The following is a 288,358-nucleotide window of genomic DNA, read 5'->3' on the forward strand; positions in this document are numbered from 1 at the left end:
GCTTCAAACGTCCATCAGGCCCAGAGGGTGTGATGCCCTTTTTGTCAGAGTACCAGTCCAGTATAAACTTTCCTGCTGCCCCACTCCTCCCTCCCCTTATGATCTTTAGCAAGCTGGCCGGGGAGGATGAGATGGAGGACAAAGCCCTTTGCCTGACTTCTGCCCACAGAAAGCCCTCCTGGGGAAGGGGCAAGATTTTAATTACTGAAATGAGAGCATGTCTTATCTCTAAGTAATAGCAGGATTTTCAGTTACCTGAGAGAGAACAAAATAGTTATGGGACTGCTTGAGTTGTCATTAAGTGGAAGGGGAAGAACTATCCTTATTGAACTGATTTTTAACGGGGCAGTAGGCAACAAAAATTGAGTTGCTTTTATGGGTACACTCCACGAATCCTGTTTATTCAATGTTCTGGTTACGTAGAGAGCTTAAATTCAGCTTCTGGAGTACTGAAATCATTTTATTAAAAAATTCTATTCATATTGCCCCAGGATTACAAATTAACAAAAATGTCCTTGCTCCCCTTATATTAGTTTATGTGATGAAACCATATTTCTTTGCAGACCAAGACGACAGTCTCAAGGGATGAGAAGGATGAATGCATAAATTAATGAACAATGCCGAACCACAAGAGTCTGCTGAAGCAGTGTTATTCATGATAAAGGACATGTATCTAGACTATGTAAAGACCAATTCCTTCTTAATAACAAAAAGACAATAATCCAGTCTTTCAAAAATGGACAAAATTTCTGAACAGACATTTCTCCACAAATGTATGCTATCTTATTACAAAGAAGAGAAACAAATGGCTAATAAGAACATGAAAAGATACTCCAAATCATTAGCTTTCAGGGAAACGTAAATCAAACCCACAATGAGATACCACTTCACAACCATTAGGATGGCTAGAATTAAAAAGATAATATCAAGTATTGGTGAGGATGTGGAGAAATTGGAACCCTTATACATTGCTGGTGGGAATGGTGCAGCTACTTTGGAAAATGGTCTGGCAGTTCCTCAAAAAGTTAAACACAATTACCATGTGACACATCAGTTCTACTCCTGGGTGTATACTCAACAGAAATGAAAACCTATATCCACACAAAAACTTGTACATGAATGTGCATAGCAGCAGTACTTATAATAGCCCCAAAGTGGAAACTCAGCTGTCCATCAACGGATAAATGGATAAACGAATGTGGTATATCCATGCAATGTAATATTATTCAGCCATAAAAGGAACTGAAGCACTTATATAGGGTGTAACATGGATGAACCTGGAGAACAGGATGCTAAGCAAAAGAAGATAGACACAAAGGGGCACGTATTGTGTAATTTCCTTTATATGAAATGTCCAGAAGATGCAGACACATAGAAACAAAAAGATGAGTGAGTATTGAAGAGAACTGTTTTTTTGGTGGAGGGGGGGATAGAGGAGGAGGTGATTAAAATGTTCTAAAATTGTGATGTTTGCATAACACTGAATATACTAAAATCCACTGAATTGTATACTTTAAATAGGTGAATTATTTGTGAATTCAGAATGTTATTTCTGGTTCCCTGCACCGGGAGCCCCCTGATGGCTGGGATGGAGCCAGCTTTGCTGACTGTATCTTATTTCTAGCCAGTGCTTCACACACAGGCGCTCAACAAATACTTCTTGAGGGAATCACACACATTTATACTGTACCTGATGTTTATACGGTGCTTCATAAATTTCAAAGCGTTTTTTTCAGGGACAGCAGCAGTTCCTTTGTGCCTCATAATAACCCGAAGGTTGTCAGAGTGGGTGATCTATGAGACTGTTATTTGCCCATATTGTGAAAAATGATCAGCTGTACAAGGGAAAGACCAAAACCCATTTCTATCTATTAACTTTCATCTGAAGGTGCTCCCTTAGGCCTGTTTGTCTTGCATTTCTCCTGTCTCCCAGAGAAAGGGAATCCACTTTGTAGTACAATCAGCACAGCTCTGGGAGACTGATTCCCAAACTGCAACCCAACAGCACAGCAATTCGGGTCACTTGGGGGGCAGAAACCGAAGAACCGAGATTCCTTTGCTGAGCAAACATAGCGAGGAGGCCAGTGAGATTTTAGCTTCAGGGTATTGGACTCAGTCTCCTCAAATACTTCTAACCAGAAGGTTTGAGTTAGTGGGGTGTCCCATGACCATGATCTCAATAGCATTTAGCTTAAACGTCTTCCAGGCACCGAATTCAGGGTTCTAGGTTCTGGGCCGCCCTCTCCCCCGTTCCCCCCACCCCCCCCACCCCCGCTCCCCACTTTCTCAACACACACACACTCACTCTCTCTCTCATGCTTGGGGCAAGAAACCCAGATTCAGCACATTTCTCCAGGACCCTTCCAGATGGAGGGGAGGGAGCCACAGGAGGGGCCATTTTGCTAAGAAAAACTCACTTGAAGCATCTCCAAAAAGAAGTCCTTAGAGTCCTCCCCGCCCCCCAGTTGGGACGCGCGCACTCCTAGTCGGCTACAGAACCCCTGGCCACTGGGTGATTTAACGAGGTCCTCTTTTAGATCCACCGAAGCGGCCCGGAAGCCGTGGCCGCCTTCCAGAGGGGGACTGGGAGAGCCTAGGGGGACCCACAGAGGCCCCGGGGGGTCGCCGGCGAGCAGGGCGCGCTGACACGGGCCCCGCGGGCAGAAGCGCAGGTGAGCAGCCGGAGCTGGGCTCGCCGCAGTCACCGCCCCCGTGCCTCCGCCCCGCGGCGCCCCACCCCTCCCCGCGCGGGGGCCGGGGGTCGGGCGAGGGCTCTGCCCAACCGCCGGGGGGGCTTTGACGGGAAGTGGGGCGGCGACGTGGGAACCCCCGGACCGGGCGGCCGTGCTCGGCCCGCCAGGGTGCGTCCAGGCGCGGGGCCACCACCTCCCCGCGAGCGCTGGGCGCGGCGGCCGCGGGAGCCGCAGGTGGTTCCCCGGGCCGGCCCTTTTCTCCTCCCCCTTTCCTTTCTTTCGCCTCCCCTCCCTCTCGCCCGGTGTCGGCGGCACTTCCCCCGCTTCCTCCTCCCTCTCCAATCGGGAGGGAGGGAAGGAGCCGCCGGCTCTTTCCTGCCTCCCTGCAAACTTCAGCGGGACTCGCGTCTCCACTCGCTGCCTCGCCCGCCGCGCCCCCAGCCCAGGAGCTGCTCCTCGAACTTCCTTTGGCCGCGCGGCCCGGGAACCCTGGCGGCTGGAAGGGCGCCGCCGGGCGCCAGGCGGCCGCCGCTCGGACCCTCCGGAGCCCTTCCCCGCGGCTCCCCGGGCGGCCGCCGCTCCTCCTCCTCGCCGCCCGCCCGCCCGTCGGTCCGTCCCGCCCGCCCGCCTCGCCGCTCCCCGGCGGGTAGGAGCCTCCCGGCTGCCCCCTCGGCGCCCCGCCGCCGCCCGGACTTTTCTTTGTGTTGGATGCGGACTGGCGCCCCGCGCCGACGGGGGCCGGACTGAGTGCCGCGCTCGCCCGCGCCGCCCGGCCCGGCCATGCCCTTCCACCAGAGGACCGTGGAGCCCACGCGGCTGCGCCAGCCGGAGGCGGCCGGGGCGGCGGGCGCGCCGCTCTTCCGCTCGCTGGAGCAGGTCAGCTCGCACGCCCTGGTCTGCCTGCTGGAGCAGCTCGCCGACCTGTCGCGCTGCGCCGGGGACATCTTCGGCGAGCTCGAGGGACAGGCGGCCGCCCTGGGCCGCCGCACCGCAGCGCTGCACCGCCGCCTCGACGCCCTGCACGCCGCCACCGCGCGCCTCGACCACCGCCGAGTGAAAATCCGTGAGTGGCAAGCGGCTCGGGGGAGGGGAACGAGGCGGGGAGGCGCCCAGCCTGCTGCTCCCTCCCGCCCCCTGGCGGCCCCGAGCCGGCTCTCGGGCATCCTCGCGGAACCCCGGAGCCCCGGCCCAGCGCGAGGGTCGGGCTCTCGAGTGGGGACGGCGGGACCCGAGACCCGGCGGCCGTGCAGGTGGCGGGCGCGTGTGGCGCTCTCGGGTTCCGAAGGTTCCTGGCCGCCTCGAAGGAGTGGGCGCCCTGATGGAGTGTGAGAATTGGGCTGGCCCCGTCCCACTGTCCGGTCCTTCCCTCTTGTTTGTCTGTGTGGGAGGCTGAGAGGAGCCCCGGGGGCGCTGTAGGCAGAGGAGGAGCCGAGGTCGTGGGAGAAGGGTCAGGGAAAGGTAGTCTGTTGGAGAAGCAGGGTACCACATAGGTATGGACTTACGGTGATTCCAGTCCTTGAGACTTCAGGAGGATCCGTTTGTGAAAATCTCTGAGGATCTCAGCGAGCGTTGGGGCTGCATTCACCTCTCTGACCGGTGCTCTTACCTAAGTACAAACAAAAGTCCGCTTTTAGTTCAGCGTTTTCTTTTTTGGTGCTAATTTTTGCCTCTTCCCGACCCCCGGCCCCTTCACTGACCCACCAGCTCTTTATAATTCAGGGAGCCTTGACCTTGTAGTGCGACTCAGCATCCCATTCGTCTTTGTCTAACCTCCCCCAACTCTGAAAATCAAGTCTCTGTCCTGAGGTAGTGATCTCTCCAAGCATCTATTTCATTTCAGCAGCTTAACCAGCTCCAGTGAATGAAGTAACTGGAATTTCCTGTTGGCCCAAAGTAGAGAAACTTTCAGTGTGATGTTTATGTGGTTTCTCCCCTTTTGGTACATGGACTTGGTCATATTCCTCAGTGTAAAGAGTAAAGTGGAGATGGTTGATGAATTGCAGGGTGAGAGGGGAGGTGTTGGTGTAAAACACGCCTAGATTTCAGCAGCTGTGGGTGAAACACTGTCTCTCTTAGAATCACTTCATATGCAATCTTGAATAGCTGGTTTACATTTTTTTTTTTTCATCCTTGCTAGAAAAGCTTAGCTATATTTTACCACTTTACAACTGGAACAGTTCAAGTTTTTAGTACTTTAATACTGGTGAGATTGTTTGCTGTAATACATCTTTCTCCAAGTTGTGAAGTTATGTGACGGTTTTACATTTTACAGTTCATCTCTCTGATATTGCTGTCAACACATCCTTATAAGTTGTGGGCTGTTCTCAACCAGGGAGAGTTCCCCCCATTCCTCCCCCACCAAAAAAAAGTTAGAAAGGGGGAAAAAAGTCAAAATGGTCTCATAAAGTTGTTGGACATAACAAGAATATATCTACTTAATGTGAATACTGACCTCATGCATCAGGATATACTGCCTTAGTGGAGTGTCATTGTCATCTCAGTAATCACTAGATGCTTCTATGCCTTTCCCGTGTAGAGTGTCTGTGTGTAGGTGAAGGAGAATTTCACCCTTGAGGAATGCTGTGATGAGGCAGATCTGACTGCTAGGTGAACTGATCTATTGTGGGAACTGAAAGACAAGAGAAAACTCCCTGGAGGTCAAGAACTCCTTCTTTTGCCAGTTTTGTTTTACATTTGAACATATCACTTTTCTCTCTTTCCATACATATGCACCAATAGCTAAGGTTCATAGTCAAAATCCCCCAAGTTCCCTGAATTAACTAAGGTTGTCCTAATTAGTGACTGAAGTAACTCCCTTCAAAACTTTTCACAAGTTTCTTTGAATCTTTGGCTTTGATTTCATACTGGAAAACCTGGCTCATCCTTCTTTTTAATGATGGAGAAGGAAGGCTTTTATTAAATATAATTATGTCTGAGAGTGGAAGTACACATATAGAGAAGAAAGCTGAACTATAAAGACATGGTGTTTTTGTGGTTTTTCACCTTCACACACTTAACTTTTTTATATGCTAAGATGCATTGCAACACTATGCATTCATCTTATTTAGACTCTGTTAGGATTCTTTTTTTTTTTAATGTCTTGTTCCTGTGTAAAAGCTACATTTTGAAGTCATTTTGGTCCCCTTTTAGGCAGGTCTAGAGAATAACATGCTACATTAGAATGGACGCATAGACTTTTAGACTTGAAACTGCCTGTAAAGGACATCTCTTTCATTAACTCTTAACAGGGGAGGAAATCGAGTCCAAGAGAGTTGAAGTGATTCGCCCCAGGTTAGGTGGTGGGCTAATGGCACAGCTGGGCCTGGAGCCCAGACCTGATTGACTCGCCTCCTGTCCCACTGCATATATCCTGCCCCTTTTAGGGTCACGTGGGAATGGGGAACAATTTAGATACATTCCATAAACAGTCCCAAGGATGACAATGACCGTTTAATTTCATCCTTCTTGTCAGATAAACCTTGTAATGAGTCTCCCAAGGAGCAAGTAACAGAGCTGAACAGTTTATCAGAAGCCAGAGTGCAGCAGCAGTGTATATTTCACTGCCTGATGGGTCTCTACTATAATCAAGGGTGTGAGTGGAGCTGTTTAAAAAACGTATACACTTTTATCTTTCCAATACAGAAACAGCATTTTAGTCCTGTGGGCGAGCCTTGCCTCAATAATTCTGAGAAGTATTTAGTCAAGTTTGCCATTCCTCAAAATCTCATAGGTAGTCATCCAAAGTAATTTTTTTGTTATAATTGGGGATAACATACGTCATTTTTTCCCTCCTGCTTATCCTTAAAGACTCCCCTAATGCTTCCCCCAACACCACCAGGTTGGAGGGAGGGTTCCCATGGCATCCAGTATAGGCATCTGTTCGGTCCCTCCATCCCCACATTTACCAGTGTGGGCTGAAATCCTCTATTCATTTCTGCTCCCCTCTGCTAGATAGCAAGCTCCTGAGGTCAAGGATGGCTGCATCTTTGTTTTTCCAAAGTTTAAAACAGTGCCTGGAATGCGACAGCTCAATCGATATTTGAACTGAACTAATATTTAGTTTCCTAGTGCTCAGTGTCAGGAAGAATAACTACAAAAACCTTTGGGAGGGACTGTTATACTGACTGCTGCAAGTCTGCACGAACAAGACAATTGCTTTATTTTATTTTATTTTATTTATTTATTTATTTTTTTAAAAGGAACATTTTGTTTACTTATTTTTGGCTGCGTTGGGTCTTTGTTACTGTGCATGGGCTTTCTCTAGTTGCGGCGAGCAGGGGCTACTCTTTGTTGCAGTGTGCGGGCTTCTCATTGCAGTGGCTTCTCTAGGTGTGCAGGCTTCAGTAGTTGTGGCATGCGGGCTCAGTAGTTGTGCTCCGCGGAATGTGGGGTCCTCCCGGACCAGGGATAGAACCCATGTCCCCTGCATTGGCAGGCAGATTCTTAACCACTGTGCTACCAGGGAGGTCCCGACAATTACTTTAAAAACAAATGAAAGAGTAAACTTTCTGCCTCTTTAAGGTTATGAGTATACTTCCATAAAAGTCAAATGTCGTTAATTCTGCTGACAAAATAAGTTCCCATTGAGAATAGTGACAGTGGCCAGAAATCTGGGTAGTTACATCTTGCCTCTGGGAGTAATCGAAACAGACTTTTCTATACAGAAATCAGTAGACACTCAATCTAACAGCCCTGTATTATATTTAAACCCTGAGTGATTTGTTTCTTTTTATAATTAATAATAACATTATACTATGTAGCACTTTTATAACTGAAAGAATGTTTTTCAATTCTTGCGAGGTAGGAAGGCCAGGTTGTAGTATATCTGTTTTATGGACAAAGAAATGGAAGTTCTGGAATTAGTAAGAGGTATACATATACAGACATAGAGTCTTCTGATTTCTAGTCCCAAACTTCACCTTAATAGTGCTTCCTGGGTGAATACAAAATGTAATTGTCAAAACAGAATCGGAAAAAAGATGATTTGCTGGCTTTTTTCCCTTATAGTTCCAGAAAAGCAGATTTTTCTCCTCCTTAGATTCTAGAAGTGTTCTAAGTTCAGGGAGGTTTGTTGTGTTGCACGACTGTAGGGGCACCATTCACACCTTAGTGTATGTTAACTGTGCTTCCGTGGGGTTGGTGTGGTACTCAGCATGGGCACCCGTACGTGATGGCCTTGGTAGAATGTATACAATTTTTATAGGTGAGATAAATGGCATTCAAGATAGCTTGCTGGCAGAAAGATCGTATGGGCACTATTTTTGCATAAACAAGGTATGGGTTTGTATTGTCTGTATTAGGCAGACACTATAGCCTAATACTTTCTGGGTGGTGCTTTAAGTGTCAAGCTGCATTGTCCTACCTCACAATGACTGTTCTCCTGACCCAACCAGAGGGTTGGCTGGTCCTGATGTCAGAGTATCTTTGCTTTTTTCTCAGAATGAGTCTTTCATGCAAGGTGCTTGTCAGAGTTGGGAAGACAGTACAGACTTCACTGCACTCTTAAGAACAGGTTGTGTGATTGTTTTTGTGCCTGCCTGCCTGCTGATAAATGTTTGTTATTTCTGGTGACATTGGCATAAGACTTGCTTTCATTGAAACATACCACATGCTGGAGAGGATGTTGGTGTGGAAATGAGGTCTCCACCCACCTCTAATCCCTGGATGGTCCCTAAATGTACTAATAGAAACTGACAGCTGAGCGGCCAGATTGCACCTCAGGTTTAGGCGGCCGCAGGAGATGAAGCAGTGTTTCCCATACTTGCCTGGCCTTAAGACCTGCCTGGAACTCTCGTTTAAGTTACGGATTCCCAGACCCTTCCAAAGCTTGTTGAGCCGGAGTCTCCAGTATACTTAACAAGTGCCCTTGTGTTCTTAGAGGACCGGGAAGAGTGCTGAAATAGACAGGAAAGCTCATTGGGTTGAGAATTGGGAGACTTGAGTCTGGCTTCACCTCTGCCATTTTCTAATGCAGATTTGGAGCAATTTATTCAAAACCTCCTTTCCTTATCTGTAAAATAGAGACTTTGTCTAAAATAACCTCTATGGGCCTTTCCAATTTTGGCATTTTGAGATGCTAATGAGGGGTTACTATTTGATAATAGTAGTATCTCAGATGACCTTGTAAATACAACTTTGATCAATAATCTCTCTCTGATTCTTATCGTTAGGCATCTAAAAAAGTGTGTCTAAGATCAATCCTTTATGACCGTACGGACTCTTTTAACTCATATTTTACCCACATGGAGTGCATGGAGCTTCACATCTTGAGGGGTTAGTCATTTTCCAAACAGATCCGGTAGGTACTTGTTTCAAATTTGCGTATATCCTGCCCACAGTCCATTCATAGCTTCCTCTTCATCTTTGAAAAGCGATAACATCATTTTGGAAAGAGAACTGTTTAAATGCATTTGCCATATGTTAGATTTCTTAAAAAGAGAGTTATTTTTGAAAAAAATTATGAGCATATATTGTTTAAGCCGAAACATCAATCTACTCTTCGACTCCTGGGTACTGAAACTATAATTACTTGGTTTAAAAAGCTACCTACATTTAGGTTGAAATGATTTATTAAGCAACTATCTGGTTTTCCGCTATATGAGAGGAAGAGCCAGTATTAAAATTTCATCTGTACGTATCGTGTTAGGATTGGGACTAGCAAATGAAAAAACTTACATAATAGGAGAGAAATCTTTGAGAGTCTTAACATTTTGGAAGAAAATTTAGAAACAGAGAAGAATAACACAGTGTTTGCCTCTGGCTATCATTTTAATATGTTTTAAAAATCACATTTTAAGTATAAAATAAAATGGTTTGCACCTAACTAAGCACCTAGTAACTTATTTATTTAACTCTGTTTCTTCTCAAATTGGTTTATATCCTGGAATGAATTAATTTTGCAAGATTTGAAGTTCAAAATCAGCAGGATGGTGCTGGATGATGTTACAGTTGTGGTAGCGGATGTTACATTTGTGCTGCGCGCCTTAGCAGCACTTTAGACAAATGTAGCAAAAGAGATGGAGCATCTGGTTTTTTTTTTGTTTTTTGTTTTTTTTTAGTAGTGCTGCAGTGAACATTGTGGTACATGTCTCTCTTTTTTTAAAATTAATTAATTAATTTATTTATTTATTTATTTTTGGCTGCGTTGGGTCTTCGTTGCTGCGTGCGGGGTTTCTCTAGTTGTGGTGAGCAGGGGCTACTCTTTGTTGCGGTGCGTGGTGAGAAGCCATCGTGGTGGCTTCTCCTGTTGTGGAGCACGGGCTCTAGGTGCATGGGCTTCAGTAGTTGTGGTGTGCAGGCTCAGTAGTTGTGGCACACGGGCCTAGTTGCCCTGTGGCATGTGGTATCTTCCCCGACCAGGGCTCGAACCCGTGTCTCCTGCATTGGCAGGTGGATTCTTAACCACTGCGCCACCAGGAAAGTCCGGAGCATCTGTTTTTGAATGAGGATTCTTCTGAGAAAAGGCCCTGGAGGTCCCAGCCTCAGTCCCTTTCCTTGTGGATTAAATGACATGTCTGTGAGAGCATTTAGCATCACTCCAACAAAAAAAATGACATCAGTGGTATCAATATCTAGGCAGCAGCACAATTCCAGTTTCTGGTATTGGGCTGTCTTTTCGGCAACTTTGTATTGTCTGATAGCGAGGACAGCTAATGTCAGAGCACTTGCTATAGGCCAGACACTTTACTATGTACAACAGCTCCAGGAAATGGATACCATTATTATTTCTGTTTGACAGATGATGCAGCTAAGCCACAAATAATTTGTTTGTCTGCATTCACAGCTAGTAAGCAACAGAGCTGGGATTTGAACCCAGGCAGACCTGTGTCCAGAGCCTGTCCTAACCATTCTGCAGTACTGTCTCTCCTCAAGTCATGATATTTTGTACTCAGATGAGGAAAGCTGATGCTAAGAGGATGTGGCAGAAACCTGGCAAATGTCTGGTGGGGGCGGACCGGGGGAAACTCTTAAGTCTTTTGATCTTCTCCCTTTTCCTTCTTTTTTGGTTTTGAAACCTCTCAAACTATTAGCATATAGCCAAGAAATTTGAGACATGCCTCTGAAGTACTTAGCACAGTGCTTGGCACACAGCTAATGTGTATTTAGCCTTTGCTGTTGTTTTGATGACAGTGAAGGCTGAGTTAGCATCTGAGGGTCCATGGATGTTCGTGTACTACTGCAGGTGGCCCAGTCCGCTCACTGAAGCCTAGAAGATGAAGCTTTGGTCAGAGATAAACGTATAGATACTTCTCATTTGAAAACCAGAGAGTTCTGCCCAGGATCTTAAAGTACATGTGGTTCCTGACAGGAAGGTGGGAAGGGTGGTGGTTTCTTTCTGCCTCCCAGGGGTCTGGCTTGTGGAGCTGGGGTTGGAGGAGCGAGCCTTTCTCCCGGGACCTTTCTGAGGATGTCTGAGAGCCTCTTCACCTCCATTTCCTCCTTTCTCCTTGTAGCAACTGCAGACCCAGCTCAGCTCCCACTGGGTTCTTAGCTCTAAGAGCGTCCCCTTTACCCCAGATGCCCAGGGAGCTGTCAGCACCTAAACCCTGCTCCTACCTGATTTCACATCCCCACTCAGAACTTGAGGGGAGCTGCTCAGACCTCAGCTTTCCCTGGGCATCTTGGGACACAGAGCAGTTGTTAGCACTATTTCATTCACCTCGTGTTTCCCACACTTTCGGAGTTATCAGATGCACCTGGACCCTGTTTAAAAACAGATTCCCAGAGATTCTGGAGACTCTGAGTCAGCAAGTCTGGGGTGAGGCCAGGAACACGCCTGGCTGACAAGTACCCCCAGGTGATTCTGATTAACCGAGTTTTGGAAACACCAGTCTGTGCTACGTGTTAGGAATCTGGTCCATTGAAGATGGCGGGCTAGTCCTCCATTCATGAAGTGTATTTGGGGTTATTCTGCTAGTGGTGAGTTGTGAGGGGTACAAGAGGAACAGGGTCCTTCTTCAGGTACTTTACCGTATGGTGTCAATGATTCAATATGTAAGTAAATATTAAGGAATTAACCATTATTGACAACATCATTTCCTCCCTTCTGGAATAAGATTTTTTTTTCCCCTGTGGGATGGTGGGAATTTTCTTCCATTAGTATTCTTTTATTTTCACTTATTCTTCTGATTTGTTTCACAAGAAATTACCCACCCCCACCCCCAGAGGAAAGCAGTGTCTTGCTTGGGGAGAACAAACAACTGTTTCTGGTTATTCTGCAGGGAAATCCTCTCTTGTTCTTTCCTCTACTTTTTACCCCTTCAGATTAAAAGCTGGTAAAGTACTGTGTGGGGGATTGTGCAGTAACTGGCTGATTAAAACGGCAATAACACATGGTAAAATAAAATGGGGGCTTGCTACATGGCTATATTAGACATCCGACGAAATGTTCTGAGGACTCAGAGAGCACAATGTATATATAGCAAAGGAAATCGAGTTAAGTGGAGGCTATGCTATGCACAGCCAACTTATGCCTGACTATGTTGGCATCTGAGAACGACCGTTGAGGCACTCTGCCATCTCCCCGCTGATGGTCTGGCTGCGGTGACCACTATCTAGGCAAGGGCGCCGCCTTCCATCTCTCAGGATGTTCCAGCTGTACTTAGCTAGCTGGTGGCATCTCAGGGAGCTCCAGGTAGCCTGACTCTACAGCTGGGATTCTTTACTTCTGCATTATATGAGGGCTAAGGTTGGTGGAAAATCATGATGCATTCCAAATAATCTTAGCATAACTTATCATTTAATTTATTGAATAGGCAATACATTTACATTGTTGAAAAAAATATATACAAAGTTATGCATTGAAAAGTCTCACTCCTGCTTCTGTCCCCTTTCTGCCTTGTCCTCCCCCACTGCACTAGAATAACCACTTTATTAACTTCTCTGTATTCTTCCAGAATTTCTTCATGCAAACATAAAAATGTTAATTTATGTTATTTTCCTTTCGTTTGCTATCAATATATAATTTCTGGATTGTCCTATTGCCTTTCTTTATTTGTATATGTGATCCAAAGTGATTATTTTCATTATTTTTCTGTATGTCTTTTAAGCCAGTTTCTTTTTTTTTTTTTTAATTATTTATTTATTTATTTATTTATGGCTGTGTTGGGTCTTCGTTTCCGTGCGACGGTTTTCTCTAGTTACGGCAAGCGGGGGCCACTCTTCATCGCGGTGCGCGGGCCTCTCACCATCGCGGCCTCTCTTGCTGCGGAGCACAGGCTCCAGACGCACAGGCTCAGTAATTGTGGCTCACGGGCCTAGTCGCTCCGCGGCATGTGGGATCCTCCCAGACCAGGGCTCGAACCCGTGTGCCCTGCATTGGCAGGCGGATTCTCAACCACTGCGCCACCAGGGAAGCCCCAGTTTCTTTTTTATTTGTAAAATCGAAGTTAACTTTTTTTTTGTGAGAGAATGCAGTTGATTTGGGAAAAACAAGATTAATTAACCTTGAAATGGATTGTTAATCTAAGCACCTTCTTAAATGTTTTTGATTGCCAGTGCTTTGATTTAGATACATTTAAAAATATGAGCTTCCCAAGAGATGATTGATCTTTTCCTGTATTAACAAAGGAAAAGGGAGGAGGGGCTTCTGTTAAATGTTTGTAAGAACACAGTGTAAGTTGAGTTTATTTAAAAGTGGGCATTTTCTGCCTTTTATCTGGATATCCAGCATGCTGCATGTGAATTACTTGCTGACGTGGGAGGAGACTATTACTGATATAGGGCTGCATTTGAATTTTAGTGTGGAATGTTTTACTCTGAGATAGTGACTTCATTAGCTAAATAAATGCATATGATCCGGAGGTCTGCTTGGTATTTTAACTTCACTGGCTTGGTTATATCTACCTTGACTGCAGAGTACAGTGCAGAGTGACACTCATAGACATTTGAATGAAGCAACTATGGACATTTGAGTTGGTTTTTTTTCTGGTTGTCAGCCTGCTTAAGACCAAAGGTTGGTACTGAATTAGTATAGAAATGACTAACTTAAACATTATTCATGAGTGTAGACTCAGAAACTTAATCATTGAATTACACAGACTACCGTGTAGTTTTGTGTAAATAAAAGTACATTAAAAAGCCTTCAGCCTTGCAAAGTATGTCATCAAATAGTTCTGATTATAAAATTATAATGTATATTCATCATATATTTCAAACCTGTAAAGTACAGAGAATATAAAGAAGAAAAAGTATTACAACCTAGGGAGTGTCCATTTCCTCTTTTTTTTCTGATTAATAAATATGTATGGATCTATCTATAAGTATAGCAATAGACAGCATTTTTAACAGAACGGGGAACATCACTGTCGCTATATAATTTTTGGTCCTGATCTTTTAAAACCTAGCTTATATTGTGAGAATTTCCCCCAGGTCATTGACATCCAGAGGCTGTTTTAAATAGGAGAAGCATTGGGGTGCATCTCTCTGACAATCTCTTACTTTGCTTTGGCTCCCAAGTGAAGTCCTTATGATGTTCCCAGGGGTCTGTGTGTTCACACAAGAGTTATCAAGCAGACAGAATTTTTTTTTTTTTTCTCCTGGTGCTTCGTAGGGTTTGTTCTGTGTTTAGTTATTTGAGAACTGGTCAGTGGTACTCATGAGTAGTGTCTAGGAGAGGATGTGTTGGAGTTTTATCCGTTAGTCCAGTGGATTGCTAAGTCTTTGTCATTATCCCCATCTGCTTGAAAAATTCATCATATTTTATGTCTAAGATTGTTTGCCCAATACCACGGTTCTCTGTATCCTTGCAGCGAACAGATCATTGAGTCAAAAGATAGTTGTCTCCTTCCTTCTTTACTGGTTCTTTAGTTGAGCTACCTTCCTGTTGTACTAATAAATATTATGTTGCTGTTTTTCCTCTGAAGTTGCATTTCTTTTTCCCTTGAAACACAAGTAACATTTCCCTTTTCCCTTCACCAAAATGGCAATTAGAAATCTGTCTCAAGGTTTCTCACCTTGGCGGGCACCTTGTCTTGGCAACGTATGGGGTCTGTTTAGATTCAGCTCAACAAGATTTAAAAACAAAGATCTGCCAACTATCTCTTGCTGCAACTTCGGTTCTTGTTTTGTGGAAAGATGAGGATTAACCTTGTTCCTTTTATTGTAAATGTTGGATGGTTTAGTTGAAAAATGAATAGTCTGTGGAAAAATAGGGGGACGGGGCAAATTCACTCATGATAACGGTGGCAGGGGATGAAGGTGTGTAATGGGTGGGAGAAATGTCTTTGAGTGCCATTAGTACATTTCACATAATCTAAATATATTGCTTGTAAATTGCCCAGTCCGCTTAATAATAAGTATTTACGTTAACATTGATGGGATGACATTTGTAGCTAACATTTGTAGGCTACTTACTGTGGGCCAGTTTCATTAATCCACATAAAAACTGTGTAAGAGAGACATTACCACCCCCACTTTACTTTTCCTGAGGGGCACAGAGAGGTAAGGTAATTTGCCCAAGGTCACAGAACTGGTAAGTGGTAGAGACAAAATATGGTATAGGTGAGTTGTGTTTAAACATTTTATTTGAATGATTTTAGTTAATTTTTTTTTTTTTAATTAATTAATTAATTTATTTATTTTTCGCTGTGTTGGGTCTTCGTTTCTGTGCGAGGGCTTTCTCTAGTTGCGGCAAGCGGGGGCCACTCTTCATCGCGGTGCGCGGGCCTCTCACTATCGTGGCCTCTCTTGTTGCGGAGCACAGGCTCCAGACGCGCAGGCTCAGTAGTTGTGGCTCACGGGCCTAGTTGCTCCACGGCATGTGGGATCTTCCCAGACCAGGGCTCGAACCCGTGTCCTCTGCATTAGCAGGCAGATTCTCAACCACTGCGCCACCAGGGAAGCCCGATTTTAGTTAATTTTTGTGAACTTTTAAGTTCATTTTAATATTGAAAAATTTCTGAATATGCCTAGGGGTTGATAGGTATTTTCCATTTTATTCTGGTTATTTTTAATCATTTTGCCACTAGCCCAGTGGCATGACCCATGGAGGTGAATTAGCAGCCCACGTGACAGTGCTCTTGTGAATCTGTAGAGAATTAATGAAGTTTGCCTGGTTGTTTGAGCTGCGCTGATGAAAGGTGCTCTCGTCTCTAAATACAAAGTCTTTTTGTTAATGCGTCCCATCTTCTGGTCTCTTTTCCTTTGCCAGACATTCATGATCAGTGTCAGAAGAGAGGTGATATAGGAACAAATTCAATTTCAGGCTTATTTTTATTTAGTGGTATGTTAAGGGGGCAAATTCTCTTCTTGCCTTTCCCTTCTCTCCCCAAGCCTGCTGTATTTAAATACTGTGACACTGTAACATGCTATCTCAAGCTTATACCTCAAGGAAATGGCTTAGTTTACTTGTTAGTGATGGAGGAGGAGAGTAGCTGGTTGATACTCCACTCTCTAGCACATTTACCTGTGTTAACAGAAAATACCTTTAACCGCGTGGTGCTTGCTGGTGGCAGCGGCCATGGGAATTGGGATCCATAACCATTAGCTTAAATCAGCAGTTCTCAGAGTGTGATTCCTGGGCCAGGAGCATCGGCGTGTCCTGGGAACTTGCTGGAAATGCAAAATCTTGGCCCCCACCCCAGGCCTACTAAGTCAGAATACATGTGGGTGGGCCCAGCAACGTGCAGCTAACAGCCCTCCTCCAGGTGATTCTGATGCTGGAGTTTGAGAACTGCTGTCTGCAGTATCAGCTGGCCCGGGGCCACAGGAGTGACTCTTCTTAGAGACCTGTAGCCTGCGCTGTGCTTGGGGCAGTGACTGGGGCTGCAAAAGCTGAATCCCCAGAGGGCTCTTTACCAAGCTTGCGCCTCCGCAGAGGCAGTTCGGGTTTATGAACGCGCGCTTCATTACCATACAACGGGAGTCTTGCCTTAAGAGTCTCGGAACCCTGCCAGTCTGTGCTTCAGAGGCACACGGGCTAGCTGGCCTTCGCTCTTTGGAGATTAATAACCTGCCCCCTGGGCTTGCTCATCGTCCTCAGGGCTAAGGGCAGCCTCTCTGATTTCCCTTTTCCCAGGAACTTTAAACAGCCTCTAGAGAGCAGGGAGGTGACTCACCACAATCATAGGGTAGGGACACAGTTTCTAAACAAAATCTGAAGGGAGAGGATTATTCTTTCTAAATACTGATTACATAAAACCCCCATTTCGATATTTTAGTGAGTGCCTCCTAACGAAAAGACGTAACTGGGAAAACTTGAGGCAGACATGGGAAATTTTACTTGTGGATGGGACTTACACGTTTGAATAAACGTGAGAAAAATATACAAGCATAAACGTATTGAGTACTTGGTGTTCTGTTGCTGGTGGTGGAATCCTATTTTGCTTTACCCAATATAATTCAGCTTTTCCATTGATTATTTTCTTATTTACGTAAGCTGTCCATAAATTAGCTGTTAGTACAGTATAATCCACTGTAATTTGGAGAGGTCATAGATAATTGAAACAGTTTGATAATGGCTGCAGAGCCTAGTAAAGAGACAGGCTGTGTGACCTTGAATAAATTACTTAACCTCTCTGTGCTGTGTTTTCTCCTTGGTAAAATGGGTATTGTGTTAATGGTAGTTGTGTGGATAAAATGAGATATATAGAACAGTGCCTGGCCCATACAAACAAGAGATATTAGCTGATAAGTACTTTGGATTGGCCCTTACTATTTTTTTTTTTTGATAAATTTATTTATTTATTTTTGGTTGTGTTGGGTCTTCGTTTCTGTGCGAGGGCTTTCTCTAGTTGCAGCGAGCGGGGGCCACTCTTCATCGCGGTGCGTGGGCCTCTCACTATTGTGACCTCTCTTATTGCGGAGCACAGGCTCCAGACGCGCAGGCTCAGTAGTTGTGGCTCACGGGCCCAGTTGCTCCGTGGCATGTGGGATCTTCCCAGACCAGGGCTCGAACCCGTGTCCCCTGCATTGGCAGGCGGATTCTCAACCACTGCACCACCAGGGAAGCCTGGCCCTTACTATTTTAAAAAAACTTTTAACTTCTTTTTTCTGAGTGTATTTCAAAATTGAAGTGCAAATAAAGTTAAGACTTTGGACTTAATTATTTGTTTGGACCCTAATAGTGTAGTTTCCTGATGAGTGTTCTGGTTAATTGTGTTCTGGTTGATTGAGTTTTCTAGATAGCTGATAATTAGGTTTGATAATTGGGTTGATTGTGGGACTTTAGGATCATTGTTTTGGATATCATGATAATTCAGTTCTGAAGGTCTACAATATTGGATTAAATTTATTCAGCGTGTTCTCTAAAAATAGTGTTTTGGTTACATTTTGATATGAGTTTTGATGTCATTTTCCTCTTTTCAAACTGGGATCAATCAGATAAAATGAAGTTAGTTAGGGGTTTTGGTTTGTTGAGTTCCAATGAGTTGGTTTTACTACACATATAATCTCTAATTTAGAAACCTATCAAGTTACAAAAGTTAATTTGTAAGTTGTTTTGAACTTGTAATACATTTCCTCTTACAAACCATGTTTCCAAAGCATGACCAGGCTCAGGACACAGGGCAACCCCCGAAAAGCCTGTTCAACCTGAAATATAGATACCCAGACCTACAGTGCCACAGGGTCTAATCATCACGTGAGAATTTGCTGTGGGAAAATGGATTATAAATGGCAACCAAGGATACAAGATCACATTCTTCTGTCCTCCGAACCCTTTCCCTAAGCTGTGTGACACTGGCTTCATCTATAGCATGAATGATTTGGATCAGGCCTCCAAATTCCGTTTTGGAGGGGAGGGAAGGTAGACTTTATGGTTTTGTGATAGCAGGATGTGTGAGTTATAAAGCTTTGGAAGCAGAGGGTAGGGTGGTTTCCAGGGTGCATAGGTGTATGCGACTGAGCACGTTTTAGGTCTTGTGCTTATTTAGCAGGATCTTGGCTGTGGGCACTCATTACAGTTGAGAGGTCCAGGCCGGGTCGGGGAAGGCGAAGCCACCGGCAGCCTTGCAGGTTCACGTGGGGCAGCTGGCAACTGTATGCAGAGCATTTCAAGCTGAGTGTTTGTAATAGGCAGCGGCTCATAGTGCCTCTTTTTCTAGGAGGGTTTAAATGGATGAGGGTCAGCAGTTTTATCAGTTTTAAAAACCCACTTATTATAATCATTATTTTTTTGCTTTTACTTACCTGTTTTATATGAGCATGCATTTACATTTGATTTCTGTGCGAAGACTGTGTGTGTGTGTTTTTTAAATAAACAATATGTAAAGCATTAAACATCCTTTCCACTTCCACTCAGCATTCTCTGGAAAAGGATCTGAATTGTTTATAGAATCCAGCAAGCTTTTGGTAAAGTACATGTTTTTAAATCATCTTGAACATGCAAAGAAAAGACAGACTTGAGCTTGTTAAAAAAAATTACTCCTGTCAAGTCCCATGTAGCTTCGCCTGTCAAACAAGACTTGAAAATGTTTCCCCCAAGTGGCCATGTCTTAACAATTTATGTCCTTGAGGGAGTTCCTTGGAAGGAACTAAATTCTGGGAGGTCACATTTTTCTTTCAAGTTTGATTTCCAAAGTGAAAATGAACTTCTGTTTTTTAACTTGAACTTTGAAAAAAACTCGACGAAGAGCTTTTAGAACTGTGCAACGATTGTGTTATACGGAACTGGGCTTCCCCATCTCTGTAGCCAGAAATGAATCTTGACAGTTTCCTTTGTAGCTATAAAAATGAAGGGAGAAAGAGAAGAGGTAAAAAATGCTGAGTCTTAGAAATTGTTCTAGCCACTTAAATCTTAGCTACATAAATGTCTGTTTATATTGATGGGACAAGACCAAATAACAATAATTTTTTTTTCTAGTGAAATATTTTCTCCCTTGGGAAACCACTTTGCCTATTTCTCAGGCTTTCTCATTGAAAATGTATGAATAGCCAGAATCTAGTATTTAGGATAATTAGGAAATGTACAGTTTTGACAGTCCTTGAAAAGGAATATATTTCATGTTTTGAGAGTCATATGTAGTACTTTAAATTGAGCCATGGTGAGTATCTGTTTCAGGAAGAATTGGAAAGGATTCTGAATTACCTGTAATGTCGCCTTTGTTCAGATGTTTTTGCTGTAACCATTTTATGTTAGAAATAAACCATCATCTTTCAGATGGTATTGCAGATCTAGACAAAGCTGAAGTATCCTGTTAGTATACTGTGGGTTTTCATTTTCCTGGGTCACAGATAATAATTAAATGCTTTACTTTTTAAATCTTATTGTCGAGTGGTAGGTGGTCAGAGGAATAACTATGAAGGGGAAAGAAAATCATAAGGCGGAGGCAGTGATAAAATTCTTCATTGGCTGATACATAGTTATTGCAGCACCTTTAAGGGTAATGTATTGTCCTTAGCATTCAAGGATGTAACTGCTAAGGGTCTGTTAAACTACTCGCTTTGACTTTTCCCTGTGGCTGTAGAGGATTTATGGTGATTCATTTCATGCTTCCTTTGATGATGAGCTGGCTTCATGGCCATGGAAATGAGCAGCGGGGATTGGCTCGTGTGAAAAAACCTATGGACGTGGGTCATATTCTATCCTAGAACCATCTGTCCTTTCCTCTCTATGTATCTAAAATGGTACCTATATTTCTGGGCTGAGTTAAAAATCCCTTTCTTTCCAAATGTCTCTCTTTTCTACTTAATAATAAAAGTTAGAAAATGGTTTGCCTTTCATGTTATCTATCTCTAAAAGTCCAACAAAAATACTAATTCCTCAAGAATGGGAGCTGCCTTATGCTGCTTAAGATTCTTTTACGCGCACTCATGGATGTTCAGACAGAGATCCAGAAACAGTATCTGTGGGTGACATTGGAAGAGTGTTGGAATTTTGAGGATTTTACCTTCTAATGCTTGACACTATGACACTTGGGCAAGTTATATCACCTCTCTAGGCTACAGTTTTATCATTTGAAATGTAGGTGAATGAGATTACATGATCTCTAGAATCCAGAGTAAAGAAAGAGGATTTTTTGTTTGTTTTTCTTAAAATTCCTAAGGAACTTCTCACATTGGGGTGCTATGAACTGACATCAGGTAGAATGGACAAATAGGGTAAGAATTTCTGGTGATTTCAGAAATTATATAGTATGACTTTGGTCACTGAATGCAGCTGGCATTTCTCTGCTTTGGGTTTTAAAGAGGAGTTATATTTTCCTTGGAGTCTTGTTTAAAGTTGAGACTGTCCATGCTGGTTAACACTTGGCATATGTGTCCATTGTAAGAGTTCTTTCTCAGTGATTCTAAGGTTTTCACACGGCGTGTAACATGTATTAGAATGTCTTTCTGATTTCATAGGAAGAGTGAAATATTAGCTGTTACAATTACAGAATTCCATAAGTAATGAACTTTTTTCATAGTCCTGTTCCCTAAGATGCAACTACTCTTGGCAGGTGGTGTATAACAGAAGGATTTGAACATCATGGATATTTTCCGGTTGTTCATTTGATATTTGCCTTTCTAAATTCATGTTCATGAGAGTATGGAAAGGATATGAAAGTAGAGAAGATAATGAACAAAATAAAGATACATTCCTTTGAACAGGCAATTAAAGGGTCTGAAATTCTTTCTGTTAGATGCTTTGCGTTTTGACTTACTTGGGATTTGGTGAGAGAATGAAATTCTAGAAGAGAATTGAAAACATTGTTGTTGACCAAACACTGACATTTTATCCTCCTTTTCTTTCCCTGTTCTTTAGAATAATGTCTCAAGTATATGCATTTCCATTTGGTTCTTTCCAAGAGAAATTATGTTGTGTTGAGTGATGGTCATGCTATCCTCCTTAATTTTTTATATACAGCAAAACACAGGCTTCACTTAGATGATTTTTGCATTATCTCACATGATGACAAAACATGAAAATCCAAATTTTGATGTAGACTAGAAAGCAATTCTTAGTGTTGAAGTTTTCCGGTATTTCAGTCTTTTTTTTTTTTTTTTAACAATGCCAGAAGTTGCTTCATTGTTTTTTTGATTCTCTCCTTCCTTTTACCTCCTATTGACCAGTTGTAGACAGAAATATTCTTTAATTTCAGGAAGAACGACATTGTTATATGGTAGAATATACCTTTTACTGTCCTACAAAAAGCTTTCAATTAAAGAGTTGCTGTTGTAAACTGTTATTGGACTTTGAACTCTGAAACAGCCCAGGAATAGGCATTTTAAAATTCCGCTTTGGTTTTTCTTGTTATGCTTGTGCTATTAATTAAGTTCAGAAACGGGACTCCGCTTGCCTGTTCCTGCATTTAGCGTTCTGTCTGGAGTTGCAGTTCTAGTTCTTTGCCTTGGCTAAGGAATTGCCATCTTTAAAGGGATGTTGACACCAGTTTTCCCATGGAACACAGCTCTGGAACGCTAATGGCTGCAAATAGATGCAATTTGGCGTCTAAAAAAAACCTGATAAAAATATTATTCTATACATTTCAGTGAAAGTATTCTTTCCATAGTAGTCATTTTGAGAGAGTATGTGTTTCATCCAGTGTTGTTGCTGTTGCTAAAAACGTCGAATTTTTAAAAAATTGAATCCGGAATCTGTTAGCACATTTATATTTTTGGTTTGTGCTTGTGTATTAGTTGTATGACTAGATTCTCATTGAAAAGGTGCCAGTGCTACAGGATTTTATTCCCCACACTCACTGGTGCCACTCCCCTCTGCAGAGTTAATCACAGTCAGCGTTTTGGTGTCTGTCCTCACAGCTCCCATCACATTGTTTCGTCATCCTCCTGTGGATAGACTTTTGGGTTCTTTTTCAATTTTTATCATTTCAAGCCACGATGCAGTGAAAATCCTTGTACCCACCTCATTGTGTAGCAGTATTGATAATATCTGTGAAGCTGTCCTTTGAAGAGCATGGATTTCGTTTTTGGCAAATTCATGGCAAGAAATCTGGTGATAAGGTGTGTGTTCAAGCTCTTCAGGTATTGAACATTTTGACATAGAGTGAGAGTTTCCAGAGTTATTCCTGGAATAAATGTCTCAAGATCATTAATTCAAAAGATATTTGTCTGGATATAGCAGTTCCTAGGGGGGTGTGTGTGTGTTTAATTCATCTCCTTACTTTATAATCAGACATGATACTTGATGTGCCATTTGAATTGTGTTTAGTTATAATAGATGATTTTCCTGAATCTTTAGTTAAATAAACGTACTCTGATTCATTGTTGACTTTCACCCCCCGAATGATAACTGCTGCTGTTTTTGACTGCATGGCCTTTCCTACAGTTTGCCAATCTGACTAAATCTACTGACTCTTGCAAGGAGGTGGCATTTGAGCTATGTTGTGTGCTGTTCCCCATCCCTCTGTGCCTCTCCACTCTCCTGCGTTCTCATGGCACCCTGTACCTACCCATCTTAGAGCAGCTGCACCTGATGTCGTGTTCCTTCTTTACTGTGTGTGTCCTTGCAGATAAAGTGCATTGAGAGCTGGCACTGTTTTACACATCGATTCATCCCCAGCTAGACACCGTGTATTTATTAAACTCATGACTGAATGCAGTAGTGGAATAACTGCAGAGAGAACCTGGAGCTCACATTGGGAGAGACTTGGTCACTAGGTAGAAAAACAAGGTGCTGATTTCAATGGGCAATAGGGAAATTAATGGTATTTGAATAGAGGGGTGATAGGATTATGCCTTTAATTAAGGAGATTAAGTGTTGTAATGTACGAGATGAAATAGAAACCTGAGACAGGAGTTTAAAAACAAGTGAGGATGAGGTTAAAGTGGTCTGGCTTGTGTTTGTGCAATGATAACAGAAAAAGAAAGGAGACAATATTTTAGAATAGAATTTACCAGAATGACAACTGACTGGGTGCAACACCCGTGTATTCATTCAACTACCCTGTGGTATGACGCGCTGGGCACTGTGTTAGGCATCGGTGGGAAGGGGCAAAGGACAAGCCTGCCGAACAGGTGTGGAGAGCGGGTGACCTGTAGCATGTTGATGCAGCTACAGTCGAGGTAAAGTCAGGAAGGAGGAGCTGGTTTTGTTGGGCAGTCTTGTTAGCTTTTTGACTTGTAGGGTTTAAGCTGCAGAGGGATGTTCAGCAGAGTAATAGTTGGCAACGTGAGTTCTTTTGAAATGGATTTTGGGTTTAATCTGTGTGGAGGTGATAGTTGAAGCCACAGAAGTAAAGCAATGCAAGAATTCGATTCTGCGTTGTTAGGAAGCTAAGTCGCTGTCTGTTGTGGCGTGGTGCAGAAGCCAAGGGTTTCTGAAAGCCCTCCTCCCCTCACATCCAGGGCAGCAGACACAAGGACTGAGAAACGAACACTGAATTTAGGGGAGAGAAAAGGGAAGATCGAAAGTCGAGAACATGAAGATGAAGGGCCAAAGAACTGCTTATTTCGTCGTATCTGTTTCTTTTTTTTTTTTTTAATTAATTTATTTATTTTTGGCTGTGTTGGGTCTTCGTTTCTGTGTCAGGGCTTTCTCTAGTTGCGGCAAGCAGGGGCCACTCTTCATCGCGGTGCGCGGGCCTCTCACTGTCGCGGCCTCTCCCGTTGCGGAGCACAGGCTCCAGACGCGCAGGCTCAGTAGTTGTGGCTCACGGGCCCAGTTGCTCCGCGGCATGTGGGATCTTCCCAGACCAGGGATCGAACCCGTGTCCCCTGCATTGGCAGGCAGATTCTGAACCACTGCACCACCAGGGAAGCCCCGTATCTGTTTCTTATTCCACTCTTCTGACTTGGCGTTCACGATGGTTAATTTTCTGTGTCAACTTGGCTAGGCTGTGGTGCCCAGATGTTTGGTCAAACACCAGTCGAGGTGCCGCTGTGGAGGTATTTTTCAAGTGTGATGAACACTGAAATCAGTAGACTTTGAGTACAGCTGGTTTCTCTCCATAATGTGTCTGGAGGATCTCATCCTATCAGTTGAAGGTCTTAAGATACAAAGACTGAGGTCCTCCGGGGAAGAGGCAATTCTGCCTCCAGACTGTAACGTCGTGTCTTCCCCAGCTCTCTGGCCTCCCTGCAGATTTCAGACTTGCCTGCCCTCGCAACCGCATGAACCAATTCCTTAAAATAAATGTCTCTCTCTAGATAGATGGGTGGACACACACACACATGCACACACACACAACATACATACCTGCACATACACACATACACTCTAACATGGCTAGAGTCAAGTTGTAAATATTTTCTATTTATTGAGCTTATTCTTCAGCATTTAGTGTCATCCCGGATTTTTGAGTCTTTTGACAGACAGTTTAAATTCTCCACTTCTCAGGCAGCTTCCGATTCTGTTCTTGCTCAGTGAGTACCTTCTGTGCGCCCCTCTTGGGCATTATGTTATTGTAATTGGTCGCGTGTGTGCCTGTTTCCCCAGATGAATCTGCAAGCTTCTTGAAACTTATGACTTGCTCCTACTAGCTTGTGTAGCTTGGGTAGCCAGCCTAGTGGGCACATAAGAATTTGTCACTATGTGTCTATTGAGTGAACGAGTTTATCACTGACTGATACTAGAAGGAACTTGAAAGGAGACATACTAAAACGGAAGATAAGTGTGACCAAACAACCAGAGAGGCTGGCAAGCACATTGGCAGCATCTTCTGGATCACAGTCTTATACTGGATGGCAGGTGTGAAATGTATTATGGTCATTTGGATACCACAGTGAACCATTATCTAATCAGTATTTGTTTTTCAATTTGTCAAATATTTACTCAGATATGACTTCACCAGTCATGGCCAGATAAAGGCAGACTTTAAAATATTTCTTAGAGACATTTTCAAGGAAACATAGAAGCATCGGGAAAGAAAAAGAAATGCTTGTAATCTCATCACCCACAAAAAAAATGAACGTTTTTTGTATAGATCGACCTAGAATTTTTAATATACTCAGACATATGCAATGATAGCATATCGTATATGCTGTTTTGTTAATTGCTTTTTTCAAGTAAACATGTCATGACACCCTTAGCTGTTATTAACTATACATAATTTTTAATACCTGTGTAGTATTCCATTACAGGGAAATATATATTACTTAATCAATCCCCTTATTATTGGACATTTACTCTCTCTCCTCCCCCTCTTCCTCCCTCCCCTTCTTCTCCTTCTCCTTCTCCTCCTCCTCCTCCTCCTCCTCCTCCTCCTTGTTCTTCTTCCTTTCTATTTTAAACAGGGGTTCAGTGCATATATTTGCACATATATCTTTCTACACTTAACTATTATTTCCTAAGAATGAATTTTTAGAAGTAAAATCTCTGGGTCACTGGTAGCCAGCTTTATTTTTAATGGAGGTTTTTGCTACATATTACCTAAGTGCCCTCCAGAAATGTTTTACCAATATATATTAATTCCAGTGGTGTAGGAGAGGTCCATGAAAGGCGTTCTTGCAACATGCACAGGTATGTGACTGACCGATTGCAGTTTTTTTTTTACCCCTTCTAGGACGGGTTCCTTTTTCTTAAGTTTTGAATATTCTGCATAAGATCTTGTTCAACTTGTTAAGCCTATTAGTAACTCTACCGGGATAAATTAATAGTCATCATATATCCATGCTTGTTTGAACAAAATGCTCAAGCATCCAAAATATGAGTAGCCAGTCTTGCAGCATTCGTGAGTGACTCACTTGTTTGTTTAAAATGCAAAAAAGATGGGAGGAGGCAAGTCAAATGACTATGAATCTTCTTTAAAGGAACCATAATACAGTATATAAGACCAAAGGACTATCGCCAACCCCAATCCTGAGGGGGATGGAGTATAGCACATCAAATCATGTTATATTGTCATAAAAATCCAAACAATTACCAATGATACAACTACCAGTTAAAAATAATGGTTTCCCAAGGACCAGGATCACAGCATCTCAGTTAGTATCTTAATGCATCTCTGGTAAGAAATGTTAAAAGAGTAACTATTGTAGCCTCAAATTGAATTTTTCTCATGGATTACAATTAAACTACACTTGTTACCTCATGATAATCCAGAAATCTTTTAGAATGGAAAAAAAATCTGTGAAAGCTATGGTAGTTATTTCTGTTTTTGTTGTTGTTCATAAAGCTACGTTCATTTAACATAAAGGACTATCATTTATTCTAAGATCAATTTTTTGAAAAACAGTTTTATTCTAGGAATAAATTTGTTTTCTCATTGAAATTATTCAAGACTCTTTTTCCTACTTAGATTTAGTTCTTTCTCCATGAAGCCCAGGACATTCTAGAAACTTAACTGAGACATGGTTTCATAAGATCAGTCCTGGTATTTCTTGTCTCTGTTTACTGCAGTTAACAAATGTAATAAAAGGTAAATCTGAAATATGAGAAATGAAATTTAAATTTTCTCCTGTTTAACCATTTTTATTTTTTGATTAAAGATCATTGAACAATTTTTGGAATTTTGAAAATATATGGATAAATTTAAAGTAGTTCCCATGGTATCTATAAATTAAGGGGGTATGTGGAACTGAATAAATCTGCCTTTCTGTGTCTGTGGTCAGAGTCCTGTATTTTTCTTTCCCAGAGTTCAAGGAAGGAGTACTTTTATAAAAAACATTTCTGTGTAATCAGGTTTATGCATTCGATTCGTTCAGTATTCAAATGGAAGTACTAAGACACACATCAGTGAAATCTTCTGTGCTCAGCCTCAAGTTATAGCTAATTGAAGTCTTAGATGTTCCAGCACAGCCTAATTAAGAGGTAGAGGAAATGGATTAATAGACAAATGATATAAAAACATAGTGCTGCTCCTGAGCGTGCCGCCGCAGAAGGGGAATTACGTAGGTGTGGTTACCACTGCTAGTTGGAGTTAAATCTGCCAGGTAAAAACCCCTGGGCTCCAGGGTCTTCAGTCATGTGGATGTTTAACAAAAGATACAGTATTTTGCATCAGGAAAGGAATAAGGAAAATGTGAGGTATTATGTGAAAGAAGGATATCATACAAGTTATGTATTTTATAAATTTATTTATTTATTTTTGGCTGCATTGGGTCTTCGTTGCTGCACACGGGCTTTTCTCTAGTTGTGGCGAGCGGGGGCTACTCTTCGTTGCGGTGCGCGGGCTTCTCATTGCGGTGGCTTCTCTTGTTGCGGAGCACGGGCTCTAGGGCTTCAGTAGTTGTGGCTGGAGGGCTTAGTTGCCCCGCGGCACGTGGGATCTTCCCGGACCAGGGCTCGAACCCGTATCCCCTGCATTGGCAGGCGGATTCTTAACCACTGCGCCACCAGGGAAGCCCCAAGTTATGTGTTTTAAAAGGCTGTGGCAGGGAAAAGTAACTCTCCCTCTCTTAATTAACTTGCTATGTACTTGCCTGACTCAAGGTTATATTCAGTTAACGTAATAAGTAAAAATGTCACGAAGGATTTTTAATACTGTGTGTTTTTGTAATTCTCAGGCTCTTAAATCCTCAATGAGTCAATCGTTAGATGTTAGAGCATCATTCTCTTAACTCCAGATCCATAGTTTGGTAGGAGATGCCCAGGATTATCTTGGCTTTTCTTCGGTTGTAGAGAAATACTCTCCTTCACAGCTGCCATTCAGAAGTGTCTTAAATTTATTTATACTTTCACTAGCAGGAGAAGTATGAGAGTGATTTTGTAAGATAAAAGTTAAGAATTAGTGCAAGTATCTCAAGCTACTTCCCTATTCTCTTGCCCTTTGTCAGTATGTGTAATTGTTGACTACCTACTCCAGCCCTGTCTTGCTTCGAGTACAGCTGTAGACTTAGTATGTGTGGGAGAAAAAGGGTACAACTGTAAATATAAAAGAAATGAAACATTTTCAAAGTTCTGCTCCTTCCTGCTAGCCCCATGAAATCCTCTTGTCATGAGAGTAAATTTTGTCAAGTTAACTTGAATTTCTTTTAATTACAATTTAAAGTTTAAAAGACTTGTACAGACCACAGCTGAACTCAGTGATAGCTAGAGGCTTCTGTTTTAGGAGATAACTTTAGATAGCAAAAGATTGTTGCCAAGGTAGCCTTATACTTTCTTTATCAGATACTCTTTCTTAAATGATATGTTCAGAAATTTTTTTTTAACATTTCCATATATATTTTAAAATTCCTTTTTTGCAATTGTTTTCTCATTGGAATTATTTATAGACTTTTTCATTACCTAGATTTAGTTCATTTTCCAGATAGTTCAGGGACATTTTAGAAACTTCCAACTTGTACGCAGAAATGAAAGACATTTGTTCGAGCGACAGGGTAGATCAGCCTTGGTGTTTCTCTACTGCTGTTACCAAATGTAATAAAAGATAAACCTTTTTACAATATGAATATGAGGAATGAAATCTAAATTTTCTCATACTTGATAATTTATATTACTTTAAAAAATTAAATGTTGGTGTTAGTCCTGACATTATGCCAGGACCTAAGATGCATGGGTATTGGCCCTCGTTGGGTGGAATGATTTTTTTAACCTCTTTATGAGGAAGAGTCTTTGGCTCTGAGTTTCTAATGTCATTGAAGGCCTCTGATAATTGGCTTATAAAACTTTTCTGAAAATGTATATGAATTTCTTGTAAAAATTACAGAATAGATAATTAAAATGTAAGTAAAAAAACCCAGTAACCTCAATTCTATGAACTCTGGTCTTCTGACAGAACAAAACCTGTGTTGATTTTTTTCAGGCACCTTGATACATGCAGATTTCTCAGAGTGACTCTTTAGTGAGAGTGATTGCCCAGTTATGCATGAGTATGGTCAGCGAGGAATCCAGTTCAAATAGTAGAATAGCATCTGTGAGTAAGAGTGGGGGGGGGGGAGAGAGAGAGAGAGAGTATGTGTGTGTGTGTGTCTGTGTGTGTGTGTTTACTGGATGGAGGACAATACATACAGATGGAGGCAACAGTAAGTCAGGCTGAAATCCTCTATAAATGAGAATTGATTATTGCAGCTGATAAATGTGGAAATGGGTAATTAAAACATGGTATGTAAGGACACAAAGTTTTCCTCAGGGTTGTCTTCGTTTTTTTGTTTTTTTTAAAAATTTATTTTATTTTATTTATTTTTGGCTGCGTTGGGTCTTCGTTGCTGTGTGCAGGCTTTCTCTAGTTGTGGCGAGCGGGGTCTACTCTTCGTTGCGGTGCACAGGCTTCTCATTGCGGTAGTCTCTCTTGTTGCAGAGCACGAGCTCTAGGCACGCAGGCTTCAGTAGTTGTAGCACACGGGCTCAGTAGTTGTGGCCTGCAGCCTCAGTAGTTGTGGCCCGCGGGCTCTAGAGCGCAGGCTCAGTAGTTGTGGCGCACGGGCTTAGTTGGGATGTGGGACCTTCGCCGACCAGGGCTCCAACCCGTGTCCCCTGCATTGGCAGGCGGATTCTTAACCACTGCGCCACCAGGGAAGCCCAGGGTTGTCCTCTTAAGACAATTTGTGGTGTTGAGAACCTGTGTCAGGTTTCTCAATAATGTTTTCTTAGCTGGATAATTAGGATGTGCTACTGATGTGATCCAAAAAGTTTTCAGCTCTGAAAGAAGTTGCCAGAAGAGGGGAAGCCTCAGTTTGTACCAGTCTGGAAATAGAATGTCGATTCTACTTAGGGGTGAGTGGTAAAAACAGATCACTAGTGTGCCTGTGCGTATCATCACAACGTGCATTAGCGGCTTTGCTCTCTCCTCGTTTGTATATGGTTTTATCCCCTAGATCAGAGCTTCCATTCCCCCACGTTATCCTAGATCCTCTTATTGTCTCAGCAACGGGATTCAGCACTGAGTGTGTTGCTAATTTCCACCACCATAGATAATATATCACTAGGAATGTTTCTGGCTGCAACCGAAAACCCCTGCACTGGGGTAAACAGACATTTATTTTTCTCAGGTAACAGAAGGTCGGGCAGGTAGGCAGTCCAGGGTCACACAGCTGCTCACCAGCATTGTTAAGGACCAGGCTTTTCCTATTTTGGGGGACCCATCTTGGTCATGGGGGTTCCTCCTTAGAGTTTTTGGGGGAGGTAATCTCTGGTGACTTCCACCTACATCACATTGGCAAGAACCGTGTATGTCCACCACCAGCTGCAAGGGGGTCCTGTGTTTTCATCTGGGCACATGGCTGCCCTGGAAAGTAGTTGGTGTTGGATTAGTAAGAAAGAGGGGAGAACGGGTCCTGGATTGACACTGCAGTGTGTGCCACAGAATGCTATTATTATTCCACTGAGTTTATTTGGATGTAATCCTTTTGATAATCGCTCACATAAGATGATAATACATCATGTGGCTTTGCTTAATTCTTTTAGTTTCAAAGGTACTAAATTGCAGAAAAGTTAGTATTCTTTATAGGAGGAATTGCTTAATTCTTTTAGTTTCAAAGTTACTAAATTGCAAAAAAGTTAGTATTCTCTATAGGAGGAAGGAAAGACGGGTTGTAATTTTGTGTTCAGCTGTTGCTGTTGAATATGATCTGTTTTCCTCTGACTTATCTCGAAACTATAAACTGGGTAAAACTCATGCCAAGTTAGGTATTTGTTTCACAGATTAAAAAAAAAATCATCATTCAACTGCCTCTTACTGAGCAGCAGCTTTTCAAGGGAGAGTGGAGAGTGACCAATGGATGGGACGTGGCCTCTGGCCTCACAGAGCTTCCGGTCTGGTGGGGCAGCCGGGGGACCAGCTGCTGACCACAGTAAAAGGGAACATGAAATACAAGCTGGATGTGGAGGTTAGAGGTCATATTTTAACACGTATTGTGGGAAGAGAGCAACAATGTGGACTTAAAAGTCAAGTAATGTTGTTGTTCAGTTTCCACGTTTTACTTGTCTTTTTATGTATGTTTAATTAACATAGTAAAGAAGGATCTTGTCACTTTAATAGGAAAGGAAAAGGACTTTTATGACTCAAGCATGTCATTAGAAGCATGTTCATTCCTCTTATTCTCTTTCCTTCTCAGTTTTATGGATCTTTCCTAGGCTCTACTCAATCCTAGTTCTGAAAGGAGCCACTGAAGGTGTCTAAATATATTATGAAGTTTAGTTTCCCCAAATAAAATATTGTTAACCTAATGAAACTAAACCACAAATACAGAAAGAAATTCCTTTTCTTTTTAAAATCGAACAATATCGGGGCTCATAGGGCAGGATTTGTAAATCCCTTCACAGGTACCCACATTGACTGCATTCACATGCACACACACCAGTGTGGCTGATTTATTTTCACATAGTTACAGTCGTACTCTATGTGTGGTTCTGCAACTTGCTTTGTTTTTTTTCTCGTAGCATCTTTTTTTGATTCTTTTCTCCACAGTACACATGGAATAGTGTTTTTCTCAATCAAATATGGTGCCACCCTCCCCTAGGGAGTATTTTTAAATATGTGGGGCCTTTTTACGACAAAGTATCCTGGCCAGACTGCCAGTAGCATCCCGTGGAGAAACAGTGACATGGAAATACCTTGTCTTTTTCACATTTCTTTATGTAATTAAAAAATGTGATTATACCATAAATATTCCCTCCCCGATGGTCAGTGTCTTTAAACATACACACACACACACACACACACACACACACGTGTCTGTGCATCTGTAAGAGCCTAGCACAAATTACTAGAAGAATTGCTGGGTCCAGAGGGTATGCGTGTTTAAAGTTTACTTGTATGCTCCCAATCGCTCTCCCAAACCGCTGTACAGAATTACAGTCCTAATAACAGCACGCATATTCTCCCACATCCTTTTCAACATGAGATATCATCAGTTAAAACGTTTTGCCTACATAATGAGAAAAAATAAAGTTGTGTTTAAGTTTCCATTTTCCTGTCCAAACTCCTGTTACAGAGTCCTTTCAATATGGTGATAAGCAACTGATTTGCTTTTAGAGAAGTGCAGTCAGTGCTCATCTGCTCTGAATATCCCGTTGCCTGTTTCATTCATGTTTCAGAAACAGCCCTGTTCACCAATCAGTCACCTCTTTGGAGTGTCTTTTTTGTCTCATCTGCTGGGAGTGTCATACCAATACTGACTGGAGTGATTTTTATGAAGAGCTGTGAATTGGTATTTGTATAGAGGGAGCTGTGTTTTCCAAAATCTGGTTGCTACCCAGTTAGTGGGTTGTTAAAACCAAATTAGGGCTCATGAGCAGTATAAAAAAAGAAATAGAATAGAAAATGTTGGAGGGTCTCATATATAGTAAAGGTAAGGCATGTTTCCTGAAACTTATTGAATGTGTATTTTAGTATGTGTTTTGAATATGTCTGTGCCGAAATACATGTATATATGCCACTTTAATATGTCTGAGTGCTATACTGTGATGTAAAATATCGCTGGGTTGAGGATTTCTGGTAAGGAGAATCTTAGCTTTAAAAATTTATTCAGAACACAATTTATTTCTGTCCTAACCGAAGAAGAAGTTTTCATACTTGTTTGTGGCATTAAAAAATAAATTTCCAATAGTATCAATACTTATAAAAGGTTAAAGACTAAGGCTTTCAGAGGGGCTTAAATGCTGAAAGATAGGCATGTCACCTAATTGGACTTGCAGATATAATGGGTGTGGAAAGCCAAATTGGCTTGGGTGCAGGAAGAAGAAATGATGAGTTACACCATGCTAAACTTAATTTCACTGAGCAATGTAATTTATCTGCGCTCCAGTGCAGTCCCTGCCCTTTACTCTGCAGTAGCTGCGCTGCTACGCAGGCAAGAATATGCAGGGGAAATCTTGACACTCAACAGTTTTGCCCTGTGAGCAGCACATGTGCAACTGATCATCCAAGAGTGGTGGCTTGAACTAATTTTGACTGTTTTGCTTCCCTCAGTTCCAGTGCTGATCTTAAATGCGTTGCTTAGAAAATTACGTGTTGGTGATTATAATAAAAGGGGGTAATTAAAATTAAAAAAAAAAAAAAGCAATGGGACACCGCATGTGGGTGTATTTAATTACCTGGCAGCTGTTCCTATTTCTAAAGTGTGAGACATATGGGTAAATGATAGCCTTTCTGTTAGAAATTCTACCCACACTTTTGTGTTTCTTCCCTTTTATAGTTGGGTGTTTTCCATCATTTGCAGAGCAATAATGATGACGACTATTTTGTGCTGTACTGTATGTTTCCCAAGTGCTTATATCTTTCATTAACTTTGCCTCTACCAGTTTTAATGTTCTTACTTGAAGTATTCTTATTCAATAATTGCATCTTCATAAAAAATGATATGAGTGGAAACTTATAATCTTATTTTCTGGATTTGTAAATAGTGACGTTAGAAAACTGGTGTGTTTAAAGTTCTGTGGTACAGTCATAAATTAATTTCTTTCAAATTTTATGAGGTATTGCTGATACAGTTTTGGAAAATATAAACACTAGATAAGAAATCTTATTTCACAAACCAAAGAAGATGGAAGTGTAAGTTCTGTAAGGACTGTCAGCCACCACATGATATTATTGGGTACTAATGTTCTCTCTTGTTCATATGAAGCATGGAGAGGCAGTGTTGACATTGAGTATACTTAATTGTGTTACTTTAAATTTAGGTAAAATCTTTTAACCCCTCAAAAGGTTTCAAATTATTTTATTTTATTTTATTTATTTATTGGTAAGCACGCTTCTTTTTTGAAGTATAGTTGATTTACAATGTTACTTTCAGAAAATAATTTTATACATATACTTATTCAATCTAATCCTGTCTATGTGATGGCATCCCAGGAGCAGAGCATGCATTTCTCTGTCCATCTCAGTTTTTGCTCAGTGGTACCAAGGCATCTGATACCTAGTGTGATTTTGGAGCAGCATCTCCTACTGACTTAACAGAAAGTTTGCTTGAGTAAGTACTTTGTCAGTGGTGATTATAATGACTGAGATTCCTGTTAAGCGTCTTATGGGACTTTGTTAGTTAGAAGATTCTTGAGATGAATTTATAGCTATCTTACAGAACCATGTTATTGTTCTTCCTCCTCCTTGAAAATCACTCCTTTCCATTTACCTTTCATCTAAAGAAGCTGCAGCATCAAGAAAGAGAAGACAAGGTTTAGGTGATGTGAGTGAGTGTTAATGTTTCATTGTTTCTACTTTAGCCCTTCTATTTCGTAACCTGCTGTCATATTTTAAAATGATGTAAATGCTAATTTGACCGGTTGGCTTGATGAAAGAATCTTGTATATTGCAGAAAGAGAGTCATTTTAGTAGATGTTTAGAAAGAAAAACGAAAGCTAACGTCATAACACATTATGCTCTGTATGTTCAATTTAGGAAAACATATTTTGTGCGTTTCTTCGAATAGTATTATTTGTGCTACTCAACAATTTTTTACTTTTTCTCTTCTTTTTCTAAGATGCCCTCCCCAAATTTAAATAGTAAAAGGACTAGTGAGCATTTAGAAAAAACTAAAGAAATGCCAATAAAAGTCAGTTGTAATTTATACAGTTTTTTTCTTTGAAAATATTAAGTATTACATTAAGTTGGTTGGCACGTGTAGGCTTAACAGACAAGTTTTGTTGCATGTGCTCAAAATATGAGGCAATTTAAAACAATTGTGTTACAAACAGATCTAACTTGCTCTAATTAAACAAGACCCACACAAAACCTTTCAGAAATAGAATTCCATGTTTTCTCTCAGTGGCCTTATAGAAGGAAATAAAGATCTATATCATATTTAGGTTTAATTATTGGAAGATCCGTAGAGTTTCAAGTTTCAGAATGGCTTGTTTGACTTGAGGAAGTAAAGCTATTGCATAGAAATGGTCTATTGAATGAGGCTATCTCTAGTGCCTTCCCAATGAGGGGCCAGAAGAAGCTTACAGAACCCACATCCCCTGCAGGCTGTCGTGGTCTGTGAGGAGTTCTGGATATAAAGGTTGAGCCACTTCTTGCTGTTGCCTCCCCACTCACTCTGCTTGGTAGCCTGACTGTCATCCTAGTTGCCGATGAGGGTGTAGTGACTACACTTTCCTGTAATAACCTGGTGTGTCATTCTCTTTGTTCAGCTCCTTGAGGATTATGTGATACGTAATAAATAATGGCTAAAGAAGCTTCTATATGCAACTCCTTCTTAATTTACCAGTAAACCAGTTTAATGATTTAAAAAAACCCAGAATATATCAAGGTACAGTTTTTACACCAAATTTGTTCAGTTTTACTATTTTGTGGATGATTATATTCATCTTACCTTCCACCCCCTCTACCACGCTCATGTAGTACCTCTCTTTCAATTATTTTGCCTGAAAGCTTTTTTTAAAAAAATTCTTTCCTCTTCCATGGCACTAACCCAAAGAAATACTGTGTAAGTTTGGAAGGTGGACTGTAAATTGCCCTGATGGTCTGTTACATTGGGGAGTGCAATAAACAACTCCTACCAGTATTTACACCATGGTGTGGCCCTTCCCTCTGAATGTGGTTTTGGTCTGAGACATTAGCTGACAGAATCAGCAGAAGTCACGCTGTGTAAATTCCAGACCTAAGCTTTAAGAAGTCCCACTACTTACATCTAAGAAGTCCAGTGACACTAAGGAAGAGGGCATATGGATGGAGAGAGGCCCTCCGACTACTGGAAAGAGAGGGGCCTGGCCCTTCCAGTTTCCTAGCTGGTCCCTGCTGGCTCACTGCAGCCTCCTGTGATGACTGACAAAATGAGCTGAAGAGAAGACTTGCCCAGCTGAGCCCAGCCTACATTGCAGCATCGCCAGCAAATAAAACAATTCTTTCTTTAAGCTGCTAGGTTTTAGGGTGGTTTGCTGTGCAGCAGTAGATAAATGAAAACACCCTGAGATTGAAAAATGCATTTTAATAGCTACTTAGCAATAATTTGTATTTACATGCTAGAAAAGTAAAATATAAGTTATTGCTTATCAGCTATTAAAATAGATTTATCAATGTACTATGTGCTATTTACTAATATAGTTACATCAAGAGGGAAAGAATAAAATAGCCATTGGAGAGATTCGACTGTCACTCAGTGGTGGTATTAAATACAAGCTCTATAAAGTAGTGATGACTTTGAAAATTTTGGCAGCAATTTAGACCGCAAAGTTGGAAGAGATATGTAAGTAAGAACATTAAAAATATTATTTTTTTGATGGGATGCGTTAAGTTCCTTTTCCTCTCAGAATCCTTTTCTTTTCAATTGATGTTTCAAACTAAATACCTCTGTAGGTTGACTGATTACAAATGTTTTCACTCAAGCACACTAGCTTCTAAATCTGTCTGTAAGCTGCTTTCTTAAAAAAGTGAATAAGCTTAGGAAATAATTATTCCACAGAGTACACAAAACTCCCGAGCAAGCTTTTGTTCCGTGGACAGATTTGATTCATCAAGAAACATCAAGATAATTGTCACGATTTAAATTTTTAAAAGAAACCAAGAAGCCTTTGGCTCAAGTGTAAAACTTTCTGTTGTTTTCTTGGCATGACGCCTTGAGTTGAATATTTTGTGCTGTACATTGCTCCATTTTGTTTTGTTTTGTTTTGTGTCATATTTTTGCCCCTGGGACAGGAAACTACAGAACAAAATATATTCATTTTGGTAACCAGTGCTGGTCCTTTGGTGACTCACTCTTCTTGAGTGATTAGTACAAAAAAGAGAGGCTGACACTTAAATGCTGCTCCCTAGTGGATACAGATGACGAGCCAAGGTCTTATTCTTTCATCACAGATATTTTCTAAAGCCGGGAATCACTATTTTGACACAAGAAGGACAACATTCACATCAAAGCCCTCTCCTGTTTCATAATTTTTTTCTTCCCGATGTAGTATGCTCCATTTTAATTAAAATTCTTAATGGGCTCCAGCAGTGAACATTTGAATACACCAGTGTTCCCTCCCTCCTGGCATTAATCTGTGTGATCGTGTAAAAGTAATTTTATGGAGAAACATTTTCTCTCAAAATTGTAAGCTTCACAAAGGTGACATCATGTCGTATTTGCTCAAGACTGTAAAATCCAGAACCTAGGACAGATCTTAACATTTCTAACTCTACACTCAAATTATTTTTTGAATTAATGAATTTAGCTTTTTAGTCAACTTTTTTTTTTCCTCCCAGGAGTTACTGGTCTAGGCAGTAGGCTTAGAATACCAGATTGGCAGATTATGTTGAGGGATTATGTCACATTTTCCTACTTCTTCCTCAGTGGATAGGCACTGATTTTTTTCTACCCCAGTTCTGTTAAAGCATTGATAATTATTTTTAATTCAATTATCTATAATATGCTGAGTCTTTTCAATATACAGTTTCTAATGCTTACAAAATATCATTTGGAGTTAGGGGTTAAAAATATTGGCGTGGTTGATTTTCTTATAATTCCCTGCTGAAACCCTGTGTAACAAGGGATTTATGTGGAATGTTAAGAATGTTTCGATGTTTCTGGAATTACTGAGTTGGAAGGTGCTTGAGGAAGAAAGATGCATTGGAAAGGCTTTTGTATCCCTATAATTACATGACAAGAGGAAAACTTTAGTTTCTTGGGAACTTTACTAGGATTCTCTGTTAACTGCTTGTATTTAACATTTCCCCCTACCTGAAAGAATATAAAGACGTTTTGGTTTTAGGTTTACCTTTTTGCTCAGAATATATCATACTCTGTTTCATTCATTTTTTAAAAAATTAAGTTATATATATTGAGCACTTATTTTATGCCAGATACCTCTTAAATTCTTGAGGTGTCATGGTGAACAAAAAGACCAAGATCCCCGCTCTGGGGAAGTCTGCCCTGTAGTACGGAAGCAGACAAACAATGACAATAACGGCAAAAAGGAGATATTATAGCAGGTTGTAAGGTGATGAGTGCTATGGAAACAGTAAAGCAGGGTAGTGGAAATCAAGGAGAGAGAATGGGTTATAATTTTAAATAAGCCGAGCAAGCCTCTTTAAGGTGACTTTTAAGCAAAGCTGGAGGAGGTGAGGGAGTGAGTCAGGAAGATGCGGGGCAGGAGAGGCTTCCTGGCAGAAGGAAGGGTAAGGGAGGAAGGAGAGGGGTGGGAAAGGGCCCGAGCAGGGTACAGGCTGCCTGCTGCTTCTGAGGAATGCTTTGATGGTTAAACTTGGTCCAGATTGCTGCTAGATCATGCTAGCATTTGTGAACCTTATTGGAAATGAGCATTATATTATCCTATCAGCAGATAAAATAAGACTAAAAAGAGAAATTAGTAGAATAGAACCACATTATAAGATACGATCTTCAAACATTTCTCCTTTATGGTTTTGAGGCCCTATGTAAATCATACAGTACCTTAGTGACAGGTAACTGTTGTTCTAGAATTCCTGATCAGACCCCAGAGGCCTTTTAGATGTTTAGGGTCATTGACCTTGTATCCAAGGTTAGAGACCATATAAATCAGATAATTAGAATGAAAGGAGTTGAAGTATGTAAAATTCCTTAAATCTGTGTCTATACATAGTAAGTACTCTGCAGTTATTAATTGAATCTAGAAGATGAATTTTAATATTTATATACTTATATAGAAAACACGTCAGTTTTTTAGTTTTTTATTTAAAAAGTAATAATTTATCTTTTGTTTCATCTTCGTTTTCTCTGCCATCTTACTGCCTTATCTCAGTCTCTATTCCTCAAAATCAAAATCAGATTTTGAATTAATAACAGTAATAATAACACAGCAATGCCTGTGTCTCCCTTTTAAAAACATTGTTTTGTGTGTTACACATTTTCAGCTTTTCAGTCCGGATGGATTTTTAAACTGATTACCTGACACTTTGGAAGATATTGCTTCTTATTGAATATTACAATATGAAAATAAGTTTTTGAGAAATTTTTTGCTGCCTTCTTGTTCTGATCTCCTTTTTTAAACGACGAATACATATAAACTTGAAAAATAGGTTTTATCTCTTATTAAAAGTATAAGTGATTCTGTTAAAGTGGTACCTAATTATACCATAATTTTGATTTTATCTTTTTTAATTTTGATATTGTTTAGGGCCTACTTTGTGCCAGGGGCTGACTAGGTGCTAATATAGGCACATCTCCACCTTACATACATGTGTTTTTAAACATATGTAAATGAGTATGGGTTTGAATATTGGCCCTACCACTTTTAAAGATGTGCCCTCATTCAGGTTAATTGATTCTGTGAGACTCAATTGTCCCATTTATAAAATATAGAACTGATGTTACCTTCAGAATTGAGAAGAACGAAGATGATGTCTGCAGAATACCTATTCTAGTGCTTGACATACAGTAGACTCAATAAATGGTAGCTGCTGTTAATTTTAAAAAACCCAGCATCTCACTTATTAGCTATTTCGGCTTGATTTGCTTTCATCTCTGACTTGTCTTCTACCTAATGTGCTAAGCTTACCTATCCTTACCCTGCTCGTCAGCCTTTTGAAAATAACCACTTAAGTGTTTGATGAGTACGTTTATGAAGCAGATCCAGTATTTAAAAGAATCTTAGAGTAGAATACTTGAGAATGACTACCCTTTAATTATAGTGTCCTTCTTTGAACCCTTGAGTTTCCTCTTCATTATTTTTCCCTCGCAGGCCCACAGCCTTTATATCCTTGTGGTTGGCCCCCTTTTGGATCTCCCCACTAATTACTCCCTCTTCTCCTCTCCCCACACTTCTCTTTTACACTCTACACTGCTGCTAGAATAAATTTCCTAAAGCATCGCCATACCCCTTCTTTTATTTTCTTAAAACATTTACATTGCCTCTTTGTTACCACGTCCGAAGTTCTTTGCCTAAACTTCATGGTTCGCTATAATCTGGAACCCTCTTACTTCCTTATTCAGTTTAACTTTCCATGATTCCTAAACCAGTCAGTGGAGACTACGCACAACCTTATCTGTTTCGTCTCCGTTCCTTACTTGCGGCTTTTCGCGTGTCCCATTCTTTCTGCTCACGTTGTTCTTCCTCATCTTCTCTACCTCAAGTCAAGCCCATGTTGTAAGGGTGTATTCAAGTTCTACACTCCTTTAAAATGTCTCTTTCTGACTCTGATTTCAGTGATTTTTTAGAAAAAAAGTTCATGCATAAACTAGTAAAACATTAGAGAATGTACTTTGTAAAGTACTAACTGCTCATTTTAGTCTTATATCCTGAGGAGAAATATACATTCTTTGTAGAATTGGCCTCTTTCACTAAAGGTAATATCTTTGAGATTCACCCATGCTGTTGCACATGGCAGTGCTCATTCCTTTTTATTGCTGACTAGTATCCCAGTGTTTGAACATACCTAAGTTTGCTTATCCATTCTCCTGTTGATGGACATTTGGATTATTTCCAGTTCTGGACTATTATGAATAAAGTTGCTGTGAATATTTGTATATAAGTCTTTGGGTGGACACAGTTTCGTTTCTCTTGAGTAAATACCTATGAGTGGGATTCGTTGGTCAAAGGATTGGTAATGCTAAACTTTATAAGAAACTACCACAAATTTTTCCAAAGTGGTTGGAATGTATGAGAATTCTAGCTGCTACCATCCCTGCTGTTGTCATTCTTTTTAATTTAACCTTTTTATTATGTATGAAGATATATCTCATTGTAGTTTGAATGTTCACTTCCTTGAGATTGACTACCTTTTCATCTACTTTATCGGCCGTTTGTATGTGTCTTTTAGGAGAGAGCCTGTCCAAGCCTTCTTCCTATTTTTGTTGGGTTGTTTGTCTTTTGATTATTGAGTGGTAGAAGTTCTTTATATATTCTTGTTATAAGTCCTTTTTCAGCTCTGTGATTAGGGATATTATATTGCCTTTTTGTTCTTAGCAATTCAGAGGCAATAATTCTAGAAAACTGCTGCTTTAGACATTCTATCTTTACAGAACTGTGTAAAGGCAGGATACTGTGGGGAGGGCTAGAGACCAGGCAGCTAGAGAGAACATCTATCTTATGTTTTCTTCCTTCTTCTAAGAAATGTTTTTTTCTTTCCTAGAAAAGCCTTGCCCGTGGCCCCTCAGAATACTTCTCTGTATGTCTTGTTGACAAGAACTGGGTTACTTGGCTAGCCCTAGATAGCTTGCAAGAGGGGCTAGAAAAGCGTCTCTTTTTAAAGAAAAATAAAGTGTCTATGGTGGTAGCTGGATGAATGAGAAGGGGGTTAAGAATGTAGTCTACCCATAGCTAGTCAAGGGCAGGGTGTCTCAGAGGAAGAAACATACCAAGCTCTCAGAGATGTGAGCACATAGCCTGTTCAGGGAACGGGTGCTATTTTGAGAGAAAAATGAATAAATTTATTGCTTGAAGAACCTTTGCAGGGTATCTATTTGAATGTGTTGGTAGCCAGTAAGCCAGAACATTTGAGCTGGGAATTTGATTTGGAAGCACTCAGACAGTAGGTGGTACTTGAAGCTATGTGGTATAGAGATCGCTCAGTGAGAGTTTATACAATATGAGAAAAAGGCAGACTGCAGGCCCTAGGGAAAACTTAATTTCAGGGATAGCCAGTGGAAATTGGGATCCCAAAGTAGACTGAGACCAACTAACAGAAGAGTAGACAGTGCTAATACAGCCATGGGAGGAGTTTCAGGAAGGAGAGAAGAGTGGTCAGTGGAGTAGGAAGTCCCAGAGAAATCACTGCTGAGGTGTCAGGGATATCTATTTGGATTTGGCAGTTAGGAAGATATGGATCTTCTCAAAAGCAGTTATTTGGAGTGGAGGGAGTAGAGGTCAAATTGTAGTCAGCTGAGGGAAAATGGGAGGTAAGATGGTGGTGGCATTGAGTTAGACTACTTAATCAAGAAGCTTAGCTGTAATTCCATTAAAAAAAAACTTTTCATATGGAAGAAGCATTTAAATATTAATAGATGTTAACGATATAGTAAAGAGTGAGGCAGTGATGGCCCACCTTCCCTGAGGAGGTGGGAGCAGAGAGTGAGGGGTTATCTTTCTGGATAGGAGTAGGAAGGGGCCCCATATCTTCATAGGCTAGAGGAATGTGGCCACGAATAAGGGACACTTAATTTTTTAATTTAATTTAATTTTTTTTATCAAAGTATAGTTGATGTACAATGTTGTGTTAATTTCTGCTGTACAGCAAAGTGTTTCAGTTCTACATATATATACATTCTTTTTTATATTCTTTTCCATTATGGTTTATTTTATTTATTTAATTTTTTTTTTTTTTGAAGGGTCACGCTGCACAGCTTGTGGGATCTTAGTTCCCCGACCAGGGATTGAACCTATGCCCACAGGAGTGAAAGTGCCGAGTCCTAACCACTGGACCACCAGGGAATTCCCTCCATTATGGTTATCACAAGATATTGAATATAGTTCCTTGGGCTATACGGTGGGGCTTTGTTGTTTATGCATTCTATATATAGTAGTTTGCATCTGCTAACCCCAAACTCCCACTCCATCCCTCTGCCACCTCTCCTCCCCCTTGACAGCCACAAGTCTGTTATCTATGTCTGTGAGCCTGTTTCCGTTTCATAAGTAAGTTCATTTGTGTCATTTTTTTTTTTTTAGTGTATTTATTTATTTATTTATTTATTACTCTTATTAGTCATCCATTTTATACACATCAGTGTATACATGTCAATCCCAATCTCCCAAATCATCACACCACCACCCACACCCCCCGCCACTTTCCCCCCTTGGTGTCCATACGTTTGTTCTCTACATCTGTGTCTCAATTTCTGCCCTGCAAACCAGTTCATCTGTACCATTTTTCTAGGTTCCACATGTATGCGTTAATATACGATATTTGTTTTTCTCTTTCTGACTTACTTCACTCTGTGTGACAATCTCTAGATCCATCCACGTGTCAACAAATGACCCAATTTCGTTCCTTTTTATGGCTGGGTAATATTCCATTGTATATATGTCCCACATCTTCCTTATCCCTTCATCTGTCGATGGGCATTTAGGTTGCTTCCATAACCTGGTTATTGTAAATAATGCTGCAATGAACATTGGGGTGTGTGTGTCTTTTTGAATTATGGTTTTCTCTGGGTATATGCCCAGTAGTGGGATTGCTGGGTCATATGGTAATTTTATTTTTAGTTCTTTAAGGAACCTCCATACTGTTCTCCATAGTGGCTGTATCAATTTACATTCCCACCAACAGTGCAAGAGGGTTCTCTTTTCTCCACACCCTCTCCAACATATGTTGTTTGTAGATTTTCTGATGATGCCCATTCTAACTGGTGTGAGGTGATACCTCATTATAGTTTTGATTTGCATTTCTCTAATAATTAGTGATGTTGAGCAACTTTTCATCTGCTCCTTAGCCATCTGTATGCCTTCCTTAGAGAAATGTCTATTTAGGTCTTCTGCCCATTTTTGGATTGGGTTGTTTGTTTTTTTAATATTGAGCTGCTTGAGCTGTTTATATATTTTGGAGATTAATCCTTTGTCCGTTGATTCATTTGCAAATATTTTCTCCCATTCTGAGGGATGTTTTTTCGTCTTGTTTGTAGTTTCCTTTGCTGTGCAAAAGCTTTTACGTTTCATTAGGTCCCATTTGTTTATTTTTGTTTTTATTTCCATTACTCTAGGAAGTGGATCAAAAAAGATCTCGCTGTGATTTATGTCAAAGAGTGTTCTTCCTATGTTTTCCTCTAAGAGTTTTATAGTGTCCGGTCTTACATTTAGGTCTCTAATCCATTTTGAGTTTATTTTTGTGTATGGTGTTAGGGAGTGTTCTAATTTCATTCTTTTACATGTAGCTGTCCAGTTTTCCCAGCACCACTTATTGAAGAGACTATCTTTTCTCCATTGTATATCCTGCCTCCTTTGTCATAGATTAGTTGACCATAGGTGCGTGGGTTTATCTCTGGGCTTTCTATCCTGTTCCATTGATCTGTATTTCTGTGTTTGTGCCAGTACCATATTGTCTTGATTACTGTAGCTTTGTAGTATAGTCTGAAGTCAGGGAGTCTGATTCCTCCAGCTCCGCTTTTTTCCCTCAAGGCTGATTTGGCTATTCAGGGTCTTTTGTGTCTCCATACAGATTTTAAGATTTTTTTGTTCTAGTTACATAAAAAATGCCATTGGTAATTTGATAGGGATTGCATTGAATCTGTAGATTGCTTTGGGTAGTGTAGTGATTTTCACAATATTGATTCTTCCAATCCAAGAACATGGTATATCTCTCCATCTGTTGGTATCATCTTTAATTTCTTTCATCAGTGTCTTATAGTTTTCTGCATACAGCTCTTTTGTCTCCCTAGGTAGGTTTATTCCTAGGTATTTTATTCTTTTTGTTGCAGTGGTAAATGGGAGTGTTTCCTTAATTTCTCTTTCTGATTTTTTGTTGTTGGTGTGTAGGAATGCAAGAGATTTCTGTACATTAATTTTGTATCCTGCAACTTTACCAAATTCATTGATTAGCTCTAGTAGTTTTCTGGTGGCATCTTTAGGATTCTCTATGTATAGTATCATGTCATCTGCAAACAATGACCGTTTTACTTCTTTTCCAATTTTTATTCCTTTTATTTGTTTTTCTTCTCTGATTGCCATGGCTAGGACTTCCAAAACTATGTTGAGTAATAGTGGTGAGAGTGGACATCCTTGTCTTGTTCCTGATCTTAGAGGAAACGCTTTCGGTTTTTCATTGAGAATGATTGAGAATGATTGAGAATGATGTTTGCTGTGGGTTTGTCGTATATGGCCTTTATTATGTTGACGTAGGTTCCCCCTCTTTGCCCACTTTCTGGAGAGTTTTTATCATAAATGGGTGTTGAATTTTGTCACAAGCTTTTTCTGCATCTATTGAGATGATCATATGGTTTTTCTTCTTCAATTTGTTAATATGGTGTATCACATTGATTGATTTACGTATATTGAAGAATCCTTGCATCCCTGGGATAAATCCCACTTGACCATGGTGTATGATCCTTTTAATGTGTTGTTGGATTCTGTTTGCTAGTATTTTGTTGAAGATTTTTGCATCCATATTCATCAGTGATATTGGTCTGTAATTTTCTTTTTTTGTAGTGTCTTTGTCTGGTTTTGGTATCAGGGTGATGGTGGCCTCATAGAATGAGTTTGGGAGTGTTCCTTCCTCCACAATTTTTGGAAGAGTTTGAGAAGGATGGGTGTTAGCTCTTCTCTAAATGTTTGATAGAATTCACCTGTGAAGCCATTTGGACCTGGAGTTTTGTTCGTTGGAAGATTTTTAATCACAGTTTCAATTTCATTACTTGTGATTGGTCTGTTCATACTTTCTATTTCTTCCTGGTTCAGTCTTGGACGGTTATACTTTTCTGAGAATTTCTCCATTTCTTCCAGGTTGTCCATTTTATTGGCATAGAGTTGCTTGTAGTAGTCTCTTAGGATGTTTTGTATTTCTGTGGTGTCTGTTGTAACTTCTACTTTTTCATTTCTCATTTTATTGATTTCAGTTCTCTACCTCTTTTTCTTTTTTTTCTTTTTTAAAGTAGAGGGAAGGATTTTTAATTAATTTATTTATTTTTGGCTGTGTTGTGTCTTCGTTTCGTGTGAGGGCTTTCTCTAGTTGCGGCAAGCGGGGCCACTCTTCATCGCGGTGCGGGGGCCTTTCACTGTCGCAGCCTCTCTTGTTGCGGGGCACAGGCTCCAGATATGCAGGCTCAGTAGTTGTGGCTCATGGGCCTAGTTGCTCCGCGGCATGTGGGATCTTCCCAGACCAAGGCTCGAACCTGTGTCCCCTGCATTGGCAGGCAGATTCTCAACCACTGCACCACCAGGGAAGCCCTCTCCCTCTTTTTCTTGATGAGTCTGGCTAATGGTTTATCAATTTTGTTTATCTTCTCAAAGAACCATCTTTTAATTTTATTGATCTTTGCTATTGTTTTCTTTGTTTCTATTTCATTTATTTCTGCTCTGATCTTTATGATTTCTTTCCTTCTCCTAACTTTGGGTTTTGTTTGTCGTTCTTTCTCTAGTTCCTTTAGGTGTAAGATTAGATTGTTTATTTGAGATTTTTCTTGTTTCTTGAGGTAGGCTTATATAGCTATAAACTTCCCTCTTAGAACTGCTTTTGCTGCATCCCATAGGTTTTGGATCGTCGTGTTTTCATTGTCATTTGTCTCTAGGTATTTTTTGATTTCCTCTTTGATTTCTTCAGTGATCTCTTGGTTATTTAGTAACGTATTGTTTAGCCTCCATGTGTTTGTGTTTTTTTACATTTTTTCCCCCTGTAATTGATTTCTAATGTCATAACGTTGTGGTCAGAAGAGATGCTTGATATGATTTCAATTTTCTTAAATTTACTGAGGCTTGATTTGTGACCCAAGATGTGATCTATCCTGGAGAATGTTCCATGTGCACTTGAGAAGAAAGTGTAATCTGCTGTTTTTGGATGGAATGCCGTATAAATACCAATTAAATCTATCTGGTCTATTGTGCCATTTAAAGCTTGTGTTTCCTTATTAATTTTCTGTATGGATGATCTGTCCATTGGTGTAAGTGACGTGTTAAAGTCCCACACTATTATTGTGTTACTGTCGATTTCCTCTTTTTTATAGCTGTTAGCAGTTGCCTTATGTATTGAGGTGCTCCTATATTGGGTGCATATATATTTATAATTGTTATATCTTTTTCTTGGATTGATCCCTTGATCATTATGTAGTGTCCTTCCTTGTCTCTTGTAACATTATTTTAAAGTCTATTTTATCTGATATGAGTATTGCTACTCCAGCTTTCTTTTGATTTCCATTTGCATGGAATATCTTTTTCCATCCCTTCATTTTCAATCTGTATGTGTCCCTAGGTCTAAAGTGGGTCTCTTGTAGGCAGCATATATATGGATCTTGTTTTTGTATCCATTCAGCAAGCCTGTGTCTTTTGGTTGGAGCATTTAATCCATTCACGTTTAAGGTAATTATCTATATGTATGTTCCTATTACCATTTTCTTAATTGTTTTGGGTTTGTTTTTGTAGGTCCTTTTCTTCTTTTGTGTTTCCCACTTAGAGAAGTTCCTTTAGCATGTGTTGTAGGGCTGACTTGGTGGGGCTGAATTCTCTTAGCTTTTGCTTGTCTGTAAAGCTTTTTATTTCTCCATCGAATCTGAATGAGATCCTTGCCAGGTAGAGTAATCTTGGTTGTAGGTTCTTCCCTTTCATCACTTTAAGTATATCATGCCACTCCCTTCTGGCTTGTAGAGTTTCTGCTGAGAAATCAGCTGTTAACCTTATGGGAGTTCCCTTGTATGTTATTTGTTGTTTTTCCCTTGCTGCTTTCAATAATTTTTCTTTGTCTTTAATTTTTGCCAATTTGATTACTATGTGTCTCGGCATGTTTCTCCTTGGGTTTATCCTGTATGGGACTCTCTGCGCTTCCTGGACTTGGGTGGCTATTTCCTTTCCCATGTTAGGGAAGTTTTCCACTATAATCTCTTCAAATATTTTCTCTGGTCCTTTCTCTCTCTCTTCTCCTTCTGCGACCCCTATACTGCGAATGTAGTTGCGTTTAATGTAGTCCTGGAGGTCTCTTAGGCTGTCTTTATTTCTTTTCATTCTTTTTTCTTTATTCTGTTGTGCAGCAGTGAATTCCACCAGTGTGTCTTCCAGGTCACTTATCCGTTCTTCTGCCTCAGTTATTCTGCTATTGATTCCTTCTAGTGTAGTTTTCATTTCAGTTATTGTATTGTTCATCTCTGTTTGTTTGTTCTTTAATTCTTATAGGTCTTTGTTAAACATTTCTTGCGTCTTCTCGATCTTTGCCTCCATTCTTTTTCCAAGGTCCTGGATCATCTTCACTATCATTATTCTGAATCCTTTTTCTGGAAGGTAGCCTATCTCCATTTCATTCAGTTGTTTTTCTTGGGTTTTATCTTGTTCCTTCATCTAGTACATAGCCCTCTGCCTTTTCATCTTGTGTATCTTTCTGTGACTGTGGTTTTTGTTCCACTGACTGCAGGATTGTGGTTCAGATTCTGCTGTCTGCCCTCTGGTGGATGAGGCTATCTGAGAGGCTTGTGCAAGTTTCCTGGTGGGGGGGACCGGTGGTGGGTAGAGCTGGCTGTTGCTCTGGTGGGCAGAGCTCAGTAAAACTTTAATCCGTTTGATGACTGCTGGTGGGTGGGGCTGGGTTCCCTCCCTGTTGGTTGTTTGGCCTGAGGCGACCCAACACTGGAGCCTACCTGGGCTCTTTGGTGGGGCTAATGGCGGACTCTGGGAGGGCTCACGCCAAGGAGTACTTCCCAGAACTTCTGCTGCCAGTGTCCTTGTCCTCACGGTGAGACACAGCCACCCCCCGCCTCTGCAGGAGACCCTCCAACACTAGCAGGAAGGTCTGGTTCAGTCTCCTATGGGGTCACTGCTCCTTCCCCTGGGTCCCGATGCACACAGTACTTTGTGTGTGCCCTCCGAGAGTGGAGTCTCTGTTTCCCCCAGTCCTGTCGAAGTCCTGCAATCAAATCCCGCTAGCCTTCAAAGTCTGATTCTCTAGGAATTCCTCCTCCCATTGCCGGAACCCCAGGTTGGGAAGCCTTACGTGGGGCTCGGAACCTTCACTCCAGTGGGTGGACTTCTGTGGTATAAGTGTTCTCCAGTTTGTGAGTCACCCACCCAGCAATTATGGGATTTGATTTTATTGTGTTTGCGCCCCTCCTACCTTCTCATTGTGGCTTCTCCTGTGCCTTTGGTTGTGGGGTATCATTTTTGGTGAGTTCCAGTGTCTTCCTGTCGATGATTGTTCAGCAGTTATTTGTGATTCTGGTGTTCTCGGAAGAGGGAGTCTAGTGTAGTTATCCATTTGTGTCATATTGTAGATTACACATTTCTCTTTCTGACTTACTTCACTTAGTATGATAATCTCTAGGTCCATCCATGTTGCTGCAAATGGCCTTATTTCATTCTTTTTTTATGGCTGAGTAGTATTCCACTGTATATATATACCACATCTTCTTTATCTGTTCATCTTTCAATGGACATTTAGGTTGTTTCCATGTCTTGGCTATTGTGAATGGTGCTGCTATGTACGTAAGGGTGCATGTATCTTTTTGAATTATAGTTTTGAAGGCCACTTAATTCTTTATGGGTGGAGGGAAGGATGGGGTACAAGTATTTGGGGCAGGTGGTGATGGGTGGTTTGGGTAGGCCCATTGGAAGCAGACAGTGTTCTCCTGACTGCCTCTATTTTCTTTCAACTTAGAGGGGCAGGAATGGTCATCAGCTGAGATTGGTTTTGGGATAGATGGGGAACTGTTTTAATTTTCTTTTACTTTTCAATTCTAGTTTAGAACAGGTCTACACTATTTTAGAAACATTGCTTACCAGTTATAAACATTGTTGATGTCAGCAAAGCTGATGGTTTGTATATGTTTGGAGAGTTCAGTCTGATAATGTATCAGCCCATGAGCTTGAATGGGCCCAAGATTGAAGGGGACTTGGTTTTATTAACCAGTAAATATTTTTAACATACCTATTACATCCAAGGCATTTTGATAGGTGCTATTAAAAAACTAAGAATTACTAGGAAATGATAGAATAAGTTCGGTTTCTCTAGCCTAAAAGTCAGAGTACTAGGTTCCTTTCACTTATCAGCTATGCCGCTTTGTATTGTAAAGGAAGTTTTGGGCCTGAGAATTTCCTGTTCTATATAACAGAGGGTGTGGACCAGATGAGCACTAAGATGGTATAAGATAGTAAAACACACAGTTACACACCCACAACTTATAGATACTTGATATAGACAATAAGACCTTGATATAGACATTAACACCTGTGGACGATAAGAAGGGGAAAATTTGCCTGGTGACACAAAATGTTCAAGGATAGGGCTGTTTGCAGATCTCGGTGAGAATATAGTCTGTAATACAGTGTCTTACTGATGGCAACTTTGAAGTGTTGATAGTACTCCCTCAGGCATATGTGATGAAGTATATAGCATTCTGGAAAAAAAGCTAAGTTTCTTCCAAAAAAAGTAGCTAAAATTAAAAAATTAGTTTGTATATAAAGATAAGAAGGTTGTATACATTGATATTTTAAGCAGTTAATGAGTAAAAGTTATTATATGGCAATTACTTATTTTGTGGTGAATAAAATATATTTATCCCAAATTCTCAAGTTGTTAAATAATGCTTTTTATCCTGAAGATAGTTTCAAGGAATATCCTTAATTGCTCCCAGGAGTAGATGGAGAGAAGAAGTAATTTGACGAGTTTCCAGATGGCCATTAAAAGATACTAAATTTCCTTTAAGTTCCTAATGACAAAGTATGCATTTTGTTGTATTTCCTCTCCAGACAAATCAAGTAATCCTGATGTGAGTATGAATCTGCTGTAACCCAGATTTAACTTTATTAAAACAGACGGTACAAAAGGAGAAAAAAAGTCTTTTACCATCCCCTATGGGCAAAGCTCAAACTTATTTATCCTCATCCAAAGGCAGTTTCTCTCTGTTTTGGCCTGACTTCTGGGAGCCCAGAACTCTTAAAAGATGTTTTCTTGAAAATAGTGAGCTCTTTTCTTGTCTGTCCTAGTGTTCTTGGCTGAGCTTCCCATATTCCGGCTGCTTCTACTCATTAATATTCAGCTTGATCCATAGTGACCGAGAAGGCAGCAAAGGGCTGGAAATTAGTGCAATGAAAGGTCCTATCAGGGCTTTCTGAGGAAAGATGCAAATGTATCCAGGAATAGTGTAACCAAGTTTCATTTTCTCAAGTTACTTGAATGCTTAAGGCTTTCAATCCGTTTAAATAGGAAGTGTTTTGTTTTTTTTTTTCTTTTGATGTGGATTCAATTAGGACTTAACTTTTTTGCCTCCTTTACAGTAAATATACTTTTCTCATTGAGAATAAAATAATGAATCAGGTTAAGATAAGCATAACACATTTCTTAGCTCAAGCATATTTACACAGATTGACAAATATTAAATCGTTTACAAATTGCTGTCAGCCATGTGGCTGAGATGAAACTGATTGTAAAAGTGGAAACTGTATAACTTCAGAATTAGTTGTTTCCTTTTCAGCGTATTGAAAAAACCGCATTTAGCTATTCATCCAAGGATATAATTATTTCTTTCAGAGATGGCTTTGAAACGAGTAATCAACATATATAGTTTACAAGGTTTTACAGTGTAGAATCTTTTTTTTTTCTTTTTCTAATTAATTAATTTATTTTCGCTGCTTTGGGTCTTCCTTGCTGTGCGCAGGCTTTCTCTAGTTGTGGCGGGCGGGGGCCACTCTTTGTTGTGGTGCGCCGGCTTCTCATTGCGGTGGCTTCTCTTGTTGCGGAACACGGGCTCTAGACACACGGGCTTCAGTAGTTGTGGCACGTGGGCTCAGTAGTTGTGGCTCACAGGCTCTAGAGCGCAGGCTCAGTAGTTGTGGTGCACGGGCTTAGTTGCTCCGCGACATGTGGGATCTTCCCGGACCAGGGCTCGAACCCGTGTCCCCTGCATTAGCAGGCGAATTCTTAACCACTGAGCCACCAGGGAAGTCCCTACAGTGTAGAATCTTTTAATAGAAGTTTTGTTTTTTTTCTTCAGGAGAAATTGATTGTGTTCTGTTAAAGAAAATCTGAAAAATACATAATTGAAGAGTGTGGTCGTTATTTCTCCAGACTGCAGCACTTTTTTATGAAGCCTGTTTTCATAGAAATCAATTTGTAAATCCTATCTGTTTGCTTATTAAGGTTTGAGGCTTCCTAGAAGGCTAGAAGGAAATCCTATTACCGCAAATGCTTCCACAACTAAATCTGTGCATTTAAAAAAAAAAAAAAATCTGTCAATTGCTTTTTTAAAATTCAGGGTAATATTGATATAAAAATTATTGGGCAACAAACAAATGTGATGCTTTTAAGTCATAATGGGATTTGGCCTTCATTGAAATAATTAGGGTGAAGATTCCTTGCTATCCCATAAGTTGTCCCACACTGTAGTAGCATCTGGGCAGGGGCTGATGGGAGGGAGGTAGAAACCATTACCCTTGGACGCTAACTTTATTCAGTCACATTATGAACAGAATATTCTTATGTGTACAGGCAGTGGAGCTTCTTCAGATGACTTCAGTATTGAACACTGTTTTTTTTGAAGTTGCAGCCTTGAAAGACAACTGTGTTTTATCATTAGAATTCTGATAGTGCCTCTCTGAGGCTGATGTGGGATGACTGGAAGTGGTTGAGCTCTGTAATGACATGTCTGATGTTTTCTTCTCAAACCTGTGCTCGATAAAAATGTTGTGTTTTTTCAGCATCCATTTACCCTGTAAATATTTACTAAGCACCCAATTATATGGACTAATTCAGTTTTTGCAGTAACAGTTTCTGCTAATCAGCGAGGCTTCAAATGCCTTCTAGTCTTGGCCAGTGGCTACTGTGGAAAAAGAATGGAGGAACATGCTTTAATTACACAGAAATAAGTAATTTAAATGTAAGTGGTTCAAAATAATATTTCAAAATATTTCAGAATAATCCAAAAATCAGTATTTTGAGTTATATAGTGAATGGTTCTTCTTGGGCTACTCAGGGTAAATTAATATATTGAAATGGGGAATTAACCTAACTGGTGTAGGGTGTAGTGTTCCAAAGTGTGACAGTAAAGCTGTAAGTCATCAACTCCATAGAACAACTCAAATTGGCCTTGCTGTTTGTGATGCCAAACATTAGAATCCTCTCCTAGATACACATATCGAGGATGGGGATAGGAAATTAATACATATTGATCATAATGAGTGATTTAGATGTATATGTTTTATGGATGTGTGTGTGTATGTTTATTTAAAGTTAGTTTGTTTTACCAGATGAAATATGTTGACAAAAATATTTAAATATAAATAAATAAATATATATAAATAAATTTCTTATATCTAGTATACTACTGAAATATTCTGATGAATGTTATGAAAGTCAAGATTTTTTTCTTCTGATGAATGAAGAGCTCATTCAACTTATAAATATATATGTATGTATAGTGTGTTTGTGTGTATATGTGAGAGATACTTTGTCCTAATAAAATCAACTATTAATAGTCAAGCCACTACCATATTGTAGTCTAAGATGATACACAGTGGGCTGTTTTGGTATAACTTATTGTTATTACCATTGTTACTTTTTGTATCTCTTGTGTGAAGAACCCAGAGGAAGCAAATAGGGGAGTTGCTATTCTAGGCCTAGTTTTCATGTACAAAGGAGAATAGGTTCAGGAACTTGCCGTATGGTAAAATTGTTGGCGTACATCAACCCAACCTTTGGTATATTAATTATTCATCCTTAAAATATAGAGTAAAAGAATGATAATTTTCTTGATTATATTGACCTACATAATTGACAAACTGCATAGGGAGCAGTTTGGGAATTGAATATTCTAGGTGTAGAATTTTATGGTCCTATTCCTTTTGGGAACAGGTTTGACATTAGGTTGGTATTTTTGCAGCAAGAAATGTTGAGTAGAGAAGACTGTTTCTCATCAACATCTCATTAATCCTAATATTGCCCTTAGAAGGGAAAGAAATAGCAAGTGTTCTAGATTAGTCTATGGGGAAAGTAGAAGATAAACTTCACATTGTTTTAAGTATTATATATATATGTGCAACAGAAATTTAGATATTCAGAAGTATGCTGATGGAGTAACAATGTATATATGATATACAGTAATGTTTTGTTTAGTCTTGATTATTAAATGATATAGTCACCTATAAAAATGTTTATTTGATTATATAAGCAATATTTGCTAATGCTGAGAATTTGGAAAATACAGCAACCTGCCACATGGAGTTGGTGTATTCTGTTATGTTTTGCCTTTTTTCTAATATTAATTTAGATCCTGAAGGGTAGTTGAGATTTATATGTGCCTATGCATTTATGTATAGACTGTTATAGTTTGATATTCTGTTTTTTTAATCTACTTTTAAAAAAAATTTTGTATTAGCACAATGACACTTATTTATTTTTATTTTTTAACATCTTTATTGGAGTATAGTTGCTTTACAATGGTGTGTTAGTTTCTGCTTTATAACAAGGTGAATCAGCTGTACATATACATATATCCCCGTATCTCCTCCCTCTTGCGTCTCCCTCCCACCCTCCCTATCCCACCCCTCTAGGTGGTCACAATAATCTACTATTATCATGAACATTTCCTCATGTTTTTTAAATTGTAATTGTTAGTGAAAACATGATATTCCATCCCATGTATGTACCGTAATACAACCATTTCCCTATTTTTGAACATTTAGGTGTTCTAATTTAAGTTTTTACTATTAACTTACTATAGTTTGTCATAATCTTTAATGAGCATAGTTGCTTGATTCTTTGATACGTGTATTTTTGTTATATCTAATATGATAAAATTTATACATGAAATATGCATATGACTTATTTAAGTGAAATTTTAATATGGATATATACACACACAAACATAATTACTATACTTCAAATTTTTTTCAAAATTCTGACATTAATCAGAAAAAATGCTACTTTGAGTAGAGCGAAGACTGACTAGGAAATATTTTACAGTTACATTTAATTATTTTACTTTTTTATGTAGCCTTAGATGTGATCATTGTTATCTTTTTCATAAAATAAAAGAAAGCTATAGAAATGTCTAATTAAATAAGTTGCTGAAAGTAGAAGTGTTTAAGGAGAATATTGAGGATGTAAGTTTCATAGTAGGAATATAGGAATAGGAAATAATGTCTGATTAACCTGGGAAATGGGAGAGTGGGTCCTTTTTGTTTTCATTCCTGTTTGGAAATTTTATAACTTGATGGAGGCATGAATTTGATTTTAATATCAAAACTCTGTGTGCCAGTTAATGAATTGATAACACAAGGTCTTTAATGCAACATTCAATTCCTACATTGAAGACTTAGTGCTGTTTTAAATTTTCTGGCAGGAGCAAGCTGTTTCTTTATCCTTGTCTTTATTTCCCCATTAAAGTCATCCCTTAGGACGGCTGTGGGGGGATTGGTTCCAGGACCCTCAAGGATGCCAAAATCCGTGGATGCTCAAGTCCCTTATATACAATGCTGTAGTATTTGCATATAGCCTATGAATATCCACACTTCAAATCACCTCTGGGTTACTAAAAATACCTAATACAGTGTAAATGCTATGTAAATAGTTGCCAGCATGGCAAAGTCAAGGTTTGCTTTTTGGGACTTCCTGGAATTTTTTTCCCCTGAATATTACTGATCTGTGGTTGGTTGAATCCACACATATGGAACCTCAGGATACAGAGGGTCAACTGTATATACTGTATTCTTTTTTTAAACCTCTTGCATTTTAAATTATATGTTTATTAAAAAAATTTTTGAACATGATTACTGTGTGATAAGTTTTAAAGTCACTCCTGCCCCACCCCAGGCTGTATCATTACTGTATAAGAATTCAGTTGATCTTTGTGGATTTTTTTCTTTCTCAGGTAACATTGCTGCTTATTTGTCATTCTAGGGGCCAGCAAAATACAAATCTGAGAGGAAAATTGAGATAATGGGCTAATAAGAAGGGCCAGGAAAAACCCAAATAGCTCCACAGGGGCAGAGAGGGAATGTTTATGACCTAGACTCAAATTGCCAGGACTGGAGAGTAGGAGATAGAGCCAGGAGCTTCTGTCACTCTCACACACATATACACACACACACACAGCTTCTGTCACTCACACACACACACACACACACACACACACACACACACACCTCTTCCCCCCAGGGCTGTCAAATGCAGTGAGGAAAAGAGGAGTATTTTCCTTAAGAGGTTCCTCCCCTGCCAGGATCACAGAGAAGAGAAGCTGATGCTGAAACCCCAGTGAACAGCTTATTGCAAAAAAGGACCCAGTTGAGCAGTTTAACGTGCCCTCAATCCCAAGCGCACTTCACAGGTATGTCTGGTATGTCTGGTGATTTAGCAGAATTTGTAGACTATAGAATCAGCCCATCTATGGACGTCAACTGTGAGAAAATGACAGTAGCTGTTTTGCGGTTTTGCCTTAAGAGGAGAGATTCTTGCGTTAACATCCCACCTAAAAGAGTTGGTTCTAAGAATTGAATAACAGTCTTTAGATTGAATTAAATTAAGTGGACCGGTCAGGCAGGGCTGGATGGTTGTTTCCAGATGTTTCTTTCCCAGATCAACATTAATTTGTTGGCGAAGAAGGCACATGGAATGATTTGGACACCCCAGAGCCAGGGATCATTTGATCAGTTAAAACCAGACTGTCTGGAGACAGCCTTCTGCCTGTTCTTGATTCTAACAATGGATTGTTGTAGCCACTAATGCCTCCCTGCAGGGTCAGGAAGCTGACCGATGCTGAAGGCAGGAGAGAAACACCCCTCAACAGTAATTTTCCACAGAGAAAAGCTAGGCTAAGGAAACAACATTCATTCAACAGATACTTTTGAGCTTACACTGTGTTCATGGCACTGTCTTATTCTCCAAAAGTCTAGAGGGAGAAAGAAAAGAACTCCTGCAGGGATACAGAGCAGTTACGTAGTGAGGGGTAACTGAGGGGTGATAGTCTAGACTTGCAGTGTGAAACAGATATGAACTCTGGAAAAGCAATGTCTGGACATAATCAGGACACATGGTGACCTGAAATTTTATGTAGAGAGTTAACAATTCGTTTTTCTGGTTATTTATTCCACGCTTCTTTGACAGAACTTGAGGGAAACCTGTAATTCAAAGTAATAGAGACAGGTACAGATATTTAAGAAATTTGGTTCTCACGAGGGATCTTTCCAAGGATCTGTCGAAGTTTTTGCAGACGCCCCTTCTGCTGCCATTTAGGATCTTTGGAAATATTAAAAGTTCGTTTGTTTGGGGAAGAAATGTTAGACGGTGTTCGATTGTATTTAATCCAGGTGGGAGAAATGTGAGAAGGAGCAGAGGCAAGGCTTACTGATCTGAGTGTCAGTCAGCACAGGGTTTCCGAGCGATATTAATTGCCCACTCAAGCTAAACAGGGCATCCGTTCTTCTGCCTTGACATTACATAATTTGCCCAGGTAATCTCATTTCATCTGTGCTATTTTTTGTACTTGTGGGAATTACTCTTAACCCTCTAACTCCAGACTCAGCACACCAGACGCATGCACCCAACTTCAGCGACCCGAGTCACCTTGTGTCATACAGTGAACTCTTACAGCTGCCTCTCCTTCTCTTCTCTCTACTCCCTTGTCTCCTGGAGCAAGGGTCTTCAGACCGTTGCTCCTCTAAGTGTGGTCCATGACCAGCAGCATCAGTGTCACCCGGCTTGTTAGAAATGCAGAGGCTCCAGCCCCAGTCCAGACCTACTGAATGTGAATCTGCATTTTAACAAGCTCTCTAGGTAATTCTATGCACATTAAAGTTTGAGACATGCCGTCTTAGACTTTGCTGTCTCTCACCATCTCACATCCAGGCAATCAATTAGTAATGTCAAAAGGTTGTCTCTCCTCAGTAATCTCAATAATCAGCATAGTGGGTTGGGATTGTATCTGTTGAAAAGCACACCGTGGAGGACTAAAGCTCTCCGGTGCACTGCAGGCTCCAGCACTCCCTGCCGCCTCCTTGCCTCTTTCAATCATTTACCTGCCTGCCCCTGAAGACATCTGTTCCCAAGCATCCCGCCCTGGCCACCCTCACTTCACTGCACCAGTCCCGAGCTTCATTTTCTCTGGACTAAGTGACTGCAAGGGCCTCTGAACTGGCCTTCAGCGTCGTTCTGATCTGCTCACCCTCAGATCCACCTGCCTATAAATCCAGATTCCACACCTGCTGAAATTCCTTGGTGGCTTCTCATCACTCACTGCTCTTTTCTAGAAGTTACCCCCTGAGTACACCTGGCTGATTCTGTCCTCTGTTTTGTACCTCCCCCCCGACCCCCGCCCCCATTTCCCTGAACTCTCCCTTCCTGCTCAACCCTTGGACATCACTGTAGTGTTACCTACCCTGTCTGCTCTTGACCCCCTCCGGGTCCTGTCCTCCACTGCCAAGGGAGCACCACCCAGAGGAAAGCTCCTGTGTGGCTGTGCTCTCCCGCATGGAAATGTGATGCCCTTGGGAGCAGGGACTGTATTTTCATTTGTACCTGATATCCTGTGGATGAGTGCAATGTCTGATAATTATAGAGAGTAATCAATAGATGTTTCTTAACTTGAATTTGTTACACTGACTAGGAAATTTTGTTTGTTCTCCTGGAGTTATTAATATAGCTAAGTCTTCCCCCCACCCCTTTCTGGAACTTGGGTACGCATAATTAGATCAATCATAGTTCTTGGTTTATGACAGATTATCATTGGTCCATGCTCACCTCCCTTTATTTTTTTAATAGTAAATTAATATGCACTCCCGACACCTCTTCCTCCCCAACATGAGAACCAATACCTTATTGTTCATCTTTATTTAGTTTTGTATCTCTCCTTTGTATCATCCCCTGCTTCCTTGCCACCTCCCCTGCCCACCCCATCCTTGACAACTTATTCTTGAATTCCCTTGACCATTTATTCTGTGCCAGGCATGCTGATGAGCAAGTCCCTGATTAACTCACTGAATCCTCCAAACAACTCTGTGAAGTAAGCAATACAATAAAGTTCTCTCTTTTTTCTATTTATACTATTTGAGGGCAATGGTTACTATCATCTTAATTAGAAATGGTATCACATGGTATCCTCACCTTGTTGCTATTTTTTTAATTTTTTAAAATCTAAATTGGCTCACAGTATTTCTCCAGTAGGCATGGGGTTGAATTTTGGTTTTAAGTGTATGTTCATTAGTACTCTTAGATACTTGCTTCACTGCATCACTGTTTTCCTTTAATAAGGTTTATATTTGGAAAGGCTGATGTTTATGGCCTTCTTGCCATCTACTAAGCTAAATCTGTATGATATGGAATCTCCCCTGTTAATATGAGAAATCATGATGTTTTTCCTTCTGTAACAGTCCTACTGAGTTTCTAGTTCTTTGTTTAAATTGAATATGGCTCATCCTTCTCTCTTTCAATATTTGGGATCAAAATAATATTTTCTCTTAAGATAAATTAAACATTTCAGCTTTATCTATATTTTATAATTTGTTATAAGTAGAGTGATTATATGAATATATTTATGAATTAAATGTAGAACAGGTTCTGCTGTTCTAGTGTAATACTAGGACTGACTGTTTGAAATTTGAACTGTAAACATCATACTGTAGAGTCACTTTAATTATAAGAATGATTTTTTGAAAGATTGTCAGATTTTTCCAGTTCCTTCACTTGAATCTTTCTTGGGGAATGGAATTCTGTTAAATTTGGAAATTTCTTCTTTTTTAATATAGATTTTTCTTTCCATTTATTGAATTTATTGATGTATTTCCTACTCACATACTTTATAGTTTTGTCCATTCTTCTTAGCTTAAAATCTATTAACTGTAGGTGTCAATCATTCATTTTCAAAAGAATCATCTACTGTTTTTGGTTGTCAATTTCATTGCCTTTTCCTTCTCTATATTGTTTGTTTATCAAGTTTGCCTTTTCTAATTTTATTTTGGCTTGTTAATTTGTTCCCTAAGTTCTTCATCAAGAGGTTTATTATGCTCTTCTTTTTTCTTTTCATTTTGTTACCAATATAATCATAGTCGTAGAGCAACGAATTCTCTTTCCTTCTGCTTCGCAGCTTTCCAGCATTTTGTTATCTTATTTACCAAAAATATTTTATTGTGTTCTGAATTCCTTCCCAGGTTCAGTCTTTGAGATACTTTGGTTTTCAGTTTGCACATACTGGAACATTATTCAAGATTGATTTTTTAAAATCTAATTTTGTCATAATGTAGGCCAAATTTTTGACTTACTGCATGATCCGTTTTTGTAAGTCATTTGGTTAGAATTGTAAATCAAGTGTGTTTCTCTTTTTTTTTTTTTTTTATTCACTCCTATATGGCCGTTAGGTTATTCCAGGCGAATTTCATTGTCTGCTTAAGCTGTCCTGTTCTGGCAGGGGCCTTTCAAGTCTTAGTTACTCTTGTAGTTCTGTCTGGCCACGTCATCCCAGCTTTCCCTCTTTTGTTTACGTTCCTGCTAGCTTTTCATTTATATTTACTTATTTGCTGGCTAGACTAGAACATTTTAAAATAGATTTGCTTTAATGTACCTTGAGGCTCTTTGTCTAATTCCCTAATAGCTAGCATGTTTGGGGCACCCACTACCTACTATGGTAGTTGCTCTTACATACTTTCTCTCGTTTACTCTTCACAGGATCCCTGCAAGTTAGGTGGCATTATTCTCATTTGACAGAGGAAGAAGCTGAAGCATTCAGACACTGGACACAGTTCCCCAGGTCACATGACTCGTAGGAGAATGACCTAGCAGACAGGGCTGTCTCCTTGCCGGGGCTGGCTCTGAAGCATGGCCTTCCTGTGACAGTGACAGTGACAGTGGGTTTTGTACACACTGGGTACACCTGGGAATGTCCCCTAATTTTTAGTCTGTGTGCATTTTTTGGATAGGTAATCAGTTACACTAAAAAAAAAATAATTCAATGGTACTTTAAAAAAATAGGAAGTTTGTTCTATTTATGTTTTCTTTCACATTTGAGATATTTCACAAGATAAGCTACCAGATGTAATTGGGATGTAATTTGTGCTATTCTCCACTATCCTGATTGTTTTTGCATTTTCTTGCTTTCCCCTTTCTGGGATGAACTTAAACTCTGATTTTCTATGGAATTAAATTGGAAGATAATGATATGTGCTTATTCTGTATAGGCAGCTCTGAACTTTGCTATATGTGATTTGTGTACCATTGGTAGTGTAATTAACCCTTCTCAACAATCTCTTTATTCAAGATTCAGTGTTCTTCAGATTTCTTAACTCTGATGTTAATAGATTAGCAGTGACTCCAGGAAAAAGCTGCTCATGTTGGTGCTACTATGGCCTGATCTGTTCGACACTTCCCCCCTCACTGCTCTATCTCCCCCAGACTAGCTCCTTGGGAAGTTAGTCAGTAAGGGCTGCTCTGATAGTGGTGTCCCCTCACTCACCCCATCTTTCCTTCCCACATGTGTGGCTCAGGTATGAAGCCAGGAGGAATTGTCCTTAGGTCTCCTGTCTCTGATCCCCTACTTCTGCTCTAAATAACTAGCACATCGGATATTTGAAAAATAGAGACTGGCTCACAAAGTCATAAGCGGGGGGCACTTGGGAGATCCACCAAATTGTCTCAGGCCTCTGTAGCTGTTTCCCACCTTAAACACTAGTCAACATTGCCACACACTACTGAGCTTGAAGGAGGCTGTACTCGATGGAGCAATAATCTGGAATATTATTACACGGTTTTTTTTGGATTCTAGAATCCTTTCCCCTCACAGTTCAAAAGCGTATCTGTTCTAGTGTCAGAGGTTTGTGTTTCAGCATGCTTTTTGAATAGCATTATAGACAATAAGGAAATGCTTTTATTTCCATTTTTTCATTAGCATTTGTAGTAAAATTGTTTAAATTAATTCTTGTTATTTTATATTAGCGACTTCCATCTTGGCCTCTTTTCTAGAACTGATGTGGAGTTTAGCATTTTCAGTAAGTCATATTCCATCATTATAGTAGCAGACTCCCTTGATCTTTTGAAAACAATCGACTAATGTTCTAAACAATTATAACATTTTGCTAACATTAAATTATTTTGGGGAGGGTCATGAGTCTCCTGCATAAGCTCTTCCTACCCTATTGGTTTTGTTGTGACCTGCTCAGGTGTTGGTCTTATTGACAGATTGCTTCAGATCATTTAGGTCATGAAATACTTTCTTCTGTCTTCAAACAAACTGAGGGTTTTGCCTCAGTTCTGGGCCTGGGTGATAATTTCCTTTGTGCGTATTTTCTTTCAGGCTCTTCTTTCTCTTCCCCTAAATCTGAAGGATTCTTTTCTTTGTATCTTAAATGTTATCTCATCTTCTTTCTTGGCAGGTACTACAGAGTATCCTGTTTTTTGTTTTTTTAATACAGTTTAAAAACTTGACCATTGGGTTATGGTTTTGCTGTTTTTGTTTATTTAGGTGGCTTTAACTTGAAGATTGCTTCTTAATAATTTATGTCAATAGTCTCCTTCAATTGTTAGAAATTAAAAAATTATTTCTGTGATTTTGGTTCATATTGTTCAGTTTCTCAAACCTTTCTGCTCTCCATGATTTTCTTGGCCCATGAATTTATCTTGCATTGTTACATCCATTTGTGCACATTGTACTGGTATATTTTCCAATCAGTTAATTCTCTGGAATGGGATATGGTTTTGATTTTTGTCAGCTCATTTATACCTTTAGTTTCCTTCTGAAGAAATAGTTCATAAACTTTTTGGAATAATGGACTCCTTTCTGAGCTTGAACACAACTACTGATGAGTGGTCCTACAGAAAAACTGTGGACCCCTTCCCTTGCCCAGAAAAAGGGGGATACATAATTTCAGAGCTTCTCAGATCCCAAGTTTCTATATGATTCGCCCCTCCTTTTTAAAAACTCCATGGAGAACATGCTGTATATGGACTGCTTGACCTTGCTTTTTCACTTAAACCATGTTGGCAGGTCCTTTAATTTAGGTGGGAATGGTGACTCTGAAAAGCAGGAGCCGGTCAGTCCCTCCCGTAACTGCTGGAGTTAGTGAATTTCGTTCTACTTCTAATTAAACTAGTTTTTAATAATGACATTAAGTATTATGTTCTTCCTCTATAAATAGACACTTACCTTGGGGAAATTTCAGTGGCTCATTTGGTATTTACACGTTTTTCATTTTATTATTTTAAGTAGCCTGTATCTCCCTCCTTCTCGCCCTTATAGAAGTGGACATTGCGGAGGAAGAGGCAGGAGCCTCTGACACTCAGGCCCAGGGGATGAGGCCAGTGACCCAGGAGACAAGCGGGTCATGACATGTGAACATTCTTAGGTGATGATTTGTATGGTTTTCAATAATGTATTTTAAAAAAGCCCCCTCAACTTTATTGAGATATAATTGACATGTGACATTATGCACATGTATTTTAAATATCAAGCATCACAAATTCGATTTAGCAAACATGTATTGCTCAAGTTTCTGCCAGGTGTCAGACAGGCCTCCTGTTTCATCTATATGTGGCTGGAGTGGGACCTCTTACTGTCAGATCTCTCTGTGCATTTCTTTCATACAAAAGTGTTTTAGAAGAGCGTAAAATTCTGTAGAGGCAGAAAAAAGAAGGAAAAGTATTCTTCCCTACCATAGTGGTGTCTCTGCAGTTCCCTTTATACCTTCCTCTTTTGAGTGTTATAGGTAAATTTGTTTTAAATTTTATTGAAGTACATTTTACATATCACCCATTTCCAGTGTACAATTCAATACTTCTAAGTAACTTTACTGAGGGGTGAAACTATCATCATCTGTTTTAGATCATTTTCACCACCCCTCGCCCAATAAGATCCTTCATGCCCATTTACAGTTGATTCTTATTCCATTTCAAGACCGCATGACAGCCACTAATCTGCCTTTTGTCTCCATACGTTTGCTTTTTCTGGGTGTTTCATCTAAGCACAATATGTGGTCTCTTGTGTCTTCCTTCCTTCCTTCCCTTCCTCTCACCCCTCCCCCTTCCTTCCTTCCTCCCTCCCTCCCTCCCTTCTTTCCTTCCTTCCTTCCTTCCCTCCCTTCCTCATTTATTTATTCATTTATTATTGAGGTATAGTTGATTTGCAATATTATATTAGTTTCAACTGTACAATAGTTAAAATTTTTAAAAATTGATTTCATAACTGGTTGTCGAGATAGCCTATACCTCTCTGGCCATATTAATTAGGTGAGTGGTTTATCTGCAGTGATCTGAACAAATAGGAAATGTTTTCAATCAGTGTTTTGCTTTCAGCTTCATATAGTTGTTATTTGAAAAGTGCTTCGTCTTATGAATAGGACGGGACTTGAAGACAGCTACTGATGCAGGTCCTACAGAGTGCCCAGAATGTTCTAAGTCATTCAAGACTGTGGTGTACACCAGGTTTTAACTGTGTGTCAGAACCAGTGGGAGGAGCTTTTTCAAAGTAGGCGTGTCTGAGCATCACTCTCGTCCCAGGGAATCAGGAGCAGGGTCTGGGGCCGGGGCATGCAGCTCTCAGCAAATCTCCTTGGGTGGCTGGTGCATGGCCTCGATTGGGAAGTCCTGATCTAACAGGTGTTCCTTCTCTAGCATTCCCGAGAATGCTTGCATGGCTTTGCCCTTCATTCTCTGTTATAAGTTCCTATAAATTAATGCATATTAAATAGTGGCATACGAAATCATATCCATATGAAAGTATTCATATACCCCTAAGTACTGAATTTGCTAATGGATGTTTTCTATTTTTAAAACTTCTCATGAGCTCTGCCTCTGTGTATCTACAGAGTTTTAGTCAAAACCCAAGCGTGGGCACACACAAAGCTTCATTAGAAATGTTTGGTGGTCAGGGTCAAAACTGCAGCAGTGACAGCCTCAGATGTGAGCATGAAGCTGTCATCACCTTGCAGGTCACTGTGTGTGCCCTACTCGGCTCACGGCAGTTTGAACGGCATGGGACTGTGTTGGGATCAGACAGGGAGGGGGTGTATACCCTTCTGTATTACTCAAGCCCATCATTCAGTAGTGATGTGGACGTGGTACCTGCCATTCTGTAGCGTTCCTAATATACTCAGAAGCGCTGTCAAGCCTAGCTAATAGCTGTCTGGTATCTTAGTTTTTTTGTTCTGTTTTTCATTCTCTATTTGTTTTGCAAACATGACTTTCTCTTCTTAACTGTTCTCAATACAGCAGACTCATGTCCTAAAGAACGGTGCTTCCTCTATGAACAAATAGTGGAGCGAGGGAGGGAGGAATAGACTAATAGATGGAGGAGCGCATGAAAGGTGAACTTGATGTCTTTGAATGGAGAGGGTGGCTTGTGGATGGGAGTGGGTGGGAGAAAGAGAGAAAAAAAGAGGGGGAGGCAATTGACTGATTAACCTTTCCAGTGAGTCTGGGAGGTAAATGGATTTCATTAGAGTTGGCGGGGGGCGGGGGGGGGGGTTGGGTTTGCAGTTTATCTGTTTCCTGTGAAATTCTTCTTGCAACAAGCCAGGACACCGACCTGACTTCGTATACATGTTACATCTGCCTCTTCCCACAGCCAGAAAAGATCTCCTTTCCTGCTCTGATTAGCCAACATTTTCCATTATGTATAAGACTCACCGTGGCCCTGTGGTCACCCCTTCCTTCCTCTGCAGCCTCTAGTCTTCCTCCTCTCCCCTGAGTTACTATAGTATTTGAGCTGCCCTTCCCACTTTTGCACTTAATTACAGTCTCTTGATTTGCTTCTTGCTTTATGTGAGGGAGGTAATTTATCTTCCCAAACAGACAGTAACCTTACCAAGAGCAGCACTGCATCTAGGTCACTTCTGCATCCCTGTTGCCCCTACGAGAGCAGTGCTAATGCTTCCTGGTCCTGCTCTGACCCTCCCAGAGAGCTCAGAGGACTACTTCCTTTTTGGCTTCTGGCTTGATGAGCGATGGAGAGATACACCTCTGCTCCCCAGACTGGATCAACCCTAAGAATGGCAACTTCTGTGGCTGGAGTTCACTGTTTCTTTGACCTGGTTCTAGCTGACAAGGCAGTTTTCCTGGAGAGCTTCCTCCCATTGCTATAGTCTTGGTGGGAGGAGAGGGGAATGTAAACTGGTTTCACAAATTCCAGAGATCTAGCAAGACCTGTTCTGTGCCTCTCCTCTCAGTTTCAGGTTGTTGAGTGAGCCCTCTGTGGTCTGGTTTATCCTGACTTGCAGGGAGCCCCTGCCCTTGCTAAACATTGACTCAAATACTTGGAGTGGCAAGGAGCACTGAAGGAACTTTCTCCTCTCTTCTGCCTTCTCTCTCCCTCTCTCTGTCTCTCCCTCCCTTTCTTTCTCCCTCTGTCCCTCCCTCTCACCCGCAGGCTCTCTCACTAGAGGAGTTGTAAATAGCAAGAACTGACCTGTCCTGCTCCTAATGTAAGTTTTGCTACTCAGAGGAGTGAACATTCTCCTTGAATTCACTGTTATTCATTGACTAGTATCTTGGTGTTCAAGAAATGCAATGTTGGAGCTAAGTATCTGATGTTTATGAGGTCAAACTTGCAATTTTTTGACCTTAGGTAGCAATTGTCCCATTGTCACATAGCTGTGCTGCAATGCAGAGTCCGCTCGTGGTCCCTTCAGCATGTATTTCAGAAACAGCATCAATAAGAAATAAAACTTGTGTATGAATTTATTTGCTTTGCTTCAAAAAAATAGCAAATCAGACTTTATTATTTCTGGGGCTTTGGTAAATTTGATTAGAGCAGATATTTTGAAATAGAGTACTAACTCTGCTTCCACGTCAGTAGAGCCATAAGCAGGAGTCATAGGTATTGGCATAAACTTGGGCATCACTCTTTAAGTCAGTGGGCATTGGTTTGAATTTGCATGTTCCTCCTCCCTCCTCCTATTATTCTTAAATATTTATTTCTTCATTTACTTACTTACTTACCTGACTTGCTTGCTTGGGTTATTTCCATTTCAAAGAGTGGTTTCTTAAACTAGGCACCTCTATTCATATAAAACGTGAATGTCTTTTTGTAGCTAAAGAAGATTGGGAATATGTCTATGAGTAGAATCATCATTTTCACCAACAAGATAGCTGTATTGACAAGGAGGGACTAAAAGGCATCATTTTGAACATTACAGTAAGAGGACTATGAACCACACAGCAACACAGTTTTTGTCCGGTTGCTGCCTGGAGGGCAGCTTGGGCTGGAAGGCTCTCCTGTGTGGAGAAGGCGTGGAAGGATGGCACTGACTGGGCTGACATCTGCAGCAGCCCGTGAGCCCAAGGTTTCTGTAACACTGGAGGCTGAGACCTGGGGAGGGATGGGCTTTCTTGCTCTTTCCCAGACCCCTGGAGCTATGCTGTCTGAACTCAGATCCCAGCTCTGCTATTTCCTAGCTTTGTGATCCTACGGTATGTTATTTAAATTTGCTGTGTCTCAGTTTCCTCAGCTGAAAATGGTGCTATGGATAGTAGCTACTTTGTAGGGTTATTGAGAGGATTCAGTGAGTGGCTTACTTCAGAACAAGTCCTGCTCTATAGCAAGCACCTGCTTCATTTGTCATCATTCAGCTACGTCCCAAACAGTGGTGATTAATCCATGTGGATGTTTGCTTTCCTCTGTAATGAGAAGCTCAGAAGTAGGTATCCCAGGGATGATATGGTGGTGTCACGAGGCTATCATCATACTCCATTGTTTCCACTCTGCTATCCTTATTGGGTCTGTCACCTCGTAGTCATAACATTGCTGCCTCATCTCCAGCATCTGTCTTAGGTTCCAAGCAGGAAGAAGAGGAAGGGCAAAGGGTGAGCACCAGCTGAATTGCCTCATCTTATAAAGAGATTTCCCAGAAGCCCCATCCATCAATTTCCACTTATATCCTGTTGGCCAAAATGGTAGCACGTAGCCTTATCTATGAGGGAAGATAGAAAGTGTAGTTGCTTAATTAGTCACATTATCATCCTCAACAGTATCAAGGTTGTTACTGGTAGGAAGGAAGAAGTAGGAAATGGATATTGGGTAGGCAAACCAGCCGTGTCTGGCACCACACTCAATATTACTGTAGAAAGGGTCCTTGAATGTGGATGTCCCTGGAGATAGAGAACCTTGGAGGAAAGAGGTTTCAGGATGCTGATTAGAAATTATGGAAATATGCAGATCTTCTGGAAGATGATTTCTAGAGTGAAACCTCCATTTCCCGGCCATCCCAGAGTAGCTGTGAGCCTAGCACCGACCCATTCCCATCTTTCTCCTGCTTTCTCAGCCTTGCCCACCTCCCCTCCCCTGTCACTTTCCAGGGACTTAAATGTCCTTTTTAGACATTTTCCCTCTATTCTGTTGCCCACAAACTCCAGGGTGCTTTGGGGAGCACCCGTGGAGGCAGTGGCAGCCTGGTGGCCTCACCAGCCCTGAGGACAGGATGCAGGGCAGCCCGGTCATCCCCAAGGGGTGGGGAGCATGCAGGTTAGCATGCCTTGGGGGAATTTCCCAGTGTCCAGCTCCCTGCTTGCTGTATTTTTTCCTCCTCTAATCGAACTCTTTGGCCTACATACTTCCTCAGTTTTATTGACATTCCATTCCCATGGTGAGTGTTGATGAAATGGAAAAAGAGCCTCTGCCTGGATGGGTCAGCAGGGGAAATCTTGGCTCAGGCTCTTGGACCCAGTCATGGCGTTTCCCCTCTGCAGTGGCCATCACCGAAGTGACTTGCTCACAGCACACATCCATTAGTGGTTCTGAATTTGGGGAAGGGCAAGAGGCCAGATGTCATCGTCTAAAACTTCACCTCAATCAGAAATAATGAAAGACTTGTCAGCATGGGAACAACTACTTAAAACTCAGGCTCGGGCTTCATTATAGGCTGTTTTATTAACAGCCAATATTTTGGCCTGCATTTTGTTAAAAGCACAATACCAGCCAATATTTAAGCAGCTTTCCATACCTGTTTGCAGGAGTCTCACTTTCCCTCCAGAATCGGTAAACTTTCCATTAGGAAAAAAAAGGGCCTAGTGTGCTGTTTCTCAGGATTTGCTTTAAATCTACTTCTAATTCCATTAGCTCTCTTTAGAGAGCCAATGCAAACACAATACGGACAGCTCCTTATGAAGGCATAAACGCTCCTTAGTCTGGCTGAAACTCAAGGTGGTATCTCCAGTGCCCTCTCCTTTAAAAACTAGGTTTTTTTCCCTTCTGTCAAGTGGTTTATAAATGCAGTGGCTCAGCAAGGGAAGTTAATTTTTTTAAAGTGTATATTTAATTTGTTTAATGCTATGTAAATTCCACAAACCAGCTCATTTAGTACAGGGAAGGTATGTTTAAAGTCCACAAGTAAAAGGTGGATGCTATTGTGTCAGACTAGTTAAAAAGGAAGATGGTTGAAAGACTAGTGTTTCAATTCAATTATAAATATATGTTTTTTGTATATGGAAACGTTCTCATAGTAAAACGTTCAAACATTACAGTTCTCCTTGACCCCTTTTCCTAGTCCCCTCCTCAGAGGTAACCAGTGTTTTCACTCTGTCATATATCTTTCCAGGCTTTTTTTCTGTGCATTTATATTTACTTACAGAAATTATCCTTAAAATTGCATATAGTATTATAATTTGCATTATACAGCTTTCTGCTGTTATAACAGAATATATCCTTTTTTAATTGAAATATATTTGACATATAACATTGTGTAAATTTAAGGTGTACATGTTAATTTGATACATTTTTATATATTGTAATATCATTGCCACTTTAATGATAGTTAGCACCTGTAGTGCACGACATAATTATCATTTCTTTTATAGTGGTTGGAATAATTAAGTTCTAGTCTCCTAGTAAGTTTGATGATCAGAACAACACATCTTGAAGATCATTACACATAGGTACCTTTATACTTGTCTCATTCTATTCATTGCTGCGTAGTATTCTGTATTATAGTTACACCATAGTTTTAGTCATTCCCCTGTGGTTTGTCATGTAGGTTGTTGCCAGTGTTTTGGTTTATGGCTTTGTTTTTTGGGTATTACAGACTATGGTGCAGTTCTTGTATTTGTCTTCCTGTGCACAGGTGTGAGTGTTTCTCTAGAATAGAATACTGAGAAGTAAAATATTTGAGGCATAGAGTATGTGGCATTTAAAATTTTAATAGATACTTCCAAATTGCCTTCTAAAAGGGCTGTACTAATGTACCTTCCCAGCAGCAGTATACGAGAGTTTTAACATACTTTTTATATGGCATTTCTTTTCTGTGTTTTTAAACAGCCTTTAATGGTTAGCTTTTGTATACATTTTAATATGTGTTCTGGGGCTACATTTAGTACTCATATGTATTTAATAAGCTTTTAATTTGAAGTGATGGTAAATATTAAAGCAGTTTTATCCCACTGAAGCAGCAAAAGTACACCGAGAAATTGTCACCCTAACTCTCTCTTTTAGTGAGGTATGTATGTATGAAAAGCATGATTAAGGTGCTGTCTGTTGATTGCTATGTTTTTTAAAAATTATTATGTATTTATTTTATTTATTTTTTTTGGCTGCATCGGGTCTTAGTTGCGGCGCACGGGCTTCTCTCTAGTTGTGGCGTGTGGGCTTCTCTCTAGTTGTGGCGTGTGGGTTTTCTCTAACTGTGGCGCACGGGCTCCAGAGCGCGTGGGCTCTGTAGTTTGCGGCACATGGGCTCTGTAGTTGAGGCGTGTGAGCTCAGTAGTTGTGGCATGCGGGCTTAGTTGCCCCACGGCATGTGGGGTCTTAGTTCCCTGACCAGGGATCGAACCTGCATCCCCTGCATTGGAAGGCAGATTCTTTACCACTGGACCACCAGGGAAGTCCCTATTGACTGCTATGTTTAATTGGCATTGTGAGTTGCCTACCAAGCATCCATCCACCCTATAGTTTTATTAGCAGAACCTCTTATTTTTTTCTTCAGAAAGTGACTCCATTTCAGGAGTAAATCATTGAAATACCATTTTCCTTGCCACTTGAGTTGAGGTATAAACATATGTTGTAGTTCTGGCCCACAAGGTATGGCAAGACACCTGCTGAAGGAATTCTGGGAAGAATTTCTTCTTATTCAGTGTGTATTATTTCTCATTGTGACACCTACAGCAGTTGTCTCCATCTTTTGATAAGAACAACATGTTAAGGGAAGGTGGAAAGAAATTGGGTCCTTGGTCTGCCAGATCAGCTAGGTTTGCTCTCAGCTGCAAGTAACAGAAATTTAAATGAAGTGGCTTAAATCGGGATTTATATTTCTCATTTTTCTTGGCTCAGCTTCCCAGTGATGTTATCCCCGCTCAGGTTTATCTACTTTCCATATGCTGACTTTTCCCTGTTATGCTTGTTACTTCCTGGCTTCTCAGCTCTAGGGGGAAGGAACTCCCATTTAGCAGACAGCAGACGCCTCTCAGCAGACTGGCTCTTTCACCTCATGCCCAGCACGGGGGCACATGGCTGTCTTCACCCCCAAAGCTAACCAGAGTCGGATATTAGGCATGGGGGAAACAATTTTCATGATTTATCTCCTAATGCAGTCTTTGCAGCCGTATAACAGATCTTTTTCTTGAGACATTTTGGGTTGGGTTTTTTTTTTTTTTTTGACACTTTTAGCCAAAACAGTTCTAACACATTCAAATAAACAGATGAGAATATCATGCCAAGAATCATTGTGCTTCCTTAAGGCATGAATCTAGTCATGTGTTCCTTTGACAGATATGTGTTATTTGTGCCTTTCTAGCATACATTCCCTACGTTTTCTGTAAATAACATCTTTATTTTCTTTTGGGAGACCTCCTACCCCATTCTTGGTTTTTGTGACTTTGGGGGCAGCTGAGTTAAGTGTGGGCACTCGCCCCCAGCTTGGAAAGAGTTATCATCTTGGGTTCCCTGAGCCAGTGATAATCAGTCATGGGTCTTAGGCCGGGGCCATCAAGAGACAGGCTGGAATGAACCCAGAAGAAAGTGGAGCTGAGAGGAGAGTTTTGCGATCACGTCTTTTGAACTATCTGTCCCTGGACGCGTCACTTTTTGCTTATGTCCTTTAAGTTGTGTTTCTAGTATTTGCTACTGAATGTCTAGCCAGCATAGCCTCCAGACCTAACTTGTCTTTCTTCTCAAGTCTTAGTTGGCTCAAAAATTTGTTTGGGGCACTTTGGGAGGAGACGTTGGTAGAGCAAAAAACCAGCCCCTCTCTTGTTGAAGCAGGTGGGGGTGATAAGGGGCAGAAAGCTGAGAGTGTCCTGCTGAATCCTCAGGTCAGACATAAGGGAGAAGTGTGGCATGACGCCAGGAACCTGCGATGCGCCCTGCACCTGAGCGCCTCTCCCTTCAGTGGACGTTCCTGGGGGGCGTTGCAGTGGTGGGACAGCAGCAATGGTCGTCATCATTCCAGTGATCGCTGTTGAGCGTTGCTGGGTGCCAGAGGCTGTGCTCAGCACTTTGCATTCATTATCTCATTCAATCCTCATAACTACATCTGAGGTAGATGATGTCGATATCACCATTTTATAGAGGAAAACGAAGTTAAAAAACTCGGTCGAGGTCACACTCAGCAGCAGTAGTGGGACTTGAGCCCAGGCAGTCTGATTCTTGGATTGCGTGTCCCCCTCAGTGATGTGTTTCCAGCTTGCTTGAGCAGCCTCTGCTGTGTCCTGCCTTTTTCCTGGCTGATGCTCTGCCCCAGTTTTGGTCCCCTGCTCTTTCTCCCTTCATTCAGTGCACCATTTCTATTAGCTTTGGCCTGTGAAACTCTGCCCCCTTTGAGGCCTCTGGAAAATCCACTGTTCTTGGTCACTTTATTTGAAAGTAACATTTCCTGGGAACTCTCCAGCATGTATTGTCTGTATCAACAATTCTTCATCTTTTAGGGACTGTGCACTCTTTGGATAAGCTTTTTTCTCCCTAGAGAAAATTGCATATATGCATGTCAGTTTGCATACGGTTTCATGGACTCATGAGTATCCTGAAAACCACTGTGTCTCTTTACATGCCCAGCATCTTCCCGTCTCTAAGGGAGTAGATGCGTAATACAGTGGGTGTGAGCGAAATGTTCCTATCATGTAAATATCTTGCCTGCGTTTAAGGTTTTTTCCTAATCCCCCAGAAGGAAGGGATAGTCTCAATCTTATACTGAACTTATTTGTATATTATGATGTAACTAGCACAGTTATTTGTCTAATAAATTGTAGAGTTTTGTTCATAGTGGCAGTTGAAGGAGACCCCTCTGCTTTATTTTTTTGCCAAATCATCCTTGTTCCAAGTAGTTACTTCAGTTTCTCGTCCTTAGTAATGGATCAGGAATTTTCTTTATGGAACGGTAACTGAAATAATATGGAAAGTTAGTAGATACAAAAGTTCCAGTGCAGGAAACAAGTCTTATCAAACCTAATAGGCTCAAGAAATGAGTTTGGGCTACAGACCTATCACGTTGTAACACGCCTGTTTTATAGAGAAAGCGGGAATTCTTGGATACATACTGCATTGAAACGTGTATAAAATTTTCAACTCTCTTCTTAACAGCTTAAGTTGACCCATGCATGTGGAGCCTGAAAATGAGCTAATTTTTTTTTTTTTAAAGACCAACTGTTAAAATTCTGTTGGATGTGTGCTGTATAGTTTTTGTGTTTGGATTATTGGTGCTCAGCTTTTAAAATCTTGAGACCCTTTTGTTGTTGAAAACTGACCTCCTTTATTTCAGAAATTACTCGGTATGAAAAACATGTCATTCAGAGTAGTTTTCATGATTTTCTGACAGACAGACATGTTAGCGCCTTTCAAACAAACTAAAGCCTTCCTCTAATACGATTTCTGCTCCTGTGAACTAAAATATGTGCTCGGACAAAGCAGTGTCTTGGTCTAGAATTCTTTTGTTGGGGCTCACTCTTGCAGAACAGATTTCCCTGCTTCGCCCTGTGGCTGGACAGTGCGTGAGGCTGGCAGGGTCGAAGGTCAGCATGGGGGCTGGGGAACTGGGGAGGCAGCGGCTCCTCTCTCAGGATGCTCGGGGGACGCCATTGCATCTCCCGAGAGGACCTCAGAGGGAGTTGTGCCGCTGAGGTCCCAAAGAGGCATACGGCCTCCTCTCACAGTCACCGACCATTGGAGCCTAAACCGTGGGACTTTTTAATTTGATTTTCTAGTAGGTATGAGTTTAAAGACATTACAGAGCATCCATTTGGTCTCCTGACTGTGTTCCCTTTGAGTAGTTGTCCTTTTGAAACAGACCTCAGCATTTAACTTTAAAGCCCGAGAGGATGGAGGGAGGCAGACAAGGAACTCCATCCACTCCGTGGTTAGGGTTATGACCACTGACCGTCCTCACATTTATGAGGCATTCGTCACCGCTTTTATTCTATGCAAAGCAACTTGCTTTTCTTGAGTTCCCCGAGCTTTTGTACACTGAAGCAAGAATCAGAGCATCAAAATTGTGCATCTGATTACATTCCACCTCACTTCCAACTCAACTTCAAAGAAATTTGCACAATTTTAAGGTGTCCTGTGTAAATGGAAAATCGTATTGCTACAAGAGCTTTTTTGCTTATGGGCCAGATGAAGTGTTTTTGTCTTCTCATATGTTTCAGGGCTCATCTGTGTGAACACATTCTTTTTCTTTTGGTTGGTTTATCAGATGACGGTATCTTTAGAAGTGATGTGCACTGCAGTGATGTCAGAAATTTGTAAGAGGGAGACCATGGCTGACTCATCTCTCTGTTTACAGTGTTAGCACTGTGACTTGCATTCAGTGAATGGATGAATTTATTGCTTGAATACTGAGTGAGTGAGAGGCATGGTGCTAGTTTGTGGAGATACAAAGTTTAATAAGGTACTGTTCTTCTTAATGAGATGGAAGAGAGAGATAAAGAAAAGGAAATAATTACTAAACAGGATGGAGCATTCAGGCCGGTGCACAGGGAATATGGTAGCACTGGAGAGATTTTTATCCAACTCTGGGGCATCTCCTCTTTGAGAAGGTCCTATCTTAGTTGATAGGTGAGCAGGGGCATTGTGAGTCACAGAACACAGCATGGTGTGTGCTAGGGAATATAGGCATTGGGGACACGATGCTAGGCGGCTGGTGGCAAGAGGCCTATGATGGGTGGGGGTCCTTTTATCGTGGAGGACCTTGTGTGGCTGGCATACAAAGGAGATTTGGTCCTAGCCTAGAGAAGTGACCTGGAGTGATACGGGCAATATGCCGAATAAGTAGATGACTCTGTAGGCTTGTTAAGCAAATGGACATTTAAAACCTCCATCATGAGGGACACTGTGGGACTTTGTATCATTTTGTTGTTTTGAAATTTTGTGATGGTGGTTGATAATTAATTACAGTCTGTAGTAGATGGGAATGAGACAGTGGTAATAGTTCCTTCTTTGTGGAGAATGAAATATTTTGGTTGCAAGAGGAGAAGGGGGGAAGGGAAGGAAGAGGAGGAAGAGGAAGGAGGTGAAGACGGTGGACTCTCCAGGCTGGATGGAGGGAGTGGAGCAGCCTGTGTAGGCTGTGATTCGTGGGAAGGGGGCTGGCACAGCAGAGGGCTTTGAGAACGCACTGAAGACTTGCATTCATAAAGCTCTCTCCTGCTTGTGAAGTCCCTTCACCTGTATTATTAATTTTGAGCTTACAAAATCCTTATTTAAGAAGCAGAAAAACAGCCAGAAAAAAGAAGCAGAACAGTAATTCCTGTTGAGTGACAACTGAAGTTCAGAGAGATTGCGGTGTTCAAGAATATGCAAATAGGAATTGAAAGATGTGGTAAAACCTCTCAAATTTCTGACTCCAGAACTCATGTCCATTCCGTATCACTGCACATTTGCCCTGCTTGCTGGCAGTTCAAGGGTCCTGGACCTTTTCCTCCCAGCTTTGCAAGCAGCTTCCTTCAGCAGAGAGGCCGCTGTGTGGACAGACCCTTAACAGTATAGAAACTTACCTGAGTCAGATGAAGATGGTGATGGGCCTACTCTCTGGAAGCAAAATCATTTTGGTTGTATGATGCCTCACTTTGATGACAATTTTGCTTTTATGGTTGTGCCTAATGTGTTAAAAATACCCTTCAAATTAAATAATAAAGTCATGGTGGGGAGACAGGGTGGGCGGAGCTGGCACAGCACTGAGAGAATTAACACCTTTGTCTTCTTTTCTGCTCAGTAGTTCCTTATCACATACTTACAGCTGAAAGAAATCTGTTCTATTTTTGACTGCTGCAGTATTTTAATTCTGGCAGACTCTTTTGAGGAGAGACTGTGAGCATTTATGTTTTCATTTGTTTACATAAAAAGGTAAAAATGGTGAGATCCAAGTTAGGTCTGCTGTCTGTTTAACAGTGCTGTGCCAATCAGTTTCTGCTTCTGATAATGGAGGGATTTTTTTTAATGCCTTTGTGCCAGGCGTTATCCTAGGTGTAGAATAACGGAGATATGCCCTTCTGTGAGGGGTTAGCCGGAAAGGTCTCACCTTCTGTGTTTCTGTGCTGTAGAGCTGGGATTCTTAACCCGAGGTCCATGGATTTCAGGGGTGACATTTGTGTGTCTATGTGCTTTCTGCAGAAAATATCCTTAGTGTTCATCAGATTTTCAAAGGTTAAGGACCGCTGTTTAGGATGATCACTTCTCTTGCATGGATTTCAAAAAGAAATTTCAATATATAGGAAAATCCTGAATGCAGTTAACTCCTGCTCAGTCATCTTTGGAAAACTTCTGCCCCTCATTCCAAGTGGCCAACTTGCCCACATATCTCTGCTATTCAGAATCTGTGTGGTCTTCTAAATTAATTCCAGGTAAGCTTAAAATTCACAATGTATTTTACAAGTTCTCTCATCTATATGTGGTTGCTACAGGTGTGTGATTTTTCTCTCAAAAGAAAAATTAAAATCAATTTGGAATTTGTATTGAACCACATTGCCCTGCAACTATAGCTATGCCTCTTGGTAGCATTTAGTGTGTATGACGTGTTTACGTTTGAAAGGGGTGAGATGTTCTTAGAATGAGAGATTGGAAATGAGAGAAGGGAATTTGGAACTAAAATAGGTCTGGTTGTACCTGTAAGAGTTTATAATGGTAACTTTTAAGTCAGCCTCCTGTCTTTAGATTGTGGGCTGCGTCAGGGCAAGGGCTGAGGCCATTCCCATTTGTTCCTTAGCACCTAGTGTGGGGTCTGCACACAGTAGGTATCCAGTAATTTTTGGTGAAAGATCTTCTCACATGAACACTAGTTCTACTGTGCAGGTCCCACCAAACTTCATAGTGCTTATCCAGGAATGCATGGGAAATCTTTACACTGATCTCAGAATCCTGGGGGCTAGAGCAGTGGTCCCCAAACTTTTTGGCGCCAGGGATCGGTTTTGTGGAAGACAGTTTTCCCACGGATGGGGTGGTGGTGGGGGCGATGGTTCAGGTGGTAATGCGAGCGATGGGGAGCAACAGATGAAGCGTCACTCGCTCGCCTGCCGCTCACCTCCTGCTGTGTGGCCCGCTTCCTAACAGGCCGGGGACCCGTAGTGGTCCACGGCCCGGGGTTGGGGACCCCTGGGCTAGAGCACCGAGTGGTGTTTTGTTTTTAAAATGCTCAAAATCCTCAAAGGGGTTTCTCCTAGAAGTGGATAAAATGTTATTCTCTCAGCAAACTATTTCCTTTTAAAAGCTTAAAACAAATAGTTACATTTTGGCCAGTTGTTTAAGTAGCTAACTTGGGGAGTGGAAGACCTCTTTCTTCTTCCCATAAAAGGAAACTGAGGCCAGCAAATACCACTGTGAGCTGAATTACTTTTTGTTCATGTTGGCAATTTCTCTGTTTGTTTGGAGAGCTTTCTCTGTGGGTTCCTCACATGCTTAACCATGATGGTGTCCATTGTCAGTTTATGAACTGCCTAGGAAGGAATTCTGCTTTAGTTTGTAACAGCACAACAGTGTCTTGAATACATGGATTCTTAATGATGAGGATATAATTCTATTATGCATACTGATGATGAAAAGAACAAAAAGCATGCCTTATTCAGTTCCAGGTGGATTCTCTTTGCTGCGTTACCCATGGAAAATGATAAATGCCCCTAGTTGTTGGACACGATCCAAAATTAGATCAAATAGAGATTTAAAAATAATTCTATTAACATGCAAAAATCATTTGCATTTCTATGGAAATGGAAATTTAAAATGTAATATCCTTATTTGCTGTGAAGGAAATGAAATCATAAACATGTACAGGATCTGTATGCTGAAAATTATAAAATGCTATTGAAAGAAATCAAAGAAAACCTAAATACTTAGAGAGACATACCATGTTCATGGATTGGAGGATTCACCATATTAAAGATGGCAGTTCTCCAAATTGATCTTAGATTTAATGTAATTCTTATTAAAGTCTCAGTAATTATTTTTTTGGTAGAAATAGACAGACTTATTCTAAAATTCATATGGGGGCTTCCCTGGTGGTGCAGTGGTTAAGAATCCGCCTGCCAATGCAGGGGACATGGGTTCGAGCCCTGGTCCAGGAAGATCCCACATGCCGTGGAACAACTGAGGCCATGCACCACAACTACTGAGCCTGCGCTCTAGAGCCCGTGAGCCACAACTACTGAGCCCGTGTGCTACAACTACTGAAGCCCCCGTGCCTAGAGCCCGTGCTCCGCAACAAGAGAAGCCACCGCAATGAGAAGCCCATGCACCGCAACGAAGAGTAGCCCCCCCCTCGCCGCCACTAGAGAAAGCCCACACACAGCAATGAAGACCCAACACAGCCAAAATTAAATAAATTAAATAAATTAATTAAAAAAAAATAAAATTCATATGGAAAGGGAAAGGCCATAGAATAGCCAAAACAACTTTGGAAAAGAAAAAATAAAATGGGACCAATCACTCTTCCTAATGTTAAGGCCTACTGTATAGCTATAGTAATCAGGACATTGTGGTAACTGGGGTTGGGTAGACAATAAATCAGTAGAACAAAATAGAGAATTCAGAAATAGGTACACACAAACATGCTTAATAAATGATGCTGGAGCAACTGAACATCTGTGGACAAAAAATAAACCTTGACCTAAGCTTACACCTTATACAAAAATTAACTCAAAATGGATCATGGATTTAACTGTAAAACATAAAACTACAGAACGTCTAGGGAAGAAACATAGGAGAAAATCTTCAGGACTAGGACTAGGCAAATATACACACAGACATTTCACTGAGAAGGAGTTACAGATAGCAAATAGGCATAGGAAAAGATATCCAAAATCATTAGTCATTAGAGAAATGCAAGTTAAAACCATAATGAGATGTCACTACATACCATTCAGAATGGCTAAAATGAAAAAATAACGCCGAGTGCTAGTGAGGATATGTAGAAACTGGATCATTCCTACATTGCTGGTACAGAAACTCTGGAAAGTAATTTGGCACTTCTATTTAAAATTAAAAATGGACTTGCCATATGATCTAACAGTTGGACTCTTAGGCATATATCCCAGAAAGATGAAAACATATACATGAATGTTAATAGCAGCTTTATTCGTAATAGCCCCAAACTAGAAAATACTCAGATGTCCTTCAGTGGATGAACAAACTGTGATACATCTACACCATGGAGTAATACTGAGTAATAAAAAGGAATGAACCTCAAGGAAATTATGCTGTGTGAAGAAAAAAAAAGCAATCTCAAAAGGAAATATGCTGCATGATTCCATTTGTATAGCATTCATGAAATAGCATAATTATAGAGATAGGTAACAGATTAGTGGTTGTCAGGGGTTAGGGATGGGGTGGGTGTGGCTATAAAGGTGTAGAGTGAGGGAGTCTGTGGTGATGTAATATTGATTGAGGTTATGGTTCTTCAAAGTAACATGTGGGACCCATATATATGCTGTCTACAAGAGACCCACTTCAGACCTAGGGACACATTCAGACTGAAAGTGAGGGGATGGAAAAACATTCCATACAAATGGAAATCAAAAGAAAGCTGGTGTAGCAATACTCATATCAGATAAAATAGACTTTAAAATAAAGCATGTTACAAGAGACAAGGAAGGACACTACATAATGATCAAGGGATCAATCCAAGAAGAAGATATAACAATTATAAATATATATGCACCCAACATAGGAGCACCTCAATACATAAGGCAACTGCTAACAGCACTAAAAGAGGAAGTCGACAGCAACACAATAATAGTGGGGGACTTTAACACCTCACTTACACCAATGGACAGATCATCCAAAATGAAAATAAATAAGAAAACAGAATCTTTAAATGACACAATAGACCAGATAGATTTAGTTGATATTTATAGGACATTCCATCCAAAAACAGCAGATTACACTTTCTTCTCAAGTGCGCACGGAACATTCTCCAGGATAGATCACATCTTGGGTCACAAATCAAGCCCCGGTAAATTTAAGAAAATTGAAATCATATCAAGCATCTTTTCTGACCACAACGCTATGACATTAGAAATGAATTACAAGGAAAAAAACATAAAAACACAAACACATAGAGGCTAAACAATACGTTGCTAAATAACCAAGAGATCACTGAAGAAATCAAAGAGGAAATCAAAAAATACCTAGAGACAAATGACAATGAAAACACGATCCAAAACCTATGGGATGCAGCAAAAGCAGTTCTAAGAGGGAAGTTTATAGCTATACAAGCCTACCTCAAGAAACAAGAAAAATCTCAAATAAACAATCTAACCTTGCACCTAAAGGAACTAGAGAAAGAAGGACAAACAAAACCCAAAGTTAGTAGAAGGAAAGAAATCATAAAGATCAGAGCAGAAATAAATGAAATAGAAACACAGAAAACAATAACAAAGATCAATAAAACTAAAAGATGGTTTTTGGAGAAGATAAACAAAATTGATAAACCATTAGCCAGACTCATCAAGAAAAAGAGGGAGAGGACTCAAATCAGTAAAATGAAAAACAAAAAAGGGGAAATTACAACAGACACCGCAGAAATACAAAGCATCCTAAGAGACTACTACAAGCAACTTTATGCCAATAAAATGGACAACCTGGAAGAAATGGACAAATTCTTAGAAAGGCATAACCTTCCAAGACTGAACCAGGAAGAAATAGAAAATATGAACAGACCAATCACAAGTAATGAAATTGAAACTGTGATTAAAAATCTTCCAACAAACAAAGGTCCAGGACCAGATGGCTTCCCAGGTGAATTCTATCAAACATTTAGAGAAGAGCTAACACCCATCCTTCTCAAACTCTTCCAAAAAATTGTGGAGGAAGGAACACTCCCAAACTCATTCTATGAGGCCTCCATCACCCTGATACTAAAACCAGACAAAGATACTACAAAAAAAGAAAATTACAGACCAATATCACTGATGAATATAGATGCAAAAATCCTCAACAAAATACTAGCAAACAGAATTGAACAACACATTAAAAGGATCATACACCATGATCAAGTGGGATTTATCCCAGGGATGCAAGGATTCTTCAATATACTCAAATCAATCAATGTGATACACCATATTAACAAACTGAAGAAGAAAAACCATATGATCATCTCAATAGATGCAGAAAAAGCTTGTGACAAAATTCAACACCCATTTATGATAAAAACTCTCCAGAAAGTGGGCATAGAGGGAACCTACCTCAACATAATAAAGGCCATATACGACAAACCCACAGCAAACATCATTCTCAATGGTGAAAAACTGAAAACATTTCCTCTAAGATCAGGAACAAGACAAGGATGTCCACTCTCGCCACTCTTATTCAACATAGTTTTGGAAGTCCCAGCCACAGCAATCAGAGAAGAAAAAGAAATAAAAATTGGAAAAGAAGAAGTAAAACTGTCACTGTTTGCAGATGACATGATACTATACATAGAGAATCCTAAAGATGCCACCAGAAAACTACTAGAGCTAATCAATGAATTTGGTAAAGTTGCAGGATACAAAATTAATGCACAGAAATCTCTTGTATTCCTATACACCAGCAACGAAAAATCTGAAAGGGAAGTTAAGGAAACACTCCCATTTACCATTGCAACAAAAAGAATAAAATACCTAGGAATAAACCTACCTAGGGAGACAAAAGACCTGTATGCAGAAAAGTATAAGACACTGATGAAAGAAATTAAAGATGATACCAACAGATGGAGAGATATACCATGTTCTTGGATTCGAAGAATCAATATTGTGAAAATGACTGTACTACTCAAAGCACTCTACAGATTCAATGCAATCCCTATCAAATTACCAGTGGCATTTTTTACAGAACTAGAACAAAAAATCTTAAAATTTGTATGGAGACACAAAAGACCCCGAGTAGCCAAAGCAGTCTTGAGGGAAAAAAACGGAGCTGGAGGAATCAGACTCCCTGACTTCAGACTATACTATAAAGCTATAGTAATCGAGACAATATGGTACTGGCACAGAAACAGAAGCATAGATCAATGGAACAAGATAGAAAGCCCAGAGATAAACCCACGCACCTATGGTTAACTAATCTATGACAAAGGAGGCAAGGATATACAATGGAGAAAAGACAGTCTCTTCAATAAATGGTGCTGGGAAAACTGGACAGCTACATGTAAAAGAATGAAATTTCAACACTCCCTAACACCATACACAAAAGTAAACTCAAAATTGATTAGAGACCTAAATGGGAGACCGGACACTATAAAACTCTTAGAGGAAAACATAGGAAGAACACTCTTTGACATAAATCACAGCAAGATCTTTTTTGATCCACCTCGTAGAGTAATGGAAATAAAAACAAAAATAAACAAATGGGACCTAATGAAACTTAAAAGCTTTTGCACAACAAAGGAAACCATAAACAAGACGAAAAGACAACCCTCAGAATGGGAGAAAATATTTGCAAACAAATCAACGGACAAAGGATTAATCTCCAAAATATATAAACAGCTCATGCAGCTCAATATTAAAAAAACAAACAACCCAATCCAAAAATGGGAAGAAGACCTAAATAGACATTTCTCCAAAGAAGACATACAGATGGGCAAGAAGCACATGAAAAGCTGCTCAACATCACTAATTATTAGAGAAATGCAAATCAAAACTACAATGAGGTATCACCTCAGACCAATTAGAATGGGCATCATCAGAAAATCTACAAACGACAAATGCTGGAGAGGGTGTGGAGAAAAGGGAACCCTCTTGCACTGTTGGTGGGAATGTAAATTGATACAGCCACTATGGAGAACAGTATGGAGGTTCCTTAAAAAACTAAAAATAGAATTACCATATGATCCAGCAATCCCACTCCTGGGCATATACCCAGAGAAAACCATAATTCAAAAAGAGACATGCACCCCATTGTTCATTGCAGCACTATTTACAATAGCCAGGTCATGGAAGCAACCTAAATGCCCATCGACAGACGAATGGATAAAGAAGATGTGGTACATATATATATAATGGAATATTACTCAGCCATAAAAAGGAACGAAATTGGGTCATTTTTTGAGATGTGGATGGATCTAGAGACTGTCAAACAGAGTGAAGTAAATTAGAAAAAGAAAAACAAATATCGTATATTAACGCATGTATGTGGAACCTAGAAAAATGGTACAGATGAACTGGTTTGCAGGGCAGAAATTGAGACACAGATGTAGAGAACAAACGTATGGACACCAATGGGGGAAAGCCGCAGGGGTGTGGGGGTGGTGGTGTGATGAATTGGGCGATTGGGATTGACATGTGTACACTGATGTGTATAAAATTGATGACTAATAAGAACCTGCTGTATAAAAAAATAAATAAAATTCAAAAATTAAAAAAAACCCACAAAGTAACATGTGGTACAATTACATAGAACTACACACATACAAGCAATGAGTCCATATATAACAGGTGAAATATAAATAAGATGTATGGATTGTACCATTGTCAATTTCCTGGTTTTGATATTGTACTGTAGTTATGTAAGATATTAATTTTGGGTGAGGGGTGCATGGGACTTCCCTGTACATTTCTTTGTACCGTCTTGTAAATTGAAAATGATTTCAAAATCACAAGTTTTAAAAAATAAACCTGATGTTTCACCTTCGCATCTTAAAAAAAATTCCAACTTAATTCTGTCGGTTTTTGGTATATGCATGGTGCTGTCTCACTGTAGTCTTAAGGAGTAATGATACACTTATTGTGCTGTAGGGGTTTTTAATCTGATAGGTCATCTTAGGAGGAAGTTAAACATATACATTTCCTTCCTCTTTAATCTTAGCTTTGGCTTTTGTCATTAAAATAAATGAATCCCTGAGTTTTTGTAGTGCTATTGCCTGATTTAAGAAAAACTCCTATGGTCAGTATTAGTCATTATTTTTAGCTTTACCAAAGAGGACTTAAAAAAAAAAAACAGTATTCCCCTGACAAAAAACAGTATTCCTCTGACACGCTGCAATAGCAACACATGTCCAAGGATGAAACTGAATACGTAACGAAAGGTTAAAGGGTTTTCAATAGATTACCGAGAATGTTTGACATTTCCTTAATGACGTAGGTGTTGGTTTAGCTTGAGATTGGGTATACAGAAAACTGGAAAGTGTAACTTAGCAGAATTTTAAGGTAACAGTGGATATATTGGAATGAAAGAGTTAAAATCCGGCCAAGGAGTGTAATCAAAAGATATCCAACAATCCTGGTGAGGTTTACTTTAGATCAAAGTTCCAGAATAAATGATTTAGATTTATAGTGCAACCCGATTTTATAGTCATTCCTTTCCAGTTAATCCAAATTCTATCCTGTACATTTAATCTCTCAAAAGGTAAATGAAGGCACATAATATTGTAATAGGATCCTTTGTCTTCTTTTGAATTCAGTGCTTTCATAATCATCATGAAAAAATGCTCTCAGATGGATAACAAATGATTTCGAAGTAGGGGCAGCTCTTTCCAAGTAGACAGTATATTCTGACACACGATGATACATGCAGACGTATCATGTTACAGAATGAAGTGGCCATTTTTGTGGGATGAATTTTCTAAAGAACATTTTGAAATATTGGAGGTTTGGATTATTGTAAAACAAATTTTCCCCCTCACAAATTAAAGCCTTTGATCCCTCTAATTGCCAAACATATAAATTCTAATGAGGATATTAAGATCTAAGTGTCTGAATTTTCTGTTTACTAAAAAAAACTTTAAGAAAATCTCAAGTAAAATTCTGGATTGTTAAAAAGTGCCAAAAATTATTTTTCCATTTAAACTTACTGTAATATAATGAGACAAATGGTCTGAACCCAAGGAAGCATGGATTGCACTTGATTTTGCTTAGCAATGTTCTCTTTTGATTAAAAAATGAAAGTTAAAGTTTAAAAACATTTGGAAAGAAAGTTCTTAGGTTTTTGTCACTCAGCAACCTAGAGTTTAATGACCGTTTATAGTGCTAATAAACACTTAATTTTTGCAGTAGGCAATGTTAAATCAAGTTGAAAGAAGGCAGTGAGAGAACATCAGAACGCCTCTGTATTGCTTCATTTTAAATTTGCTACATTCTTCATGTGGGTATCCAGAGCATTATATTCTGAATTCTTTCAGCACCAATCAACAGGAAAGACATGTAGGTGACATTTGTAAGTTACTTGCTAGCCCTTCTGCAGGTACTAACCTAAGCCAACTTGAGACCTTGCCTTGAGATCAGATTGGACCAAACTGCACATCTGTCATTTGATAAGCTCAAGGTATCTCGAGCACTCAAGGAGAAACTGGAGGTTTCGAGGGTATCTGGGTTACACACGTGGTTAGATAAGCCAATTCCAATTTCATTAGCACCATTATTTCTGTGTATATTTACAAGGGGGGAAAGAAAAAGACTTCTAAGGAGTTCCAAATCTCTCTCATATAGTACAGGTCACCATAAAACTATTCATGTTGTATAGAATTTGTTTTGAAAAGATACATACTGGAATTCAAAACAATTAGGTAGCTCAGAATGTTTTCTGTGCTGGGAGGTAACAAACAAAGCTGCTCCTAATTTTACAGCTGGATAAACTTGAACACATAGAGAGTAGGTGATTTGCTGATGATCGAACAAGGGGATCTGACGGAAAGCATGGCTCTGAGCTCTGAACTTTGACTCCTGTACTTTTGTAATCTAATGACTGAAAACACTAGAGTGACCTGAATTAAAAAGAAATGTGCAGAAGGTCATTTGCTGGAATCTCATCTTCATTATAGAGCTTAAGGTGTGAGAATGCTGGCATCCTAGAAGGAACAGAGGCAGGATTCAGCACTGGGTAGAATCATATAGTTTCTACCACCCCATTGCAAGGAAATGTTGCCCTCGTTTTAGTCTGTTTAGACAAATCTGAATCTGTGAGTACTGTGGAGAAAGGGTCCATGCTCAGGTAGTGTTTAAGTGATCTCACTAATCTAACAAATACTTTGTGGTATCCTTTCCTATATTAAAATAAGAATTTCTTAGGCAGTGTAATCCATATATACACTTTTTTTTTTTTTCTTGGTGTTGCTCTGCACAGCATGCAGGATCTTAGTTCCCTGACCAGGGATTGAACCTGCGCCCCCTGCAGTGGAAGCACAGAGTCTTAACCACTGGAATGCCAGGGAAGTCCCTATACACACCATTTAAAAAAGTCAATATAACGCCCTAACTGTAATGTAAGGAGAAATAAAAGGAAAGTCATTTGTAGCTTTTCATAGTCATTGCTCAGGCAAAACTATACTAGAAGATGTAATGACACAATTAGATGCTTCCATGTATGTGGAATGACCATGATGAGAAAGCTGGTGTTTCAAACACTGCGAGTGGGGGTGTTGTCAGTGATGCAATTTTCAGAAATGATGAACAATTCTCGATAAAATTCCAAAGTAAGCAAACTGAAATGATCTTTCAATTTTAACAATATCTGTATTTCTAGAAGATTTGGCATACAGTAAAGTCAAGCACAAATATTGAATTTTTATGTAAAATAGAATTGAGTTTCTAAGCTCAGATGATATGAAAAAGACTTTTTTACTAACATAAGTCTAGAACTTCTGAAATCTGTGAAGGAGGTAGGACCATATACTGTCCCACACATTGTAAGATGTCTAGTATTCCCTGCTGCCTGCCCACAAAATGCCAGTGATGTGACCCAGTCAATGTGGCAACCCGAAATGTCCCACACAGTTCAAGATGCCTGCTAGGGAGAGGTACTACTCCCATTGAGAACTTCCAGTGTTCATTTCCTGCTTCTCTTGATGATTTGCCTGCTTTTCAGAAGAAGGCACTCTGTCATACCATCTCCTAACTTCTCTTCATTGGGTATAGTCGTGGGTGGGAAGTGGGAGAAGATTGTAGTTTGTAGTAGTGGAGAGTAGTGTGATTTTAATTCATGAGGGATGATGGGTCTCTACCCTTAATAGTGCTGTTTACCCCAGAAAAAATCATTTCCCCGACCTCATCTTCTCCACAGTTATGCTGGAGAGTATGTTAAAAACTATTGTGAAAAAGGATAGTTAATTAGAATTTTTCTTCAGAAGACTGAACTATTCAATATTATTAACGGTAAAATTTCAAAGCCTCAGACCACCTAGTTTTGGTCATCATAGCAGAACCAGTCACTGCAGCTAAGTGTGACTCTGTAACCTATCAAGTGTTGCCGTATTTGACTAGAGTGTACCAGCAGTCACCTGATAGAGTAGACACAGTATGTGCTGTAACATAATAACAGTGACTTGTTATAATACTGTCCCCAAATAATGTTAATTGTGTTGCATTTCAGATGCTACACCTCATGAAGATGTGCTTCTCTGATGCCCCATCCCCACCCCTGGTCCTCAGAGCCATGTTTGTTCAGGGAGCCTGACCCAGTGCACTGGGCTAGGTTGACCACCAATCCCAAGCTGACCAATCAGGGTGTCCTCTTGGCTATTGTGACAGGGAGAATGAAAGAGGAGAGCAGAGAGAAAGAGAGAGAGAGAGAATTACTCTGTGTAGTAACTTTGGGTTTGGGTGCTAGAGCTGAAATCAAGGTGTTGGCAGGTTTGGTGCTTTCTGAGGGCTGAGGAAAGATTGGTACAAGGCCTCTCTCCTTGGCTTGTAGTTGGCCATCTTCTCCCTGTGTCTCTTCACATTGTCTCCCTTCTATTTGTATCTGTCTCTGTGTCCAAATTTCCCCTTTTTATAAGGGCACCAATCATATCGCATTAGGGCCTGCCCTAATGATCTCATTTTAATTTGATTACCTGTTTAAAGACCATATCCTCAAATAAGGTCATGTTCTGAGATACTGGGGGTTAGTATACTAACATATCTTTTTAGGGGGGGGACCCAATTCAACCCATAAGAGGTCATCTAAGCCAATGTCTTACTATGTGGACTGGGGAGCACAGGAAGTTGATTTGCAGAGATAAAGAAGAAGGCACAAACAAGACATGGAGAGAAATAACTTGGTGGATTCCTGACATGTCATTTCCAGTTTTCCCTGGAGACCAGTTGTATTCTTAATGTTGGTCTCTATGAGTTACCATTTTGGCCTTCTAATACATTCCCCTTGCTTGAGTTTGTTTAAGCTGGTTGCTGTTAGTTTTAGCCAAGGGATGCTAACTAATAGAGAACCCAATTGAGACAGGCATGCCACCCTAAGGAACTGGTTATGACCTTCTAGGTTTTGTGAAGCTGTTGCTGGTTAGATGAACTAGAAAAAGGAAGCAGGAAGAACCATTAGAAGCCCACTGTCATAGAATCATGAGGTAATGGAGGGAAAAGTAGAAAGGAGCAAATAGATATTGGTCCTTTTCAGAGTATCTGTTATTATATGTTATGAATTGAATGTGCACCCCCCCTGCCCAATTTATATGTTGAAAGCCTAACCCCCAGTGTGATGGTTTTAGGAGTTGAGGCCTTTGGGGGTGGTTAGGTCATGAAGGTAGAGCCTTCATGAAGAGGATTAGTGCCCTTTTAAGAAGAGACATGAGAGCTTGCTTCCTCTAAGTTCTCTGACATGTGAGGCTTCAACAAGAAGACCACCATCTGCAAACCAGGAAGCAGGTTCTCAATAGACACCAGGTCTGCCTGTTTCAGCCACCCAATCTATGATATTTTTGTTATAGCAGCCTAAACTGACTAAGACACTGTGTAAACCCTTTCATTTAATTAGGGTCTGAATTAAGGACGTGGATTAAAGAGATTCAAAGAAAGATGGAAAGTGAGAAATCCACGTTGACTTTGAATTTTCTGTTTTAGGCGCTGCGGCTAATGGGTTTGGTATTAACCAGTTAGATGGTACTAACTTTTTGTTTGAGGAAGGACCTTAAGTTCTGATTTGGAAGTACTGAGGTTGAGGGCTTTTAGGTTAGTCAGATGAGGATTGCCAGGAAAACAGTTGGCCATGGTAACGGGAGTGCGAGTGCTGGAAACATGGTTGTAGAGTTCTTGTAATACGTTATGTTGTTTGAAGGCACGTTGACTGGAAGATATCACCAAGAGAGAATCCCAGAAAGGGCCATGAATGAACATCACCATTTGAGGGGCAGAGGAGGAGGATGGTCAGCAAAGAAGACTATGACAGAGAAGTGGCCATCTGCTATAGCAATTGGCTTTAAACAGACTCAATATACATTTATCAGACATTTATCAGCATAGCTGTTACAAAAGTTGTGAAGTTGTGTTGCTGTGCACTGAGGCAAGAACCGTGCATTGAAAAAACTGAGGCAACAACATAGATTGTTCCTTCAAGACTGCAAGAAGGGAAGAAAATGACTGCTCAAGAGGAAGGTAGGATAGAAGGAATATTCCCACACGAAGAGGGGAATCCATATTCCTCCAAAGATGTGCTACTTAAAATACCCATTGTTCACTGAGGCGTGCAGAGGGTCTGGCTGAATGCTCGGCATACATTACCTAATTTACCCCTTCTACAAACCTGTTTGACTTTAGAGAGAGAAGTTAGGCTAAATCTTTCTGTGTACCTCAAATTCATACAACGTATTACGGCGTTGAGCCAGTAAAGGAGCCCAGGTCTGTCTGAATCCACAGCCATGCCATCCCTCACGTCCACCCCCCTAAAAAATGAATTCAAAGTGTCAATTAAATACAAGAAAATACAGAAAAGCAATTCAGGCCATCTCCTGGAGTTTTTGAGGTGGGATTTGGCAGGCATACTACATTACTGAATTAAATGAACAATAATAGGTTAAAAAAATAAAATTGTAAATGGCAATAAGAGGCATAGAGGTCCTGTTTGGCTTGGAAAGAAATTGGTCCAGGGTTAATTGTGTAAGTGAAATAATAGGAGTAGAAATTACAGATTCATTTGGGTGGCAATTAGGGAAAAAAAATCAGTTAATAGAAAGCTAGATGAGCACTTTCAATAAAGATCAGTAATATAATAAAGGTCACTTCTAAGAAAACAGTTATCCAACCTACATATGAGTGTCAGAAAGCCAGAAAGGCATGAGTTTGAAACTAGACTAGTAGATGAGAAAGTCAAAGATTAATGCAGAAAAATTAAACAGAAAGGTAGAGTGAAAGAAACCCCCACTGGAAAAAAAAAAAAAAAGAGTATCAAGAGATGAAAGGGAAGAAATTAATGAACTAAAGTTGTTCTCCACTGGATAAGTAAAAATTTAAGTTTAACATTAATACATGACACATCTTTTCTTGCATATATAAAAGGGTATGTGTAAAATAGAACCATGCGGTTCACAAATTGAAAAGTAGTGTATCGCTTATTGTAGTAATGTCTACTAACTCACATTCCCCTGCCTTTCTGACCATGCACCCACTGGAGCACCCAACCACGTCTTACTCATCCTGTGTCCTTAGTAGTTCCCAACCTACCTGGTACACAGTGGTCCTAATAAATACCTGTTAATTCTATGTGTTCTTTCATTTCCATTTGATGCAGGAAACCTAAGAGGTGAGGGTCTAGGGTTTTAGGTACTCGAGTAACAATTCACTAGCTCAATAAAATAAACACTATTTTGTTTCTATATCTGGAGTTGGAAAACTAAGAAATAGGGACTCTTAAGATGATGTAATTAAGTTACATTAGATTTTTCACATTATTAGAAACGATGTCTATTATCACCTGGTTTCTGATTACAAATCTGTATTTCTCTTCATTATCCGATTTTTAACCCAAGATGACCTGTTGGAAAACCTAGTAGGTACCTTCCTATTTAAGTGTTAACTTTGTCAAACTGATGCAAGGCTCTATGTTACACAAGAGAACAGTGTTATATTTTGTTGATTTTTTTGAACTTTTAATTGAAAATGACATTCATACAAGGAAGTGTATATGCTTAACTGCTTTTTAACTTGCACATGTCTTCTGCTTATTGAACAGTTTCATGGAGAGTTGGTTGGTCCTTCTTCTTGTACTTTAATAGATCATAATGTTCATTTCTGGGTCCTCCTAATGTGCAGTTGCTAAAGGAAGCAAGAAGGGCAATGCTAATATTAAAATAACATGAAAAAAGAATGTCATTTACATAGGACCTGCTGGGAGTACGGCATATTAGCTTTTTGTGTTCTACTCAGTGTTTGGAGGTCTTAACTTTTTGATTGCAAGGTAGGACTCCTATGCACTTAAAAGTTTCCTGGAGAGATTTTTTTTGGTTGAGCTTAACTCTTGCAAGGTAGGAATAATTTGCTGCTACAGCTGCCTCTAGAAACTATTTTAAAGGGTGATCTCAGTGAAGCTTTGAGAGTCTGTCCGTAGATGCCCGTCTCCCCACCGCCACCTCCGTTGAATCTAGGTGAGAAATGGATGTGAACTTAATAACGTACACAACCTCATCAGCCCTTTGGAGCTGCTCTGCTAAATTAATTGCAGCAGAATCCTCAGGGTGTCCTTTTGTGGTACTGCTGATTCTTTCAAGAACCTTGGCTGCTTTGCCACAGGTATCACGTCTTTATAATCTTAAACATATTAATGAATGAAACACTGTTCTGTTTCTTCACTTGCTTTGAGGTATGTCACTGATAGTTTAGCAATCCACTTAGCCATCAAAATCCTATTTTGACTTGTCCACAAAATCCTTTCAGCCTATTTTTAGATTTATTAAGTGCTTTTCATGTAGTTGATGAAAAAGCTTTCATTTAAGAAATTGTTTCCACATGACCCTGGGGGCCTCCCATTGTAGCTTAACAGTAGTTGAGATGTTGCATTGTTTGTTGGAAACTGCAAAGTAGAGTCAGTCCTGGCATATGGGCACCCTAGCCTTAGAGCTGGGAGGGCCTCGGGGTGGTAATTTAATCTCTTCATTTACAGTCACATGTCCAGAGAATTTCAGCAACTTATCCAGGCTGACTCCACTGGTCAGACAATGTAGATTCTGACTCCTAGGCCCTGTTCTTTTGCCTACATCAGACTGACACTTGAATACCTGAAGACGTTGAGATCTTTGCCAAAGAAGTGCCTTTCAAGTCGCTTTGTGTGAGAGATGCAAAGGAAGAGGTACTTTTGTCCTGAATGTGTTTGGTTTAAGTTTTCAAACAGAAGTTTATGGCCTTTTTTTTCTCCTTGGGGTTGGGAAAGAAGGCAGTGTTAAAGGAGAGAGAGACCCAGAAATGCCACCATGCTATCATAAATGAGGAGAAAGGTGGGCCATATTGGAGCTACCTTTGTCAATTGTACAAATCCTGCAGCGGGTGCATATACAAAAGATGGTGTGGCAGCAGGAGCCTTGGCAGCCTCTAGACCCCTCACTTTCTCTTATCCATCATCTGCATCAGGACTCATGGCTTTGCTTCCTAACCATTTCTCAACTCTGTCTTTATGCTGGACTATTTTTACCCATTCATTGTCCGTAGATATCTTTTATGCTGATTAAAGAAATTCAGAAAGGGAAGAGAGAGAGATTCTTTTTATATTCTATTCCAGGGTCCCCTATTTTAACTCTCTCCCATTTTGTCATGTTTGTTCCCTTTTCTGACATACTCTGCTTAGAGAGTATACGTATAAGAAAGGCTAAGTAAATATAATGTAGGAAGAAAGCTGGTTTTCATAAGTCACTTTCTATCTCATGTAGGTGACTGAGCTCCTTACGAAGATCCCCCTGGAGGCCCGTACCCCGTGCTGTGTAGCATACAGTAGTCTTGGCTTTAGTATAGTGAACACTTCTGGTTTTCATTTTCTCAGGTGACCTCCAAAGGTTCAAGACATGTAATGAAATGAGTCCCAAATTAGGGTCATGTGCAGGGTGGGCTGTGGAGGGGGGGCGGGGACTCAGCTCAGGGAACCAGTAGATCCCCAGCCACAGCCCTCTGCGCCCGAACGGGCTTTGGGGAGCGTGCTTTGTTCCAAGTACCTACTCCTCTCCAAGGAATACATTTTTGTTTCTTTGTGAAAACGGCCCAGAAAAGAAAAAAAAGCCACCTGTGATTTGTCAGTAAACTTGGGGATTTATTAAAATCTTGCTATGCAGCGCTTCCTTATTAATGTCAATGGGCTCAGTGCATGGTCCACACATGGTTAATGATTTGTCGATTGACTTTGTCTTCCTAGGAAGCAGAACAGTGGTTTTCAGCTCTGGCTGCTGCTTCTTGGGAATCAAGTTGGATTCTGTAGATTTGGCATTGTGCCCACACATCTGTAGAGTTGAAAGCTCCCTTGGTGATTCTGATGTACAGCTATGGTTAAAACCCATTGAACTAGACTAGAGCATGAACTTCAAAGAGTTCAGGGAAAGTACACAACCACTCCAAGTCATTCCACAGGAACAGGTAAGGAGGCTGGTTTTGCTGAGAGCCAGGGAGCGATTTCAGAAGCCCAGGGGAATTGGCAATCCTGGTGGCCGTGAGAAATTAAGCTCTTAGGGATTTAGCTCTGTTTAGGCTCCTCCTCCCAGTCCCCATTTGATTTAATAAAGACTCTCACGTTATCTTGAAATAGTTGTGAATGGGAATGTAACTATTCTCTGCTGCTAAAGCACAAGCATATATAGTCCAATAAAGATGTTAAAAACAAACAAAAAACAAAAACAAAAATAAAATAAAATACCCTAAAAAAAAAAAAAAACAAGTCCTTTCTCCACTCTCTGTTGCCTGGAAGCGAGGAACCGGGGTAGTGTGTTTCTCATATTTTATTCCCAACATCCCTGCCTCCCTCCAGATAATAGATGTGATCAAATAAACTGAAATCCCCTCTCACCCTATCCTTGGAAATTTTCAGCATTCATTAGCATATCAAAGGCTGGGAAAGTCCTGTGGTTAACACGATAACAAAAAAATCTCTTTAAAACTTTGTTTCAGTTAAACAAACTTATTTGCATAGGAAGAGACTTTTTGCTCCTATTATACCTACAACTAAGTATTTTTTCCTTAACACCAGTTTGGGAAAGACTGGCCAAGTCACTTTCTGATTCAGTAATTTTCTGAGGGTTAATTTCTGACAGCTGAACCTCTTTTTAAAATCCCCTTTGAAGTTGGACTGAATTAACAAATGGAAGGCTTGGCAAAGCAGTTTACTAATTCATAACTATATCCCTCTGCTTTCTTTGTGTTGCTGAGTACTATAATCTTTGACCTGAAAGGAAGAATACTGCTAACAAGTAAATATTTAAAAGGCCCATGAAGTATAATGTGTATAATGTGCGAGTTTGTGCCTGGGGAACCCGTCTGCTGGCTGAAAGCAATGACTCACTTTTCATCTCCTAAATAGGCTGTTGTTTTACAGTAGGTTGAAAGGAAGTATTTTAAGTGCTAAGAGTTAGATTTTTTTAATTTTTATTTTTAGATTTAGTTAGCCATTGGCTTCACCGGTTTGAAGGTGACGTGTAATTCATAACTCTTGAGTGTGCTGGTACGCTGTACAAGCAAGTTAGCGTTACTGTGAATGAATGAACTCTGTGCTACCAAAGACGACTTGGAACAGAGTGAGGAAACGGAAACATGACTCATTGATGGACTTGAAGAGTATCAAGGGGGACTCACTAACTTCAGAGCCAGAGCGGAGGCGTGGTAAAGCAGGGAGAACCTGGATGGGGCAAGGAAACCAGGGTTCCAGCCCCAGCAGTGCCCCAACTGCCTCGGTGACAGTGGCTGAATCACTAAACCTCTCGGCCTTCTTTCTGCCCATAAGGGGAAGCGTGAATTATTTGTTGCTAGGATGACTGCCAGCTTCAAGACTTGATGAGCCTCTGAATTCTACGGATTTTCTGGTTTGTGTGGAAGTGGGTGTGTATGTTTTAATGGCCTTCAGATGGGATTCATCAAAGCTCCATGAAACAAACCTTTATTTTTAAATTTTGAAGTGAATTGCTATGACAGAGTATGGCCAGGGGAGTCCATGACAGAAAATGAGGAAGCAAGTAAACTTTGATTTGTAAGGCTGTGGGCAACTGATTTCCTGTGGCTATGGCATTTGGTATAGAATGATGCGTATGTGATACTGTCAGAGAAAGGTTCATTATTGTCTACAGGCAAAAGTTTTGCTCTATCAGGATTTCTTTTCAAAAGCTGTAAAATAGCTCCTAGCTACCCTGTTCAATATACCTCACTATGTTTTAAAAAAATATTGAGATCACCCTACTGAAATATATCCACAGACGTTTTTTGTTAAGAACAGCAATCTGCATACCTGACACCTAATTTTTAGCTCTTGCAACGTAGTTTTTGCACAGTCACTATTGCATAAAAATAATCTTGTGTTCTACTATTTTCATGTAATGATTTTCTTTCATGCAGGCTCGATTGACAGGTACATTGAAATATCAGTGCTATGCCTGTTAGAAACTAACCTATGTATTCTCTAAAAGTGATAATCTGACTTGAATGTTTTGGGGAAGGGGGATAGCACAGTATTCTGAGAGTCATGATTAATTCTCTTTAATTATGGCTATGAGAATACATCAATTGTCAGGGAATAATTGTACCAAAAAAAAAAAAACCAAATATTTTTAAAGGGTAACTTTCAAAGTTAAATCATATGTGAAAGTTTCTGTAATTTTATCCCTTTTTCTTCCTGCAGCTTAAACCATGGTATAATATTTTATTACCAGTGGTTTTTGTTTTTGTTTTTTGATAAACTGGTGCCAATAGTCCCTTACCTATTTTTTTTCTGATTGTATTTTGCAAATTCTCCAGTTCAAAAAGATACGCCTGACAATAATGATTTCTATATATGCATTGAGGGCGTCCTACAGTGCTATGTGCTTGACTCATAACCCCACTAAGTGGCAGTATTATTCTTGTTTCTATGTTTTCAGTGGGTGGCTGGATTCAGAGAGGCTTGCCCAAGATCAAACTGTCAATAAGTATGTGTTGAAATCAAGATTGGAATCCAGCTGTGCCTAATTCAGATATTTGTGCTGTCCCCCTCTCTGTGCTGTACGAGCATGTCTTGGGGGGGGGTAGGGGAGGAAAGTGGAAAAGCCTTGCTTCCTACATGATCTATTCAGTAAATTTCTACTGAACACCAACAGAATTAACATTTTTCTTCTCAAGGAGTTGCCCATCACTGGTGGACAGGAGAAGGGGTAGTATGGGTGGTTCGACATCAGTTACCTATGGCAAACTAAGGAATCCCATATGCCCAACTTCGTGGTGCCTTGCGAGTTCGTGGGGCGAGGGTGTGCATAAATAAACAGCCACTTTGGAGGGTCAGAAATCATGCAACCAAGGAAGGGGTACTGAGATGAATCTAGAAGGGGGTGGGTTGGCCTCTGCTGACGGGACCTAAATCAAAGACTGAGAAGCCTGGGTTAGATTAGCAACGGCGGCTCCTGAGCAGCATTTGACAAGATCAGGGCTGCGGTACAAGGCTGACGTGGCAGAATGTGGAGGCCCATATGGATCAAACTAAGCTGGAAGCTGGGGGGATTTCCCTTAGGGCAGAAGGGAGAATGGTAGAGGGACGTCTCGACTGTTGCTTTATTTAAAGGGAGGTTATCTCTGAGTCTGGGTATGAAGGTGGGAGTGAGGCTGAAAGGAAAACCTAATGGTTTGGAACAACCTGGGCAACGTGCAAAGTAAGCGTAGAAATGCTGTAGAAAGACGAGGGCCCAGTGGAGGTGGGCGATCCAACCTGTGGTCAGGCTGTTTTCCCCATTTACGAGGTGTTAGGGACTCGCAGGATGAGAGTGAGCAACGAGTGGGGGCCGTACTGTCCCCGCTCCAGACGGAACGTGTGTCGAGGAGCACCGCACCTGCGGGGAGGCGTTATGTTGTTTGCAGTAGAGGGGATCCCAGGGAGAGGAGGGCAGCCTCTAGAAAAAGAGACTGAAAATGCCAAGTAGCAAATTCATTCACACTGCAGCTGGTGAGCCGCAGGCAGGAGTGAACCAGGAGAGGGGAGATGGGATAAGTGAGGTTTGGGAGTGAAAAGGAGGGACAGAGAGATGCGGGGTCAGGGGTGGGGAGCCTGGCGGGTCCCCCAGCTGACGGGGAGGCTTGCTGGGCAGCCGTAGGGCCCTACCCCGTGCTGAGCAGTGAGGTTAGTCAGCCTCGCCCAGCCAGTCGATGCCTACCCTGACCTTTACCTGCCCTCCAGGTAGTTAGTACACAGCCAGTGACCCCCAAACTTGTCTGATCAGCCCCCCAGGTGCTTCCCTGGCCCTTTCCCCAGAGATTCTGTGTGTCTGGGATGGGGCCCCAGAGTTTGTGTTTTAATAAGCACCCCCCAGGTCATGCCGATGAGCAGGCAGGTTTAGGAAACACTGACGTGGACGCCCGAATGTCCTAAAGGCTGGACAGCGCCCTCTGTGATATTTCTTTCTTAGCTCCTCATCCATCTGGCCTGTGTAAGTGTGAAAGACACTTCTGAATTTTAACCCGTAGGTTATTGAAGTGAATGGATACCCGACTGTTTCTGTTTTATAAGATACCGTCAGGTTTTGAGTTTTATGCAGGATTCTTGGCTGGTTCCTAACCCAGGCTTGGCCAGTGTTTGAATACTACAAATACTCCATCCCTGAATTTACCCAAGCCTCTACTGCTTGGGGCTTTACAGAAGACAGATTGTTCTGTTCTGCCACCTGCTGGTCAACCACAGGCAAACCATGTCAGGTTTTGAGCATGATTTTCAATGGATCATAGATGAGGCAAAAAGTCTTATCTCTAATAAGGCCATCTGCTCTAAATTAAACCTTGTATACTTAATGTTGCAAATCTGACAAAGTTAATTTTCTCTTCTCTCTGGAACCTTTTTTCCAGCCCAGGTGTTAAAATACTAATAACAACGACACATTCTGAGAGATCAGTTACCTGTGTTAATCTCAGAAAGAATGGTTTTTTTATGCCTCATGTCTGTTCTATGGACAAATGATTCTGGCAATTCAAAACCACGGTGAAGACGATGGGATTCAGGCTCCGGAGTATTGGAGGAGTGTAATCTTGGAAAATTGCTTTACCTCTCTTAAGATCAGTTTATTTTCAGTGTAGTTGCATCATCTTCGTCACCATCATCATCATCATCATCATCATTATTTTAAACTGTGCCTGACTTTGGGTCCCAACTTTGCTGATGACCTGACAATTTCTAAAAATGTTCTGGGGTATCTGTTAAAGGCTGGGCCACACAGTGGTAAACTACTTAGATGGAATTCCTGCAGCCATGGAGCTAGTGTCACAGTGTCACACTAAACCCCTCAGATTCTTTGTTTCCTCATCTGTAAGATGAAAGTGTATGACAGAATAATCTCTAAGATCTCCTTTGGTCCCAAGCTCCTGTAATTCAAACAATCAGCGTGAGTGTAAGACTTAGTTTTCCTAGTGACTGTGGAAGGCAGTGTCTGTTCTCGGCCCTTCAGATGGGTACCCCCCTTCCCCCCAACCCCCAGGCCCCAGTGACACCGAGGCTGTCTAGGAAGCTTCTGAGGAGACTAATTTATGCTCTGCATCTGATGCTCTTTTAAACATTTTAAAAAGTTAGAATTGGAAAAATGGCAGGCTTCTTCATTTTATTGTTCCTTTAAATATTGTTAGTTGAAACACAGAACCAGCATTAACTTAGCTTTATCTGTAAACAAAATGTAAACTTTCTCAAAGATTGGTGTTTCTTAATTGGGGGTAGGGGGCATACCTTACACAGAAAAAGTGTTTGATGGCCAGAGAGACACAGGATGGGTCAGGCCCAGCTGGAATTGTATTAGTGCCTTGATTCTCAACCGTGGGTGAATATTAGAATCACCTTTTGTAAAAGATTCTTATTCAGTAGGTTATGCATAGATTGGGTTTGGGGTTTTTTGTTTGGCACTTAACGTTTTTAAAAAACGAATGCAGTTTCACTTGGGCCTGACCCATCCTGTGTTTCTTTGAGCAGGGCTAGGCCATCAGACATTTGGGAACTTACAGGGTTCCAGACACTGTGCTCAGCTCTGGACACTGGACACCCACAAATGCTTACTGGTCATCACCTCTGTCCTCATCTTTCTCTCCTACCTTTACTAGGCTGGTGACAAAACATTTTATTAGGCTGTTGATTCCTTAATTATTCTTTAGTATGAGGCTGTCCCTTAGATAGGTAAGTTAGATTTTGAACTTTCCTCAGGCTTCATTGGAATCTCATTTTGTAAAGGGTGTCTCTTCTGGAAATGGCTGAGCATATGCTTACATATTAATTCTTACTTGACTTAGGTAATTCTTAAATGATGTCACTTAAGTGACACCCTTTGACCTAATCTCAGATACAGGCTACAACCTACTATAATTTCCTATGGCCTGAACAAGCAGTGTTGCACTATGTGATAAATTAAAGGTTATGTGACACCGTTAACTTTTTTTCTTATTTTGAATTGTAATTTACTTTTAGCCAAGCATTTCCTTATCAACTATAACCAATAATGTGTATTTTATGGAACTATACAGTAACTGGTACTTTTCTTCTGTATTCATTCCTCCTCTACCAAATATTGTCAGCAAACTAAACTTTAGAAGATGCTGGAGCACATCTTGAGTATGTGTGTGCATGCGTGTATTTGGTGATGAAATTTGGAAGTTTCTTTACTTTTTAGCTATTTTACACAACTGTCATTACTTATGAGGTAAGCTACACCTGTGCTATTTTTGTAGTCATTCCTTTTAACCTGTCAGGATTTCACACTTTTCTTCAAACCATTCATGGCCTCACCTCATTTGGGAAGAGAAATGGGCCTAGCAGTTCCTTGAGAAAATGACACAGGTGCAGTTCCTTGAGAATTTTGTCTGTGTAGGTGAGGCCTGCATGCTTGGTTCTTTTCCTCACAATGCTGGCGTTGAGTGAACTGTTTTCCTGATGGGAGTCTGACCCTCCTTTGCAGCTCACCATCCCCTTCCTATATATGCAGCCACAATTTTAATCTCCTGCTTCTGGCCTTACCAGACGTCTCCACTTGTGTACCAGCCACCTCTACTTCAAGTCCTGTAAGATCCATGGTTACCTCTTTACTGCTGCTGCAGATGAAAATAACCTACCAATTATTAAGTGCTAGTGATGACAGCATCTCCCCAGTTAGTTTTCAGGGTCCCTGGTGTCTTTGTCTTGCAGGGGGTTGAGCCCAGGAATGAGAACAGAGGGTGCTGCTCACTTGGGGCCTTTTGAGGGAACCCTGTCATCATTGTCCCTGTGTTTCAGGGAGACAGCAGAGTGGCTGGGCTGGGAGAAGGGAGTTTAGAAGGCGGAGTCTCTATAACTAATGCCTCCGTCTGTGTTAGCCTGTCTCTATCCACCCACTCCAGTCTGCCATCAGTGACAAGGGTCTAGTGTTTATTTTGTAGAAATACTTCATCCTTCTTTGAAGTTCTTTTCGATGGCGTCATCTTAAAGAAGTATATTATAGAAACAAAAATTCCCTTGATTTAACACATTCATTTTGACCCTGGAGAGCAAGTGTTTCAACAAAAAATTCTGAATGTCTTAAGTGTCTTTTAGGCCATTTGTTTTCTGAATTTCTCCTTATCAAAGTGAGTTTATTACTTAAGACTGTGATAAACGTGATTGTACAGGGACAGCCAAAGTCATCATCATCAGATTGAATTGCTCTTCTCTAAGTAGCCTTTTTACTTGGAGATTTTGATGACTATAAAAATTGTTGAGCTGAATGAAGAGAAAAACATATAAAGCCATCATTATATGCTTTGTTATATTTTCATGTGTTCCAGAAAGCTTAAATTTGTTAAGCTTTTAAAGAAAACACTCTTATGCAACGAGTGAAATTTTAATAGACACAGTATGTGGGAGAAACACAAAAGGCCATTCCCTTAAGCAGATTTGCACATCGAGTGTAGAAGCTTAAATATCGACTTTTCTTAGACATACCCTGCTGTGAAGTGTTCCTTTAATTACCTAAACAAGGTTGTAGGGAAAGGATCAGGTGAATTGGTTCATGAGAGGTACCAGGTCCATGGTACCTTTACCCATCATGCCTCTGGTTGCAGAGTGAGTGGAAATTTTTAAATATTAACTATTTTATAAAAATAACTTTAAGAATGATTTGCAGGGCTTCCCTGGTGGCGCAGTGGTTAAGAATCTGCCTGCCAATGCAGGGGACACGGGTTCAAGCCCTGATCCGGGAAGTTCCCACATGCCACAGAGCAACGAAGGCCGTGTGCCACAACTCCTGAGCCTGCGCTCTAGAGCCCATGAGCCACAACTACTGGAGCCCATGAGCCACAACTACTGAAGCCCGTGCGCCTAGAGCCCGTGCTCCGCAACAAGAGAAGCCACCGCAATGAGAAGCCCATGCGCCTAGAGCCCGTGCTCCGCAACAAGAGAAGCCACCGCAATGAGAAGCCCGCGCACCGCAACGAAGAGTAGCCCCCGCTCACCACTAGAGAAAGCCCGCGCGCAGCAACGAAGACCCGAAGCAGTCAAAAATAAATAAATAAAATAAGTAAATAAATTTAAAAAAAAGAATGATTTGCAGTATAATATAATTTATAAAACTTTGACACACAAAACAGTACTATGTCTTGTTGATGACCTCACTGGTATGTAGAAAAAGTGTGGAAAATATGTTTGGGAATGATACACACCAAATTTAGAATGATGTTACCACTGTGAGACTGGGGACAAGAGGGAAATTTATCTGTACTACTTTTTTTAAAAAAAACTGAAACAAGTATAGCCATACGTTAACTATTAAATCTGTGCTGATTTCTCTCCTTTTCTCTGTCTAAAATAATTCTGCATGAAAATTAAACATTACTTGACTAAAACATTTATAGCCTGTGTTTAGCATACAAATTATGGAAAAACAAATGCCAAAGTAAAAAAATTAAAAATTTGTTAAACTATATCATGCTTGTAATATCCTACGATATATCATCCTAGTCTATTTTGTATTCATTTGGTATTATATCTATACTTTGATATAATGTTTGTGCATTTTTAGTGAAATTATGCGTAAAGATTTGAATTCTGCATATCTATTTGAATCGTAGTGTAATTATGTTGAAACTAGTGATTTTCAAATTGTAACATGCATGAGACTCATTTAAATGTGGACTCCCAGGTTCCTCTCCAGAGGTGTGAACTAAATAGGATCCAGGAATGTGCATTTTTAACAAGTCCTCCTGGCCTCCTAACTCGCCTACCCCAATCCAAGTTGATTCTGATACCGGTATCCTGAGGAACACATTTTGGGAAACACTGGTTTGAACTATCTGTGCTTGTGCAGCCTGCACAACTCCGAGTGCCATTCCTACTTTTTCTTCTAACCCAGGGTCAATAGGCTATGGTCCAGGGACCAAATACAGCCCACCACCTGTTTTTGTAAGTAAAGTTTTATTGAAACCCAGCCACCCTGATTGGTTTACATATTGTCTGGTGCTTTTTTTGCCACAATGGCAGATAGAGTCGTTGGAACAGAGACCGTAGAGCTGACGAAGCCTAAAATATTTTCTCTCTGGCTCTTTACAAAAAACTTTGCTGACCCCTGCGTGTAATCCATCATTTTGTGTGGGAGCATGTCAAAGGTAGTCCAGTAAAGAAACTGGAGTATATATAATAAGAGAGAGTTGACTATGATGATGAAGGGCATATAATTGACCAGTTTAGTTTAACAAGCATTGATTTAGTCCTTACTGTATGCTAGGTACTGTACACGCCTCGGTTTTCCCACTTGGGCAGCTTAGAGTCTTCCGTGGCAAATGCATGATTACAGATGTGATAGGGGAAGGGCAGCATTTCTCTACATGGTGTGCCATGGGAACGTGGCATCTAACGCAGTCTAATCCCTGAGGTCGGGAATGATGTCCTAGGAGTCTCTCACCCTCAGTAACTTGCCCAGCAGGTGCCTGTGGCAGATGAGATTCAGAAATAGGCACTCCCTTCCCCTCACTGGCTCAGGTGAGTGCAGTGTGTTGCCCCGCCCCAATCAAGTTGGCTTGGCCACGTGACTTGCTTTGGCCAATGAATGTTAGCAGCCCTGATGCAGATGAAGCTGGTGCAGTTGAGCTTTGCTCTTCGGTGCCGTTGCCGTGAGAGAGGTGAGCCTGGACTGGCCTGCTGGTCCTAGGAGCGAGGAGAGGCACTACAGGTTATCCCTAGGGTGACCAGCCATCCCAGTGTGCCTGGGACTGCCCCCATTTTAAAATAATTTCCATGTCCTAGGGAATTTCTCAGTCTCGGGCATGCTGGAGCAGAGCCACCCCAAGCCGAGTCTAGCCTGGATTAGCTGGCCTCCAGATGACCCACAGAATCGTGAGAAATCCTACATGATTGTTGTTTTAGGCCACTGAGTTTTGGGGTGCCTTGTTATGCAGCAGTAGTTAAGCAGTATAGCGCCTAATAAACGTTTGCTTATTTCAACTGAGATAGCTCCTGGCAGAAATTTTGAAGGTTGAGTAGAAGTTAAGCAGGTGAAAAAGATGAGAGGTGTTTTGGCAGATGGAGGCACAAAAGGGTCAAGGGCCCAGGGGCCTAGAATATAGCGTGAGCCGGCCCGTGGAGGACAGCTCTGAGGGGAGCGCAGCTGAAAGCAGGGGGCCCCTTTCCCAGGGTATTGTGGTAGCCCAGGGGAGAGGCCCGCGGCTGTGGCTGTCTGCATGGTCGAAGGAAGGGCAGCGTTTGGGAGTAGGAAAGACCTTGGCTCAAATCTCAACTCTGCTACCTAATGACTTGGTGGGGGGTTGTTAGGCAAGTTACTTTATCACCTTTATCCTTGGTATCTGCATCTGTAAAATATGTATGATAATACATATTTCACAGGGTTTTTGTTAGAGGGAAGAAACCAACAGGAAAGTTTGTGATTTCTTCATTCTGACTCTACACTTACCTGTCCAGCTGGCAGCAGATGATGCAGTTAGAATAGTGTGGCTGAAAGCAGGATGGGCATTGCCACTGCTGCTCACTGGTTTCAGAACTTTTCAAGTTTTCTTTCTCCCACCTTTTTTTTTTTAATGTTTGAATTTCTCATTTATTTCTCACACATTTGTCTGGTTCAGTGGAATCATTGCTGGTGTCAGCAATATTTAACACATGTTTAGCATGGAATGGTAGTATATATAATAAAAAGGGAATAGCTGAAATGATAAAATGTCTGTTAAAAAAAAAACAGATATATTCAGTGTGCTCTGTAGAGCCATAGTGAATATAGTTTTAAAGATAGAGCCAAATAGAATAAACATTTTGGAAGGTCACTTAAGATTGACTGAAAAAATTCTTTGTCTTAATCATGTACCAGGAAAAACTTAACGAAAAAAATTTTTCCACTGCCACAGAGCAACTAAATTTACATGGTGGAACCCAGGAGGTCCCAGCCTGTCTGCATGGATTACCAGGTAGGATGTGGGCTGCTTTTCTGATTTTGACTCGTTGTTGATTGCCCCAGGTTCTGGGTGGGATCATTGAATTCCAGAGTTTTGGTGGATGGAAGCAATGTAGATGTCCTTACAAATTAAGAAAAGCATGCCGCCTAGCTGTTAATGACCTTCTTTCTTCTCAAAGTGATGCAGTATAACTCTATGGATAATGGAAATTTATTATTAACCCTTTAATTCAGATTATATATTTTTAACAGTTTACAAATTTTACTTCTGCTTTTTGTAACTTAGTGATAAAGGAATGGAATTTAGTTATAAAGGTCAAATTATCTCTTTGACCTGGAACTTGCTAAGATCAAAAGAAAGAGGGAACACGGGAATGAGTAGACGATTCTGTTGTTCACTCTTGTGACCAGCATTGGTTAGTGCTGGCTGTGTGTTAGGTACCGTAGGGAACATGTAGGAAAAGGATGAGATCCCTGCCTTTGGGGAGCGTTATTGGCTAGTACTGTGCTAAGTCGAAGATGGTCCAGGGCCCTACCTGGGTGCTTTGGGAATTTGGAATTTCATACCCTATTCCAGACTTGAATCAGACTCTGTTTTAATAAGATTTCCTGTGATTTATGTGCAAGACAAGTTTGTGAAGAACTGGTTGAGTAAGTAAGAAAAAATAATAATTACAAGGATCTGGAGAGGTATGAAGTACAAAGGAGATTATGATTAAAAATTTTTTTATTTGGAGTTTTTCAGTTTCAGAGTAGGTTCATCCTTGATCTTCAAAGTGAATGCTCAGTTTTAGGGGAGCTTCTCGTATGAACTTCTCGGATGGGGACATTTTCTTGGTCAAGGTTGGGGCAAAGTTTGCATTCTTGGCAAGCCCCTAACAGTGCACAGTACACAGTACACATCAGTGACAGTATCCATCAGTGACAGCTTCTGACCAGGGACAGGCCTTACCCCCTTGCAGCACGCCACATCCCAGGGGGTTGAGAGCGGTAATGTGCTGCCATATTGCTCCTGTATCAAGTGATCCTGTGGGAACAGTGTCACTAAGCCTTCGTGTCAGAACTGTTCAGGAGTCCTTTTCAGACATGAAGACACTGAAAGGTGGGATTTAGGCTTGTGGTGATACATAAATACAAGTGTTTGCATTTAATCTTTCCAGTTGAGGGAAACACTATTAATTCCATGGAAAGGGACCTATTCTGACTTTCAAAGCTAGAGCTCAACGCAAAGGCAGAGCTTTTTTTTCTTTTAAGTATTGAAGCAGTGGCAGGTAAGGAGAACCCTAAAAATAGACCTCTCTCTGAATAGTTCATTGGCAATGTTTCATCTTCTCTGACTTTCCTCTTGAGTAGATCAGTTGCTTAATTCCGCAGCGGATGGGAGGGGAATGAGGAAGGAGGGTACTGTAGGAGTTAGCTTGCTGTGGCCCTGGGGGCAATATGGGTTTTTTTGTTGTTAGTGATAGATGTCTGGCTCGAACTGTTTACTTCTAGATGTTGAGATAAGCTTTCATTATTCGTGTGTACAAATTACCTCATAGAAAGTTTGCATTTGAATCTACTCTTCAATTATTTACAAGAGGTGACAGCTGGAAAAACTACTGCACCCTGTCCTAGACGCTGACGGTCTCTGTGACTCATGGGGTAATCTGATAGGGTACACACTTCACTGCTTCTACCCGGTCAGGGCTGCTTTAGAACAAGACACAGTTCAGAGTGACTCTCCTTGCTGCGGTGTATGTTTTTTTCACCGTTGTCTCTGTTCATTAAGCCTTCTGTTTTTGCGCCCCATTCCAGCCAAGCCAGCAACCCTACCAACTCTGACCATACAGCACTGTTCTCCGTTGGTTTCTGACATCAGGGTTCTGCCTCTGCTATTCTTCCTTCCAGGTTTGAGGGAGAGGTGTAATAAGGAAGAAGAACCTTTTGTATTCTATTACAAGTTAATCACGAAAGGGATGTTACCTATAAGCTTAAATTATGCATAATGGCCCATCTCTGGGAACCCTGCTTCCCAGGTAATGAGCATTAAGCTAAAATACCTTTGTGTAGCTCACAGGAAATATCCTGACCAGGCCCACCTGTGAATGACTGCAGGGAGGATGAAATTAACACATCCACCCTGGAGGCGGATGGGAATCAGGAAATGTTTGACTTTACTCCCTCCCCTTTTAGTATAAAAGGAGCCTGAATTCTCACTCAGGCAAGATGATTCTTTGGGGCACAAGCCCACCATCTTTTCTGTTTGGTTGCCGGCTTCCCAAATAAAGTCGCTATCCTTTGCCCCAGCAACTTATCTCTCGATTATTGGCCTGTTGTGTGGCTAGCAGTATGAGCTTAGACTCTGTAACAGAGGGTCAGGGCAGAAAAGGTACACATGGAAATGAAAAGTTATAATGCTCCTTTGTGGCCCTTGAGGCCAAAAAACTGATGGCACTTGAAATTAGTTCCTACTCTTGGCTGGCATTTTACACAGATGGCAAGGGCAGCAATTACATGCCTGACTGAGTTGAGAGATTTGTCTAATCCTATATCCTGTCATGTTTAACAATTTTTATTAAATCAAAAACTTCTATTTGAGCTTAACTCATCTTTAAGGATGTCGGTATGTATCGAAACATGAAATATTGTGTCTTTTGGCAAGGACTTTCCAAACGTATTCAATCTATCCCTTTGACTCTTGGTGGAAATATAAATAAATCTTTACAAATGAATGGGTATTTGACTCAGGAATTCTCAAAGAAGATGATTCTAGAACTTCCCTTAGTAATATATTCTGGTGCATCCCAGTTTTTATAGTTAACTTTTCTTTAATGTATTACTTAAATCTTTCCTGAAATAATACAGAGTAATTTCTTGTCTTTTTGTCAGTAACGTTGGGTAAATTCCTCACCACCCTCAAGTGCTAAGAACTTAATATAAAAGAGGCAATAAATCATAAACCAACCCGGTTTCGGTCCACCTGGGGGTCGTTATCTAGAGGCTGCTCCTCCAGCCATTTCAATCCCTGGACTTCCATCTCACAAGTGAAAGGACAAGGGTGCTGGCCAGGAGGCAACTGTAACAAAGCCCTTCCTTCCACTAAAGCTATGCATTTCATTCCGTGAGTGCTCATGACTCCCATGAAGCATATAATTTAAGCAAGATTATTTATCTGATTTCCTGTTGCCTGAAGCGCAGCAGGGGCAAAATGGTAGGAAGGGAGCAGTTATTGGCACGTATGATGACAACAGAAGTTTCACTTTGACAGCCTGACAGTGAGGGGGGAGATGGGAAAGCACTGCACAGTAAGGAGTGTGGATCAAATCTGTTCAGCATGTCTGTTTAAAAGGTCTGGGAAGAGTGTATTCTACTGTAGATTTTCTTGTGAAAAAATGGTTAAATTATGATGTTTTATTACATTGAAGATTATAGTGGAATCTAATATTTGAAGAAACAGGTTATAGTCTGAAAGTAGGGATTTTCCACTGTGGGGTTATTATGAAGATTAGCAATAGTATATGTGACGTGCGTGGCACAAAGTAGCCATGACCCTGATGCTGCAGGCAGGGGTAGATTTGTATGGCCCTAGGGTTGATAGTCCAGATACTTAAAGTGTGTGGTTCATCATAGTTGTTGCATAAATATAGGTTGAATGAATGTAATAGCTTTTTAAGCAGTTCACTTATGTTTTTCTAAGCTAATTGGAGTACATATCTAACACAGATAGTTAAAATACAAATATTTCCTACAAAGCTGATTTAAGTCATTATATTTTACCTTGGCCATAGGGGAACTCTGGTCCAGTTGTAAAAGTAGTTAAGTTATTTGACCTTCTTTTACATAAGTGAAGATATTAATAATCAAAGCTCAATATAACAGAAACAGAATAGCTAATAAATGGAGAATTGGTTATATGCAAACATATCCATCGGTCTTGTGAATGATGGGAAATCCATTAAGTTTCTTTGAAGTCCAGCATAAGTGCGTATTTACTTTGAGGAAGAGTCATGAGTGTAGTCCTTGAATGGACCAATTTTGCTTCTTGATTGCTTGGCAGTGAATATTCCTCTAGCCCCTCCCATCAGCTCTTTCCCAGATGTGTGTAGGAGGTACCAGAGGAAAACACACCAGTTACTAATAACATCAATTCATCTATGCTATTGCATGTGTATGTGTGCACACTCCAAGGAAGCTGGTCTGGGGACAATGTTCAAAAGCACTTCCTGAATATAAAGAACAGCATGAGGTTTATTTCAGGGCTTAGATATTTCTAAATTAAAACTGTAACTGCAGGATGTAGACATCAGTGGGGATACCACTGTGTTCCTTGTTTGGGGTCCATGGATCCTTAAAGAATGCATACTTGGATGTCAGGGGGTCCCATGAACATCTGAAATGGTAAGCAGCATTTGGGATGTTTTGTATTTTCTGGCACGAGGGTCTTTTTTTTTTTCTAAGTTTAATTTTATATTTTGAGTTTCTCAAAGTCTTTGACTCAGAAAGAATATTGGATATTTGAACTTTGATGTTAGCCATTGATGCTATATGTAATTATATCATTTTTGCCCTTATAATAGTGATCAAATCACATACGTTCTCTGGACCTGAATTTCTCCATCAGTAAATTGAGGGGTTTAAACTACGTGATTTCTTGAGGACACTTTGAGCTTTTATACTGAGTCCATGTTTTTGCTACCTGGACTGTTCTGCACCTTTGCCCTTTAGTCCTAGTACCTGTTCTCTGTCGTGGTTTCCATGGTAATATGAGCTGTCCATCCAAGGAACACTTGGCAGCTGCTCTGTGTTTTTCTTCTATAAATGTTCCAGTCCTGGTAGGCGTGTAGAGCCTTTTTCTTACAATCTCAGTGAATTGCAGTAGGTGTGTGATGCAAAATCCTGCTTTTATTATTTTTAATCAAAGTTTATTTTCTATTGTAATTTTTTAGCTTTAATATATTTGCTATTACAGGAGAGTGAGTACAGGAGAGTGAGATGGACCCAGTTCTCTACTTCCCCTTACTCTGAATGACTTTGGGGAGAGGATACTGACCCAAGTCTCTATGATGAAAAGTTGCAGAAGTTCTTTATACCCCTAGGACCATGGAATTATGTTGGCCTTGGGTGAAATGATGCACCCAAATGCATTCCAACATGTGGCTCTAGATATTTTGCATGCCCTGATTAAGGGTTTACAAAGGGCTAGAGCCTACAGCTAAAAGCTACTAGCATAGCTCTCAGATTATGGTTCTCTGTGATAGGATGATCATTCAAAGCCAGAGAGGAATGACCCCCAGGGGCTGCCGGTGGGGAGGCAGAAGTGGCTCATCAGCCCCCGACTCTGGCTGCTGGTGGAAGACGGGAGAGGCAATGACAGGTGCAAGAACGGCTGCATTTCACCTTCGCTGAAAGCTGGGAGTGACATAGTAGCTGGGTCAGTTTTATTCCCTTTGGAAGTACATTTCCTTAGATGATGACGTTCCTAAATCCACTTAGGAATGCTGGATGTGTATATAACTACATAATCTTTGAAAGTTCCTTCTCAAAATCCCACTTCCAGAAGTGTGGTCTGATGATAATTAATTAAGTTTTGGCTTTAAAAAAAAAAAGTGTCCAGAAGTGTGTATGCGTTTCTGTAGCTTTGCCGGAGTTAAGAAGTTTGAGCTGCCTCTGAAGTATTGACTGCAGGGAGGCGGGGTTTTTTGTCTCCAATGAGGTGGCTTCAGTGTTGGGAAAGCCTATCGCCTTTCATAGTAGCGCTTACTCTGTAATCCAAGCAATAGCCACACAGCCCGTTTTATTGTTTGTGGAGTCCTGTGGCTCCTGAGTGCTTCACAGACAGGAAAGAGGGCAAGTGGGTGGTTTACAATTCTGTGCTGAGCTGGGGCAAGTGAGCTGAACTCTTTGATTTCTCCCAAGTCACCTGTGTGGGTGAACTTTAAACTAGGCGCCTGGGTTGATGCTGAATCTTTCTCTCCAGCCTGAGGAGTTCCTTCTGTCTGCAGCAGACGGCTGGCTTTCTGCCCTTGTGGGGAAAGATGCCTGGGAGAGGAGTAGGATTACAGTATGGGATGCTAGGTACACACCAAAGAGTCGGAGTGCCTTGGTCCTGTTCTTCACCAAGTCCTGACAAGCGTTCCTGAAATGAACACCCTGCTTCATTTTTAAAATTATACTTTTAGTTATTTTTATTTTCATATTTTCTGGGGGCGAGGTGGGGACTGTGGATAGTCCTGATCTAGAGAGACCGGGTACCACAATGTGGCTAGGGTAAAAAAAAAAATTTTTTTTTGTTTCCTAATCTCTCATTTTTCTTTTCTTTATAACTGGGTGACATAGAAGCAATCTTTCTGCAGAATGCCCTGCCTGACTCTCAGTATTGTCTGAACAAGTAGGAAGGAGCAGTTTCATTGAAAGGACCTGGAACGATTTTTAAAAACGAGCTTTTTGTTGGCTGGACTGTCCTTTGTCTATAGTTGATTTTGATGTGAAAGAAGATGAAAAAGGAAGGCTCTTCAGGTTCCTTCAGACTCAAGTCAAACCCAGGTTCCCTCTCACGTGCTGTGAGTTGGATAAATTTCTCCTCCTTGTCCAGGCAGACAAAGAGGCTGTTTCGCAGTGATGGAGAGCTCTCTGTTTGTGGGCAGCAGGTGGAAGCGGATGATGAAAACTGGACCTACAGAATCCAGCCCAGAAAAGGTGACTTGACTTTTTTTTATTTAAACGTTTTTAGGAATTTGCTATCTAGAATTCTTTGTCTCTGTCACTGATTTCTGTTCACGATTTTTGGCCCCGTTAGGAGTTTTTGTGTGTTTTTGTATTGGAATTCAGTGTCACTCATTTGTTTGCATGTCTAAAATAGAAATGCTCCTTCAATTAGATTCAACCTGAGATTGTGTCCTTCTAAGAAGGATAAAATAGCTGTTATGTGTCCTCAGCACTGCCCCCCCCAGTCAGATCCGCACGCTCATGTGACTTGTGCAAAGTTTAATGGTAAACTACATCCTGGGAGGAATCGTCTGCTCTTCACAACAATTGAAAGTTAGGACATGGAGCTCTTTTCTGAAACAGTGCGCTGAGAAAACTTTGGGAATCGTGGATAAACTTTTTGCATATTTCTTTAAGAAGACTGATGAATTACACGAACACTTGAATTAAACAGGTGTTGGGGTGACATCGAGGAAATGAACACACGAAGTGCTGGCCCTTGATATCCTGGCCAGAAGGAGTTTTTGGATTTCTTTCAAGTTCCTTTTCAGACCATTGCTGGTCTCTGTTCTCAGGTTTAGCATGTTTTGTCTTCTTCAAGGTGAAGAAAAATATCAGTCCTGGCAGAAAAGAGGGGAATATTTCAATGTTTCTTAAACACACCCCTGTTTTATATTTAGAATTTCTGAGGTCTTCCTTTTAGAATGTTTACTGGAGAGACTGAATTGTTAGGCTCTAAAATGGTTTCTCCATTCAGAGCTGTGTCACAGCCCAGTGGGGGAGCACTGTTTAAGGTTTACAAAGGAACCTCGTCCAGACATTCCGCATGCTTGTATTTTCCCTGTTTATCACATTCTTCCCGTGCCAAGAGAAGCCTCACTAAAACCTTTCAGGGACCTGTCCTCCCCCTTCTTTTGGGAAATAAAACTGCTGAAACGTGAGAGAACTGAGTTAAATATGTGCTTATGGGGACAGTAATTATATTCCACGGACTGAGAATTAAACGCACCCTTCTTCATGGATAATGTGGGTTAAGCCATTTGCTCTTGTCTGTTAAACTGTGGCACAAGAGGGCCTAGTTAATGCTCTTTGAAGATGTCAGTTGTTTATTATGTCAAGAAGGGGGTCCACAGTGGTCTGCTGATACTGAGCCGAAATACACGGGTTTTTAGTTCAGATGCTGTATAATTGCCAGGCGTAGAAAAGCCATTTGTGCTTTCTGGCTGGAGTTGTGTAGTTTAGTAAGTCCACGAACTTTACTTTTCTAAATCAGGAATAAGCTGCGGTTTTGGTAAATGGGTGGGTTGTAATGTTCAAAGGGTGGATACAGTAGTGCTGTGGTCGCGAGAGGGTGTAGTTTTAATTCCTTTGGCTTTTGCCAGAGGTTGCTTTTTTATGACTTGTTTTGTTTTAAATCAACCGCTGTCAAGTTTCTGTTAAAGATTGTGTACATGTGAGCACGCGGCTTTAGGATTTCCGTCATCGATGCGCCATCTAAATTAACGCTAAAGGGAAAGAGGCTGTGAATTTGCATGGATTAGTTTTAGTTGGGAAATGAAGCAAATACTGTACACTTGACTTGTGAAAAATAAAGAAGTCATTGTAAAGACCAGGGGCGATTTGTAGAGGGAGGACTTGTTTATGTAACAATACAAAAGATTGTGCCCTTTATCCCTTACAGTAATAGGGGATACAGTAGCCTCATGAAGATAAATGGTGGCATAATACAGTGTGTAAATTTATATGGTGCTTAGAAATAGTTGGACATGAATAATATTATCACTTTTGACATGTGCAGTTAGGGGAAAGTCCTTAAAAAGCTGCCTATAGATCAGAATTCGTGGTCTTAGATTCTTTTTTCATATTTGACTTGCAAAAGAAAATTGGCTCCCAACTTTGACATGTTGCCTCAGGGGCATTATAACAGTTGATCTTTATTCCACAAAATTCTTTCCTTTGGAGAAATACAGAGTGACATTTGTTTACGCTTACAGATCAAAAGAGGGAAAATCTTTCAGAAAAGTTATGCAGGATTGGAGTTTTGTTTCTTTTTTTTTTTTTTTTTTTTGGAGCATCAAATAAGCTAAATGTCTAACAAGGATTATCAGTCAGTGCTAAGAATGCCCAATGGCCATATTAGGATTTGTTTGCAAATAAATATGCATCGAAGACATATTGGTCTGATGGGGATTGTGTAGCATCTTTCTTTTATATCTGTCTGCCTAGACCACAGGCATCCAAATCCACTTTCCTTTCAGCCTGCTCCCTAACCCCCGACCTTATATTCACATTTTTTGATATACACAGGTTTCTAAAAGCCTGCTCTCCCTTCTTCTCCCATGCATACATATACTGCCATCAAGCAGTGACAGCCAGAAGTAGGGCAGTGTAGCTTAACAAGTCAGCCTTGCGTCAGTGGTCCTGTCCGTGTTCTTCCCTCTACCCGCCCCACCCCCCAAGGGATCTCTGTCTGATGAGGTGTCTGGTGAGGTGTCCGGTTCTACAGGCTTTCTCCCTCCCATCCAGCAGCTGCTGCAAGGCCAGAGTGCTTGCCCTGCTCCCTGCCTACACCTCCAGGTCGCATTGCTTTGCACAATTAGACCACTGAATCCCTACTATCAGTGTAGGTAGTATGTTTAATAAGATGCACGTTCATTTTATAAAACAGTTCTTTCAAGTTTTGTTTTAGAAGTTCTTTTCATAGTGAATCTCCATGCTAGATTGCTTATCAGTAACATCAGAATAAAGTGTTTGAGTGGTTACCTTTATGGATATCTATCAGTATATAGACCCATAGCTTTACAATCCAGTGTTACCGTTTATACTCGAGAAGCTAAGGATAAAATTCCTGAGCCTAAAAAGTAACTAGAAGATACGTATTTATGTGTCCAAAGCAATCACAAGTAAGGACCTGTGTGCTTTCTCTTGTTCTAGCACATGGCAAGTTTCAAAACTCTCTTGCATTGACATTTGTACTCTGGAAGGTAAAAATGAATTGAGTAACAGCAGTGACCCGTCCTTATATTCTTCGTGTGATGTGACCCACTCTAACAGTAGATGATGTTTCGACTTAATTAGCCATAAAAATCAAGGGTGTGAATCACTGTCCTTTTGAATGTTATATTTAGTGAGTCATGAGCTGTTTTACTAGATGCCTGTGTAGTCAAAAAGAAGAAGTCAGTTGTAGATGAGACCATATGTTGCTTTTCACGTGGAGTTGTGAGAGTATTTAGGAGGAATTCTCATTGAGTACCACGTGTGGGATACAGAGAAATGTAGCGCACAGGCCCTGAAGTCATGGAGTTCATACTTCAGTGGAGAAGCAGATAAGGCATTTAAGGGAGAATTAAAGAGAAAATGCAGGATAATTGTGAAAAAGTGTAAAGTGAGTGGCTTAGATGAGAAGGTACTTTATCTGGAGCATTTCCATGTTTTGCATGGTCTTCTGGCTGTGCATTGATTTCAGCAATATTTAATGAGCTCCTGCTTTGTTTCCAGCACTGTGGAAGGTTCTCAAGGGAAACTAATGACCAGTAGTATTTATTCTGTGCTTCCCCTATCTTGCTTACTTACTCTTCTCTTGTCAATTAAAACCAAAAGAGGAGGAATAATAATGGTGTATCCTCTCATTGAGCAGAGCATGTTTTGTTGGAGCCCCAGTTCCGTGTTCAGCTGGGCAGAGGCATGATTGATGATCCTGGTATTGGCAGGTCAAGAGACTGGGTAATTGACATGCCAGGCTGCAATTTAAAAAATGCTTTCATTCTGTTCTTCTGGACATTGCCATATGTACTAACAGCATTACAAAATTTGAATCATTTGGATTTCCGTTCCCTCCCTTTCCAGGAATGACAAAAATGACCAGAGAATGACCTTACTAGATATCAAGGGTAATGAATAATCCATACACTAGATAATCAATTGTGTGGAGTTGGCTGTATTTAAAATAATTTCATCCCAGTGTCCTCCCTAATAAAATAGTTGCAGAAAACAGAATCCTTGTGCATAATTAGATTAGCAGTGACTTCAGATATTACAGTGGAGGAAAATGGCATGGCAGACCAAAAGCAGCAAGGTCAAGATCCTGTTTCTATGTAAATACCTGTAATTTATTTTTGATCATAAAATCCTTAACAGTATAAGATTTAAGAACATTTCCTTCATGGCATTAAAAAAACCTGAAAAATATTAGCAGATATTGTCAAAGCCGAACCCCAAATTTGATAGTAAAATTAAACAAGTAATATTTATCCTGAGGGTCACTATGTACGTTGGAAAAATAGCTCAATGGAGTTTATCTTGGTGTCTTAATAAAAAGAGAGAAGAAGAATATTCTCAGTGCAGGAATGTAATGTTTTCTTTCTTTCTACTGAAGCTGAGATTCTGTGAGAGAGACAGTGAGTGCCACTTAATATTTTATCTGGTTCATCGAGACTGCCCTTTATTAACCTTTGATTGTTTTTTCTTTTGAAGTTGGGAATCTCTGTTGTCTCGCTGCCTTGCTTTATTGAAAAAATGATCCTGTTTGTTATTAAATGGATGAAGTTCTATTGAAATGATATTTTAACTAATACCCTTCTTTTATTTACTTGTTTTTAAAAGTTTGTGGGTTTGTTTTGAGACTTAGATACTTATTTAGATTACTGGAAGTATCGTAGAGTAATGAAGGAAGTTACTTATTGTCAGAGCTTGGGTTTGGAAGTGAGTAACCTGTGTTCTTTTTCTTTCTTTTTTAAAATTCAATTAATTTACAAATTAACGTATAGTTAATATAGCCTGTGTTCTTTTCCATGGAAATGTCTTTACTGGGTTTTGAAAACTTTTTGGAAATTGTTCTTTTCAAACAGTTATTTTAAAAATAATTTAAAAAGACACTGCACATTAATTAGGGTTAATTTTTATGTCTCTTACAATTCATATTATATTTATATAATTATGTATCAATATTATAGTCATAGAAAGTGTTATATTTTCATGTAATTTCAGGGGTTTGGGGTTTATCTATCATTTTCTATCCAATTGAATGATGTGTGTGTGTGTGTTTTGTTTTTACCACAGTATTTCCTATCAAATACTTCAGGTAGCTCCAATCTTATGAGTTTTACCTCAAGGCCTGTTGTGTCTGCACCCATTTGTCCATCCTTACTGTGGTCCAGGCCCTCATCAGCTCTTCCCTGGCCTTCTGAATGGTCTTCTCCTCTTGTTCTCTTCACTCTTCCCGCCTTTGAGCTATTCTTGGGTCTACACTGTAAACAGAGTGATCTTCCTAAACTACAAATACCATAGTCCCCCCTTATCCACGGGTCCACTTCCTACGGTTTCAGTTACCCGTGGTCAACTGTAATCCGAAAATATTAAAGGAAAATTCCAGGAATAATTCGTAAGTTTTAAATTGCACGTCATTCTGAATAGCATGATGAAAGCTACCAACATCCTGCCCTGTCCTGCCAGAGACGTGAATCATCCTTTTGCTCAGGGTATCCCACCCGTTAGTCACTTAATAGCCGTCTCATCTTGGTTATCGGATCGACTGGTGTGGTATCGTGGTATCGCAGTGCTTGTGTTCTAGTCACCCTCGTTATACTTAATAACAGCCCCAAAGTGCAAGAATAATGATGTTGATAATTCAGATGAGCCAAAGAGAAGCCATAAAGTGCGTCCTTTAAGTGAAAAGGTGAACTTCTCAACGTAGGGATAGAAAAAAAAAATCATATGCTGAGGTTGCTAAGATCTACGGTAAGAAGGAATCTTCTGTCTGTGAAATTATGAGGAAGGAAAAGGAAATTCGTGCGAGTTTTGCTGTTGCACCTCAAACTGCAAAAGTTACAGCCACAGTGTGTGATAAGTGCTTAGTTAAGATGGAAAAGACATTAAATTTGTACAATAAGATATTCTGAAAGAGAGAGACCATATCCACATAACTTTTTTTTACAGTATATTGTCATAACTGTTCTATTTTATTATTGGTTATTGCTGCTAATCTCTTATTGTGCCTGATTTATAAATTAAACTTTATCATAGGTATGTATAGGAAAAAACAGCGTACATAGGATTCGGTACTATCCTCGGTTTCAGACACGCACTGGGGGTCTTGGAACGTATCCCTCGTGGATAAAGGAGGACTACTGTCTAATGGGGTCATTCTTCTGTGGCTCCCAGTGTGCATGGAATGAAGTCCCTATCATTTAACATAGCAGGAGATCCTTCTCCATCTGACGCCTCCCTGTCCCCTCTCCCTTTTAACTCCAGAAATAGCAAACAGACCCACAGCTCTTTCACAGCTCCAGAACTTTCATCTCCCATTCCCTGAGTCAGGATGCTCCAGTCTCCTCCTCTGCCTGTTAACTTCCTGCTTTAAAACTGTGAAGTCCTCCCTGATTCCCAAAGGGTAGAGCTGATTTCTGCCTTCTCTGTGTTATTCCTGACCTCCTGCATACCTTTGTAATTGCGTCTGTCACACACCGGGTTGTACTTATTTGTTTACTCGTCTGTGCCTTGAGCTAGACTGTGAATTCTTTTAGGACAGAGACCAAGTCTTCCTTATCTTTTTTATCCCCAAGGCTAAGTACCCAACAAAGGGATGCTGACTGGGTGAACGTAACCCACCTGGGACACTGTTACTAGTGCTGTTTGCCCAGGCCCACGTGCCAAACAGTACTCTCTGAATTTGCTTAGAGCATGGTGGGTTATAGGTAGCACTGCATGCTTACTTTGTCGATTATACTGATGAATATAATCTTACAAGTGCTCCTGACTCCGGACTTTTCTGAGCGTAACAAAAGAGAGGGTGCAGTTTGTGGGAACATAAATTTGGTGGCAGTCTGCCGTTTCCTGTTGCTCCACGCAAACAGTGCACGTATGAAACACTTTGTACAAGCGTTTGGTCCTGGCTGTTTTGACCATGAGTAAAGTTGACTTAGTGAACAGGGATGAGGTGTGGATTGGGCGATGCCATGCTTGATAAGGAGAGGCAGCTCAGCGCTATCACAATCTTTTCTTAACCGGTTTTCCTGCTTTCACTCTTGTTCTCCCTCACCCCAAGCCAGGCAGTCTTAACACAGCAGCCTCAGCAACCCTGTAAAACATCAAACATAGGTCGAGCCGTGTAACTTCACTGCTTAAAACCCTTCTCAGACAGTTTAATAACGTCTTTACAATGTTCTCTGAGGCCCTATGTGATGGGCCTCCCTCACCCCATTGCTTCCCCAGCTTCATCACCTGTGCTTTCCCTTCACCCTCCACTAAGTCAGACCAGGCTCCTTGCTGCTGTGAGAACACGCCGTGCAGCTTGACCTTGCCCTCCGCTTAGAATCCCAGCCGCGCACACAATTCTCTCTCTCCCTCTCTCACTTTTGCCAGGTCTTCGCTCAAAAATCATAAGGGACCTTATTTAAAATTGCCACATCTTCAGAGAGTTGGCACATGTGTGGTCTCCCCATTTCCCACGCCATCCTGTGGAACAGTATGATTGGCTCAGTACCACTGGTCCCACCGTAAGACTAGGCTCCAAGGGAAGCATCTTGCCCTCTGCAGCTGTATTCCTTTCCTTTGGTGCTCTGCCTTGTGGATGATGAGGATATAGTCTAAGCGAGGACACCAGAGTCTGAACTTGGGTGCACCTGCTCTGGGGTTGCTTAATGCCAGCAGCCCTACACAGAGCTGCCTATAGGAAGTTGATCTTTTCATGAAGCCAAGCTTTAAGTATTTACTGATGTGAATAATTTTCCTATTCCAAGGTAATGTTTGTCACTACTTATCAGCAAATAGAAAGGCATGCGTGATCTAAGCAGTCTTTGCTGCCGTCACTTGATGATAGACTTAGCACTTATGTTTTCAAATAAACATATATGTTCTCCCAGACCTACAGTAGTGTAAGCCATGACTCCATCTGGCTTCTGCTGACATCTCTTATCACATGGTCGTATCAATGTTAGTGTCCCCCATTGAACTCTGAAACCCTAAGGGAAGATAATTTGCCTTTTTTGCCTTTGTGCTACCTGGACATTTTACAGTGCTTAGAACAGAATATATTAGATGGTCAATAAATATTTATCAGACTAAGAAAATACAAAATGTTTCCTTATAAAACAAATATCTAACAGAAAGAAATGAAGGGAAACAAAGATTTAAAAAGCATATACACAAGTAGCTTGAGACCTTAATAAAGTTCCAAGTGGATTTCCACCTGCAAAAAATAATAATAATAATAATAATAAAATTGCCACATCTTCATCCTGACCCTTCTATCCATATCTCTGTTTTACTCTGAAGCGCTTTCCACCATCTAATATACTATATACTTTTCGTATTTATTTTCAGTACTGCCTGTCTCCTCAAACTAGAATTTAACCTCTAAGACAGGAGTGATTTTTTTGGGTTTGTTTTGACAACCAGTGTTTCCCCAGGCCTGGCCCATAGTAAGTGTTCAGTAAATTTTCATTGGAAGAGAATGAATGATGCAAAGACCACTAGATCAGGAAATCTGGATGTTTTGCTTCTGTCACTCGCTAATTGTGTGACCTGAAACAAATCACATGATCTGTTTAAGCTCTAGTTTTCATTTCTGTAAAATAGGATAATACCTATTCATCATACATATGGGTAGCAGGTACAGCTTGTTTATTGAACAGATGAGTATGTGTTTTATAGATACTGTATCAGCCTACAGACTGAATCTGGTTGTATTTAATGGTACTGCCCCTGGGTTGGCAATCCCTTCACTATCAATAGTTGAGTCAAAAGATGTCTTTATCCTAGTATAGAATATATATATACTAATCTCAGAATTTTCAGTATAGAAGTAATTGCTTTTAGACTACTTGTGTAACCTAGGCAACCCAAATGGAAGCTATCACTTCTTGTACATAATTTTCAAGTAATTTATACCTCAGTTTTTATGTCAAATCCTGAAATGATTAAAATACTAAATTGAAAGTCGTGTCTAAATCAGTCAAGCCCCCGCCCCCCTTAAGTATTAACAATAGCTAACATTTAATGGGTGCTTGCCATGGCTCGACACTCTTAATGACACAGTACATGAATGAACTCATTTAATAAATACTGTCTGGATACCATAATTAGTCAATAAAAATAATAGTTGGTTTGATAAGGAAGGATTAGATCATTAGGGAGAACTGAAAACTGGGCAGAGAAACTTATATGTGGTGAGACAGGGAACCAAGCATAATTCTTCAGAAAGAGAAATGGCATTGAAAGCACTTAGGGCATTTTGGGGTCTTTGACTCGTTAGCTTCTGTTTTCAGGGCAAATGCTCTGCTTTGAGACTATTTGGGTATGTGCTTATTTGAAGCTCTTTTAAGTCTAGCCTGTGTCTCATCCAGTGTCTTGTACTTTACAGATAGTGAGTAAATACTAGTTGTGTGAACACATGATAAGCAGTGCTGAAGGAAATTGCTCTGGTTTTGGCGTGCAGAATGGATTGGAGCGTTTGGAACTAGAATCCTGCCATATAGGGGCTGTAGAGGTTGAAAAGAGGCAAAAGTGCTGGTCAAAGCGATTATGTAGGCACGTGAGGAAAGCAGTTACAGAACCACAGATTTCCATGTTAGGCCCTCTTTGTTAAGGTAGGTCATAGGTTTTAATAATTACTTGTTAGTGTAGCAACAGTATCTGTGATTTTCAAAGGTATAGTTATACTTTTCTAGCTTTATGAAATGTGGGTAGTTACACCTTGTATTTCTAATCTTCCTAATTAAAGGTGATATTTATGGTGATCACTGTGATGATAAACGTGATTGGAAAACTTACATGTAATCAATGTACACATTGTTCCTAGACACAGATGTGTGTGGTGTGAGGCTGGGGGAGCCAGAAGCTGGTTGCAGTGATGTCTCTGCGGTCTGCCCCGCTTCAGCCTTTACTGAACTTCTCTGTACCATCCAATGCAGCATTGCAAGGTGTTCTCTGTCATTTATAGCTGACATTTGATGACCGACTAGTCACCAGAGACATTAGATCAACAGCTATTTATTTAGTTCTTGCTAGAACCCATCACTATGCTGGGTGCATCACATTTTGGCCATTTATACATGTACAGTACATGGTGAGCGCTTGCCTAGGAAGCAGGTGTCTGAGACCATCTCCCTAGGGGCATTTGTTAGCTGGAGTTCTCAGTTAGTTCCCTCCCTCAATACCACCCTTTACTTAGACTTATTCCCAGGATCTGGGTGTGGGTTGTGGATTCTTGTGTTTTGAGAGCTACTATTGCCTTGTAGACTTGATATAAAGCAACACCTTGAGAAAGCCACTTGGAAGAGTGAGCCTCTCCTAGATTCAACGTGAAAATGGCTTGGCTTGTGAGTGACCTTGAGTGACCTGACACACAGCCTTCCCTAGAGCAGGCGCTCATTAAGGCTGGTGCAATGAAGAGTGACTCTATCCTGCCATTTTCATGCCCTCCTATTTTCAGAAAACGCTGTGTTGGGGGCAGTAATGAATAGAAGATAATGAAAGAAGGTGGCAATAGATAGGAGGGAAGAAGGGAGGATAAAGATATAAGGAGAGAAGAGGTAATGAGTCTCCATATGTCTCTATTCTGCCTTCTTTTTGCCAACACTTTTCTGATCCCATCTTCTAAATCAATAAAATAATACTAGTCTACTGGGACTCTGACATGTTTCTGCATATGCCCCTTGCAGGACTAATTGTGCGCTTGTAGTAGTTAAGGTTTGTTTGCTTTTAAGGCATAGCTTAATAAAGTTTCTGTACATGGTTGAAAGAAGTGTGGAGTAAGGATAAAGGCTAATCTGTTCACTGGTTAATATAATTTCAGTGGTGCAAGTGAATTGTCAGATTAGAGTTTAATGTATATTTATCTTTCTCTAAGGGAAGCCCAGTTATAAGTAAAAGCCACAAGCAGTTGAGATTTCAGTAAACTGTATCACTTGATTTTTGGGGTTTTTTTAGTAAACTTTAAAAAGAGAAAGTGAGAATAAATATATTTTATTGTTGTTACAATTCCTTTGCCTCTATTCCTGAAGGTTCTCTTTCACTTTGTAACTAGAAACACCTCAGCTAGAGTAGAAGCTGGGTATCTGGTGTTTCCGGATTACATTTTGAGATAAACCAGAATTCCTACCTGGACACAGGTGTGTATTGCTTCAGTCTTGAGTGGCTGGGGATTCTTTTGCAAAGAATACAGAAGTCAGTTTGAGTTTACCCTGGTGGGCGGTTGTTGGATTGGTTGCTCTGGTCATCTTGACTGGTGGTTATTTATTTACATACTTTTTTTTCACCAATGGAAAGTACATGGAGTGCTTTGACTTCCTGGAAAAAGAACTTTGATTTTCACCTTAAAGTAATTTTATTGCAGAGTTAATCAACACACTGTATTCCAACTATAAAAAGATCATGTAAGTCCTTTTTTTCCTTGCTAGCTTTCCACGTCCAATTCTTTGTCCTTAGGTATGAATGTCTGAATGTTGTTCTGTTCTAAGGACCCCGGTTCTGTTTGATTTGTAAGCAGTTTTTGAGACAGCTTGTTGCATTTGGGATGTTCTTGTGTGCTTTAGGAAGCTGGAGAGTTTGGGATTGCTCTCCTTCAGTGTTCCTTTGGATCATCAGACCTTGGTTACTTCCCACACACTGGGGTATGCGTTAGTTTGTCCCTTGGATCTGTGTGCTCCTGTCATTGTAACTAGGGGAGAGTTATGTAACTGAGTTTAGAAATCCAAAAGGTTATGTTTCAATTCCAACTAATAAAGGTCTGAACAAAAACACAATTGCTAAAGTTTCCTCTAGTTTCTGAGAAAGTTAAGCTAAGTTTCTCTCCAATAAATGTTTGTTTGGAATGGGAGAAAGAACCTTCTGTAGTAGATCTATGATGTGAATGTTGAGTTTTTCAGTGCCCAAGAAGTTTAATTATAGTTGTTTAAGTCAGTGACTTTCAAAAGTTTTGCCTGTGTCCAGAGTAACAAGTACACGTTACTTTTGTTCCTAGTCTATACAACACATATAAACACACACATACATTCATATACATATATACACACATTTGCATCTATATAAAATGAAACAAAAGCTTTGTGAAACTACTTACCTTTATTGCGTGGCTATATGTGATACCCTCTCTTTTCTCTTCTGTTGTATTTTATTAGACAGAAGACGTCAGTCCCGACCTACTAAATTGATTTTTATCACTACCTATTAGGTCACAGCCTTTGACTGGCAAAATAATGCTTTCAGAGACTTCACTTCTGGTGGTAGGGTTTTATTATGCTGTGTTCCAGAGAGCTCCCTCACAAACTGTGATGGAGTTTCTGCAGCTAGTCCGTCATCGTATTACTGTTGTAGGAAGGCCTCGAACACCAGAAGTATCTTGAGATGGAATGCAGATTAGTGGTGCATCTCAGAAAAACCACCTGGTCTGAGAACTGAGCAACGCTATTGAGCACCTGAGCATTCACTCACCATAGTAAGTCCTCTTCTAGGTTTCCCTCTGTGCCCCCCAGCCCAGGGCCATGCTGGTGGATAAGGGGAAATGCTTGAAAACTCGCAGGCAGGACTGAGCGATTTCCAGCATGGACCTTGCTGCCTGCTGGAGCACAGCTGTGCAGAGCCTGCTAATGCACTCCGTGCGTTACTTGCACCTGCTCACCGGCCCAAGGGAAAACTCATGAATAGCAATGTCTGACGAATATCTGCCCTAATCTGGAGATTTCTCTGTCATTATGCTTACTGGCCTGTTGTCCATCCCCCATAGAGGAAAATTAGTTGAGAAGTTCAGTCCATTTAACTTTACTTTCAAATTGTTGGGCTCTACCCTGTATGTATCAGAGATCCTACGTCTGAACTGGAAGAAAAGCTGCATTTTCTTTGAAACAAAGTTATTGTAAAAAAAACTGACGACTGGGGGCTTCCCTGGTGGCGCAGTGGTTGGGAATCTGCCTGCCAATGCAAGGGGACACGGGTTCGAGCCCTGGTCTGGGAAGATCCCACATGCCGCAGAGCAGCTGGGCCCGTGAGCCACAACTACTGAGCCTGCGCGTCTGGAGCCTGTGATCCGCAGCAAGAGAGGCCGCGATAGTGAGAGGCCCACGCACCGCGATGAAGAGTGGCCCCCGCTTGCCACAAGTGAGAGAAAGCCCTCGCACAGAAACGAAGACCCAACACAGCCATAAATAAAATAAATAAATAAAAAAAAATTAAAAAAAAAAACTGACGACTGATAAGAGATGCTTTTCCAAATTGTGTTCATATGGACTACATGTTAGCTTATATAAAACCTTAGAGGAAGATGTCTTTTATTATTTGTATTTCTGTATAACAGAAGCTTGCTTCATTCATAGTTCGGAATTCTAAAACAATTAAAAGAATGTTAATGAACGTCTTTCTAAAATTTGCTCTGCAGATAGAGCTGTTTGCAGGTCATAGTTTACCCAGTACTCACTCTGTACGGTCTCATTTCATTGTTCTGACAGTCGTGTGAGATGGGCAGGACGGTGCCGGTGGCGTTTACCTAACCCTTTTGTGCTGAGAAAGCTGTCCCTGAGAGATTAAGTGACTTGCCTGAAGCCTTAGAGATAATAATGGAATAGTTGGGTTTGAATTCACTTCTTATGACTTAGTCCCTCCCTCTCTGCATGACACTGTGTAGTATCTCTGCTCAATCCTCAGGACAATCCAAGCTTGTTTGGATGCTGTGGTGTCACTGTGAATAGTCATTGAACCTTGTAAGTACCTGGTGACACCCTGGTGGTTATTGAGGTTTGTAAGGATCTTTACTTTGGCATGAGGTGGGTCTCCACTGCCTGCTTCTTAGTCCACTTTTGCTCTAAGGCTGTGAGCTTTCTCTTTTCACCCACATAGTCGTGCCTGCCTCTTGTCCCCACCACTGTCTGCTCTGGGGTTTCTAATATGTTACCTTGTGTGGAGGGTCTGGACAATCCAGTTTATTACAACAGTAATGACCGGAGGATCATAATAAGATCTGAAACCACAGTCCTGTGAGTATTGCTATCTGGTAGCACAAGTATGGCTATCTTGTGTCTTGGCCATATTTTGAGTGGTTGAGTGGTTGAGTTTTTCAGAAAAGTGATCTCTTAATAAGTGGGATGTTCTGTAATATGTAAATATGTTTTTTCCATGTTTATCTTCTTCTGTTGGGTTTTTTTTTTTTTTTTTACTACAGTTAAATAAAGCACATGTTTGCATTAAGTTATAGAGTTGTGACTATGTTTGGGCATCCCAGTTCTTTTTGTAAATGTTAAATTTTAAACACATCTATAAAATCACTCTGAGTTTCCAAGTAGGATTACTGCATTGTTGCACTTAAGCAAGCATTGCTTTTCAGCTTTGGTCTCATCATTAACCACTTTCTCTAATGATGTGTTGAGTTCTCACTCACCTCTCTTCTCTGCATCTGATAGCTGGACACCAAATATATTTTTTTGTTTTTCATGTGGTTGAAATGGCCTCTCCATATCTTCACTTTCATATCTGCTTCTAAAAAAGTCAAAAGATGGTGACAATAAGACATGTTTCTATTATCTGAAATCAGTTCTACTCCACTAAACTTTTTTGGCCAAACACTTAAGTGACGTTTGATCCTCCTGAACACAAATGGGAGTTATATAAAATGTGACTGAAAAAGCTGATTTGTCTCTGCTTTTTCTGTGAATTTCTTAATAAACCACTAGAACACCAGTACTTGGAACTAATATGACCTTTTAATAGTCTCTGTTGAAATAGTCCTCATTTTGCAGCCTAGCCCTCATTTTGGCTCACAGCAGTTGCTCAGTGAATGCTTTGATTTATACATAGGAGAGCTGCAAAAATGCTCGGGTGCAATTTGAATACATTGAAAATAGAGATGTAGAAAATACTTTTTTTCTATGACTCAAGAAATGAGGCTCAGAGAAAAGTAACCATTTCCAAAAGTATTGTTGTCTTTTCTCTCATTCTCCAAGCATAAGAGAATTGATAGAAGAAGCTCACTCCTGATATGAAAAGCTTTTGATATCAAAAATAGTTATTCTGTGCTGTGTTTGTAAAATCTCAGAGATGATGACAGTTGTAAAGATGTCTTTCTTTTTGAACGAAGTGAAATTTCAAAGAATTCTGACTGTTCTGGGTATACCTAGAGAAACCAACTTTAGCAACTCTTCGAGAGAGAGAGCTTATTGAAGCAATGATCACATATTTTCTTCTCTCGGTGCCATTTGAGAGCATTTTAGTAAATATTTGTATATAGTTCCTAAATTGGAGTTATGAAGGTATCTAAGTAGAGTTACCTTAAAAAACAAAGCTAATCTGTCAGGAGGACTCAAGGAACTTCCGAGATAGCCTTGTGTGACAGATGAGAAGTCGGGGTCCAGGGAGGTGAGTTCACTTGCTTTAAGACTTCACAACATGGGACTTCCCTGGTGGCGCAGTGGTTAAGAATCCGCCTGCCAATGCAGGCGACACGGGTTCGAACCCTGGTCCGGGAAGATCCCACATGCTGCGGAGCAACTAAGCCCGTGCGCCACACCTACTGCGCCTGCGCTCTAGAGCCCGCGAGCCACAACTACTGAAGCCCGCGCACGTGGAGCCTGTGCTCCGCAACAAGAGAAGCCACCGCAATGAGAAGCCCGCACCCCGCAACAGAGTAGCCCCCGCTCGCCGCAACTAGAGAAAGCCCGTGCGTAGCAACAAAGAGCCAATGCAGCCAAAAATAAATAAATTAAATAAATTTTTTTTTTTTAAAGATCTCACAAAGAAGAGCAGCCCAGTTAGGCTGTGCCCTTGTGTCCTTTTCTTCTCTTTTAAATGGTATTGAGACTGTGTTCCTTTCTATCAGTTTCTTTAACTTTGACATTCCTGACTGCCCTATGAAGGTCAAGTGACAGATTTCCCTGTTGACCTTCCAGAGCAGGTTTTGGAAGCTTTTCACCCACTCTGTATCACACAGAAAGTTTTCTAAATAGATGTGCCAAAGACAAGCAACTTACTGGTGATGGCAAAGGCAAAAGAGGGACAGCATCGACGCTGGAAACAGGCTCTCCTGTGTCACTTTTACTCTGCTTACAAAAGCAAAATTCAATCAGGTTTGAAAGAATTGAAGGAAAAAAAAAAAAAAAAAAACCCAAACAGAAAACCCCAAGGGTCTCAGCCTGCAGCCTTTCCTTTGTATGAGCTGAAGTCCTTAGAGACAGTTGAATAACTTAATAGAGTGCTCAGAAGCACACCTGCCTTGAGAGAAATAAGTGCATTTTAAAACTGTGAACTTAGTATTCTGTTTTTTGACAGAGAAACTTTTTCCTCTTGAGGAACTGTAGATTTTTATTGTCCTTAATAGCTGAATTTGCAGAGATGTGTTAAATAAAAATAGAACATGAAGTAAATGCCAGCTATTTCCATCAACAGAATTGTAGGTGACTTTTATTAGAACTTTACTGATGTTAAGTGAAGAAAGAGGGAAAGAGAAAAGGAGAGAGGAAGAGAGAGAGAAGGGGGGCAGGAAGGGAGGGAGGAAGAGGTAAAACAAAAATAAAAATGGAAAAAGCGCGGATCTGTTTGTCTTGATCAAAGAGGACGATCAGAAAAGAGCTGTTTCTGTGGGATACTCTGTCCTCTGTGGATCTTGTAACTCTGTGATTATCTTGCCCTGTGGCAAGACGCCACCCTGAAATTGGTCTGCCAATTTGAAGAATCATTTTCTTGCTTATTTTTAAACTCCTAAGGACAGGGAAAAAGACTGAAGGAGCCTAAACGCTGTGGTTTCCTCAAACCGTTATTGTTGTAAATCCTATGGGTCCTGAAATAGCTTGCTATTCCTGAAGTTTCAAACTGGCCGATTGCTCAGAAGACTTGGCAGTTGAAAGGGAAATGATTAGCTCTTTCCTTTAAGCGCTGTCCCCAAGGTTTAAGTGGGTCAAAATTGAAGAATGTGGTGATTTCAGAAATAAACTACCTTTTTTTTTTTTTTAATTTATTTATTTATTTTTGGCTGTGTTGGGTCTTCGTTTCTGTGCGAGGGCTTTCTCTAGTTGCGGCAAGCGGAGGCCACTCTTCATCGCGGTGCGCAGGCCTCTCACTATCGTGGCCTCTCTTGTTGCGGATCACAAGCTCCAGACGCGCAGGCTCAGTAATTGTGGCTCACGGGCCTAGTTGCTCCGCGGCATGTGGGATCTTCCCAGACCAGGGCTCGAACCCGTGTCCCCTGCATTAGCAGGCAGATTCTCAACCACTGCACCACCAGGGAAGCCCTAAACTACCTTTTTTAAATGGAAATTCTCTAGTTCTTCATACAGAGCTTTGAGTTTTTCAAATATTTTCTAAATCAAAAATGAAATATTTTAAATTTATAAATCTTAAGTCACTTAAACATTAGATTATTTGATTATCTATGCAGAAATTATCAGGAGCCTGGGCATTTTAACTTGGTGTCTTCCTTTTAATGTTTATGTTTTTGCTTGATGATTAAAAGTAATTATAGTCCAGTAACTCTCTCTGGTTATGGGCTTATGTTTTACTAACAAGTAAATTGTGGCAGAACTTGTGTTCCTTCTGGTTGGCTGGTACATGATCTTGAATACTGTTGATTTGTAGTCTGACTTCTCTTTAGAATGATTTAGGATGGTGATTTTGTGGACAGAAGAGTTGCACCTGTTTCTAGAGTTGAAGGTTGGCTATTGTTTTAACTTCCTCGCATTACTCAGATGCTTAGGAAAAAATGATACAAATGACCTCTTTATTTTAGTTTGGTTGGGTTTTTGTGGGGAGGGTTGCCATTGATTTGTATATTTTGGGAGTCAGTCCCTCCACAGGCACATTGATGAAATATACAGCATGAAAGGTTATGAGTTTATTTTGATGTGTTTTAACCTAGACTCTCCAAAATATAATACGCACGTATTTGGCACACTGACAATGGCAAATCTTTAAGAGGATGAAATTTATACTCTAGTGGTTTTATTTTTCTCCTATAATACATTCCATTATAAATTCACCAAGAAAGGGGATCTGGGGTCATTATTATGACATCTTTTGGTGACCTTCCTCCAGCTGGACACACTGACCTCAACATTCTTGTATGGATACTTCCAGAAAAATTCTTTTTTTTTTTTTTTTCCTTTTCTACTTCCATCATCCTTCAAACATTTAATTTAGGCTGAGTGAGAGAAGGAAAAACTGCCTTCTGAGTTTGCTCTGACGAACTTGCCTTGAGAGAGAATGGTATCTGTGTTTGTGGGTTTGAAAATGAGGCCTCCTTTGGACTATTAGTTTAAAGAAATGATGATTTATAAAAATTCCACCATAAGTTCAACTATTCAGTAACTATTATTTAATGTTGAGTTTTAGTACAATTGTATGTGGGGAAATAATATCTATTTAATTTTTAAGGAATATGTTAAATATTTTTATGACTTTTCATAGGAATCATTATGCTCTTGGATAGATATCTCATGCAGGTTTTATACACTCTCCACTATTTACTTTTGGGTGAAATAGTAGAGTGATAATTCTGGTTTATGCTATAAGCATTGATCATCTCTTGTGTTTCAGGCACCTCACAGGGCACTGGAGGTTAGGTGTGAATGAGCAAGTCCTTATTTTGAGGAGCTCTCATTTTAGGTGGGCAGACAGAATTGTGACACCATCATAGCTACGTAAATAAAGCTGGGGATTCTGCTGGGGGAGAGGAGCGAGGTCAAGGATGGCTTCAGAGAAGTAAAAAAACAGGCTGTGGGGATGGGGGCTGTATTCCAGACAAAGACAGTAATAGTCTGATCCAGGATAGTGCAGGTATGAGACCATATGGAATATGGAACAAAGCCTACAGATGGGGCCGCTGAAAGGAATATGGCCGAAAACTTTGGGGAAAAGAATTGAGTTCAAGTCCAAATTTATTGCTAGATGAGGAGTTCGGGATTTATTCTTGTGTTTTTTACATAAGTGGAAACATGATTTCTTTTTTTTTTTTTCTCCCCTAAGAGGGAGAATGGAGCACTAAGTGCTCTTTTGGAAAGATGTAGTAGGTATAACGGTGGGTTAAGAGGTCAGACTTAGAAAGAAAAAATAAACTATTATAAAGTTATAAAGGAATATTGTCACTTGAAGAAACATCTTAGCCATCAGCACTACCTTTTGAAGCTCCATCAGGCTGGATGAATGGAGCAAGGTTTCACAGTAAAGGCTCCTTTCTGCTGCCATTGCCTAGGAGGCATACTGTGCTCCTACATGGGCTAGACTGGAGCCCCATGGACAGCAATGGAGTCAAGGCAGCTCTGCACATCTAAGGGAGATCAGGAGATGCTGTAAGATGATCTAAGCTAAGAGCTCAGGTCAACTTGGACACTCGTTCTTACATTCCCTAGGGAAATAGAACCAGAGGGGCCCAAGGGTTCTTAAAAAAAGAAAAATGAAAAAAGAAAAAAATCAAATCATTTGGGTGTTAGAAGAGCTAGGGTTCCATGAATGAGATTAGAGACAAATTTCATGATAAGGAACCAAATGAGGGCTTCCTTCTTGGTTGTGATGTCAAGAAGTCTAGACTTAGACTTGGCTCTGAAGGAAAAAAAAAAAAAGAAATAACTAAGAACTGGCTCAGGAGAGTATATTTTAAAATGGCCAATTAAAGCAGAACTTCCATGATTCCAGGAGGAAATACAGTGATGCGAATGAGGCTACCTGAGGCCAGAAGCCATTGAAGAGCCCCCAGTGCAGTATTTACAGGGTGCCTTGGAGCTTCATAGTTGGTTTGTGTTCAGCACAAAGTAACCTGTCTTTTTAACAAGCCAGGACTGAAACGTCTCCTGAGAGAAAAATGACTGCAGAGAGGATGAAGGTTGCCTTTGGGATCAAGTAGGTCAGCGCTGGCTGCAGAGTGCAGAAAAATCAAACAGGGTGCAGGGTCAGATGATGTTAGGAGGGGGAAGAGTCTAGAACAAAGTCCTGTGTGCCGGATTTTCCAATGATGAACCAAAAACTGCCTACAGAGGTGGCCAGACTGGAGTACTACAACCAGTAGTAGCTTTAAACTAGCCAGTTTAAAGTTATAAGGCTGTCATTTTTTTCCTTCTTTCTCTTGGTTCTGTGGTAGTAATAAATATACAGAAAAACTCAGACTGAGTCTCTCTCTTTTCTGAGAAATTCAGAATATTGGTAAGAACAGAAGTATCCTAGCACAGTGGATAAGATGGGAATGACTAACACTTTGGTAAGATGTTCAGAGAGTGCCATTCAGCCTTGGCCACCAGAATGGCTTCTTCTGTGGTCATTCTCATATAAGCAGCACCAGAGGGTTTCAGCATCTTCAGTTTCTGGCAGTATAGGGGGAAATGGGAGCACTGGTGTTTGGGAATATGTCTTCAGTCTCCTCTGACTTCTAAAGCACTGAGGTATGCCTAAAGATATAGGTATGAAAACAGGCCTTGCCTGATTGAATACCTTTCTAGTTGATGCGAAACAAACCCTCGAATGGGTACGGAAAAGGGTTTTTCCATCTTTGTCTGACTTTTTTGGGTAAGAGTCAAAATCAGGATGCATAAAGAAAAATATGGTTTGCCTGTTTTTCTTGTAATTTTGTTTTTTGTTTTGCCAGGAACAAAGAATTTTGAGCCCATCTAGACTCATTCATTATATGCATTATGCAAATTAATTCCTAATTTACCCGCATCCCCATTATTTTATTGAAACCAAACAAACTTTTTTAGCAGGCAAATGAAATAGCACTGGAGTGGTTTGGAAGACCTGAGCATCTAAACATTTTTGGCTGTACGTGTGGCTGCCACTCCCTCTGACCGAGACAATAATATTAAACTTTAACATGATGCAGGATGTTGTAATCCTACAAGGGAGAGAAGTGGTTGGGCTCTAAGGTCATGGTTGGCAAAGGCAAGACCTTTGTTCTGTCCAGAGGGCTGTAAATTCTGCGAGCGAGCATCATGCTTGGCCCGCTCCCTTCACGCAGGCTTCCTAGGGATTTAGTTTTGTTTTTTTTTTAATAAAAAAAACTATGTTAGCTTTATATTTTTTTATTTATTATTTATTTTCTTTATTTTTTTTGGCTGCGTCGGGTCTTAGTTGCAGCACGCAGGATCTTAGTTGCGGTACGCGGGCTTCTCTCTAGTTGTGGCGTGAGGATTTTCTCTCTCTAGTTGTGGCTCGCAGGTTCCAGCACGCGTGGGCTCTGTAGTTTGCAGCACGTGGGCTCTCTTGTTGAGGCACGCGAGCTCAGTAGTTGTGGCACACAGGCTTAGTTGCCCCTCGGCATGTGGGATCTTAGTTCTCTGACCAGGGAGCGAATCTGAATCCCCTGCACTGGGAGGTGGACTCTTTACCACTGGACCACCAGGGAAGTCCCCTTAGGGATTTAGTTTTGAATTTCACTAGCAGTGATCAGTGGTGGTAGATAATAATAATTTTTTTCTTCTAGTTTTATTGAGATATAACTGACATACAGCACTGGTGTACAGCATAATGGTTTGCCTTACATACATCATGAAATGATTAGCACAGTCATCTCATGTAGATAGAACATTAAGGAAATAGAAGAAAGATGTTTTTTCCTTGTGATGAGAACTCTTGGGATTTACTCTGGACAACATTCATACTCACATACAGCAATGTTAATTATATCTCTCATGTTGTACATTACATCCCTAGTGCTTATTTACCTTACAACTGGAAGTTTGTACCTTCTGACCACCATTATCCAGCTCCGCCTCCTCCCCACCCCCCTGCAACGTTCTGTTAACCAGAAATCTGATCTCTTTTTCTATGAGTTTGTTTGTTTTTGGAGTATAATTGACCTACAGAACTATGTTAGTTCCTGGTACACAACATAGTGATTTGATATTTCTATGCATTTCAAAATGATCACTGTGGTAAGTCTAGTTATCATCTGTCACCATACAAAGATATTATATAATTATTGACTATATTCCCCACACTGAACATGTCATACCTGTGACATTTATTTTGTAACTGAAAATTTGTACCCCTTAATCTCCCTCACCTATTTCTCTTCTCCCTCCACCCCCAGATAATAATTTTAATGAATAGTTCTTATTCTTTTTTCCTAGTTTAAACAGTGTGCCTTTTCAGGTTTTATTTCTCAAACCTATTCACAGTTGTTTGACGGTGAAACAAGGGATTTATTTTTTAAAATAATAATCTTTTGATATTAATAAAAGCCTATTCCATTTCCACTGCTTGTGTTTAATGCTGTGACTTTTCAGATGGTGATACCTATCATTTCGCTAATCAAACAGAAGATGGAATTTGTATTGTTTAGCAGTGTTATATCATGGAAAGATTTTTTTTTTTCCAGTAAAAATTTAGCCATAGTAAGTACAGTGATATGGGGAAAATAGGCTTTAAGCCCTTGTGATCATAAATTGAAGTCCGTTTAAAAAGAAAAAAAAAATATCATACCCCTTCTCCAACAGATGCTACCTTGCTAAATGGATTCGTTTCCTTGAGCTGTTGTACCAGAGTACCACAAATGTGGTTGCTTAACACAACAGAAATTTCTTCTGTTCTGGTTCAGGAGGCCAGAAGTCTGAAATCAAGGTGCCTGCAGGGCCATGCTCCCTCCCAAGGCTCAGGGAGAAAATCCTTCCCTGCCTCTTCCAGCTTCTGATGACTCTAGGCATTCCTTGCCTTGTGGCCACGTAACTCTAATCCTTGCCTCTTCACATGGCCTTCTCTGTGTGTCCTTTTCTATCTCTTCTAAAGACATTGTTACTGTCCTTAACACCACCCTAATCCAAGATGTCATCTCATCTTGATCCTTATCTCAAGCATGCCTACAGAGACTGTATTTCCAAATAAGGTCACATCCTGAGGTTCTGGGTAGACAGGAATAGGGCGGTGGGGTGGGGGGAAGAGAGACACTATTCAACCCATTACATTAAATTATAGATGTTTTAACCTGTAGCTTGGTTAGATGGTAATAGGCAAGAAGCTGTCATTGATCATTATCAATTTTGCATATTCTTCTATTATATAATTATTATATAACTTATCACATTGTATTACAGTTATTTATTTACCTACTTGCCTCTTGCATTAAATCATAAGAAGGCAAAGATTGTCTTTTTTCCTGATATAATGCACCTAACAAAATGGTTATTTATGTTATATTAATATACATATCTACATATGTCACAGCAAAAAATTAATGGAGTAGGTTAGAAGGATAGAATCTTAGAGTAATTTAGTCCCTACCTTCAATCTGCACCTTTACAGGTCTGGAATTGCTCTAGAGACCAGCTAGATAAGCCTACAGATGTGGCTACAGTCATGTTCTCTTTACTTTCCAATTCAGTGTTCTTTCTAGCACATCAAATCATCTCTATATTAAAAGGTTTAACTGTGAGTATTCATAGAGTGCTGTTAAAAGCATGCAACCACCCCAAACCCTGGGTACTAACCTATGTTCCGAAGCCTTAACTCTCCAGGGTGTAGAATTTCTCTCGCTGTGTACAATTTTAAAAGTTGAATCTAACCCGCAAGAATACTTTCAGGAATATCTTTGCAATTGATACATTGCATAGAAGACCACTTGAGATAGGAAAGGATGAAGAATGACTCCGACCATCTGTGGGGAGGGTCACATGTTGAGATGGGAAAGGCTGAATCAGGTGGTTCGACTTTGATCTTGAGGCAGCTGCTACTTAGTTGAGCAAATCACTTCATCTCTGAACCGGTTTCCCCAATGAGACGAGCTGGTTCCTTCCAGTTCTGTTCTAAGAGTTAATATCACTGTTTGTCATTCCACATGCAGGTTTCTTTTCATCCCAACTAGCTTCTGGCTAAGAACCTCTTCCATTTCTCTGTGGTCATAGCAACTAGTACAGTGACTTCCTCATGGTAGGGAACTTATTAACCAGGCCCTGCTAGAGATACTGGAAGGTGAGGAGCAGAAACCCAACTAGGCTATGCTGAACCTCATGTCGAAAGCCAAAAGACTCAGAGCAGCCATCGTATGTAGCCAGGGCTGCAGCAAGCACCCCAGGACACAGACAGACAGATAGATTGGTTCTGAGTCAGTTTCCTGTATCCTGTGGAGTCAAAAGGAAGACCTGCACACAGCAACGGGCCTTGTGAACAATGGTCACTTCCTGTGACCAGGAGAGTCTGAGGGCGGGGGGTGGCCACTCACGGTTCAGACAGCACTTTCAGGCAGGGTGCTCCCGAGGCCACATCTGTAGACTGTTTCTCTTCAGATCTGCAATAAAACTCCTTCTCTCCCTTTTTAACCTGTGTTAAAGAGTTCACAGTAAAGTAAACCTTGAACTTGCAAGAGTGAATTTAGCTTTCCCGTGGAGGGGGAGATAAGTAATACTCTGCTTATGGGTACAATAGCATTGGATATTCACATACTCCGATGCCAACTTAACTATATTAATCTTTGTTTCCTCATGTGAAAAATGGCAGTGCCATAGAAGTTTTAAAAAACCCTCCACACGCAGGAGGGAGGGGATATGGGGATATATGTATATGTACAGCTGATTCACTTTGTTGTAAAGCAGAAACTAACACAGCATTGTAAAGCAATTATACTCCAATAAAGATGTTTTAAAATTTTTTTTAATTAAACAATAAATAAATAACCCTCCACGTTTTTTATCCTAACACACAAGTATATTAATAGTAGTAGTAATAGTGGTAGTCGACACTTTTGTAGTGCTTTTACTATTTGTCTGGCACTGTTTTGAGCACGTCACACATATCCACCCATTTATGTAGACTCAGCTGTGCGCACAATTTCATATCATAATGTTCAGTGCTAATTCTGTACCAGTATATGAGTTGTTCTACATCCGAAAAAAAGAGTGTGACTAGCAAAAGAATAATGATGTCAAAGAATAGTTGTGAGAATTAATAGCAAACAGTGAAACCGAATCGAATGATTTCTTTTTTGTGTTGTGGGTCACGTGAGCTGCCCCATCTGCTGCCATGGAAAATGCTGAGAGATAAGAGAAACAAACGGGCTGGCTCTCGTGCTGCCCCGCACCGTACCACACGAATATCGACTGCTCACCCCCGGCTCCCCTCACTTTCCAAGATGATCCTGGCTGATTCCAGGGTGTGGAACTCCGTATGAAAGATAGGGAGGTGTCAGCAGCTCAGCCCAGAAAGCTGGGGATTGGGCAGTGGCTTCCTGTAATCCCAGGCGCTGGCTGACTGCCCCGCTCTTGGCAGTGAGGGCTGGGAGGTGGGCTGGGAGACAGCTGTGCTAGCACTGCCGCCTGCACCGGCCCGGCCCGTGGAGCACTGGCCCCTCATGGAACTGCCTCACTATGTTCTGCCTGAAAGGTGAGGGGGCTTCGGACCCACTGGGGTGGTGAAGCTACAGTTAGAAAAATGTTCGTTTGGCATCAGAGTCTAAATCCCAGGGCTAGTTCTCTTAGAATCAAAGTTTGAGGGAGTTTTGTTAAGCATGAAAGTGAAAAAGTCATTGTTCTTTTTTGGTTGCAAACAGGAAGAAAGACCTCCTGCTGGGGAGATGGAATTTTTCTTTTAGACAGAGAGGATATTTCTCTGTTTGGATGCGTTTTGGATGTGTTTTGTCATAGGCAAAAGTAATTAAAAGTTTAGAATGAAAGGAAACTTAATAGTCTAAGTGGGAATGGTTTACAGCTGTAGTATGAGTCCTGTTAGAGAAGTTTCCATGCGATGAGTCGCTTGTGTAAAGGGTTAGAGTGAATAGTAAGGGGGAAGCGATTCTGTTGCTTTCGGCTTTAACGTGTGAATCCAGGAATTAAACTAATTTTACCGTAGGACAGACTTCTCGTTCTAGCTATGTGTGTATGGGTTATAGTGCTTCGGGAAGCACTGGAAGATGGGCAATATATGAATATATGTAGTGATTCCCCCATCAGTTGGAGAGTATTTTCTCTTTTTAGGCACTTATTTTTTCTTCAACACTATTTTTCTTCCAGCTCTTGTCATAATGTAATTAATTTAAGCATTTAAGAATGTGTTTCTTGATGAGATTGTTGGAATGGGGGAGTTAAAATGAATTTCCTTGGAACCAGAGTAGACTATTTTGTTCATATCTTTCAGTGTATATCATTGTGTTGATGTGAAATTCTTGATGGCTTTTCAATTTTTGGAAAGAAAGTGGCCCTGGCTTGCTCTGCTGATTTGCCCCTTTGTCCTGAGTCTATGACTGAGGTGTAGACCAGGGTTCTCTAGTCTCAGCCTTTACAGATTTAACCCTGACACCTTAAAAACCACCAAAGTCTTTAATATTAAACTTTGAGTTTGGGTTGTTTGTTTATATGGTTGGTATAAATTTGATCAAATCGACGGGGTAAAAGCAGAAAAGAACATCACATCTTTCTCTCCCTAAGAATTCAGCTAGGGGCTTCCCTGGTGGCTCAGTGGTTAAGAATCCACCTGCCAATGCAGGGGACACGGGTTCGAGCCCTGGTCCGGGAGGATGCCACATGCCGCGGAGCAACTAAGCCCGTGCGCCACAACTACTGAGCCTGTGCTCTAGAGCCCACGAGCCACAACTACTGAGCCAGCGTGCCACAACTACTGAAGGCCGCATGCCTAGAGCCCGCCGCAACTAGAGAAAGCTGCACATGGCAAAGAAGACCCAATGCAGCCCAAAATAAATAATAAATAAATAAATTTATTTAAAAAAACAATTCAACTAATTCTTACTCTAAAGTGTATCTAGTTGCAATGGATTTCTAAGAAGCCCTGTCGGCAGAAATGAATTTGAATATTTCTGAAAAATAATTTTAGGTGAAATGAGTTATGGGCTTTCCTGATGCTTTCTCAAAAAATTGTTTGCTCAAAAAAAAAGTGTAACTATGAAGAGCCAAAATTCAGTATCATTGGATGAGTGTGCCTCCTAACCGAGTGTCATTTCCCCAGCTGAAATCATTATGATCTAATGACAGCTTCCGGTTTAGGATTTTTAATTGAATGCAGGTGTGGAATTGTTGCAGGGCATGACTTCCGCTGCTTCAGCGTGTTTGCCTCCACCCATTCCCATCACAGCAATTTCATTTTATTAAAGAATCTATCAATTTCATGGACTCTTAGTTTCCGAGGTAACTTGGGAGATTTTAGAAGGTCAAGTGAATGGCATGTGATGACAACTGAATGCTTTTATGCTGAAGTGTGTGTTCTAATCAGGACTCCACAATCCCTTTTAAAAAAAACAACCCACTTTCCCATCTCCCAGCAGCCAGGACAACAGTTGACATTTTGCTCTCTTCCTGTGATTTATAGCCTCTTGATTTACAATAATGATTTTTAGGTTGCCCTCTGTCCTACATGTGAGGCCAACCCAAGATAAAGTCATGGTGAGTGAGATTAAACACAGGAATATTAAGGGCTGCTTGTGTTGCTTCGTGTTCTTACTGCATTTGTGTTTCCCTCTGTTGGAGGCTTTTTCAGAGGACTTCATTAATTGGCCTGTTTCTGTGGCTCCCTGAGGTCCTAGGAACTATTGGTTATGATTAGCGTGGGTATTAAAGGAAGCATGATTGCCCTTCTTTTGGGTTCAATCGTGTCTTTGTGTATTTCTTTTAATTGTTGAAGAAAACACATCAGACAGCCTCCCACATGGATGCAGGGTTTCCTTTTCTCCATTTATACTACTTTTTTTCTGAAGTCTCGTCTACTCAGCTTTTGGTCAGTTTGGTGCTAGAAAAAGTGCCTTCTTGGAAGAGAGATGTCATCTTTGTCACTGTTGTTGGCTATAATAGCTCGTATAGTTACAATCACCATCTACTGTTGCCATTGAAGTAGCTCAGATACATTCACTCCACCCACGTTTGTTTGCTTCGTATGGGCAACATCTGAGCTCCCAGTCTCTGGGAAGATGTTCTCTCAAGTTCTGCCAAGGTCCTTGTCGTTAACAAAGCTGAGGTGTGTTGTTCCTTCACTGTGTAATCAGCAGTCTGGGAAGTGAGTTTCCAGCCAGTCAAATAATATGATTCGCAGGAAACTACCATGCATATATTGTATACCATTCATGGATGACTTTATTCAAAAAATTAGGATAAAATATTTTTACCTCCAAAACTGCATGGAACATAATTAAGTTTCTCCGAGACAATTCAGAAAATGCAGATTTCTTAATTACAGTGCACCAGCTTCATCTTTATAAATATTAATTATCTTTTCAGTACATCTCTAACTCTGAAGACTATCCTTTTCTTTTAATTTCCAATCTATCACAGATAAGTATTTTGTAAAACATAAAATCACATGCTGTGGGCTGTCACCACAATGTCAAACAGGTGTAATAAAGTTCTTAAACATTTTATTTCGTTTCCTATAGTAATAATCTTACTGTAGACTGGTAACAAAGCGTTGGCACTTGTAAGTAGACAAATCTGTATAGTTAGTAGACACTTCTGTATTAGTTTCCTAGAGCTGCTATAACAAATTACCACCAAGTGAGTGGCTTAAAACAGGAATTTCTTCTTTCAGTTCTAGAGGCTAGAGTGTGACCTCAGGTGCTGGCAGGGTCTTGCTCCCTGTGAAGTCTCTAGGGCAGAATCTTTCCTTGCCTCTTCCAGTTTCTGGTGGCCTCAGGTATTTCATGGCTTGTGGCAGCACCTATGCCTCTGTCTCCACATGGCCTTTCTACCTGTGGGTCTCTCTGTGACTCTCTGTCACTTGATTTTCTTATTAGGACACCTGTCATTGGATTTAGGGTCTACCCTAATCCAGTATATGACCTCATCTTAACTGACTACATCTGCAGACTCTACTTCCAAATAAGGTCACATTCTGAGGTTCCCAGTGGACATGGATTTTGGGGGGGACATTAGTCACCCTATTAGAATGGACCATGCATAGTCACATGGATTGAGAGTAGCATTATAGGAGGTGTATTTAATGGAGAGCTGTAAGAATGGCTGTCCAGTGTAGCTGCTGTGATGGTGTATTTGAGATGTGTAGCATTGCAAGTTTGACAAGTTTGTATGTGTAGGTAGAAGGGTTGAATGTACCCACTACGATCAGTCATGCAAAAGAAAATGTTGCCTTTTTATTTCCTATAAAGGATCCAGTTTCCTTCATGTACTCTGATCCTGCTGAGACGGGGAAAAACAAAAAACAAAATTGAACTTCAGTTCACTGCAGTCAGCTCGGTGTGAGCCAAAAATTTAAACAGTTGTATTAGCTAGCTCAGGCTGTGGGATGAATCGGTCTCTCAGAATTCTCCTATTATCTCCTTCTCTCCAAAGTGGATTCTGTTAAGTTCCTCCCTTATTAATATAACAGAAGTGATGCATGCTAAGTTATGTACTTTTGAATCATTGACTTTCTCATTACCTAGTTTTTGAAATGTTAAAGCAGGATACTTCCGTGTAGTTGCGTTTAAAACATAAGGTATTTTTTAGTGTCCTCACTCTTAATATGGAAAGGATTAATACATACATCCTTTTGTACTCTAAGAATAATTTCAGTACGTTTCATGAGAATCGTGAATCTTAATTTCTGAATTTAATATTGATTTTACCTGGCCTGCATTCTCTCCAGGGATTTAAACCTGGCTTTGGGGTTGGACTAGATTCTTTCCCTTACTCTCCTCTTACTGTCACCCAAGATCCAGAAATTGAGTTTCATGGATTGGAAAAGTGGTGCATTCTGTAGAGTGGGTGTATCCCAGCTGCCTACATACTCAGCATGGTAGGGTCCTGTCTGCATCCTTTTCTGCTTCACAAGTTACAGATTTAGGAAAGCCTTTAGGTTGTCCAATAATAGCAGAGTTATGTTGGAGATTACAGCTATGAACTATGTCAGGCATGTATTTCTGCTCCCGAGAGGGCAGTTCATCGTAGAAATTCAGCTCTGTCCTTCCTCCTCGTGCACCCTGGAACAGATCACAGGCCTCTTTCCAGTTGTCTCGTGTATGTTGTACATGTAAAAGAATTCCTTAGATTCTTTTCTTGGCAGCATTTGGAAAATAATGTCTGGAATCAGAAACAGATTCGTTATTTCTGTGCTGAAACAAGTGCATTTTTCAAGTTAGCAAGCAACCATTTGCTCTGGAAGGTTCCCCACCCCTTCTTAAATCCCGTAATAACCTGTCAAGTAAGTGTTGAGCAAAGTTTATGCAATTTTACTATTTGATTCTGAGCATCATTTTAAAAGGCTTGAACAATCAAAATGCAAAGTGACCCTGGGAATATTGCATCTGTGTGAATCTGGACATTTCATTATCATACATTCAGATTTTGAGTTTTACTTAAATTAGGAGCAGCCTTTAGGACCATAGTCCTGCAAGCCTTTCCTCCTTTCATTTAAACATTGCATATAATTGCTAGCCGATAACCTATAGCTACCAAGAGGAATTCACATTTGCTAAATCTGCAATTTAAAGTAGCACTTTTAATAAACACACTGATGATATCATGCATTTTTCAAACTGGCGGGCAAAGCCCTTGAAATTTAATAAACCAAACAAAGCTAGCCCTTTATTTCCTTTGTCTTTCCCTTGAAAACTTTATCATGCTTTCCAGTTCTCTTTCTTCCTTCCACTACTAATCAAAATCTTGCTTTTAAATATGTTGCAGTAGAAGCCAGATCACTGTGCTGAAGAGGTGATATAATAAAAACTAGGAGATGCCATCCTTAAGGAATGAAAGAGCAGTTAACAGAGCTTTGCTGCCTGAAGCGCGCAGGGCCGGGGGTCTGCTTGTCTGTGGAGCATGCTCTGTGCAAGGATAGTACCCTGGATGATTTGGTGGAACTGAATCAAATGACTCGAATTACCAAAAGCTTTGGCAGAGGTTTCTGTTAGATTCTCCATTTGAATATCTCCTGTCCCGTTTTTACCTATTTTTGTTTTCTTTATTTGCTGATTTCCGTGTCTCTTTTTTTCTAGTTTTTCCCTTTCCTCCTCTCCTCCTCCTCTGATTGCTCATTGAGGGGGCTGCGTTATACCTAAGCCGGATTGAACTCCCTCTAGTTACGAAGGTGCAGATCAGTTATCTGCACACGCGTTAGTAAAGGTGATAGTTAATAGATGAAGGCAGATGGACCAGTGTGATAAAGGCAATTTACCACTCAGGACATCATGTCACCACCATCAGCCAGGCACAAAGGTACGCAGGGGTATGTATTTTTCTATTTTAAACATCAGCAGAAAATACTGCCGGAACAACCTAAGGGCCTTTAAGCAATTAATAGCTTTTGCATGATTGAACGTATTGGGGACGCAGGGTAAGAAGATGGATATTCCTAGATTTGAAAAATGTCCATTGTTTTATAAAATCATACATAGCAGTTGGATTTGAAATTAAGAGGTCTTCATTTGACAGGCAGTAGTATAATGACAAACTATTGGGTATCATATTAGCAATGTCCATTCTCCATCTGCTGATTATGTCATGTTTATCGGATTTTGTTAACTTAAATTGGGTTTAGAATTTGTATTGTTGTTACTGTCAAAATGTGGCTAATACTGAGAGCCATTGAGACAAAGGCCATGCTGGCTTGAATGAGGATTTAATTTGGGGGGTGGGCTTGCATGATAAGAGCAATGTGAGTGCTCGTCTCCACTTCTTCATTGGAATGTCTTCTTATAACAAAAAGATATAAATAGCATAAATTGAGCTTTAGGAACTGGGAGTTGAAATATAGTTTAAGTGAATTTATATTTAAGTGGAGTATAAAGGGTTTTCAAAGGTCAGATTATGTATTACATGTTTTGTTCTTGAGAAATTTGGCAAGAGGCAAGACAGCATTTGGAAACAAAAGAGAAAAATTCCCTCCTCTGATGACCATAAGAGGACATCTATGCTCCTTATGGTTTTATTTCACTGAGTGAAACTGTGCAAGCTTTGGAAACTTTTAGAATGAAAGTTGGGACACGTGCCTCTGCTCTCTGATATGTGGAGGGGGAGGGGCAGAGGGATGCCCTGCGACTCGCCGGGGGTGTTCTTAGGAGAGGGAAGAGAGAGGGGGTCCAGAATGGTTAAGGTGGCTTCAGGAAAGGCAGGAGTCCAGGAGATTCCAGAGTTGGTAGAAGGTTGGCTGGGGAAACCAAGAAGCTGAGAGTTGTGACTTTTCTGTTTTCAAACAGAAAAGGTTCCTCAGCAAATGAAAAGGGAGCCCCAGAAGATGCCTGTGAGTTGGCATGGTGAGGGAGAACAAGGCATGTGGGAGCACCTAGCCCCAGATGGTACTCCGTCTCTCCTTCCTTGGCCATCTCTTAGAAATTTGGAGTTTTTCTTTAACCCATTCCTCATTTTTAAGAGGACAAAGGAAGCTCTAGTTCCTTCTTTTCCTGCAAAAGTGTTGCTATAACAGAATACCTAGTTTTATGCAAAAAAAGGCCAATATTACCCCAAGGTGGCTAATTTATATATCTAGATTCATCCAAAATTTGTTGATATTCTGAAATACCTCTGAGGTTCATCACATCTGACCAAACTGTTTTGATAGAATTTAGGGTGTAAGTATTAATTCATCAGATGTTAATGGGTACTTACCATGTGCCTGGCTCCCCCCGACCCAGGAAAGCCTTCCATCTCACACGGTCCTGGACTTCTCCCAGGCCCAGGTCTCCTCGGCACCCAAGACCTTTCCAGCTGCTTTCCTATCCTCTCAAAAGGCACTACTGCTTGCGCCTGATTTGGGGGTTCCTCTTTCCCCAAGGTTGACTTTGAGAACAAAGCAAAGCCAGAGACTTTTTAAAGGGTTTCCCTGCTAATGATGACCCAGATAACAAAACATTAACAGATTAATCTATGAAGAAGATTCAAGAAATCCCAGCTCTGTCCGTTAATAACATAAGCTTGAGTAAAGATCTCCTTAGCTTTGAGAGTAGCAGCTACCTGACAAAAGATCAAGGATTAAATAATAACTTACATAAAATGCTGGACCTTTTCTCACAAGTATGTAGTAATGTTAGTTAGATGTGACCTCTCTAAGTGCTTCATAAAGTTACTGATTAGACTTACCTTGGGCTTGTGCAAGTAAAGACCGACTTCTACCACAATTTGCGAATACAATGTTAACTATCATATATAGTGAAAAAAGGCAGATATCCTTCTGGTTTTTCACTGCAACATATTTACACCAACTTTTGTAAAGTTTTCTGGAATCACCGTTGTATAAATACACCCAGATGAATACAAAGAATCATAAGTCACATATACTGGCAAATGAGCACTGTAGCAACGCAAATATTTTGAAAGCGGGGGAGGCCAAGGAGAGTATCCTGACGCGGTTCTAACTGCTCCAGCGGAAGTGTTTGCTCCCACAGCAGTTGAGACGAAAACCATTCCTTTTTGGAAATGGAAATGTTCCTGGCAGAACAAATACTTGATAAAAGTTTAAAACAAGACTTGGGCTGCTCGTATGGTGCCTTTTATAAAACTGCTTTGTATTAAAAAAAATCTCTCCATATCTATAGATGAGGGGAACGGATGGGTGGGTAGTTTTATCCTTCATAGGTAGACATGTCCTTATTTCAGGTTGACTGTTGAGGAATCGGTAACTGGCTCTCCTTAATTGCTGGAGTATTTCTCCTTTCACTCAATTCCTTCTTCCATTGCTAATTGGCCCATTTTCCACCTCAGAGAGAACAGGTTAGTGAGTGTACGAGTTGTCCAGCTGAATTGTCAATAAATTACAAAGGAAGTTAAAAAAAAGTAGCAGACTCGAAAGATGACATTGTGCGTCCATTCCTCCAAAAAAGCAGGGTGCATAAACGCCGGAAGGACTGAATGCAGATGAGTAAATTTTTGATGGCTTTAAGCATGATTTAAAGCATTGGTTAACATGAGATAAAACATTAGTTTGATATTTGCCATCACTTTTAGGTTTGGGATTATATGATTTCAACAGAGACAGCTTCTTTTCAGTCACCTATTGCGAACATCTAAAGCTTAAAGGTCCAGTATGTTTTCTGCTTCCCACAGAAAGTTAATGTTGGTATGGCAGACATTATAAATCTTTATTTATATGCTTTTTTGGCTTATAGTAACAAATTTGGCTAGAAGTGAATTTGTCTTAGTTGCTCCCGCCTCTCACTCACCTTCATGAAATCGTTGAATAGATCCATTGTTGGAGTGTTATCTGCAAAAGATAAAGTGTCTGTGAACTGAGGGGAAAACAGGAGCCCCTAAAATAGATGAGATTCCTTTGGCACATGACATACCAAAGGGTTCTCCCCGACTGCTATTTTGGACAGTGTTTGACTAGGTTTTCTTTAATTTTCCCTTTCCCTGATTTCAACATTGGAAAGTGACCTTCCTGCTCTGTGTATGAAGACCAGCTACCTTTCTCTGTCTCCCGCTTGATATTGGCCCCTAGCAACTCTGTGATGTCAACGATTAGGTCAGGCTATAGGGGTGCCCGATAGAGAAGCGAGAGAACAGGCAGGCTTCTCTCTGCCAGAGTCGTGCTTCCTCACTGCACAGCGAGAATTCTCATGTCAATTCTAAGATAATTCTCTAATCAGTGTCACGAGCCCTTTGCTGCTTTTCGGTAAGGGAATCTAGTATTTGTGATGTACTGATAATTCCCACATTTCTATCTCCAACTGGGACCTCTCCCCTAAATTTCAAATGTGAATATCCAACTGCCTCCTCCATGTTTCCAACTGGATGTCTAATGGACTTCATGAACTCCTGGTCCCCTTCCCGCTTTGTCCCCACATCTGTCCCACTGCAACCGTCCTCATTTCCATAGGTGGCAAATCCACTTTTGCAGTTGAGCAGGCTATAAACCTTTAAGTCATATAAGATTCCTGTTTCTCTCTTAACCTCCCCCGTTTAATGTCAGAAAATCCTATTGACTCAATTAAAAAAAAATCTTTTCTGGGATCTGACTACCTCTGGCCACTTCTACTACCAGCTCCTTGCCTGGGTCTCACCTGGACGACTCTCACAGCTTCCCTTGAGAGCCTGTTTTCAACCCAGTAGCCAGAGTGAACCTTTGAAAACCTAAGTGAGCTCATGCCACTCCTTTGCTCAAAACACCTTTCACTCAGAGTAAAAGCTCAAGCCTTGGCAATTTCTCGTTGTTTTGGGAACATCAATCACAGGCCAAAACTAAACCATAGAGGAGAAAAGTGGTTTTCTAAGAACCACAGAACTTGTAGCTGTGTCAGATCCTTTATTCTGGCAGAAAATGCAAAGGTTTCCATGCTGAAACCACAGCCCCAGGTAAGTAGTGTTCTTGTCCAGTGCTCGTGGAAGGTGTGGTCTTTAATGAGATGCCTTCATCTTTTCTGCAGTGGGAATGAAGATCATTCCAATCTGTCTCATTTTATCATCAAATGTAGCCATTTGTGTATTTAATGCAGCTACCAAGGTGTACCTTTAGTTTTTAAGAAATAAATTTGATAAAGAGAGTTTCTGTTGGAATTTTGGAAAATTGATTCCCATGGCTTTTTTTTTTTTTTTTTTTTTTGGATAGGGATTAAGTTAGAACTAAACAGTAGGGAGCCTATCCATATTAGGAAGCTAACAGAAATATTTAATAAGCAGCTCAGTTTTTATTCTTATGCATATACTTGTTTTGCTGAGCCTTGGTTTGTTATAAGGAATATCAAAAAGTCCTCTCATGATAAGTGCTTGATATTTTACTCTTTCATAGAACCCCGGCTTTTTTTTCCCCCTTTCATAGCATTATTAAAACGGAGGGCAGGCTCTGACCCACTCATTGAGTGAGATTTGCAGGTTCTTTGTGACATACCACGTCGTGTGTTTGGTAGTGAAAGGTGCTGTGGCTTCCCCACTAGATTCTAAGCTCCTTGAGGGCTTATCCCATTATCTTGACCAAGAAAGAATTCCAATTCTTTCTTGATTAAAGGAATGAAAATGTAATATTTAACCTAGTTTAGGTGGAAAGGATTTCATCCATCACTCTCCATGAAAATAAATGGACTCTTCTGAGGATAACTTAAAATAGAAAAGTGGATTTTTCTACTTTCAATGGGACTGAAAATATGCAGGCAATAAGCAGAGCAAGAAAGATTTTTAACTTTCAAAGTTTTATTTTCTATAGCAACCTGATAGAAAAATCTAGTGCAACGATTTCAGTCATTAATGGCTTGTTAAGAGGGGGAAGCTGATCAGAGAGGAGGAGGAAGGTTAATGTGTTTCTAGAAATTCAAACATTCAGAACAAATGAGTCTAGACTTTGTGGTGACAGGGAGGGAGACATGCTTCCCAGGTAACCTTCTTGGTCTTTGAAGTGGCAGGTCACCATCAGGGAAATGGCCAGTCCCCTGCTGGCTCCTCTCAAGCACCATCCTGAAGTGGTTACACTTCTCCTAAAGGACTGGGGATTTACTCACTAAGGAGAAGCGCAGCCTTTAAGCATTTTCTTCCCTCTTGAGTTTTCAATTGGAAAAAAACAAAAACAAAACAAAACAAAAAACTCTGCTCCAATGCATAGTCCCATGAATGGGCAGTTGACTGTAGATAAAAGGAAAGTGATAAAATTATCTTTAGAAATATGAGATTATTTTCTCTTAGCAAGTCATCATTTAAATATGGGACTTTTTCCTTTTTACATCTATTTAAATATTTCTATTGAAATTTTATCTCATTTGACCTTCCTATCCCTGATTCTAAATTTTCAGATCCACTGGTTTATTTTCTAGGGTTCCCCTGTATGCATTTCACTCTATTTCCATTACAACACTTGTTCCCCATTTTCTCCGTCAATATGCTTACAATTTGGTCCCTGTGTTTTTCTGTCCATGTTAGATACTATGAGAACAAGCTGGTTATTATTCAGGACCTTATATCAGAGTGTACCTAGAGGTGCTTTATTAATATCTGTTAGTGAATGAGTGCTTAGCTGCATTAAGGACTTTATTTCTTCCCCTTTACCTCTGTGAACTATTATGGTTATTAAAAATTACAGGAACTTTAACCTGTAGGTTGTGTTTTCAGCTCAAATAAAATGAAAACGGTGGGCCCATCCATCATTTTAATGACCAGTTGAGATCTTACTAAAATGCACATTCAGGATGGTGAGCCTGAAATCTGCATGATGTGATTAACCACGAGTAAAATTGTTGCATGTGAAGCAGAAAGACTCTTAACCTAGGAGTCAGAGAGAGTTTCTCATCCTGAGTCTATCATTTACTGACTCTGAGGAAGCCACTTAACCACTGAGCCATTTTCCCCATCTAATAAATAGAAGTGGCTGCCCTGCCTACTTGATGGGGTGATTTTGTGGGAATCAAATGAGATAAAGTACCTGGAATGTTATTGGGGAAACTGGCAATTCTCTTGCTTCCTCCTCTTTCATTTTCCTATACTTCCTGTCAATTCCACCTTTTTAATATGTTCTGGAACCTGCCTCTCCTCTTCATCCCCTGGGCTAGCACTGCCTTAGTGTGATGACTTAGCATTTCATGCTTTTATTGGTTTATCGGGAGTCTAACTTTCTGATTCTAGGCTAATTGCTCTCTGATCCCCTACTTCAGACCCTATCCAGAATGTAACAGACCTCATCATGTTTCTTCTCTTACTGTAACTCTTCAGTTTCCCCCACCCCCATAACATGGCCTTCAGGATAAAGTTTAACTTCTTTAATATGATGCAGGGGAGCCCTTTATAAAAGAACATCTCCCTGTTTTCCTCTTCAGCCTCAATTCTCACTTGCCTCTTCCCCCATCCATATTCACCACTTTTGCTCATCTTTCTTTGCACGTGTCAGGACCCTCAGCTTAGGAGGACTATCTGTTTCTCCCGTCACATCTACCTAACATTTAGATTGGACCGACAGGACTTAGTTCATACATTACCTCGTCTTGGAAGCTCTCCACCACTAACATTCCAAAGCCGGTTTTTAAGCTCTCCTCCGTGCTGCCTGTCACATTGTCATGCAGCTGTCTGTCTTCTTGTGCTAGGCAATAGGAACCTAGAAGGCAGGGCATGTGTATCAGTCATTGTCCTTGATGCCAAGAATCACATAAGACTTGATTGAGTTAATTCATTCATATTTGAAAATCTTTAAAAATATGAGGGAAAATTCTGGTGCATCATCTGGCTTAGTATTAGAAGCAAAATAGAAAACATTACCCTGCCCGTGTATGAAGTTATAAACTGTTCACACCTGGGATACTGAGGCTCCTTTCCAACTGTTCTCTTTAAGTAGGTTCCAAGGAGTTGAAATGCATTAAGAATTGCACAAGTAAGATTTTTTTTTTGGTCTGGGAAGAAGTAACTATGCCAAAAAAAAGTCCTAAAGTAATTTGGGTTTTCCCTGGGAAAACCATGTTTGGGATGCAGGACCACATTATTCTGTAGGAATAAATGACATGGATATTGTCAACCAAAGCCAGGTGTTCGGGTCTAGGGATTTATGACCTGGATGGTGGTGCATACCAAAAATATTAACCCATTCAAGACAAGTACAGATAAACAATTTAATGATGGAGCCATAATTGATTATCAAGGTAAGATAGTATGTTTGAGTCTTCTGGAACTCAGGAATCCAAATCATGGAATACTGCTCCTCTGCTCTACCAACCGTGATATGCAGACTCTGGCCCCGCGATTTCATCACCTGGCGCCATGCCTGTCATCGTGTTACACTACATGGCAAAAAGGGACTTTGCAGATGTAATTAAGGTTACTACTCAGTGACCTTAAGAAGGGGAGATTAGCCTGGATTATCTAGGGTGGGCCTCATGTAATCACATGGGCCTTAAAGAGCAGAGCCGCTGGCGAAGGGGGAGTGGGAGAGGCTCCAAGTGTGGGAAGGATTCAGTGTGCTCTTGCCAGCTTGAAGATGGGGGGAGCCACCGGGAAACCTTGAGAAGGAACCGAATTCAGCCAACACCTGAATGAGCTTGGAAGCAACTCTTCCTCTATAGCCTCCAAGTAAGAGCCCACACCAGACGACACCTTGATTTAGGCCTTGTGAGACCCTAAGCAGAGAACCCAGCCAAGCCTGCTGGACTTCAGAGCTGTACAGCCCTGAGATAAATAAGTGGGTATTGTTTTAAGGTGCTGAATTCATGGTATTTTGTTAAAACAAAAATGGGGCTGACGTATGGGAGCTTCTTAGTTTGGGAACCTTTCTGTTAGGAGACTTGATTTCTGGTGGCCCTTCATATTGAATGGGCTATGTTTGACAGACACTAAAATTAAATGCTCTTTCTGATAGCTGTTGAGGGGTCTTTACTTCTGGCTGATCTGAGATCTTTCCCTGACCTCCGGAACATCAGAGTTGACCCGAAGCATGCCCATGAGTGTGTCTTAGACTTCTAAAGGCTCCAGTGGAAAAATCAACCAGGGGAATCTTACGTTATTATGTGCTGACTTTGTTCAGGAAAGGTTAACGATAATAAATCTGAGGAATGAAGATTGTGTTTGGTAGTACAGTATCAAAGGCTCATTCTCAATTTTTCCAAGTGTTGTATAAAAGTAGGATATTTGAGATGTTTACTTCCTTTTAGCATAGTTTCTCTAATATTGCCTTTATGAGAGCTATTCTCTGTCAAAGGCCCCCTCAAGCCCCAAATGCTTGAAATATACTAATCTTTTGTTAAGGAGAAGAGAGAGGATTTGATTGTGACTTAATTTAAGAAATACTGTACTCTCATGTTGCAATTCTAAAAGCCATTCATTTTATTTGTGATGTACAGGACAGGCAAAGACTTAAGTCAGGGCCATGCTTTGTCAATGTGGTGAATTTGTCCCTGTTAATATTAAAACAGTTGACTTGGTATCAAAATAGGAAACAGTTGTGTCTGCATAGGATGATAATAGCAGAGTCAGAAATTAACAGAGTTGATAACCCTGCTTACTCACTCGCCTTTGTAGAAATTGAGGACCGCCTACGAGGACAAATGTATCTATCCCTCTCAGAACACAGAATAACAACCTTATAGATAATTCTTTGAATGACTAGTTGAAGAATGAAAATTAAATAGAATGGGCTACTGACTTGATGGGGCAGCACCGCCAACAAAGTTTAAAAACCTGACAAAATTTTTTTTTGCTTGCTTTGCTTATTTTATATGTGTAATGAATTTGAGATATAATTTTGACTTTGGAAATAAGAGTTTCATTTGACCTTCTGCACATTCATTTCATCCCTCAGATATTGTCTACATTTTCTTGTTTTTCTAAGTCAGTCTCTTGTCTTTGTCTCTGCATATTTATTTTTTCAAAAGAAACATTTACTTAATATGAGAGCAAAGCTCCTGCCCAGTGGTGTTTGAAGACCAGGCTGGCTACTAAATTGTCTCTCTCCATTTCCTTTCTTCCTTGGCCCTCACACTTCCTTGGGCACACTTATTAAACTAGATCTACTTATTTATTGTTTTTCTTCTAAATATGTTTCATCCCTTCCTTCTGAGTGGAAACCTTTGGTTTTTTTCTCTCCATTCTACCACTCTTTATAATTCTTCATTACTCCACTTTCTCTCTGAGTATTAGGAATATATTTTAAAAAGAAATATCAGAAACAAAATCTTGATATTTTAGGCTTATCGTATAATCATCTGACATTATATTTACTTACAAAGCCTTATAATTATGTCAAATAACTTGCTTTCTCTCCCTGATTCTCTCACCTGAGTCTTATGTGTACAATTTACTAGTGCCCAGTAAATTACAAAGTATGAACTGGAAAATGGCCCATGAACCTCAGAGGAGGAATAAATTAGGAGACAGGTCTGGCATCCAGTTCACAGGCTCTTGTGTGGAGCTGTCTGATCACTGGTGACTTCAGCTCTGCAGGGGACTGTATGGCAGGGGGCAGGAGTCACCTACCTTCCCTGCGTCTCAGCTCTTTCACCTCTAATATACAGATGGTAATTCCCTAACTCGTGAGATTTTCATGCACTTTAAATGGTATAATGCATGTAAAGCTTGCCTGGAACCTGTCTAGACCCAATAACTGTTAACTGCTGTTTTTCTTTCTGTCCTATATGTGTGTTAAGTGCCACATAGCCTCTGTTAATCTAACTGCTGTTTGTGACACTGCAGCGTCAAAGAGGATCCTTTCACTCAGCGTTTTCTGTTTCCTAAGTGGATTGGTAGGGATGTACCCACTTGTTTTTACTCTTCATATGCAGATGCTCTCAGCAAGTGCCCGAACACCGGTAATCCTGCTGCACTCTGACTTGCCAGTGACGGGAGCTATAAACTCACCTGCTATGCACGAACGAATATGAGGGGATTTGTTTTCATAGTGCGACAAGCCTTATAAGCCTTACTACTCTGTTGTCACTTCATATTTTAAAAAGAACAGAAACTTTTGCTGTTGTTGCACTTTTGCCTTTCCTGCTTCACTGTCCCAGGCTGCTGTTTCTGAGCCACACTGGAACGTTCATCTAAATGTCTGTATGGGTTTTGGTGTTTCATTGTGGGGTTGTTTTTTTTCTTTTTCCTCTGCACATAACTTTAGTTTCTAAAATATGTAACTACGAAAGAAAGCCTTATCCGTACAAAATCCAGTGCAGCCTCACAGCGCTGTTCTTGACCTCATATGTCAATAAGATAAAAAGGAGGAGCCTGAAGAGAGACAACACTGATTTGTGTGCTGCTTATACAGCTGGCTCAATTTGCTTTCTTGTTTAAACACTGCAAAGCAAAGACAAAGAAGCTAATGTTACACACATTACAGGGTGTATTACCTTTTTTAAGGCATATCTGTAAGTGTAAAGAAGCAGGATAGATGCTGGGGGAATTTTAAAAAAAGGACCAAGATTGACAAAATTTTTATGGGTATTATCAAGATGGATTTTATTCAACTTAAGACCCTGTGTCAGGTTATTTTAAAATTCATTAGTATTGCAGGTAAAAAATAGAAGGAAATGAGGATATTTAAATACAAAAGTAGACTCTTGAAAGTAGTGATACAGAGAAAGTTAAATTTCAAAACTGATGAAATGTAGCCAAAACTGCATGCAGAGGAAAATTAGTAAACTTACATGTTTGTATTTTTAAGCAAAAAAGAATAAAAATCAAGCTCTTGACTCCAGGAAAAGTATGAAGGTTCATAGTTATTGAAATGGCTTATAATAAAAATTGGAGAAAAATGGCAAACCCACTGGAATTTGTTATTTGGAATATTACAGGTGTTCTGGGTAAAAGAAGAGAGGGCAGGGAAGGGGCATATATAAGAAGGAAGAGAAGTGGGGACTGTGTATGACAAAATATGAGGTTTTAACATTGTGACCTGAGATAAAATTTTAAATTTTATCTTTAATCTTGTGATCATTTTGGCCAAATATTTTCAAATCATTTTTTTCCCTAATAGACTTCCTTATCGGATCCCCAAATATTTCCCCAACACTTAAGTTGTCCTTAGAACTCTGCTGCATTCCCTCACGTATCAGCGTAGCTAACCTCCAATTTTATGTTGTCTTTTATTTTGCAGCAAAATAAAATGGTTTTATATCTTCTTGCTTGGGGTGCATATAGTGATTGTACAGGACTGAATCCTTGCTGTTTCTTACAGGCCAGAAGCATCTCTTTTATCTATCTGTATCACATAAGTTTGTGCCCCAAATAGAACTTTGAGCTCAACTCGTGTGATTCGGTCGTTACAGATGTGAAAAAACCAAGGCCCAGACACAGTAAGGTTCCAGGTCTCACCTATCAGGGTGTGAGGACTAGAAATGGCAATCCTTGGCCAAAGGCTACTCTGTCTCTACCAGTTTGTAGCTAGCCCAGTTATTATATGTGCCAACCCTTCCAAGACCCTTTCAACCAGTTTTCTCTTTGGCTTTTATTACATGAAACTTTGGCAAGAAGGGCTTCCATCATTCAGATGATTTTCAAAGGCAAAGACTCTCCTTTTAATTTATTTTTGATATTTAAGAATGGTCCTGTGATAATCACAGGAACATCCCTTCAATATTTTTAAATTCTGTTTTTACTTGAGTACTCACTTGATGTGGAAGAATACCTTTAAATCACTCTACTGGTCTTTCCTCTGTGGAAAACTTTTTGGCATTATCTACGTAGAAGCTGGATATATGCATGCTATGAACCAGCAAATTCCCCTTTTAGTGATGTACCCAACATAAAGATATAAATATGTTCACCAAATGACATGCATGAGAATGTTCACAGCTGTACTTTTCATAGTAGCCCCAAATGAGGAAAAAAACAAATGTCCATTAATAATAAAATGGATGAGTAAGTCTGTTACCATACAGCAATAAGAATAAACAAACTACTGCTACATGCAACCACCTAGATGGATATCACAAACATAGTGTTGAGTGAGATATGCCAAACACAGAAGAGTATGATTCCCATCATATAAAATTCAAAAACAGGCAGAAGTAATCTTTGGTGATGATGTCAGGGTAGTGGTTACCTTTGGGACATGACCAGGGAGTTCTGGGAGCTGGTAACCATCTATGTCTTGATCTGGGTGCTGGTTACATGGACGTCCACTTTGTGGCAATTCAGTAAGCTGCTCACGTAACCATTTGTGCACTTTTCTGTACCCGATAAAAAGTGCACTTAAAATCCATGCTTAAATTTAGCTTTCGGTCCTCAGGCTTTGTGTGCATCTATGTGGGGCTTGGCTTGCTGTGTCTGCTTTGTTAAGTGCTTATTCCTTCCGGAGGCATCCCCAGAGGGCCTGTGGGGTGGCGAGTAGTTAGGAGGGGGCTTCCAGCATCCCATACCTGGTTTTAATTCTTGCCCCACCACTGGACAAGCTTACGGCCTTTGAAAATTACTTAGCTCCTTAGTGCGTCTCTGTTTCCACAGCGACAACAACTCGGGGCTGTAATCAGCATCAGTGAGTTAAATGAGATAATGCATGGAAATGGTCAGCTCAGAGTAAGCACTATTAACTTCTAGCTATTGTTTTTATTTTGTCTCTCTAAAGACTGTTCTGTCCTTTAAAAATACAGAGCAATCTTGCTATTTGGCAGCAGGCTAGACCTACAACATAGACATGGGTTTGGGCTTCCCATTCTTATGTCCTTAGATTTCATACTCTCCATTACTCTTCTGTTCCAGTGTTCATGATGATTCCATGTCAAGAATTCCCAATCAAGGGAGTCAAGAATTCCCCTGTCTCAGTGCACTGTCTTCTATTCCTGGAGATATGGAGCTATTTTGTTCCAGCTTTTTAACCTTAAAATGTTCTCATTAATCCATTGCCTTCCCCACCCCCTCCACCTCCCAATGATAATTTTTTCTTCCTAAATACAAAAAATGCTGGGTGAACTGCAAGACATGGGGGGCAGACTTCCCGTAATTGCCTTGCTGGGTACCTTTTGCCCAAATGAGTGATTCTTCTCAGGAATGTTCGGAACCTGTATCCAGCCATTGTTTGGTGGGAAGATGGAGATCGCAAATGCTATACAAAGAGATCAGGAAAGGGTGAAATGGGGGGGTGGAGACCCTTTCTTTTTTCCATTAATGAAACTCATCGATTCAGAAAATAATCCCCTCCCTTTATGCCTAAAGATTATTGTCATTCATTAACCCAGAGTGTTGAATCTTGTTTTGTAATGTGAATCTAAAAAGGGCTTTTCAGTGACCCATGGACACAGAAACAAACCAGAGAGCTTGAAGAGAAACAGACCAAAAATTTTCTGAAAAGGGATGTTATGATGACTTATTTCAGAGTTTGAAACTACTTTCTTGACCTCACATATCCTTTACATGCCCACCCATTTTTCTCTTTGTCTTCAGAGCAAAAAACATGTTAATAAAACAGGTGGTCTACATCCAATCTCCTCACTTTCCCGCCGCCTCTTCACTTTTTCGTGGATGTGGATCTGGATTGCCGGTCGTCCACTGCGCGCTGTGCATCCCCTCAGGGTACTCGCAGCTTCCCCGTGGCCGGATGCAGCGCTTACATTTTTGTCTTTGCCTCACTTTAGTAGCACATTCTGTGCACGTGACTATTTCCCCCCTTTGATACAGTTTCCTCCCTTAGAGTTTAAGAACCTACTTCATTGGCCACTTCTTGACTCTTTCTTCCTCTTTCTAACCAAGAGCCTTAGGATTCAATCCTCCGTTCTCTTCTCTACCTGCCTTCTTTCCCCAGGTGTTCTCATTCAGTGCTTTTAAGTACCTTTTGTATGCTCACTTCCAAGACTTTTTAAAAAAATTTATTTTATTCAAGTATAGTAATTTACAGTGTTGTGTTAATTTCTGCTGTACAGCAAAGTGATTCAGTTATACATACATATACATTCTTTTTTGTATTCTTTTCCATTATGGTTTATCACAGGATATTAAATATAGTTCCCTGTGCTATACAGTAGGACCTTGTTGTTTTCCAAGTTGTTTTTAATCTCCGACCCTGGCCTCTCCTCTGAGCTTCAGACTTAACATGCAATTGGCCATGTGAGATTTTCACTTGCGGGTCCCATGGACGGCTCCCTTGGAGCATGTTTTGATTCCCTTCCCCTTCAACTGTTCCCCCTCCAGGGTTCCCTTTCTCAATAGATGGCATCACTAGCCTCCCCCAAGGTAAATTGTGCAAAAAACAACAACAACAACAACAACAACAACAACTGGAGTTAACTGATCCCTCCCTTTCTTTCTGTCCCACATCTAACCTTTCTATTCTACCTCCTAAATATATTTTGAATCCACCCATTTCTCTTTTTTCAGCACCAGTTCAAGCCCCCATTATTTCTTGCCTAGTTCACGACAGTAGCTTCCTACTTCCTGTTACTTGTACACAATCTATTCTCCACACAGTGGAAAATTGGATAGTGGTCAGAGAGATCTGGTCGAAGCTCATGTGTTCGTTCCAGAAATTAGAACTCAAGGTGGAATTGACCAACTTCTCATTCAGGCTCTGTTGTCACTGAAAGAAAAACACCCAGCATCAAGAGTTGTGAGTTTTATTCAGGGTCTTACTGAGGACCCTGGCTCAGGAGACAGCCACTCAGTAGCTCTGAGGAAACTGCTCTGAAGAGGCAGGGAAGAAACCAGTTTATGTATGATTTTTGGCGAGAAAATACGGGCAGTCAAGCATATGTCTCAGTAAAAGGTTACTGCTAATCACAAAGAACCGATATCTCAAGTGAATGATTTTAATGCTTTTCTATGTATGGGAAGATGCAGGGATGTGGGGTCATTAAAATTCCTCCTGAGATATGCATCTAACTGTCTAAGGGACCTGCTTGTCCAAAGCACAGAGGACCTCACCCTGTCATCATCTTAATTTCCTCTCAGGGTCCCCTGTTGGTCAGCAACTGCAGCCTGTCAGTGACTTAACCCTTGCAGAGCTGGGTGGTGAGCATCGCTCTCTGTTCTTCTTTGTTCATACCGCCATAGACAGAGAGGGCTGACGTGTTTCTTTTTTAGAGATAGAACATTTCAGTAATATAAATGGGAAGCAAAGAGTTACTAATCAGCCCTCTCTGAATCCTAAAATGGAGGGAATAAGAAATACGATATGGCCAATGTAAGTGTTCTGGATCCTTCTCCAGACATCTTGTTAGAAACCCTTAGTTGTGTGTGGAGGAGCGTCATTTCTGAAGTGTGAGAAAGAACTAGCGCCAGACAACAACCTGCAGACACTGTGCTTGTTTTCAAAGATTGTTTACGAAAGTTGCCCTACTCCCTGTTGCTCTTCTGACACAGACTATATATCATGACGATTAAAAAAACATCTTGTACACATGTCACACTCGCCTTGCGAAATTAAATTATTCATACATCGAGATGGCAGTAAATTACTTTCTTCATCCAAGATGCCATTTCTCTGATTTTTAAAAAACTGGGTAAGAACATTAATATTTAATGCTTTTATTTTATAATATCAGTGTGTTTATGAAGAAATCAATATTTTTGAGTAATGAGATACATAGAAATTCCATTTGATTGTCATTTGTTTCTAGATAAGACTTTCTTCAGGTCATTTTATCAAAAGGAAAATTGGATAGCAAAATAGAATTTTTTAAGGAGATTCACTAAATTACCACTAAATTGTGCCTTGAAAAAATACTGCTGAAGATATTACTATCTACATGGTGTTTTTTTCCTGCCTCATTTCAGAGATGGCTTATTTGTGCAGTGTGCTCAGAAAAATTGTGTTCTCTCAATAGATGCTCACCTATGGAGTGTTTAATTCTTCAGTGGCATTTTAGAATGTGTAAGTATCAGAGTTTCTATATCACTGCTTAGATTATTCAGTCTTCTTCCTGAGAACACATGATATGGTAGAGAATTAAGGCCAAACATAAACTTTTCTAGCATTGTTTCTGTTCATTTTTTTTTCTCCAATTTTAATTACATAAGGTAGTTGGAAAAGTGAGTTTATCGAACTTGCTCTTTTAATTTGTGAAGTCAGATCGCAACAACCTATGGAATAATTCTGGTTTCTTGAAAATCATTCCTTTGAAGCTTCCACTCTCACCTCTATTGCCATTATTTTTCTTATATAATGTGAATTAGAGCATGTATTTTAAAAAATCTGCTGTAATTTTTTTTTTTTTTTTTTAAGTTCTCCAAAAATTAAGTCTATGGAAAGAAACCAATCCTGGGCTGTGTTGAGTTAATGTACTTAGTAGGTGACCATGTTGAATACTACTTGTGGGCCACTGATGCAATTTGAGTAAAAGAATTCTCCAACTTTCTCAGCTGCTGATTTAGGAAGATCAGATGTAAATGACTATATTTCTGGATCTGAATCAAAAACAGATATAAAAGGTGACAAATCCCAATTGATTTTGGAGCCTCTTGTAATTGTTCTTTCTCAAGAACTTGGCCAGAAATCCTTCAGCAGTTTCTGTCACTGGCTCATTCAGCTCCATCTCACTCCCTGTCTGGCCTGACTTCTCCTATCATGTTAGCTAAGCTAACACCTTCATTTCCCAGACTCCCTTGCAGCTAGAGTTGCAGGTACGTGACCTAGGCTCTGTCACCCAGACCCACTGATTGAATTTGGATGCCAAACTGAGGAATCATAGGCAGTAGCTGTGTAAGCTGTTTGGATCTCCTGGCAAGCTCAGCAGCACTGGTCTCTTGCTCTTCCAACATTTGCTTCTGTGGACACTTGACATCCAGACTTGTACATGATCAGTGATAGCCAGTGATGACCAGCAGGTGGCGACAGCGGCATCGTTTCCTTGTAACAGTCCTGACTATGTGGTGTGTAAACTTATCCTCTGGCCACCTGGAGATTCTGAAAGCTCCTTAAGGTCCCTCAGTAATTCCTCTTACCTTAATATAATGAGTGGATTCTGTTTGCATCTAAGTGTTCTGGCATTGCCATCATAGCTGCTTTAATAAAGTGCTGGCTGTCCTGTTTCAATTATCTGATGTTCTTTCCCTAAACCCTGATGTTCTTTCCCTAAATACTGATAGTGGCTAGATTTTCTTGTGTATTCTTTATCGGAATTGATGCAGTATTTCAGAGTTGTATGTAATTAACATTGAGGAAAAGACAGCGTTTTAAAAATAGAAACTATGTTATTTTTCATTTATGGTCTTTTTTATAAGATACATTTCTTTATTTTTTTCTTTTCCATTATAGGTTATTATGAGATATTGAGTATACTTCCCTGTGCTATACAATAGGTCCTTGTGGTTCACCTATTTTATATATAGTAGTGTGTATATGTTAATCCCCAAATCCTAATTTATCTCCCCCGACCCCCGCTATCCCCCCTCTATCCCCTTCAGTTACCATAAGTTTGTTTTCTATGTCTGTGAGTCTGTTTCTGTTTTGCAGATATGTTCATTTGTATCATTTTTTTAGATTCTATATGTAAGTAATATATGATATTTGTCTTTCTCTGTCTGACTTCACTTAGTATGATAATCTCTAGGTCCATCCATGTTGCTGCAAGTGGCATTATTTCATTCTTTTTTATAGCTGAGTAATATTCCATTGTGTTTATGTACCACATCTTCTTTATCCATTCATCTGTCGATGGACATTTAGATTGCTTCCATGTCTTGGATATTGTAAATAGTGCTGCTATGAACATTGCCTGTATCTTTTTGAATCAGAGTTTTCTCTGGATGTATGCCCAGGAGTGGGATTGCGGGATCATATGGTAACTCTCTTTTTAGTTCTTTAAGGAACCTCCATACTGTTCTCTATAGTGGCTGTACCAATTTACATTCCCACCAACAGTGCAGGAGGGTTCCTTTTTCTCCACACCCTCTTCAGCATTTATTATTTGTAGACTTTTAATGATGGCCATTCTGATCTGTGTGAGGTGATACCTCATTATAGTTTTGATTTGCATTTCTCTAATAATTAGTGATGTTGAACATCTTTTCATGTGTCTATTGGCCATCATTTATGGGCTTTGTTCATGACCATACAGTTGATACAAACCCCACTCTTAGGGAAAAAAAAAATCAGTTTGTCAAGGTAAGAAGTAATCAGGAACTAAAATATTCATTCAAAATTGTCCAGCAATATGAAATTGAAAGAGAGACTGGTGAGACTAGAGGCTAACGTGAGTCAGTAGGTGACTGTATCCCGTCCCCCCAGATTGTTGGTGTCCTACCTGGAATAGATTAATATTGAGAGAGGGAGGCAGTGTTAGGATACAGCCAAAGGTGAGGCATGGGGGAAGTCATTAACATAAGGGGCACAGACTACTTACCTCCATTCCTTCTTTCATCAACATTAGTTTATCTTGGTTTTTATGGAATTTGCTTACTATCTCAATTCATTTTTCTGTGTCTTTCAAATTTTTCTAAAACACAGGATCACTACCTTATATGAAAACTTTTGGTGTCCAATCATTACTGACTGAATGAAGTCTAACCCCTTTATTCAATAGGCAAGATTCCTCCCAACCAGTCCTGACTTACTTTTCCAGCCATATTCCCACTGCCACCCCTAGGAACCCCATTTTTTCATCTGTGGGCCAGCAGATTGTCTCAGGCAGGTTCAGGTGCAGATAGCAATGTAAGCAGAAGGGGATTCAACACAGGGTGTAAAGATCGTTGGCAAAGCTTGGGGAACAGGTCCAAGCTGAACTCCCAGGAATGATTTCCAAGAAACCAGCTCAGAACTGGCTCACCAAGGGAGCCGTTATCTCTGCTGCAAGCAGAAAGCTGGCACTCAGGTTTGGACTCCAAGACCACATTGCCACAGCTGTGTACCTTACCTGCAAAATGAGTGCCACTGGTCTTGCCTACCATCTCCACGTAACGAGGGACTGGACACTGAGGCTGCAGTTACCACTCCTACTGAAGTGTCTCAACAGTCAGACTAACCACCAGAGCTAGCTGAGTGCAGACTCAAGTCCTCAGCCGAGTTTAGGTGCAGCGACTTTTCAAACCAGGAGGCTCAGGTATACTGGAGTCTGGGAAATGTGGTTTCCAGCTCCCAGTGACTGCAAGGCGGTTTGACTGAGGCCATCAGAGGCAACGTGCACCGTTTGTTGTACACGTGATTCAGTATTCCCAGCACACAGATGCCTCGCTCTCTTCTTTCAGCCTTTGCTCTTGCACTTTTGTCTAGTTGGAATGTGTTTCATATCCTCTCTATGTAGCAAAGCCTTCAAGGTCTAGCTCACATGTCATCCTGCTATGTCATGTTTTCCCTGATATCATTTCCTTTTGGCCCCCATTAGAGTTTACCCTCTGTTTTTAAAATGTCTTATTACCATTTGCTTGTATTCGTCTTCTTCTATTCAATAGAATTCCTTACAGACAAGGAATAGATTCATTTTTGTCATTTAGTCAAACTTACTGGCATCTCCAAAGCCAATAAAGGCCTGGTCCCGGTCCTCAAGGAGGGAAGGTCCTAGTATGGGAGACACATAAGGACAGATATGGAATGGATAAACCACAAAGGAGTAGACAGTCCACTCTTGCGGGGAGAGGGCATGGGAGATGAAAGGATCAAGGAAGGCTTTGTAAAAAGAATTGTCTCCATCTTGGGGTCTCCAGTGCCTAGAGTAGTGCTTGGTGTATAGCATCTTTAATAAAGAAGACCAGGCTGGAAAGGAGTGATGTGATATTTTTGAATGAACTTTTGTCTCTTCTTAAAAGCTCTCTATTAATACTGATACTTTAACATTAGTTATTTTTTAATGCCATAGAGGAAAGCTAAATCCTCTAGAGCTCATTGTGTTTAAACTGTTTCTTTTCTTCCTGTAACTCATTCCTTTAATAAAATAATATTAATTGCCTGCCTACTGTGTATCAGATCTGGTGCTCGGCACCTGGACCCTGCAGACCCGCTGAGCTGTGGCCTCTCTTCTACAGTCTAGATCCTGCGTCTAGTGGGACATACAGTTACTAAACAAATAACTACACAAACACAAGTACCAGTGCTATGAAAGAAAAGTGAAGGTCTCCATGAGAGTGAATAATAGAAGGTATAAACAGAATCAGGGTCAGGAAAGGTTTGCTTTCCTGAAGAAATGGCAATTAATCCGAGCCCCAACATATGATGGGAAAAGAGCAAGAAAAAAGAAATCCACTATTCTTCTGTCTCTCATTTTTCATAGCAACCAAAAAGGAGTTTTTTCCTTTAACTCTTCCCCCTTTGTCCATCAGCCCCAGCAATCGTTTGGTTGCCAATATACTTGGTATTCAAGTAAATAAATTCCAATTTCAACACACAAGGAAACATTTCAAAAAATGACTTGTACAGTGTATAATGAGGTGAAAATAACCATTATCTGTGTGGAAATTTTTGTTTAGTCTTTGCAAGCTAGTTCTTAAGGGAAATTTTCATAGAGGTTAAACAACTATGGCCCTATAGAAAGATGCTTTTAAAATTTCCAGGCTCTTTCCCTCCCTCACCTGTTTCATAAAGATGGGTGATTACCCCCTTTTTTTTGAATGTGCCCATGAATGTTATGTGTTTTCACATTGTATCAAGTTCCCAAGCATCTGGCTTTTCCTGGCACCAAGATTGGCCCTGTGCAAAGAGATCTGTATGGATTCGGCCCTGGCCCGCCAGGAGCTTACAAAAATGGCAGAGGGGGGTTTGCCATGTGTAGAATACACAAAACATTAAGGCAAACAACTTAAAAACCATTTGAATTAACCCGAGAATGGATAATTGATGCTAGAGCATAAATAGACTAAGTACCTTTTATTAGGAAAGCAAGAAGAAAGACATTCGTCGTGGGGAATGGAGGCAACCTTAGAGAAAGCCCATGTGGACAGGGCAGGCTGAGGGGAATTAGCTCCTCCTTTGATCACTGTGGGAATCTTCCGAAGCCGTCTGCATAGAACAGAGGAGAATTTGCAGGCTACTGCTGAAAGCAGTCCTCTGCCCCAGGACTACCAAACCATCCCCTTTTCCACTGCGATGTTTTTAGGACATTCTACACATTTTAGTGCCCTCTGAATGAAGCATTCACGTTGCCATTCAACATGTTTAGTTTGGGGTGCATTCTAAGTCAAATTATACAAGAAGCTATTTGTGGCATGCAGCAGCTGCAGAAAGAAGAGGCCATGTTTTTTTGGGGGGGGGAGGGGAGTGGTGATGTTAAACAGTATGAGTGAAGCTAGAAAGTTCAGAATATAGAGTTATCGTTGTTGATGAGTGGTTGTGATTGTATTGACAAGAGGGAGAGGAAGGCTACTGAGCGAAAAAGTGAATTTTATCCTATTTCAACATGGGGTGTCCTGCTGGAACTAGCTCTCCAGAGCTGCCCCGGGGATTATTTTGATAATGAACGTAATACATTGTCTGGAGTCTGTGGCTGATTCCTGTATCCAGTGGGGTGCAGTTGGTGAGTATTTCTCTTCAGAAAGCAGTTAAAATAATTAAATTCCATTCAAGTGAAGCTGATTGTACATGAACCTCAAGGCACGTATTGAAAAGTGCAGTTATTTTAGGACCGCCCTCGATAGTCTAAATGTATACTTCAATACAGTTTGCTAATGAGAATTGATTGTGGCAGCTTCATTTGAACTTGTTTTCTATCATATAATGATGTGTGTGGATTGCTACGCACAAAGAGATAGGTGTTTCAGATGAGGTGATAAAAATGGATGAAGCTGAGTCTTCTGAGAGCTGCCATACAACTTGAGAGAGGTTTGGGAAAACTATTTGGCATTGTAAGAACTTAATCTGTTTTATTTTCTCCCCAGATTTCTTTTCTTTTTATTCTGGTTGAGGAAAACATTGATTGCCCATGTCTTCATTACCAAATTCCTATAGTGATTTCTACTCCCTTGATCTTTTTTCTTTAGTGAAAAAAGCACACACACAAAATAATCAGTGGACCAAATTATGAAATATTCACACCTGTCTTTATATTTCCAAGCTTCATAGTTTTGGCTGCATATTAGAAATAATGTTAGGCACATGAAGAAGACTGTTGATCTTAATCCTGCCTGATATTATTGTATTTGCAAGATGTGAAGAATTTAATTTTTTTTTTTTTTCTGCTTTCTGTTTCAAACTGCCATGATACCGATGCGGAGGACCTAAGCATATCATTTTTTACAAAGCCAGTGGCCAGCTGTTACCTAGTATTAGCATTATTGTTTTGATTACCATTGATTTTTCTCAGATTCTATGTGAGCCTAATTATGTGGGCTCTGCAATCACCATGCTTCCCTTCCCTTCCAGTTGTGTCCAGTTGTATTGTCCTCTAGCACCAGGGAATGCCCACAAGTGTGAAGACACTTCTGCAGCATCAGTTCAGAAATCTACATCGTGAAATCCTTGCTTTAGAAAGATTAGGTTACGAGAATTAGGTTACTGAACATAAGTCTCTATATACTAACCAATGTTTTTATTCTTGTCTCTTGCTGTCATTTGTTGTTTACTTATTTAAATTTTACCTCTCTGGATTGAAAAGAAAAATCCATGAAAACTTGAGTTTATAGGCAGGTTTTATTTATTTCAAAAGTCTGTGACTGCCTAACTTAAGTAAAAGTTCTGTACTCTCTAGATTGTCTGAATATCATTTTATGCCAGGCTGACCTTCCCTTGCTCCTGCTGTGACATCTCCAGCATAATTACAAAACCTTCCTAGCACTCATGCTTTATAAGGAGCTATGGTTTCTCTGAAGAATTCTGCTGCTGTTTATTCAGTGGCTTAGGACAATGTAAATTTTTTTTTATAAAACCTAACACGAATCAGATAAATGTTATCCTTAGCTAGATCAACTTTTACCATTACTAGAAAACCAAATACAGTTGGAGACATTTAACTATAAGTATTGCTGTCAGTTCATCAGCAAACCAAAGCAGTCTGTCTTAATTTGTCTAATTATCATTTTGCATGTGAACCAGCTGGCCTCTTAACAAAAGCAGTTGATCACATCAGCTTATTAATTGTAGCCTTCATCTTAACCATATGTGAAACAATATAAGAAATCACAGGAAATAAAAGAAAAACTGAACAGTTCATGGAATTCTTCCCGTTGCTTGTTTTCTCCAAATGGAAACACACTCCTTTGGATTCCTTTTTTATAAGATTTTACCTTTTGGTTGTAAATTGATATGGACCTCTATTTTCTTAGTCCTGGTTATTCACTTGTAGCTGCCCCCTTATTGAATCAGAAATGCTTTCTAGAATTCAGGGGTGCTTCCTTAATCTGAGCTTGGTTGCAGATACTAGGGAGTTTATGAATATTCACAAATCTTCCTGGAGGTATGAGATCAACTTTGTCCAAATTGAGGCTCAAAAGGGGCACAGAGATTACAGAGTATGGTCTTTCTTTGGTAGAAGAAGATGAGGACATTCTTTTGAGACATGACCATGAATGTGGGTGTGTTAAACCAGAGCCCTTTTTTCCAAGCTTTTCTGTCAAGAGACAGCAGGAGGAATCCTTTTCCTGTACCAGTGTCTCATTGAGCGGACAGCGTCCCCCTGTAGGTGGCAACCTTCGACTTTATTTTGTCAGTTTTTCCCCTGTTAGTCATGATTAGGAAGTATCTTTTGCTCTCAATTTTTTTCTAGGTAGAAAATTCTTCTCAAGTGTAGATTCTTTACAGGTTTTGTAACCTGTAGGTGGCAACCTTCGACTTTATTTTGTCAGTTTTCCCCTGGTAGTCATGATTAGGAAGTATCCTTTGCTCTCAATTTTTTCTAGGTAGAAAATTCTTCTCAAGTGTAGATTCTTTACAGGTTTTGTAACACCATCAATCAAGCAGGTCCTTAATATTGTCCAATTTAAAAAGTAAAAGAGAGCCCAGAATATAAAACACCTCAGCTAATCACATGACTCTCTTAAATTAGATTTCCAAGATCATTACATTATACTTTGGCTTTTCATTCCATGATGAGATTTTTTTTCTTCCCTGAAGATTTAGAAGAAAGGTTACATTGATTGTTTTTTCTTTTCAAATTTAAAATTTTATTTCCCTTTAAATTATTTTTATTATAAAAGGATATAATTATGTTAAATTTAAATAGCCCAGAAAAAATATTTTTATTTCCAAGTGATTGAAAATTATTCTCTAAGATGTGCTAGGCCTTTAATATGTATTCAGAAAATATGTTTTGAATGACAGTATTGGGGAAGGTAAAATGAGTTAACTTAATTGAACTAGTTGGTATGTTGCTCTACTCATATGCATTATTTCTCTCCTGAAATGAGCGATTATATACCTCATATAGGCTGAATAAAATGAATTAGATGAATCAGTTCACTCGGGTGGATGGATTAGGGCTATACAACATGTGAAGAATAATTAGTCCAAGTATAAGAGGCTTACATTTAGTGATACTATTTGTTCTCTTTCTGCAAGACAGACATAGTTCACTTTGGAGGAAGTTATCCTTGAAGTAAAATGACATGTATTTTTGAAATAGAGAGTTATGAAAGCTCTGTCAAGGAATGCTTCTTAAGGAAGGTTAATGCTTTAATTATAACTTAAAAAAAGAATAGGGGCATGCCAAGTGGATAAGTCAGGGATCCAGCATTCCCGGGGAAGAATAACAGGGGCACAGAGGGAGACATGAGTGTGGATGGTTGGAGCCCCGCCCATCAGCCCTCTGCAGTGAAGGCAGGATAGCGTGGTGTACTGAAAACTGGAGCAGAGGATGTAGAACGAGCTCAGCTGCTGGGTAGCTCTGTGATCTACTGCAGGTCACTTACTTTGTAAAATAAAAGGAGTGGATTGGATGCTCTTTAGGGCTCTTTTCAGCTCTGCCTTTCTAGGAGCCTGTGACATCTCCCCTTTCCAGTTTGCCCTTGCTGTATCCCTACCCACCAGTATTTCCAATCTCGGCCCATTCCCTTCACAAAGCTCTCCCCTGTCTGGCCCCACCTTATGTCCATCATGTCAGGACAGCCTCTGGATTGTCACATTCCCTACATTAGAGAGACAGTGCGTCCTTCCATCCCCGCAGGCATGGTTGAACTTTGAATGCTCAGTCAGCAGGGCTCCCTTTGTGTTTTAGACTTTTGATGGGGGTTTCTTTTTTCCAAAGCATACTTTGCGTCTGCTTCGCCTTTCATTTGTTCAACATTTGTCACATGAATATTGTGACTTGACTAAACTAGTCACAGTGATAGCAGACGTTTTGAAATTGACCAAGCAGATGGTAGCAATGGTTTTAGATTAAATTATTAACTAGGATCCACAGCAGAAGCCTTTAGCTTTAGCACATGCAGAGTGAAGGGTATTTCCTAGCATCTGAATTAACTGGCAAAGTGGATGCCAGATCAAGTTCCTTCTAAAGAACTGATACATTATCATCTCTTAAGGTTTCCCTTCCTACCCCCAGCCACTCCCCCGACCAGATATTGATGAGAGATTTCCATTTGTCTTGTTTTCAACACGCCATATGATTCATCATTAAAGATTAATTCAGAAGCAGAAGAAAGAAAAGACTATTGTACCAATGAAGTTCTAGAATATTGGTGATTTTTAATACACTTTTGTGAAATAACATGATTCATGGGACGTTAAAATAATTCTTCATGGGCATCTGCCATCAGACACATATTTGCATTCCAGGCCAGCATCTCTACAACCATGCGTGCGTGTGTGTGTGTGTGTGTGTGTGTGTGTGTGTGTATGTTTAACATTATTATTCAACTGTTAAATGTGTAAGATTACACTCAGTGTATATTCAAATTTCCCCATTTGTCTAAAAGACCTTTCTTTATAGCTGGTTTATCCAAAACTTGCATCCTATCCAGAATCAGACATCTGGTTGTGATGTTCCTTAAATCTCTTTTAATCTGGCACATTCCCTTTATTGTTATTATTATTTAATTGATTTATTGGAGAGGCCAGACCAGCAAAATGTTCCACTTTTCAGTTTGAGTGATTGTTTTTGTTTTTTTCCTCTAGCTCTAAGTCTTGTATTTCCTGTAAAATGGAAAAATTTAACTTGTCAAAAATGTTTAACTCGCATTTACCCTGGGTGATGTTTATATTACTTGGTATTTCATCGCGTCAGGGCCCACATAATACCGGTTGTCCCAGTAGCGTCTGCTGGATTAGGGAGATGGCAGGCTGATCCTTCCATTGTGCTGTTGCTCTAAGAGTCCTCTTAGATGGCAGCTCTTCAGTAATGGCACTTAAAATTGACAAGTAAATCAAAGAAGAAGTTTTAAATGTTTAATATCTTAGACTAAAGAGATGAAGAGTAGTAATTTGTAAGAAAAATGCCTGATGTGAAAAATAAGAGATTGAGTCTTTTTTTTTTTTTTTAATTTAATTTTTGGCTCGTTGGGTCTTCATTGCTGCACGCAGGTTTTCTGGCTTTCTCTAGTTGGGGCGAGCAGGGGCTACTCTTCCGGGGGCTACCCTTTGTTGTGGTGCGCGGGCTTCTCATTGCAGTGGCTAAGAGATTGATTCTTTAGCCAACAACTGACGAACTCATCTTTCAGTTTTTAATCAATTAAGTGCCAAACAGCAAGAACCTATAGTGAATTCAATTTGTCTTGAATAATATAAAGTATATTTTTCCATCTGTTGTATCAAATACTTTAAGCTATTTTTTAATATCATAAATTACAATTGTATTAACAAATGAATTTGTAGATTTTTTAAAAATCCCTTGTGAAATTTTGTCTATCTGAAATTCAACTTTATCTGGGCATGCTGTATTTTATTTGGCAGTCCTGTTTTTAAAATTTACTCTCTTATTTGTACATTTATTGATTGTATTAATTCATCTGCCTATTATTAATTTGCTTTGCAGCTTCAATAATGATTGCTGTTTTTGTAGATAAGAATTATAGACTGTATATAATTTCTCTCAATATGCAAGTATTTATAAAAACATGAAACATAATTCTTCCAAAAGTTAAAGTTATGGGAAGACTTTGTTCCTTAATAAACCGAAGCTAAGCCTAAGCTTTCTGTAAGTCTATCTATTATTAAAGCATTGTTATGAACGTTTATTAAGGAGATTATGTTGCTAGTTAATTTTTATAAATTTCTGAAATCTCTTACTACTAAGTGTGTACATTTTATTTCATAGACCTGTGGCCTTGCATAGGATACTTTCTGCTATGATGTTTTCCAATCCAACGAGTCTGAAAAGCACAAGAATGAATGGGTGTGTCTATGGATTTAAACATTGTATTTGAAGTATTTTAACTATGCATAAAGATAATCAGTACACCTAAATTAACTTAGTCATGTACAGTCTTCTATTTCAGATGTTAAGCTTGATTTTTAAAAATAGCATAATACACATCAGTAGTCAGTAAAAGCACCATTTATAGATAAGGCTAGGCTGAGAAATTTTCTATTTTCAAGAGCTAAATTCCTTTGAGACATGCTTAAATTATCATTTAGAATCTGGAGCTCTGACCAGAACTCCATTACATCTGACTTTTCTTTCCCTTCCCTCCCCTTCCCCACTTAGATGACCACGGTGATCTTTGTTGATTATACAGTCCATTTTCAATTGATCTAGGACTCAAATTTTATGTAATTCAAAATGTGTATATATATTATATGGCATAATCATGCCTTGTTTCTACTTATAACTCCTGTTTAGTATTTGAAAATGTTTCTTTTTACGAAATACTTTAAAAAAAAGTTTGTGAAAGTTTTTGATTCAAAATAAAGACTTTTAATGCCCTAACTATATTTAATGCCCGAAGCTTTGTGTAAATGGGGAGAGGGAAGGGAAGAATTCAGAGGGGGTGGAGGCCTATCTATGAGTCCTTAGACAGCTCTGCACTTAAAGCTTGTAGGTTTATACCTGTAATCTTTTGTCCTTAATAAAAAGAATAAGGGTATATTTTAAGGTTTACTGCAAATGAAAGCATGAGTGGTAACAGGGTCATTTATTAATAGCTAAGGTCTAATTTTTAAAATTTTATATGTTAAATATATAATGGTTCCTGAAACATAATACACACTGTTAAAGGCAGTCTGCTAAGACCAAGGATGTTGTGGAAAAACAACCCTGCGTGAGAATTGGTTCTGACCTCCTCACCGCTGGCGTGATTTGCTACCACTGGCATGATTTGCTGCCACTGGGTCCCCACCTTCTCTCCCTCCCTCCAGTCAAGCCCACTTAAGCCCGTCAAACACTCTTCACCTAGACTAGTGATGTCTTACAGTGTCACGCTGGCCATACAACTTCCTCTGTTAAACTCCTTCAGTGACTCCCTAGCCCAGCAACTGAATTCCACCCCTATGACAAGCAATGCCCTTCAGGGTCAGGCCCCTGCCTCTCTTTCCACCTTTCTCCGTGTCACTCACCCATAAGCTTACACCGAAGCATTTGCAGATCTCCGTGTGTCCCAGGACTGGGCTTTACCTAGAAGTTCCCTCTTCGCCTCTGTTCCCTAACAGCTGTTTGTCTGTTTTCTACTGGAAGTTTTATGGTTTCTTACATTCAAGTCTTTTATCCATTTTGAGTTGGTTTTTGTGTGTGATGTGAGATAGTGGTCTAGTTTCATTCTTTCGCATGTGGCTCTCTAGTTTTCCCAACACCATTAAGGGCCCATCAACAGATGGATGGATAAAGTGGATCTGGTGTGTGTGTATACACATACACATACACACACACACAATGGAATACTACTACTCAGTCATACAAAAAGATGAAATCTTGCCATTGGCCACAACATGGATGGACCTTGAAGGTATCATGCTATGTGAAATAAGTCAGATGGAGAAAGACAAATACCGTATGATTTCAGTCATATGTGGAATCTAAATAAATAAAATAAACCAAACAAAAACAAACACGGATAAAGAGACCAGAATAGTAGTTACCAGAAGGGATGGGGGTGGGAGGAGGGAAAAATGGATAAAGGGGGTCAACTGTATGGTGATGGAGGGAAACTGAACTTTTGGTGGTGAGCAGGCTGAAGTTCGGACAGAAGTTTAACAATAATGTTGTACACATAAAACCTATGTAATGCTGGAAAGCAATTTTTTAAAAAAGCCTAAGTGGCTACCAATAACTAAACTATGTTTGGGTTTGCTTGAATTCTTCTCTAGGGAGCAATACTGTGGCAGTGTTTTCTGACCTAATACCTCAAATTATGACCCAGGATCTAAAGCTAAATGCATTAACTTTCAAACACAAATAAAAAACTAATTTATAAAAAATAAATTTAAAATAAGTGAGCTACATACCCTTTGTCATCTTTCCAGTAAACATCATGGTCTTATCTCTCTCGCCATACTTATTCATTGTTTTATTATTTTTATCTGTTTGGGTGTGGTCACTGACTTTCGTAGGAAGTTCCTCCCCACTGGACTATGAACTTCCTCCGAAAGTCAGTGACCATGTTCGATTTACTTTTAACCCGGATGCCTAACGCAAGGCAGCTAATAAGTGCTCGATGTAAAATTGCTGACTGGTGGGACATAAATGCATATTCACAGTTAAAATTTTTAGAATATGTGTTACTTTGCAAAATATTCCTCTGACTCTTTGCTGGTATGTTATATACCCGCTCCTGGGAAGTAATCAGGTAACTGTAGAAATAATCGGATGATTCCTAGAAGAAAAAATTTAAATGTTGGTTAAAAATAAGATTTCATTTCAGTGAAAGATTAAGCAGAAATGTTGGACTTTTATGAATAAGGATGCCAATATTTATACAATAGTAGTGGTAATAGAATTCCAAGATTCTGGACCAGGATAAGCCACCAGGATTATTCAAGTGATATTAGAGCATATTTTCCTTTGTAATATTTGACAGTATTTTTAGAGAGTAATGATTTACTCTTAAATATTTTAATTTATAGGTTCTAATAAGGACTTTTGTGTAAGATACATTAACTTGAATGTACTAACTGAAGACTTCTCCTCTTAAATATTTTTATTAGTTGTGGGCTCTAATAAAGACTTTGGTGTAAGATATATTAACTTGAATGTAGTAATTAAAGATATCTTTGCAAAACTTAATTGCGCTAATGGAAGAGGGCTCAGGACACCCAGATTCTCATCTTAGCTCTGACATGCATCAGCGTCTAGATCTCAGTTTTCTCATTTTTTACTGGAGTTTAAATGTACCTGTCTGGTTCGCTGAAAAATTGACTGTCAGCCCTAATAGAAATGAGAAAGTTCTTGATAAGTAGCTAATTTAAGTAAACTGGCTTAAATTAGACGTTCAGCTTGAGATAATGTGAGATTCGAGTAGAGGTTAGTAAGATGGAGCTGGAGGACAGACCAATGAAAGACAGCAGATGGAGGTGAAGACTGAGCGGGGTGTTTAAAGGCAGAAGCTTCATCTAGAGGTCAGCATATCTTTCTCTAAAGGTCCAGAGAGTAAATATGTTCAGCTTTGCAGGGCATATAGCCTTTGACGCAACTACTCAGCTCTGCAGTTTTGTGCAGCCTGAGAGCAGCGTAGACAGTAGATGAATGCATGGGCGTAGTGGTGTTCCATCACAACTTTATTATCGGACACTGAAATTTGAGTCTCATATAATTTCACATGTCATGAAATATTATTCTTTTAGTTTTTTTCAACCATTTATAAAGGGACCAGCTGGATTTGGCCCAAGGACCATAATTTGTTGACTCCTGCCTCCCATCAGCAAAATCATTAAGGTTTCAAGGGGGAATAAGTAAATAGCATAGTACGGAAGTATAACGACTGGCTCGTGGAAGCTTGTTAAGAGTTTGTCAGAATCCAGAGAAGGAGCAATCAAATGTAGGAAAGGAGCTAGTGGTTTGCAGTGTTGATGAAGAATAGTGCCAGAACTGGGTCATTAGCCGTATACGATTAAAAAGATAACTAGAAAGATGTGGAGAGAGAAAAAGACCATTGGTACTGGTTAGAAGTTCATGGTGACCACTGAGAATTTTTTTTAAATGGTGAGCGGTAGAATTTTAGGCAGTGGGAAAGATAATTTGTGCATCAAAACTGGAAGTGATAGGTTTAGAGCAGTCATTCATGCAGCTGGCAGTTTAACTCTGCAGCAAGTAGAAAGACAACCATGAGGTGGTGAAGTTGATTTCCATTCACAATAAAGGGCATTACTGTCCCTTTATTAAGCTTAAGACTGCTTAGCTGTCTCTTCAGATATTATTCATGTCTCTAACAAGTACTTATATATGCTTACCACATACCAGGGACTGTTCCAAGGACCTTGTCAATAATAACTCTTTAAATTCTCATAATAACCTTGTAATGTAGTGTTATTACCTCCATGTTACAGATGAGAAAACCAAGGTATGGAGAGGTCACTTCTCTAGTAAGTGGCCAGTATCCTGGGTGAGATGGCTCCAGAGCTGAGCTCTTCACTCCTTTGCTATGCTGTCAAGTCTTCCACGTTTGGGATATTAGAACTTTTAAAAAAAATTGTTGCTACTGATATAGAGCTAAAGTTAGAATAAGAAGTACCATGGATTTATGTATTTTCCGTTGAATGTGTAAATGGAACCATTGAAAAATACTAGACACTTTTGTAAGACCATGACTCTTCAATAAACTATGACATCCAGGCAAATGCAAATTATAAGATGAAAACACTTCCTCATTCTCATGCTTCTATGCAGGATGGAAAGTAAGAGATGAGAAAATCATTGGGGAAATCTTTATAATTAAAAAGCTCTTTCCAAACACGACTTATTTTGTAACACAATAAATACCATAATTTATGTGGTTCCTTCCTGAAGCTCTGGACTTAGGAGGTTAAGAGGCAATGCGGAATAACGCATAGAGGACAGTGCGCCCCGGGAAGTGGAGTGGAAGCCTGCTTTCTACCCCTAGACTCGCCACTGACTGCTGTGTAACCAGATAATGGCATTATCTTTACACAACTCAGGCCACTTAATATCAGGTTTAATTGAATGAGAAAGGGAATTACTCCATGCGTGACTCTTACCAGAGTTCATTTTCTTAGAGCACTTCTCTGACTAGTCCTAATGTCTCACTACCAATAAACATATCTCCCTCTTTAAAATGAGAGCCAGTGGGATTCACTGGATAGATTCTTATTTTATTGCCATTGCCTCCTTCAAGTTTTTACTCAGATCTCACTTTTTCAAGCTCTACCCTGACTCCTGTTTAATACTACAACTTGGCCACCTCCCCTCCTCCCAAGCCCCTTTTATCCTATTCAACTTTTTCCTTTGTCCATTCTACTTACCACCTTCTAATATACCATATAATTGTGGTTTACTGTCAAGTAATGTAAGCTCCAAGAGGGATCTCAAATGAGTGGCCCTTAGTATGTGCTCAATATTTATCTTTTAATGAATGAATCAATGTTCCCAATGCCATTGTTGTATACATGAAAGGCCATATGCTGTTTCCAGTTGGAAGTTTGCATGGGGACATTCAACCTCGGAAACTTGTTGGTTGTGAACTGAATAGGAGTACTTCCTGCCAGAACCTGCTACTACCTGTCTGAGTGCAGTGAGCTGAGAGGCAGCTCTTGAAGCTGGGCGAGGTTGTCATTCTTGCTTATAAGTGTGTTTTCCTAAGGGAGACTTTGCACACTCGTTTCAGGCAGCTTACACTCACAGTAGTTTGTCATTTGCCATCTGGCCATGTGGTTACTTTTAAATAAAGCTATGTATGGGATGAAAGAACACAAATCGGAAATCTGTGATAATATGTATGGTGATAGGATAATATGTGTGTTTTGGTTTTTGTTTGTTTGCTTTGCTTTTGTTGTTGTTTAAAAAATAAGATTGGGGGGAAAATGATTTGAGGAGGAATCATTCCAAAGTTTTCCCTAGAGGGAGCCCCTTATATAAATTTTATTCTTTGACTAAGAGCTTTTGTTATAAACGAAATGTTTTGAATTAGTGGGTTATTACATTTTTCCATTCAGTTGTAAGTCTGGCCCAAAGCTATGAAATGAGAGGTTGTCTAACGTGCCTCAAAAACTGTTTTGCCATGAAGTGGAATTGAGGAGAGATGTGGGGAGCATTCTTTTCCTTTGTCCCTTTTCATAATATTTTCTTATTTGTGTTCTTTTCCTTTTTGTTCCTGTCCCTTTACCCCAGAGTGTATTTTTTACAGTGTCTGCTTGTACCACGTTTCTGATTCTTCTCTATTTGTGTTTCCCCAGTTCTCTGTGGCTAATTGCAAATGGGTTTAGCTAATTGCAAAAGAACCAGAACTCAGTACAGTACATTCAAGTTAAAGAGAAACTCAAATAATGTTTGTTAGAAATTATTCCTCTTCTCTCCCGTGGGTGGTGTTTGATGTGGAATTTAAAAAACCTGGCTTAGATGATAATTAAATTTAAAATACAGATTTAAATGATTAGGGTACTATATCATCTAATTTCTCCTTTGGAATGGGAGAAGTTGAGGGGTTTTTTGGTGGGGTGAGGTGGGAGAGTTGTGGCAGCTAGATGCAAACAAGATCACCCTTTGGAACAATGACAGTGCTATGCTCACACTGGCAAGAAAAAAAAAAGAAACTGGGTGAGAAGACAGGGCGTACTAAATTGCATGAAAATGCAACCAAGTCCTCATTTACAGCTCCACGGAGATTCTATTGTAAAGTTTTACTGCTTCTTTGCAAACATTCCTTTGGTGTGGGAGGCTGAGCCTGGGGGCATGGTTGGGGAAACAATAGTCTGGCTATTTTTTCCCCTAAATCAGTTCAAATGCCTGACTTAACTAGGGAGTCAAAGAATCAACAGACTGGCTCTAAGACTTGTCGGCTCCAGTAAAAAGATCTGGATGTTCACAGTGGCCCAGTGAAAATGGGGAACACATTTACTTCACCTCAACTTCCTTAAGGAAAATCTGCACTATTTTTGTGGAATCCAGAGAGGAGAAACTTCTGATCTATTGGAGAGAAAACTGAATAATTGAGCACCAAGGCAGAAAGACCGATGTGGCTATCATGCAAATAAGAACTGTGATTGGCTTTCTCTTTCTTTCTGTACACGTTGTCACTGGCCGCTCTCAGCCTTAAAGATTAGGTTTCAGTGGGAGCGTTTCAGGTTCAAGGACTGTTAATGGTTTGTAACTGCCTGACAATAAGCTCAACCTCAAAGTTACATCACCCGGGGCAGATGTCTAAGGATTCAAGACCAGAGGAAGAAAGTTCGAATCTGGAACAGAAGGACGCCGCTTGCCACCTGCTTGCTGCACTGAGCTTTTAATGTGATTCAAATTTCTAAGCCTATGTAGACATCCTGGAAATGGTGGTCTTTATTAATACAAAGATCAAGTCTTTAATTAAACTTTTTAGGAAGAAAAGTAAGTAGTTTCTTTTCTCCCCCACTACATGTGAGTGTGTGTGTATGTGTGTGTGTTTTATGTACTACTTCATCCTTTCGAGTGACGGAATTAAGAGTGTGAAACAGCATAATTGGCATGAGTTAAACTCCATTCTATACCAAGTTGTTCAAACACCTCAGACTTTTGTAACTCTAGGACAGAATTCTGTAATTTTTTTAGCATGTCTTATTTATTTATGGTTGGGATTTTAGGTGAATTCATTTCTGCTTCTCAAAAGAAGTCCTTTGAAGAAGGGGGAAAAACCCCCTTGTATTTACTTTATGTCTGCCTTGATGTACAGTGTATGTTTTTTTTGATTCTTTGGCTAAATATATGAGGAGCCTCTGTGTAATGTATCACATATTTTTGGTGGGGATGATCCTCTAAAACTCCCTGGCACTCTGTTGGGTATTTAAGAGCTCAAGGACAGGCTCTGTCTAGACTGATCAGTCATTGTAAAGTACACAGCTCTTGTGATGTGGCTTCATTGTATACTTACCACTGGTTTAAATTTCTTTAATCCAGGTGCTTCTTCATTCTTTGGAAAGTATAATTTTTATAAATACATGGTTCTGTTTTTACATAGTTGTTGGTTTATTTTATTTTACTTTAGTTTTTGGACCAATGGCTTTAAACTGGATAAATGTGCCATGGGTAGGAGCATTGGTAAGAGAAACTTCGGAGAAAGCAAAAGAACAGCCCTTGGGGCTCATTTCTGCAGCTTCCCTGGTTGAAAGCTGTCTTTGGATGGACTGATTAAAGTCTGCCCTGGCAAGAGTGAGATACACCAGGGGAGAGACAACTGTTCTTTCTTAGGAGCCAGTTTAGTAGCTGTGTGGTGGGGCTGATGGTGTGATTACACGGACGCTATTACTTGGATTTGATTTGTAATTGGCGAATAGGAAGAGTTTCAATTTTCAGTATTTTCCAACTATGAAGTATGGTAATTCAGTCTTTCAAATAAATAGACATTAGCACAAAACATTGTAATTAACTGTGGCTACTCTTTGGGGGACATATGGTGAGTCCCACCCTGTGCAAGATTCTCAGATACATAACTAAGAGCTAAATCGGGTCTCTGTGGATTTTATAGATTAAGTTTGATAGTTCTATGCACCATGCAAAACATTTGTTCCACGGAGGTCATGTGAAATGCCAGATGCCTAGTTTACATGCTGCTTTTAGCAAACATTAAAAGCAGAAAGCACACAGGACATTTCTGTTTTTAACTTGACGTCTAGTTCTCAATGTTTATTTTCCCATTTAGCAGTTTATGGAGAAAGTGGGATGGTTTTAAAAAACACTTTGTCCAGTTTTATTGAGATATAATTGACATACAGCACTGTGTACGTTTAAGGTGCACAGCATAATGATGTGACTTGCATATGTCATGAAATGATCTTCACAATAAGTTTAGTGAGCATTCGTCATCTCATATACATACAAAAGAAAAAGAAAAAAATTTTTCTTTGTGATGAGAATTCTGAAGATATACTCTCTTAACTTTTATATAGAACACAGCAGTGTCACTTGTGTTCATCATGTTGCACACCACGTCCCTAGTACTAATTTATCTTACAACTGGAGAAGGTGGGATGATTTAGGAAATGAATTATTTAAAGCCCGGCTTATAGAATTCAGTAGCTGTAGAGAAGATGGTATATGGGGTGAGCGGTGACCATGGTATATGTGGTGGCTTATGTTCCCAGGGGCACTGAGAAAGGCCAAGTTCCTTTTCAGCGATGGTTGAAAAGTCAGGAGCTACCTTCAAGTAATTGCACTGCTCTCGCCACAACCATTCTTTACATGAGTTATTTCATAAGCTAAGGCTTTACATATATTAGTTCATTTGATCTGTTTAATGGCTGTAATAGCTGTACTGTAAGGTACATTGAGTTAATTTTAAACATGTTCAAATAGAAACGTTCAATAGTTCATGCACGCCTGTTGATTTTATTTTGAGAGTCTACTTTATGGTCTCATTTCCAGGGACATGTTACGTTGTAGAAACAAGTATGCCCAGCGTGCCCTGTGTGGCATAGGTCAGAGCTAGGGGAAGACTCGCCCCTGACTCACAATTGTTGTATCTGCTTGTTTTACAGGAGTTAGACTTGTCACCCTCAGTAACTGCCTCAGCACAGGGTCCTTCTCAAACTTCTTTAGTCTCTTCTACACCTGGCTTATGGCAGCAGTTATATAGAGAGTATTTAAAAAATTGTTGAATATTTATGGTGCTGTCAGTTTCGTGTTGGGATCCATTGGTACCCCACTTAGATTGTGTTGTCAGGAAAAAATGAAATGCGTAGACAAAGCGATCCCAATCCCTAGAAGGATAAAGGAAAATTGTCATAGAGATTTAGCCTACCTATCATTTCCCCCTCTGATGTCCTCAATCTCTTTTGTGTTGGAAAAATTCAATTGAATTGGATTATATTGGGAAAAGTCAATTGCATTGGAATTTCTAAAAACATTTGAATATAAAACTATTCCATGAAAGCAAGACATACAGAGAAAATTTTGTAGCACAAATGGATTTCTAATTAGATATGCTATTTAAATGTATTACCTTGAATGTTTATGATTAGTTTTGTAAAAATTTAATTGAGTTTATAACAGTGATGTTTTAAAAATAATGCCTTAGAGGGGCAAGAATTGGTCCCAACTTCTTAGTAGAAATTTTGTTTTCTGTCTTGACAATCTAACATTTACTAACGCAATGACATAGTACAATTGACTATTATTTGTCATGGTGGAGTTAAGCAGGAGTTGGAGGTCTTCATTGATTTTGTTAATCATTTTCTAACATTGGAGTAGAGGGAGGGCCTAAAAAGCTGGGAAGCAATTAACTGAACAAACACAAAACACAGTGGGAAGGACCCCTGGGATCTCAGATTGAATCTTATTCAAAATTTGTTCCATTTCTCCCTTGCTGGCCCTTACCTATGGGTGTGTTAGGTACCAAGAACCCACCTTGATGTAACACATTTAATTTGACCTCTGAATGTGTTCTTTCTTTCTACAGCTGTTTCCAACCTAGATGAGGAGAGTCGATGGACAGTCCACTACACTGCTCCATGGCACCAGCAGGAGAATGTGTTCCTTCCCACCACAAGACCCCCCTGCGTAGAGGACCTGCACCGCCAAGCCAAGCTCAACCTCAAATCAGTATTGAGGGGTAAGATGGTGCCCTGCAAGCTTGCTGTTCTTGGATTATTGACTGTTAGAATTGAAAGCATAGATTTGGTTGCTATTTATAATGAACGGATAGTATGCTGTGTCTTTATAAAATATCATAAATACTCACAACCTAATACATGCCTAATATGTTCTGGTCTCTGAAAGCTGCCGATTTACAGATATGCAAATCTGTCCTTAAAGAGCCTGCTCCATGTTAGAACCCTCTAGCATGTTTAAACCACTAGTACTAATTTAATCCAAATAAACACCCGCTGATGTGGGAAATTTTGCCACTGCCTTTTAAAGACCATTGTAAGTATTCAAAGCAAATTGTTAAAGCTAGTACTTTGTAATGGTTTGTTCAGTTAGTTCAAGTTGGGTGGAAAGGGGACCTAAATATAGACTGTGAAGGAGTGCAGAGTGGTTTGATTTATCAGAACTTGGGCAGCACCCAACGGGGCTCCTTTAAGCCCAGGTGGGCAGAGTGCACTGTGGCCAGTAGGAAATCCAGGAAGAGTGTACACCTGTATCTAGTTTAAAATTCTCATTTTTACCTCAGCTTGTTGCTGATGTTAAGAAGAGTTTATGCATGGTACAAAGAAGGCATCCTAAAAGTGATAAAGGAGGGAGGAAGTTCTTTAAAAGAGGAAGAAGTGACTTTTAAGATTCAGAGACTTCCTCTTAAAACAACAAACCAACATTCTTATCCTACCAGACTCTGCTTCTACCAGTTTTCTCCTATGTGCTGTTTGGGATCTAACTATACTAAAAAAGTACTTGTTGCTTATCTGAAATTTGATTTAACCAGGCATCCTATATTTTATCTAATTGTGAAAGACTTACATCTGAGAAATACTGTTATTGATTCAAGAAAAACCCAGCATGAGGACCCCTCTAATTTTTATGATAGTTTTTACTTGTGTATCAGTCATTTATTAAGTAATTCATGTATTAATGTACTGTTACTATAACTACTGTGGTTACTAGCTAACATTTATTAAACACTCAACTCTATACCAAGTATTGCTCTAAACCATTGCACATATTATCTCTTAATCCTCACAATAATCTACCAACCATTACTGTGCCAGCTTTACAGATGACAACATGGAGACACAAAGATTAGAAACTTGCCTAAGATCTCAAAGTTAGTGGTAAAACCAAGATTTAACCTTGGACAGTCTTAGGCTATAGAGCCCATATTCTTAACTGCTGCCTTTAACAACCATTTGTTTGAAACCTGTTATTCTGGCAGAAATGCAGAATACACAGACAGGGTCTCAGCTCTCGAGGAATTTATACTTATATCTAGAGTGCAAATCACAATGTGAAAAATACTCGAGAGGTGCCAAAAATTGCTGTATTGTAATTAAAGAAAGCAGATAATCTCTGCTTAGAGAGAGAAGGAATAGCTGTCAATAGACTCACAATAGATTTGGTATTCTGAGCAGAACTATACAAACATTTTCGATCATGGCCCTATTTTTTCTTCCTTTAATCTTTTATAATGCTTCGGTTATCTCATATGTATCTTGCAATCTTATGTATCTTGTATCTTACAGTCTTGGCATTGGACTGTCCAGCAATGAGGACATTATTGGGCTCCCTTTTTCATTTAGACTGAATACCCTGTATATTTAGTGACTACAAGCCTAAATGAGAAGAATCACATTAGTTGGGCTCTTCCGTATGGCCTTGGAGTTGTACTTTGACCTTTGTTGACTTCATGAGGTGCCTAAATCCAACCACAATTTCTTCTAGATCCCTTCAGTTCCTGGTGATTTGTCTTTAGTAAATTTTGACAAAGAGCGTCCCTACTTAGAGCTCACCTTCCTCCACCAAAGAATTAATAAGAAGATTAAATGGCACGGTTCCCAGGACAAACCCCTGAGGGAGTGCCATTGTTAACATTTCTCTTGTTGCTCTGAAGACAGAACACTGCATGGTCTGGCTTGTAGAGAATGCTTTCTCAAAGGTATATGTGGATTTGAGTATTCAGGCCCAGTGGTTTTTTGATCACTCTCCAGGAAATTGTGCTTCACTACCTCTTTCATGAATTTTCAAGTACCAGATCAGAGCTTCTCTTTTCTGCCCTTAGAACACTGAGCATCTGTATATAGATTTTTCTGATTTTATTTTCTTTTGGACTGTTCAACAGATACCTATGAAATATCATCACCACTGGTTTTGCCTACACTTAGATTTTATTTTGAAAAGGTAAATGCTTCAGTGATTGCTTAAATGCCCTAAAATCGTTCATCGAAGGGATTTACTCTTAATAAAATTAATAAGTTTGGGAAATTCTTAGAGCTCAACTTTTAAATCTGGATTTAAATGCACCTTAAGAGATTTTAGATAACTGATAACTTGAAGAATAGTGGTTGAGAAAGATGAAATGAGAAAGAACAGCTGAGTTCTTTTGTTCTTCATTTATTTACTTTTAATCACATGTACAGAACTTCACATACCACTTCCCCTACATCATGTTAGCAACTCGAAATAAACACAGCATGAGTGCAGAGTATTTATTGCCTCATTATCAGTGAAGATTAAAAAGAAAAAATCCAGTCCCTTACTGTATGGCACTATTAAAGTATGATGTTATATAAGATTATCAGTCTAAGTTAATTTGACCTCAACAGCCTTTGCTTAAAAATATAGAAAGGTAGGTCACTATTCACAACGAGCATTCTAATATTTTGTTCCTCCTTCTAGTCTTACTGTGACTTTGTCCATTGTTTTAAGGAAGGAATACTATCGTTTAATGTTAAACAGGTTGGTGCTTTTTCTTAATCATTAAATGCTCATTGTCTGAGCTGTTCTGTGAGTTTTTGTGGGGGGCTCAGCTCCCCCCTTGAGGACCATAAAATACAGAGGGAAATGATACAGTGAGTACTAATAAATTAATAACTAAGTGTTGTAAACATTTGCTTATGTTAAAGTAATGCACAAATGCTTACTGGTCAGTAGAGTGGTTGATGAAGGCACAGGTTTACTGAAAATGCTTTTACGAAACAGCTAAGCTTGAGTTAGTACATAAAGGTAGATAATAGACACTACTTAATACGTATTTAAGAATCAATTCTGTGCTATGCCAGGAGTTTTTAAATGAAGAGACAAAAGGTCGTGGGTCCCCAGCTTTAAAGAGCTGAGCTTGCTGTCTGGTGTCAAGACTGAAGTAAACAGACAGTAGTGTAATGGAGATGGGCGTGAGGTACGCTGGGCATACAGGGGAGAGCTTGGTCCTCCAGAACAGCACTAGGAGACCACCACTCTCCCATTCCCCCACTGCAGAGGACATGGGCTTTCCTGGTGCGTCACACGGCATGTGGAGTGCCTGCAGCAGGTGGTTTCCATTCCGGTGCAAATAAAGCAGAGATCTCTTGTATTTGTTGTTGGGGGCTAGTCTCTGGAGAACTTGATAGAATTTCGTGACCATGCTCTTGGATCAAATGATTTGGTTTTGTTGATTTATTTAGTTACTAGAGATTTAGGTAATGACTTATTGCTAACAACAATACAAAGGTGTACCCATTTGTTTTTGTTTTTTTATTTTGGCTGCGTTGGGTCTTTGTTGCTGCGCGCGGGCTTTCTCTAGTTGTGGCGAGCGGGGGCTACTCTTTGTTGCGATGCTCCAGCTTCTCATTGCGGTGGCTTCTCTTGTTGCGGAGCACGGGCTCTAGGCGCGCAGGCTTCAGTAGTTTTGGCACACGGGCTCGGTAGTTGTGGCTCGCAGGCTCTAGAGCACAGGCTCAGTAGTTGTGGCGCACAGGCTTAATTGCTCCGTGGCATGTGGGATCTTCCCGGACCAGGGATCGAACCCGTGTCCCCTGCAATGGCAGGCAGATTCCCAACCACTGCACCACCAGGAAAGTCCGTACCCGTATTTTAAGAGTATTTTGATATTTGGGTAAACAGGACATCTGGCTAGTAATGAATAGTGAATTTTACTGAATTTCCAGAAGAATTCTTCACTTTTAATTTCCATAGTTATTTGAACCCTTCATGAACTTCATCAGAGTTAGTTGTGATGATCAGTAACCTTTATCTATCTAAATTTTTATCTAGGTAGTTTTTATATATATTGAAGGGGCCACAATTCAGTGGGAAAAGGGGAATTGAGGGATGAGGTGGGCTCACTCAGACTCAATGAAAGTTTCAGATTTTATTTCTTCACAACCTGTAGACCTCATTTGACAGTTTTAAGATTATTAAAGGCTGAAACAAACATGTTATTTTTCAGGCTTCATTCCCCCAAAAGGCCAACTTGGGAGAGAGATAAACATACTTTCTCATAGTATGTTTAACAGGCAGTTTGGTTACTGCATCTGTGTTAACTCCTGCCTGAATTAGTTCACAGAGCATCTGTTGTTGGTATCAGAAACCGTCTAGTCACAGCTCTCATTCCTGAAGAAAGACATTTTAGCAGGTCAGCCCGCTCTGTGGCTCTAGAATTAGAAGTGTAAGCCCAGGGAGGAATGTGGGATCTGGCCTGTGTTAATTCAGAGTCAGAAGGTTATGTTTATTATATCTGGAGAGATAAGAATTGGGGATTTACAGTTCGAAGAAATGACTATTTGTACCAAGTGATTTAAAACAATAGTGTGTGTGTGTGTGTGTGTGTGTACAGACCAACCTATTTAACATTAAAGAGTGGTATACCTTTCTTAAAATTATGGACAAGGTTTCCAAGTAGTCCCAGCCAGGTTTCTCTGACAGTTCCTGACACACAGACTTTATCTAAGGGTCACTGCATCTACCTTTCATTGTCAAGAAACCACCTACTAGTTGCATTTTGACTCGGACAAGTAAGTCTGTTCTGGGAAGGGCTGTGGGGAATCTCTGGATTTGATGAGGGGGATTGGTGGTCTCATTTGTCTGCATTGGGCTGATGCGTCCCTGGGATATCCCAGGTGCCCTGTGGTTTTGGCTATAGCGTCTCCTCTTGGGGGTCCTGTGGCATTTTTTACAGAGCTTTCTGGAAGACACCTTTCTAGGCATGACCTGGGGGATGTTGGCTGAGAGCTCTCTCTCTTGGAATGATACATCTGCTCACCACCCAGACAGGCTCAGGACGAACATCTGCTTTGCCCACCTTGTGCTAATGACAGTGAATTCTTCATCTTTTTCTTTTCTGTCACTTTTAAAATATTATGACATAGAACACAGACAAATACATAAGACATGTACAGTTTAACACATAATTATAAAGCAAACATCTATGTAACTATTATTACTCTGGTCAAAAAATAGAATATGACCTGAACTCCAGAAACCTCCTGTTTTTCTTGCTTTCTAATAGGAAAAGCCCAGGTTTCATGAAAAGTGCATGGGTCACATCTAGGTTTACATCCTGCCTCTGTTATGTACTAGGAATATATTATTTGAGTTTAATTTTGAGTTTTTCTCTTTAACATTTTGAGCTTTTTTTTTTTCATCTATAAAATAAGATCATAATATCTGTTTTCGTGGGAATAAAACCAACTTATTTATATAAAGTATCTCAAAGTACCTGCCCCTCAATGTGGAAGCAGTGTTTGTAGAAAGAAGGGTGCCTTTTAAGTGCAATGGAATACAGATAGAACTTTCAGACCTCTTTCCCAAATGGCTGTCATGATTTAGCTGGCACTTCCTCTCCCAGCCATTATGCTCCAGGGATATACAGTGGGGAGGAGGGAGAGAGGAAGAGAACAAGGAACATTGTCAGATGACAGTGACAGCCATAGACACTTGACACTCAGGTTCATTTCATCCACATGAGCAAGATTCCTTTTCCTCGACTCCCCATCAACCTCTGAAAGATGCCCAGGATGCTAGAGCTCGAAGAGCCCTCCCTGGTCCTCTGGTTAATAAATCCCCTTTGCATTCTGTAGATAAGTAAGCCAGGACCTATCAAAGTTAAGGGATTAATTGACAGCTGCTTTGCAGTTTATAGATGGCTCTGCCAAGAGCTCCAAATCAGGTTTCTCAGCCCATGCTGGCCTGTTTTGATCTCAGATCCCAAGGGCCTATCTCTGATGCCTCTTCAGCTGCCCTCAACTTCCAGAAAGGTCACTGGGACAGGGCTTACACGGGGAATCCAAAGGGTCAAGGCAGATTTGGTTTCTTCAGCCAGTTAATTTAGGAAATGCAAAATAGCCTAAGGTTGGTCGCTTCCCTGTTGCTCATGAAAACTTCTCTTCACTCATTCCTGATTTCATTAAAAGTCAAATATGTTTAAGAGAAATAAAGAAAGGAAGCTTCATCATGAGACATCATGTGTGACAAACATCTGTAACCATTGTTTCATCCTAATAGCATTTGGTGCATATTTTTAGGGCTACAGTAGGTCATTAGTACCTCGATGGACTTAAAAAAAAATAGTAATAAACAGGTTATAAAAGCGACAAAGGAAAGAAAGATAAGGGATTAGAAACATTAAATATACCAATGATTTAGCACTTGCAGCCAGTTTACTCTTTGCCTACTTCTTTACTTACATTCTTCCTGAAGAATCCTTTGGTAAAATTGATGTGTAAAAGGAGACGGTTAAATGTCACTGGTTAAAGAAGGATTATCTTTCTTTTTTTTTTTTATAAGAAAGAAACATTAAATTACACTCATTCATGGAGAATTTTAACTTATTTACTAGTTTAAACAAAAATAGGCATAGAATTGAGGGCAGGGCAGGGAGTGGTTCGTTATTCTGGAAAAGCCGCTGAACAGAAGTAGGATGTGTAATTTTCTCATCTTTCCTGAACCACAGAGGCATTGACATCTTGTTCTGTTGTCAGTAACTGTTCTGAAAAATGACATAGGAGACCAGAATTGTGATTCCAATGCTGCCAGTAGCCCGTGAGATGTTGGAAAATCATATACCTTTTTTTTAAAAATAAATTTATTTATTTTATTTATTTCTTTTTGGCTGTGTTTGGTCTTCGTTGCTGCATGCAGGCTTTCTCTAGTTGCGGCAAGCGGGGCTACTCTTTGTTGCGGTGCGCGGGCTTCTCATTGCGGTGGCTTCTCTTGTTGTGGAGCACGGGATCTAGGCACGCGGGCTTCAGTAGTTGTGGCACGTGGGCTTCAGTAGTTGTGGCTCACGGGCTCTAGAGCGCAGGCTCAGTAGTTGTGGCGCACGGGCTTAGTTACTCCGCGGCATGTGGGGTCTTCCCGGACCAGGGCTCAAACCCGTGTTCCCTGCATTGGCAGGCGGACTCTTAACCACTGTGCCACCAGGGAAGCCCCATATCCCATTTTTGTACTTGGCTTCCTCCTCTGGAAAACAATTTTCAATCTCCAAGTTCCCTTCTAAGCTCCAAAATTCTGATTGGCCTCTTTTAACTGTTTAAGAGTGATATGCAAAGTTTATTAACACAAAGATACAATTTATGGCTGAACACAAATACTGACAAATTGAATTGTCCACAAATCTAAGTTTGTGGTGACATAAAAGTTTCTAAGTGCACCCAGCAAGTGAGGCACTGGGCTGGATGTTGTAGCAGAGTCAGAGAGAAATCGACATGGCTGCTTTCCTAGTTTACACCTCGTCAGAGAGAGAAGTGTGTGAATAACTCACAAGGTTGATAATGGTGGTATCACTGAGCCACACCCTTGTCCATGGGTGTTGTCTTTAAAACAGAAATCTGATCATGCCTCTCATTAAACATTTTTTACCAGCTTTCCATCATTGGCAGGATAAAACCTAACTTCCTTAGCATCTGAGAACCTTCCTTACCCCTGTTTGTCCAGCCTCACCTGACAAATCACCCTTTCTCCCCCGTACTTCTCTCCTCCTGCACCCAAGGTCTTTACCTTGTGCCCTTACACATAAGGATAAAGTCCTTCTGTTGGAACCCTGGCTTGTCTTGCCCTCCCTTTGTCTCCACCCCATGTCTCAATCCACTTCCTCTCCCTTCTAAACCACAGCCTCTCACACGTGGCCAACTCCTGTTCCCCTTGTAAGGGTCATCTGGTTGATGCTCGGATTCCCGCAAAGCTTTCCTGGACCCCTCAGGGCAGACCTGGGCATCCCTTACCCACTTTTCTACACATGCCCACAGAACCTTACACCCCTCCATTAAACTAGTAATTGTGTTCACATGTTTATCCCCCAACCTGACAGCAAGACCTTTGGCAGCAGGACCTTTTCTTGTCATTTGTGTGACCCCAGTGTGTGGTACTGTAAACACTGTTGTATTTGTGGAGGTCCTGGAAAGGTCATCTCGAACTCACGAGGAAGATCAGTCACAGCCACAGAACAAGTGGTGAGAACACGGGAGTGAGGAGATTGGAGATCGAGAGAGTGCAGGGAGAGGAGTCGTGAAGGTTGAGCCTGGAAGGCTTTGATCTAGGGGGCTGGAAGGAGAAGTCAGGAAAAGAGTTAACTGGGGAAGAAGAGAGGAAATCAGGATGGGGCAGTGACCATGGTGCTCGGGGATGGGCAGAGTCGGAAGAGAGGCTACTGAATTGGTCAGTAGGCAGTCATTAGTGACCATCAAAAGAGTGGTTTCAAGGGGGTCTGTGGATTTAAGAAGCCAGGTTTCATGAGATAATTATTTTAATAAGCAGAAAAATAATACAAGTAATATTTTTTAAGAAATAGAGTAAATGATGTCAACAAGGCAAAGAGAAAAAAGGACAGTATTTTGAGGTGGTGGCAGGCTAGAAGTAGTAGTATTATTTGTTTTAAAAACTAGAGCCAATTAAAACATGGTTGTAGACAAAAGAGCCCACAGGAGGAGAAAAGGTTGCAAATATAAAGAGAGAATGGGAGCATTCCCTGAGGAGACAGCAGGCAGTGAACGGGCGCAGGCAGAGTTCAGGTTTCGACTTCTAGTTCCCAGACAGGACTGGGGAAAGGGCATTTTGAGATGGAGCAAAAAAACATTGAATTTGTTTATTAAGGGGTGTCGGAGTCTTGATAGAAAAATGGCCCCCACTATGTGGCTAGTTCCTTGGTGAGAAGGATGACTTCATTTGGAGCTCTCTTGTTCAGTGCTTGTGAATTTAATTAGGTTGACTTTTCAAAGACAAATGGTAATGTTATTAAAGACTTCTTTTAATGTTTAGTATTTCATTAGACTTCCTTTGGAATTTTTATCCTTAGGGAAAGTTGCCCAACCTGATGAAACAATGGATTGAATTCTCTATTGAGAAAAGGGAAGTGCAAAGACAAAAATAAAAAATTAACAGAATGGAATGATATACAAAGGTGGCAGTTTAACTTCTGTTGTTTGATTTGATGGCGCACAAAATTTTTTATAATACTAGCTCTCCGGGTATGATAACCCTGAAAGGGTAGTTAACCTGTGAGAGGGAAGTCAGATGCAAGAGCAAAGGAAAAAGGAACAATCATTGCTTTTTCAGTGGGTAAAGAGACCTGTTGCCTTTTTTTAATGGTAAGCAACGCACAAAAGATAGAATAGCAAAGACAGTCATTTAAATGATCCAGGTCTTAACAAAGCACTACGGATTGTTTAAACAAAAGGCTTTTTGTTTTGTTTTTGTGTCCATGGTCGGTCTGCTGTTTCAGCAATTCCATTTTAATTCCTGATAAAGTGAGTAACTTGAGTGGCTGCTATATTTCGCCCAGCGCAGCATAAAAATGCTACGTTGAAGGTACTGTGGATAAGGTTTGTTATCATTCCCTGAACAACTGGAGTCCCTGGTGTTGGTTTAGAATCTTTGCAGGCTATTTGATATTGAGTAACCTTGGTGATGCTCCACGACTGCCAGTGATAGGGCTTTTTCATTCTAAAGTGAAATGAGATCACCTCCAGTTTGGCTGTGCTCTGGTGGTGCTCAACTAGGGCTTGCAAACTCGCAGCACCTTCACATTTATCATGGGCACCAGGAAGCTTTCACCTTAATTTAAATCTGATTTAGTTCTTCAAGTCTCCTTAAATGATTTTGGGTATGCGAAGAGAAGAAATGTTAAAAACCAGTTTTCTGCCATGGCAAATAACATTTGAGGAATAATTCCTTCCATGGTTTGCAATGAAAAATAAAGCTAACAAACAGTTCTTTCCAGTGGTATAAGTTTCAATATTTAATTCCTGTGTTTGGGGAGGTTTTTATTCCACCCTAATAGAAATTAACCATAGAGGGAGAATATCAATCAAAATGACCTTTTTTTGCCCTTCTGCATAAATGAGATTGCCTATGGTGTTTAATGTCAGTGAAGGAGATACTGGTCCCAGGGTATGGAGCAAAAGGACTCTTTTCAATGCCTTTTCAGTATATTAGTCAGCAGATTCATTTCCTGTGTGACGGTTGAGCTGATGACACCACCTTTTCCCATCCTGACCACTTTATCTCCCCAAACTCACTAAGGAGATTGAAATGAAAAGTCATTTGGAATAGTGCTAAAATAAGTGTTAGGCATATGAATTCAGCAGTCTGCTTGTCATTTCCCCCCTCCTTTGGCAAAACCCATCCATTTCAAAGGTGGCTTTTCTGACCATCTCTCTTCTACCTTACTCCTTCCCAAAACTTTTCTGGGAGCTTTCCTGTGACATCTGTTCTATCTGACCAGAAATCTTTGGGGGAGTTGCCCGTGATGGAATTAGTGTTTTAATGCTGGATTTGGTCAGTGTCCCTGATGTCCTACCAAGACCAAATTTTCTTGGATAGATAACCCAAATAGAGCACTGAGTATCATCTTCCCTACCTGCTCTTCCCTCATCCTCTTATTTCCTGAACATATATATGATTGGGACCCCTTCCCCCTTAAATTCTGTGTTGCTGCTGGCCCCAACCCATACCTGCCAGTTGTGCTTAATAAACACTGATGACATGGGTGGTGTACCAGATAGATAGGCAGGTCACATGCCTTGGGTAAATTAAGAAGGTATGGCCAAAGATAAAATACACCTGAGTGAGGGATAGGGACGGCCCTTCTGTCACATAATCACAGTACCCTTTCAAGTACTGATGGTTCATTCATTTAATGAACACCCACACTGAATAAATCATGTCTGGCTTAGACACCTTTAGGAGGACATTGGCTTTTACTCTCAGGGCCTGGGAAGCCACTGGAGAGGTTTGAGCTCAGGAGTGACATAATCTGACTCATCATTTTTAAATGGTTCAATCTGGTTCTGTGTTAGAAGTTTGCAGTAAAGGGATCGGGGTGATGCAGGACACTGGGCGGAGATGACCACATTAATCAAGGGAGAGGTGGAAGCAGCCTGAATCAGGAAGCTTTGTTTAAAGCTGAGCTGAAGTGGTACGTTAAAATAACAAGACCTCTTCAAGCGTCTTAAGGGAATCTTGACCTGTAAAGTACTTCTACAGGAACAAAATTAAAGCTTTTTCTGAAACACAACAGTATTCCTTAGGAACCGAAAATAAATAGCAGATATAGCATTTCTCCTCCTCCTGTGGTGATCTGTTAAATTCTTCTTTGTCCTTTGTTTCCTGTTTTCCTCTGAGTTATTCTGTTGGTGAGTGTGGATCATCTGTGACATAATAAAAGAAACAGATTAACCTCTTTTCCCCTCGAGCCTTTTATCATTTCTCACCTGGAATATGTAGGAAATCTTAAACTGTGAAAATTCTGCTTCCTTCTTCGGGAGCCTCTCCTCTAAGTGGAAGACTTTTCCTTTTATGTCACACCTACCTCAAATGGTTGAATGGATTTCACATCAAGCACCTTTAATATTGTTTCTCCTTCTCTGTGGCTACTTACCTTCCTCTGAAACAGTTTTCTCCTCCTGTGGCTCCCAGACCAGCAGTAGGAACATCACCTGGGAACTTATTAGAAATGCAAGTTCTCAGGCCCCACTCCAGACCCACTGAATCAGACACTCCGGGACCCACTGGTCAGCCAAGTGGTTAACAAGCCCCCAGGGGATCCTCATGCACCTTAACTGGGAGAACCAGTGCTCCATGAATTGTCATGTGAACTTGTTTAATCAGTCAGCTAAATTGTAAACACCTTGAAAGTTGTACCCCCTTCAGTTTCACACTAGCTCATCGCAAGCTAGGGTTTGAACACACAGCTGTTCACTGTCAGAGTTTGAGCTCTTGACTGCCGCCATTCATCGCCCTGGCTGTTAGCGGAAGGTTACTTGAACAAACTGATTCATCTCTTTCCAGGCCGCTTCCTTCTCCTTGACACGTGGGTGATTGTTGGCATATTTTGTCTCATATGCACCATTAAGAGAGGAGATATTTCAGAACTTTTAGAGAGACTTGGGCGCAATCATTAAAGCCATATATTTTCTCCTTTTCTTTTTTATTTTATCGTACTTTGGATGCAAAGTATCTTTGACGTGACGATTGATAAAGAAGTTGTCTTATGGACTCAGATATGCAGTTTTTGGAAGATAAATTTGGATATAATACTTCATATATAATAATATGCTTTTATATCATTGTAAGTATTGCTGTATAACTTCATATCAATACAAACTCTTACTCTTAAGCAGAGAGGGGAGAAAAGAATGAATCATTAGTGTAATAGTAAACCGAAAAGGCATATTTATTTGGAATCTGTTATTTTAAATTGCTGTCAAATTATCTAGGACAATATCCATTGAAAATATCTGTATTAAGTCCATGGTGTCTTTAGATTTAACATAGCTTTTCAACTCACTTGATATGCTGCAATTAACTGAATAACTTAAAAACATTTGACCATTTATAGTCTCTTAATTATGTTCTAATTTGTTGATTCTTAAAGACGATTTAAATAAATTGAAGTACAGCTGTTTTGAAGAAAAGAATTTATGGAAAGTCCAAATGTAATTTTGGAAAATCCAATATACATGACTGGCAAGGCAGAATCTGAACTACAATATCAGTATGGTTTCTTTCTCTTAGGATTGCCAAACCCAATAAATTAAGGTACTAGAAGGCAGATCCCTTCTATTTTAAAATGCATTTTGGTTTGATTTTCATTAAGAAAATAAGTTCCCTAATGTTTACAGAGCATAATATTTGAGTGCAGTAAATTTTTCCTACATGCTTGTTACTTGAAAGCTCAAACTAGAATCTTTAGCTATATAAGACCTGATAACAGCTGTTGGACTGGAATTGATTATTGATTTTCTTCTAAATATATGTTTGTAGTCTTCTATGTTCTCAGTTCTCTGGTACCGGACAAAGATATGTAATAGAACTGGCGTTTGACCCTGTCACTGATAATCTGATGGATAAATAACTGGGATAGAAGTTTGGAAACCTGGATCTACCAGAAACTTAAAACACTTGTGTTTTATAATCCGTAAGACAGGTATAATATCTGCTTTCCTTCAATTCCCACAGAAATATTTTACACACAAATCAAATAATGACGGCCAAGGGCTTTCAGTTTAGAAAATAACGCATTTATTAAGTGTCATCAGCAGTAATGGCTTTAAAAATCAGTGATCTGAAAAAAAGAGTTTCTTAGACTGTGGTTCATCACAGAACATTCTCACTGAAGCAGTACATCATGACCACTATTTATAATTAATTTTGGAACTGGAGTCCTCCTAATTGTTAATGACCTTGAATTATAGGAGGAGGATTATGAAAGATTTAATACTGTTAAAAAGAAACCACATTCAGATTTTAAAGTATGGTACGTCTAAAATGCTGTACTGTTGTGAAATACCAACATTGTGCTTTTGACCTGAATGTTTCAGCACTTTCCTAGCAGTTCATGCTCGTATACACCACCACTATACATATAACCTGAAAAATGACAAAATAGTCTTTCTTAACCAGTCCTTTTGGCTTTTAATGGAGCAGTGCTTGTTTTCTTTCTTTTTTTAAGTATAATTAATTTACAATATTGTGTTAGTTTCAAGTGTACAGCAAAGTGATTCAGTTGTACATATGTGTGTGTGTGTGTGTGTGTGTGTGTATATATATATATATATATATATATATATATATATATATATGCTTTTTCAGATTCTTTTCCATTATAGGTTATTACAAGATAGTGAATATAGTTCCCTGTGCTATACAGTCGGTCCTTGTGGTTCACCTATTTTATATATAGTGGTGTGTATATGTTAATCCCAAATTCCTAATTTATATCTCTCCCCTACCCCTGCTATCTCCCCTGCTATCCCCTTTGGTAACAATAAGTTTGCTTTCTATATCTATGAGTCTATTTCTGTTTTGTAAATACATTCATTTGTATCATTGTTTTTATATTCCATATATAAGTGATATCATATGATATTTGTCTTTCTCTGACTGACTTACTTCACTTAGTATGATAATCTCTAGGTCCATCCATGTTGCTGCAAATGGTATTATTTCATCCTTTTTTATGGCTGAGTAATATTCCATTATGTATATATACCACATCGTCTTTATCCATTCGTCTGTCGATGGACATTTAGGTTGCTTCCATGTCTTGGCTATTGTAAATAGTGCTGCTATGAACACTGCATCTATCTTTTCGAATTGGAGTTTTCTCCAGATATATGCCCAGGAGTGGGATTGCTGGATCATATGGTAACTCTATTTTTAGTTTTTTAAGGACAGCAGTGCTGCTTATTTTAAATACTTCCTTTATCATTGCTCTCTCTTCTTACTCAGACAAGCTAACATTCAGCAAACCTCACTTTTTTCCCTTTTAGCATCCACTCATCTTACCACATCATTTCCTTAGGGTATAAACGATGAATCCCTTTTTCTTCCCACCTTGCATTCAATTTCTCTCTTTCTCCATCTCCTCCTTTTCCTTCTATCTTTTGTTTAAGTAAGTCAGAATTTAGTAACCATTTATTTAAGTTAAAAACTTTGTTCTCTCAGAGTATATTTCAAAGTCTTTATAATAAATTCATGAAATTTTTCACTTATAATGGTCTCTAATGGAATTATAAATATGAAAAAATTAATTATGACAAATTATACAAATCAATGGTAAAAATGCCAGTGTGCTTTTACTAGCATCACTAGGTGATTTACTTTTCCTCATACAGGTAACGTTCAGACTCTTATTGTGGTTTAGTTGGAATTCATGTATTTGAGTACTGTTAGCTGAGTCATAGCATCTGGAGGACGGTGGTAAATACAGGTGAGATCATGTCACTTCTCTGTTGGCAGTCTCCAGAGGCTACCCTCTGGCCTCGTGGTGACAGCCAGAGTCCTTACAGGAACCTCCAAGGCCCTATGTAACCTGCTCCCCCTTTACCTGTCTAACCATCTCCTATTGTCCTTCCTCTTCACCCAGCCCAGATCACTCTTCCCTCCAGCTCTTTCTCAGGGTGATGGAACCCACTTTCTTCACTCAGATGTCACCACTCAGGTAGCCCTGCTTCAATACCACTCCCTATGCCCTTCCCTGCTTTATTTTTCTCTTAGCACTTAGGACCTTCTTATGTATTATGTAGTTGATTCTTTTTACTGTTTGTTGTCTGTGACCTCTTAGAGCATAAGCTCTATGAAGACAGGAATTTTTGTTTGTTCTGTTCACTGTGGAATCTCCTGTGCCTATAACAGCACTTGGCAGGTAGTAGATGATTCATAAACATTTATGACTTAACAGATAAATGTGGGACGGGGATGCTTTCCTCTGGAGTATATATGAGGAACCGAGAAAAGAGAATTGTCTTAGGGGCTAATGACTTCTTCCAACTTCGATCCTGCCTTTTTGGCAGTAATTGCTACTCTACCTCCTTACTCCTTTTCTTTGCTATTCTTTCGTTAAAAACACCAATTGAACCTGGCACAGCAGAGGATCTAAGGAAGTATGTGATATGGTTTATAATATTGAAGAGTTCAGGCTAGCATGGAACGTTGTAGTAACTAGGGAAGGCTTTGTGGAAAAGGGGATTTGAAGTAAACCTCAAAGGATTTTGATTGAGCTGTCTTGAAGTAGCACAGAGACTTGGGTTCCCTGTAAGCATGGCGGCTGCCACTGCCGGCCAGTAGACCCTGGATGCCATCATCTATAAGAGGGTTTGGGAACTGATGATGGTAATATACATTATATATTAATATGTATAATTAATATAAATTGAAGAATTTATAAAATAACTTCCAGAAGGGATCAAAAGATTTTCTTTTTCATCTTAAAATTCTGAGTCTGCTAATATTTTCATTACCCATTTGAGATATGCAGTGTTTTCACCTACAGACCTGCTTTCCCTTTGAGGAAAAGTTAAGAGTCCATCTCTAATCTTAATTTTAGTAGACCTTAAATACCAACATTCTTTTAGATGAACATTTACTTATTTCATTTTGTACTCATATATTTGTTCTTGTTGTTATGGAAATGTAAGTATAGGGGAAAAACTATAATAAAACTAGTTTAACATCTTTTCTTTCTTGGAAAGAGTTTAAGGAAACTAAAACCCAAAAGTGAATGTACTGATTTGCTAGATAAAGGCTAATGTTATTTTATACATAGTTAAGTGTGGTACAGAGAGATATGAAGGAGGGTAGTTTCTCGTCATAAGCAAGTTGATACTCTCAGGAAAGAGCACCAGCTTTGGGGCCAGAATACCTGGATTCTTATGTTGGCTCCACCAATTGGAGCAAGTTTCTTTTTGTGTCTCAAGGTTTTCGTACGTAAAATGTAGATAATTATTATCCCCATCTCTTAGGCTCATTGTGCAGAGTAAATGATTTACTGTATGTAAAGTGCTTAGAGCAATGGCTTGTTCATAGGCAGCCCTCATTCAAAGTCAATATTATTAATACACAGTAGTTAGTATGTCTGCTGAGAGTTGTTTTTACATCTCGCCTTTTCCTACTACAAAGGGTAACTTTTCTTGGGACCTTAGAGATTGGTCCTGAAGCTGACAGATGTTTCTTGCCCAGAGTTGCACAGCTCTTCAGTAGCCAAACGGGCATCTCCAGATGCCCAATTCCTGTCACAGTTTCTTTTCCATGATGCTCTAAGATTTCTGCCAAAGGCACCCCTGCCCCATTTCTTTGAAGATCCTTATGAATGTCTTTCACATCTTAGCATCTCCTGGTTCCACACTGGGTTAATTTCCTAGGGCTGCGATGACAAAGTACCGCAAACTGGGTGGCTTAAAACAGTAGAACTAAAAACAAAAACAAAAACAGTAGAACTTTATTGTCTTACAGTTCTGGAGGCTATAAGTCCAAAATCAAAGTGTTGGCAGGGCCATGCTCCCTTCAACCTCTAGTGGAGAATCCCTCCTTGCCCTCTTCCAGTTTCTGGTGATCCCACATGCTCTTTGACTTATGGCAGCATAACTCCAGTCTCTGCCTCTGTCTTCACAAGGCTGCCTTCCCTCTGTGTCAGTGTGTCTCCGAATGGTCCTGGTGTCTCTTTTTCCTCTTCTCATAAACATATCAGTCATATTGGATTAGGGCCCACTCTAATGTTCTCATTTTAACATGCTTACATCTGGAAGGACCATTTCCAAGTGAAGTCACATTCATAGGTACCAGGGGTTAGGACTTCAGCATATCTTTTCTAGGGACACAGTTCAACCCAGCACACATACTTTCAGATCAAAGAACCTTGATCCTTTTCTCTCCTTGCTTTGGTAGTTACAATATATCAAATACATTTACCAAGCACCTGGCTGATACTCTTTCAGTGTAAAAATGCCCCTAAGTATAAGGCTTTACATGAAACTGATTAGGTTTGTAAATTTTGTAGTTAGATTAATTCAAATATTTGTGCTCTTTCTTGGATTGAGAGGAGTTAGAAATAAATGTTCAGGCCATTGACAGTAAAAGAATCCCCATATGAGTGTCATACTCACTTAGGAAAAGCAATACAACCTCATGATGTTTTGGTAAAGATGTAGCCAACAGCTTGGTCAAACTGTAGAATCTTAAAGAACTGTGTAGGGCTTCCCTGGTGGTACAGTGGTTAAGAATCCGCCTGCCAATGCAGGGGACATGGGTTCGAGCCCTGGTCCGGGAAGATACCACATGCCGCGGAGCAGCTAAGCCCGTGCGCCACAACTACTGAGCCTGCGCTCTGGAGCCCGCAAGCCACAACTACTGAGCCCACGTGCCACAACTACTGAAGCCCACGCGCCTAGAGCCCGTGCTCCGCAACAAGAGAAGCCACTGCAATGAGAAGCCCGCGCACCGCAACGAAGAGTAGCCCCCGCTCGCCGCAACTAGAGAAAGCCCGCGTGCAGCAGCGAAGACCCAACACAGCCAAAAATAAATTAATTAAATAAATAAATTTATTTAAAAAAGAAAAAAACAACTGTGTAGCCAAGCAGGTCTTGTTATGGAATTGCTTACTGGCTTTTAAAAGTGGGAGAGTTTGAGGTAGTTATGGTTTATGTGGTAAATGCTGACAGCAGTGACTGTTTTTTGAGCACCGGCCAGGTAGAGGGTTCTGTGCAAAGTCCTGACACACCCTGACCTAGTCTCTCGCCTTAAAGAGCAAAGTACTTGGAAATATTTGTTGACTGATTCTCATGACAGCTTCCCAGAAGAAGTAATGTGCCAGCGCTAGAGGTGGGATCTGAGTTTCCAGGAGGTTAAAATGCTGTCCCCCAGGTCTCACAGGTGGTGAGCGGTGCCTTGTTTGTCTGGATTCCAGACACTCAGCGGCTTCTCCATAGAGTCCCTCCCAGAGGTTAAAGTCCTGTTACTGAAACACAGCAGGGTAGCTTTTCATCGCAAATTCCACATCGAAAGCCTCTCAATCTCATTCAAGAAGGATTGGAAATAAACACTTAGTAAGTGTTGGGAGAATGGGTGACAAGAATCTGGAAAATCATAGATTCAGTGTTGTCCTTCTTTTTGGAGGAGTCATTAGAGCTGGTGTGGGATAGTCTCATTTTCCCCCTTGCTTATGAGGTAGGTTTGCCCTTCCTTGTCCCCTCTGAAGTTAGGTATGGCTGTGTGTGTGGCTTGTTGTGTCCAAAGAAATAGGAGTGGAAGTAAACTCTGGTTATTTCTGGCAGAAGTTCCCAGAGCCAGTGTGAAACGCACATTCTCCCAGCGCTGCTGCGTGACGGTCCAAGCACAAGCTGAGAAGGACCTTCCCTCGGCCTGGTCCCTGCGTGACTGGTGAGCAGAGCCCCCAGTAGCTCTGCCTGGACCAGGGAACATGCAGGAAAGAATCTTCTTGTTGTTTTAAGCCACTGGGATTTTGGAACTGTCTGTGACTGCCGTATATTCCAGCTCATTGTCACTAATTCAATACATTTAGGAGCAAAACAGAGAGAGTGGAAATTCATCAAGGATTTCCAGTAGAGAAAGTGATTTTGAAGATAACTCTAAATCTTCTTGCAGCAGACTCAACATATCTAAAAATATTAAAACAGAAAGTCTAAAGAATAGTTTAATATGTGAAGGTTTGGAGGACAGAACAGTATTAAATTCACAGGATGTTTAGGTAACCATCTAATCCTATGACAGTATTTTTTGCTTCTATATTAAAAACTTTGGTCTACCAAGGTATTCGTCCATTGTTCTTGCGCTAAAGAACATAGTTTGACATGAAACGAAGGAGGAAGAAATTTGTGGCTGGGAAACCAGAGGACACAATAAACAGTGACACCTTTATCCAAGTAGTACTGTGAGAACAATAGCATGGTTTTACTCTTAATTTCTGTTGCAAGAGATGTATGTGTTAAAGACAGAGCTTTTATTACATTTAGTATCGTGTTTCCCTCCTGTGGTTACTGGCATTACCTGGCTTTAAATTATGCTTTGCCTTGCTCTTACCATCAGTTCAGTGTTTGAAAAGTCTTTGTTTATTCATGATGGCTAGTACTCACTTACATCTCACTCCACAGACAATAAACTGAGTTTTTAATGAACAAAGCCATGGTTTAGAAACTGAGAGCCATTGCAACTTGACAGGAAGAAATTTTCCTAGATTTCCCGTAGAGTTGGAATAAGATAAATGGCAATGGAATTTGATGAGTTTACTAGATTGCAGAAATCTGATAAGGGTATAAAAAATTGGTCACCTGCCATAAATTTATATGGACTGATTTTTTTGTTTGTTTGTTTGTTTGGCTGCGTTGGGTCTTCGTTGTTGTGCGCGGGCTTTCTCTAGTTGAGGCGAGCGGGGGCTGTTCTTCATTGCAGTGCGCAGGCTTCTCATTGCGGTGGCTTCTCTTGTTGCGGAGCACGGGCTGTAGGCATGCGGGCTCAGTAGAGCACAGGCTCAGTAGTTGTGGCGCACGGATTTAGTTGCTCCGTGGTATGTGGGATCTTCCTGGACCAGGGATCGAACCTGTGTCCCCTGCATTGGCAGGCGGATTCTTAACCACTGCACCACCAGGGAAGTCCCTATATGGCTTAATTTAATCTTAGACCAGCATCATGTTCATTTGATATGCTACTGTCTGTTATACTACTATTTAAATATTTTTGTGACATAAACTTAATCTTGGGGGGAAAAAAGGCATTATCTTTTAAACTAGGCTTAAAAGGTGACACACATTGGAAATACTAATAATTGTCAGCCTTTCATGCTTTTAACTTATGGATAATAATTTTGCAATATTTTGGTCTTTTAAGATTCAACAGGTATCAAGTTATTAGGTTACTTTAAATTTCTTTTTAATTAAAAAATTTTAATTGAAGTGTAACTGTTGTACAATATAGTTTCAGGTGTACAACAAGCTGATTCAATATTTAAATACATTACAAAACAATCCTAATAAGTCACCATACAAAATTATTACAGTATTGTTGACTATATTCCTTATACTGTATATTACATCCCTGTGACTTATTTATTTTATAACTGGAAGTTTGTACATCTTAATCCCCTTCACCTATTTTGCCCAACCCCACCTCCCTCCCCTCTGGCAACCATCCACTTGCTCCCTGTATCTATAAGTCTGTTTCAGGTTTGTTTGTTTTGTTTTTTAGATTCCACATATAAGTGAAATCATACAGTATTGGTCTTTCTCTGTCTGACTTATTCCGCTTAGCATAATACCCTCTAGGTCCATCCATGCTGTTGCAAATGGCAAGATTTCGTTCTTTTTTATAGCTGAGTAATAGTCCTCTGTATGTTTGAATATTGGAGTACATATATCTTCTTGAATTAGTGTTTTTGTTTTCTTCAGGTAAATACCTAGAAGTGGAATTGCTGGATCGTATGATAGTTCTATTTTCAATTTTCTGAGGAACCTCCATACTGTTTTCCATAGTGGCTGCACCAGTTTACATTCCCACCAACAGTGCACAGGGGTTCCTTTTTCTCCACATCCTTGCCAACACTTGTTATTTCTTGTCTTTTTGATGATAGCACTTTGCTTATTTTTAATATTATTGCCAAGAATATCAGGACTAATATCACCTTTAGAGATGATCTAGCCTAGCAGTCCCTTGCAGAGGAATCTTTTTCAAACACATTCTTACATGGTATCTGGTACGTGAAACAGATTTTTTAATATTATAAACTTCTATAATTCGAGACTTGTACTTATCATAAGGTCAGTGGATGAGGGGAGAAAGGATTATTTTGAACAAGAAAAGGACTTAGTTTAAAAGGGCCTTGGCCTTCACTTTGTATTTTGTTTTGTTTGGCAACTATTTGAAAGCACTGAATTACGTGATAAGTAGCTGCCAGTGGTAATAGGTTTTATTGGTTTGTTTTACAAGGTTCACCCTGAATCCTTAGGCGACTTCAGTTTTATAGGACTACAGAAAAGTTAATTTAGCAATAGAAGTTAATGACATGTAGAACTATGGAGCTGTTATTTTTTATCTTAGCTTTAAGATAAAAAAATAAAATCAAATATTTACAGAATCCCAGAACTCTGCACAGAACACCATTTGAAAACTAGTCATCATGCTTCATGTAACATCGCTGTAGAATGAGAGCATAGAGTCTGGTTGTACTATCTACTTTTGCAGAGAGATTGTCAAATATTGGAGAAAATGTGAAAGTATTTCTCACTGAAAAGGGTTAGTGTTAGTAAATTCTCATTTTTAAAAATGTGTTCTGGAAGTTTCCGAAATTTTTTTTTTAATTTTCTCTTTTACTCAGTATTAACAGTGGTTGCCAACCCACACATTGTTCAGCCCATAAGTAACTGAAGTAGTAGGGTTTAGCTCTCTTATGATTATCAGTACATTTTTTAGTTAGTTGGCATTCTAAAAGAGCCTCGTGACTATTTCCATGGGACTTTTAAAAAATCTGATTTATATTTTTGGTTTGGTTCTCCACTCCCACTGTGAGGTAGATAGCACAGGAGAGTGAGGATTTTTTTATTCTCCAGTTGCAGAATTTTTATCCCTCCACTAAAGCAATGATTCATCTCCTCTTTGAAGAAGAAGCTTAGCTCCTAGTGTTAGAAGGGAACTCTGAAGATGCTCTACTTTAGTTCTGTGCCATTAGGTGCCTGGTTTCGTAAAGCTGTGCAAAGAGGAACCTTGTCCAAAACCAAACACATGTCACCTTCCTTTACCAAGCTGGATATTTAAAGGAACCCTGTGGGGAATCCTTTTGCAAGGCAAATGCTCCTCTGAGGTATCTGGGTAACAGGAGAGCTCCTGGGGCTTTGAAAAGCCATTAGAACTCTTCTTTCTGTGCTCACCCCCACCAATGGGAGTTATCAGTGCAATGGTTTGTTGCTCCTTGAAGAGAATCTCTAATCTCTGAGCAGCCAGTGGCCCTAGTCCCCCTGTGATCCAGGGCTGCTACTTACCTTCCACTCATTCCTTCCAGGCATTCCTCCTTGGACTGGAAGACATCTCAGACTGCCAGCCAGCTTGTACTAACTAAATTCTGCACAGTGATTATAGGCTGTTTAGCATCAAAGTTAAATTGAGAAGTAAACACAAAATGAGAGCATTATAATCCATGATTTCTCTTGTCACTTCCAGCTAATCAGTCTAGAAAACAAGCCTAGCGTGAGAATTGCTTGTGTTTTTTGATGTGGAATTACTTAATCAATTGTATCATGTCAAAAATTATAGGAAGTATGGAAACCAGTATGGAGGTTCCTCAAAGAACTAAAAATAGGGTTGCCATATGATCCAGCAATCCCACTCCTGGGCATATACCCAGACAAAACTCTAATTTGAAAGGATACATGCACCCCTATATTCATAGCAGCATTATTTACAATAACCAAGACATGGAAGCAACCTAAATGTCCATCGACAGATGAATGGTTAAAGAAGATGTGGTACGTATATACAACGGAATATTACTCAGCCATAAAAAAGAATGAAATAATGCCATTTGCAGCAACATGGATGGACCTAGAGATTATCATACTAAGTGAAGTAAGTCAGTCAGAGAAAGACAAACATCACATATCACTTATATGTGGAATCTAAAATATGACACAAATGAACATATCTATGAAACAGAAACAGACTCACAGACATAGAGAACAGACTTGTGGTTGCCAAGGGGGAGGGGAGTGGGGGAGGGAAGGATTGGAATTTGAGATTAGTAGATGCAAACTATCATATATAGGATGGATAAACAACCAGGTATAGCACTGTATAGCACAGGGAACTATAGTCAGTATCTGGTGATAAACCATAATGGAAAAGAATAAGAAAAACGATATATATATGTATAACTGAGTCACTTTGCTGTATAGCAGAAATTAACACAATATTGTAAATCAACTATACTTCAATAAAACTGAAAAAAAATTATGGTAAGTAAGACCTTGGGTTCAAATTCTGAGTCCACTGCTTCCTTGCATAACATAACACAACAAGTGATTTAATTACCCTGAGGTTGACTCAGAGGGTTGTTGTGAGGTGTAAAGGTAATCCCTTTGAAGTGTATTAATGTGGCATGTAGAGTGTGGCAGCTGCTTTACTAATTCTTAGTTCTTTTTATCATCATTTTTTTAATTAATATTGTCATTATTTTGAAATTGTGTTATATGTAGAGAAATATTACTAGGAAAGGTAAGTAAGGAGGATTAAACTAATCCTGGTTCTTAAAGCCCTTTGTCCCCTCCCCGACCTGTACCCCTGCAGAATGTGATAAGCTGCGGCGGGATGGCTATCGGAGTTCTCAGTACTACTCCCAGGGACCCACCTTTGCAGCCAACTCCAGTCCATTCTACGATGATTATCAAGACGAGGATGAAGAACCAGATCCAAAGGTAAGGCTTCTAAATGCAACAGAGGATCCTGGACTGGATCCCAGAAGAGAAAAAGGACATAAGTTGGAAAAACTGGTGAAATCAGAATAAGTCTGTTTTTTAGTTAATAGTATTATCCCAAGTTAATTTCTTAGTTTTGGCAAATGTACCATGATTATGTAATATGTCAATATTAGGGAAAACTGGGTGAAGGGTACACAAGGAATTCTCCATACTATCTTTGCAACTTTTCTGTAAGTCTAAAATTAGTCCAAAAAAGGTAAGTTCAGGACCCAAGGAATTCATTAAAGGGACATAATCAGTGTATTGATTTTAGTACAGTATTCAATAAACTACATGAGATATTAAACACTTTATTATAAAATAAGCTTTGTATTAGATGATTTGCCCTAACTGTAGGCTAATGTTAAGTGTTCTGGGCATGTTTAAGGTAGGCTGGGCTAAGCTGCAATGTTCGGTAGGTTAGTGAATTATATACATTTTGACGTTTGTTTTCAACTTACGGTGGACTTATCTGACAAAACCCCATCATAAGTTGAGGAAGATCTATACAAAGAAGGTCTTTTATTATAATAGGAAAAGCAGCTATTTCAAAATTGATCTAACCTATAATTTTAAAAACTCACTTTTCTCTTGTTGGTGTGAATAAGGAAAATTAAAATCAGAAGATGAATCACATGGTGAGGATTTTGTTTTGTTTAGATTAAGTTTTTTCAGCTTTATTGAAATAGAATTGACAAATACATTTGTATATATTTAAAGTGTGATGATCTGACATACGTGTGCTTTGTGAGACGACCATCACAATTGGGTTGATTAACACATCCATCACCTCAGTACTTTAAACACAGAATTATAATTCATTTTTTAAAAAGTAGTTATTAAGCATCTTCTGTGTGCCAGGGACTCTTCTAGGTGCTGGTGATGTAACAATGAAGCAAACAAAAGAAATCCTTGTCCTTGATGGTGCTTTGATTTGATGGTGAGACACCGAGAATAAATAAGCAATGATGCTGTACTAGTGACGTGTGCTCTAGAGTAAATTAAACAGAACAAGAGGTTGCAATTTTAAATTAAAGGGGTAGGCCTTCCTGAGCAAAGAGGTGATTGGGATTAAAAGAGTGAGCCATGCAGAAATCTTGGAGAAGGACATTCCAGGAAGAAGCAGTAGCCAGTGAGTAAATGTTTCTTAATGTATATAGCATTTACCTGCTATTACAAAATGCAAAGATTAATAAGATATCTGTGCTTGCCTCAAGAAACTTAGAGCTCTCAGGTAGGGAGAACTCACCAGAATGAAAAGTTTTACGTATATTAACATGATGCAATAAGTGTTTGTCATATAGTGACATTCGAAAGAGAAATTCTTCTGACTTGGGCAGTCACGAAATGGGGAAGGGGTTGGGAGAGGGTGAGGTGTGTAAGAAGAATACTTATAGACTACTGCAACAGGCAAGATGTCCTAAGGACCTAGAGATCCAAAGAGTGGCTGTGAATGGTGAGGAAGGGGGAAGTTAAAAGCTAAAGTTAAGAGATGGTGTTATTCTAGGAGTTAAGGAGACAAATTTCGAGTCTTAGCTCTGCCACTTGCTGCATTTCTTTGGATGTATCACTTGGGCCTTCAAGTCATTAGTTTCTTTATCTAGAAAGTGGTGAGTGGAAAATTGTTCTCTGAGATCGGAGCTGTAATTCTTCCCAAGTTAATTTTAAAAATTAACACAATACCAATACAGTAAGTCCCCTACATATTAACAAGTTCTGTTCCGAGAGCATGTTCGTAAGTCCAGTGTGTTCGTAAGTCCAGTGTGTTCGTAAGTCCAGCAAAGTTAGCCTGGGTACCCAACTAACACAATCAGCTATATAGTACTGTACTGTAATAGGTTTACAATACTTTTCACACAATACATATAAAACAAACACAAAAAGTAAAGAAAACATTTTTTTTTTTTTTTTTTTTTTAAGAAAACATTTTTAATCTTACAGTATAGTACCTTGAAAAGTACAGTATGGTACCAGCTACATCACTGCTGCTTTTACACTTGCTTCCGGACATCCTGGGCTTGAAATAAAGACACTGTACTACTGTACTCTATACAGTACTGTACAGTAAAGTACACAAAAGCGTAAGCACTTGTAGAGGATGCACGCATGTGACAATGTGCGCCAGATATGTGAACTGACTTAAGTGATTGGACATGTGAACACGGTTCACATCTTTGAAAGTTCGCAACTTGAAGATTCATATGTAGGGGACTTACTGTAAAAAGTTGAGTAGTTTTGTTATGTTTTAGTTTGGAGTTATTTTGGGGGATGGGAGGAGGAGGGCGAGGACTGGAGAAACTGAGTCCAAGGTTCCTACCTGGGAAAGCTGTAAAACAGAAGAGCAGTGGGGGAAGGAGAACCGGCCTGACCAGGTATTAAAACATAAAGAATCAAGAATCACTCCAGTGTGGCACCTGAATATACAGACCAGTAGGACAGAATATTAAAAACAGACTATAAAGTCCAGGAGTAGACCTAAATCTTTAGGGATTTAGTATATGATGAAGTTGGCGTTTGAGATCAGGTGGGAATCCATTAACTGTACGAGGGGCTCCAAGCTAGCAGTTTATGGTCTCCACGTTAAGACCAAGACCCCTAACTTCAATCATGTCCTTAAATGTCACTCTAACAGTTGGGATCATTTTAAACATGGAGTATATAGAAGTCAACTTAGAGGGAAAATTCTACTGGGGAAACCCTTCACTTTGTATTTCCAGGTGGGCAGTGGAAGTGGGGCTATGGTGAGGAGAGCAGTGAACTATAGAGAAGAAGGGACAGGTAAGTTAACAAATGCTTAGGGGACAAATGGTCTGACAGCAAAATTAGGATGAAAAAGCATCTAACTTGCATTCAAGAAATAATTAAGCATCTATTATGTGCTTAGGATAGAAGCACTCTCCTAAAATGAGAATTGCTAATAGGGCAAAAGTTAAGGACATAAATTAGAACAGAAGACTTAGGGGACGTCTGTTCTGGTTATTTATTCTGGCTAATCATTCCAGAATAATTATCCTAACGCAAAACATTTCCCAAGTAGGACTTGTGTTTATGGTGTGGTGAAAGGTATTTTGCTAATGATATCCACATATATCTTTCAAAGTAGTGATGTAGTGTAGCAAGAAAAGAAATTGCTTGAAATATTTCCAACTATATATGTTATGTGTATCATTAAATAGTAAACATGCTGCATGAAAAACGCTGTCTGCAAAGAGATTCAGAAATCTCACAAAATACCTTTTTATTCAACTGTGAAATCAAAGAGTAAGGCATTGCTTTAGTATTGTCCTAGCCTTGACTTTTTTTTGTTCTTTTAGTTTTCAGTGTGTACCAGGTACTTCCAAAGAGGTTATTCAGGTATTTGAAGAAAATTCAGTTATAGATGACAGAACACTTCCTTGAGAAGGCATTTCTCCAACTGCCATTGTTGGAGGTTATGTTTGATGAATATCTTCACTGAATCAAGGAAACATTCATAGAGGCCCCATTGTCTCAGCAGAAAGAATGTCAGTCATTATTCAATCTCTTGTGTAAAATTCCCCCTCAAACAGATAAATTAGACTGGGATTGTGGCAATAAATCGTTGGCTTTAATGGTATTGATAGAAACAGAAATTTTCTTTTCTAGTTTCTGTTTTTCTTTGAACTGGCATCTCAGGTTCTGTTTTAGTCTTCACTGATAAGAGATATCTAAATTGAAGGAGGACTTAGAAGACGACAGAAGGACAGTAGGCTTACTCTGTGACTGCACATGGAGGAGGCTTGTATAAGGTGATGCTTCAGAGCACCGGTCTGGGGCAGCTTTTCCACCTGTCGAAGCTGGTGGCCTTGGCAAATTGCTTCCCTCTGTGAGCTTCAGTTTCCTCAACTGTGAAGAGTCATAAACGACATGTTCTGGTTTTGCTCAGGACAGTCTGGTTTACAGCTGCTGTTCTGTGTGATTATTAAAAGCACCCCTTTCACTCTCAAAGGTGTTCTGGTTTTGATAATAAATTGCATGATTACCTCACCCACCTTGAGGATGATTGTGAGGTTGAAGTGAATTAATGTTTGTAAGATCCTTAAGCGTGGTGCCTGGTGCACAGTATATGCTCAAATGATGATGACTAGTGTCTTATAAACTGTCTGGTTTTATGAAAATTGGCCACTCTTTCAGTCACTCTGAGTCTTTTATTCCACCCAACATAGAATTTCCTACCTAAGGCAATGAATTTGAGAGGTTTCAGCAATTACTAAAAAATTTCTAATTGTGTCTTCACAGGTTATCTACGTGTAGAACTACCAGTGGTTATACTGGTACTAACTTTATAATGATAGTAAAATACTTTAGAACTTTTTCAAAATTATATCTCATTTTCACAAGAACTCCCATGAAATAGGTACTTTAATAATTATTACTATCATTTTAACCATCTGGAAACTGAGACTCAGATATATGAAATTACTTTCCCAAGAAGATCACATAGCCAGAATGAGTCAGAGAGGACATGACCCAGGGCTTCTCACCTTATATTTCATTTCTTTTCATTGCACCATATTGGTGAAATAAAAGGGCAAGATTACTAAATTACCCAATGCCTTCACATTTTGCCTGCCATTGTCATTTTTCCTTCTATTTTTGACTTGTCTGATATTCATTCATTCATGCTATTGTTTTCAAAAACCATTTAAGTCCTGCTTGGTCTCAGTATACAGACAGGGCCCTTAGCCTAGAGTAACTTACCATCTGGAAAACATTTATGATGATTCTAGATACAGTCATTTCTTACTGGGTCTCTCTGGGTGAGGAATTTCAGGACACAGTGGAAGCACAGAGGAGTCTTTGCTGGCTCCTTGTGTTCACTGCTCTGCAGTTTGTGGCACTTGTTACTCTGTACCTTTGCAGGCAGGGTGGGAAGATTGGGGTCTGTCATTTCCAGGCCTTTATGCATTCAAACAGTGAGGGTGTCTCTCATAACTTGTTCCGGTTTCTCTTGCTACACACATCCCATTAAATTGGAATGGGCTGTATTCATATCTGCCCTCCATTCTAGACTGGGGCAGGATGGGGGGACGGACACACAGCATTCTCATTGTGTTAATCTCTATATTCCCAGTATGGAGCCAAGCACCTGGCACAAAGAAAAGCTCAGAGGCTGGGCTCGGTGCTGTCTGTGAGTCTACTTAAGACTTACTGCAACCATGCAAGGTAGCTTGCATTGTGCACATGTCACAAATGCCTCTTGGAGGGATTACACCACTTGCTTAAGATCACATAGCTTTTAAACCCTGAAACAGAGTTCTCTCTCTCTTTTTAAAAAGAGCATTATGTGGTATAATTTACATAAAATAAACTACACATCTTTAAAGTATACAATTTAGTAAGTTTTGACATATTTATACATACAGGAGACCATCACCACAATCAAGATAGTGAACACACCCTTCACCCCCAAAAGTGAACTAGGATTAAAACCCAAATCTGTGACTCCACAGCCCCTGTTTTCCCTCAAACAATGAGTGTACGCAGAATTGAGCCTTAGCTACAGTTCTTTCCTGCTAACTACTCTCTAAGGGGAGTTTTGAATGTTGAGATAATAGGAAGAACATCTTTTTCAACCCATCATCCATCAGTAAAAGAGTGGATAAATAAATGTATTAGAATGGAATGTAGGCTTCAGTGAAATGGATTAGCTATAGCTCACACAACAACATGATATGTCTTTGAAACATAATGGTAGGTAAATAACACTACAAAGAGACTGGTACCATTTTTATAAAGTCAAGCAAGTCTAAATATGTAATTTAGACATATTTATGCACACACATAACAAAAATTTAGGGAATGATAAATAACATAGAATTCAGGAGAATGGTTACCTTGGGGGAAGCAGGGAAAAGTATGGGGTGGATGCAATTTTTGGTATATTTTAAGTTATGAGTTGGGTAGTAGGGTCTTCAAAATTCATGTTATGTTACATACTTTGTGTATGTGATTTATTATAATAAAAGGTCATTCAAAGTAAGAAATTACATTATCACTTTGAACATTTAGGTTCACTTAATATGTGATCGTTTAAATCCAAAATATTTTAATTCAGTACGTGGTAAGAAAGTTTAGAGCCCATGATAAAGAGGCTAGGTTTGTGGTAATATACTGAGTAGGAGAGAAGGAACAATTGAAATTATTTAATAATGTGAATGTGGAAACCACCTCCTGGCCATCGTGGAGCTGCTGGATGGGCCATGAACTGTGCTTCTGTGTGGATCCCCCCAAACCACTACCCTTGGTTTTTGTTGTTGGGTCCAGGGCCCCGGGGGGCCGGGAGGAGGAATAAGGAGAGAAGAGAATGAAGTCAGGATCTCTTGTGTCTAAGTGTATTGACGGTGGAAGAAGCATATAGCCAAAAAAGACTCCAAACATTTTGGCGCCTTATAAGACTATCTAGAATCTTTAAAAAGCAAGAGTTGACCCAAGAAAGATTTAATTCTGGAGAGAAAAACACCATGGACTAAGTAAGTGTCCCGTAAAAAGGACCGGAATGTATGTGGGTTTCCTCTTAAATGGTGCTCTATATAGTTTCATCTGTTCTATATCTATTTTTATGTAATAATTGCTAAATGAATGCTAACTTTAACTCTGGCTATAATTAGGTTTTCTAATTTTTAAAAGCATAGCAGATTTTTAAAAAAAAGGCCTGGGTGGGCATATGTGTTTCATAGTTAAGCCCACTTTTTGGTAACTTGGCCATCTGCCAAAGAGACCATGTTTCAGGCCCCACCATCCATCTGGTGGGAGCTTGTCTGATTTCCAGACAGGACCTAGTAGTTTCTGAAATGCAGGACTTAACAGCATCCAAAATTCACAAAACAACTGCTGGTATGGCAGGTGATCTCCCTTTGTAAATTAAGCAATTTGACACAAGAAATCGAGGTTTCTTATGTTTCATTTGCGACTGTCCATTCCTTCCAGGATAAGGATATGGGGTGTTAATGAACATTACTGATCAATTTACAGTTTTTAAAACTGCATTTAAGTTCTGAAAGCAAGACCACTTTAAACTCAATATTTAAAAAAATAATTTACCCTGTACTGAGGGATCCCTTAACATGAAGCATGGTGACGCTATTTAAGTTATTCTGTTCTCAACACAGGGAGCTTGAGTTGCTCAAAACGTACAGCTGGTAAATGACAGAGCCAGCATGCTGATATGTACTGTTTTTTACTCCGGAGTGTAGTGTTCCATCCACTACACCACACTGTTGACTTTACTCAAGCTTTTTTAAAGGTTTTGTTCTTATTCAGAGATATAAATGGAGATTTTATTTTTATTTTATTTATCTTTGGCTGCGTTGGGTCTTCGTTGCTGCATGCGGGCTTTCTCTAGTTGCGGCGAATGGGGGCTACTCTTTTTTGTGGTGCGCGGGCTTCTCATTGCGGTGGCTTGTCTTGTTGTGGAGCACGGGCTGTAGGCACGCCGGCTTCAATAGTTGCAGCACACGGGCTCCGTAGTTGTGGCTCGTGGGCCCTAGAGCCCGCAGGCTTCAGTAATTGTGGCGCACAGGCTTAGTTGCTGCTCAGCATGTGGGATCTTCCCAGACCAGGGATCGAACCCATGGCTCCTGCATTGGCAGGCGGATTCTTAACCACTGCGCCACCAGGGAAGTCCGGAGATTTTAATTTTAGATAGAAAACCTAGTAATTTATTGCAAATATTGACAAGTTGTTATTTTGCACTGTTTGACAGCAGAAGCTTTGAGGGCACATGTGGGTTCTAATCCCAGTTGCCCACTTGTGAACTTTCCAAAAGTGAAGTTGCTTTACTCCATTTCCTTATTTACAAAACAAGGCTAATGCTGTGAAGATTAAATGAGGTACCAATTCCTATAAAGCCTGTAACCCAGGGCAAGGCGTTGAGCAATCAGTGACTAAATGGTGACCCCCTTTTTAGCTAAAATTGCTCTCTATGCAATTCTGATTTAAAGTCTTCTGAAACTTACATTCTCATGGGAGAGACAAACAAGGTGAATAACTAAAATATATGCATACTGGTGATATGTACTGAAGAGAAAAAAGAAAGCTGAGAAGGGGGATATAAAATATTGGGGAGGAGTTGAAATTTTAGGTAAGTGAACAGGTAAGACCTCAACAAGAAGGGGACTCTTGACTAAGCACCTGAAGAATAAGAAGGTGCTATCTGGGAGGATGTCTAAGGGAAGAGCAAGTGTGGAGGCCCTGAGGCAAGAGAGTGCTTGGTTTGTACAAGGAACTGGATGGAGGATGGTGAGGCTGGAGTAGAATAAATAAGGGATAGAACAGTAGAAGATGAGGTCAGAGGTAGCAATGGGCCAGTTCATAGGTCATGTTGGGTCTCGTAGGTTATAGTAAGGATACACAGGAGCAGCATGATCTGACATATTTTATTTATTTATTTATTTTTAACATCTTTATTGGAGTATAATTGCTTTACATTGTTGTGTTAGTTGCTGCTGTGTAACAAAGTGAATCAGCTATACGTATACATATATCCCCATATCCCCTCCCTCTTGCGTCTCCCTCCCACCCTCCCTATCCCACCCCTCTAGGTGGTCACAAAGTACCGAGCTGATCTCCCTGTGCTATGCGGGTGCTTCCCACTAGCTATCTATTTTACATTTGGTAGTGTATATATATGTCATATAAAATATATGACGTATTTTAAAAGGATCCCTCTGGCTTCTGTGTTGAGCAATAGACTATTAAAGGGGCGGTGGGGAGAAGGGGAGGGTGGCCAACAAGGTCAGAGCATGGAGACCAGTTAAGAGGCTAAGGTAATAATCCAGAGCATTACAATATCCATCTTAATGGAGTAATTGTGATGTGTTCTGCCATTGAGATGGTTGAGGTTTTTCCTGTTCCCCTGCTGCATTTATAAATACTGAGAAGGATGAGTCAGATCATTCTGGAAGTTGTACCATCCTGGTTTTTTATTTCTCTTTAGTAGATTGTGGCACTGTGTAACGGTCCCATTTGCATATAACTTTATCTGTGACCTGCATATCTGGGAAGTTTTCTTGCAAAGGAAGGGAGCACTTTATAAAATAGATGATCTTTGTCACTGGTCATACTGGAGTGGTCCCTGGTCATCATCCCATGGCAACGAGGCTAAACTGAAGTACTATATCATTGTGATAGTTATCAATTCTGACACTCTCAGTCAACTGAAAGAAAGGTAGGTTACTAAGGCTGATGAACCCCGGTGAGCCAAATACAGACCATAGAACAGTGCTTCTTCACCTCCCTCGGCAGACGTCACACGGAAAAGGGAACCCTCTAGGTAGGGTGTCACCATGCTATTTATTCTCCATCAAGCTGAAGCTTTACTTTTCTTTCTTTCAGACCTTTTTGATCAGGATTTGCTTCTTATGGCCTTTAAAATTTGTGCTATATTTCAAAGTTGCCTGAAAAATTATTTCTATCTATAGATATCAGAAAATCAGAGTAACCTTCTGATTTACTAAACTGAGATTCAACTTCAGACATGTGACCTTTACACAAACTGCATGAAATTCTCAAATAAAATTAATTTTAATTTGTGTATGTGTGTGTTTGTGTATCTGCAGCATAAGGGTAGATAATAAGTATTATAAATCAAACCTAACACGAGTGTCACAACTGCAAAAAGGATAGAAATAATTGATTTACATCGGTATGGCTTAGCTGCTGCTGCTGATTCAAAAATCCCTTTGATTGCCTTTCAAGACTCTGTAGGAGTTGTGATCATTTTAACCAGTGTTGGATCAAATATGAATAGATATGGTGCAATTTAGTATCATAATAGGATGTCAGTAACATATGCTTATTATAAATTGAGTATATTGTCAGTTTAATTACAAACATTTCACATTTTCCTTAGGTGGCAAAGAAACTAGGTTATCATTTTATACGTTTTATGTACTAATAATATAATATAATAATATAAAGTCTCAAATATCGAGATGTCTATTCATATTATTTATATTTTTATTTCCACAATGCCTTTTCCACAGCTATCATGTCATTAGGTTCACGAGTACCTCTAGTGGGATGTGGAAGGTAGGGAGGATAGCCCTTTTTTTACAGCCAAGTAAACTTCAGTGTTTAGGAACAGCTTCAAGATCACTTAACTGTAAAGTGAGTGAGAAAAATCTTCACAAACATAATGTTAAATGAAAGAAATAAGTCACGAAACAGAAAATACAATATAATTTCCCTTAGAGAAAATTCGATTACAGGCAAATGAAGCTGGGGTGTTAGGAGTCAGGATAGCAGTTACCCTTTTGGGGGGCTGTGTGATTGAGGGGTGCTGAATTGACCTGGGTACTAGTATTCTAGGAATTCCCTTGGGAAGGTTTATTGACTTTTCATTTTTAAGGAAAACCTGTCCTAACTGCCTTAGGTGGTAGTTAGTTTAAATGCTTTTGACTTGAAGAGCAGTCCTTAAGCGTTTATTATGATTATAACCTGCCATTTCCCAACAAAAGTCAATTACCCTTTTTTGTTGTTATTGTTGCCGGTGTTCCTGAGACCTTCACATTTCTTTTGAGTTCTTGGTGTTTTCTTGTCATAGAACCAGCTGCTGGAGCCATGGTGAAGTTCATCATAAAATGCTTGCCAAAACAACTTTCTTGCTTACACTTTTTAAGATGTTACAGGAAGAAAGGTATTGACGAGAGCTCCCCAGTTAGCATGTTAATCTGTATGAAAACAGACACTGCTAGAAATGTTTTCACGGGACTTTGGTAAGGCTCCAAGCAGAGCTTCAGTCAGCTTCTTATAATTTAACAATTTCACACTGATTTTTTTTTTTCCCATATAAATGGTTTCCAAAGAGCACAGACAGTTGAACAACAATAGCTCTCTCATTTTCAAACTGTTCTTTGAGGTCAGAGCCTAAAGGAAATGAGATTGAGGCTAGAAATTACTTTGAGCAAAATGAAATTTTAATAAAAATAGAAACTGATGGGCAAACTCATGATGTTTCTCTGGGCTTCTAATGTTAAACTAAATCCAAAGCTTTCTGATCACAGTAAATATAGAAAAAAACAGGAAGAACTTAAAAAATTTTGTGGGTCAGCAAAACCTTTTGCAGTCCTCATGGCTTAGAGACTAAGGCCTCTGCAAATCGTATATATTATGGGTCATACTCAAGGTGATGAACGGTTCTCTTGCAAACCGTTGCTTCTGTTCCTAAATGTGACCAATTTTTTTTTTTATGGCTTGCTCCAAATCAGTTTAATTTTTTTTTTTTAAGAAATGTATTTTTAAATGTTTCTGCCAGCATTTACACACCTATGGCTTCCTCTTACTTTTTTCCCCTGCAGTGTTCTATCTCTTCGTCGGAAGAGGAAAGACTTTCTACCAGGAGACCTAAAACGCCAACCTCAAGTGACTTCTCTGACCTTAGTACTCAAACCAACTGGGCCAAATCACTTCCCTTGCCAACACCGGAAGAGAAGATGCGACAGCAGGCCCAAACAGTCCAGGCTGATGTAGTTCCTATTAACATAACTGGTATGCCTTGCTCTGCAGACAGGTTCCAAATGTTCTGGGAGAATGACTATGGCTCTTTGTTTGTTATACGCTCTTAGCATGTCATTTATACATCAAAGGTAAATAGCTGTGGTCTGACTTCCTGCTCTTTGTTTAATGAAGGGAATACTAAAACATATATATGTGTGTGCATGTCAAATATATATTGCTTTTAGATTAGAAGACTATGTCACCAAAGGTTGATGTCAAGAAGCTCAGTGGTCCAGCCATTCAGCTGAAGTGTTTCTTTTAACTGATTTGCCTTTTAAAAATATTTTGGCTATATGGGAATATCTTCCAAATGTGATATTGGGTAAGAAAAAATTAGGCTTACCTTCTAAAGGGCTATTTTAACTCATTTTTAGAAGTGAAGAAATAACACTTTTGTGATATTTCTGAATGGTTTGCTTACCTTCTTGTTTTCTCAAGTAGAAAAAGAGAAAAATTACTTGAAATAAAAATATCAAGTGAATTAATAATAACTATAAATATATTTTTTAAAAAACTTAATAGGGTGGTAAAATTATATCTTGAGCTCCATAATTTGAATTCTGTAACCGTCAAATAAAAATCCATTCCTTCTGAATCTGAAAATATCATCTATGATAATTAAGGTGACAACAAGGTACATAAAGTTCAAAGACAGTATTTCACAAATGTAGAAGAACTGTTAAAAGATATCAAAACTTTTCTACTTTATCACTTCCATAGCCTGCAGAGAAGCTAGGTCAGTGGTTTGGGGAGTGTACAGAATGCAAAATAGACACGTTAAGAGTTAGTAGCTTCAGCCATTAGACTATGTGTTCAAGAGAAATAGTTTACTGATAGTTATACTGATAATCAGTCCATACAAAGCCTGGCTTATAGGGCCAGAACCTAAAAAAAATCAGGTGACCAATAAGGATAAGTTTTCATAAAAAATTAGGATGAAAACCCATAGCACCCTTGCTGTGTTTCTGAGGCTACTGCTCTTGACTACTGTTAGAAAGCTTCTTGCCATACTGAAGAATTTTTTTTTTATTAATTAATTTATTTAATTTATTTTTGGCTGTGTTGGGTCTTCGTTTCTGTGCGAGGGCTTTCTCTAGTTGCAGCAAGCGGGGGCCACTCTTCATCGCGGTGCGCGGGCCTCTCACTGTCGCGGCCTCTCTTGTTGCGGAGCATAGGCTCCAGACGCGCAGGCTCAGTAGCTGTGGCTCACGGGCCTAGTAGCTCCGCGGCATGTGGGATCTTCCCAGACCAGGGCTCGAACCCGTGTCCCCTGCATTGGCAGGCAGATTCTCAACCACTGCGCCACCAGGGAAGCCCCACTGAAGAATTTTTTAAAACCTTACAGGATGTTTAAAAATTACATTTAAAACTCTTATTTTGAATTCCAGAGAAATTTAATAAATAAGTACCTGAATTATTTTAAATTCCATGTGCATTTTTCCATATTTACTATACTTAAGCCTTAAAGGAATAGCATGGCATTTTATTCCATTTTCTTTACAAATAACATTGATTTTTCTGAGCGTGATTCTCATTCACCTAGATCATATTTTTTAAAGATATTTTTATACGTAGTTACGGTTCAGAACAAAGTACAATGTTTATTGCTCAATGGAATACATGGGTGCATATTTTCTACAAGAAAATTCATTACATTGTTTGATTGATTAAATGCAGCAGAAATGTAATTACATTATATATGATTAAATGCCTCAGAAATAATATTATAAGATAAGATTGTCCTATAAAATGTGATAGTCCTTAATGGAATTAGGGTAAACTGCATTATCGTGAAATTAGGAAATTTAAAACAGAGTAACCAGAGTTTCAGGAATAAAGAATAATTTGCAGTGAAATACATTGTCACAACAGCAGACACTGTCAGTCTCTTTGAACTTAATTCTCTCCTGTTTGACGACTAAGTGGATATGAATTACATAGAGTTTAAAAGGAGGCCTTGAAAATGCCACACAGGAAAGGTGAATGACAATAAACAAATGAGCGGTATGAGTTAGGAAAAAATGCAGTTTAATTCCGAGTGGTTAACGTTTTTAGAAATGTAGAAAGCAAATACCTAATTACATATTTATTGATCCATTTTCTGGATCCCTGTGTTCACATATACACACATATTTCATAAAGAAGTAGTTTTTCTAATATTCTGGTATAAATAAGCATTCACTTTAAAATGTTTACTTTTAGTGGTTGAATTGACATAGGCTATACAACTTCCTGCTCTTTAGACGATATATTTCTAAAGCCCTAGAAGACTTTTGAAATAAAAATGTAGCTTCCTGTAGGGCATTGTCATGTGTTCATTTTTTTGGATGAACATTGACCTTCTATTTGGTTTGCAGTACAGTTCAGCAGAGGGAAGAATGCCAATAAATATATTATTTCAAATGCAGAGAGATGCTTGCCAGGCATAGAGGTAGAACATTAGCCCAATGAGCTGCTGGCTTGAAAATCAATTTAATTCCTTTAGTCATAGTCCTGTGGGACTCATCATGTTCTAAGAGTTGAGAAAAAAATGTTTAAAATAAAATGTACATACGCGTATGTCCCATAGTCTGCCATGTGGGATAACAGCTCTTCCACCTGGAAGATAAATAGAGTGGGTAAACATCCTTAAGCACTTCTTACAAACTGCCTTTGTACTGATGTTCGAGCTAGCTAAATTGATTTCTAAGTAGTAACCATGACCAACTAATGCCATTTTTCAATGAAAGGGAATAATTAAATTCCTCTCAATTCAGTAGATATTTACTGAATAACTGCTTTGTGTCAGGCATTGAGCTGAATGCCACAGGCGATGCTACAGTACATGATCATGGTCCCTGCTCTCCAGAAATGTATAATCCAGCAGGGGAGGCAGTCCTTTTAGGTCATGATTCAAGATGGAGTGTTGGCACCAGTAATGGTGTATGTCTTAGATGTTCATCTTCATGATTTGTTTCTTAATTTCTTTGGAGCTTGGGTGGTTTATCTTTGTTTTAGTTTAGGAAGCAAAACTGGAGACTAAATGCAACTATCTGTTAATGTTCTGTCCATTCTTAATGGCTTGATCCAAGAAAATGTTTTTCCTCTGCTGCAGGGAACTAGTGGACCAGTGAAGTCCTGACTTGTCCCTTACAAGCGCCATATATGCTATTGTACATAGTGACCCATTTATCACAGTGATGGTACCTTCCGGCGTTTCAGGGTCTTCTCTAAGTCATTTCTGTTTTTCTCCATTAGGAACAGAAGTGTGAGCATTTTCAAGTTTGCAAGCACTTATCTAAGTTTGTTGCTTTGTAGGTGAAATGTGTTTTGATCATTCAGATCTTTTATCCTCTGTTTTGACTAGAACCTTATTGGTTCTATTCACAATTTATTCCCATTAAAATAGAAGATACATTGTTTACAAGATACCCACTTTGAATGTGCGTCAATATTGCTAAAAAGAGTGAATAATTTTTATACTTTTCTTAAAACATAAAAGTATGTATTTTGTGTATGTAATTTTTTTTTAAATCTCTTTTTGAGGAGAAGAACCATTTAACAAGGTCAATGCTATAAAACTTTCTTTAATTAAACTGTTAAATTTAAAGCAGACCAATCAATAACTGATTGGTCTGCTTTAAATTTAAACTGATAAATTTAAAGCTGACCAATCAATAACTGATACGTTACTATTTTATGGTTTCCCATGGTGTATTAATCACACAGCTTACACGCTAGAAAGAAAAAAAGTCCTATGGATGTGGCATTCTGGGTTTGGTTTCAACATAACTGAAATGAATTTAGATCAACTTTAAAAAGTGATTAAGAAACAGCAAGAAGCAGTTCAGCTTTAACAACAGCAGTGCTCCTGGGTCTCATTGTGGTAAAAGTACTTTATCATTATAAGGCTTTTTCTTTTTCATTATCATTGTATCTCACACCATAGCAATTACCACAGTCTATCCAAATTATCAGCCTCCTTGACGGAAGAAAAAGCTCTTCATCCAAAATTCTTGATTAAGTTATTTGTTTCATCACATAGGACAAGACATTACATTGGTCTCTGGAGAGGACCAGATGAGTCAGACGTATTCATCGCTGGCACCGTATACACGCTGATGTTAAGCGTGATTTCAGTGACCAGAAGACCTTTGTAAAATACTTCCAAAATGATACGTTTTTTAAATAACACAAAATCACTTTTCCAATGTGTTATTCACCAGTTTGTATTTGCCACTCCAGCTCATTTGCAAATGAGCTCAAGGTGCTTCCTTTGGAAGGACACACACACGGAAGTTGGAAAATAGCCTTATGGTGCTAATGTGCTTTCCTTCCTTTTTTGCCCTTCAGCATTCATTCATCATCGTACGACTGGCTAACATCATTATTAATACCTTCTTAGCATTTTACAACAAGCTTCTGGAAGAAAGTGCATGGTGTTGGCTTGCTTGAAAATAACCTTGCTTTGCTTGTTCTGCTACTCTACATTAGGGGAGAATTTCGATCGCCAGGCCAGCCTTCGGCGGTCTCTAATTTACACAGACACTCTGGTAAGACGACCGAAGAAAGTCAAAAGGAGAAAGACTATTACAGGAGTCCCTGACAGCATACAGAAGGAGCTAGGTATGGCTCATCAGAACTGTATTCTGTTGCCCCTCATTGCTACTCACCATTACTACGCTAACCTCATCGGTGATGCTTATGAAATCGATACATTCTGATAGCCTTTTGGTACCCCAGAGGGCCAGCTTCTTTCCTGAACGAAGCACTGGGTGCAAATCTTAACATCCCATGCAGATGATTTATTCAGTTTTGTTGAGAAGGTAAGAGGAAGAGCCTATATGAAAACTAATAATTGGGATGATAGAAATTTAAGTTATGTCATCATCTCTATGTACCTTGAACAGTGGGCATTCCCACAATAAAATTTACTTTCAATTTAGAGCTTAAGTCTTCATAAAACCAAAAACTTATTCTAGGACTTCAAATTATGAATAGAGACTTCATTAGTTGTACCGACAATATTGGTGGCATTTTGTCATCAGAGACAGCAGTATAGCATAATTAGTAAATACCAGTACAGTAGAAAATAGTCACTTATGTTGGCTAGTGCTTTATTGGTACTTCAGTGAAACAATTTCATAGCTTTTTGATTCAGTATTTTTCAACCTTTGATAAAAAAAAGAAAACGAAAAAAACTTTCGACTGGTGGAGAGGGTGATTTACTTCATTATTCACTCATCTATTTTGTTTCTGCTTATCTTTATATATGCTTTGGATAATCCTTTCCTTCTTTTCTTTCTATATTCACTTCCTCTCCCTGTTTTTTCATGGCCCATCAGGAATGTCTGCCGAGATAGCAGGGCTAAGAGCAGGGGCTCTGGTGCCAGGCTGCTTGGATTTAAATCCTATCTCTGCCAGTTACTTGCTGGGTGGCCTCAAGCTGGTTACTTCACCTCTCTGAGTCTACTTTTTCATTCAAAAAATGTGGCTGGTGATGTTACTAGAACCTACCTCATAGGGTTGTTAGAGGATTTAATGAATTTATACAGATGAAGCCCTTGGTGCCTGGTACTACTATAAACGTAATAGCTACAATTACAATTACTGTATTCAACTGAATACTACCTATCTTGAAACTTGCCTTTTTCTTTTTGGCCAACCTGTGGACTCCTTTCCTTATAATTACTTTACCTGGTCTTTTTAATTTTATTTACTATTGAGGGCTATACTCTAGAAACTCCTAATCATTATTTCTGAACTTGCCTATTAGTCTTTTAATCAAAATGAGTTTATCCTAGCAATATTGGTACATGTTATAGCAGTTTGAGGTAGCATTTCAACTTCCAGGTGCCACAGACATCACTCCTGTGTGTTTTTTCCTAACACCCTTGCCTAAATGCTTTGTATTAGGGAAGGAAGTCTCACTCTTCTTCACCCCGCGTCTTCTCTCTTACTGCCATCCAATTCTACAGCATGTGGTCTCTGCCTTCCAGACTGTAACAACAATGGTACAAGAGTAGCGATGCTTTTCCTCTGCTCTAGGTAGCTCCAGTAACCCCGATGACATACGGGTGCGCATCTTATCCCATAACACAGGAGTTTAATCACAAACAGAGGCAAGATTGCATCCACAGATAGATAGATAATTTCACAGGATTTCACAGGATTTATGAAAGTTGCTTCTGGTTCATGCCCTCACATCTGCCTCCTTTAGTGGGCCAGGGCTCCTGTATCCCATTCTTTCAGACTCTATTTTTCTCTCTCCTTTAGATAACAGCTAACTAATTTGAGAAAAAATAATATGTACTAGTATGTTCAGCAGATATTAATGGGCTAAGTTTTTTTTGTTTTTGTTTTTGTTTTTATTTTTTTTATTTTTTATTTTTTTGGCTGCATTTGGTCTTTGTTGCTGCGTGCGGGCTTTCTCTAGTTGTGGCGAGCGGGGGCTACTCTTCGTTGCGGCGTGCGGCCTTCTCATTGCGGTGGCTTCTCTTGCTGTGGAGCACAGGCTCCAGTAGTTGTGGCTCGAGGGCTCAGTAGTTGTGGCGCACGGGCTTAGCTGCTCCGCGGCATGTGGGATCTTCCCGGACCAGGGTTCGAACCCGTGTCCCCTGCATTGGCAGGCGGATTCTTAACCACTGCGCCACCAGGGAAGTCCCAATGGGCTAAGTTTTTACAGAACTCCGGTAATATTTATATTTTAACTGATCTTCTAGGAGATGAGCCTTAACCTAAAAAAGTGACTTTAAAGACAGCTCTTTGCAAGATAACAAGGTTGATGTTTCCAGGTAGGCTACGTTTTGAGTGGCTTTCCAACCAATATGGGTAGGTTTTGGATGGCTTTGTGCAAGGAGTATAAGAATAGTTTGGCCTGAATAAAGATAGACATACACATAAGTATTCAATATGAATTATCTATCTATCTGTCTATCTATCCATCCATCCATCCATCCATCCATCCATCCATCCATCTATCTATCTATCTATCTATCTATCTATCTATCTATCTATCTATCTATCTATCTATCTATCTATCTATATATCTATATTTCCAGAGCCTCAGAGTTAAGAACTTTTATCACTTTTATTACTGAACCAACCAGTATGGAGCCAGTAACTCAGTTGCCTCTTTGACCTTACTGGAAGGATCTGATCAGCTAGGTAAATCATATCTTCTGTAATTTTAATATTTTTAAAACCAATGATAGAGTCTCTAGGGCCTGCATTCATTTCTCTTTTGCCTGTAACATAGGAACACCACTAATCCTAGTGGAAAGACAATAGCTTTCCCTACATCATCTGTGTTGTGAGTGTTAGCAGATGTGAGACAGTTGATGTCATTGCACAGTTGATGAAATGTCCTGGATCACCACTGGAGGACAACTGAGACAGCTGTATCTAAGTTAGAGCTAGTTTTTTAAAAAAAAGACAATTAGACAACCACTCTAGTTTTATAGATAGGGTAGTTGGAAGGATTCATGGGTAGAGTAAGGCAAAGTAACATTTGAATACAGTAACATATAGCAAAAAAATTAGATCTTTTCTTTGTTCGTTCATTTGGACAAAGGTTGACCTTGCCCTTTCTTCTAATATTTTGTACTTATAAGGTGTCTGATTGGAAAGCTTTGTGCTAGCTAACTAATGATTATCAAAAATAGACACTTCATGTTTTCTTTAAAAATTCGTCTTCCTTAGATATAAAGCGTAGGGAAGGATGGCTGAGTCAAACAAGTTAGATTTTTAAAGGATACGATTATCTGAAAGAAAGACATTTAATAGGAAAGATGCAACCTGTCCACTAAACACTGCCCAAGTTGTTGGGACTTTGGATTTTTAAAGTCTAACCAGGGATGCTCCCAGAAGTAGAGAGTTAATTGTGCTTAATTATATGCAGCTTTTACCTCAAAATCTGTAGTGGCCTCGAGAGACCAGTCAATATATAAAGCTTTAAAATCAAGGTATGATATTTTCTGTTTAAAGCATATTTATGGTATATAATGTGTTGCCTTCCATTTAAATAAAAGGCCGAAATTTCTAACTCGTTCTTTACTCTCATCTTAAACGTACATTGAATTGTATTTGAATGACCTGTTATGAGGTTTCATCTTTTAGAATCAGGTAAGATTATTTTGTTGGTATATAATGATTGTTTGGCTGCTGAATAATTTGGGTACTCCTGGAACTTATCCCAATATGGATTCCCCAAGCAGAAAAGGCCTTGTTTAAAGGAATGCCCTTCTGAATAATTTTTGCTGGTTTGTACTAAGAACATTACTTTAGACCTGACAATACATTAAACCTTAAGTAAAACTAACTTGTAGATTTCTATCATTTTTGATTACATGTGTTTTTTAAAAATTGGGCAGTCCTTGTAGTATTATATAATAAGTAAAAGAAAAAATATGTGTAATTATTTTAAAATCAGGTAAATCCCATCAAGATTTTTAGCAGCACCTGAGCAGACTATATTTGTTTGTAGTTCTATTTTTGTAATTTTTGCTGTTTAATCAAGATAGCATTCATCTGTGTCCTGTAATATTGTCACACTTTTTCTACTGTGAAAATTTTGGAGGATCTCTCTTGGGAATAGAATTTTGGTGGTCCCTGTGATAAATAATATCAGAGTTGTTTTATATATATATTTTAGAGGTCTTTAGAAAAGCATTGTTATTTTAATTAAAAAATAGTATTGAGCTCTAGGTGGTAAAGAAATGGCTGTAGTCCCATTTTCAGAAGCCTAGAATGGTTTCACATGCAAAATTGTTACCTGAAAGAATCAAGACTTTGTTTATGGCGCTTAAAGACATTTAAAAATCTGCCACTGACCTCGTGTAAAAACTACTACAAATTTGCAAGAAAAAGATATTAACATAATAAGGTATGCTGAATGTTTGGAATTGAACTGGTGCAAACTGATACAGAACTACAAGTCAACCCCCCACCTTCTAAAATACTAAACCGCAAAAACTTGCACGTTTCTTCTTTCCTTAAAGTGGGTTTTTCTTCTGTTCCTGCCCTTTTGCCCACTTCCCCTCTTTCTGAGGGAGAACGTCACATGTGCACATGTGAGTGTGTGTGTGCAGTAAGTATACTTGGCAGAGGGTAGGAGGAGGAAATAGATCCTCTTTGCCAGAGATACAGGTACAAAAGTGATTCTCCATCATCACAGTGAAGGAAAGAGCTTTATGCTGGGGAGCCTTCATTGCAGGGTAACATCTCCTGTGCATTTGTTGCAAGACCACTGCTGCCATTTTAGCATTGTGCTTTGCTCCTTGGGTGAGCTGTGCTATCCAGTCAGGGACATGTGCCATATGATGGTTAATTTAAGTGAGGTAGGGAGGGAGATCTCAGGAATCCCGTCATCACCAGTGTCCTTGTCCAGGTAAACAGGGATGCCAGTTGGTCCTTGTTGGATGATAACAACATAGAAAGAGTTATGGTTTTGCTACTATTTTTCAAGATTTAATTTGTCCTAAAGATTACTATGCATGGATTGATTTTCTTTCTATATATACTTTGAGTAAGTTCTTGGCTTCATGATTTTTTTTTTTTTTTTTTTAAGCTTCTCTTCTTTCCTAGGTAGCTTGAAACCTTTACCTACACTTAAGGATTTTTCTCATCCATTTTCCTCCCTCTCTGTAAACCCTGCCTCGTGCTGCTGCTGCTTCTTTTTTTTTTTAAACATACTATTCTTTCTGTTCGGTTACAAAGCTCCAAGAAATGAATAATCCTAATCTGAGGAAGTGTTCACTGGATCTGTTCCTGCTGCTTTTTCCCCACCAGAACACAACAGATTGCTACTGAATTTTGAATGTCATCAACAGACAGATGATAATGGCTTAAGATGGATAATGAAATGTTTGAAACACAGATGGGCCTGTAAATCATTTTTCTTTTTCTTAGGATTTCCTTCTGACATAAAAAATTAATGTAATTAACAATGTTTTATACCAATATCCCTCATAAATGGTATCTCTGTAGCCCTATTGTTGAACTGCTACATTCGTCTGTCTTTGGAAAAGACAGTCACTGCTTGACGGCTGTTCTGTGCAATCACCAGGTGGGTGAAAGGCTACCTTTACGAAAAGGAGGTTATGTGAAAAGTAAACCTTCCAAGAAGCACTCAGCTTTGATCTCAAAGGGAGTACCTGAAAATCCTATATGCAGCACTTAATCTATAGGAGGATTTGAAGTATATATTAAGAGAAGTACCCAAAATTCATAATAAGGATTTTCATTTTAGGGGCTATCAGTAACTGTCAATACTTAAACTTTCTCTTAGGTGCTTACAGGAAAAAAGAAACCAGACCAAATAGAAAAGATTTTTTTCTTTTAAGTACAACAGAAGAGTCAGAAGGGGGTGAGAGATCAAGGTAATGAACTAAGATACTGATTTTTATTTTTAGGTGACAAGCCTCTTTCTGCTTTATCTCCAGCTTCGGGGGGCACTGGCCAAGATGCTGTTGGTGGCCACTCAGTGGACACCCCAGACCACTACTCTACGCTCGGAAGGCTCGATAGCTATCGATTTGCTGGGCAGCGCTCAGAAACCAGGGATTCCAGCTGTCATACTGAGGAAGTGAAAATCGTACCACCTTCGATGAGAAGAATCAGGGCGCAGAAGGGGCAAGGCATTGCTGCCCAGATGAGTCACTTCCCAGGCTCCTCTGGGAACATGTCTGTGCTGAGTGACTCTGTGGGCGTCGTGTTCCCTTCTCGCCTCAACAGTGACGCTGGTTTCCACAGTCTCCCCCGGTCTGGAGCGAGGACAAACGTTCAGTCCCTGGAGCCACGGCTGGGTGCCCTGCGCCCTGCAGAAGACGCAGACGAAACTCTCGCCTACCAGAGGGGTCACCTGCAAGTAGACGAAGACTTCGGACATCTAGGAGCTGCCCCAGGGACTGGAACACTTTTGAGGCCCAAATCCCAGGAGCTGGGGCACTTGGAGGGTGAAAACGTAACAAGCCCGGCGTGCGTAGTCTCTCCTCACGCGACCTACTCCACCACCCTCATCCCAAATGCCACGCTCTCCTCCTCTTCAGAGGTTATTGTGATTCACACTGCTCAGAGCTTAGGGCAGCTGGACAGTGAAATTACCAGTTCATCTTCATACACAAAGATCAAACCCAGAGACCACTTCCTCTCCCGGCAGAAAGATGGTCATCCTTTTCCCCGTGGTAACTGGACTGAGGGGCACGCCACCTTTTTTTCACAGGCCTCAGACCCTCATTCGTCCAGTGCAACCACTCTGCTGTCCCTCTGCGATTCTGCGGTCTCTCTAAATACGCCCGCAAATCGGGAGAATGGGTCCCAGGCCATGGCCTATAATTGTAGAAACAACCTGAGCTTCCCGGTCCACCCCCAGGATCTGAACAGCAAGAGTGAGTCCAGTTATTCAGGAGGCAGGGGACACGGCGGCAGCGCGGAGCCCTGGGAATACAGTGCCTCGGGTAGTGGGCGTGCGTCCCCACGGAAGCCACATTTGGCAACTCCTGGTTACTCCACTCCTGTAAGTAACATGAGCAGTGGCAGTTTGGACCAGACGTCCAACAACGATGATGCCAGGGCCGTGTATCCAGAGGACCACGATGGCTACTACACTTCTCGGCACACCAACTCTGGACACGGACCTGGGAATCTGTACAATAGCAGCGATGGCTTTGGGAACCCGAGGCACAGCGTGGTCAATATTTTTGATGGAAGAGCGCGGAAGAACCAAGGGGACCGGTCGAATTGCCGAGACAAAAACCTTTCTCGAAACATCTCTCTGAAGAAAGCGAAGAAGCCTCCCCTGCCACCCTCTCGGACAGACTCTCTGCGCAGGATTCCCAAGAAGAGCGTCCAGTCGAACGGGCAGGTGCTGAACGAGAGCCTGATCGCCTCGCTCCAGCATTCGCTGCAGCTGAAACTGACGGGCAAGGGCGGCAGCTCTCCCTCCCAGAGCCCATGCAGTGACTTCGAAGAGCCCTGGCTGCCTCGCTCCCGCAGCCAGAGCACGGTGAGCGCGGGCAGCAGCCTGACCTCCGCCACCACCCCCAACGTCTACGCCCTGTCCGGGGTCACACCGGCACAGAGCGACACGAGCAGCGTCAAGTCCGAGTACACAGACCCGTGGGGTTACTACATTGACTACACGGGCGTGCAGGAGGACCCGGGGAACCCAGGCGGGGCGGGTCCAGCCGGCAGCGCAGCGTCGCCCGGAAACGGGCCAGGCCGCCATCTCCCGGAGGGGTCCAGGGCCGCGGTAGCCCCGGTGCCCGATGGCGCAGTCAAACCAAAGATCACATCGCCGGAGAAGTCACACAGGGTCACTTCTCCATCCAGTGGGTATTCCAGCCAGTCGAACACACCCACAACTCTCACCCCTGTGCCTGTGTTTTTAAAGTCAGTGTCACCAGCCAATGGGAAGGGGAAGCCCAAGCCCAAGGTGCCAGAAAGGAAGTCCTCTCTGGTATCTTCAGTATCCATCTCCTCCTCGTCCACGTCGCTTTCCTCCAACACTTCTACGGAAGGAAGCGGAACTATGAAGAGGCTGGATTCGGTGCTGGCGATTCCCCTTGCTGCTCCTCCTCTCCCCTCTCTCCCATCTCCTTGTCCCAGTGACAAGTCTCCTTTCCTCCCTCCTCCCCCTCCACTGGCAGATTTCCCCGAGGGCTCGCCTCTGTCCGGCTCTCCCCTCTTCCCCTCGCCACCACCGGAAGTTCTCACTCCCTTCTGTCCCCCCACCAACGTCTTCTTTCCTCCGACACCTACAGCACTTAGCCCCTTTCTTCTGGACTCATCTGCTTCCCTGCCACCTCTACCACCTGCCTTACCCCCCTCGGTACCCCCGCCTGCCCCACCGCTTGACCCCAAATTGATGAAAGATGCCAGGCCTTCTTTCAAAAAAGCTGGCCAGCCAGAGCCCTCCCGGGAGGCCTGCAGGCAGCCTTCCACCAAGGAGGAGGGCGGTAGACCCCCCATGCCCCTGATCACCACGGAGGCGTTGCGGATGGTGCAGTTGCGGCCGGTGAGGAAGAACTCAGGAACCGAGGTAGCACTGTTCCGTGAACATGCATCTCAGGAAAAACGAACTCCGGTTGTTCCCCAGTATCATTTAAAACCATCTGCTCTCCTGAAATCCCGAAATAGCATAAATGAAAAGGAGAGTGAAAGCCAGCCTGCCTCCGCGACAAGCTCGCTCCCGACTCCTGCCAAGAGCTCGACTCAGGGTCGCCAGGACAGTGTAGCCGAGCGTGGCCTCCCGAGCCGCAGCCCGGGCCGCGCCGGGGAGGCAGAGGCCGGGCCCGGGACCGCCCCGCGCCATGAGCCACCCGGCCCGTTGCCCAGCAGGAAGCCCCCCCTTGTTTCCAAGAAGCCCAAACTGTTCCTGGTGGTGCCACCTCCGCAGAGAGATTTCACGGCGGAGCCCGCAGAGAACGTGAGCAAAGCGTCGCCCAGCCCCACGAGAGGAGAGGCACGAGAGAGGTGTGCAGCCGGGGCTGGTTCCGATGAGACCGACTCTGGCATCTCGGTTCTTGCGGGAGGAGCTGCAAGATCTGAGTCCCTGGGCAGAGTGGAAGCCAATGTCCCCATGGTGCAGCCCGATGCCTCGCCAGCCCCCTCGCGGGAGGAGCCGGGCGCCGAGAGCAGTGCGGACGCCGGGGACAACGTGGAGAGCTGTTTGTCTCTGCAGGACCCAGGGCGTGAGTCTGGTTTTCTCTTGTTCCCCTCCGACCATATGCAGCCGAGGCGAACAGGGCTGGTGCACGTTCACGTTCACGTTCAAGCCAGCAGTATGTGGACTCCCTGTGCTGCCTCGTACTTAGGTTACCAACTTGGCATTTCTATGAAATTTTTTTTTTTTTTTTTTAAATCTAGATCTAAGGGTAGAGCTTACAGAAGCGCAGAAAATAGAGGGGGTGGGGTGGTTGGCAGCAGGCTGGGTATTAAATAGCAGTGAGTAATCCCCTGGAGAGCTGCAAAGAAATGTTATAACAAAATTTAAGAGAGATTCAGTCAGTTTATCTAGACTTTAACAGAAAAGCCTGAGCTTTGACTGTCATGCTTGTGTCATTTTCCCCATCTTTGTAAAATATCAAACTACAGGCCCTACTGCCTCTCCCTGTGATTCTCACGTTGTCAGAATGGTAGGGAAGCATATTTGGGAGCTTGGCTACAGACTGAAATTCAAGTCATTTGTGCATCTTGTTCCTGCCTGCTTGTTTTTCCATAGCTGGGGTACCGGAGGCTGACACAGCCGGTTCTTCCTCAGAGGCCTGTGACTTCTGTAAGGAAGATGGGAGTGATGAGGTGATGACCCCCAGTAGACCCCGGACCACAGAAGACCTTTTTGCAGCTATTCACAGGTATCCAAAACTTTCTTCCTCTTTTTTGCATCTACTTTATGAGTCCCCCTTTCCAAATCGTTTCTCAATGTATTTTTCTTTCTTGTGGTTTCTGCTGTCACCCAATTAGGCTTCACTAACCTGATTATTGATTTCTTAGTTTGTTTCTATATTTTTATTTGCCTTGACTCCAATTTCTGTTGTACTTTGTTCCACTGATTTTTATGATGATATGAGGGACAGAGGCTCAACGTGATGATGCCATTTGGTTGGCCCTTCTCTTACTAGCAAGAAATGCAGTGTCACTGTATTTGATTGGATATTTACAGGAGTTGGGTTAGAGTAGCCAGTGGTCCAGTCCAGGATGAGGGATGCTGTGTTCTGTGGACTTAAGATGCACAGACTCGCTGTACAGGACTTCTTCTTTCCTAACAGTGTTTGGTTTTATTGCTGTTATTATTTTCATTTTACAGAAAAACTAGGATTTTATAGTGTAATATCTTTGGCTACTTAAATGTTTCAGTAAAAGTACATCTTTTTTAAGCAGGAGCAAAAGGAATTAAACTTGCTTGTTACTATATACTGCTAGTGCCATCTACTGGCATAAGAAATTATTGGGTTTAAAAAAAATGTAGAGTAAAATTTTCAAAATAACTGCCTGAACTGTTGTACTTTTTACATGTGATCACCTTGAAGAGTGAATATGACTTAGCCCTAAAGTTTTATTTATTGCCTCATTTTTCTGGCTATAAACAGTTGAGTACTCCCACAACGGTGTCATTGTGAAAATGAATATGATTGTGTTCGTGCAAGGGCTTTAAACTATATGCTGTATAAACCCTTTACTTCCTTCTAAAATTCTTTACCATAGTATTTCAGATAACTGTTATGAATGCCCCTGTGCTGCCAAGGTCCCTGAATCAAGGTCCCTTTTTTTCCTCCTGAAACTATACATCCTGTAAAATCATTTGATTCTCTGTGTAAGTAACCTGTGTCAGGAGTGCTTTCCCAATTCTTGGAATCTAACTGAAAAGGCTGTTATTGCATGAGATGGAAAGCAGAGGCTGTGCAGTCCCTACCTGCGATTCCTCGTGCAACATGTAAACATCTAACTTAGGGGGGAAAAACCCAAGCTGATGAATTGAGGTGTTTGTCAAGAATTATGTTCTTTAACTCTTGACTCCACTATTGGTATAATGTCCCAATAGACCCTAAAGACTGCCTCTTTAACATTGTCTGACCGCTCTCTGTGCTCTCATTAGAAATAAAAAGGTAGCTAGTGATCACATTATTCCTCCAAATAGGGAAATAAAAATTCCACATCCTTTGAAAGCAACTTCAGTGACATGTCTAGAGGTTTACGCTGATGTTTCTAACTCGAGTCATGCTGGACACCTAATGAGCTCTCAATGATTGTGTAACTGTTAGGAAATTCTTCCAAGGCTCAACATCTCCCGTGTGGTATGGGATGCATTGGGTCGCTAAATATGCAGGCATATATATTTAAGACAGCATCCACAGAGAAGACGTGTCGCCTGGTTGCTCTGTGCACTAAATACTTGGTCTCAGAGAGAACCCAGCTGTTGTGGGGCCACATCACCACACACTTTTCCTAACAAGATACCGAGGATCTCCTCTGTATTTTACTGTGGCAACCTTCATAAGGCACTAAAAGACTGTGGTTTCTCCTACCAAGGAGTTACATCTACTGCAGATGCAGAAATTGGCCAGTCTGTATTGTTCTGTGTACACGATAGAAGGAAAGACTGAGTAGGGTATGGATTACAGAGTGAGAGCAAGGATGCAGGCTAATTTTTAGTAGATGGATGGATGGATAGATAGATAGATAGATGCAGGCTAATTTTTAGTAGATGGATGGATGGATAGATTAGATAGATAGATAGATGCAGGCTAATTTTTAGTAGATAGATAGATGCAGGCTAATTTTTAGTGGATGGATGGATAGATAGATAGATGCAGGCTAATTTTTAGTAGATAGATAGATAGATGCAGGCTAATTTTTAGTAGATGGATGGATGGATAGATAGATAGGTAGATAGATGCAGGCTAATTTTTAGTAGATAGATAGATGCAGGCTAATTTTTAGTAGATGGATGGATAGATAGATAGATGCAGGCTAATTTTTAGTAGATGGATGGATGGATAGATTAGATAGATTAGATAGATAGATAGATAGATGCAGGCTAATTTTTACTAGACGGATAGATAGATAGATTCAGGCTAATTTTTAGTGGATAGATGGATGTATAGATAGATAGATAGATAGATAGATAGATAGATAGATGCAGGCTAATTTTTAGTAGACGGAGAGTTAGATAGATAGATAGATAGATAGATAGATAGATGCAGACTAATTTTTAGTAGATGGATGGATAGATGGATAGATAGATAGGTAGATAGATGCAGGCTAATTTTTAGTAGATGGATAGATAGATATAGATATAGATAATATATTAGCAGACATAATAGGAAGCCATCTAAAGTCTGTGATTTTTAGGGCTTTATTTTATATCCTTCAGTACCTAAGCTAATAATCTAAAGTAAAGAATATCTAAATTGAAACACAGCTTTCAAATTTTATAATGCAAATTAATTCACTTCAGATTTAAAGCCAGATGGAAAATGTAGAACACCAGTTGAGGTGTGAAGTTTTTATCTTTATTGAAGTAATTAGTTTTTAAGCCAGTGTTAATTGTTCAAGCGTTTTTTTATAGCCATTTTCCTTAGAAATACACACACACACATATTTATAGTCTGTGTGTATATATACATACATATATGCAGAGAATTCATATATTTAGTTTTAATTCTCATTTTAGTGGGCAGTTACTCTTGAGAAACAACAATACTTTTATAAATTCCCGTCTCCTGTCTTCATTCTAAATCTACAAAGGTTGTAGCTTTAATCAAGCATAGCTATGGCTTGTTATGTGGATCTCAGCACACCCTCTCCATTTAAAAGCAAACAGAAAAGCCACATTTAAAAGCCACAAACCAATACCTACAAGAATCAGATGAGCAGAGATGTCTTTGGGAAGCAAACAGTATAAATTGTGAGGTCATGAGCTCTCCTGGAACGGTACTCCATCAGGTCCTACTTCTTGTATTAAGCCGTATGACTTCACTCTCTAGACCTTGATTACCTTCTCTGGTCAGACCAAACCACCTACATGTTTTCCAGTTCTGAAATTCTGAGATGTTATTGTTTCTGTGGTTTTTGTCAGTGGGTCAGCAACTTAACTCCAGAGCAGTGCTCTTGTTGACAGTGGAATAGAACTGTTGAACCAAAGTACCATAGGCCAGTCTTTGCTGTCCCAAAGGGGCTGGCGCTATGTCAGCTCTGGCCACCCCCTTCAGCCTCTTAATTGGGTTTTTACCACTTCCTGTCTTCCATTTTAGTGGCTTCTTTTTGGCCAGAAGCACAGAGAGGACCCTGGGAGCACCAAGCCCAGGGCAGCCATCATGGGCCCATCCTCCCCTGTGGCTCGATGTGCAGGACAGGTAAAAACAGCACTGAATCCTGAGCTGATAGCAGGAAGGAAGAATTATATTTCCCTAAATGACACTCAAAGGTTTGTTAGGCACCTACTCTATGCCTGACACTTTATGGCTGTGACTGCATTTATCTTTACTGATAAGCTCTGAACTGTCTACTGTTATTCCTCTTTTCCAGATAGGAAACAGGATCAGAAAGTTTAACTTGCCCCAGTTTAGAGAGCAAGGAAGCTTTAGCAGTGGGTGAACCCAGGTCTGTGTGACTCCAGAGGTCCTTTATCTCATTGAATCCTCACAAACCTGTGAGGTTGTTATCATCATCTGCATTTTACAAGTATGAAAAACTTGTAAATAGATGAGTAACTGGTCCAGGGTCACACAGCTAGAAGTTGCTCAGATTCAACTCTTAATTTCTATGTTCAGATAGCATCCTCTCAACCTTTGCCGGTTGCATGTTCTGGAATTTTATAGCAGAAAAAGAGGTATAACCACATCTTAGTAAATGTATCAAGTTTCCTTAACAGCCAGTCCGCCTGCACTTAGCTGAGAGATTCCTCCCACACTGAGTTGTTGATATGAAGAGACCTGCAAGGGGCCACTTGGCACATCTGCTTTATTTTCTCTAGTGCATTCTCAGCAGAAGACACATTGAGCCAAGGAGATTCTTAGAGACTGGGTATAAGAAATTCCCCCAGGACAATTTTACTTTTCCTGAAGGCCCCTCCTCTTTCACATTCTACCCACATCCCTCACATTTGCTTGCTTGGCTAGTGGTTCTCTGCAGTCAGCCAACAGGATCTGATGTAGAAGGTTTGCTCTTATTTTCCGGAAAATTGGATTTCTAGGAGTTGACGAATGGTCCAGTAAGAGCCAAGGAAAACTGGTTTTATGCCAAACTCTAGAATGATGGAGAATGTAAAGTTGCAGAGTTGTTCTAGAACCTAAGGTGGGGGCCTGTCTTAGTATGTGGGACAGTCTAGGAGTTGGCTTATCTATTAGGCCAGTGGTCCCCAACCTTTTTGGCACCAGGGACCAGTTTCGTGGAAGACAGTTTTTCCACGGGGTGGGGGGGGGGAGGGATGGTTCAGGGGGTAATGCGAGCGATGGGGAGCAACAGATGAAGCTTCGCTCGCTTGCCCGCCACTCACCTCCTGCTGTGCGGCCCGGTTCTTAACAGGCCCCGCTACCCCGCGGCCCGGGGGTTGGAGACCCCTGTATTAGGCCATTCAAGTGCCAGCACCATAAAATTCACTCAGCATCAGTCCCATATAGAAGAGTTAAGTAAGAAATGGCAATTATTAAAAATGCTGGAAATGGTCCTATCCAAAGTAAGATAATATGGTGTTTGAGATTTGTTTCAGAATAATCCAGTGAGGGTAGAAATGAAAACAGGGTGGCCATAAGTTAATAATTATCACAGCTGGGTCATGGGCACACATAGTAATACAATGAACTATTCTTTTTGCCTGGGTGTTTGGTACTTTCCATAGTGAAAATAATAGATGGTGACCTTAATGTGCGGTGAGAGAAGCAGGGTGGATGTGGTTGGCATCCAGTGGCCCACCAGGAATTAACCTTCATCTTAACGTTCTTAAATCTCAGGTCTAAGAGGAAAGTCCTTGGCCGTAAAGATTCCGATGATGATCACTCCCGAAACCATTCTCCCTCTCCGCCAGTGACACCCACTGGTGCTGCCCCCAGCCTGGCCTCCCAGAAGCAAGTGGGATCGATTCAGAGAAGCATCCGGAAGAGCAGCACCAGCAGTGACAACTTCAAAGCTCTGCTGCTGAAAAAAGGGAGTCGGTCAGACACCAGTGCCCGCATGTCCGCAGCCGAGATGCTCAAGAACACAGACCCCAGATTCCAGAGGTCAAGGTCGGAGCCTTCGCCAGACACCCCCGAGAGCCCATCAAGCTGCTCCCCGAGCAAGAACAGAAAGGCCCAGGAGGAGTGGGCCAAGAACGAAGGCTCGATGCCTCGGAGTCTGTCCTTTTCTGGCCCCAGGTACGGCCGCAGCCGAACTCCGCCTTCCGCCGCCAGCAGCCGGTACAGCGTGCGGAACCGGATCCAGAGCAGCCCCATGACCGTCATCTCAGAGGGCGAAGGGGAAGCCACGGAGCCCGTAGACAGCAGGGCTCTCCGGGCCCTGGGCGCTGCGAGGGGACGTTCGCTGGAAGCACTGGCGGGGGATGGCGTGGGTGAGGGCAGCCTGCTCTGTGCAGGGGAGCCCGCTGCCTCGCGGGGGGCGCAGGCTCCCGGCCCCATGGAGGGGCGGCCCAGCGCAGAGGGCACGGATCCATCAGAACAGCGCGGAGGTCCCCAGAGGGAAGAGAGTTAAGGGCAAGAACCTCCCAGGTGATGTGGGGAGATGTGCAGCACATCGCTCTGGGAAGCCTGACAGGTACCCTTCCCTGCCTTGTCCCTGGATCCCGCTCAGCATCTGTGCTGTGGGCCCGGCATGGCCGACCCCGCAGCGGAAAGGGAGGGCTATTTAGGACTCACTTGGCACTTGCCCTGTGGCTTAAAAGCAAGTAGAAGCTTAACCTCTAAAAGTGCTTCCTGGGGAAGATTTTTTTTTTTTTTTTCTCTAAATGCTGGGTGTGTGTGCAGGGATGTGTATGTGTGTGCATTTGGAACACTTTTTATGTTAAAAAAAAAAAAACAGCATGTACAGAAATAGAGACAGCGTTAAGCCAGGTAGAGTAATGGAGCCTTCTGAGCAAGGTGGTAACTGCTTTAAAAGTATTATGTTTATGGAAATTAGTGAGTTCCAGAAGAAAGGAGAGGACCATTACTTCTGAGAAAGAGGGGGTAGATTTGCTGGTTCTGAGCGCACAGAACGGGTGGGGATGTGCACAGGTGTGCTTTCAAGGGGAGCCATGTAGTGGTTACCCCAAAAAGTTGGTAAGGGGTTAAGTGACTCATTGGTTCAGGTACTTTTTTCTGGGGAAAAAAGGCTTTGTTTCTTTTTTGTAAAAATGACAGATACGTGGACATGGCAACGCTGTAACTCGGAGTCTGCTGCTGTGCAGCCACAGACACACAACTTCTAGCCTGGTTTGTAGAAATGTAGGTAATTTTTTAATGACTTTCCTCCTTGAGCAGCAGCTGAGACCTCCGTGGAGAGCTGAAATGACAGTGGCACACACAGAGAGGGTAACAGATATGAGAGAAGGGGAGAGGAGTAAGTGATACACTGCTGGAATTTGTTTCCTGCTTATTAAATAAAATTATTTTTCAGAATTAAATTTTAAAACTTGCACTACAGAACTGTGGATGGAGCCTTTCCTTTTACAACTTTTTTTTTTTAAACCAGAGTTTAAACTTCCATTTGGCAATTTCTTATCACTTGAAACGTCAACATTTGCTAACTTTTGGATATCCTTTTGGTTACACCAAAGAAAAAGTTAATGCTATTTTTCCTTGAACTGCCTGCCGTATCATGTCCTCATTTAGAAAGGTTTATCACAATCTATTATATATTATCTTACTTTGAAGAAAATGCTGAATAGCTCTTTTTGGTCAAATAAACTGATAAAAATTGGCAGGCCTTGGCTCTTAATTAGCCCTGGGAAATGAATTTTTAGATTAAAAAGATTTTTTGCATCATTTGGTTTGTGTGTTTTTATATTTTTTACAAATAATTGAGTTCACTAATTACCTTCTAATCTTCTCCGGTTAGAATTTTAACACTTTTAGACATGGAAGAAAAATGTGTAAAGTATTTATTTTTATGTGATATTCGTGTGACCACTTCCAACTGCCATGTACATAGACTCCTTTATTTGTTGGTTAAATAAAATCAGAGTCTTGTCTTCTTCATCAGAAGGACTTAAGATGAGAGTACTGAGATTATTAGCCTAAATACAATGCAGCTGCCAATTATCATCTTTTTTGGTATGAAAATATCATCTAAAAGTTGGACTGCACAGGCCCAATCATCATAAGGTTTATACAATAAAACATTAGGTACCCATTTTAGACACGTCTTTGAGACAAAAACAAATCTAAAGAATTGAGACTCCTTCCGTCCTCTGAAGAAAACAAAACACGTCTTTTCACACAACCAGAAATCAAGACCTGACATTTGGCCAAGAGCAAAAGACTTTCTACCACTTGGAGCAAGCGTCTGCTACATTGGGCGCAAGAATCTTTTCTCCTAAATTTTAGAAAAGTGGCATTGGCTTTTGAATATGAAATCTTTTCATAGCTACCTAAAAAGGATGAGAATGTACGTGGATATCAGAAAACAAATTTAATATATAAATCATTTATGTTGAAGGTAAGATAAGCACCCTCAAAACTAATTATAAAGCTTTTTTAAAAAATCTCCATTTTTAAAGGAAAAATATATTAAGTTTTTTAATTTGCTTTGAATAAAACAATTGTAAAGTAAACATTTGAACTTTTTTTGTTCTTGCTGTTTGTACATGCATTTTTGAGTGGTGAGCTAGGTCTTCTGGTTACAGAACTGCTGAGTGCTTCGCTGGATACAAACAGAACAGCGGTGACGACCAGAAGGTGCCTGTGGGAAGTGGGGACCCAACAGAGAGGAAATAGACCATCACAGACACTGTGGGTGGTGCCGTCCAAAAGGACCTAGGGAAAAGCAACTCTAAAAGGTGTCCTATGGACTTTTGAATAAAATCCCAGTAAGGTATCGACTGAGAGTTCAGGTGATGTGATGTGTAGAGAGATGCGAGAACTTTTCACAGCATGGTTGAAATATAGGGAGACAAGGATCTAGACTTACCCTGGAAACACACGGCATCTTCAGCTTTGCTACTTTGTGGGGCTCGATACTGTTAATGCACCATATATATTTAAAAACTCAATGAAGACAGACTTATTGACTCTTCCCTATACCCCGAGACTTTAAAGCCCCAGGGCTAAGCTATTTCCACCTCGTTTTTCTAAGAGTTGGGAGAGAAACAAATGACCATTTGGTCTGTCGGTTGGAAGCAGCCTCAACTTTCATCTGATTTCTGCCCTCCTATTTCTGAAAAATGTTGATTGAAACCATTGCTTCTCCTGTGGGGATGAGAGCATATTTGTTTGGGGAATCACAAGGACAAGGAAAGAAAAGGAGGCATTTCTGTTTCTCGATCTTATTTCCCATCCACCAACACCACGCCCAGCTCTGGGGTGGGTGTCCCAGGAGGACAGGGGAAACACAGGATTAGTTTTTTGCATTAATGTGTTTTCAGCACATTAATTGAATTTGAACAATTGTTTATATTGCTGGGATGCCATCATGAAATGGGTACAATAGGATAATTTCGCAGACATTAGGATATTGTTGGGCGGGTAGGGGGAAGGAGGGTCTTTCGAATAAAACATGGACCCGATTCTTGAGGTTCTGTAATAAGCTATTCAGTTACTATAACATAGTTTCTTTCAGTGAGCTGCCCTAAACTGCCTTCCACACAGGCCAGCCTTTATTCACAGAACAAGAACTAGAGCAATCTGTAGTCACTTGTTCAGCATTGAAAAAAAAGCCCTTTATTAAATACTTCTCATGTGCTAGGTAAGGAAGAGGGAGTTCTAAGAAAAATGTGGATGAGAGATCATTAAGGTGCTTCAAACCTGGTGAAGAAGACATACAGTGAACTGTCAGAGTAGACGAAAAGGAAGAACCCTGGGCAGACGTTGCTGCGCGCCCTCCCGCACCATGTGAGTTCCCCTTTACCAACAGAACACCTGATCAGTCAGCCAGTGCAATGGGGAACTCTGGGGAAAAGATCACTTACCTAAGGAGTCCTGTGGTGGACAGAAACATTTAGGTCCTTTACCACTGTCTCGCTTGGTCTTTGGCAAGAGACTAGCAATGCACCAAATAACATACTAGTACCACCCACCCCACCAGCTCCCACAATCCAAAGGGCCATGTGGCACGGTTTTGGCCAGTGAGACTGGCAACAGTCTAGGAGTTTCCAAGAGAGTTGCTTTCCTTATGTAGGTGCCATCCCCTTCCTCCTTTTATCCCTAGAATGGGTGGGAGGCTGGAGGAGGAACAGTACTCTGGTAACCTTTGAGGCACCAATAAGGACGGAAGAAGCCACATGTTATGGAAGGCGGAGGAGAAAGGAGCCTGGTCCATTGATGACATCCAGAGTCACTGCACCAGCCTCGGGCTGTCTACCTCCAGACCCACTGGGTAAGTCATTTGTCACCTGCTTTGCAGTTGAGTGGTACTGTTCTCAGAGGAAGAAAAGAGAGGGATTGGCTATGGTGAACCTGAGCTAAGAGTGTACGAATGAGGAGGATTTTGCCGAACAGGGGAAGTTGGCAAACGAAAGACACTCCAAACGGAGGGGATAGCATGAGCAGAGGCACAGAAGCAAAGTGTTTAGAGGAAACCAAGGAGCTAAAATAGGAAGTCTCTAGAAAAACAAAGTGGGACATGAGACTGGAAAGGTCATCTCAGGCAAGAATGTAGAGGGCCTGGGATGTCATCCCAGGTAATTTGGGTTATGTTTATAGTACTGGGAAACAATGAAGGTTTTTAAGAAGGGGAATGATGTGACCTGCCTTGGGTCTTAGCCTTTTCTCAAGCTACTCCCTCCCTTGGTAACTGCGTCTAATCCCATAGCGTTACATTAATGTAATATATACCCGTCACTCCTGAGTGTCTCCTGTCCTGACTTCGTCCATGAGCTCCAGTATATCAGTTGCCTACTCAGAATCTGCATTTAGAGGTGTTTTAAACTTAAATATATCCAAGCCTTTATCAATGGGCGTTACCATTCACACAGTGGCTCAGGCCCGAAGTCTAGGCTCATCCTTATGGCCTCTCTTTTCACCCCACGTCTAAACCAGAAGCAAGTCATGTCAACCATATTGCCAAAATATATCACAAATGCAATCACTTCTCACCAGTTCCACTGCCACCTCTCAGGTCCAAACTATTATCTCTTGACCAGACTGCTGCAGAAGCCTCCCAACTGGTCTTCTTCCCTTTATCATGCATCTTCAACCACCCTCAATTCACCTTACAAAATCTGCTTTTAAAAACAATTCAAGCACTCCCCTGCTTGAAACACTCCAAAGACTAGATGTTACAATTGGAATAGGCTTCTAACTTCTAGCTGTGGCCTGCAAGGCCTTTAAGATCTGCCACTATTCCCCTCACTCAAAAGGTTCACCTCATTCTTCTTTCTGTGCCCTGATAGATGCTACTTCTGGACTTAGAGCCTTTATTTTAACTATTGAAAAGAAAGGTACCTGTATTTCTACGCTGGTTTAGGTTCCTTAGGAAGTAGACACTGTAACACATTTGAAAGAAAAAGGGAGGAAAGAGAATGGGGCAGGCAGAGCTATCACCCTGCAGTACTGATCAGTCAGCTAGGTCCTTTATCAGTGTCTTGCTTGGTCTTTTGCAAGAGGCCACCCTGAGAAAGGTGTGCCCTCAATTTCCACAGCTTAGTGAAATCACTGACCACTTATCCTGCCTGCCTTGAGAAATAGCATGGCCTCAGCTTGAAAGCTAAGGTGGACCTTTTGAAGCCAATAGTTGGAGGCTGTCAGCCAAGCACACTTCTTGCAGCTGGATGGCAAGTCTTTTCTTGAGGGGGGATATAATGGCACATCTCCATGCCTGCCACTCTCCACCACTTGCACTGCTTGGATACAGTTCCCCATAAGCATGTGGAGAGCACCTCCTTCAGGGCTCTGGTGGACCTCTCTTCCTGAGGAGAGATTTAAAAAGAAGAATTTGATAGGACCAACTACAGAACCTTCCAGCAAATAGTCTCCAGGACACAAGTGGTACTCATCATCCCCATGCTTTAAAGAGCATGGCTCAAGGGAGGACTGTTTTTACTCACCACCCTGGTTGAGGGAAAGGGGGTTTAGAGACTTACACTGTTTCTTCACAGGACAAGGAATCAGTGTGGGTTTATCCTACCTGCCAAGTACGTCAATCTTAATTATAGATCCAGGGATTGGAGAAATAACAATGAGGGTTTGCAGACCCAGTGGACCCACTATAAGCCAAACTTTGACTAGTACTCCATTTATTTTCTAACGTTCACATGCTCCCACTTTGAAATGGGAAGGGGAACTATGATGACACTTTGAGTTTCTGGGTATCAAATGTCAATTTGAATCCCGGCATATCTGGATATTTTTCTCTCTCCAATGTGTAGCCACCTGAGTAAATGGCCATAGGACCTTTTGGAAAAATACTAGGGGAATCATTACCGTATACACTGAACTATTGCAGTGACCATTCCCCTAAAGGCCCAGTCATTTCTTCAGTCAATGGGTTTTGAGTCTGGAAACTGAGCAAGGGATCACAGTTATGTGGGGTTTTTTGGAGGTTTTTTTTGGGGGGGGGAGGTGATCTCAGCCCCCTGCTTATCCATCCTTGATCTCTTTTGATTATATATAAAGAATTACCCTTATTGGTTACCCTCTCTATTTTGCCCCTAGGGATGCCATGTTCTATTAACTACCTCTGTAAGACTTCACAGGTCAGGCCCCCTTGGCTGCCATTTTGACTTTGGTGTTTAATATAATTTACGCACCCTTACTTTCGTGGTTAGCACTGCCACCTGGGCTCTGCAAGGTCTCGTCATCACCCACATTGCTCTCAGCAAGCCAAGTTCCACCCCAGCCTTTCCAGCCAGCCCAGCCTGCAGAGGAGATCCTCCGCAGAGCCCTTGGTGACGCTCACACCTCTCTCACCAGTGCATTCCCACTGGCCTTGGTACATGATGGCTCCTCCGGGCCTTCTCGTGGAACACAATGTCTATGGACTGAATTGTGCCCACCCCAAATTTATATGTTGAAGCCCTAGCACCCAAGGTGATGGTATTTGGAGATGGGCCTTTGGGAGATAATTAGGTTTAGGTGAGGTCATGAGAGTGGAGTCCCCAAGGTAGGATTAGTGTCCTTACGAGAAGAGAAAGAGATGAGAGCTTCCCTTCCCTCTCCATCACGTGAGGATACAGGAAGAAGATGGCTATTTACAAGCCAGGAAGTGGGCCCTCACCAGGCACTGATTTGGCCAGCACCTTGATCTTGGAATTCCCACCCTTCCGAACTGTGAGAAATACATTTCTCTTGTTTAAGCCACTCAGTCTATGGTATTCTGTTATAGCAGCCCAAACAGACTACGACAAAAATCCTCCGATGGGCCTTGTTGCCGCCTATGATATACCCATTCCAGCATGCCCCTTCCATGAGCCTTTTCAGCCCTTCCTCTATTACCTCTTCCATCAGTTCAGGCATTTCAACATTTCTATCACTGTTTCAGGCTGCCACGAGCCTCCCTAAAGCAGTGAGTTTGCTGTATCCCCTGGAGTTCTACTCATGGTGTTAACTCCTGTATCCAGAGCAATATCCCCAAGTCAGTAAGCTTCCTTTATCCAGTCTTGTGTCCTGGCACCTTTGGCTGAGCACCTTCAGAACCTAGTCCCCAGGTACTCTCCTGGCCCTGCCAGTACACGTTGGCCAGGCTATGCGGCAACCTTTGCACATCGTCCATCTCTCCCTTCATCAGGCCCAGCCTGGCCTCTGCCAGGTTATGCTGTGACTTCACCTTGGGTAAATGCCTGATAGTCGGGAGATGGGGTGGGGACAGCTCCTAGAGGCACCTGTTGCCTTATGGGGGAAAGACCTCTATATTGTCTTTCCTCATATTAGGGCAGGAGGAGGGAGAGAGGGTAGTTCTAGCTCTTAATGGGGGGAAGGGTGGGCCTCTTCCACAGGCCCAGAATGTTCAGAAACTTCTAGGGAGTCAAAACTGTTGGGGGCATCCGCCAGATGTCCCCATTTCATGTTCCAGGTTTGGTCCTGACCGTGACACGGCAGATCGGGCTTGGTTGAACATCTGTTGGTGGTTATTCCTTTTACCATCCAATTCTTATGCTGGCCTTCTGCATGAGGTGAGGACTTCTTAGCAAGCTATCAAAGAGGCTCTGGCCCTCACATGTAGTTTTACATTCTTTGTTAACTGACCTCGACTTTTCATCATCCACCTGCAGGACAACAATCCAACTCAGTAACAACCATTCAAGTCTATTGTCCTTGTACTCATTATCCACCCCACTCCTAATTTTTGAAGCACCTGAATCATTCACCAGTCACCGCATTCCTTTTCACCAGTAAGCTATTCCATTTAAGGGATTAATAACTAGACAGCCTCGTGCCATGAGCTGTGTATGTACGGCCTGTCCACAGGGATGGGGAACTCATAACCAGCCAGGCAGTGCATGACCCAGTCCCCAAAATGCTGTCTTACTGCCCACAATCTTGGGGCCACACTGATACCAGCTGTGCCAGTTCGATGCTGAGACAGAGTTGGGAGTACAAAAGATGTATGGTGATGTCATACCCGTGAAAGGAAAAAGGAAACACAAGATTGGGCAGGGGAGCTGTCAGACTGCAACACAGATCTGACACTTTCTACGAGCCCGCCAGGGAGCTCTGGAGCAAAGACTGTTTATAGGAAGGGTCCCGAGTCGGACAGAAATGGCTAGGTCTTTGTACCACCAGCTTGCTCAGTCTTTGGCTGAAAGATGCCAGTAAAAAAGCATGCCATCAGCTCCTCCTGCCTCGCTCCATTGTAGGCTAGGTACCCCCCTGAAAATAGTGTGTCCTTATCTTGAAATCTGCAGTGGAGCCTGAAGAAAGTCACAGCTGGAGACATCGGCTAACCACACCCCTCACAGCTGGGGCAGCAGTCCTTTCATGAAGGTGGATCTGAGTGGCATGCCCCCACCCCGTGCTTGCCAGCCATGACTCCAAATCCCAGAAAAGATATGCCCATTCTTTGGCCACAATCAGAAATAAGTACCAGAAGTGACCGATGACAGCTTCACTTCAGTAACCTCGCCTCTGAACCAGTCTCCTAAATCACGCTCATCAGCAGCGACCCCGCTCTGGTAACCGCGCCTCCACAACTAAAGCTCAATCAGTTCCTAAGTGATTCTGAAAGTCCGCTAATCCTTGAACTGTGCACTTCCAGAAACTCTGGACAAGTCAGCGTTTTCTTTGTCCAGAGACTGTGTCCTGCAAGCACAGCGCAAGCTGCGCAGCAAGCAGTATCTGCAGCTTTGTTCTGGATACTCAAGGGGGCTTCTTCCTTTGACACATCACCTCTGCTCAGAAGGCTTCCCCCGCCCCCAGGCTGTCATCTGAGTGGCTCCTTCTCATCATTCAGATCTCATGTGTCTCTCCCTCGGGGAGGCCTGGCCTGCCCGCCCACGTGACAGCCACTGCACTCCGCCCAGCCACACCCTAGCCCACCGCCCCATTGGTATTTGCACTCTCTCGCTCTCCAGAACGTACACTCCACAAGGACAGGGGCCCTGCCTGTCCTGCTCACTGTTGTATTCTCAGCTGGAAGGTGGACTGAGTAGGAGAGTGGAAGACGTGGTTGGATTTGATGGGTACAGCCACTGATGGGGGCATTTCTGCCTGTCACCATAGCCCAGCCCCTGGAATAGTGTGCAGAGCCTGCGACCCAGGAGGGACTTCATAATGCTTCTTGAAGAATGAATGAAAATAAATGGCATTCCAGTGAAATATTTAGGAGGAAAAGCAAGATTTTTAGAGGGTTAAGTGATGACTAGAAAGGAATGAATGAATGCACTCAGTTTAAAGAATTATTTTCAGGCTTTTAAAAACATGAAAAATTGACCTACACGTAGACTAATGTGGATGGGTCTGTGGGAAGCACGGTGGTGGTGGTGGAGGGGTGCTGCCCACCTTAAAACCCTGTCATGGTCCCTGAGATACCTCCTCACAGCCTAGAGCTCCAAGGAAGCCTCTGGACAACTCTTTCCAGGGAAACTGGATAATCAAGGCAAGGGAGAAATGGGAATTATTGTCCTATGTAAGGGTCTAGGGGGAACTAGGATTTTATTCTGGGGAGCAGGGAAGATCAGGCCAAATCAGAGCCTGTTGGTAAGCAGAGTGATTGGAGCATGTTGGGAGGGAGAGCCTGAAGATGGGAGAAGGCCTAATTGATGGAGCGTGAATTAGACCAACAGGAAAGGTGGATGGTTTAGCCTCGGAAAGGAATCTAGACATGAATTTCCTATTGATGAGAGAAGAAAAATCTCAATAGAAATGTTGAGGGATATTTTGTAGTCAGTGCCAGCCACATAATTAAAATACCTGATTCATTGCTGTGAGAAATACTCTCTGGTCTGGATTAATTGAGGGCTGAAAAATGTTTTAGTTGATGATTTATGGACCAGGAGGGGAAAATGGGATACCTTGGACTGAATAGTACAAAATCGCTTTTTTATGGAACATGTTTCAGATTACAACTAAATCTTGGCAATCAGACATATGCTTTTCTCTTCTAAAATGGAAGTTACTGCATAAGAGATGTCTATTTTTATAGGACTATGGAGTAAATATATAAATATTTACCTCATACCAGTAGAGGCGAGTACTGTGGACTTTCATCAGTAGGAGGGCTAGAAGGTGACCCACAGCTGGTTTTGGTAAATGAGCTAAGAAAGAAATTTAATTTCTTTTTGGCAAACACAAAAATGCAAAGAATAAAAAAAATAATGCAAGAAATTCAAGTGAATTTTAAAAGTCTGTGTTTGTATACATTTCTTCAGAAAAAACATGCCTCTCTTGAGTATCAAAATAAAATAGGAAGTCCCTAACTTCATACATTTATTTTTTGTCACGGAATATTAGCAACACTTTTGAGTATTCTGAGAGCTTTTCTTGTGTGGTGGGAGCAGCGGGCAGATAGGAAAGAGGGCTCAACAGAAGAAGTAACAGTGGCAGCTGCAAAAGACACTTTGATTTTTGTTGCCAACTGAACTTGAGTTCTCTAGGCTTGACGGCCTTATAGTTCCACACAGGATAAACTTTAACATTTTTATTGATAATATCTGGAGGAGGTAACATCCAACTGACACAAATCCAAGTAGAAATAAGGCAACATGATTGTGATACAGTGAAGAAGGGGGAAGTAACATGACGTTTCCCTGGAGCCTCATAGAAATAAAGATCGATTTACATGTTTATAGAATACTGTCCCCTGTTATCTGTGTATCTAAAGCTTCAAGCATTAAAAAGCCACAGTGGAAATAAGCTCAATTCATAGTAGTACTCTCAGGTAGAGATACTAGACACATTTTGCTTATGGGTAATGTTGACGTCTATGTTAAACAGAAGTTTTGCCCCTGGCAATGGACCTTCCTCTCATTTTCTCATTCCCTTTCTTTGGAGGGTTCTTTTTTCTGAATCAACCACACTTCATTTTTTCTATCAAGCAATTTGAAAGGACTGTCGTAGCCTGCGGTGTAGTAAACCTTTTCATCGAAAACTTTTCCTTCTTCCCTCAAAATGCTTGCTAATGTCAAGAGTTGTTCTTGATTCTTTTGGGCACTAGAGAATCCATCGAAAGACCTACAAAGGAGAAAGTAAATGACCATAAATGATTTTAATACTGATGTGAATGTCAGTCTAAGAAGAAAAGTGGGAGCTGATACAAGGAAACCTGGATGGAGCGCGGTTTCAAAGCTCCTCCCTCTTGGCAGCTGAACTGACCGTTCCCTTCCTCTGGTTCCCAGGCTCAGTGTGACCTCACACGCGCTGAGGGGACCCAGGAGGAGGCAATACGTCCCAGCTGTTGGGCAGATTTGGAAGTTATGCCATCTTGTGCTCTAACTCTGTGCTTCTCAAGCTCTAATGTGCATGCGAGTCACCTGGGAAAACGCAGGTTCAGGAGTTCTGGGCTGGGGCCCAAGAGCCTGCATTTCCAACAGTCTCCTGTACTGCTGATTCTCCTGGTCAGAGAGCCACAATGAATCCCCCTTAGCAGCCTCCCTTTAGTCTTCCCATTTTCTACCGAACATTTCCCCTTTCTTTTTCTCCTTAGAAAAAGGGCAGGCACTGTATTACAGATCAACATAAGTTTTGACCCTATATGGAAGAGATGGACACTTTGGCAGCTCTATACAGTCTGAGAAAAGCTTTAACAGAGACAGAATCAAAGTGCTTGGGAACACTGAGGATATGATTACATCGGGGTAAGGTGTGTCTCTGAGTTGGGTCTGGAATGGAGGATAGTTTTGCTGGGCAGAGAAAGGGGAGGGATAAGAAAAGAACAAAAGTCCAGAAATACAAAGCCATTTCATAGTGAGGCATAAAATGAGGTCAGAAAGGTGAGTCAGAGCTGGAAGGAGGAACCTTGTACATCATCCTAAGGCCTTTGGAGATTATTCCAAAGGATGTTGGAAAAGCAGAAAAGTAACTTGATTAGATCTGGGTAAGAATATAGGCAGAGAGATGGAAACTAGATTGGAGAGAAGGGGCCAGTTAGGAGGTTGCTAAGAGGATGGGGATGAAAAGACAGTCAAAAGATTTGCATAAAAAGTGGGAAAATAGAAGTTTAAATGTAGATTTTAAAGTATATAAACAAAAATACCCTGAGATTAAATCATGACAGCACATCGACCTAGCTGAGTTGCTGACATGTAAACGTGATGAATTTGAAGCTGAGAATAGGAAAAACAGACACAAAAACATTCCTAATATGCCTTCTTTAGCATAAGGTTTATTATCAATGTGCCAGTGGAAAAGATCATTCCTACCATTCTTCAGATAAGATGTAAGGTCTCGAGGGTACAAACCAGGCCTGTTCTGTTCAACAATGTCTACCAGGCACCTAGTCATTCCTGGCATGCAGTACCTTTTAAATCCCAGTTGAGTAAGTAGAGGAATCTGTGTATGCACATGTATATAAAATAAAACGTTGAAGATAAATTGATAAAACTGTTCTATAATTTCCATCATGTTGACTGATGATGATAATTCTGAACCATGTGTTAGGAAACATTTCGGCTCCTAAATTTATTATTTATTTCCTTAAGGAATGTTCTGCCTAAAGGGAATCTGTTTCAGATTCCACTGCTTCCTTGAAATCAAATCTTGAGCCTCTTACTTAGAAATCATCTTTTGTCCTCTGTATACATGTTGTTCTACAATGATCTATCCATGGCTTTATTCAGGACACAGACATATACTGAGCCTCCCCACACACACCTGCCTCACCAGGAGCCGAAGGATACGGGCAGAGTAATCTGTTGCTATATTCTTGAGGAAGTTACAGTCTATCAGTAGGTCATTAGAATTTAGAATCATAGGACCCGAGTGGCTGGCTGACTGGAGAAACTGAGGAAGGCATCACAGACAAGGTACCAATTGATCTAAGTCCTGAAGGATGAAAGTAGGCTCTCCAAGAAGAGAAGAAAGAGGGAGCCGGAGCTGGTAGTAATATCATGCTCATGTTCTAAGTATTTTAGGTAAATTAACTCATCTGATCTTCATGGCAACCCTGTGACATAGTAGGTAGGTACTGTGATTAGACACATTTTACAGACGAGATTTTTGGCAAGGAAAGTCTCAGTAACTTGCCTAAGGTCAAAGGTACAGAGATGTGGAGGAACTCAGCCTACTCAGTGAAGGGCGGGAGGTGGGGGGGAGTTGTCAGGGAGACGGGTTGGGCCGCGTGTTGCAGGTGATGTGTACACTGAACGGTCTGAACGTCACGCGGAAGCAAGAGGAAGCCAACAGGTTTTTAAACACAGTAACAGGTTGGGGTTTTGTTGCTGTCGTTGTGAGAACGATCGGGTTCCAGAGTGGAGGGCCAGGGAGAGAAGACTGGTGGGCAGAGAGAACGGCTGGGAGGCTCTTGAAGTGGAACCTGAGACTGAAAAACGTTGGGGTATCTGGTGAGTGTCAGGCATGTGCCGAGCACTGGGGTAGCAAAGAGGACTTAGCTGCGGTCCCTGTAAGGTGAGGGCCCGAGCAAGTAACGGTGGGGAGGAAGGGAACGGAATCACGACCCTTTCTGAGGCGAATGGGCCAGATTCAGGGGCTGGTTATCAGGGCAGAGTGTGCTGCCGATGGCTACGACAGTCCTTGCTGGGGAGGCTGGCAGGCTGATTAGTCGCTTTACTGAGACAGGCACTGTAGGTCAGAGTAAGGAACCAGTAAACCAACCAACAGAGGCAGTCACTGCGGGAAGCAGCTGCCATCCTTTGGGCTGGGGGAAGAAAGGGAGGAGTTTGAGGCTGTCAGAAACTACGAGTTGAGAGGAGGGGTACCATGCATTGTTTTAACGTATTTTTCTCCGAATTTAACTAGAGGGCGGGTAAGGACAGTCTTTTGCTTTTGTGGGGGAAGGTCCGGTGTATAATTTGTATTGCATCTTATCTGTGGAAGGTGTGCATCAGCCTTCTCATTAAATGTATTAGTTATTTCTTGTAAAGGACCCTTAGTAACGTATAAAACTAAGTCACTAGGAAAACACCACAAAATGCATTAGACCTGTTTTTATGGAAGGGGGAAAAGCATAGGAGCTAAGTTGCACAGGAGCTAAACTATGATTGCCCGCAAGTAAAACCAACAGTCAGAAAGGCTATAAATTATCTACCACTTACCGTACAAACACTGTCATTTCAGCTCTGTCTTCAATGAAGACATCTGACTCTGAAGGCCTGGGGAGATCAGATTGCCGTTCAGAGGGGATATACAGGGAAATGGTAATGGTAGACTCGCTAAAAGGACCTGAACCGGGCTCCACGTAGCTTGTCACTGGAGCTGTCATCTTTATTTTCATCTCTGTGCCACAAAAAATATACATTTAAATGCAAAGGAGACCGTGAAAGCAGATTTAGTGTATTTATGACTACATTTAAAAACTTATTTTTTGACCTGAGTTTCTTGATTTACTTGACATAAATATTTAACCTTTAAGATAATTTCCATCTTAAAAAAAAAATACGGGCAAAATGACAATTATCCACTGCCCACATTAAACACTTTCTGTATTATTAATATTTTTCATTAATAAATTCCAGTTTTAGGGACAGAAGGGGAAATGAGAGATCACATAGTCCAGTTCATTCTTTACTTTTACAATTCAGAAACAGAGGTCCCATTGGCTAAGTGACCTGCTAAAACATAAATAGCATGAGAGGCAAACCAGAAGATATATCTTGACACCCTGGATCTTGTGTTCTTTGACCCTTCCTGCCTCCTAATGTCTCTTACCCTACCAGTCACCAAATTACCTCAAAGCATTAGCCATGAAAAGGCCTTAATGCTAGTTACACAGAGGCCCGGTTCATCCAGCAGAATCACAAACAAGGAGAACAGAGGCTAACAAGCACTGCCCAGTACTACACTCCTCTAGACGCCTCGGGTCCTGAGAAGAGTCCTCTTCAAACATTAAGTCTTTGATGATCTGGTTATTTTTCTATTCTAAAAGCTATTTATTTAATCAGCGAAAACTCAATAAGCCAGGGCACTCAACCACAATACAGTGTGTATAATGACAAGGAAAAGTGCCTTCACCTTTCTCGTTTCTGCCTTGAATGTAGCTGTTCAGCCTTGTGAAGCCGGTCTGCATGGCCGAATCCCAGTCCGTAGACTCAACCGAAGTGCTGACCCACTTCGCAGGTCCGTAGCGTCGGATCTCATAACTTCCGGGCTAAGATGGAACAGGGGGAACTTGGGGAAGCAATTCTAAGAAGGCAGAACGTGAGAGCCAACAGTACAGGTACCTTGATCTCGGGTCCACCTGGGACGGCCAGCCCAGGGGCTGCGCTCCCCTGGGGTCCGGCCGGAGGTTCTGGCTTCCCAGCACCGGGCAGGGCTCCTCCCCCGCGGCTCCCATCTTTGGATTAGAGACGCCGGCGGCCTCTGCCCCACAAGCAGGGGTAGGAAGAGTCGGCTCAATTCGGGTTAAAAGCAAGCAACTGTTCCGCCCCCGCCCGGAGGGTCCCATCGCAGGTTTTGGGACGTGGTCGATTTTTTTTTTTTTTTAACCGCAAAGAAAAGAAATTGAGATGTGGCCAGTCAGTACCTGGGGGTAACTACGGCTTACCGACCTCATCTTCCCGTTTGTGCAGGAATGGAGCTAGGGACTCTGACCATTTTTAAAAATGTGCTTTTAAGTTAAACCTATGGGACCCTCCGGCCGCATTGAAGATCACCTCGAGGACAGCCCCACGCTGTCCACCCCCCCCGGCCCTCACCCTTCGCGCCCGCGGGTGGAGCCTACCTGGGGGCCTGCGTCCTCCGGGGCTTCCCAGCCCGGCGTCTCCGCGAGGGCCTCCGAGCCCTCGACTGCCCCGGGATCGGGCTCCAGCACCTCGGCCATGGGCGGCGCCGACGCTCCGAGAAAGAAGCCGGCGAGCTGCGCCGGAAGGGGGCCACTCGGCACCGCCCCGCCTGCGTGTCCCCGAGTCCCCGCCCCGTAGACGCCCGGCCCCCTCTACACACTGCAGGAGCCCCGAGTCTGCAGGACTCTGCGGGGCCCAGGCCGGGAGGGGGCGCTGCGACCGCGATCCCGCACCGGGGCAGCTCTGGCCGGCCGCTCCCCTGCGGGTCCCCCAGGAGACCAGATGGCAGGGTCAGCTTGGCCAGGCTTTCTTTGGGGGGGTTTCTCCCACCTCCACCCTTGTTTTTTTTTTTAACATCTTTATTGGAGTATAATTGCTTTACAGTGTTAGTTTCTGCTGTATAACAAAGTGAATCAGCAATATGCATAGGTATATCTCCATATCCCCTCGCTCTTGTGTCTTCCTCCCACCCTCCCTATCCCACCCCTCTAGGTGGTCACAAAGCACCCAGCTGTTCTCCCAGTGCCATGCAGCTGCTTCCCACTAGCTATCTATTTTACATTTGGTGGTATGTATATGTCCATGCTACTCTCTTACTTAGTCCCAGCTTACCCTTCCCCCTGCCTGTGTCCTCATGTGCATTCTCTACATCTGTGTCTTTGTTCCTGTCCTGCCCCTAGGTTCATCAGAACCATTTTTTTTTTTTAGATTCCATATATATGAGTTAGCATACGGTATTTGTTTTTGTCTTTCTTTCTTTTTTTTTTTTTTAAACATCTTTATTGAAGTATAATTGCTTTACAATGGTGTGTTACTTTCTGCTTTATAACAAAGTGAATCAGTTATACATATACATATGTTCCCATATCTCTTCCCTCTTGCATCTCCCTCCCTCCCACCCTCCCTATCCCACCCCTCTAGGTGGTCACAAAGCACTGAGCTGATCTCCCTGTGCTATGCGGCTGCTTCCCACTAGCTATCTATTTTACATTTGGTAGTGTATATATGTCCATGACACTCTCTCACCCTGTCACATCTCACCCCTCCCCCTCCCCATATCCTCAAGTCCATTCTCTAGTAGGTCTGTGTCTTTATTCCCGTCTTGCCACTAGGTTCTTCATGACCTTTTTTTCCCCCCTTAGATTCCATATATATGTGTTAGCATACTGTATTTCTTTTTCTCTTTCTGACTTACTTCACTCTGTATGACAGACTCTAACTCCATCCACCTCATTACAAACACCTCCATTTCATTTCTTTTTATTTCTTTTATTCCATTGTATATATGTGCCACATCTTCTTTATCCATTCATCCGATGATGGACACCTAGGTTGCTTCCATGTCCTGGCTATTGTAAACAGAGCTGCAATGAATATTTTGGTACATGACTCTTTCTGAATTATGGTTTTCTCAGGGTATATGCCCAGTAGTGGGATTGCTGGGTCGTATGGTAGTTCTATTTTTAGTTTTTTAAGGAACCTCCATACTGTTCTCCATAGTGGCTGTATCAATTTACATTCCCACCAACAGTGCAAGAGTGTTCCCTTTTCTCCACACCCTCTCCAGCATTTATTGTTTCTAGATTTTTTGATGATGGCCATTCTGACCGGTGTGAGATGATACCTCATTGTAGTTTTGATTTGCATTTCTCTAATGATTAATGATGTTGAGCATTCTTTCATGTGTCTGTTGGCAATCTGTATATCTTCTTTGGAGAAATGTCTATTTAGGTCTTCTGCCCATTTTTGGATTGGGTTGTTTGTTTTTTTGTTATTGAGCTGCATGAGCTGCTTGTAAATCTTGGAGATTAATCCTTTGTCAGTTGCTTCATTTGCAAATATTTTCTCCCATTCTGAGGGTTGTCTTTTGGTCTTGTTTATGGTTTCCTTTGCTGTGCAAAAGCTTTTAAGTTTCATTAGGTCCCATTTGTTTATTTGTGTTTTTATTTCCATTTCTCTAGGACCTGGGTCAAAAGGGATCTTGCTGTGATTTATGTCATAGAGTGTTCTGCCTATGTTTTCCTCTAAGAGTTTGATAGTGTCTGGCCTTACACTTAGGTCTTTAATCCATTTTGAGTTTATTTTTGTGTATGGTGTCAGGGAGTGTTCTAATTTCATACTTTTACATGTACCTGTCCAATTTTCCCAGCACCACTTATTGAAGAGGCTGTCTTTTCTCCACTGTATATGCTTGCCTCCTTTATCAAAGATAAGGTGACCATATGTGCGTGGGCTTATCTCTGGGCTTTCTATCCTGTTCCATTGATCTATATTTCTGTTTTTGTGCCAGTACCAAACTGTCTTGATTACTGTAGCTTTGTAATATAGTCTGAAGTCAGGGAGCCTGATTCCTCCAGCTCCATTTTTCGTTCTCAAGATTGCTTTGGCTATTCGGGGTCTTTTGTGTTTCCATACAAATTGTGAAATTTTTTGTTCTAGTTCTGTGAAAAATGCCAGTGGTAGTTTGATAGGGATTGCATTGAATCTGTAGATTGCTTTGGGTAGCAGAGTCATTTTCACAATGTTGATTCTTCCAATCCAAGAACATGGTATATCTCTCCATCTATTTGTATCATCTTTAATTTCTTTCATCAGTGTCCTATAATTTTCTGCATACAGGTCTTTTGTCTCCTTAGGTAGGTTTATTCCTAGATATTTTATTCTTTTTGTTGCAATGGTAAACGGGAGTGTTTTCTTAATTTCACTTTCAGATTTTTCGTCATTAGTGTATAGAAATGCAAGAGATTTCTGTGCATTAATTTTGTATCCTGCTACTTTACCAAATTCATTGATTAGCTCTAGTAGTTTTCTGGTAGCATCTTTAGGATTCTCTATGTATAGTATCATGTCATCTGCAAACAGTGACAGCTTTACTTCTTCTTTTCCGATTTGGATTCCTTTTATTTCTTTTTCTTCTCTGATTGCTGTGGCTAACACTTCCAAAACTATGTTGAATAATAGTGGTGAGAATGGGCAACCTTGTCTTGTTCCTGATCTTAGTGGAAATGGTTTCAGTTTTTCACCATTGAGGACAATGTTGGCTGTGGGTTTGTCATATATGGCCTTTATTATGTTGAGGAAAGTTCCCTCTATGCCTACTTTCTGCAGGACTTTTATCATAAATGGGTGTTGAATTTTGTCGAAAGCTTTCTCTGCATCTATTGAGATGATCATATGGTTTTTCTCCTTCAATTTGTTAATATGATGTATCACGTTGATTGATTTGCGTATATTGAAGAATCCTTGCATTCCTGGAATAAACCCCACTTGATCATGGTGTATAATCCTTTTAATGTGCTGTTGGATTCTGTTTGCTAGTATTTTGTTGAGGATTTTTGCATCTATGTTCATCAGTGATATTGGCCTGTAGTTTTCTTTCTTTGTGACATCTTTGTCTGGTTTTGGTATCAGGGTGATGGTGGCCTCGTAGAATGAGTTGGGGAGTGTTCCTCCCTCTGCAATATTTTGGAAGAGTTTGAGAAGGATAGGTGTTAGCTCTTCTCTAAATGTTTGATAGAATTCGCCTGTGAAGCCATCTGGTCCTGGGCTTTTGTGTGTTGGAAGATTTTTAATCACAGTTTCAATTTCAGTGCTTGTGATTGGTCTGTTCATATTTTCTATTTCTTCCTGGTTCAGTCTTGGCAGGTTGTGCATTTCTAAGAATCTGTCCATTTCTTCCAGGTTGTCCATTTTATTGGCATATAGTTGCTTGTAGTAGCCTCTCATGATCGTTTGTATTTCTGCAGTGTCAGTGGTTACTTCTCCTTTTTCATTTCTAAGTCTATTGATTTGAGTCTTCTCCCTTTTTCTCTTGATGAGTCTGGCTAATGGTTTATCAATTTTGTTTATCTTCTCAAAGAACCAGCTTTTAGTTTCATTGATTTTTGCTATTGTTTCCTTCATTTCTTTTTCATTTATTTCTGATCTGATCTTTATGATTTCTTTCCTTCTGCTAGCTTTGGGGTTTTTTTGTTCTTCTTTCTCTAATTGCTTTAGGTGCAAGGTTAGGTTGTTTATTCGAGATGTTTCCTGTTTCTTGATGTAGGCTTGTATTGCTATAAACTTCCCTCTTAGAACTGCTTTTGCTGCTTCCCATAGGTTTTGGGTCATCGTGTTTTCATTGTCATTTGTTTCTAGGTTTTTTTTTGATTTCCTCTTTGATTTCTTCAGTGATCTCTTGGTTGTTTAGTATCATATTGTTTAGCCTCCATGTGTTTGTATATTTTACAGTTTTTTTCCTGTAATTGTTATCTAATCTCATAGCATTGTGGTCAGAAGAGATACTTGATATGATTTCAATTTTCTTAAATTTACCAAGGCTTGATTTGTGACCCAAGATATGATCTATCCTGGAGAATGTTCCATGAGCACTTGAGAAGAAAGTGTATTCTGTTGTTTTTGGATGGAATGTCCTATAAATATCAATTAAGTCCATCTTGTTTAATGTGTCATTTAAAGCTTGTGTTTCCTTATTTATTTTCATTTTGGATGATCTGTCCATTGGTGAAAGTGGGGTGTTAAAGTCCCCTACTATGATTGTGTTACTTTCGATTTCCCCTTTTATGGCTGTTAGTATTTGCCTTATGTATTGAGGTGCTCCTATGTTGGGTGTGTAAATATTTACAATTGTTATGTCTTCTTCTTGGATTGATCCCTTGATCATTATGTAGTGTCCTTCTTTGTCTCTTGTAATAGTCTTTATTTTAAAGTCTATTTTGTCTGATATGAGAATTACTACTCCAGCTTTCTTTTTATTTCCATTTGCATGGAATATCTTTTTCCATCCCCTCACTTTCAGTTTGTATGTGTCCCTAGGTCTGAAGTGGGTCTCTTGTAGACAGCATATGTACAGGTCTTGTTTTTGTATCCATTCAGCCAGTCTGTGTCTTTTGGTTGGAGCATTTAATCCATTTACATTTAAGGTAATTATCGATATGTATGTTCCTATTCCCACTTTCTTAACTGTTTTGGGTTTGTTATTGTAGGTCTTTTCCTTCTCTTGTTTCCTGCCTAGAGAAGTTCCTTTAGCATTTGTTGTAAAGCTGGTTTGGTGGTGCTGAATTCTCTTAACTTTTACTTATCTGTAAAGGTTTAATTTCTCTGTCGAATCTGAATGAGATCTTTGCTGGGTAGAGTAATCTTGGTTGTAGGTTTTTCCCTTTCATCACTTTAAATATGTCCTGCCACTCCTTTCTGGCTTGCAGAGTTTCTGCTGAGAAATCAGCTGTTAACCGTATGGGGTTCCCTTGTATGTTATTTGTTGCGTTTCCCTTACTGCTTTCAATATTTTTTCTTTGTATTTAATTTTTGATAGTTTGATTAATATGTGTCTCGGTGTGTTTCTCTTTGGGTTTATCCTGTATGGTACTCTCTGTGCTTCCTGGACTTGATTGACTATTTCCTTTCCCATGTTAGGGAAGTTTTCGACTATAATGTCTTCAAATATTTTCTCAGACCCTTTCTTTTTCTCTTCTTCATCTGGGACCCCTATAATTCGAATGTTGGTGCATTTAATGTTGTCCCAGAGGTCTCTGAGACTTTCCTCAATTCTTTTCATTCTTTTTTCTTTATACTGCTCCCTGGCAGTTATTTCCATCATTTTATCTTCCATCTCACTTATCCGTTCTTCTGCCTCAGTTCTTCTGTTATTGATTCCTTCTAGAGTATTTTTAATTTCAGTAATTGTGTTGTTTATCACTGTTTTTTGCTCTTTAGTTCTTCTAGATCCTTGTTAAATGTTTCTTGTATTTTCTCCATTCTGTTTCCAAGATTCTGGATCATCTTTACTATAATTACTCTGAATTCTTTTTCAGAGGTTGCCTATTTCATCTTCATTTATTTGGTCTTGTAGGTTTTTACCTTGCTCCTTCGTCTGTAACAAATTTTTTTGTCATTTTATTTTATTTTATTTTATTTTTTTTGTTGGGTACTGCTGTATTCTTGTCTTACTGGTTGTTTGGCCTGAGACGTCCAGCCCTGGAGTTTGTAAGCAGCTGGATAGAGCTGGGTCTTGGTGCTGAGATGAGGACCTCTGGGAGGCCTCACTCCAATTGATATTCCCTGGGGTCTGAGGTTCTCTGTTAGTCCAGTGGTTTGGACTTGGAGCTCCCACCACAGGAGCTTGGGCCTGACCTCTGCCCTGGGAACCAAGATCCCGAAGCTTCGTGACACGGTAAATAAAAAAACAAAAAAAAAAGAAGAAAGATCAAAAAAAAGGAGCAGTACAATATCAAAGCATAAAAAACAAAATAAAATTAGAAAGGTAAAAAATATGTATTAGGAAAAATAAAACTATAATTGAAACAACTGCAACAAGGTAAAATAAAACCACAACAGAAAAAAGAAAAAAAAAGGGGGTGGGGGGAACAAGCCAAAAGGAGAGATCACTAACGAAGTATAAAGAATAAAATAAAGTTAGTAAAATAAAAGATTTATTAGGAAAAATAAAAATATAAAAGAATCAACAACAGTGAATCAACAAGGTAAAACAGAACCCCAATCTAAAAGAGAAAAAAAAAAAAACCTTGGCTATGGGGGCGGAGTGTAGGCACAGGGGTGGAACGTAAGCAGGGGTGGGGTTTTGGGTGGGGCGGACCTAGGTGGGTGGGGGGTGATGTTTGAGCATGGGCCCGCCCTTGTTTTTTAATTAACAGGTACGCAGAGGCATCCACTCTGGGAGCCGGAGGCAGAGGACGGAGCAGGGGGCCAGAGGGGTTTCTCGTGTAACCGGTCTGGGAACCTCTCCCGCGGCCCCACCCACGGGAAACTGGTTCTGCTGACATCTACTCCTGGGAAGGGAAGTGAGCGAGGCCCGCCCTCTGGGTGCGCCTTCAGTGAAAGGTGGGAGTGGGGGCAGGGAGGGGGAATGCTCCTACCGACTCTGACCTTGGCCACCCCAGTCCGCACCCCGGTGGCCCAAATGCTCACACGCGGGTTGGATCCGGGGACCCAGCCCGGGGCAAGCGGGCAGCCCCACTCACACCCAGACGGCAGCTGAGGGCCCAAACAGCCATCAGGGACCCTAGGGGGAGGCAGTGGGTGGGAGCACAGTCCCACCTGGAGAAAATCTTCAACTGTACTGGTTTTTTGTCCTCTTCCACCCAAATGACCCCCACGCCCCTGAGTCATCCCACCAGACCTAACAGGCTGGGAAGGTGAGATGGGAGAGAGGGAAGGGACAGTGGCCAGACCCTAGTGATTTTGAAAGTTTTTGGTTAGATTTATTCTGTATTTTTTTCTAAGAGAATTATTGAGATAAAATTCACTTACCATATAATTCACCCACTTAAGGCATACCATTCAGTGGTTTTTAGTGTATATTCACAGTTGTGTAACCATCAACCACAATGAATTTTAGAACATTGTCGTCATCTTCAACCCCCCAAAAGAAACCCCATTGAAACCCCTTTAGCCATCATTCTTCAATCCTCCACCACCCAGTCCTAGGCAACTGCTAATCTGCTCCTTATTTCTATTCTGGACATTTCCTATAAATGGGATCATACAGTATTTCAATACTTTGGGCTGCTATAACAAAACACCGCAGACTGGGTAGCTTATAAACAACAGAAATGTGCTTCTTACACTTCTGGAGGCTGGAAGTCCAAGATCAGGGTGCCAGCAAGGTCAGATGAGGGCCCTCTTCCTGGTGGGACTACTTACGGTCTCCTCACATGGTGGAAGAGGCAAGGAGCTTTCCCTGGTCTCTTATAAGGGCGCTAATCCCATTTGTGAGTGGTCTGCCCTCATGACTTAATCACCTCCCAAAGGCCCCACCTCAATGCCATCACATTGGGCATCAGGATTTCAACAAACGAATCTTGGAGGACACAAACATAGCATATAGACCGTGGTCTTTTATGACTAGCTACTTTTTTTTTTTTTAATTTTATTTATTTATTTATTTATTTATGGCTGTGTTGGGTCTTCGTTTATGTGCGAGGGCTTTCTCTAGCTGCGGCAAGTGGGGGCCACTCTTCATCGCGGTGCGCGGGCCTCTCACTATCGCGATGACTAGCTACTTTTGCTTAGCAAAATGTTTTCAAGGTTCATCCATGTTGTAGCATGTATCAGTACTTCATACCTTTTAATGGCTGAAAAATATTCAGTTGGATAAACATTTTGTTACTCATTCATCAGCTGATGAACATTTGAATTGTTTCAAACTTTTGGCTCTTATGAGTAGCAATACTGTTATATACACTTGTATACAGGTTTCTATATGGACATATGTTTTCTTTCTCTTGGGTAAATACCTAGGAATGGAATTGCTAGGTTAAATGTTAACTCTATATTTAACTTCTTGAGGAACTGCCAAACTGGGTTTTAAAGTGGCTGCACCATGGGAATTCCCTGGCAGTCCGGTGGTTAGGACTCCACTCTTCCACTGCCGGGGCCCAGGTTGGGGAACTAAGATCCCAAAAGCCACATGGTGCAGCCAGAAAATAAAATTTTTAAAATAAAAAATAATTAAAAAAAATAAATAAAGTGGCCGCACCATTTTAGATTTTCACCAATGGGGTATGGGCAGTTTCTCCACATCCTTACCAACATTTCTTATTATCTGGCTTTATTATTATAGCCATCTTAGTGGGTGTGCCTAGTGCTTTACATTTTTTTGTTTTGATATATAATTCACATAACATAAAAGTCACCATTTTAAAGTATACAATTCATTGTTTTTCAATATATTCACTATGTTATACAGGCATCATCACTAATTCCAGAGCGTTCTGTCACTCCAGGAAGAAGCCCTGTACAATTTAGCAGTCACTCCCAACCTCCTGGCCTCTGGCAATCACTAATCTACTTTCTGTCTCTATGGATTTGCCAATTCTGGACATTTCATATAAAAGGAATTATATATAATATGTGATCTTTGGTGACTGGCTTCTTTCACTTAGTGTAATGTTTTCAAGAGTCATCCATGTTGTAGCATGTATCAGTACTTGACTGGCTTCTTTCACTTAGTGTAATGTTTTCAAGAGTCATCCATGTTGTAGCATGTATCAGTACTTCATTCCTTTTTATTGCTGAATAATACCCTGTTGTATGGGCCTCCTGCTTTTAAAGCAATTGATGTCTTTACCTTTCCTTCCCCTTCCTGGCCCAAACAGGTATGCAGTGGCCTGGGGATACCTGACACTTTCTAGTGTTATAGCAAATCTATTATTATGCTGAGCTAAATTTGAATTATTTAGTGAAGGCTTAATAATGAATTTTGACTTATTTTATTTTAACTTATGTAACAGATGTGATCCATTGTGTAGGTAACTTTGCAAAGCTAAGAATACAATTTTACTTTACAGAAAGGTTTTTTTTTTTAAAGAGGAAAGGGAAGTAATTTACACTGTTGCTTAAGAAATCTGTTGTTCTTTTTCATCTGCACCATACCTTTTACAGTTATTGATGCTTTTTGAAGGCAAGAGCATTTTATTTGTAGAAAAACTGAGGCTAAATTTGAAGACGTTCATTTTATAGGGTGTGGAATATACAATTAATGAAGATAACAGCAGGTGACTAAGCTGAATTATCTATATTTACAAGGTGATCATTAGTCATATAAAAGAAGGAAGGAAAGAAAAGGATTTATTTTAAACTAATATAATTTCAGTTAGAATAAACAATGAAATTCAGAAGGCTCAAGTTTTATACTCATGTGTCAAATAATCTAGCTAGTTTTCTTGTTGATTAATTAAGGTAAAATTTTTCTTCCTATCAGCTCATATTTAATTGATGTTTATGTGACATTATGAAGATATTTTAAGATTTACAGCACATGTGGCACCTTTATATCACCAGGGGCCTCCAAGTTCATGCCAGCAGGGAGCAAGCACGGGAGCATCCTGCAGCAGGAATTCCAGCTGGTTCTTATTATTCACGGCAGGTATATATGTTCTATAAGGTCACCACGGACATTGAACAAGTCAATATTGAACCATCGCTTCTAGAAGAAATACAGACTTAGGTTCCTGTGAGCCTCTGGTTACAACATTTTCATCAACAGATCAATGTATAACCTCGTTTTATGTGTGTTATTGTATAAAAATAACTCATTTAATATATACTGTTAATTCATTAACATTGAACTCACAAAAAACAACACTGTAACTTACGCCTTAATGAAGTGTGTATAACATATATCTTCTCTGAAAGGCACATCACAGCCTTCTTGCACTTAGGAGCACTAGATGGCACTTCAGCACTGCTTGGGGGGCATTTAAAATAGCAAAATCACCAACAAGAAGCACAAAAATGTGAAAAATGTGGCACTAAATAAACTGTGAAAAGGACACTCGTTTACTATATAAGACCTCAAAGTAGAAGGCAGAGCTTAGCCTTGCTGGACCTCAGCTGGGAATGTGCAGCCAGTGGCTCAGCTTTTTCACCACTCTATGCACGCACATATCCACCTGCGATCCAGAAAGTGCTGTATTGATTTGGGGGTTACAAATATATATCAGCAAGTAGGTGAATTTGTAAATATGGAATCTGTGATTAATGAGAATTGACTGTAAATGCTTCCTGCACTAAGTTATATTAGTCACTTCCATTCATATTTCATTGATCAAAGCAAGTCATCAGGCCTTAACTGACTTCAAGAGGGTGTGAAAGCGCAATCACACCGTGTCGTCAAAGAAGATTTCAAATATTTGAGAGAAGTACTAATGCCAATTGCTGATGATATCGTTTGGTCATTCATTGATTATTCCATACTTGTGGCAGATTTTATTTCCCAAAGATAGTTGCAGCATTATCTCCCATACCACATGCTGTTCTTATTATGTGACTTTGACGCACCTCCCATTGAGAGAATGAGGTCTCTGCTCCCTTTCCTTGAAACTGGGCAGACTGTGTGACTTCTGAGGCTAGGTCATTAAAGACCTCCACGAAGTGCTAAGGACACCTACTCTTAGAAATACAACAACCATGCTGAAGGGAAGCCCAAGCAGCTCCACAGAGAGCTATGTATAGGTTCCTAGCTGATGTCCTGACTGACAGGTGGCATCAACCACCACACGTGTGAGTGACCAAGGGTTCAGATGGCTCCAACTCCCGGTCCTCCAGACAACCTCCATTCTTCCAAGCTGAGGCCTCAGAGGTCATGGAGCAGACACAAGCAGTATCCACAGGGTCTGTGAGCGTAATAAAATGGTTATTTTTATGCCACTCTGTTTGAGGTGACTTTTTTTCAGGAATAATAACTGGAAGAGTTATTATATGTATCATCTATGTATAGTGCTGTAGTAGGTGTTGGTGGGTTTTAGAAGTGTATAAAATTTGGTCCTAGTCTCCACATATTTTACATTCAGGTCATTGTTTAAACTGAGGCCATTCTTGTACCCACCATGTCATTAAATAGTTGGTCTTTTTATAGTTACCACGATCTCAAATATGATAACTGTAAAATGGGTAGCAGTTTGGTATTCTAACAGAAAATGTAATCTTTTCTTTTGCTTGGCTTCTCCTTTAGCTTTGGTGAGAATTTTAATACTCATCCATTATTTAGACACAAAACAACCCACGAAGCTCCATTTACACTAATAAGCACTTTGCTCAGTGCCTGACACATAATTGCTTGATAAATGTTGAATGAATGCCAGTCCGAATTTATCAGACACAGACCGTGATCGAGTGTCTTTAGAAGCACTTGTGAACCACCTTTCTCATGGGCCACAGAAAATGAAGAGACATTTATTGAATGTGGGGTTGAGGATAAGAAAGCTAAGGTCTAAAGCTGGGAATGTCTTTAAAAATTAAAACATCAATTCTAATCAGTATGAGGCTGATATAACTTCTGAGACTGTGGTGAGTGTTTGTAAAAACAGAGAGGGATATCCACACTGACTTAAAAAGTTCATGCTTTGAAGTAAAAGTAGACAACCAAATACACCACAACTAGGTAGCCTATCTTCTCAAAAAGCTCTTAAAAGAAATTAATATAAATTCATATTTAAATATATTATATACATATTTTTGTTTTAGTTTGGTTTTTATTATTTATTTAATGTTTAGAAACACGGGGATTTTTCCAGGTTCATATTTATTGTACAAATGGAATATCATTTGATGAGTTGACATTAGCTTCTCTAGGCCTGAGAACTTAATGGATGCAGTAGAGACAGGTTGGACTCCATTAATGTTGCTTTCACATCTGGAACTCTTTTGGACCTGCACTTGAAATACAGGATAACCAAAGCAAAGCCGGCATATGTGGTCTGTACATGGTTCATTCTACTTGTGAGAGTGTAAGTGTTGACATTTTTTTTTTGATACCAGTGAACTGGAATTGGGTATCAGTTTCTGGGCCTACAATGGCTTCAATCCTGCCATAGTCACGAATTCTATAGCTTGCGTCCTTCAACATATAAAGCCATCCCTCCACCAGATCAGAAGATGGTGCCTCCTTCAAGGTTTAAGAGTCTGGCTTTCCATCCCAACTCTCCTACTTCCTGGTGTGTGACCTTGGGCATGTGGTTCAGCCTTATTGAATCTGTTTCTTCATTTGTACAAATGGATGGTATTCACCTCATATGATTTTTGAGGATTCCAAGAGATAATGCCTGTTTATCTCTTAGCCCAGTGTTTTGCATGTTGTATTCTGATAAATAGTAGTTATTAGTATGGTCTTTTGTGAGTAAAAACTCTGGACCTGTTCATTAAGAACTGAAATTGGTTCTTTGAACTCACCTGATCGCTTACTTATTGAACACACATATTGCATTCTTATACATTCTGCCTATAGGAGAAAACTTATTGAGATCACTTACTTTTTTATTTTTATGATGACATTAACAAAATGAGGAGAGAGGGAGGGAAAGTGTGGCTAGAACCATGGGTTTGTGTAAGGAGGAGAGAGAGAACACAGGTATTTCCTCTGAAAAAATTCAGATTTCTCTTGTTTCCTTGCCTGAAGCTGGCTTGCTTTGAACTGGGATAGCCTCCCTCCCAGGGCTGCATTATAACTGTGACAGGCCCAAGGTACTTTTGCCTTGGTGGGTCCCTTCCTCTGTAGAAAAATACAAAAATTATATTTTATGACTCTGCTGGTATAAAGATGAATATAATCTTTGACCCCCAAAGTTAACTTTTTAAATTCTGATTGTAAAAGAAATTAAAACATTTTTATGGGCCCCTAAAAATAATGTGAGCTCTAAGCACGGTGCCTGGTGAGGCTAATGGACAGACGGGCCCTGATGTCTTAGTTTCCCTACAAGAGATTAAGAACACATGACGTATTATACGGGATGATGAATACAGAAAGGCACTAGTACTTACTCTGCCTTTTTGGCAGAGTGTGTTTTAACATTGTATCCTTCTAACAACCCTCTGAGACAGGTCTTATGAATGTGATAAAGGAGTAACTAATGAATAATTTAGAACCAAGAAGATTCAGTGTTTGAAGTGAGAAAATTTAACTTTGGCCTCACCTTGTTCCGAATCCAGATGGAGAAGATGAATGCTAATGTTGGCCCTTCAAAACATCCAACTATGTGTACTGTCTGAAAACGCTGGGGAATTGGAGAAGGAGAAGGTAAGTTTTAACTCTATATTGGGAGTCCTGCACTGCACTAAGAATACGTTGGGGCTTAAGAGTTTGTTGATGCTTATGATACCTTATTCTAACATCAGAAGATGGTGATCTCAGTTCCTTTACCAGGGGCTGATTTGGTCTTTGGGACCACATGGTTTCTGAGGAGCAGTTGTGTGTAATTCTCATCTTTCCTCTTCTATAGGTAAGGCTCTCCCCCCCAACCCCCCACCAGCTTCTTTCAAGATTTTTTCTTTATTATTTTTGATTTTCTGCAGTTTGAATATGATGTGCCTAGGTGTAGTTTTTGTTCGTTTTGTTTTGTTTTGTTTTTGGCATTATTCCTGCTTGCTATTCTCTGAGTTTCCTGGATCTGTGGTTTGACATTAATGTAGGGAAATTTGCCACCATTGTTGCTTCAGATATTTCTCCTGTTCTTTTCTCTTTCTCTTCTCTTTCTGGGATTCCCATTACTCGTATGTAACACCTTTTGTAGTTGTCTCACAGTTCTTGGATATTCTGCTTTGATTTTTTTTTTTTTCAGTTTTTTTTTCTCTTTGCTTTTCCATTTTGGAAGTGTCTATTAACATTTCCTTAAGCTCAGAGATTCTTTCCTCAGCTATGTCCAGTCTACTGATAAGCCCATCAAAGGCATTCTTCATTTCTGTTACAGTGTTTTTGGTTTCTAGCATTTTTTTTGGTTCTTTCTTAGAATTTCCATCTCTCTCAATGCAGACATTGCCCATCTGTTCTTGCATGTTGTCTATTTTTTTTTCCATTAGAGCCCTTTGCATATTAATGGTATTTATTTTACATTCCTGGTCTGATAATTCCAACAACATTCCTGCCATCTCTGAATCTGTTTCTGATGCTTGCTCTGTCTCTTCAAACTGTGTTTTTTGCTTTTTAGTATGACTTACAATTTTTTCTTGAAAGGTAAACTCAACGTACTAGGTGAAAGGGACTGCAGTACATAGGCCTTTAATAATGTGGTGGCTGGTGGTTAGGTGTGGGGCAAGGGAAAACGTTTTATAGTTTTAAGATTAGGTCTCAGTTTTGTAGTGAGCCTATGCCGCTGGGCTGTGAACGTCACAAGTGCTTCTCTGTTGCTTCTTCTTTTCCCCTATTAATTGGAACAAGATAACTAGCAGGGCTGGAGTTGGGTATTTCCCTTCCGCAGAGTAAGACTAGAACCAGCTGGGGCTGGGAATTTCCCTCCCCCCAGGTGAGTTAGGCTCTGATAAAACCCCAGCAGGTTAGGACCTGGTGAAGTAGTTTCTCCTGAGGGCAGACCTTGTTAAGAAGATCAGCACGTTCTGGCGTATTTCAAAATGGTTCCTCTTCTGCTTCTGTTGGAAGCACGAGAAGGTTTTCTTCCCAGAGCTCCACTGTGAGAATCTGGTAAGGCTCCTAGAGGCGAGACTCACTGAGTTTGGGCCCCTCTGGAGTTTTTAATTCTCAGATTTGTGTACTCTGAGCGTCCAGCAATCCTTCAATTACAGTTCAGCTTTCCCCACCCTGGCGCTGGTTCCTGAGAGGGTTTCTGCTTGCGGATTTCTGCTCGGGTAAGCTGTGATTCTTTGTATCTGCCTGTCTGCCTCTCTAATTTGGGGGCCAGCGGTTTGTGACCTCAGTTCTCTGAGGGATTTAAGATGAGTTGTTGATTTTTCAGTTTGTTCAGCTTTTTCTTGTTGTTAGGATGGAGGAATGACTTTCAAGCTCTTTTCATGCCGGACCGGAAACTGGACTCCTTTTCCTTTGTATAAAATGTTGCCTGAGTGATATTTTCTAACCCCGTGTAGAACTTAGTGAAAATGTTCACATTCTGGTCACCGTTCCTCGTATACTCCCTCCCATTCTTAATCTTTTCTGGCTACAATGATTGCTTCCCCAAATACTTTTTAGCTGTTAAAGATCTAGTTCTTTCATCCCTGGATTTTTTAAAAATTCCGCTCTCTGTCTCGGAGTGCTAACAGCTAGTACTACCCATGTGTGCCAGTTGTGTCAACATTTTAACAAGGATGCACTGTTGACACTGTTGTTTCTAATAGTCTGCTGGCAAATCCTGCTTTGTGAATTGAATTGGTGGCAAATGCTCATTAGGCTGATGGCTTCAGGAAGGGGTTTACAGAGAATGCTGGGTTATAAATGATGGTTCAAAGCTAGATTTACAGAACTAGTTTTCTCTAAACCTGTTACCGTACATCTGTCCACATTGAAGCTCACCTGTAGTTTGTACCCACCCACATTACCTAGAGAAAGGACTTTCAGCCTTGCCTTCGTATTAGAATCACTGGCTCTATTTCAGTTTAATTGGTCTAGATGGGTCTTGGTATCAGTATTTCTAGCAGTTCCTCGAGTAATTCTACCATGGAACTAGGGTTGAAGTCCACTGGTGTGCAGCAGGTTTCGGCAGACTTCTTCGCTAAGGGAACGGATAGTAAATATTTTAGGCTTTGAAGGTCATATGGTCTCTGTTGTAACTACCCAACTCTTGATGTAGCAGCCATAGGCAAGTGGGCGTGGCTGGGTTCCAATAACTTTATTTCTAGCCACCAAAATTCTAATTCATATAGTTTTCATGTGTCATGAAATATTTTTCTTTTGATTTTTTTTTAACTATTAAAAACTGTAAAAATCAGTCTTGTCTCACAGGATGTACAATTAACAGGTTGCAAGTGGGATTTGGCCTAGGGGCTGTAGTTTGGCAATAGTTTAGCTGTAGTTTATTTTCTTCAATTCTTCAGTTTGGTTCCATAAGAGAAAATGTTTCCTTAGCTACATCATTGACAACATCTTCAATGAGTCCTAACATTGACTACTTATTTCAAGTAAGTCTATCAGAACATTTTTAAACACGGCAATGCATTTCCTTATTAGCCTTTGAAATTGTGGCAATTGGGATGCTTTTGTCTACAAGTAACAAGCATGGCTTAAATGGCTTTAAGCAGTAGGAAAGGTATTCTCTCATTAAAATATAGACAGTTGCAGGGTTATTCAGCTGCTTGACAATCATCAACCCAGGTGTTTTCCATCTTTCTACTCTACTATCCTCAATACTAGTCCTGGCTGATGTCTTGCCTTATGGTTGCAGGATGGCTGTTGCAGCTCTAAGCATCATATGCAGATACATAACATCCAGCAAAGAGGAAAAGTATCTCCTTCCATGCATTTATTTTTAATATGAGGCAATCTTTTTTAGACCAAGCCTCTCCTCCTGTGTAGATCTCTCCTTCATTCCCAAAGACCAAATCAGCCACCGGTGAAGGAATTGAGATCACCATAATTAATTATCATGATGCATCCCCTGTCATGGGGCGGGATCTGGTCTGCCTCTCACAGGTGGTTCCAGGATCCCAGAACCAAATCAGGGCTCTGTTAGCAAGGGAAGAGGAAGAAATGGCAGTTGGGAAAGACTCAACAGAGTCTCACAAGAGAACTAGATTCTTAGGATTAAAAAAAGAAGGCTGTCTGCTGAGCTTCTCATTTCCATTTGTTTATTTACTTTCCTTAAAGATCATTAGAGAATTGTTCAGTACAATTTTCCTGAAAGAAATATTATTGATTTTTCACTCAAATAGATTATATTTTGCTTCAGCCCTCAAAGAAATTACTTTATTTCTTTCAGATTACATTTGAAAAGTAACGCATCCTACTTTATTTTTCTAAAACTGTACCACGTTGCATATCTAGCATAAGCTTTAAAGAGTCATTTTTTGTTCATTTTGAACCATCAAAAGGTTGTTTAGTTTTGCAGTTTATACTGTGAAAACACTAAAAATATTTTTCCCCCCGAAATTACAGCAATGAGTACGAGTTTAAGAACCATGTGTGGTTCTTATCCTGATACCCACCCCCATGGGTATCCTGATACAGCCCCCAAGTGGTACATGACCCACTTCTACCTCCCCATTTGAAAATCATGGAGGGAGATTTGTATCCCATTCCAAACTCAGAGCTATGTCCATCCTGTTGTGAGCCCTGACCCCCAGTCAGGAGCGGGGACTGAAATTCCACATTTGCAATTTCTTGGGAGACCAGCTGGCACCGTGGAAGCTGCTCTGGCCCAAGATGGAGAGGCCAGGCTTCTGGTCCCAGCTCTGCCTCTTAGGTGGTATTTAACACTGGACAAGTTACTTAACCTCTCTGAGCTCTAGTTTTGACATCGGCAAAGCAAGAGTTTGAACTATGTGACGTATAAGATTCCTGTTAGAGCTTATCTGTGTTTCTCTTTACCATGTGATCCAAGATTTCGACTTTTCCCTTCCAATATTAAACTGATTTCTATTCTTGTTCCTGCTGCTTGGTGAAAGCACACACTGTCACTGTGTCCCCCAAGATCATGTGTCAGAGCAGCTACCCTTTGTTCTGCCACAGCACAGTCAGACAACCCACAATATTCTAGTGTGAGACATTCACATGTAACTAAGCCAAATCCTCTCATTCTAGGAAGCAAATCAGAAGGTAAGCAAGAGCAACGCTACAAAGGAGAGAATTTTGGAGAGCTTTATTTTTTTTTAAACTAAAATGTTTGCAAATGTCTGTTCTTTATTATTAATATTGTGACATTTCACCATTATTTACTACTACAGCTCTAGAGGTGTTTCTCTCACCTTCTAGAACTCTCCATGCATCTTCACACAGAAGGGAAATGATGAGGCCCTGAAAAACTTGTGTAGGAAGAAACGTTTTATTTTGGTGGCAAGAGCAGTTATCTTTGGCTTATCAACATTTTTCTGTTTTTCTTTCTTTTCAGAGCTATTTCCTATGTTCACTAGTAATTCTTTTTCTTCCTCAACTCGCATAGAACTTTCTTGTTTTTCTCAGGGCCGTTATATGTTATAAAAGAGCCCGGTCATCTTTAGAACAACCTGGGGAGATTTTTCCCTAAGGAACTTGAAAATGCGTTAACAAGATTGACGTTTGTCAAGCTCCCCCCATCCCCATTCATCCAGGTGTCGGCCAGTGAATTGCAGCTTCTTAGGTCCAGAGGCCCTTGTCCCCCTGATCAGGCGGGCTCAGTAAAGGGTGGAGAGCTGTGTTTTAATGGTTACAAGAGCAGTTTATAGCGGCACGTCCAGTCCAGGTGAACCCGCTTTATACTGAAGGCCCGCATCCAGAGCCTCTCCTCCAGGGGCGTTCCTGGTGGCCTCTTCATAGGAGGGTGGTGAACACAAGAGAAGGGCTACCTCCCCGGGCAGTGGGGAGTAAGGGAAGGTCTGCTCGCTGCTCCAGGGTAAGCCCGGCAGGAAGTCGGTCACCTCTCCTGCAGGCGGGTGCTCTGGAAGGTCGAGGCCGGAAATCTGCCCCTGGGGCCGAGAGGCCTGGCAGTGTTGATACAGGAAAAGCAGCAGAAAGGCCAGGAAGAGCAAGATGGTGGCTGGAAGAAGGATGCATAGGAAGGGCTCCACATCTTCCTTGGTGGAACTTATCTTCCGGGTGCCCTGGAGTTAGGGAACGGAATTGAGTTAGAAGATGGGGAAAGAAGACCCCTGCATTTCTTAGGCTGATCTTTGTCTTCATCTTGTGTTCTCCTTATCATTTACTCACTCTAAAAAATCACTCTAATCATTCACTTATGCCAATGAGCTTGAGCCTGCATGAAGTAAAGTGCACTTCCGTGATAAAGTATGAATTCAGAATGTCAAAAGTACACAAGGGTACCCTACAATATTTCCACTGAAGTAAAAATATTAGGATAAATTTTAGTTGGCAGGTCCATCACTCATTCTTTGAATGAGAACTCTTACTATTTATGTACTTATTTTGTTTAGAATTAGACCAATAATGTTTTATTGCCACAGAAGGATTATATGGAACTGACTTCTTTAACTCTAGAGTAAAATCTGACATTGTTATGTGCTCATATCTCATATAATCAACATTTGAAATCCCATTGGATAGCTGATGCTTGTGATGATTGAGATTTTGAAATTTCCTCAATATGTTTTTGCAATATTTGTAAGATAAATATGGAAACTTGGAATTCTCTCAAGAAAATAATTGCAGATAAATTTATTTATTTATTTATTTTATTTTTGGCTGTGTTGGGTCTTTGTTGCTGTGCGTGGCTCTTCTCTGGTTGCGGTGAGTGGGGGGCTACTCTTCGTTGCAGTGCACGGGCTTCTCATTGTGGTGGCTTCTCTTGTTGTGGAGCATGGGCTCTAGGTGCACGGGCTTCAGTAGTTGTGGCTCGCGGGCTCTAGAGCACAGCCTCAGTAGTTGTGGCACAAAGGCCGAGTTGCTCCGCGGCATGTGGGATCTTCCCGGGCCAGGGCTCGAACCCGTGTCCCCTGCACTGGCAGGGGGATTCTTAACCACTGCGCCACCAGGGAAGCCCAAGAATTGCAGATAAATTCATTCTTAAGCAACCTAAAAGGTATTGATTTTATTGTATCAGCTCACAAGAATAATGATGGTTCTTGATGGAGTAAATAATAGGCATGAAATGATACTCCAACAGCAAGGTAGAAAAGCCATATGAAAAATTAAGTCCTGTTCCAAATTGCACAGACATCGCTTTACACAAAGCTACTAAGAAATAATGAAGTATTTAAAAGCTGCTCTGTTCATTCACAACACATGTGAATGTTAGTATACACTACTGCAGAGGAAAAGAAAACAGTGTAAAGCCTTATAATTGTATTTAAAGAAACAACATATTAAGATCTTTACTGATTTAAAATAAAACTTATAAAACTATGAAAGCTGAGGGTTTTGCCTTGATTTTGGTGGAAAGAACAAATGTTTTGCTGGTCTTGACCTCTTAAGAGACTGACTTAGCTAGTGTTGTTCGTATAATCTTTTCTAATTCCTAAAGAATTTACAACTATGTTGTTAATTCTGACTCAAAATTAGATGGTTTATTTAATATTTACACTGCTAAATATTTTGTTTTCTCTGAGATATGAGTTAAGATATTTTAACTTAAAGTGCATACAATTAAAGGTTTTCTTGGGAAGCAGAACATCGCCTTTGGGCTTTGACAGCTGTGGTCTTGAATTCCAATATGACCTTCTGATACCTGTGTGACCATGAACCATTCACTTGCCCCCTCTGTGTCTACTTTTTCTTCTCTATGAAATGAGAATAAGAACATCTTTTTTGGAGGGTTGGCATGAGAATTTAATGAAGCAATGAACTATGAATTCTTTCTGTTTTCTCACACATAATCTAGTTTATCAGAACTATTAACTTAAAATCAGTTGTGCTGTAACAACGACTTTGATTATAAAAGCTATAAGAACTCAAATTTACTACAGTTATTAAAAAATCAAGTTGGACTGAAAAAGCAATTTAACTATGTTTATTTTCTTCCACTAGATGAATCATTTAAAATGTTAAAGCTATTATCTCTTAATACTTAAGCACTCTTCAACCTTGATAAACAAGAGCCATTTTGCATAACTGATTTTTCCTTCATTCTCCTTCAGTAACGTGGATGATACTAGTTTCTAAACAGTTGTGGGCATCAAATTTTAAATACTCTATTAAACCCTCTAACTTCAGTATGCATAGAATATGAAGATACTTAATATTCTATTTAAAAATTTTTCTGTAATAGACCCTCTTGCTTACCATTATGCTATTAATGCTATTAGTTGCAAGAATTTGTGAAAAGAGAGATGCTACAATCCCCTTCTGTAATTGGTACGTCCATTGGTTATTTTGTCCAAATATTGAGTGGCACTGAAAGACTTATCTAATACCGCAGATTAGGACAATTTCTTAAGATAAAGAACTCTTCTTTCTTCCTAATTAAGAGATCACAGAGCTATGAACAAATTTATGACAGTATCCTTAATTTGTTTATTTAATGATTCATGGTATATTGGTTCAAATTGTTGTGGGTTTTGTTAATGCAGAAAGGATGTCTTTTTCTTTTTTAACATCTTTATTGGAGTATAATTGCTTTACAATGGTGTGTTAGTTTCTGCTTTATAACAAAGGGAATCAGCTATACATATATAGCTGATATATATGCTATATATATATATATACCCATATCTCTTCCCTCTTGCGTCTCCCTCCCTCCCACCCTCCCTATCCCACCCCTCTAGGTGGTCACAGAGCACCGAGCTGATCTCCCTGTGCTATGCGGCTGCTTCCCACTAGCTATCGGTTTTACATTTGGTAGTGTATATATGTATATGCCACTCTCTCACTTTGTCCCAGCTTACCCTTCCAGGATGTCTTTTTTTAGTCAAATATTCTAATTGTTTCACTACCCTCAACATGGTTTTTTAACTTTTAATATTTCTCAAGGACTTTGTTGTTCAGGGAATACTTTAAAGAAATAACCAATAGAAAGTGTAACTGCTGCAGGATATATCATATATATGTGTATAATTTATTTCTGTTAAAAGTGGTTTTAGAGACTTTAAATACCAATCTCACCACTCGATTTTCCAGAAAACAAGAAAATAGGTTTGTTTCCCCCTTTCTGGTGGGACAGTAGTATCACTCATTTCCCTGCTGATCGTAAAATTAATTCTGAGTTTTTAGGTTTCTACAAATATTTTTCCTTAATGATGCCTCAGATTGAGACTTCTTTGGGGATTTCCCAGGTAAAGCAAAACAGCTGCTGCATTTCTTAGTGAGAGGCAAAGCCTTCTTAACCCTCTGCCCTTCCTGAAGTAAGATCCTTCGCTTCTGCTAACTCTTAGAAACAGCTGGAGAGCCAAAGGGAGTCTCTCTCTCTCTCTTTTTTTTTTAATGTAGACTGAGCAAAGAACAAAGTTGTCATACCAAGGCATAAAAATTTGTTGACTTCTAGCTTTGGTGTTCCTTGATATATTGATATATCAAGTGTTCTTAGAATATATTTGTGACAAGTTTTACTTGAGTTTTTCATTGTCAAAAGATACCAACTTTCAAGGTAGTTCCTTAGACCAAGCCAGTCAGTGAATTCATATTTTTGTCACACATGTAAGACAAAATGTTGCCACTAAGTTTTCCTAAAAATGTAGGCATTGTTGGTTTTAAAGCTAACAAAGATACTTTGGGGAAGAAAAGGCATAAGTCATAGGTACAAACCTGCAGATGGGCTTCCGGAAGAGGTAGGCTCGGTTCACTGGTTAACCACTCGTATGTCCCCCTGCCAGCGTGGCCGAACTTCCAGCTGCTGCCCATCAGTTCCCGCATGTTTTCACCCGACTGATGTGCCAGTCACCCTTCCCCCTCGCTGCCCAGATTTCAACAATACTGCTGCTTCTTGGCCTGCATCCAGCTTGGATGAATTCTGCTGATGGCTGTTGGTAAATTTCTTCTGAGTGTCAACAGGGAAAAGAAACCAACCAGAGAGACCTCTCAGGACTATATTTAAATTCAGTGCCTCTGGGTTTGCTTTTCTGGCCTTTATCACGGTAAGGACTGGCATCAGATATCGGATATGGAATAGATTTCAGACAGAGGAGTTCTTCGCATTCGTGTTATTATAGTGTCGTGAATGGTCTCAGTGAATAAAGAGCTGTTTGTATTTAGATGTAAATACGACCCTCTCCCTTCCCTTACCATATCCCTCTCCAGACATATAGCTGAGCAAGAACTACCCAAGCTGAATTTCCTTTAATTATTTATGGATTCTGTGGTACAGAGAGAAGGAGTATTTGGTAGTGAAGCAAGACTCATTAGTATCATTTTTGTGAATTATTTAGATGAAAGACACTAAATGATAAAATTGTACAGAAGCCAGAGAGACAATAGCTCCGACTGTTTGCATGGAATGTTTGCTGTTTTCATAGTCTTAGTTCTGATTACCTTGTGAACTTTATAAAATTATTTATATCAAGCAATAAGAAACTTTCAGTTTACACATTCACTGAGGTAACTCTGGGATGTTTGATTCTACTGGACATTTAAGACATGGCAGTTGGATCCTTTCTTTTAGTAGAGTAAACTTTAGCTTCAAATATTTACTCAAAATGTTACAGCTCAGAATTGCAACTACCCATGTTTTCATCCAGGCATCCTTTTCATTCAAGTGATTGCTATGATGCTGAAATAATATTTAAGTGGGATTCTTTTCTCTTAATTAGGATTCTCAATCTTTGGCCCATGGTAGTCTATGGATAGGTTTTGGGGAGGGTGGTAAACTCTCTAAACTTTTAGGTACATCTAATTTTCGTGGGAGGATCCATAGTTTTCATTACCTTTTCAAAGACAGCTGCCCTCCCCAATACACTTTGGCACTTTGTCAAACTTATTTGTGATTAAAAATTTTCACTGTGTCCCAGTGCCTCAATCAGTATCCTAGTGTGGAACACCTTTGTCATTTCATCCTTTCCATTCTTCATGTGGAATGAATTGATTTTGTGCTTTCGGTTAACATGTTGCTTTGTTCCATGGATGTGTTCCTATTTTAAGTCAATCCTGTATCCCCGCTTTGAAACATCAGGAGCACCTGGAGACCAGTGCACTATTTTGCTTTTTTGCATGTCAGTGGTTTTGCCAATACTATGCCCTCAACTCCTTCTCCATCTTTTTTTTTTTTTTAATAAATTTATTTATTTATCTTTGGCTGCATTGGGTCTTCGTTGCTGCACGCAGGCTTTCTCTAGTTGTGGTGAGCGGGGGCTACTCTTTGTTGTGGTGCACGGGCTTCTCATTGCGGTGGCTTCCCTTGTTGCAGAGCACAGGCTCTAGGCGCGTGAGCTTCAGTAGTTGTGGCATGCGGGCTCCGTAGTTGTGGCTCACGGGCTCTAGAGCACAGCCTCAGTAGTTGTGGCACACGGACTTACCTGCTCTGCGGTGTGTGGGATCTTCCTGGACCAGGGCTCGAACCCGTGTCCCCTGCATTGGCAGGTGGATTCTTAACCACTGTGCCACCAGGGAAGCCCCTCCTTCTCCATCTTACCTACTTATTTAAATACTTTCTTTTCTTGAGAAGCAAATAAGCAAGTTGGAAATCTGGATCAAAAGTATTAAATGTGAATCTGTAACGTTGATCCTCCTCCAGTATAGAATGAATCAGAAAAAAATTACTGCTTTTATGGATACATTTTTGGGGGGACCAAGAAAAAGAAACATATTACATAAATAACATATGTAATACATCAGAAGGTGATAAATGCTGTGGAGAAAAAGCAGAGAAGGAGCAGAGTAAAAGCTGAAAGGGGGAGGCATTTTTAAAGTGGGAAGTCAATTAGGATCTCACAAGGAAAGTGATATTTGTGTAAAAAGCTGAAGGATTCAAGGGACTGAGCCATGAAGGTATCAGAAGGAAGAGCACTGCAGACAAAGGGAATAGCCAGTGAAAAGGCCCTGAGGCAGTCATGTGCCTGATAAGTTCTCAGAATGGCTAGTAGGTCAGGGGGGCTGGAGCAGTGAGCCAGGAAAAAAGTAGAAGGTAGAAGACAAGGTCGGGGAGGATACATGGGTGGGAGGTGGTCGGGCACCACAGAGTGCAGGATTTATAGAGCATTGTAGGAATTTGTCTTTTATTCTGAGTCAAATGGAGAAGCAGAGGAGTGACAAGATCTGACTTCCATTTTAAAAGAATCACTCAGTCCTCTGCGTTGGAAATAGTTACAGGGATTAAGGGCAAAAGCAGAGAGACCAGTTGGGGCTCTTTAAATCAGGGGAGAAATAATGGACCAGACTAGCAGAAGTGGAGGTGGTGAGGTTCTAGATATATTTTAGACTTAGAGTCAATAAGATTTCATGAACTAAAGGTGGTGTAAGATTGAAAAAAGATCAAGGAGGAAGGAGGATTCTGTTTTAGACTTGAGTAATAAGAAGGATGACCATTGAAGGGGAAAGAGTGGATGGGGCAGGTTGTTTTGTTTTTTAAGCAAGATGAGTAAAGATCAGGAGTTGAGTTTGGGGCATGGTAAGTTTGCAATGTGTGTGAGTTTGTGTATTTGACTTTGGAGTTTAGGAGTGAGAACTAGACCACAGATAATAGCTGGAATCCATTGGCAGGGAGATGGTATTTAAAACTATGAGACGTAATGAGATCACCAAGAGAATGAGGGTCAGTAGGATGGGGGGACAGAGTGAGTGGGCCAGTGAGGGAGAAGAGAAACCAAGAGCATGTGGTGTCCTGGATCTAAGGGAAGAAAACATTTCTATAAGGAGGGAATGATTATCTATCTCAGAAGCCACTGTGTGATCAAGTAATATGATGAATGAGATTTACTCTGGGATTTAACAAAATGGAGGCAAGGAGTGTCATTGGTTGTTTGGATAAGAGCAGTTTTGGTGGAGTGGTTGGGGAAAAGCCTGATTGGAATGGTTATAAGAGAGAAAAAGAAGAAGAATTGGATGTAGTGAATATCAACAACTCTTGAGTTACATTGCTTGAAAGGGGATCAAAGAAATGATCCAGTAGTTGGACAGAGAAGTAAGATCAAGAGGGTTACATAGTAAAACAGAGCAAGTTAATAGATTATAGAGAAAAGAACACATCAGTATATGTCAGCAATTCCACTTCTAGGAATTTTTCCTAAAGAAAGAATTTGATGACTACTCAAAGATGTATATACTGTTGAAAAATGTTTTAACGAATCTTAGATGTCTATAGTAACAAACAACTAGAAATTTTTAAAATTCTACAAAATGATAATTGGTTAATAAATTAAGGTAAACACATCTTATCACCCGAAACTAAATACCAGAAAGATGTAAACATGCTTACCATGCATTAAGAGAAACTTGTCAGAAAACTGCATGTTTATTATAAATTTCCATGTCTCTGCTTATAGAAAAAAGTCAGTGTTAACAATGGTAATTTTTCTAATTAGTGGGATTATGAGTTGTCTCTTACGGGACTAGGGTTCTTCTTTTTGCTGATCCACATTTTGTAATTTTTCATGAATGTGTTATACAAGCAAGACAAAATAGTTTCAAGATCTGTCCATCTTTGGAGGCCCACATGAAAGCCACCCTGTTGTAATATCCTGCAATTTCCTGCCCTCCACCTGAATTAGGAATGAATTACAATGTTCTCTGAATTCCCACAGTTATTCCAATATTATAACTTATTTAAGTCAGCTTTGTATTTCAAAAATAAGTTAGGAAATTGTTAGTTGACTCAGAAAGGGGCTCACTGAAGAGTTGTATAAAATAATGTTCTCTGGTGTGACTTCAATTTATTGGGATATGCTTAGCCTAGAGAGCCAATAGCCTGAATTTGCTATAACTGCTTACAGAAATGCTGTAGTATTTAACTCTAGAAAGTTATACCTGTGTGGATTTTAGCAATCAAAGTCTTTTTTTTAGGCCTCCATAGTAGATGATCTTTTTCTTTTCTTTTTTTCTCCACACTAAAAGGCAGAACACTTCCTGTTATTTCAATAGGCTTTTAGCTAAGATTTTTCTGTTTAGGACTTTTATAGCTTGATGTTAATTATAAACGCTGACACAATTAGTCTGAAAGTTTGATTAGCTATTTCTAAAACTTCTCTAAGTATTTTAGAACCGAGGAGAGAAGAGTTTTTCCATGTTCTACTTAATTCTTTTCCTTCTCCCTCTCTCTCTTTCTCTCTCTCTCTTTTGAAATTGACTTGTCTTCACCCATTTGATTGATCTATTTTTTCTTAATTCCCTTGAACTCAACCTTATAAATTTCCCATTTTTATTTTCAGGAACTACCAAGACTTCTTGGTTTTCTCCTGGTTTGTGGAATTTAAGGGAGTTTGACTTTGTTGTGTTACACATTTCATCTTCTGGGTCAGTAATGGAGAAAAAGTCCTTGAAAACTCAAGGTCAGGGAAGATTGAAATAAGTGAAAGATGCCTGTAAAATGGTAGGGGTTTTTTTTTCTTTTACATTTAATTTCTAAGCTAGTAAATATATTTGAATTTTAGCCAACTGGTCAGTGCACTTTCTCAAGATGCTATTATAAGAATTAAATAACCATATTGGATTAGGATGACTGAAAAACGAATCAGCAGATGGCAGGCAGTACTGTGACGAATCACTGCCTGCATCAGAGCCGGTGGAGGCCCAGGGGTTCACCTAAGGGTCAGCAGATCTGGCCTTGGTTTTTGTTCAGCTTTGGCCCTGATAATCTGGAAGGAAAGACATAAACAGTTTGACTAAATCCACTAACAATATGGACTGAAAAAAGAAACTACCCCAGAATGATTTTTTTAAACCAACAAGTATGACAATAAAAAAAGAAATTATTGATATGAAGTTTACTTTGGAAGAATATGAGCACTTACGGAAAGGGAGGTTTGAACAGAAGATTTAAAAAAAACTTTTTTATGAGGGAATAATATAAAACAGAACACAAAGATCTTCTGTGTTCAGTTTGATTAATTTTGACAGTTTTATTCACTCCTATAATCACCACCTAAAACAAGATATAAAACATTTCCATCATCCCAGAAATTTCCCTCCTTCTGCAGTCAACTATTTTAAAATTTCTATCTACAATGGAAGAGTATTTTTTAAAATCTCAATTCTTCAGAAAAATCAGGGAGCAGAATATGAAATGTATAAGCTTACTGTGTTCTCTGGTTATGAACTTGAGTATTTTCAAACATTTGGCCTTTGGTTTTCTGTACTTGGAATCACGGAAAATCTAAGCATATTTAAAATAGAATAATGATCACAAATGTATGGAAATCAAATTGGTGAATTTAAAACAGGAACTAGTAGGTAGATACATTTAGATTAAAATTTCTCATGTAATTTACGTATAGTTTTTTTATTCATGTATACGACAGGGAGTGGGTTAAACGGGGTGGAAAAACCTCATTATTTATTTGATACTTAAATTGTCATATATTATCATATTATATATTTTTCTTACAATAACTTTTTTTTTATTTCTGAGATATACATTTTAAAGTAATAACTAGAATTATGACTTATAACATTATACCAGAACATATAAGATTTTTAGAAATTTCATGTAATGTCTGAAACATTTATATTAACGTATTTCCATACAAATAACCCAATGAAAGTTTAGTATTAGTTGTTTTGTTTGTTTGTTTTTATACTGCAGGTTCTTGTTAGTCATCAATTTTATACACATCAGTGTATACACGTCAATCCCAATCGCCCAATTCAGCACACCACCATCCCCACCCCACCGCAGTTTTCCCCCCTTGGTGTCCATATGTCTGTTCTCTACATCTGTGTCTCAACTTCTGCCCTGCAAACCGGCTCATCTGTACCATTTTTCTAGGTTCCACATACATGCGTTAATATACGATATTTGTTTTTCTCTTTCTGACTTACTTCACTCTGTATGACAGTCTCTAGATCCATCCACGTCTCAGCAAATGACTCAATTTCGTTCCTTTTTATGGCTGAGTAATATTCCATTGTATATATGTACCACAACTTCTTTAACCATTCGTCTGTCGATGGGCATTTAGGTTGCTTCCATGACCTGGCTATTGTAAATAGTGCTGCAATGAACATTGGGGTGCATGTGTCTTTTTGAATTATGGTTTTCTCTGGGTATACGCCCAGTAGTGGGATCGCTGGATCATATGGTAAATCTATTTTTAGTTTTTTAAGGAACCTCCATACTGTTCTCCATAGTGGCTGTATCAATTTACATTCCCACCAACAGTGCAAGAGGGTTCCCTTTTCTCCACACCCTCTCCAGCATTTGTTGTTTGTAGATTTTCTGATAATGCCCATTCTAACTGGTGTGAGGTGATACCTCATTGTAGTTTTGATTTGCATTTCTCTAATAATTAGTGATGTTGAGCATCTTTTCATGTGCTTCTTGGCCATCTGTATGTCTTCTTTGGAGAAATGTCTATATAGGTCTTCTGCCCATTTTTGGATTGGGTTGTTTGTTTCTTTAATATTGAGCTGCATGAGCTGTTTATATATTTTGGAGATTAATCCTTTGTCCGTTGATTCATTTGCAAATATTTTCTCCCATTCTGAGGGTTGTCTTTTCATCTTGTTTATGGTTTCCTTTGCTGTGCAAAAGGTTTGAAGTTTCATTAGGTCCCATTTGTTTATTTTTGTTTTTATTTCCATTACTCTAGGAGGTGGATCAAAAAAGATCTTGCTGTGATTGATGTCAAAAAGTGTTCTTCCTATGTTTTCCACTAAGAGTTTTATAGTGTCCGGTCTCCCATTTAGGTCTCGAATCCATTTTGAGTTTATTTTTGTGTATGGTGTTAGGGAGTGTTCTAATTTCATTCTTTTACATGTAGCTGTCCAGTTTTCCCAGCACCACTTATTGAAGAGACTGTCTTTTCTCCATTGTATATCTTTGCCTCCTTTGTCATAGATTAGTTGACCATAGGTGCGTGGGTTTATCTCTGGGCTTTCTATCCTGTTCCACTGATCTATGTTTCTGTTTTTGTGCCAGTACCATATTGTCTTGAATACTGTAGCTTTGTAGTATAGTCTGAAGTCAGGGAGTCTGATTCCTCCAGCTCCATTTTTTTCCCTCAAGACTGCTTTGGCTATTCGGGGTCTTTTGTGCCTCCATACACATTTTAAGATGATTTGTTCTAGTTCTGTAAAAAATGTCATTGGTAATTTGATAGGGATTGCATTGAATCTGTAGATTGCTTTGGGTAGTATAGTCATTTTCATAATATTGATTCTTCCAATCCAAGAACATGGTATATCTCTCCACCTGTTGGTATCATCTTTAATTTCTTTCATCAGTGTGTTATAGTTTTCTGCATACAGGTCTTTTGTCTCCCTAGGTAGGTTTATTGCTAGATATTTTATTCTTTTTGTTGCAATGGTAAATGGGAGTGTTTCCATAATTTCTCTTTCAGATTTTTCATTATTGGTGTATAGGAATGCAAGAGATTTCTGTGCATTAATTTTGTATCCTGCAACTTTACCAAATTCATTGATTAGCTCTAGTAGTTTTCTGGTGGCATTTTTTAGGATTCTCTATGTATAGTATCATGTCATCTGCAAACAGTGACAGTTTTACTTCTTCTTTTCCAATTTGTATTCCTTTTATTTCATTTTCTTCTCTGATCGCCATGGCTAGGACTTCCAAAACTAAGTTGAATAATAGTGGTGAGAGTGGACATCCTTGTCCCGTTCCTGATCTTAGAGGAAATGCTTTCAGTTTTTCACCATTGAGAATGATGTTTGCTGTGGGTTTGTCGTATATGGCCTTTATTATGTTGAGGAAAGTTCCCTCTATGCCCACTTTCTGGAGAGTTTTTATCATAAATGGGTGTTGAATTTTGTCAAAAGCTTTTTCTGCATCTATTGAGATGATCATATGGTTTTTCTTCTTCAATTTGTTAATATGGTGTATCACATTGATTGATTTGTGTATATTGAAGAATCCTTGCATCCCTGGGATAAATCCCACTTGATCATGGTGTATGATCCTTTTAATGTGTCGTTGGATTCTGTTTGCTAGTATTTTGTTGAGGATTTTTGCATCTATATTCATCAGTGATATTGGTCTGTAATTTTCTTTTTTTGTAGTGTCTTTGTCTGGTTTTGGTATCAGGGTGATGGAGGCCTCATAGAATGCGTTGGGGAGTGTTCCTTCCTCTGCAATTTTTTGGAAGAGTTTGAGAAGGATGGACGTTAGCTCTTCTCTAAATGTTTGGTAGAATTCACCTGTGAAGCCATCTGGTCCTGGACCTTTGTTTGTTGGAAGATTTTTAATCACAGTTTCAATTTCATTACTTGTGATTGGTCTGTTCATATTTTCTATTTCTTCCTGGTTCAGTCTTGGAAGGTTATACCTTTCTAAGAATTTGTCCATTTCTTCCAGGTTGTCCATTTTATTGGCATAGAGTTGCTTGTAGTAGTCTCTTAGGATGTTTTGTATTTCTGTGGTGTCTGTTGTAACTTCTCCTTTTTCATTTCTAATTTTATTGATTTGAGTCCTCTCCCTCTTTTTCTTGATGAGTCTGGCTAAAGGTTTCTCAATTATGTTTATCTTCTCAAAGAACCAGCTTTTAGTTTTATTGATCTTTGCTATTGTTTTCTTTGTTTCTATTTCATTTATTTCTGCTCTGATCTTTATGATTTCTTTCCTTCTGCTAACTTTGGGTTTTGTTTGTTCTTCTTTCTCTAGTTCCTTTAGGTGTAAGGTTAGATTGTTTACTTGAGATTTTTCTTGTTTCTTGAGGTAGGATTGTATTGCTATAAACTTCCCTCTTAGAACTGCTTTTCCTGCATCCCATAGGTTTTGGATTGTCGTATTTTCATTGTCATTTGTCTTTAGTTATTTTTTGATTTCTTCTTTGATTTCTTCAGTGATTTCTTGGTTATTTAGTAACGTATTGTTTAGCCTCCATGTGTTTGTGTTTTTTACGTTTTTTTCCCTGTAATTGATTTCTAATCTCATAGCATTGTGGTCAGAAAAGATGCTTGATATGATTTCGATTTTCTTAAATTTACTGAGGCTTGATTTGTGACCCAAGATGTGATCTATCCTGGAGAATGTTCCATGCGCACTTGAGAAGAAAGTGTAATCTGCTGTGTTTGGATGGAATGTCCTATAAATATCAATTAAATCTATCTGGTCTATTGTGTCATTTAAAGCTTCTGTTTCCTTATTTATTTTCATTTTGGATGATCTGTCCATTGGTGTAAGTGAGGTGTTAAAGTCCCCCACTATTATTGTGTTACTGTCGATTTCCTCTTTTATAGCTGTTAGCAGTTGCCTTATGTATTGAGGTGCTCCTATGGTGGGTGCATATATATTTATAATTGTTATATATTCTTCTTGGATTGATCCCTTGATCATTATGTAGTGTCCTTCCTTGTCTCTTGTAACATTCTTTATTTTAAAGTCTATTTTATCTGATATGAGTATAGCTACTCCAACTTTCTTTTGATTTCCATTTGCATGGAATATCTTTTTCCATCCCCTTATTTTCAGTCTGTATGTGTCCCTAGGTCTGAAGTGGGTCTCTTGTAGACAGCATATATATGGGTCTTGTCTTTGTATCCATTCAGCAAGCCTGTGTCTTTTGGTTGGAGCATTTAATCCATTCACGTTTAAGGTAATTATCGATATGTATGTTCCTATGACCATTTTGTTAATTGTTTTGGGTTTGTTTTTGTAGGTCCTTTTCTTCTCTTGTGTTTCCCACTTAGAGAAGTTCCTTTAGCATTTGTTGTAGAGCTGGTTTGGTGGTGCTGAATTCTCTCAGCTTTTGCTTGTCTGTAAAGCTTTTGATTTCTCCATCAAATCTGAATGAGATCCTTGCCGGGTAGAGTGATCTTGGTTGTAGGTTCTTCCCTTTCATCACTTTAAGTATATCATGCCACTCCCTTCTGGCTTGTAGAGTTTCTGCTGAGAAATCAGCTGTTAACCTTATGGGAGTTCCCTTGTATGTTATTTGTCGTTTTTCCCTTGCTGCTTTCGATAATTTTTCTTTGTCTTTAATTTTTGCCAATTTGATTACTATGTGTCTCAGCGTGTTTCTCCTTGGGTTTATCCTGTATGGGACTCGCTGTGCTTCCTGGACTTGGGTGGCTATTTCCTTTCCCATGTTAGGGAAGTTTTCGATTATAATCTCTTCAAATATTTTCTCTGGTCCTTTATCCCTCTCTTCTCCTTCTGGGACCCCTATAATGCGAATGTTGTTGTGTTTAATGTTGTCCCAGAGGTCTCTTAGGCTGTCTTCATTTCTTTTTATTCTTTTTTCTTTAGTCTGTTCTGCAGCAGTGAATTCCACCATTCTGTCTTCCAGGTCATTTATCTGTTCTTCTACCTCAGTTATTCTGCTATTGATTCCTTCTAGTGTATTTTTCATTTCAATTATTGTATTGTTCATCTCTGTTTGTTTGTTCTTTAATTCTTCTAGGTCTTTGTTAAACATTTCTTGCATCTTCTCGATCTTTGCCTCCATTCTTATTCCGAGGTCCTGGATCATCTTCACTATCATTATTCTGAATTCTTTTTCTGGAAGGTTGCCTATCTCCACTTCATTTAGTTGTTTTTCTGGGGTTTTATCTTGTTCCTTCATCTGGTATGTAGCCCTCTGCGTTTTCATCTTGTCTATCTTTCTGTGAATGTGGTTTTTGTTCCACAGGCTGCAGGATTCACAATAACTCTTGTTATAAGAATTTTTCCTAATTTTGCAGATTAGGAAGTTAAGGCTTGAATTAAGCAATCTTGGGGAAAAAATTTCCAAGATGATACAATTCCAGGAGCCAGGTCTGGATATATCTAATGCCTCACTGTCTGTGAAGCAAAGGAAGTTTATGTGACAAGGCCGTTCCTCTTTTAACAGGTGTAGCAGCCGTATATTTGGGGTACAGTCCTAGAGATGGCAAATGTGGTATGACCATAAATACGAGACTCATAGAAAAAATTTAAACTTCTATTCTTTCTTTAGCATCAGTTATTTTTTTTGTTTTAAATTTTTTTTATCAGTTATTTTTTGATGGCTCCCTGTTTTGACACCTCCCTGATTTGCCTCTATCACCAGGCACAGTCAACTACCACCTCCTCTGGACTGCTTCTGTACCATGTACATGCTTTCATTAGTTCACATGCTATATTTTGTGTTGAAATTGTGTGACTGTCTTTCTTTACTTCACTGGTAGAAGACAAAGAATTATCTTTTAAGTTACATTCTCCTAAAGCTCAGTCGAGGCCTGACATCTCATAGGCATGTGAATGCTTTGGAAAGAATGAAGTGCTGGTGTCTTATTTTATGTGTGATCTGTAATACTCTGGAATGCTGTCAGGAAGAAGACCTCACCAGAGAGAGGCTCTTAGTGGATTGCATGCACCTGCAGTATGTGAGGAGACCCTGGGGTTGTCCTGTCAGCTGCTGAAAGTACGTCTAGCCTCTGGGCCAGTGCCTTCCTCTGTGGTCTCTGCTTATTCAAACTCAACTGTTGGTGGAACTTAATTAGTGGGCCTACGCACTGTCTTGCCATTTACTTGAGCTTGTCAGAATCCCCCCAAAGATGTTGCTAATAAAATAAGTTTAAGCAATTGTCACTTAAACTATCCAAAAATGTTCTCAGGAGAATTTTAATCTGAACAAGGAATTTAACAAGTAGTTTGGAATAGAACAAATACCATAACTGGCATATGTTAGGTCGAGTACAGTATATGAATAAGCAGGAGCTAATCTTAGACATAGAAAAGAACAATTAGAACATTCATAACTCTGATTTAAGTATGTATTTTGAAGTCCTTTTTTACATTAAACTCTTCTCATCAGTTTAAAAATATTATCATATGAAAATGCTTGATGGATTTGACTTCATGATTCAAAATCAAAGAGAAATGAATTCCAAATACATCTTGACTATATGCAGCCCGATAATTGACACAAATTTCTTCCTTCAACAAACATTTCAACATTTTGAAATAGTTATATTATTAAAGTCACAATGTATAGGTTCCTGATATTCTTTCCCCTATAGACATCAGTCAATGATTATGTGAGTTTGTCCAAATAAGAACAAAAGCTAAACACCCTGTCCATGCCCCTGCAAACACACTCACTTATGCTAACAGAATAAAATCTTTGTTGGATTTGTGATTACAGACAGAATTATGGAAATTCCATTCTATAAAAATTAGGTGGAGGGACCTTTTGGATTGTTGTCTGAAATGTTGTCCTGTTTATTCTAAATAATATTATATAGAAAGATTTAAGCAATTTGAGGATGTATTTTCTTTTGGCAATAAATTAATCAGGTGTCAAGCTAACCAGAAATGAGAAACTTCTGTTTACGTAGGCCACAATTGCCTGCTCCAAGGCATTTACCTCTGCTTTTTTTCTTTTACTCTAGTTTATCACAATTAATTTTAATCTGTCCTTTATAATCAAAATATAAGCATAAATAATGCATTGAGAGACTCATTGTCAATCAAAATATAAACATAGGGAAATAATCAAAGCAGTAATTTTCACTAGAATCTCTTTAATATCAGAAATGGATGTAAATGACACTTAACTTGTTACCTTTGCATGGCCAGTGTACTATTCCACTTAGAGTTCTAATAAGGCAACAGTTTCCCAGGAGAGCTTATACATGGCCCAATTACATTTCATTTCCTGATCATGCTCTCTCTTTTGAGATTTTAACCAAGAGGAAAAATAAAAATTTAAAGGATAATAAAGGATATAAAGGATTCAAAATCTGGGTAATCAGCTTTTGAATAACAATTGAAAACTCATTCTCTTTTTGGAATTTTATGAGAAATTGTAGGATCTGAAACAACATAAATGCCCATATACAGGAGAATGTTTGAATAAACTGATGTGTCCCTACAAAAGCACACTCTGCAGCTGTAAAAAAGAATAAGGAGCACCTCTATGGATGGAGGAATGAGAACGTGGCAATAGGGATAAGAGGGAGCAATACTTCTCTGATTATACCTTTTTGTATCTCTCCGACTCTTAGAATCTTGGTAATGTCTCACATATTCAGAAATTTTTATTTTTCTCTAAGTTGACCGATTTTATGTTTTCAAATTTATTGTCATCATTGATATTATCTGAAAATCACACCTGTATCTATGGTTAAGTTCTTTTTTTCATCACCAGTTTTATTTGTGCCTTGTAATTTTTTTCATCTTTGAACAAGACTATACAGATTTGTCAATTTTATTAATCTTTTCTAAAGACAATATTGGGCTTCTTGATTCTATCTTTGTTTTCTGTTTTATTAATTTCTACTCTAAAATGTTTTTTCTACTTTCTTTTAATTTATTTTGCTGCTCTGATTATTCTAAATTTCTTGATGAATGCTTAACCCTGGAAATTTTGTCTTTTTTTCTAATATGAGCATTTTAGGGCTATAAATAACCCTCTAAGTATTGCTTTAGCTGCATCCACCAAGTTTTTATATGTATAACTTTCATTATTTAGTTCTGAGTATTTACAGATTTCAAATATTTTTGTTTGACCTAAGACTTATTTAGATATGCATTTAATTCCTACCTGTCAGAGGATTTTTCATTTACACTTGTTTTTGATTTATAAATAAGCTTGATTGTTTTCAGAGAACATATTTGTATGAAGCCAGTTCTTTAAAATTTTATAGCACAATAAAAATATGTGGTTGGCTTTTCTTAAGTGTTCCATGTGTGGTTGAAAACCATGACTGTTCTCTAAGTGTTGACTTTAAGGTTCTGAATATTTTAATCAGATCTTAATCATTTTTTTCAAATAATACAAAGAACTTGGATCACCTTAGCCCTACCCCCACCCCCAACTTGAATGATCTGATATTTTAATTCTGGTTTTTTTTTTAATTTATTAATTTTGGGGGAGTGGATAGTTTTAGGCTTACAGAAAATACTGAGCAAAATGTACAGAGTTCCCATATTCCTTTTTACCCCACCCCCAATTAACCATATTTTTAACACCTTATGTTAGTGAGGTAGATTTGTTATAATCAATGAACCAATATTAATGCATTATTATTAGCTAAAGTTCATAGTTTAATATTAGGGTTCATTCTGTTGTACTACGGGTCTTGACAAATGTACAATAACATGTATTCATCATTATAGTATCATACAAAATAATAGTTTCACTGCCTTAAAAATCCCCTGCCATTCACCTATTTATTCCTTCCCTCCTCCCCACAAATCCTTGGCAACCACTGATCTTTTTACTGTTCATAGTTTTGCCTCTTCCAGAATGTCATACAGTTGGAATCATACAGTGTGTGGCCTTTTCAGATTGCCT

General features: G+C 40.2%; 3 protein-coding genes and 1 pseudogene across 5 annotated transcripts; 1 reads left to right on the top strand and 3 right to left on the bottom strand.

Annotated features, from left to right (window-relative positions):
- Positions 1–3,473: 3,473 nt before the first annotated feature.
- Positions 3,474–236,569, top strand: NHSL1 (NHS like 1). Of its 3 annotated transcripts, none has more exons than XM_061207472.1 (8): positions 3,474–3,756; positions 179,604–179,756; positions 203,612–203,739; positions 215,100–215,289; positions 219,772–219,903; positions 225,720–228,968; positions 229,499–229,631; positions 234,729–236,569. In XM_061207472.1, exons 1-8 carry the CDS (start codon positions 3,474–3,476, stop codon positions 235,462–235,464), a joined length of 5,004 nt encoding a protein of 1,667 aa, XP_061063455.1. In that variant the 3' UTR covers positions 235,465–236,569. The 3 variants fall into 3 exon arrangements, with proteins under 3 accessions (XP_061063455.1, XP_061063453.1, XP_061063454.1); XM_061207471.1 differs by lacking the exons at positions 3,474–3,756; positions 219,772–219,903 and adding exons at positions 136,346–136,416; positions 233,031–233,132; XM_061207470.1 differs by lacking the exons at positions 3,474–3,756; positions 219,772–219,903 and adding an exon at positions 110,937–111,138.
- Positions 236,570–245,964: 9,395 nt separating this feature from the next.
- On the bottom strand, positions 245,965–251,343 carry HEBP2 (heme binding protein 2). The gene is made up of 4 exons (XM_061207276.1): positions 251,176–251,343; positions 250,467–250,602; positions 249,551–249,731; positions 245,965–246,512 (listed from the first exon to the last, which is right to left on the bottom strand). The coding sequence occupies exons 1-4, from the start codon at positions 251,272–251,274 to the stop codon at positions 246,314–246,316; spliced, it is 615 nt and encodes a 204-aa protein (XP_061063259.1). The 5' UTR covers positions 251,275–251,343; the 3' UTR covers positions 245,965–246,313.
- An 11,982-nt stretch (positions 251,344–263,325) lies between these two features.
- Positions 263,326–263,603, bottom strand: LOC133102194 (ATP synthase membrane subunit K, mitochondrial-like; annotated as a pseudogene).
- A 6,261-nt stretch (positions 263,604–269,864) lies between these two features.
- On the bottom strand, positions 269,865–273,911 carry SMIM28 (small integral membrane protein 28). The gene is given in 3 exon segments (XM_061207243.1): positions 269,865–269,887; positions 269,890–270,211; positions 273,804–273,911. Coding segments are annotated over 3 exon segments (453 nt in total).
- Between the last annotated feature and the right edge of the window lie 14,447 nt (positions 273,912–288,358).

Source organism: Eubalaena glacialis, chromosome 12, assembly GCF_028564815.1.
Source record: "Eubalaena glacialis isolate mEubGla1 chromosome 12, mEubGla1.1.hap2.+ XY, whole genome shotgun sequence".
NCBI lineage: Eukaryota > Metazoa > Chordata > Mammalia > Artiodactyla > Balaenidae > Eubalaena > Eubalaena glacialis.

Excerpts from the sequence above, each read along its gene's own strand:
- NHSL1 (XM_061207472.1), top strand. The coding sequence starts at position 3,474 with ATGCCCTTCCACCAGAGGACCGTGGAGCCCACGCGGCTGCGCCAGCCG. Across the intron at positions 3,757-179,603 it reads CCACCGCCGAGTGAAAATCC|CTGTTTCCAACCTAGATGAG; the intron begins GTGAGTGGCAAG and ends TTCTTTCTACAG. Across the intron at positions 215,290-219,771 it reads AGTTCCTATTAACATAACTG|GGGAGAATTTCGATCGCCAG; the intron begins GTATGCCTTGCT and ends ACTCTACATTAG.
- HEBP2 (XM_061207276.1), bottom strand. The coding sequence starts at position 251,274 with ATGGCCGAGGTGCTGGAGCCCGATCCCGGGGCAGTCGAGGGCTCGGAG. Across the intron at positions 250,603-251,175 it reads CGGAGGACGCAGGCCCCCAG|CCCGGAAGTTATGAGATCCG; the intron begins GTAGGCTCCACC and ends GTTCCATCTTAG. Across the intron at positions 246,513-249,550 it reads GAAATGACAGTGTTTGTACG|GTCTTTCGATGGATTCTCTA; the intron begins GTAAGTGGTAGA and ends TCTCCTTTGTAG.